General features: G+C 50.8%; 3 protein-coding genes across 8 annotated transcripts; 2 read left to right on the top strand and 1 right to left on the bottom strand.

Annotated features, from left to right (window-relative positions):
• Window positions 1–18,178: 18,178 nt before the first annotated feature.
• LOC116866354 (high mobility group protein 20A-like) lies at window positions 18,179–46,906 on the bottom strand. Of its 3 annotated transcripts, none has more exons than XR_004382378.1 (11): window positions 46,709–46,906; window positions 42,644–42,807; window positions 38,037–38,116; window positions 37,120–37,243; window positions 34,404–34,530; window positions 32,444–32,502; window positions 28,504–28,612; window positions 23,987–24,190; window positions 23,054–23,145; window positions 20,257–20,399; window positions 18,179–18,282 (listed from the first exon to the last, which is right to left on the bottom strand). XR_004382378.1 is itself a non-coding variant. In XM_032855365.1 (11 exons), the coding sequence occupies exons 1-11, from the start codon at window positions 46,734–46,736 to the stop codon at window positions 18,244–18,246; spliced, it is 1,122 nt and encodes a 373-aa protein (XP_032711256.1). In that variant the 5' UTR covers window positions 46,737–46,906; the 3' UTR covers window positions 18,203–18,243. The 3 variants fall into 3 exon arrangements, 1 of the variants encoding a protein (XP_032711256.1); XR_004382379.1 differs by having other exon boundaries at window positions 18,203–18,248; XM_032855365.1 differs by having other exon boundaries at window positions 18,203–18,248; window positions 20,257–20,386.
• A 70,598-nt stretch (window positions 46,907–117,504) lies between these two features.
• JAKMIP1 (janus kinase and microtubule interacting protein 1) lies at window positions 117,505–185,098 on the top strand. Of its 4 annotated transcripts, none has more exons than XM_032855324.1 (21): window positions 117,505–117,633; window positions 122,742–123,236; window positions 135,918–136,127; window positions 137,177–137,296; window positions 140,404–140,550; window positions 141,427–141,567; window positions 143,302–143,361; window positions 151,974–152,102; window positions 153,279–153,407; window positions 153,732–153,815; window positions 156,809–156,871; window positions 158,541–158,639; window positions 161,305–161,406; window positions 162,091–162,144; window positions 162,758–162,823; window positions 168,644–168,712; window positions 170,491–170,568; window positions 173,604–173,807; window positions 180,112–180,177; window positions 183,316–183,360; window positions 184,550–185,098. In XM_032855324.1, the coding sequence occupies exons 1-21, from the start codon at window positions 117,505–117,507 to the stop codon at window positions 184,577–184,579; spliced, it is 2,520 nt and encodes an 839-aa protein (XP_032711215.1). In that variant the 3' UTR covers window positions 184,580–185,098. The 4 variants fall into 4 exon arrangements, with proteins under 4 accessions (XP_032711215.1, XP_032711224.1, XP_032711233.1 ...); XM_032855333.1 differs by having other exon boundaries at window positions 183,285–183,360; XM_032855342.1 differs by lacking the exon at window positions 122,742–123,236.
• A 1,269-nt stretch (window positions 185,099–186,367) lies between these two features.
• CUNH4orf50 (chromosome unknown C4orf50 homolog) lies at window positions 186,368–230,147 on the top strand. The gene is made up of 12 exons (XM_032855312.1): window positions 186,368–186,809; window positions 190,268–190,663; window positions 193,937–194,075; window positions 197,361–197,954; window positions 205,324–205,453; window positions 206,533–206,648; window positions 207,399–209,624; window positions 215,587–215,760; window positions 220,271–220,327; window positions 222,513–222,695; window positions 228,484–228,603; window positions 230,060–230,147. Exons 2-11 carry the CDS (start codon window positions 190,377–190,379, stop codon window positions 228,598–228,600), a joined length of 4,023 nt encoding a protein of 1,340 aa, XP_032711203.1. The 5' UTR covers window positions 186,368–186,809; window positions 190,268–190,376; the 3' UTR covers window positions 228,601–228,603; window positions 230,060–230,147.
• The last annotated feature ends 48,571 nt before the right edge of the window (window positions 230,148–278,718 follow it).

The following is a 278,718-nucleotide window of genomic DNA, read 5'->3' as shown; positions in this document are numbered from 1 at the left end:
ATTGGGTTCCTTAGGCCCTTTGAAAACTCATGAGATGCGTTCTTTTATTTCCAGCCTCCCTTCTTTACCACCTGTCCTCCCCTTGAGCTGGTAAGATGGGGGCCGACCTGAATAGCTCATGCAGCCCACCCTTGGGGCGAGCAGCCCTCTTCACACCTGGGAGGGTGGGAGCAGACAGGCCTTCTCCAGTGACATGGGAGCGCCTTGCCATCGCTGTCTTCATCGTCTACAAGAACATAAATGACTCATCATTCACCCTCTTGCTGGTTGATCACCGCCCCAGAGACCACCATCGCCCTGTCCTCACAGACCTGACAAACAATAACAGAGAGACCAAGACATTCCCCTTTGAGGGGACACAATACGCAGAGGAAAAGGACAGGTTGAGCAGCCCAGGCCGAGCCTGCACACACTTAACACACTCTGTGGAGCAAAAGGCCTTGAACGTTGTCGGTGGATTCAGAAGAAACATCGAAGCGAGGAAAATGAGCCAATGGGAAGATAACATAGAGGAAACGCCTTGGAGGGTGGAGGAAAAGCGCGTGAAAATCCTGGAGAAAACGAGAGGTTTCGGGCAGTTCCAGGAGGGAGAACACTCACCTCCTGGGAGGACCGAGAAGGAGCTGGTGGGCAGACAGGAGTGAAAGAAAGGAGAAAGTTTCCAGAGGAAAATGTCTCAGGCTGCAGCTCTCTGCTGTGAAGGCTCCAAGTCCTGGAAGGGGAGACCATGTCTTGCAAAGTTCCAGAAAGAGCCAGTCCCAGACGAAGGCAGGAGAATCAGCATAGTGCCTGCACTTTGGGAACCTCGAAACAACCCAGGGACTCTGATGATCTGATCAAGGAGCCCTCCCCCTGCTGTGATGGAATTCCTCTGCTGGGGAAAAGGAAAGAAAATATCCCAGTCGATAAGACACACAGGAAGATCCCTTTTATCCACAGGAGGGCCCCTCTCACCAAGACAGCTCAACTACAGTAGAGATCTCAAGATAGAGCACAGAGAACAGATAATGCTGGTGGACAGTGACCCTTGCAAAATACTCGATTTAATCTGAATATCCCTGGGATTTTGTATGATAACTGCTAAGTAAGGATTCTTGAAATTTGTGCCTCGCACTGTAAGAGAAACCCGTATTCATCTGGGAGTAAACATAGAATCAATGTCAGCCACCCCGGAGCAAGGGGCCACAGAGAGATTGGAGGGACATCCTGGCATCTGGTGGCAGGGAGAGGAAGGGAGCAAAGGGCTTGCTCTGGTGCGAGCAGGAGGGGTGGGGAAGGAAGAAGCTCGTGGGGGAGTGCTGTTCCTGCTTACTTTTCATACATTCACGGGGGAGTATCGGTGTAATTATGACTATCAGGAGCTGGAAGAGGCGGGGGGTGGGGAGCAGGTGAGGGTGTCGAGAGTGAGCAGGGAAGGAAAATTAAGCAAGGAAGAAAGAAGGAAATGACAGCAATAACAAAGTTCAGTCCAAGTAAACACAAAGGGAGGTGAAATAAATAAAACCACGAATATCGGCTTTCATACAAAATGGGGATGGGCTGAATTTCCCATCAAAAGCCTCTAAGGCTGGGGTGAAGATAAAAATCCAGTAAAATGCAATTTGCAAGAAATGCTGCTCCCCCAAATGATGAGAAATAGAGGCCCCAAGTGCACACCATTTGAAAATTGAGATTAAAAAATGACAAGAATGGCAAATTCGTCTTGCATAAGGAAGAATTCAAGGCAGAAAGTATTCACAGGAACAAAGACAGATATTGCATAATGGTGCAAGGTACAATCCACAAAGATTCAATAATCATAAATCTGAATGTACCAGAAATACAGTGGCTGTGATGTGCTGTATTTTATGTGATGGTATCCAGCTGTGGTCAAAAACCAGTCTAGATGTTTCTCTGAAGATACCTTTTAGATGAGAGTAACATTTGAATCAGTAAACTGTGTAAAACAGGTGACTCTCTGCAATGTGGGTGGGCCACATCTAATCAATTGAAGTACTTGCGAAAGTAAGGCTGAGGTCCCCCAGTAAAGGAGAATTTTGCCAGCAGATGGCCTTTAGGTTTGAGCTGCAACATCAGCTCTTCCCTGGGTCTCCAGTCTGCTGTCCTGCCCGGCAAGGTGGATTGGCCAGGCCCCACAATCCCATGAACCAATTGCTTAAAATATTTTTTTTCTGTCTTTAGTGTGTGTGTGTGTGCGTGCGTTGTGTAGGTCAGGAGGCCTGTCTTCATACCCACAGAGAGACAAGCCCTGAGCTTTGCTGTTGAGTTCTGGATGAATGATGAATGAATGAATGAATGAATGAACAGACAAATGAGTTGCCCTATGCAAAGAACTCACAACTGCCCTCAACACAGTGTTCAGACTCTTGAATGCGACATCTAAATATGCCTCCTACACTTCAGCCCTCTGATTTTTTCTACCCGCGGTCAGAGTCTGCGTTCACAACCCTGTCCCACTTCCTTCCCTACTGCTGCTTAATCCTTCTCAATTTACGCAAGAGATCTTTATCAACGTCCTACCCATTCCAAGCCTTGGGCTGTACACCAAGCCTACTAAGAAAAGTGAAGAAGGAGATTTGGTGAGTTATTTCTGGAGGAGAGCAGGGTTAAGGGCTTTTGCAGACCATCAATGCACTAGACCGAAAACGACCCCCAGAGATCTAAGCCTACTTCCCGGGACCTGTGCATGCTGGCTAATTTGAGAAAAGGTGGTTGCAGATGTGATTGGATTACATATCCCTGTGGTCACACGAGATGGGGCAATTCTCCTGGATTCCGAGGCGGGCATCTAGATGCAATCACAGGTGTCCTTCAGGACAGAAGTGGGGGCTGGGGGGATCCATGACACACACAGACAAGGCAACATGAAGATGGACCAGGAGACATATGGAGATGACAGCCTTGAAGATTGGAAGGATGGGACCCTAAGCCAAGGAGAGCCTGCTGCCACAAGAAACTCGAAGAGGCAAGAAACAGATTCTCCTTAATTTTTTTTGGCTCAGTGATCCTGAATTCAGACTTCTGGCCCCCAGAATAAGCAAACAGTACTGACAGTTGGGAGATGCGCTCAAAACAGTTGACTGAATGTTCCAGAGGCTCTGTGGACCTCAGGACATCTGTAGCACTCAGTGACCTAAGCTCTGGGTGTGTGGGTTAGTCAGATAAGAACGACACATGGGAACATGCCAGCCCCCCCGGCCCAGACTGCTGGCACAGTGTGACCTTAAGGGCTGCCCGCATCAGCAACCCCCCACCACTCCCCAGAGTGAGGCCCAAGAATCGGCATTTCAACAGTGGCCCCGGGGGGAAGTTCTAATCTACGGTGAGATTCAGGACCCAAGATTGTAGAGCTGAGTGATTTGCAATGGATCTGTCCCTGGGCATCCTTCACCTGGACAAGTATTCGGAATGCAGAACCCTTCACGCCTCCTGAGTCAGAATCCACATCTTAAAGGGACACCCCCTATGATTTGTGTAAGTATTGAAGTTGGAGGGACCCTGCTCTAGACAGGAGGCTTCCAGCCCAGGTTGTACAACATCGGAGCCACCTGTGGGGCCTGTCCTGCCCGGGCCAGCAACACCAAAAGTCTGGATTCTGTGAGCAGTCCTGGAGAGATGGGGAGCAGAGGAGCCACACTCAGGATTTAGCAAGGTCTAGAGTGCATGCCGGTCATGCTCCCACTATAAGAAGGACCCCTTCCCAGCTTCCTTGCTGGAGGCTGTCCCACCTGCCGTTGGCCACATCTAGGACAGGAAGGTCCTCGGTGTCACTTCTCAGTGGATCTTCCTGATACCCTGGCCAACCAGGTGGCCTCCCTCCAATTCTGAGGAACTGGGGGCTCCCTACATTCACACCATGGTCATGGGCAGAGCCTTTGGGCTCCCAAGCCACTGCCCTCTGCTCTCTCTGGCCCTCCACCCACGCACTCCCATGTCCCGCCAGCAGCTCCCCTCCCTCCTTTCCTCCACTCCCTGATGGAGGGCTTGGGGCTGGTCACAAGGCTCTGTGTCACGAGGACTGGGGGCTCCATTAGGGGCGCTCTCAGCCCTGCTCACCCACGCCCGCCTCCAGCTCCACCTGTGTATCCACATGTTGCCTTGTGGCCAGGCAGCTGAGGCCCCCCACGAGTCTGAGTCGTGCTTGACTCATCTCCGAAGGCAGAGACTTAATGCCACTTAGTGGCCTTGTGATGAGTCACCAAGTACATTGTGAAGTTTCATATGGGAAAAAAAAAAAACATTGAGAACAGGAACGTATCTTTGAGGCAGAAGAAAGACAAATGCCTGGCAGGGAGAGACACGCTTTCCCATGACCTCCCCCACATCCCAGCACCCCGCTGACACGAGCCATGAATCATTGGTCATTAGTCCTTGTCCAGAGAGAGAGAACCGATTTGACAAGTATAGATCTGCATATACATGGGGGATTGGCTCACACGCTTGTAGAGGCTGAGAATTCCCACGACGGGCCCTTTGAAAGCCGGAGACCTGGGAGAGCCAGGGTGCAGATGCAGTCCCGCCCAAGTCCCAGGGAGCACTGGTGTTTGAGGGCAGGGAGGAGGGATGTCCCAGCTCAAGCCCAGAGCCCTTCCTGCACCTGTGTGTTCTCCTCGGCCCCTGACCAGATTGGATGGTGCCCCCCACATCCTCACACACTCAGAAATGTGCTTTAACAGCTCTCTGGACACCCTTCAGCCCCGCTGAGTCAACACAGGAGCCTTTGGGGGCTTGGTCAGCAGGCCACGGAGCTGTGTGTCACCAGGGCTGGACCCAGGGGCTGTAGTGGTAACATTTGCTGAGCACGAATGTGAGCTTGACGCCACGCTGTCTCCCATCTGATGGCTAGGCCATCTCACACGCATCCCCCCAGGGATGGGGGCATGTAGAGGTGTTCACTGAACACCCGCAGCGAGCAGCCTCCCAGGCCTCCCTGGGCCCCATACCTGGTGAGAAAAGAAACACCCCATCCCTGCCCTGGAGGGGCTAATGGGCTGGCTGGGTTCAGAAGCCAGAGCACCCCCACCTGTTAGCAGGCAAGGGTAACCAGGGAGAACATGTGCTGGCAGATTCCTGACATTGGGAGAAATGACAGCCAACTGAGGTGGTCAGGGAAGGCTTCCTAGAGGAGGTGCAGACCTAAAGAAAATTTTTGTCCTTTGTTTGCTTGTTTTATTTATTGATTTATTTCATGTAAATTCAATTAACGTGCGGTCTGTTAGTTTCAGAAGGAGAAGTCAGTGATTTATCAGTTGCCTGTAACACACAATGCTCATCATATCCTGTGCCCCCTTAATGCCCATACCCTGGTTTACCCCATCCCTCTACTTCCCTCCCCTCCAGCATCCCTCGTTTTGTTTCTTATAGAGTCTCTTCTGTTTTGTTCCCCTCTCTGATTTCATCTTGTTTTATTTTTGCCTCCCTTCTCCTCTGATCTTTTTTTTTTGTTGTTGTTTTTAATAGACTTTATTTCTTAGAACAGTTTTAGGTTCACAGCAAAACAGAGTGGAGAATGCAGAGAGTTCCCTTATGCTCCCTGCCCTATAGGCAGGCACATTCTTCCTCACTATCGGCGACACCCCACACCACAGTAGCATGTTTGTCACAATCAGTAAGCCTACATCAATACATCACAGTCACCCAAAGTCCTGAGTGTTCATCACAGTCACTGTCAGGGCTGTACCTTCTCTGGGGTTTGACAGATGTACAATGACACGTATCTACCATTATAGCATCCCACGGAGTGGGTTCATGCCCTAAAGCTCCTTGGTGATCTGCCTAGTCATCTTCCTCCCAGCCCCAGCAATGACCCATCCTTTCCTGCCTCCATAGTTTTGCCTTTTCCAGCATGTCATGTTGCTGGAATCATGCTCCTTTCCCTGAGTAACGCGCATCCGAGTCTTGTTTCTGTCTTTTCATGGCTCGATAGCTCATCCCAACACAGAGCTGAATAACGTCCCATGGGGTGGAGGGATCACAGTTTATCCATCACTTAAGCCAGAGCACAAAGGAGGTGCTGATTTTACATCACAGAACTGAGCATGAGGGGGTCATTAGGTAAGTCTGGCTCAGGTGACTCTTGGACCTCTTGGAGGTCCCCTCCCGTCCCCCGGCTCCCCGCGGGTTGTTTGAACGGTCCACGAGGGCTCAGCAGGACTGGTGGATGCTAGTTCCTTCCACAGCACCCAGAAACCATCGCCATGCTTAATGGTTACTACACCTGGTGGTTTATTACATGGACACAATGACCCTGGGAGGCAGGTGTTACCCCAGTTTACAGACAGGGACACAGCGGCTCTGACAGGTCAAGGAACACACATGAGGTCATGCTATGACCCCTTTTGGGTCGTATTGTCCCCAATCCCCGCTGGCATGCCATCTCTCTCGCCCCCGCAGATCCCATGTCTGAAACCCAACAAACGCCCCCGTGGGGCAGGGTCCATGTGGGTTTAAAACATGTACACCTGTGTCACTAAGGACCTCATGAAACAAACACCCCTGGAGTGTGGGCTCCTGCGTCCTTCGTTCTCTGTGGCTTCCTGTGGCCTTCCTGCCCCTCCCTCCCTTCCCTTCTGAAGCGAAGTGTGCTCGCAGTCCCGAGTCCCAGCTGTCATCGTGACAAAACCCAGAGCTGGTAGGAGAGGGGATGGCTTGCTCACTTCACCAGGAAACAGTAGAAGAAAACACAGGCATTTCAGTGCTCAAGAAATGTCAAGGAGAGGTGAACATTGCCCACTTCAAACCCTCCCCAAGACTTTGCAGGAGGCGATCAGAGTAACATACGTGCTGCGGGGAGACTGACAGGGAAGACCTGGGGGGAAAAGCGCTTCTGATGTTTGTGGGAACAATTTGGACACGTAAGGCGAAGAGATCCTGTTTTTGACAATCGTTGGAAGTATAAATTACCCAGAAAGCTCACTGTGATCACAGATAATTGTTTTTCTTAAAATTTTGATACAATGGAAGCTGTCAGGCTCTGATGGCAACCTGCTTTATGGAGCAGGAGCCCGGGTACGAGATGATCCTGGTGCTCACTTTGGGACTTTTAACTGTGTGGGGCGTGAGGTGTTGCATCAATTCACTGAATTAAACATTTTTTCTGGAGGAAACCCAATATCAGCAGCTAACCTCAATGCTGCTGGCCTTTGTCCTGCCCTAGGCGGGGACCATGAGCTTCCGTTGTCCTCAGAGTATATCTGCCCTCTGTCCCTGAGCAAAGGAGAGGAGGGTCTAGCCTGATGTCAGCACGGAGATGGACCCGGGGAGATGCGGGGGCCCAGAACATACCATGTCAAGGGCAGCAGGCAGTGTGCTTTTCCAAATAAGCCTCAGACGCGTGTATGAAGGCCCCGTGGAGTCCCAGGGTGCCTGCAGGCCGCTGGGGAAAGGGTAACTTTGGAGCTGGGACCTAAAGAAGAAAGGGAGGTCTGCTCTAGGAAGGGGAGAACAGGGTCCTCCTCAAAGAAGGCAGGATGGGATGGTGCAGAGTCCTGGGGGGTTGCAGACCAGGGGGTGCTTGCAGCTTTTTGGGCTGCTGAGAGCAGAGGTGGGGGGGCGGCTGGCCATGAGGCTGGAGAGGACCAGATGCGGGGCGGTGGTGGAAACTGTCTGATAGGGAGAGGACTAGCACCCTGTCCCCCACACTTGCTTGTCCCAAAGTTGTCCCCTGGGGTGGGTGAAGGCATATTTCATGCGGCTCGGTCATCTGTTACCGCATCATAACCCACGCCTAGACTTAGCAGCTTGAAAAACTGCTTTACTTGCTCATCATTCTGGGGTCAGGAATGTGGGCAGGAGTCCACTGAACGTTTTTTTTTTTCCCCCCCTCTGTGTAGCATCAGCTGGGGACTGTTGCTCAGTGGCGCTGGCAGTGAGCAGGGCTGCAAGGTCCAAGAAGGCTTCACTCACATGAAGCGGATGCTGGGTGTCCTCCAGATGGCCTCTGGCTCTCCATGGGGCTGCTTGGGCTTCCTGCCGACATGGCGCGGTCTGGGGCTGCACGACACCTGACATGGCAGCTGGCTTCTACGCAGTGGGGGAGGGAGTTTCCAAGGTGTGCAAAGCAGAAGGAGCACATCTCTTATGGCCCCGCCTCAAAGTTAGCATCTATTTTTTATAAGGTGGGCACGGGCTTTCATTCAGCGTAGTCACAGAGAAACCAGCCCAGACTTGGTGTGATGCGTGATGCAGGACGTGCAGCCATTTGTAGCGTCCCACAGCCAGGGAGCGCCAGGACGTCAAGTGAGCAGCACGGTGTCACCGCCGAGGCATGCAAAGTCAGAGCTGAACTTCCATCCAGGGTGCCCCACCAGGCTCCCTCTCTGTCACACAGTCCTCCACGGCACGGGATCAGCATGGGAAACTATGTCATCTAAAGAGTCAAATTGCTGGAATCGGGGCTCTGATTTTCTCCTCCACTGAGAACTTCTTCAAGAGTCTTTTTTAGCTGAAGGAAAAGCACAAGCAGGAAGACTTTGTGTGGTGGCAAAAGAAATAGGAGACAATGGTACTAAGCAACAAATGGAAGGTAAAATGAACAGCATCAAGTTAAGTAGGGCTTTCCAACCTTTGTCACATCACAGCACAGTCAGAAAAAAGTACTTGTGCAGACTGTGGTGAATGGTTGAGGCTACTCGCGTGTGTGCTCACTGGTCCCTGGAACAGTGTATCTCCGTGCTGAGGAAACCACTATCCCAACATACAGGAACCAGTCTATAATCACCAGCACCAGCAACACCACAATCACCATCACCATCATCACCATACCCAGCATCACTGTCCTCATCATTATCATCACCATCACCACTGCCATCACCATCATCACCACCATCATCATCACCACCACCATCACCACTATCATCACCATCATCACCATCACCATCACCACCACCATTACCGCCATCACCATCATCACCGCCATCGTATTCTGCCTGACTGTCACCTACAGAGGACGTGTGTCTGCCTCAGCTCTATTCAGAGGGGCAGGAAAGGCAGCCATTGCTGCTGAGGGCCTGCTCAATACCAGGAGCCGTGCAAGCGGAGCTCAAGGCTCAGAGAGATGAATGGACCACATCCAACATCTAATGCATGGCTGCTGCAGGATTTGAATTTAGGACATTTGGCTATGCCCTAATTTGAGAAATTTGAGAAAGGATGATGTCAGGTCTTGTCACTCCTCGGACAAAACCCTCCAGGGTCTCTGCCTTCCTCAGCGTAGAAGCCGAAGTCCTTCCAATTGCCCCCGAGACCCCCGGCGCCATGTTACTCTTGGGTCCCATCCTCTGCTCCTTTCCTTTTGCTCCCTGGCCTCATGCTGGTCCCAGAACACACTGAGCCCACTCTTGACTTGGGGTCTTTGCACCTTCTGTTCCCTCTGCCTGGATGCTTCCATACTTCCTGGTCTCGGAACAGGTGCCACCTTCTCACTGAGAGGCCTTCCCCGACCACCTTGTGGAACATTGCAGCCCTGCCACTCCATCCCCCTTGCTTCCCTCCCTGCTCACTGCCATAGTTTATGTTTGATTTCTTGTTTGCCTGTCTCCCCTTGAACCTGAGCTTGGCCAGGATGTGGTCTTGTCTGTTTGCTCCCTGCTGTCTCCCTGGGGCCTAGAGCAATGCCTAGCACTGGTAAAGGATCTATACTAGGGGTGAATGAAGGCAGGTGGGCAGGCTGACTTGGGCTTATGCACCAACCCAGCCTGTGGGCCCAATCGGCAGGGGGGCTGCATGGGGATTAGTAAGGTGTTTGTGTCCCATCTCTGAAGTACATTGACGTCAAGCTGAGGAGCAGGGATCATCTGCTCCATCACTCAGGCAATAGGCAGACACTAGGGGCTTTTGAGCAGGGGGATGGCACGGTCAAAGCTGTGACCAGGCTCTACAATGACACAGCCCACCATATGGCCACCCCCCAGGCTAGAGGATCTCCAGTTAATGTCTCTGGAGCCAAGTGGAGAATCGGATGGCACCTAGCTGTGAGCAGAGACCTCAGCTCTCTTTTTGACAGAAACCCTGACAACACTAGGATCGTGGGCAGCCCCTGCAGGCCCCGTCCTGCTTTGCTGGCCAAGGTTCTGAGCTCCTCTCTGGGCAGCAGGTCCCTGTGAGGACATCCGCCCCCCATGTGATATTTCCCCCTCAGAGATCCAGGCGATGGGAATCCATCCAGCTCCCACGGAAAGAAGCCTTGGGCAAGTGCGTTGCTGCCTTCAGCCCCCAGACCCTTAGGCTCTAGTTGCAGCTTCCCCATTGACTCTGGCTGGGCTCTAGGAACCTGGGAGATAGTCACATCCTTCCCTAGACCTTGGTTTCCGCATCTGTGCGATGGCTGATTTGGTACAGTTCTGTTCCTCTGCCATCTTATGCCTCTCCACACATGCTCAGAACCCACTCCACGTGGCATGGAGATGATGGTTCCATGACCTCCAGAATGCCAGGTTCCTTAAAGGTCCAGACCTGCCAGACACCCTGAATTCCAAGACACAGCCCCTGGTCTCCTAGGACCCTGAAGACCAGGAAGAGGACATCTTACCTGTGGAGACAAGACTAGAGCTTATTTCTATTTGTTTAGCAAAGTTGGGGGCCCAGGACAGAAAGCTGCAATGGGAAGTGAGGGGGGTCCTGGAAATCTCATGGTCCAACTGCCCACACTTCACGGATGGAGGCACGCAGGCCGAGAGAGGAGAGGCAGCTTCCCCAGGCACTGGTTCCTGGCTCCCCCAGTCCAGCAGGCTGGCCTCTGCCTGGGGTTTCCACTGGGAAAACCAGCAATCTGTGCCCTTTGCAGATGTATATTTCTGATTAAACATGCCTTTGAGGAGGTAGGCAGAAATTCGGTTTTGGGGAGATGGTAACTCCCAGCCCCATTCTATTTTTTTAAAATTTTTTTTTAAATTTCTTTTCAGCGTAACAGTATTCATTGTTTTTGCACCACACCCAGTGCTCCATGCAATCCGTGCCCTCTCCAATACCCACCACCTTGTTCCCCCAACCTCCCACCCCCCGCCCCTTCAAAACCCTCAGGTTGTTTTTCAGAGTCCATAGTCTCTCATGGTTCACCTCCCCTTCCAATTTCCCTCAACTCCCTTCTCCTCTCCATCTCCCCATGTCCTCCGTGTTATTTGTTATGCTCCACAAATAAGTGAAACCATATGATAATTGACTCTGCTTGACTTATTTCACTCAGCATAATCTCTTCCAGTCCTGTCCATGTTGTTACAAAAGTTGGGTATTCATCCTTTCTGATGGAGGCATAATACTCCATAGTGTTTATGGACCACATCTTCCTTATCCATTTGTCCGTTGAAGGGCATCTTGGTTCTTTCCACAGTTTGGCGACTGTGGCCATTGCTGCTATAAACATTGGGGTACAGATGGCCCTTCTTTTCACTACATCTGTATCTTTGGCATAAATACCCAGTAGTGCAATTGCAGGGTCATAGGGAATCTCTATCTTTAATTTCTTGAGGAATCGCCACACTGTTCTCCAAAGATGCAGAAAAAGCATTTGACAAAATCCAGCACCTGTTCCTGATTAAAATGCTTCAAAGTATAGGGATAGAGGGAACATTCCTGAACTTCATAAAATCTATCTATGAAAGACCCACAGCAAATATCATCCTCAATGGGAAAAAGCTCACAGCCTTCCCGCTGAGATCAGGAACACGACAAGGATGCCCACTCTCACCACTCTTGTTCAACATAGTATTAGAAGTCCTAGCAACAGCAATCAGACAACAAAGAGAAGTAAAAGGTATCCAAATTGGCAATGAAGAAGTCAAACTCTCTCTCTTCGCAGATGACATGATTCTTTATATGGAAAACCCAAAAGACTCCACCCCCAAACCACTAGAACTCATACAGCAATTCAGTAACGTGGCAGGATACAAAGTCAATGTACAGAAATCAGTGGCTTTCTTATACACTAACAATGAAAATACAGAAAGGGAAATTACAGAATCGATTCCATTTACTATAGCACCAAGAACCATAAGATACCTGGGAATAAACCTAACCAAAGAGGTAAAGGATCCGTACCTGAGGAACTACAGAACACTCATGAAAGAAATTGAAGAAGACACAAAAAGATGGAAGACCATTCCATGCTCTTGGATCGGAAGAATAAACATTGTTAAAATGTCTATACTGCCTAGAGCAATCTATACTTTTAATGCCATTCCGATCAAAATTCCACCGGTATTTTTCAAAGAGCTGGAGCAAATAATCCAAAAATTTATATGGAATCAGAAGAGACCCCGAATAGCTAAGGAAATGTTGAAAAACAAAAATAAAACTGGGGGCATCACGTTACCTGATTTCAAGCTTTACTACAAAGCTGTGATCACCAAGACAGCATGGTACTGGCATAAAAACAGACACATAGACCAGTGGAACAGAGTAGAGAGCCCAGATATGGACCCTCAACTCTATGGTCAAATAATCTTCGACAAAACAGGAAAAAATATACAGTGGAAAAAAGACAGTCTCTTCAATAAATGGTGCTGGGAAAACTGAACAGCTATATGTAGAAGAATGAAACTCGACCATTCTTTTACACCGTACACAAAGATAAACTTGAAATGGATAAAAGACCTCCCAGCCCCATTCTCGACAGCATTCCTCCCTTGGAAAAGCTGCTCATTAATTCTTGGCTCTGGTGACCTCTAGTGGACATACTTTTAATAGCAACACCGAGGATGCAAAGGGACCAGGAACCTGGACAAGTTCTCCCCCAATCACTTTATCTAGGGTGGTGGGTCTTAGACTCTCACATGCCTACACTTCACCTTGAATACCATGAAAATGCAGAGTCTGTCCCCGTAGGTCTGGGGTGAGTTCGAGATTCTGCATCTGTCGGGTTCCCAGTTGGTGTCGACGCTGCTGTTTCTTCTCACTTGTGTTACCCTCATTTGGTTATGTAATTGGTGGGGCTCAGTGGAAAATAAAAATGTGGGGCCCCTTTTGACTTAACTTAAAAGCAGGGAAAGGTGCAGTTGAAGGTATTAAATACAAAGATTTTCCCTTTAAAATATTTTATTACTTATACACTATGGCAGCAACAACAGGGACACGCAGGTAGCAACATAAGCTTGCAAATTGTGAAACCAATATTTTTGGAGTCATAAATTACAAAATACAACAAATAGTAATACCTTATTAATGGGAGAGCTTGATGATAAGATTTTCCAGATTTGCTTTACTGCAAATTCATACATTTCATCGAAATGTATACTTAGAGCAACTTGTTTTCAACCAGCGTAATGGGAAGTGACATCTGTTGCTCTTGGCAATTCAAGATGGTGAATCATTTCCAATAATTTTTCTTTTTGAGGGAGTTTCTGCTGATTGCAACCATTATTGGGGCTGCTGAGTTTTTTTTTCAGGCTGCGATAACATTGGGATAAATTTCAGATCAATTATTGATTTCAAACACAAATTTTAGAGCTGACGATTGCTGCAGAACATTTTTCTAAAAAGATGCAACTCTTTTCAGTGAGTCAGTTTCATGTAAATCTGAACTGAGTTTTACACGCAAATTTATACATGGTATTTCAATGTCTAATGTCTGACATTCCCTGTAACTGGGGGAGGTTTTAACAAGAAACCACCTTGGCTCCATGATTTGTATATGGTTCATTCTCTTGCTTATGCTTTCTATCACTCCATCTTGAATTACAAGGGAAAACTTTAAAAAATTGTCTTCCTCTTTAAAGAAAAAAGGTTTATTTGAAAGAGAGAGAGGGGAGAGGGAGGAGAGAGAGAGAATCTCAAGCAGACTCCCTACTGAGTGTGAAGCCCAACATGGGACTTGATCTCATGACCCTGAGATCATGACTTGAGCCAAAATCAAAAGTCAGATGCCCAACTGACTGAGCCACAGGCACCCCTAAATTGTCATCCTCTTTAATAATTGGTTCGTCAAACTTTATGTGGAAATAGTGTTCTTTTCTACCAAATATGACAATCTTTATTTCTAATTCTAAGCCTTTGGATATTTGCTCGGCAATGTTGTAATAGTTTTTTTAAATCCAGAGATTCTAAACTCATTGAAGAATTCTACTAAGTGGTTCGCTTTATTGCAATGTCCACGGGCACACCTGTATTCTGCAATAACGTACTGACAAGGTTTACTGCCTATGCCTGGCAGATCTGGTCTCGGTGCTCAGGCCTGAGAGTTAACATTTCTGCAGGTGCTGCAAGGACAGCTTCCAGGCAGGGAAGGGCCAGCTCATCTCCCACTGTGGTCCAGGCACCAGCGCCACAGGGAACACTTCCCTCTCCCGGGGTCGCCCACTCTGCCACTGTCACCACCAGTGCCTGTCGCCCGATGGCCAAGCCAACTGCTTAGGGCATGTGCCGCCCACCATGTGGGCATAATCGCTTGGCATCTTCCCTCTACTCACAGACGTCCTCCGTTGTTCCAGCAGACGTCACTTATAAGACACAAGTTCAAAGAGAAACTAAGATTTTCAAGAAGATAACAGCTGAGCATGGACCCAGGTGGACCTCTGTGTGATTCCAGAGGCTGCACACCCGTGACGCTGGCCCTGGTTATCATCATGGCCAATAGTGACGGAGCTCACCCCACACCAAGCCCTGGTCTGTGGACCCATTCAATACTCTTCCACAGCAAGATTAGGAGCAGCCTCCTCCGAGCCTTCAGAGGCATTTGTGTCTCACCCCAGAGCATCCCCGCGGGGAGGCAGAGCCAGATGCTCAGCCCTGGTTTCTTGCTTCCAGCACAAACAGAGGACAGAGTTCAAGCCTGGAACTCCCACCTACCCAGCCATACGAGCTGATAACCAAGCCTCAGGGTGCCGGGGTGAGACGGACTGAGAAAGATTGTAAACTGTGGACAGTGACCGATTAGGAAGTCCTGAAGTCAGTTTGGTGGCCTGTGACCAGCACTTTGAAACCGTGAAACTGAAAAGAAGACAGAGGGTCAGAGTGCACCTCTGAAGTAGGGCAACTATTGTTTTGCATTGGGGTGAGTTGTAGATCTATTTGTGTGTGCTAGATCACATGTAAATTGCATGTCTTTCTGTGCCTCCTCAGACACAAGTCTTGCCCAGATTCTTAGTTTCAGCTCTGCTGGCCAAGGCTCAGGGGGAGCACACTGGGCACACTGTCCAAATGTGGCCCCCATTCCTGAAATCAAAGCCCCATCACTTCCAAGCAGTCCCGTGGAGACCTCGGCCCAGAACCAGACCTGCAGGGGGACTGCATTTCAGGGGTGGGAGGGCGAAGTGGTGCAGGTGCATGGTGAATGGAATTGCTTCAGCCAAGAGGTTCGGATGTAGGGATAAGCCTGAGACCAGCAAGGGACTGGGCACCTGCGTAGAACCTGTCAGGTGGTTGGTAAAGGTATCCTTGTCCCCATGTGTCCCAGATGGGTTATCGGAGTTATTGTCAGTAACAATAGGACCAACCATATCTGGGGTCCTTTTAGCAATGGGCAGGCACTGTGCTGGGCACTTTCTAAAACCCAGTTCCTTTTACTCTTATAATAACTCTGCCCTGTCTTACAGGCCAGAACACTGAGGCTCAGGGAGCAAGTGCCCTGCGCCGAGCCACATGGTTGCTACGTAGAGGACATTTGTGTGTGGGTATGTTTTTGGCATTCAAATGTCAGGTTTTAAGCCGAGCTACTCTAGCTCCCTTGTAGGACGTGAAGATGTGCTCCAGGCCCCACAGGCTTTCAGAGGTAGAGCTGAAGCCAGAACCAAGCCTGCCCAGCATCCACAGGTAAATCCTTCCACCTGCCACCTGAGGAGTCCCGCCCTCACCTCCTGGACCCCTGGGTCTTCCCCTTCTCTCTTGGGACCTGCCAGTCCCTGCTTCTCTTGGCTGTTCTGTGAGAAAGGAGGAGTCTCAGACCCTGGCAGCTGGGGAGAGCTCAGGGACCACCACCAATCTGCTGTGTGTCCCGGGAGGAGTGTGTCCGTCTTCCCAGGGATGGAATGAATGGAGGACTGAGCTGCAGGAGCTGCCTGGTCGGCGAGTCACTCGCGCGAGGTTTGCCAGATCAAATCCAGGACGTCTGGCTACATCTGAATTTTAGATAAATAATCAATTTTCAGTAGCAGCATGTCCCAAATATTGTGGGATATACTTACACAAAAAGTTATTTGTTGTTTATCTGCATTCAAATTTAGCTAGTGTCCCGTGTTTTTATATGCTAAATCTGGCAATCCTCTTCAGGGTCTCGTTTGGATAATTTCAGCGTTCTTACTCAGTGAGTTTTGCTGAGTGTGTATCTGGGGCCAGCCTCTGTCTGGGGGAGCTCTTGATCTGAGGGAAAGAAGTAGAAAAGCCAATGACCATGGGCTGCTTGCAAGTGGGGGTTCAGGGTGAACAGGGGTGAGGTAACCACAGGGAGGGAGAGGCTGAGCTGGTTTGGAAAGAGAAAGATGTCCCTATGCCAAGGGTTTGACAACACTGCAGACCCCAAGGTCAGAGCCAAGGGCTGGATTCCCACAGGACATGGTCACGAGGAAAACTACACCTGGCCTGCCCACTGATGGCATCTCAGACGAGTTATGGGGCTTCTCTCTTTCCATGCGTAAATAGGTCTATAAGACCTTCCTTGCACTCATATTGGACGTTGTGTACAGAAGAAAGGAAATGATGTGTACAGAGCATGCTGCAAACAAAACCAGTGAAGGCTTATCACCTCGACGTTGAGTCCAGCAATAAACACGCCAGAGACACACCATCTGTGACCACCCATGTCTGCTGAGTGGAGAATGACACCAGGCTCCTTTGCAAGGACTCCAGCCACACTGCATACAGCCCTTCTCACATTGGCCTTTCCAATTCTGATCTGCTCCCTTCTCCCTAACCCACCCCAGCTTTGCTCTGGGAATTACACTTCCCAGCCTCCCTTGCGGCCCTCTTGCTCAAAGGCTGCCATCTTGGTCCCTGAGATGGAAGTGGGAGTTGCTTTCTGGAAACTCTTTCTAGAAAGTAGGGCTCTCTGGAAGCTCTTTAAAAGTGAGGCCTACCAGCTGTCACCTGCTTCTTGTCCTTCTTCCTTGCCGCCATTCTGCCTGGAGTGCAGAAGCAATGCTGGAGCCTTGGGGTCCTCCCTTGGGGGCAATGGAAGTACACACAAGAGCCACATGCCAGTGGCTGCTTCCCTCTTGGTAGCTGTCCTCCCAGACCCTGCTGCTCACAGCTGGACTTTTTTGTTATGCAGCGAGGCCACTGTGGTCAGGTCTCTGCTCTAGGTGGTCAGACCCAGTCCCTGCTGTCTACACCCTGTGTATGGGGAGCTCACCATGACCCCTCACCCCCATCTTCTGGCTGCAAATCCATTAGTAGGCTAGAAAGCATTACGAGAGTCCCATAACAGACACTGTTGATGCCCCAACCACAAGCCCTGTTCTTGCCACCCCAGGGGGCACCCTGGCCAGCCTTGGCAACCTGTGGCATATGTTTCCCAGCCCAAGGCACTCTGATCTCCCGTACCCCCTTTGCCACCTGCACAGCAGGCTGGGAAGGACAGGGGATTAACCCTCTGGAAGCCACCCTCCAGCAGAGAGTAAAGGGAGTGGTGGCTAAGTACCCCAGTTCCCTGGCCAGCAGGTGGGATGCTCTCGGGTCCTGTAGGGTTCCCCAGGGCTTAGCCTGCAGCTGCCCTCGATGGCTTCTTGGTCAGATAGATCGCCCTTTTATGGCTCTCTCCCCTTCCCTACTCCCCAGCTTGGACTCCTCTCCCCAGTAATCCATTTGCCTGCAAATCCTGATCTCAGGGTCTGTCCCCTGGGGAACCCAAACTCAGACAAGCCGATCAGCTGACTTGATCTTCACCCCATCCTTTGAGGATGATGGGGGGGCAACTATTGTCTTTATAACAGAGGAAACCAAAGTGTGCTCCTGGGTGGGGGGGAACACATGTGCTCTGAGAGCAGGAGTGCGCCTGTAGTCCCTGTGGAGCTCACACGTGGAAAGACAAGTGCTCGACCAAAATCTTCCCAAGTCAAAGCCGCTCAGCTCTTAGCCCCCCAGGAGGAACACTTACAGCACAGACACTGCCGAGCCCTGGGCACAAAAGAAAGATTGAGTCTGTTGCACAAACCTACACACATAACTTATTTTCTCCTGTCAGTAGAGCCATTCTGACTGTCCTGTACATAAGTCACAGGATCTTTGGTCTTTTCTCCGAGGAGAGAGGTGCCTCTGTGGAAGCTGGCCTCTGAGCTGCGGGAGAGGTCCAGGCTGCTGGTGCAGGGGTGAAGCACTGCTTCAAGCTGCAGAGTTGGAAGGCGCGTTCAGAGCAGTTTACTGCCACAACAAAGGGATAGAGCCCAAGGGCTGTTGCAGATACACAAAGCACACCTTCTCTCCAATCACCTGACCTCACCTCAAACACTCCTGGAGGCCAACTATGCTCTGGGCCTGGAGCAGAGAACACACATGGGGTCTTGAAGGAGGAGACCCCTGCTCCCCAGCTCACCCCTGGAGGAAGGTGTGGGACTCAAGCTCATGCCGAGATGGCTGGGTTTATTTCCCGTGTGCCACACCTCTGAGCCTGCCAGCTCAGAGAGCTCATAAAACATCTCTGCTAATTTCAGGATTCCTGGCACCGGGCCCAGGGCTTGGCAGGTGGTATGGACTCAGATGTCTTTAGGAATGAATTGAGTGTGTGGTCTGGAGGGGGAGAGGCTGGGAGCCGAGCGAGAGTGGCCTGAGCAGAGAAGGTGCTAGGGCAGGTGGTTTAGGAACACTGGGCTTCATGACCGGTAAAGAATGTGTCTCCTATCTGCCACCCACGCCCGATGCAGACCCATGTCTGTGTGATCCTTTTCTTCAGTAGGAGCCCTTGAGCCTGGTCACCTGTCCTTAATCTCACCTATCCTATGTGAGTATAAGAATTCACGTGGAAGTCATCCCAGGGCAGGTGATCTCAATCAGGGTAAAGGGCTGGGAGGGGAAGGGAGGGGAGGGTCTCCAAGTTTCTGAAGCAGCAAGACCTATTCCCCATCTGTCAGTGCCAGAGCCCTTGGGCTGAGGCTTTGCTACTGAAGAGAGCAGGAGTGCTCCCCCTGTTCCCAGATGTGGTGTCTTCTAGACTCCATGCATCACGGTGATGGCGGGGGATCATCGTACAGTCACGTACAGACAGGAGAGTCTCGAAGACACATACAGATCAGCACCCTGATGGTGATGTGCACATGGCTGTCCCATTAGTGGAAGATGGACAAGCTGTGGCTAGGTGACTCTGTCTCTTGTCTACACAGTGTGGGCGGCTGCCCCATAATGCCAAACTGGGTCTGAAAATTCTGAAAACTGCCAGATTGGTTGGTAAACAGCCACTGTCCAAGGGTCTCCTAACTGCTAAGACCCCACCACCAATCAAGCAGGAGCCCAGGGACCCTGCAACATGGTCATCGCCAGCCGGTGTCCCCAAGAGTTCCTATCGTTAATTTTTAATATTACCCCATTCATGGATATATAGTGAGATACTTGGAATGAAGGAGAGGCACAAAGATGCCGACAGTCACAGCCTCTGGGGCCCGGAAAGGATTTGATGGGGATCTGGAAAGAGTGAAGGGGAGTGTTCATGTGTTAGATTTCCTACAAATAGTTGTACTTAAGTATTTCACAGTGGAATGGTATTCATGAATTTTTTCTTTAGAGAGAAAAGTACTCCATAAGTTTTGCTTGAGGATACAACCCTCTCCTTGCTACGTCCTGCTCTCACCCTGCATTCCCAAACCTCCCCCTCTCTGTAAACACAAGGCCTCCTGCCCAGTGTGCCTGTAACCCCTTTTCTGCCTAAGGGGTTTGTGATTGGCTTCTTGAACCCAGATGGAAATGCCTCCTCTCTACCAGGCCCTTCTAGAAGCCCTCATCCCATAGATAAGCAATCACCTCCCTCCTGAGCCCATGCCCTCTGTCCATGGAGGGCAGGCCCCTCCGGGACACCGCTCGCCAGCAGCCTAGTAAACCACGGTCTGTCTTCCTGACTAGTGCTCAAGGCTGGGGCTTTTGTCTCTTCCTCCCCGAGGTGCCCAGCCCAGGGCCTGGATTTGGGATCATCAGCACCTTTCCACCCCCTCACCCGGCACCCAGCGCAGAGACCAGGTGCGCTCCCCATGTTGGAAAGCACGCTGCGTGAAGAAATGAGGGAATGCAGGTGTGAACATGTGAGTGGCCAGGAATCCCCCATGGCCTTGGTTTTGCTGGCCAGTGAGGACCTAGAGGACTGTGTGGGGCATGGGGAGTGGGGAGGGGCTGCCTGAGGCGGGGGCTCACCCATGTCCATCGCTTGCAGGCCAAAGTGGGACAGCATCAGCACCGTGTTCAGGTTCTCAAACTCCTTCTCCAGGATGACCCCGTAGGTCTTCAGGCCCGCCAGCTCCACCTCCAGCCTCTGCTGCTGGCTCTGAAAGGGGCACCTAGGGGTTCAGCCCTCGGCAGGAGCAAGACACGTCAGGGCGTGAATGCATGAGCGTGTGGACACGTGAGCACAAGAAGCAACAAGCAGACAACAAAGTGAATAAAGAAGTACATAAACATGCTTGTAAGTGAATGGGAAAGCATGTCAGAGAAAGAGGAAGTAGATACATATATAAGTAAATTAAAAGTCCATAAATAAGCAAGTAAATAAATAAGGAAATAAAGTACAAAACAAGTACATGAATAAATAGGTAAGTAAATAAGTAAACTCCTAAGTCGACAGTTAAACAGGGAAGGTCTTGCAGCCGCTCTCTGCAAAGGCATACACTCAATTCTCAAATGTCCTGGATCTCCCCACCCTAGCCAGCCACAAACACAGCCTCCACCCATTAAAATCCTTCTACCGCCCTCCCTCCAGGCCCATTCTGCCTCACAGTAGCTCATTCTACCTGCTGGGGAAGCACAGTTCCTAGGGTCAATGCTCATCAACCTGGCCCCATAGCCAGAGAGGGGGGCCCAGAAGCACAGTGGGGCTGGACTTCTGAGTTGGCTGTTTCCAGGCTCCCTTAGACACATGGCCCCACAGCAGAAATCAGGCCTGGGCCAGGAAAGATGAGGGGCAGCCTCAGGGTGGGGCGTGCGTAGGAAGTGGGCTCCCACCCATGGAGAAAGGGCATCTGTATGCCAGGGCCTCGCCAGCATGGGGCACAGTGGTTTTTCCCTGAAGATGTGGATTGGGATCTAGGTGACCCACCTGGCTCACAAGGTCATGGACACAAGGGGGCGGGCCTCCTCTCTCACCCTGTCACACCTCTTCCCTGCTGCCTTGGCTGCTGGGTCACATTGTGGTGGCTTTGGATAGCTAGGTGTTTTCTTTCCTGTTGCTACTATTATTTTTTTTTATAATACATGTTATTTATTTATTTGAGAGAGAGAGAGAGCGTGAGCGAGCACAAGCAGGGGGAAGGTGTAGAGGGAGAGGGAGAAGCAGACTCCCTGCTGAGTAGGGAGCCAGATGCAGGACTCGATCCCAGGACCCTGGGATCGTGACCTGAGTGGAAGGCAGATGCTTAAACGACTGAGCCACCCAGGCGCCCTGTTACTATTATTATTTTTTTAACATTCACTGTTCTTCGGGATTCTTTAACGAGCTGCCGGAAAGACGATGAGCAACACTCGAAGGAAACAAGAATTGCAGTGGAACTCTGGGGAGCATGGAAGTCGGGGCTGATGACCCAGCTGGAGGGAGCATGAGGAACAGCCCCCGGAGGGCAATCACTGGGCACCAGGCACCTGTCCGGGAATTCCTCGTGCAGTCAGGCATTTCATGGCCCCTGACTACCGCGGGGGCAGACCCACTGTGACAGCATCCGCCCCCCCCACCCCCTGCCTGGCGGACGCATGAAAGACCAAGCACACAGCTCCTGAGGTCCAGAGCCCAGCTCAATCCCTGAGTGCCTGCACATGGCTTTTGCAGGTGTCCCCCCACCAGGGGAGCCACTGAGGGTGAGCAGAGCTAGACGGAATGTTCAGCACGGCGTCATGTATAGAATACTTGGGTGTGACCCATGAGCTCATTGACTGGGAAATGGGGACTCAGTTATGGTTCATCCGTCTGATGAGACATCATATGGCCACGAGAGGCAATTCGTCAAAGAACATAGAAGGAGACAATGGTAAGCAAATGCTTACCATGGAAAAAAATGGAAGACATGGGAGTCAGAACTATGGTTTTGCATTTTGGTCTTTTCCGTCAGTCTGTCTCTCTCTCTCTCTACCTCCTTCCCCGCCTCCCTCCATACTTACTTACTTACAGAGAGACACACTTACTTACACACAGGGATCCACGATAACATATAGATGACATAGATTCCTTTCTCTACATGAATCAACAGATTCAGATGTGCATAGAAAGCAGCCCAGACACCGCCACACTGAGATGCTAACGAGGCTTCTCTAACGATTGGGTTTAAATTGTCTTCACACACTCTTCCAGATTTCAGAATTTTCTTCCATGAATATGTTAATTTTATAATCAGAATAAAATAACACATTTAAAAACTGTGACTTTCTGCACAGTTTCACCTCGTTTTCTTCTCATTGCTTTCATTAAAATAGATGCCACCCGGCGATGCCTACATTTATGCATACTTGCCCAAGGAAAAGCACCTGCCAGCCGCCCCTGAGACACTCTTCTCGGGGCATGTGGCCCGGACCACGGATCCCATAACAGGACACTCACAGGGACACTCATCATGTCCTCAGCTGTAGTTGGGAGGGGCTGGGGACAGACGGGGGGCCGCCTCGAGGGAAATGGGGATGCCGGCCCCAGTGGGAAGAAATGGGCCAAATGCCACTTGGCAACACAGTGAACACAGATCGCCATGTGGAATAAGCATGCAGCAGTGGAAGGCTTGTGGCACGGTCTCTGGGCACCAACACCAGACAGAACACCACATTTTATAAGGATACCTAACACCGAGACACGCGGCTGGACGGGGCAGAGGGGGTAGACTCCGGGGTTTGTGACACAGGGTTTTAAGCAGACTATGGGGTCTCCATCCCCTGCCTTGTTGACACCTCAGGGCCCTGGGCTGAGCAGGGGGCCACGGGGCCAGAATGTGGGTGCTCCCTTCCCCCAGGGGGACCTCACCTGGAACTCGACCAGCTGTCTCTGCAGGGCGTCCTGCTCTACTCGGGCTCTTTCCAGAGTCCTCCTCAGCTCTCTGAGCTCAAATTCCTTGACTGGGAGGAAAGGTACAAGAAGGCCATCTTTTTCTGTTCTTTTCCATCAAACACCTCCCCTTCTCTTTGAACTGAACTCCCCCTCCCCCTGTAGGCAACAGCTGAGGCCCCACTAAGGGCAGCTCATCCCCCAAATCCTTTCTAACAGTGTTCTCTCTTTCTCTGATAACAGGAAGGACATCTCTGTCCATTGGGGGAAAATGCGCAGACCCAGAAAGGAATAAAGAGAAACATAATTCCCTCCTCTTGCCCGCTAGAGATAAACACCACTAATAATCACATGGATTTACATATGTGTAATTTCACATAGTTGAGACTGTGGGGAAGTTGTGAAGAACACAGGTCGGGGAATCCTGTGGCCTGGGTTTACATTCAGCTCAGCCATCGACCAGCTGTGCAACCATAGGCAAGTTACTTAACCTCTCTGTGCTGTGCTTTCCTCATTTTAACTTTTTTTTTTTTGGAATCTCTATACCCAACGTGGGGCTCGAACTCATGACTGTGAGATCAAGAGGCACATGCTCTTCCAACTGAGCCAGCCAGGTGCCTCCTGCTTTCCTTTTTTTCAAAAGAAAGGGATACTATTACGAATCACACAGTACTTGTACGAGAATTAAAAGAGGTAATTTGTCTACAGTTCTTAGACCTGTGCTTGGCTCCATGGATGTTCTTGGCGATTTCCCATCTGATTATGATTTTTGCTTATTGTTTACTCTCCTAGATGGTATTTTGTTTTTTGTTCCACTTAATATCATAATTTCTTCTTGAAGGTTATTCTGACTAGGATCGTAAAACCCAAGATCACAAAGTTACCAGGATAGTGCTGAACTAGACTGCTTACTTTTCAGAAGTTTAAAGATAAACTCTTGCAAGAAACACAAGTCAAATGAGGCAAAAGGCTTCCCTGGAATCAGGCCTCCCAGCAGAAGTGGATCAGGGCACATGGCTTCCTCCTCCAAGTCCCTTTTGTGCAAATTCTGACCTTCGTTTTGCTCTGGCGGTTCCAGATGCTTTAAGTATTCTGTGGAATCTTTTTCGAATTTCCCTAAAAAGCAAAGAAATCCCAGGGTGAAGGTCAGCCCCACGAGCAAAAATGAGCAGCATCTCTGGGTCTGGCCCTGTGTCCAGACGCGAGCCAGCCAGACCCTGCTCCGTCCCCACCCCCGTCCCTGTCCCCAGGGAAACAGAGAAGCAGAATGCTCTAACGCAGGTGCCACACGATTTGTCCATTTGAAGTGCTGAATTCAGTGATTTGTAGTATATTCAGAGCTGTGCAATCATCATAATGGTCAAGTTTAGAGCCTGTTCATCACCCCAGAAGGAAACCTGGTGCCTTTAGCCGCCCATCACCCCCACCCACACATGCTCCTGCCTCCCCCAGCCCCAGACAACTGCTAATCTGCTTCCTGTCTCTGTAGATTTCCCTATTCTGGACCTTTCATAGTTTTGTTCGGTTAACCGTGTTTCCAAGGTTCACCCACACTGTGCCATGCACCAGTCTGTCATTCCTTTGCAGGGCTGAGCACTGCTCCATGGCACAGGCCTACGTTTTGTGTATCCATTCATCTGGTGATGGACGTTTGGGTCTCTCCCACTTTGGGGCTCTCATGAATAACGCTGTTATACATGTTCCCGAGGTCTTGTGAACATATGTTTTCAGTTGGCTGGGGGTCCACACCCAGGGGTGGCTCTCCTGGGTCATTTGGTGACTTGAGAGTTAACCTGCTGAGGAACCACGAGGTTGTTCCCCCCCAGCAGTGAATTGGGGCTACGATTCCCCCATATCCTCACCCATCTTGCCTTTCTGAGGGTCTCGGGAAGGATGAACAGGTGTGAGACTGATGCGTGGACTGGGGACAAGGCAGCCAGAGGAGGGGTGGGGTGGGCACACAGACGTCACAGGGCAGGGGCGGTGGGAGGCAGGGCGCTGATAACACACTCGGCCAAGCACCCCGTAGTGCCACGGGCACCCAGTGTGTGTTGGCATGGGTGGGAGGCTGCCCCAAGACCCTCCAGCCCTTACATCAGCCCCATGAGGTCCTCGGTAACTGTTCCCATTCTGCATTTGTGGAAACAAAGGCCATAGGTGGAGGTTTGCTCAGGGCATGGAAAGGAGTAAGGGACAGAGCAAGGATTCACACTCAGGTTCTTTGTGGCTACGGTGCTGCCCCCCAAAGATGCGATTGGGGCGGAGAAGCCTGATGGATGCTCCACGCAAAGAAGACATCAAATGTCAAAAGCTGTGCCCAACTACGGGGACAGAAGGTGCCTCAGTGCTTGCCTGGGGCGGGGGGCGGCTGCTAACGGGCATGGAGCTTCTTTTTGGGGCGATGAAGACTTGCTAACCGTAATTGTAGTCATGGCTGACTGTATCTGAATATTCTAAGAACCACTTTGAGTGGGTGAAGGTGAAGGTATGTGAACTCTGTCTCCACAAGGCCGTCTAAAGACAGAGCTCTGAGGCTCTGCCCCTGGGAGCAGAAGCAGAGACCGGGGACAGGACAGCTCAGGTTCTTTCGGGGCGGGGACATGAGGCCAGGTGATCTCAGGGCTCACCACACCTCGGGGAGCTCCAGCTTAACAAAGCTGGGTGAAGCCTGGCCCCCCTCTTCCCGTAGGACCCAAGCCTCAGAGACTCGGAGACGGCGCTGCCCAAAGCCCTGCACCCCAGCAAAATCACAGTCATACAAGCAAAAACGGAAAAGCTCTCCAGAGCCCGGCCATTAAGGTAAAATTTGTGGGCGCTTTGGATGGAGTGAGGTTTGCCCACGTCTGGTTCCTTTTAAATAACTGCAGAGGCCGTCGGAGAGTCACACCGATCACAGCCACACGCAGCCCCAGCACAGGATTTTACAGATTGTGAAATGAGCCTTAACCCTCTCCAGTGGGTAATTCACACAGCCTAACTCCAGGCGTCCGCTCGCTCGGGTTATGCTCAAAAGCAGGAAGTGAGACGCGTTTTTATCCTCGTTGCCATTACTCACCTTCAACAAGACATGAGTGAAAACGGCTTATTTCCTTTCACAGCCCAGCCTTCACGTGGGCCTGCGAGCCATCTGTGCACACCCTTGTCCAGTGTTCACTATCTGCTCGGGGCCAGAGACGAGTCCTGATCCACCCCCCTTCCCACCCAGAGCGCAGACCAATGCGTGTGCGCGTGTATGTCGTGGGGTGGTGGGAACAATAATGGGATGGTCTACACACAGCCTCGGCTCTGGGTGGAGCCTCAGGAGGCCCAGGGAAGCCCCCTCCCAAGTCTGTGACTGGGAAGACACCGTGGAGGGGGGCATCATCTCAGCCTCGCCAGGCCCGTGCGAGTCACTGATGTTGGTCCTCAGAAGAGCGCTAAGCGGTGGGCAATTTCATCCTTCCTTTACAGAGGAGGCAGCGGAAGCACAGAGAGATTCAGTAACTGGTCCACAGCCACACAGCAAGCACGGTGCCAAGTAGGGGCTTAGGTCCGATCTAGTTCTAACCCCATGAAGGAATGGTGAAAAAAAAAAAAAGAAACAAAGGTCACCCCTTCCTACAACACTGAACAGAGCTGTTCTCGTTCTTGGGGGATCTTTACCAGCCCCAGGGCACACCTGCGATGCTAAGTGGTATAATCCACACAGGGCCCCTCTGTGCTGTGGGACTCATTTCACTTGAAAGCAAGACACCTTAATGGAGCACTGTTGTATGAACCTGCACATTTCGGTTTCCTTGGGACGGAGCTCTGTGTCATTCTGTCTGTGTCCCCAGCACGTGGCTCAGAGCCTGGGAAGGAGGAAGCCTCAAGGGTTGTATGTTGGACATTTTGACTCATGCATTCATGCATCCACTAAACAAAAATGCACACAGAGCCCACTGTGAGTGCCAGGCGAGGTTCTAGACCTGGGAGGTACCGTGTGGATGAAAGGGAAACATCCCCAAACACAAGGGGCTTATATCCAGGAGGGAGACAGCAAACAACATTGAGGGCAAGAGGCTGCTAGAAGATGGAAGGATGGAGAGAGAGAAGGCAGGGGAGGATAGGAGGGGTGGGAGGTACACAGCCCTGCACACAGCCAGCAGGGGTAGTCTTCTAGGAGGTGACCCTGAGCAAGATCCGGGTCAAGGAGCGAAGGGTGGGAGAGAGCCTGCAGGGACTTGGCCACAGAGGCTGCAGGCAGGGAGAATGTGAAATCCAGGCCCTGAGGTTGGTGAAAAGGCCAATCACACAGCAAGGGAAACCATCAATACAGCAAAGACAACCTAGGGAATGGGAGAAGATATTTGCCAACGACCTCTCCGGTAAGGGGTTAATTTCCCAAATAGGTAAACACCTTTTGCAGCTCAACACCAGAAAAACCAAAGAAGACCTACAGATAGCTAACAGACACAGGAGCAGACACGGAGCACCAGGGAAATGCAAATCCAGACTATAAGAAGCACCCACCTCCCACCTGTCAGAATGGCTAAAACCAACCACACAAGAAACAACAGGTGTTGGTGAGGGTGCGGAGGAAAAGGGGCCCTCATGCACGGAGGGTAGGAATGCAAACTGGTGCAGCCACGCTGGGAAACAGTATGGAGGGTCCTCAAAAAATTAAAAATAGAATGATCATATGACCCAGTAATTCCACTGCTGGGTATTTATCCCAAGGGAAATGAAAACACTCCTTCAAAAGGATGTACGCACTCGTCTGTTTGTCACAGAATTATTTCCAAGAGCCGAGACATGGAAGCAGTCGGGAATCCGCCCGTGGGAAAAGGCATAAAGAACGTGCGGTGTTCACATACTTGCGGCATTTATGACAACATGGATGGACCTGGAGGCTATTATGCTAAGCAAAATAAGTCAGCCAGAGAAAGACAAATCCCATACGACTTCACTCATATGTGGAATCTAAAAAAAAAAAGAACCCAAATGAACAAACAAGCAAAAAGCAGAACGAGACCTATAAATACAGAGGGCACACTGATGGTTGTCAAGGGGACGGGGCTGCAGGAAACAGGCGAAGGGGATGGGGAGGTACCGGCTTCCAGGTATGGGATGAGAAAGACCTTTGGAATAACAGGCACAGCCCACAGAGCAGAGTCAATGACGCTGTAACAGTGTTGCATGGTGACAGGTGGTAGTCACGCCTCCGCCTGGGTGGGGTGGTGGGGGCAGAGCACAACTTTGACACCTGTTGAATCACTATGTTGCACGCCTGAAATTACTGTCACATCGTGTGTCAACTACACCCCCAAAAATGAATAAAACAAATGAAGAGGCGACTCCGTAGGCTGTTCTCTGGAAGACCCACACCCTCCCAAATGCACACTCGATATAGCGTTGGAGTAGATCCGGTCTTAAAATGCAAGCGAAAAGCAGGCCGGTGGGCGGCTTACCTGCGAGCTTCTGCAGGTGCTGTTTTCCCAGCAGGTGTTCCTTCTTGTTATGCAGGGAGCTGAAGAACTGCCTGCAGGTCCTACAGTACAGGTCATTGCCTTCATGCCCCTGTGGATAGAGATGTCTCAGAGGTGGGCGGAAGCACAGCATTCCCGCCGCCTCTGAACATAAACTTGGCCCAGAGGGGCTTACGCACTTCTCGCTGGCTGTCCGGCTTGTCCCGCTCACTCCTTCCTCCCTGGGAAACCGTCTGCCGGTTTGAGGCCTCTCCAGCCCACCTGAGAATTTCAAACCATCCCAAGACCTCTGTCACTGAGTTCTAGGAAGTGCAAGGAACAAGGAGCAAGCAACAGGGCCAGGAGGGAAAAGCAGGGAGTTCTGATGACCGGTGGTGTTGTTTGAGAAAGCGAGGACCAGCTCTGAGTTCTGCTTACTTGCAAAGAGTTTACTTTGAAATCCTAAACCAAAATGAGCTCTATGATTGAATAACAAAGATGTGTCCTTTTATCAAAATATCTATGCATGAATTGCACTATTGGGTATTTACCCCAAAGATCCAAATATAGTGAAAAGAAGGGCCATCTGTACCCCAATGTTTATAGCAGCAATGGCCACGTCGCCAAGCTGTGGAAAGAACCAAGATGCCCTTCAACAGACGAATGGATAAGGAAGATGTGGTCCATATACACTATGGAGCATTATGCCTCCATCAGAAAGGATGAAGACCCAACTTTTGTAGCAACACGTACGGGACTGGAGGAGATTATGCTGAGTGAAATAAGTCAAGCAGAGAGAGTCAATTATCATATGGTTTCACTTATTTGTGGAGCATAACAAATAGCATGGAGGACAAGGGGAGATGGAGAGGAGAAGGGAGTTGAGGGAAATTGGAAGGGGAGGTGAACCATGAGAGACTATGGACTCTGAAAAACAACCTGAGGGTTTTGAAGGGGCGGGGGGTGGGAGGTTGGGGGAACAAGGTGGTGGGTATTGGAGAGGGCACGGGTTGCATGGAGCACTGGGTGTGGTGCAAAAACAATGAATACTGTTACGCTGAATAGAAATAAAAAATTTAAAAAAATATCTATGCATGAACCCATAGGTGCTTGCATGTATCCATGGGTATTTCTGGAAGATGCACTAAAAAGGATCTGGGTACAGTGGATACCTTGGGGCACAGAGGCGGTCTGGGACCTGTGAGCAGGACCCAACTCTTCCCGGAAGCCCAAGTTTTCGTATGAGATGCTTTCTGACAAAGACTTCGTATGTTCTCCCAACCCCGGGCCAGCCTGGAGCTACGAGGCTCAGGACATCCTGCTGCTCACCGATTCCTAGGACTTCTGCCCCTTATCAGAGATTAGCTCATTCAGCCCGGACATGTGTCCCCAGTCTGGAAGAAGTTGTGTGATTTCTTGCACACCGTCTGCGAGACTTCACCCTACCTCTTGATGAAGTAGGACCCTGCTAGGAGAGGGCAGTGAGGGAGGTGGGCCCTGGGAGCTGCAGAGAGGGAGGGACGGGGAAGGGCTGCTGGAAAGCCCCAAGCCAGGAGGGAACTTGACAGATGGGAGAGGGGTCTGCGGTGCAGCAAGTCTGAGATAGGGTTCCCCCACCCCCAAGCCTGGGGCTGGTGCTGAGACATCAGTCAGTGTCCAAACTCAGCTCACATACATCCCAGTACAACGATCTGCACTCTTACCTTTGCTTACAGAAATATATCCTTTTCGTACCCTTAATCATGACAATGCAGGATGACCCTGGGAACGATTAGGGAAGGGACCACACCCTCATTCAGATGATCCCCACCACCAATCCCCTTCCAACCAGAAGCCAAGCTTCGGAAGGCCTGTCAAGCCAAAACAAACTGCTTGGTGCTCAAGAAAAAAATGTTGAAGAAAAAAATAGCTAGGATCCACTATCCTGTAAACCTCTGGTGCAGTGTACTAGTCACATGGCCCTCAATAGAAGTGTGAGGTCTTCATCTACTAGAATCAATTCACGTTTTCGACTTTCAATTCAACCAGAGGTCACTGGGTACATGTTGTGGACCAGGCACAGAGCCGCTGGCTCGGATCCGTTCACAGTCGTGCTCTGAGCTGCATGTTGTGAGGACAGCAGGGGCTTGTCTGAGGTCACAGGGTGGGTGAGGAAGAAAGGGTGCGGCTCTGGACTAGCACCTGGCAGCCCTCCAGGACAGTTGGGCATGTGGAAGGCAGAGGAGAATGGAAGGGGAGATAGACACCATGGTCATGGCCCGCCTGACAGGTAGTCAGTGGGGCCCGGTGCAGGCTCCGGGTAGGGGGGCCTGGGTTAGTGGGGGAGCAGCTGGTTGCACAGGGCAGAGGAGGGGCGAGAGGCTTCCACCTCTGCAGCCTGGCCTGGGCCCCAAGGGGCCAACCTTTCAGGCAGATGACAGATTTAGGAAGACTTTGGCACTCTAAGCCCTCAGATCGTTTTATCGTCATGATAAAAGGTGTACTTAAAACAATTTTTTTAAAAAGATTTTATGTATTTATTTATTTGTCAGAGAGAGAGAGAGAGAGAGAAAGCACAAGCAGGGAGAGGCAGAGAGAGAAGCAGGCTCCCTGCTGAGCAAGGAGCCCCACATGGGACTCGATCCCAGAATCCTGGGATCATGACCCGAGCTGAAGGCAGCGGCTTAACCAACTGAGCCACCCAGGCGTCCCTTAAAACAACTTTTAAAGTTATGATGAATGCATGCTTAAAGTAATAAAAGAAAAAAAAAAGGTGTAAAGTAAAAGTACCCCCAACTCATTTTCACTCCCCCTGGGTGAGAGTTTCCTGTGTCACCTTCCAGAAAATTTCATTGTCAACATATCTAGCTGCCCCTTAAAATTCATTTTCGGTTATTCCTCATTTGTTAGTGAAATAGGTACTTCTTTGTCAGTTAAAGCTCAAAGGGGAACATCTACCAATTGCATTGCAGCTTATATGGTCTGGTGACTCTAGGCACAGCCGCCCCATCCTCGTCCTCATGTGCTCATTGTCTGCTCCAGGCAGCCTCAACGGCCCTCTCTGCCCTAGACACGCGATATGGCCTCCCTACCCTGGATCTCTGCCCATCCTGTCTCCTCTGCCTAGAGCAACCTCAGCTTCATTTCCATCTGTTCCTCTCCTACCCAGCATGCCTTCTGGAATTTTCCATGTATTCTTATGACTCCTCATTAGGGGGACTCAGCATCATCTGCCCAGTGAGTAACACAGCCAGACAGCCTCAGGGGCTCCAGCACTGGCCTGTATCCACCACAGCCAATTCCTGGAATGATATATCTTGTGCTTGCCAGCCTCCCCAGGCCAGGAGACAAGGGACCGGCACACTTTGCTGCCTCCGCAGAGCTGGGCTCAGAGCCTACGTGCCCCAGGAACACAGAAGTAAAAGCCTTTGCGAGAGATGGACACAGGAGCCACACTCCAGCAACACAGAAAATCCAGCACCCAGATAGATCAGTCTCCTGCAGCTGCTGTCATCTGTCACCATGCCTGGTGATGAGGGCTAGAACTCATCCCGCCACAGTCCTGGAGACCAGCCTCGGGGCAGGGAATAAAGGTGTTGGCAGGACCAAGCTTCCTCCGGAGGCTCTAGGGGAGAACCTGTTCCTGGCCCCTTCTGGCCTCTTCCAGCATCTTCCAGTGGCTGATGGCATCCCTAGGCCCATGGCACATCTCTTGTACCTCATCTGCTGTGGTCATGTGAAGTTTTCTTCTGTCTCCCTCTTATAAGGCCCCCTGTGGCTATCTGATGCCCTTATTTCATCACATCCCCAAAGAGCCACCACTTTGCCTGTAAGGTAATATTCGTGGGTCCCAGGGATTGGGACCTAGATCTCTGGAGGATGAACATTTTTCAGTCTCCCATGCCCAGTGAGATGAAGTTTCAAAACCATTACCCACCCTCCAACCCTGAAAACAAATACTTACATTAAGTGGTGAGAATGGAAGGTCCTCCCTCTCCAATCTGTTTCCTGGTGTGCCTGGTCCTGATGGAAGACAGGTGGCATCAGTTAGAAAGCATCTGGGGGGTGGGGCGCGGTGATCACCTTGAGGGTTGGGAGTGCTTCTCCGAGGCTAAGAAGTGATTCCAGGCTCCTTCTGGAGAACCAGTGTTTGGCTTTAGCCGCTCAGTTCCCACTGAGTTCTGAGTGCCCCTAAAACCCATGATGCTGACCTGTACGAACGATGAGCCAGAAACCAGGAGAAAATGAAGAGTTCCTTCTTCTGATTAGCATGGCAGATTCTAGGTGGTGTTGAAAAAATTCTTTGTTGTAATTAATAGATTTTTATAGGGTAAGCTTTAAACGATTGCCATGTTTTGCATCAGGCAGTAATACAACTTGTTTTTTTAAAAACAAAGCTCTGTTGGAAGTAAGTAGGACGAGGTGTTCTCTGCTAAGTCTGACAAGCGGCATCTTTAGGGAGGAAAACACCAGCAGGAAATGACAGCTGCCCTCAGTGGACCCTTGGCCAAATGTCCCAGGGTCCAGTTTTCTTAGCTGGGATATTCACGATGAGGACCAGAGGTCCCACTGAACTCAGCGGGTTGTCTGCTAATAGTTACGGGCTAGATCAGTGGTTTGCAGATTGATGGTTTTTTATCTGCAGGGGCTTGATTAAAAACAAATGTGAGGTAGAAACTCAGTATATACAATGCACCAGAGTGGAGAGGCCTATGGACTAACTTGATTTTTTGCTTGTTTTTGTAAATAAAGTTTTATTGGCACACCCCACATCCCATTTATGGCTGCTTTCTTGCTTCAACCACAGAGTTGAGCGGGGGTGACAGAGACTACATGGCCCACAAAATGTAAAATATTTACAGTCTAACCATTATAGGGGTTTGCTAATCCCCGCTCTGGATGAAGCTGGGGTGGGGAGGCCTTGCTGCTGAGCAAAAAGTGGGGGATACCCAGTGTGAATGCTCGCTGAACTCTTGCCATGTGCTGGGTACCAAGCACCATGCTCCCTATGATTTAGTCCTCTGCTCTGCACCAAGTCCTGCCCAGAGGGACCCATTATGGCCCAGTTTTCATATGAGGACACTGAGGCACAGAGAGCTAAGTCACAGAACCATGACGAGGCAGAGCTGGGATTTGAACCAGGCACTTGTTCTGGAAAGCCCGCACCCTAACCACTGAGGAGAGAGCTCAGGTGGGAGCAAGAAGTAGCAGTGCCGGGGACAGATGGGCTCTGCGGGGCGGTCGGGGGGGGAGGAGCCCTGGGGATGCTGCCCAGCCCCCAGCACGGAGAGCACAGGGAACAACACTCCCCAGGGACGGTCAATGAAAAGCCCACTTCCCTGGATCTGAGCTCCCAGACCCCTGCTGGTGAGGACTCTGCCTAGTGGGCACACACCGCCAGGAGGAGACTGGTGCCACCCGGGGCTTGTGATGACTGCCAGTGAGCGGGAAGAGACAAAGAATAGGAAGTGCCCTTCGTGGTGAAGGCGTGGTGAGTAGACTTTCAATAAATGGAGCTCCCCTCTCTTCCTTCAGCTGGTACTCCCAGAGCTGGATCCCAAGGCAAGGATTTTGGCATGAGTGGTTTTATTTTTTATTTATTTATTTTTTTTTTGTGGGTGGTGATGCCAGGAAGCATTGGTGGGGCAGGGTGGCGGTGAATGGAGGACGGGAAGAAAGACAGAGCAGAGTGTCTTTCTGGCCAGGGACCATCACAGTCCCTCTATAGGACAAAGGGTTCATACCCAAAAGAAACAAGGGTACAGCTTTTAAATAGGAGGTGACTGGTGTGAACACTGGTGAGGCTAAGGCTAACTCCCAGGCTTTCCAAACACACCTCCTGCTGTCAAGCGCCCCCCTCAGAGTCAGGGAGCGCTAGCTCCAGGCACACCCTCCCCCCCCTGGCCTGGCCAGGCCCCACTCACCCAACAGTGCCTGCGCCTCTTGTGCCGCTTGTCTCCTCAGGAAGGCTCTGCACACCTGGGAGCTCTGGTAGGCCTGCAGCTCACGTATGTAGCGTTGCTTGTCTTCATCTGCCTCATAAACATACCTCTGAAGAAGGAGCACGGTGGTGATTCTCAGACTCTCCTCATCTGGGAGCATGGCAGGGGGTGGAGGGGGGGTCCTCCTCCAATTTGCTTTGAGTTCTCTAAAAAGGTCCCAGGAAGCTACTACCCAGCTTCTGCTTGCACATCCCTGGGGTGAGGCCCTCACTACCTACCAGTCAGTTCATTCCTCGTCTGAGGAATGTTTGTTTGGACCTACAGAAGGTTTTCTTCCAATCAACTGGAATCTGCCCCTCCCCCCATTCTGAGGCTTTCGCCATTCTGCCATGTGTGATCTGGTGACTGCAGAGGAGGGTGGCACTATCAGGTCCCTCTTGATGGGCATGCCACTTCCATTCAATCATCACTCATCCAAAAAAAAAAAAAAAAAAATCAGTGCTTTACCCTGTGCAGCGCGCTGGGCTGGGTACTGGTGATAAAGAGACAAATCAGAGCCAGCCCCAAGCTACCCCCTTTGGCTACTGTTTTCCCTCCATCAGAAACACCCATCTCACCTTTCCTCCTCTGGCCAAATCGTACTTATCCTACAAGATCCATCATAGAACATTTATTTACCTTCTCGAGAATCTTTTTCTGACGCCCCCAGGCTGGGCTGGGCGCTACCACACCAGGAACCTCCTGGAACTCACCAGTCTCTGGTACAGACCTGTGTCCTGGGCAACCCTCACCCTAGATTGGATGCCACCACCTCAGGGGTCCTGACCCCCTTGACTGTGAGCCCCTGAAGGCAGGGACTTTGACTGATCTCCAGCCACACCAGGCTGGTGCAACCCAGGGACACAGGGGGACAGTGTGAGCAATGTGAGGGGCAAAATTTCCCCTAAGAACACTTGTCTGGTAATGAATACTCACAGTGGTTATTTACTTTAGGCACTTGGTAATTTAAATAAATAATCATGTTATTAACTTAAAATTATTTTGAAGCATTGATATGCTAGCTGGTCCTTCTAAAGTGTGGAGCAGACAGTCCTCCAGATGTCCTCTTTCCTCAGGCTTCTAGACCCTCTTTCCACCTGTCAGGTGGCACACAGCCCCAGCCCTGTTCTTGCAGGGACCTGAGTCCCACCAAGGGGACAGCTGACATTGGTGTAAGGCAGAGTTTTTAAAACTAGGCTTTGGACGAGTTCCAAGCTTGGCAGCTGGTGCAGGTAGAGGGTGAAGGATTTCTGAAATCATGAAAATAGTTCAGAGACCCCCTAAAACCTTGGATCAGAGACTCTGACTCTGGCTGTCCCACCAGACATGCGCTAGGCTTTGCTATTACTCTGCTAATTTGCATAACAAATCAGCCACTCAAACTGAAATGTTAGGGGTTTAAGTCACTGTAACAGGTGGGGACCTACCCTAACCATCTTCACCCAAGTGTAACGGCAATAGTTTTGTTTTGATTGGTTTGATGTGTTAGAATGTGTGTCGTGGGGACAATTCCTCTCCACTCCTGATGTTTCCCTTGGCTCAACCCTCTTGACCTCTCCTGCACCCCTGGAAGGAGTAGCTTCTCTGAGTCATAAGCCAGAGCCAGAATCCCGCCTTCTCTCCCCTCCTCTGAGACCCATTCTCTAGCTCTTGGCCACAGCCAGGGGTCTGCCCTGTCCAGGATGGCTGGGGTTGTCCAGTGTCTGGCCCCTGGATCTATTTTCCAAGTGGTTGTAAAGCTGGGTTGCAAGACGAGGGTTGATATGGACACCCCCACCCCAAATAAGGACTTCTCTGTAATAGTTAACTTGAACTACAGGTTTTCTGTGGCCAAGACAAGTTGAGACTGAAGAGGTTTAAAGAAGTTCATCTCAGGATCATTGCATTTGACCCAGAGAAATGACACTCTGAAGGCAAGAGGCTGTTCTGGGAGAAGAATAGGCTTTGGGGTCAGACCTCCTTAGAGGGGTTTGGGAGGGCTTCTCAGAGGAGGTGACGTTGGGGCAGGCATGGCTTGACCAGTGTGGCTGACAAGTATAGAAAAGGGTTGGCAGAAATTGACAGCGGACACATACGTCCTGCTAAAAGGGCTTTGGCTGTACCCCACAGGTTGGTGTTTCCTCCTCTGTGACCCCAGAACATACTTCCATGGGAGGCTACAGGTGCTCACTGGAAAAGGGGTTCCATGTAGAATTAGTTTGAGAAATGTCTCACCCTAGAGCTAAGCCTCGGAGACTTTCATGGCCCTGAAGTGCTTTCCTCTGTCTCTCCCTCCACGCCTCCCTCCACGAGAGCATGGGCCTCTGCTGAACTACTTTCTAAGTGAACAGAATCATATCAAGCGCTCCCAAAACATTCTGCAGAGGGAAAAACCTATCTCACGTGACTTAGCGCAGAACTTCCCAAACTTATTGGACAACTAACCCATGTTTCATGGCTTAGTCATTCTGCTTAACCCAGTTTGCTAAATGGTGGGAGCCAAAACCCGGGAGAACCAGCAATTGCTTTTAAGGAGTGGGCTGGGAGGCACCACATGCCTGGTTTCCAGAAGGTTCCCTATGGCTCCAGTGTAAAGAGATGGGCTGGGAGAACAGCCCCAGATAGAGGCTGTTGGCAGAGGGGGCTGCTTCCTCCTTGTTCTACGCAGAAAAGGACTTACTTGCTTTTTCTCTTGAGACAGCTGAGCCCACTGAGCCGCCAACATCTTTGTGATTTCTGTAAAAGGCAGGTCTGGATGCTTGGCCCTTAGCTGACTCCTCTGCTCTTTTAGGAAGATCACGTACCTGTGCCGGGAGTGGAAGAGAGGCTCTGAGCGACCGGCTGCAGGGGGTGGGGAGGGGCAGGGGGCCTAGGGGAGCGATTTCCAATTCCTGGTTGTCATAAAAATAAATAATGGCTTTGCCCATGTTTTCAATATAATGAGTGAATGGAGGTCAATTCAAGAAGGAGAAATACTCGAATGGCTGGTTTATCCAGAGACTCATGCAAGACAGAGGAGCCAGAGAAGGCTCCCCAAGGAAGGGGCACGAGGCATGCCAAGAGGCTCAAGTCTGAGCCTCAGTTTCTCCCTCTGTGGAATGGACAGACATAATGCCACCTGTCCACAGGGTTACAGGAGATGGAAAAGAAGGCCTTCACTCCGAGAAACATGGGGATAAAGGGAAAAGAGCAGAAACTTCCAGAACAGCAGGGTGACCTGCAAATCCATGGGGACTGACTGTCATGGGACCTGTTCTCTGCAGCACAAGATGCCAGGATGACAAGAGACAAGGTTTCCGGGAACTGGGAAGGGCATCTTGAGCCCAGAGCACCCATATCTGTAAGGCTGGAAGGGAAACCAGACCTGCTGGCCCCAAACACACCATCTTCTGGTCTGTGACCCACACGCAGCTCTTCTGTCCTCTCCTTTTGAGCATCAGAATGTTATTACAGCTTAAAGAACTAACAATCCACATCCCCTCCCTGTGGTGTGAGGCCCCCGGTGGAAAACAGATCAAGGCTAAGATGGTCATGGCCAGGCCCTTCACACATGGCCACTGTCTTAGCACCCTGTCAGGTAGGCTGCCCCATCCTTACCCTGTCACAGGAGCACGGGGAATGGAAATATCCCTTGCGGGTTTCCTTTTCTTGCCTTTAGGCCAGCCCCCTTTCCTTTTCTGAAACAGAAATAGCAGAGAGGAAAATCTTGAGACCATTTAGCAGATTCCCATCCCAACTTACAACAATAATGGCAGGACACTAAAATCTCCTCTCAGTCCCTGTGTCCTCTCACCTCCTAGCAACTCCGCAGAGTAGAGATGAGCCCCTGAACACAAGGGGACCAAGGCATAGAGATGTGAATCCCTGCCCCAGTTCCCAGCAGGTGCAGGAGTCTGGATGATATCTCTTCTCATCCAAGCTGTGGAATGTTCATCAGATGAGATCAAGAAAGCAACCCAAGGTTTAGGTAACTAGTTTCCCGGTGGGAGTGGGGGTGGGGGGTCAAACCTCAGCACTGGGGAGGGGGATGGGCAGGGGCCAAAGGTTAACAGCAGAGCTTGACTGAAGCCCAGCCCAGTTCACATCTCAGCTCTGCCACTTACCTGCTGTCTGACCTTGGGCAAGTAAGGAACATCCCTGTGCCTCAGTTTTCCCCACTTGTAAAATGGAGATTAGGATAGCCTTTACCTGTGGGCTGTGGTAAAGACTAAATGTGCTAATATATGCATAGTTCTTAAAACAGGACCAGGCACCCAGGAAGTGCTCACTCGGTGCAGGCTGCTAAGATTGAAGCCAGTCTTGGGAGAGAGACCCAAGTTGCAGACTTACTTTTCCATTCATTGTGTGTGAAGGATCCATGGGCAGTGACTGAGCCCTTGCTGTCGTCAGGGCTCTGTGCCTGCTCAGAGTCTAGATGGCTGAAGAGGACCCAGGTCTTGCCCTCAAGCAGCTCACAGCCCAGCCACGGAGGCTGACTTGTATATAAATAATTGCAACCATTCAATACAAGAGATAGGGGTTACAGAGCGACAGACGGGGTGTCCTTGCTCTCAGGGCTTGGATTCCAAGTTTCCCAAACCAAACACACACATGTGCCCAGAATCGTAGAGAGAACTGAGAATGTGTCCTTGTAAACCTCTGTTTCAACTGTTCCAGCATTTCTGTTCAACACTTCCCCCCGACATGCCCATCTCAGCCTGGGCAGCGGTTAGCATCAGGGGCCTTAAGGAGCAGGAGGGCCGAGCTCGGGCCAGGAAGAGGCATAGAGCCAGGGTAGCAAATATGTGTAATGAGATGGTGCTGCAGAGCACCTAGCAAGCTGCCAGGCATACAGTAGGTGCACAATAATGACACTCTCTCTGGCTCCCTTCTGATAGCAGGGTCTACGCTGATCCCTAGAGTCTGAAAGTGAAAGACAATTTGTTCAGAACCCTGGACAGCTCCCAGGGCCTGAGGTCACCTCTGATTTCCCATAATGAACACTTCTGGAAACCACCCGCATTACAGTGGACTTCACCAAGGACTTCCCAACACGTGTGTTCCTGAATGTGAATCTCACATTCCCCAGTGAAAGCAAAGATTATCGTCATCCTATGCCGCAGGAAGACACTCAGGAAGATGGTATGATGGGCCGCTGAGGGGCTGTGCCAAGCCGAGAGCTGGGAGCATGCCATGGCTTCTGTTAAAGCAGTATCTCCTGAGGGAGACCCCAAAGCTGCCTGGGGTCAAGTGGGATGTGGGGCAGGTCACCTCTGCCCTGCCTCACAGCCAGAGCTACCCCTTCTCCTTCCCTGCTCAGCTCCTCTGCTGTAGCACAGAGGGGAAGTTTGTTTCTGATTAGAGGAAATATCCCCATGTGTTTTATTGTACTTCTCTATCTCCTTGTTCTATAAATCAAAAATCAAAATAAGGGTGCTTGTTTATCATTTCATGGCCATCCTTGGCCCTTTGTTTCAGCTTCTTTATTACAAGATAATCTTTCCAGAGTGTTTTCTTAGTTTGCCCACAAACTATAGTCATGGAGACAGAGGCACTTGGGATATGTCTCTCTGCAGCCTTTTGTTCCTCCTCCATTTCTCACACAGAATTTGCCCTTAATTGATTTGGCCCTAAATAGAGCCACGTACGCAGTGAGCTAGTCATTAGCACAGGCTGCTACTGCATGGAGAACTTTCCCACGCACTTGAGGACATCCATTAAAAAGAAGAAGGCAGCACAGAACACGGTGAGCAAGACAAGAGTGAAAAAAAACAGGGTGGTGGAAAGTGGAGCAGAAAGCCCACTTTCAGCAGAGCAGAGACCGAAGGGGGAAATCCCTTCTGAGAGGATTCTTGACCAGCAGACCTTTCATATTCAAATTTCAACAGATGGTGAATTTTGGATATTTGGTTTAATAGATAGAATTTTCTTTTACAAAGAAAAGCTCCTCTGGGAGTCAGCAGGGTGGAGTGGGAGTACAAGGGGCCAGAGTGACAGACCTGGCTCCCGCCCCCTCTCCCCCTACCACAGCTCTGACCCACCTTCAATCTGAGAGCTGTCCTTACCCCTGCAGCTCCTACCTATGATGCAAAAGGCAGCACAGGGGAGCTGAACTAGTGTTTGTAAAGGGCTAGAACAGGACCAAGCACCTAGCAGGGACTCTGCACGTGTGTCTTCTCTTTGCCTGGGAAGGAAGACCTCAAGGACATGCTCATGAACAGGATTCTACAAGGAGACTGAGCATCAAAGAGAAAAATAGTTTATGCAACTTTTCATGTCCTTCCTTTGGGAACCAGACCAAAGCTCAGAAATGCTTAAGAAAAGACTCTCGACTTCTGTGCATTTTACAGTCAACTCCCCAGCAAATTTTGTGGACTGGCTATTTGCAAGAGGACAGAAGGTGTTTAGCTAAAGGGCTGGCAGCCCTACCCCCACCCCAGCCTACCGCTGCATCTGAACAATGAGTGTGATTATTGCAAGATGGTACCTGCATTGCATGGTTCTAGACACTATGAGAAAGGTTAAACTGTTAAAACCTGGGTCCCTGACTTTAGACAACATGGTCCTTTTAAATCAGAATTCTAGTTCATTTGTTTCTGAAATAAACCAACACAGCAAAAGCAGTGCTTGCTTTCTTTCTTTCTTTCTTTCTTTCTTTCTTTCTTTCTTTTTTTAAATGGAAGGCTATTAGACACCAGTGACACCCCCTAGCCTAATTGCTCATCTCAGCTTTAACCAGCTTTGTAGACTAGAAGCCTCAGAGATAATTGATGATTCTGTGTTGGAATGGAGGGTGGTGGTCCAGGAGTAAAACAGTTCAGATATGAGTCCCATGTCTCCACGGACTGGCTGTGAAACCTCGAGGACTTTACCTAACCTCTCTGGGCCCTGGTGTCCTCCTCAGTGCATGGAGATGCCAGTTCTCCCCTTGCTGGCTGTAAGGGTTGTATAGGCTAGGACAGGTGCCAGGGCCCAGGAAGCCCATGGAGTGTCTGGTACTGTGATTGAAGTCAGCCCTCCTGTGTTCTAATCCTGTTCTACTGCCTTCTGTGCCTGTTGCCTCCGGAAAGTCCGTAGACCTTTCTGAGTGCACCTCCACCCAGAAAGTGGGGCTGGCTTGTGATGGTCACATGAGGAAGATATACACAAGAAAGTGCCACCATGATTGGAATTTAGCTTTGGCTTAAGGGGAGACAAACCTGAGTTAGGCTCCTCACACATCTCTCTGTGGCTCTGGCAGACATGGCCACTCATCTCCCTAGTATCCATTCTACCCTTTTTAATTAGGAATTGAGCCCTGATTTTTAGCTGGGTACATGGTCACCTGGAATCAATGTTTCTCAGCCTTCCTTGCAGCCAGGTGGGGCCATGTAACTAAGTTCTGGCCAATAAGGGCAAAGTAAAGTATGGTATGCAAATTCTGGCACACCTTCATAAGAGGAAGGCATCTTTTTTGCCTCTTTCTCCCCCTTGCTGGCTGGAGGCAGACATGAGGGCTGGTGTTCAAGCAGCCACCTTGGACTATGAAGCAGCATGCTAAGGAGAGTAGAACAGTGAGATGGACAGAGTCTGGGCTTTTGCTGGTGGAGATGCCTCCACAGTGCCCCAAACCACCTTCCTCTATATGTCATTTACATGAGAAAGAAACAACTTTTGATGTTGCCTAAATCACTATGACTTGGGGGAGTTTTCTGTTATGTGAAGCTGAGACTCATACTAATGCATACAGAGGGCTGTTTTATTTTTGTGTTTCTAAGCAGACCTGGTCATCTCTTACTTGAACTATTACAATAATAAGGGGAAAAGAAAAAGAAATCATTGTGGATCTTTTATGGAGCCGACCCTTTGGTAGGCGACCACTACTTAGACTTCAGCCTGGATCGGGCTATCTCCACGTGGGAACTGCTCACCCCAGAATGCTCACCAGTGACGTTGAGTTTCCTGCAGTGGTTAGGCTCAGGAGCCAGACATTCAGAGCTTAAATCCTGCCAAGCCATTTACTTTGTGACTCTGGGCAAGTTCCTTGACTTCTCTGTGCCTTAATTCCATCCTCACTGAAAAGAAGAGGTAAAAATACCAACCTCCAAGCGTTGAGAGCATTCAGAGACAAGCCACAGGAGTTTCCAGCCCAGAGCTCAGAACACGGGAGATGTTAAGCATGAAGGTCGTAACAATGCTGGCCCAGCACATGAACCCTCCGTGCCTGGCCTGGGTATAGCACTTGCCTTTGGCTCCCCTGTGTCCTGTTCCTTTGGGTTACCCTGGTTGGCCAGAACAACGCACTGCATGGGCAGAGACGAGGGATCCCGGCAGTGGGTGCAGATCACAGAGCATCCTGGGGGCAGGCCACCTGTCTCATCTGGAGGTGGGAGAAGGGGTTTTGCAGGAGCTGAAACAGGAAGAAATGGCCCCATAAGATCGGAGGTATCAAAATCACCGCCACCCCCTGGGTCCATCTGGCACAGGCACTCTGTAATGCGACACGTGCATTTTCAGATGCTCACAAGTGACAGCCAACTCTGGAAACCAAAGTTGGCAGTCACTTTTCTGGGGCACAAACAGCAGCTACACACACAGAAACAAGGCAGTCTCCAGTGAGGGGTCATAGCCTGGTAAGCCATTTAAGCATTTAAATGGTTAAATGGGGGTGCCTGGGTGGCTCAGTTGGTTAAGCTTCTGCCTTCAGCTCAGGTCATCATCCCAGGGTCCTGGGATCAAGCCCAGCATCTCCCTGCTCAGCAGTTAGCCTGCTTCTCCCTCTACCCCTCCTCCTGCTTGTGACCTCTCTCTCTCTCTCATGCTTTCTCTTCTCACTCACATTTTTAAAAAATCTTAAAAAAAAAGAAAAATGGTTAAATGTAAAAAAATCATTTATAAATCGTTTATAAAACCAAATATCCCAAATCCACCATCTGTTGCAATTTAACATTTTAACCATTTAACCATTGTTAAAAGCGTGGATTCTGGAGCCAGGCCCTCTGTGTTCAGACCCCAGCTCCCAGGGATGAGCTTCACATCATTAGCAACACGCTTCACCCATAAGGACCGCAGTTCCTGCTGCACATGTTGAGGCAGAATTCATGCCTGCCTCATGGAGGTGTGGAGAGGTCTATCCCACAACAGGTACTGATCAACAGGATGCCTACTGCGTGCTGGGCATGCAGATATGAGCGCACACAACAGGCAGAAATCCGGTTCTCCTGGAGCTGATGTTCTGGGGGGTGAGGATTAGACTAAAACTTGTAAAATACGCACAGGGCCCTTAGTAGTCTTTCATTTGGGGGGCATTTTAAACCGATGCATTAGCAGAAATCTATCCCTCAGGAACGTAGACTGTGGCCAAGTTATCGTCTGATCCCATTTTACAGACTGGAGGGAGGTAGGGACGGGATGCTGCGTAGCTCGGGTCTAGTAGGTGCACAAGTGCGTGACTGTGCTTTCTCCAGCCTCTGCACACATGCAGGCCCATGTGGAGATGGGGAAATCGAGGTACTGGGAAGCAGAGTGATCATCCAGAAAAACCCAGGTAGGGATGGCTTGGAACCTGGGTCTCCTGGCTGCCAGCCCAGTAGTCTGTTCTCCCCCACCTGTCCCGGCTGTGGCTCCCCGTGCTGAGGGGAATGTTACAGCTCTCAAGGTATGTCCTCAAGTGTGACCCCTTTAGTATCTTGTCTTATTTAACAAGCTATGATGCAGGAAATGCCCCCTGCCAAACTGTTCCAGGTACCAACTCATCCAAGAGAGGAAAGGCAGGAAGGAATCACTGACTTCCCTCTCAGCTTCCAAGGAAGAGGAAATGCGGCAAATGGTGATGACCAAACCCAGAGTTCTAGAACTTTCCTGGCCTGTCCCCATTTCTGTAGCCACATGGTCAAGGCATTGTAATCCATTCACTGTTCTTTTTTGTTTTGTTTTTGTTTTAGATGGTATTTTTTAAGTCATAACTCATGGGTATGGTGTAGAATTCAAAGGGGGTACCCATGGGGTAATAGTAAAAGCTAGAGCTAGCTCGCCCCTCTCCCATCCTGAAGCACTCAGGTCCCTCCTTGTTAGGGGGCACTGTTAGGGGGCACATCACAAGTCCTTCTGGAGCTAGTCTGTGAATTTACACACACTTCATCCTCCTGCACAATGGCAAACTAGTTGCACTGAACTTAATTTGCTTCTATGCAAACTATGCTTTGGATCTCCTTCTGCTGGCCATTTAGAGCCGCCATATTTTTTGGGAAGGCTACATCATATTTGCAGCGTGGACAGGCCATGGTGCATTTAGCAGCCCCTGGTAGAAAATCCAGGTTGTCCCTGGTCTTTGCACACATGGCATCACCTTCATGTGGTGGGTTCTCTAGGAACGGGATTGCTGGGTCAAAGGGCATGTGTCGTCCAGGTAGACCAGATAGACTGTGGCTGGCACAATCCCTTCCATGGAGCTGGACCCATCTTATACCTGCCAACAGTGTAAGACTCACCTTCCTCCCATAGATACCTTCCTCTGAGCCCAGAGATGACAGTCCCATCACCTCTCTCTCTGCTCACATCCCTCTATGACTCTCCCTTGACTTCAGCATGAATCCAAGTGCCCTGGTCTGGCATTTGAGGCTCCAGGAGGCTGGACCTTCATGCTCCTCCAGCCCCACATTCCTCCAACTGATATAAAGGACACTGAAAGGTAGAGTCAACATGGATGGACAATAGACCCTGCGCGTGTATTATGCTGTTTAATCTTGAGCATGGCTCATCACCATGGTGACATCCATGGGTGGACAAGGAAGTTCAGGGAAGTCGGTGACCTTTCTGAATGTTCACAGCAGGGTAAGGATAGATGGGACTCCCCATTTGGGACTGCCTACCCTTTCCACCTCCCTAGTCACCTTGCCAACAAGCAGAAATCCTCTCCCATTCAGTACAGCCTACTTCAGACACCATCACCCCGCTGGGCCCAGTCCCAAAACTCCCCTGCCTCAGCCTCTTTCCAAAGATCCAGCACAGGGGGCAACAGAAGAGCCCATTTGGGAGTCAACCCTACCATGATTTATTCATCTGGGGGACAGACCTAAGTACCAGGGACAGACAGAGTGCCAGGCCCCAGGCAGAGGCTGCAGAAACAGCAGTGGACAACATCACAGAGTACACAGAGCTCTTGGTTAATGAGTCTTAGTTCCCTAGACAAAAGCCATGGTGATTGCTCTCTTTTTGATGAGTAAAAGGAAGCCAAGAATGCTCGATGCTGTTCTAACAATCTCCAATCCAGAGATAGGGTGTGCCTACTGGCTCCGCCTGGCTGCACAGTACAGTGGTCACATCCATAAATCGGTTAGAATGCCCAGCTCTGCCACCTACCGGCCATGGCATTGCTTAGTGCCTCAGTTTCCCTGTCTGTAAGATGGGAAGGGGCCACCGAAGACTGAGGTGGTTGTTACAGGGCCTGGCACCCAGGAAGCAGTCAATAGCCAAGAACTGCTCTTATTCTAAGTAAAATTCTGCTTTGGGACGTGAGAATACCTTCTGGGTTCAACTTTAGGCTCCAACGCCACTTGCCCTCCAGTGCCAGAAACACATTAGCCAGGAGCAAATTAAACCATTTTCACTTAATTGTCCTATGGGGTTAGGAAACGGGATTTTCTGCAAAAGGGAAGGCTCTGGACAAAGACCTGAACCTTTCCAGCATCATTTCTAACATCTGCGCGCTCGGCGAGACTCTCTGGCACCCACAGAACTGGGTTCCATTCCTAGTTATGCCCTAATGACCCGAGGGGCCGAGATCAGGTTACTGAAAGCCTTGGGATTCTCACTGTGGAGATGTGACAGTGCCGGCCCCCAGGTCTCTGAGGGCATTACGTGGGACAGGTGAACACAGGTTCGCTGAGCCAGAGCTGGAGCACCGCAGGGGGAGGGCCCCACGACGCAACTGCTCTCAACACCAAAGTCATCCACTGATTGCGCGCGCCCGTGTGCCCCAAGCAGCGCCCGGGACCTTGTGCGACCGCCCTGATAGCAAGCCAGCTCTGGAGCCCGGACCGCACCCACTTTGGCACCGGAGGCCGCGGACAGCGCCGCAGCTAGGCGGCGGGAAGTCCGGACGGACACCTGTGCCCAGAGACGCGCGGGGAGGGGACCCGGGGGGGCGCAGGCGGGGTCACGTTCTAGGGCCTGGGCCCGCCCGGCATGGGCACCCGAGAGCCGTGGGCCTGGCTGCACCGGAGCGCGCACACCCTGTCCCGGGGACGACCTCCGCACTCCCGGACAGCGGGGCGCGCGCGACGCAGAGGGGCGCAAGTTCAGCCACTGACCCGCAGCCTGGCCGCCGTCCCGCTGCATGTCGCCCGCCCGCCCGGGCCGCCGCCCCGCGCCCGCAGCTCCGGTCCAGTGCCCCCGGTGCGCCCGCCCGGCGCCCCTCCGCTCCGCCCCGCCGCTTCGGGTCCCCGGAGCGTGGGCTCTGTCCTCTGGGAACCGCGTAGAGCCGCCGGGGGCTTGGGCGGGCGCGCGGGGCCAGAGTCCCAGCCGCGCAGTGTGGCCGGAGCTCCGGGCTTTCCGGGCAGCCGGGGACTGGGCGGGGCCAGAAGGGGCGGGGGGAGGGGCGGAGGGCCGGGAGAGCCTTTCCCCCGGCCCCCGCTTTGGCAGAGCCAGTCACTCCCCCGCACCGCAGTTATATAAATGCGCCCAGTTGACCGGGAAGAGCCAATCAGCGACGGCTCATCTTCCAATTATGTCTTTTAATATTTCCAGATCACACCAGAATACATAACGCATTATCACTATGGCGAAATTAGAAAACTCAGAGCAGCCCCTTTCCCGAATCCAGTGCTTCAGAGCCAACCACCTGTTAACCCATTGGTGCCTCCCCATGCATTAAACTTTTTTAAATTCAAAATATAATTTCAAAGATAATTCTAAGCATATAAAAATAGCGCCAAGTTCCACCTGTCCTTCCAATGGCAACACTTCCATGATCGCGTTTACCCTTCCGGTCTGTGGCAGGTGACAGGAAGGCCATTAGGGGCTTCACACACTGTCTGGGTAATTTTGAGGTTGCCTTTGGGATGGCACAGCCTCTAGAGTCAGTCGGTCTGGGTTCATCAGCCTACCCCTCAGACCCTCTGCTGGGCGGCTTACTTCATCTCTCTGGGCCTCAATCTCTTCGTAGGTTTAGCGGGGACAATAACCGTGCTTATTATTAGGCACAGTTGTGGGATCAAAGTCAGTGCTCCTACAGTACAACGGAGACACGCGGCAAATAGGTCAGTTGTTTTTTCTGAGGTCTTCTGTATCTGTCAAGGGTAATGAGCAATTGTGTAACCACACAATTTGTTTTTTTTTCCTACTCCGCAAAGCTCCTAATCCATTTCCATGTTTTCTTTTTAACCAACCCAGGGCTTCGACCAGTAACTCTGGGAAAGCTCTCTGTCCCTCAGTTTCTTCCTCTATAGAATTGAGGTACTATTAATAGCCTCACAGGGATGTTTGAGGATTCTATGAAATGCTGCATGAATATAGGTTTGCTATTAATCGATACTGCTGATAACTGGCTAGCCATCTGAGAAGGGAATGGACTCCGATCTAGTACCAAATACAAAAGTAAACTCTAGATGGATTAAAGACCTAAATTAATAAAGCGAACAATAAAAATCACACGAGGAGACTTTGGGATCCCAATAGCATGCCTAGATAGGAAGCTCTCTACAGCAATACCTTGTCAGATGGAAATATTGAGATGGGGGATTACTTCCAATACACTGAACTCACAGGAAAATCGGGGGAAATACCCAAGGATCACAAGCCTCCCCGCAAAAAGAGGAGTAATCAGCCCAAACCAGAGGATGAACCCAGAAGTCTGGCCTCCACTGGGTACAACCACCTATGACATTGGCTTCAAGTTTGAGGAACTCTGGCCGGTGCCGTGGACCACAGAACAAATCTCCCCATATCGCCAGCTTCTGGCAGAAAAACAGAAGATGATATAAATAAACAGTCTCTCCCGTGAATGTGTAGCCAGAAGACTGCTCCCATCTATGTCTGCACTGGCCTCCAAGGAAAAACACACCCGGCAAAGGAAATTAAAATAGCTACAGGTTCGTAGCGCCCCCTGGAGCCCAGAAGAAGCAAATGCAATCTGATGAATCACTACATTCTACCTCTGAAACTGATTAATACAGTACATGTTAATTAATTTGAATTTAAATAAAAAACTTGAAAAAAGAAGCAAATTAAATGCTCTCTGGAGGACAGCAGCTTCAATTCAGGCCTATCACTTTGTACCATCTATGAGCCCATAATGAAAAATGAAAAGTCCAGTGAGGGTTACTCCACACAGGTGAGAATGTGTAAACCTAAAAAGACAGAGTACAACAGGTTGTGGTGATGACACAACTTCTGTGGAGGGACTGGAGCTCCACACACTGCTGGTGGGGGTGTAGAATTGTGGGACCATTTTTGAAAGCAGTGTGTCCGTTCTTAAAAAGTTCAACATACATTTCCACATGATTGGAACCTTACATTCCTAGGTATGTGTCCCAAAGAAATGAGGGCATACGTCCACGCAAAGGCTTCTCTAGCTCTCTCTCTCTCTTTTTAAAGATTTTATTCATTTATTTGACAGAGAGACACACAGCGAGAGGAAACACAAGCAGGGGGAGCGGGAGAGGGAGAAGCAGGCCTCCTGCTGAGCAGGGAGCTGATTCCAGGCTTGATCCCAGGACCCTAGGATCATGACCTAAGCCCAAGGCAGATGCTTAATGACTGAGCCATCCAGGTGTCCCTCACACAAAGGTTTCTATACAAGTGTTTACAACAGCTTTAGTGCCTGGTGACACAAGTCCGGAAGGTTGCCAGGGATGAGGGCTGGGTGTGGGGAAGTGGAAGGAGTCAAAGGGTTCTGGGAAATTTTCAGGGGGATGGATGTGTTCATTATCTTGATGGTGCTGATAGTTCCACAGGTGTATGTGTGTGTCAAAACTGCTCTGCATTATGTGTCTACACAGTTTATTCTAGACTGATTTTTACCTCAATAAAGTCGTTACAAAAACACAATTGGCAGTTTTAGGCAAGAGTGATTATACTGCACTTTTGAATTTGTAAGAAATATAGAAGTAAAATGGCACAAAGGACAGGCTCTGTGAGGGGTCTATGTTATTCGAGTGAGACCATGATAAAGATGGACATTATAGGGGTGCCTGGGTGGTTCCAGCAGTGAAGCGTCTGCCTTCGGCTCAGGTCATGAACCCAGGGTCCTGGGACCGAGCCCTGCATCCAGCTCCTTGCTCAGTGGGGAGCATGCTTCTCCCTCTGCCTGCCACTCCCGCTGCTTGTGCTCCCTCTCCCTCTGACAAATAAAACCCTCAATAAGAAAAGATGCACATTATAAATTCTAGAACAACCAGTAAAAAAATCAAATAGTGGTATAGCTGCTAAGTTAATAGAAGTTATAAAATGGGATGCTAAAAAGACTTAATTCTAAATAAGAAAGGGAAAAAAGAAACACAAATAAAGAACTGGTAAGGAAAATGAAAAGCAAGTACTAAGGTGCCAGACTTCAGCCCAACCCTGTGAACAGTTACCGTCACAGTGAAGGGACGTGCCATCCCGTGAAAGAGATGGAGGCTACCAGCCTGCATACAGAGAGGGACCCTGTGAGGAGCTGGCTACAAGAAACTCTCTTTAAATATGAGAGAAGAGAGGCCGACAGGAGAAATGTGGGAAAGCAGACCATAAGGGGTCTCCCAGAGCTATATGACTATTTTGTCTGATAGACAAAATAATAATAATTAATCATTAATGATTTACAACAATTAACCGTTAATTAATAATTATTTATTAATATTGATCTTTAATTTATTTAATCCATGCATTATTATTTTAATTTATTAAAATTATCAATTATTATAATATATTATATAATACATTATCATACATATACTTATTAAAGTTAGTATTATAAATTATTTTAATTTATTTATTAACAAGTAATTAACAATTAATAATTATAATTATTGATAGAAATAACAGAACTTACTACAAGGAATATCGCCAGAGATGTATCACAGAGGCAAAGGGCCAATTCGTGAAGAAGCCATGATAATCTTAAACGTGTATATCTGTATTAATAAAGCTTCAGAGGATACGAATCAAAACTGACAGAAACAAAAGGAGAAACAGACAAATTTTAATCATAGCTGTAGATTTTTTTGACATCACTCACTCTCTCAGTAATTGGTAGACAAAGAAGATAAAAATCAGTAGGTATATAAGGAGAACTGGAATGCTCCATCAGAGACCTTGATCTTGTTGACATTATGGAATCCTCTCCCCAGTAATAGCAGAAATTGCATATTTTCTCGTCTGGATGGAAAATTCACCAAGATAGGCCATGTGCCAGACAATAAAGTACATCTTAAATTGAAAACAACCCAAACCATACAGAAACCACGTTCTTTGATGATGGAAATGTTCAATTATAATTTAGTAACAATAAGATGTTCAGAAAATCCCCCGAATATTAGGAAATTAAGCTACACATTTCTGATTAATGCATCAGTCAAAGAAGAAATCAAGGGATTGATTGGAAACCAAGTTTTAAAACTGAATGATACGTGTTGTGTCTATTAAACAGGTGATGTTTACTTTACAGGGTTAAAAAGACCAGAAGCTAGAACTATAATACTGAACAGATACCTTGTAATCTGGGAGAGCAGTGATGGTGGTCAAACCATTTATCCCTCGAGGCAAAGGCTGAGATATTAATTAAAGCTGAGATATTAATTAAAGCTTTATAAAATAAATATGGCAAGAGAGCCTGTGGTGCAGCTGAATACCCAACTCTTGATCTTGGCAAAGGTCATGATCTCAGGGCCTTGAGATTGAGTCCCATATCGGGTTCCATACTCAGGGGAAAGTCTGCTTGGAATTCTCTCTCCCTCTCCCTCTGTCCCTCCTGCACTTGTGCTCTCTCTTAAATCAATGAATCAATCATTAAAAAAATAAATATGGTAAATTTCTAGGTTAAGCACTGAAAATAAGGAAACAAACTATGTAACTTTCAAACGGGAAAATGCAATAAGAGCACAAGTTCAAACAATCCTAAAGAAGAACAAAAATAGAGAAAAAAGAAAATCAAAGAAGAGGAAGACAAGTAAAAATACAAAATCAGATGGGTAGAAATAGCTCCAAAGATACCGGTAGTCACAGGCTGCGTAGACAAGCAAGCCCGGGGGGCTGGGTCAGAGTGTCCTATGCGCAACAGTACAAAACCCAGCCATACGCTCTTTGCCTGGGGTTGAAAGTCAAGGGATGGACAAGAGCACAGTAAGTAACAGATGTATTGAACAAAATGACATTTAGATTAAATCATCATGTGGGTGGGGGGTTACCTGGGGGGCACAGTCAGCTGAATCTCTGACTCAGTTTTGGCTCAGGCTCAGGTAGTGATCTCAGGTTCATGAGACCCAGCCCCGTGTTGGGCTCCAGCCTCAGTGCGGAGTCCCTCCCGCTCTTTCTGGCTAAAATGAATAAATAAATCTTTAAAAAAAATAGTTAGCATAAAGAAGATTGCTACCAGGTAATAAATCCACCAGGGAGAGCCCACAATTCTAGAATGCATGTGTTTCCTATGAAGTGAACACAGGGCACCAGAAGGAGGGGCTGAAAAATCCACGTCTCGGTGGGGCATCTCCACACGCCTCCTTCCAACGTTTTGTTTGTTGTAAGAAAATATGCGTAACATAAAGTTTCCTGTCTTAACCGTGTAAAACATACAGTTCAGTGACGCTGTATACAACAGTCACCACCACGCGTCCCCAGAGCTTTCTGTCCTCATGAGAGGCTAACTCTCCATCTTCCCTTCTCCCCAGCCCTTGGCACCCTCCCACCATCCTACCTTCTGTCTCTGTGAATCCAGCCGCTCTAGGAACTCCCTCAGGGAAGTGGAACCATACGTGTCCTCTCAGAAGTGGCTTATCCCACTCAGCATGAGGTGACACGTGTCTGCATGTCCTTCCTTGTTAAGAGTGAGTAATATGCCTGTGTGTGTGTGTGTGTGTGTGTGTGTGTATCATATACAATTTATCCAGTCCTCTATTGATGGACACGTGGACTGCTCGGACCCCGTGGCTGCCATAGCTGATGCTGCCGTGGACATGGGTATACGGCTCTCTGTTCCTTCAGGTGTGGACTCAGGTGTAATCGCTGCCTCCTTACGGTGATCCTCAGTTTCATTTTTGGGGGAATCCCCACACCATTTTCCACAGTGGCCTCACCATTTTAGATTCGTGCCAACAGCACACAAGGGTTCCAATTTCTCCACACCCTCGCTGACACTTGTTACTTTTTTGGATAGCAGTCATCCTAATGAATCTGAGGTGTCAACATACCTCTTAATAATTTATAGGCCAAATTGTAAAAAAAAAAAAAAAGGCTGGTAAGAATAAAGACTTGAAAACACAACTAATTAGCTTTGTCTATTTATTTAAATATTTTAAAAAGAGTATATTTGTTTATTTGAGAAAGAGAGCACACACGCACACGCACAACAGGGGGAGAGGCAGAGGGAGAGGGAGAAGCAGAAGCAGACTCCCCGCTCAGCAGGGAGTCCAACATGGGGCTCAATCCCAGGACCCTGGGATCATGAGCTGAGCCAAGGGCAGACACTCAACCCACTGAGCCACCCAGGAGCCCTCTAATTCACTTTATTTAATGAACGCATATAGAATCTTCCACCCGTCATATAAAGAACAGTTATAGTTTTGCTAAAGATACCATTTACGGTAATAAAATAAAATGAGAACTACATCTGCTGACAGATAGGCAAGACCTTTATACAGAAAATCTGAACTCTTACTGAAAGGTGTTTAATAGGACTTTTGTGAATAGAGGGATTCATCAGTGGGAGGACTGGATAGACGATGTCATATCTCTCCAAATTGTGTGATAGATTTAATGCAGTTCTGATCAAAATCCCAATAAGGTTCTTTGCAAAGTTCACCTAACTCCAAAATGTACATGAAAGAACAAAGGGTTGGCAATAGCTCCAATGCTCCCAGAGAAGACGAACGAGCTAGGAGGGCTTTCTTGAGCAAATATCAAGACTCACTATATGCTGACATAGTCATGACAGCGTGACATTAACACAGAGACAGACAGATAGACAAAGGAGCAGAACAAGCAGACCGTGAACGCCTGGACACCTGATATATGTCACAGCCCGTACTCCCTGTCTGCTCCCTAGGAGAACGGAAGCGGTTTCAAATAAGCAAAGCTCAGACAACTGGCTATTCCCAGGAAGGCACAAAATGAAACAGGACATCTTGCTCTCACTGTGCATCAAGCTCAACTCTGGAAAGTAAAACTTGAAAACACTTAGCAGGGAATGTGAGAAAATATTTTTGAGGACTCTAGATAAGGTAGAATTTCTTAAAACACAAAAAAGCCCAAATCACAAAGGAACATATTAGGGACATCTGGGTGGCTTGGTGGGCTAAAGCATCTGCCCTCAGCTCAGGTCATGATCCCAGGGTCCTGGGATCGAGTCCCACATAGGGCTCCTCATTCGGCAGGGAGCTTGCTTCTCCTCTGCCTGCTGCTTCCCTTCCCTTGCGCGCACGCTCTCTCTCTCTCTCTCTCTGATAAATAAAATCTTTAAAAGAAATAAAGGAACATATTAAAAATGCAGATGATGTTAAAATTAATATTTCTATTCACCCCAAGGAAACTATAATAGAAAATGGCAAGCCCTTATCCAGAAGGTACGTGCAAAAACATATGCCCAACAAAACATTAGTATCCTGAAAATATAAAGAAGCCCTAAAAAGCAACAAGAGAAAGACAACCCCCCGCCACCAGCCAAGTAGGCAGAGCACATGAAAAGGCGTGTTCATGGAGAGAAAATATGAAAAGCCAAAAATAGACAAAGAGCCTCTGTCAGAGAAATTCACAATTCAATTGCTCTGAGACACCAATTCGCTCTCCCAGGGCTGGCAATAACCTAAAATCCAGCTAAGACTGTAGGTTGGCAAAGATGCAGAGGATCTGGGTTTCTTGCAGATCGTTGGTTGGATACTAAATTGGCAGAAACATTTTGGGCAACTATCTGGTAGTGCCTTGTAAAATCGGGGACATTCTCTCCCCATGCTCTACCACTTCCCGTCCTATGGTGTAAACTCTAGAACACTGGTTCTCAACCAGGGGTGATTTTGCCTTCTTGGGGGACATTTGGCTCTCTCTGGGGGCATCTTGTTGTCATGTCTAGGAGGAGGGTGCTAGTGGGATCTAGCCATGGAGGCCAGGGATTATCGTTCTGCTGTTGAGAAACCCTGATGGAGAATGGAGAAGCCTTTCCTCTACGTGCATCCGAAATACAGATGCAAATGTCTGTGGTCTCAAGGTTTAAATTTTTTTTCTAATTGCTAGAATGTCTATTCCCAGTTCAGCCAGCCACATGTATTAAAATGGATGAATTTTTTAAAAACTCAGTGTGAAGTAAAAAGGAAAATGTGGGAGAATATATATATATATATATATATATATATATATATATATATATAAAATCTGATACCATGCATAGGGAATTAGAAAAAAGATAAACACACACAGCGAAATCTTGAAGTAATGAATCTGATGGCAAGTTCCTTTGTGACAAATACAGATGGAATCCTGTCCTCTGTCCAGGCCCTTTCCTCAAAAAGGGCCCCTAACATTTTTTTTTACTGTAGGTATAATTTCACTGTTTTTGTGTGTGCCTTATTTATTTATTTATTTATTTATTTTTTGGAAGTAGTATGGAAATGCAACTGACACTTTTGGAAACCCCTTTCCTGAGCTTTGGAAAATACATATGTTATATATATTACTTGGCATTCTTAAAATACCTTCTCCCCAAAATATTTTTTAATAATTGGAAATTTGTCTATTTAAACGTATTTTCTAAGGTCACATTTGCTAGCCAGATCACGTTTTAATTTTTTGTAGGGGGAATAAACAGGCATAGCAGCCGCCTGAGTTTTCCTGCACTTGTAGGAAAATCTAGGCTACATGCACTGTCCAGATGCCATGGAGACCATCTAACCAAGAACATAACTCAGAAGCTATATTAAAAGGAAAAGAAAGTGACAGCTCTATCTACATATCTGACTACACCACAAGGTCATGAGCAAATTCAAGAGGTGAATGCGAGATTTGGAAAAAGTACTTGAACCCCGAGAACCAACAGAAGAGTGTCTGCTCTGCTGAGAACACTTAAAAATGGACAAAAGAAAGCAGACTCATAAATACAGAGAACGATCCTAAGGAGAAACATGGTTGTATGCATTCAGTTTCCAGAGGAGAGGGAGTGGGGCGGTGGGAGAGACAGGTGAAGAGGAGAAAGAGGTGCAAGCTTCCAGTTATGAAATCAATGAGCTGCAAGGATGCAAAGTACAGGACAGAGAACATAGAAATCTCGTGATACTGTTGCATGGAGACCACTCATTGTGGCAGACACCGACTAATGTACATAATTGCACAGTCTCTATGTTATACACCTGATACTATACACCCAACACTAATAGGACATTGTATGTCAATTATGCTTCAATAAATTAAAAAAAAACTGGACACCCCCTCCCCCACAACAAATGGACAAAAGAAAAATCCTCAACTACAAATGGACCAAGGGTCCAAAATTGTCCAAGACAATTTTGAAAAGAGCCCCTCTAAAGTCACTTGCATATTCTAGTTCTCCCCACTTTCCCAGCAGGCAGGGAGACACATACTAAAATCACAAGGACACATCACTTTGCACCCATCAGGGCAGCAATGCCCCCGGGGCCAGGGCTTTGTCTCATTGATGGGAAACTCCTGCATTGGGGCAGAAGGGTGACGTGTCACAGAGTGCTGGGAAGGTAATCTGTCGGCATCGATTCAGATAAAAGTTTATGTCTTCAAACCAGCAATGCCCCTCCTGGGAATTCATCTGTGGAAATAAAAATACTGATACTGGCCAGGATATTTACTGCTACTGGTTGTCAGCGGGCAAGGGTGAAGGGGATGCCCACATCGTCGGGTGTCATCAGCCTTTCAAGGAACGAGGCCAGTTGCCTCTGGATGCTGGCGGGGATTCCAGCAGGTGTTGGTTGGTGTGAAGAGTAAGAAGCACATAAATGTGCTTATGATGGATTCACTTCAAAATGAAATGAAAGCCCCTGAAGCCCTGTATGGGTTTGTGTTATAGTATGTACTCACATATGTCTAGAGAGAAAAATGTGAAAAAAGTGAGTTTGTTATCACAGGCTACCTGATGGGGGATGTGATATGGGAATGGGGAGGGGGAAGCATCCACAGTAAAAATACCATGTTGCGATTACGCCCATTCATGTAAATGAGCAGAGCCCCAGAGCTTTGGTCACCCCAGTGCTCGTGGGGGTCACCGTGGTGTGGCAAGATTCAAGGTCACCTTCTTTATATCTGCCTATACTGTCTGAATTTTTTTTTTTTTTACAATAAGCATGTATTATTCATAGAACCAGAAATAGCCCACAGAAAGCTGTTTTCATTGCAGGGTGGAGTGGAGAAGAAAGAGTGTCCTGGCATGGTGACCCTGCGTCCCAGGAGACCGGACTCCCCTGCAAGGACAGTGATGGGAACCTGGGTACTCTGCCTGCCTCCCACCCCTCGTGGCTGCTCCCCTTTGTTTCTGGGGGAAATCTACAGGCTCTCAGTGCCCCTGCCCCTGCCCCAGGGATCAGTCCTGTCCCATGCAGGAGCCTGGGGCAGCTAGCTCCTTTCATGGCCATCCCTGTCTTTGGGAACCTTTTGTACTGAGACAACTGGACACTCACATGCAATTGAAAGTAATAACTAGGAGCCAGTATACCTTTCACCGGGTTTCCCCCAAAGGTAACACCTTGCAAACATATCATACAATGTCACAGACCAGGCAACTAACATGGGTAAGGTCCCCCCCACCTTATTCGGATTTCCACGGCTTTCCCTGAACTCCTGCACGTGCATGCACTTAGTTCCATGCAATCTTAACACATTTGCAGACTCCTTGCTATGTGCGCTGCCCCAGGCAGGACACAGACCCATTGCACACGAGGACCCTTCCTGCTACCCCTTTACAGCCACGGCCACCGCCCTCCCCCTCCCCAACTCCTGGTAGCACGAATCAGTCCTCTCTTTCTAGAATGCTGCCATTTTGATCAAGTTCTATAAATGGAATCATGCAGCTGCTTAATGCAGCCTAATTCCCATCATCATCCTTTAGGATCTGAAAGTGGACTGATGGCAGTGCGGGCTTGGGGTGGAAGACCTGGCTGGAGTTTCCAGATTTTTTTGTGTGAGTCTCTGTTGTCTCCTCCAGAGCACGAGAATAACAGCAGTTGCAGTGATGGAGGGAGGTAAGCTTTCTGCTACGAATCCCCTAATTCCCACAGTGTTCCCCCACTGAGCACATGAATGGCCCAGCTGCCTTAGGTGGGCCACGACTGTGATCCTGGTTCTGTTCTTCCCATCACTCAGATGGTGACGGTGGGAACAAATGGTGGAACCGGGACTCCCATCCCAGAGAGTCTGGCAGGTGTGGGGAGTGGCACTATTTCTACTGGACAGGGAGGAGACCATGGCTCAGAGCACTGAGGGGACTTGTCCCAGGCACACAGCTAATTTGTGGCTGAGCCCACAACAGAGCCTGGTGCTTGCTCCCCACCCCTCGCCCAGCACTGGTTCTTCTGTACCCCTCAGTCTCAGGGGGATGCCTGGAGCTTTCCCATGCATCTCTCCAGCAGCAGGATGGTTTTCTGCTACTTGGGAGATGCGGGGAGTCTCCCGACTCAGCCACTTCCCAGCTGGGGACTGTAGTTGAGTCGTTGAACCTGTACATTTCTCAGTGTCTAAGGATAAGGAGGAATTAAAATGAATTAATTCATATGGAGCTCAGACAGTGCCTTGCACAGAGTAGGTGCTCAGTAAATGTGAGTCGTTACTAACAAGGTGATGGTTTCTTCATCCTTAGACCCAGGCTGCCAGTGCTCTGCATTCTGGCTCTACTGATTGTGAGCTCTTGGACAAGTTACCTAACCTCTCTGTACTAGGGCAGTTGTGTAGATTAAACAGGTTAATGCTCCCAGAATGTATCTGTCAGAGGATGCTTGAACAGCTTGCTCTTATTACTACCCTTCCCCCAGCATGGCCTACCATCCAGAAGACCAGTCTTACAAGTTGGATCAGTTCCAACCACCTAGACGGGAGTGGTGGGGGTGCTACTTGGAGGGTCCTGATCTGTCCTTCTGGAGGTCATAGCTCAAACCGCCCTGGTTCTGACCTTCAACCTCCCTCCTTCATCTCTACCAAACTCAATAGTCTCTCACCTCTACCTTCCTACCCAGCCTCCATGCAAATCCTGGAGTCTGCCAACCAGCTCTGGTGACCTGCTTCAAATTCCTTAATGACCCAAAGTCCCAGTGGGGCTTTCACAGTCCTTGCCAGTCTCTTAGCCTTGTGTGCTCCCTATGGGGCAGCAGGCCTGAAATCCATGTCTCTGTCTCCAATACCTCCATGGTCTCTCCGCACCTGCTCTTCCCTCTGCCTGGAAGGCCTGCATCCTCCCCCGTTGTCTAACCTTAGGGCAAGTGTCTTCTCCAGAAATCCTCTCCTGAGTCCCTGAAGTGGTCCTCGGAGTTCCTCCCCCTACACTCCTATTGCCTGGACTACCCCATCATAATGATCCACTGTGGTCTCTCCCACTGACCCATGAGCCACTGGGCAGAGACAAGCTGTTTCCGGCCACTTCCCTGGGGCCTGGGGAAAGCACCAGTGCCCAGTGGATGCCTGCTTATGTCTGGGGAAGGACCAGTGGGGCTAGTGAGGTCTGCCTGCCCTTCTACACGGGACCATGCCTCCTTTAATCCTGTCCCTCATGCCTTTCCTCAAGAGCTCTTGATGGCTCCCTTCCCACTAGAAGGTTAAGCCCATACTCAGGGCATTCGTGCTACTGCTTGCTCTCCCTGGAATGTTCTCTCTTCCTCTTCATCCAGCCAGCGAATACTCAGGGCTGACTTCTTCAGTGAAGGCCAGGCCCTCGGATCAAGCCAGGTTCCATAGGATGTGATCTCCTCGTACATTTTCCCCCTCCTTAAGAATAATCACAATTGTAGTTAAATAATGGTATCATTTACAATAACATCCTGGAACCTGTAAATGTGGTCTTATTTGGCCAAAGCATCTTTGTACATGTGGTTAAGTTAAGGATCTTGAAGTGAGATAATCCTGGATTAGCTCAGTGGATCCCACACCTGCGGACCAGAGTCTTTATAAAAGAAGAGGCCTAGGGGTGCCTGCGTGGCTCAGTGGGTTAAGACACTGCCTTTGGCTCAGGTCATGATAGGGTCCTGGGATCGAATTCCGCACCGGGCTCTCTGCTCAGCGGGGAACCTGCTTCCCCCCTCCCCCGCCTGCCTCTCTGCCTACTTGTGATCTCTGTCAAATAAATAAAGAAAATCTTAAAAAAAAAAAAAAAAGAAGAAGAGACCTACAGGTGCCTGGGTGGCTCAGTCAGTTAGGTGTCTGGCTCTTGATTTCCGCTCAGGTCGAGATCCCAGGGTCATGAGATCGAGCTCCACATTGGGCTCCATGCTGGGTGTGGACCCTGCTTAGGATTCTCTTTCTTCCTCTCTCTTTGTCCTTCCCTCCCCACTCACGTGGTTGCACTCCCTCAAAGATAAATAAAGAAAAAATTAAAGTAAATAAATAAACCAGAGAGAAGGCGCAGACAGAAGAGAGGGCCTGGGTCAAGACAGAGGCAGAGATCTGAGTGACGTGGCCACATGCCAGGAGCACCTGGAGGCCCAAGAAGCTGAGAGAGGCAGGAAAAACTTTCCCCTTAGAGCTTCTAGAGGGAACAAGCCCCTGCCAATCACTGGACTTGCGACTTCTGCCCTACAGTATCAAGAGAGCGCAACTTTCAGGGCACCTGGGTGGCTCAGTTGGTTAAGCTGCTGCCTTCTGCTCAGGTCATAATCCTAGAGTCCTGGAATCAAGCCCCCGCATCAGGCTCCCAGCTCCGCAGGGTGTCTGCTTCCCCTCTGACCTTCTCCCCTCTCATGCTCTCTCTCAAATAAATAAAAAAAATCTTTAGGGGCGCCTGGGTGGCTCAGTGGGTTAAAGCCTCTGCCTTGGGCTCAGGTCATAATCCTAGGGTCCAATGTGGGATCAAGCCCCACATTGGGCTCTCTGCTCAGTGGGAAGCCTGTTTCCTCCTCTCTCTGTCTGCCTGCCTCTCTGCCTACTTGTGATCTCTGTCTGTCAAATAAATAAATAAAATATTTTTAAAAAAAATCTTAAAAGAAAAAACGAGAGAGTGTAACTTTCTGTTGTTTTAAGCCTCCTGGTCTGTGGTAGTGTTTGATGGCAGCCTTCAGAAAGTAACACAGATCCATATATACTAACTAATTTAATCCCCACTCAAACCCATGAGATTGTTACTATTCTAAGTTCCATTTTACAGATAAGGAAACTGAGAAAAGCAAAGGCTCAGTAACTTGCCTAAGGTCACCAGCTAGTAAGTGGCCAAGCTAGGATCCCCCCACCCCCTACTCTAGCCCCAGACAGCCTGGCCCAATCAGAGGGGGCTTAGCGGGCAGTAACTACTGCTCTGGAAAGCGACAGGAACTCCTTCCCCAAGACCCTCAAACGTGGATGGCCTGTCGAGGGGATGGCAACTTTAGCCTGGGCTCACAGACCATGGGTCCCATGATACCAGGAGGGCTGCTTTGGAGACAATCGGACTCTTGGTTCCCCCATTGCCGCTTGCTATGTGTTCTGGGCCCCAGGGCCTCCTGATCCCTAGTGAGGAGAAAGTGATGGTATTTGCCTCTTGGGTGGTCCAGAGGCAGAAGAAGTAGACCAGGACGTTTCAAATACGCACACCCGACAGTGGTCCCACAGACCCCCTTCCCCAGTGAGATAGTCTCAGGATCAACTCCAAAGTCTTTCCCACAGCCTAGAGATCTTACACATCCTGGCCTCTGTTCCCGCTGCCCACCCCATCCTCACCATTCTTCTCCTCACCTCTCTGTAGCCCAGAGATAACCCCTCTTCTTCAGATTCTCAAATATGCCACGTTTTCCTCCAGTCAAGATGCTTATGTTAATGCTTTTCCCTTCCTTTGCTGGAATATAAAATCCAGGCGAGCGCCGAGCCTTCTTGCCGTTCACTGCAGTATCCCTAGATCTTAAGGGGACCCTGGTACATAGTAGGTGCCCAATCGATATTTGTGGAACGGAACTGAAAGAACGGATCTTTGCCTCGCTAAATTCTACCCTTCCTTCAAGCCTCTGCTAGATATCATATCATTCATTCCACTATTTTTTGGTGACGGGATTTTATTTTATTATTATTATTATTATTATTATTATTATTTTGCCTAGTGGTAAGACTCCTGGCTCCGCCACTTGCTGGCTGTGTCACTTTCAACATTTCCTTTAACCTGTGACCCTGAAATTGCAGTCGGCACAAAGGGGAGAATACAGGTCTCTCGGCAGTTGGGCAGTTGTGTCTTCCCTGACCACCAATGAATGGCCTAGGATGGCCACAGTCCCAGGTGAGGACAGGGATGAGCCTCCTGGGGACTTTAGCCCCTAATGGAGCCGGCAAACTCCTCCTGGTCCAAGGCAGCTCCGACCCAGCGGGCGCCACGACCCCTCGTGATACCGGGCGCTCAGCCGCGGGACCCCAGCCCTTCCCCGGCGCTGGCCGCGCGGCCAAGTGCGCACGCTCAGGCCTCCCCACACCTCCTCTGGCTGCAGACTAACCGCTCTCGGCCTCGGCCCCGGGCGGGGGCGGGGCGAGAGCCGCGCCTTCCCCCTGACTGGCAGGAGGACGGGCCAATCGGAGGGGAAACCCGGGGGAGGGGCGGGGCCTCGCCGTGAGCCTGGCGCCGGGCGGTAGCGGGAGCTGCAGCCGGGAGCGTGCGGCACGCGCTGCCGGCTGCCCCGAGCGCGGTCACCGGCGCCGCCGCACCTCGACCCCCGCCCCGCAGAGCCGCGCGCGCGCATCTGTCCGTATTCCTCGGTTGCTTATTACGATTTTTCTTTCTTTCTTCGTTTCTTTTTTTTTTTGCACGCAATCTTTTTCTATTCCGTTTTGTCCTTTTTAAGGCGGGGGCGGCGGCAGCGTAAGCTCGGGGCGGGGAGGGGGCGGCCGGAGGATGCGGCGCGGGGCTGCGCTCGCTACGTCCGCCGCTGCTGCCCGGCTCGGGCCTGAGCGCCGAGCAGGTGGGTACAGGTGGGCCCGCGGGGGGTGGCGGGAGGCGCGCCCTGGCCGAAAGGCTCCCGCGGACCCAGCGACCGATGGGCGGACCCCGCGGCAGGGGACGCGGTGACCGGTGCCGCCCCGCCCCATCGCCCACCTCCCCCTCTTCCAGCCTTCGCGCCCCTCCAGATCCCCTGCCGCTCTCGCGTCTCACCTCCGTGGTCCCCCACCCTTCGGTTCCCATCCCCCATTCCTCTCCAAATCCCCCTGCAGCGTCTCCCAGCAAGAGGACTCTGCGTCGCCTCCCTCATAGGCCCACTCCCCGTACTGCGTCCAGCCCCCCTCTCTCCCTTACGCCACCCCTATTTCCACTCTTCTCCCCATTCCGCCCCCGAGCCAAGAAGGGGGAGGGGGAACCCACCGGCTGCCTCCAGGGAGTGGCGCGGGGGGCGTGGCCGGCCGGTTCTCTCGGAGTCCTACCCACTGAGTAAGTCAGGGTACCCCCAGGTCCCGGCAGAGGTGGCGCAGAGGCTGGAGCTCGGGCCGCTCCGGGGCGGCAGGGGGCCGGGAGGGCGAGGCCGCCCTGCCTGCACCCCCGCCCCACGCACAGCACCCGCCGCGGCGGCCGCTGCCACGCACACCCCCGCGCTGCTCCGCCCACGTGGGCTCCCGGAGGAGGCTGAAGCGCTGGGAAGAAAGGCTGGTACCCACCCTGCTACCCCGCCGGCGCGCCCTGGGCGCACGCAGCCTCTGGAGATGGCGCACAAGAATTGGCTCCGGGGGGCCGGGCACCTTGCCTGGACGCCCTGCGTTAGTGTCCATGCCCTCGTCCCCAGCTTCCTGCCCACTCGCTCCATCACTCCACCTTCCCTGCTGCGAGCTCTTGACGATCCGGCCTCGTCATCCCTGATGGAGGACGCTTGCCAGGCTGGAGTCTTTTGCATAGCCCTAGAAGCACCCGCCCCCACCCCCCAACACACCACCACCCCTCCCCACACACCGTAGTCTGCCTTTCTCCTGATGGCTTGGCCGGCCTGGGCTCTCTGCCAGCCTCTGCCCGGCTCTTTAGACTGTAGAGATACTGTATCTAACTGCTGGTCCTCCCCCACCCCCACCCTTTCCACACACACTCACAGGCACACGTCCTTGGCCTTTGCTTGTGCTATTCCCTCTTTGGGAACGCCCTTCCTTCAACTGGCCAGCTCCTTCTCCATGAAGGCCAGGGAGAACCCCTTGCCCTGCCTGAGCTTCCTTGTATGGCAGAGTGGGACTCACTGTTGTCCTTTCTGATGGTCTTGGCCTCCCAGGCCAGATTAGGAGATTTTGAAGCCCAGGGGAAGCCTCAGCCCTTCACACAGGGCTTGGGTCACAGTACGTATCCCACCTGAGAGGGGCCCTTCCAGGTAACTGAGTGATCAGCAGTGGGTCTTTGGAGATGCTGGCTTCTCCTCCAGACCTTGGGCAGGTGGGTGGCACTTCCATAAGCCCAGATGGATAAGGAGGTTTGGGGATGGCATGGGGTGGTCAGGACCCCTCTCCGATGCTTGCCCAACATGAGAGGGCATGACTGCATGTGGTCTGTAATGCCAAGCATCTCTCCAGAGCATGGGGGTAACTCCCACCTTGAGACTTGTCCCAGGGAGAAGTCCCTCGAAGGGTCAGGGTGCGGGCCCAACAAATGCGATCATTGCCATTGTCTTTCGCAAATCATCCTTAGCTGCTTCTGTGACCTCACACGTTCTTCGCATTCTGGCTTCCCTGGCCCACCTCTCTCCCTTGCTTCACGTCTCAGCCTCATGTGCTTCCTCTGTGTTTGCCAGGCCTGTCTTCTCACTTAGGCTTCTCCCCACATACTGTGGTTTTGTTTGGTTTCAGTTTTAGTTTTTGGTTTTCCTGGGAGATGTGCCCTCTTTCGTCTGCCTGGAGAACTCCTATTCATATGTCAAGGCCCAGGTCTCCTGTGATGTCTTGGTGGTGTTTCCTGACTTTGCCGGATAGATTGTGGGTTCTCTCGTCTGTGCTCTTTTAGAACATTTATCCATGTATAGTTTCATGGGTGTGTGGTTTTTCCCTAAGCAAACCTTGGCCACTGGAGAGTGGGGTCAGAATGAGGTCTGAGGGGGAGCCCCGTTTGGACGGGTGGGGGGTTCCACCTTCCTGGGGAGGCAGTCACGCCCACATCAATCATGCCAGCACTATAAGAGGGATGTGCATAGGGAGGGACAGAGCTTGACGGTCTCTGCTTGGCCTGGCCAGAGGTTTCATGGTGAGGAGCCAGGATGGAGGCCTTTTGGTGTAGAGGGCTGTTTGGGGCTGGGAGAGGAGCGGCAGAAGGAACAATTGCTGAGCAAGGCATGAGAATGAGACCCTGCCTCTCTGCAGGCTCTGGGGCCAGACTGCCTGGTGCCCACTGGGGCCCTGCCCCTCCCGGCTGGGGCTAAGGCAGTGCCTCCCTCCTGGGCTTTGTAATCCAAATGGGGTGCCTCCTGCAGAAAGATTGCTGATGACTGCACCGTGTTCTGGGTCTCCTTGCTTGGTCTCCTTGGGGTGTTTAGGCCAATTTGCCAGTCTTCTGAAGTCGATTCACCTTTGTCCTGTCCCTTAAGGCTGTGTGATCTTGGGCCATAGGATTAACCTTTCTGAGCTTCCATTTCCTGAAGAATGGGGACAGTGGTCTCTCTGGCATGGCTGGTGTGGGTATCCGAGTGTCATCTCTGGGCACAGGCACCACTGAATAAGCGGTCATGATGATGGGGGTGTGTGTGGTTCAAAAGTCCGTCCTTTGGTTTTGTCCCAGAGCAACCACCCAGAGCAGAGGCTCTCAGTGTCCCTCCCTAGCTAACAACCTCAAGCCAATAAGCTACACATTCCATAAATGGGAGTGAGAGATGGAGGGAGCGGGTGTGTGCTGGCTCCTAGGAATTGTGCATGCTTGTGGGAGAAGGTGCGGAGGGCTGCGGGCAGGAGTCCTGAGCTCAGCGTGCACTAGCGAAGGCCACCCACCCGCCTCGAGCATCTCCTTTGATGCTTCTGTCATCTGGGCTTCTTTCCTGCTCAGTGGTGACAGTGATTTCCACCCAGTTCCTAGGAAGACTCTTACCCCCTTAAAGGAACAAACCATCAGCACCAGCTAGGTGAGCTGAGCCGTGAAGGAACAGGGCTGGAACTGGGCTGGGTTGGAGGGGCTGCACTGAGGACCAGCTCCGACCTCCTTGGGCAAGTTCAATGCCCGGGTCCTTTTCCTGGGATGCTCACATGAGGAATAGAGCTATCATTGCTTAAACTCCCACTCCTTCTGGGAATTCTCTCTCACTGAAGCTGCACAGCACCCCTCTAGGGAAAGGCTTATGTGGGCACCTGACAAGCAGGGACTGAGCTTGGAGGTGGAGGTGGAGGGAGGCAGAGGCAGAACTCGCCAGGGTGGGGCAGTGGAGGGGAGGGGGTAGCGCCTATGCTCCAGAACTTAGGTGTTGCTCTGTGGAACACGCTGATCCCTGTAATGGAAAGTCGACCTTCCTACAGGGCCCATGTGAGGAATCAATCAGAGGAGGCTTCTCAGTGCTTTTGATCGAAATCGGTTACCTTGAAGCCAGTAGAAGCCATTAGTGCTGCTGCAATCCGAGGCTCAGGAAAGGTACTCCAGGGCCGGTCAGCAGTGAGACCTTGCTTGTCATTGTCCTTCTAGCCCGGAACACTGTCAGAAAATGTTTTCTTTGCTCTGGCCTTTGCAAGGCCAGGTAGACAGCCCAGGAAGCTTGGGCCAGCGGGGAGGGGCAGGAACAAGGCGGGGGGGGGGGGGGCGGCGCTGGGAGCCTCAAGCTGTGAGGAGCCCCTCCTGTAGGAGGTGGGAGGGGAAGAGCTTGCAGAGAGGAGACCCAGAGGGCATGGAGGCTCTGCTCTCCTCTTCAGTATTACTGTTTATTTTTGCAACTGCAACAGGAAGTATTTTACCTCTCATGCATCTCTAGAAATGAATCAAGTTAAATGCTATTTTTCTTAATTGTAGCAGTTAATGTTTGTTAAGCACCTACCAAGGGCCAGGGTATGTGCCAGAGGTCGGCAAGTGGCAACCCTATTAGCCTGCTGCCTGCTTCTGTAAATAAAGTTTTATTGGCACCCAGCCACGCCCATTGTCGCACCTGTTGCTGTGGCTGCTTTCCTGCTGTGTTGGCAAAGTTTCACCGCTGTGGCCATCACCTGTAAAGCCAGAAACACTACCTGGCCCTTTGTAGCCGGGAGTTTTCCCCCCACCCAGTCTGTGCTGTCCCCATTTGGGTTCATTCAGTTCCGGACACAAGCCCAGAGGGAGGTGCCTTGCGTTTGTCACTTTACAGATGGGTACAGACAGCCTCTGAAGCCCACTGCGGGGGTCACAGAGCTCGTAAGTGGGGAGCAGGGACTGCACCCAAGCAGTCCACATTATTATTTTTTGGGGGGAATTTATATATTTTTAATTAGCTGCTTTTTTTTTTAAAGATTTTTTTTATTTATTTGACAGAGATCACAAGTAGGCGGAGAGTCAGGCAGAGAGAGAGAGAGGGGGAAGCAGGCTCCCTGCTGAGCAGAGAGCCTGATGCAGGGCTTGATCCCAAGACCCCGAGATCATGACCTCAGCTGAAGGCAGAGGCTTAGCCCACTGAGCCACCCAGGTGGCCCTTTAATTGGCTTCTAATTGAATTTTGCCATGTTTAGAGAATATGTTCTGTATGATATCTATTTTTAAAAATTTACTGACAGTTTCTTTTTTAAAGAAAAGATTTATTTATTTTAGAGAGACCAAGAGAGAGCACTTGTGTGAGCGGGGTGGGGGAGGGGCAGAGAGCAAGAGAGGGAAAGGGAGAGAGGCTCTCAAGCTGACCCCCACTGAGTGTGGAGCTGATGCAGGGCTCTATCCTAGGACCCCGAGATCATGCTCTGAGCCCAAATCAAGAGTCGGCTGCTTAACCAACAGGTGCCCCGGTTGACAGTTTCTTAATGACCTGGTACCTGATCATTTCTTAAAACATCTTTGTGTTACATGTATATATAATATTTAATAATGGTTATCACGGTAACCATATTTAAGTGTACTGCTCAGTGGCAGTTAAGTATGTTCACATTGCTGAGTAACTGTCCCCATCTAAGTCCGGAATGTTCCCATCGTCCCAGACTGGCAGTCCCCGCTCTTAACCTGTGACCCCATGCTGCCTTGTAGGAATTTTGTCGGGGAAAAAGCAAATGTCATGGCATCATAATTTAGCGCAGGAGGCTTTTGATGGCAGTTTTGTGTTCGAATGCTGGCTCTGCCACTTGCCAGCTGATGGTGGACAAGCCCACCTCCTTTGTGAAATGGGGACAGCCCCAGTCCCTCTCCCCGCAGATCTGGTGGAAGGGGACGAAATAAAGAGCAGAGGTGAAGGCCCAGCCTCACGTGGCGGATGGTGGGTACGATGCTGTTCCCTTGAGCAGCCACACCTTAACGGGGTATCAGGTCTGTCCTCTCTGTGAGGCCCATGGTGTGCCCTTTATCCTTTCCAAGGTACTGGAAGCATCCCCAGGACCCATTATGTGTCCCGCAGCCCCCACCTCGACCTCAGAGGACCCAGATGCTGGGTGGATGCGGCCTCCTGCTGTTCTTCCTACCCCAGGGCCCAGACTTGGCTGCAGGGCCGCACCAGGGAATGAAAGGAGGTTCTGTATGCGACCATCCCGAGACTGCCAAGGGCTGCCCATGTGGCAGTAATGCCCTTGTGTGTGCCAGGTCAAGGGACATGGCGGCTTGGCCTTCTGGCCCCAGTGCCACCAGCTTGGCTGCGTTTTGATTTGGGAGCCCTGGCCTGGCCCCTGGTCCCTTCCTCAGGGCTGGAGGTGTGGGACACACCACTGAACGGTGCCCTGCTTCCTTTGCAGGATGGGCAGCCTGTGAGGACCCCGAGCTATGGGGAGTGGAGGCGAGGAGTGATCTGGTGAGGTAGCTGTCCACTTCCCCTAACCTTGGAGCCTTTGTCCCCTCTCATCTCCTGTTCTGTGTGGTTGCTTCTGGAGGCCCATCACTCCTATCTGATTGTGGAGACACAGGGATGTGTGCAACGGCAGCCAGCCTGACTCTTCTGTTGAAATAGTTCTCCGCCTCTCCCTCCCACCCCTGCTTTTTAAAAAATTAAGGTGAAATTGGCACAACCTAAGATGAACCATGTCAAAGCGTACCATTCGGTGGCATTTAGCGCCTTTGCAAAGTTGAACGGCCAAGGCCAAACATTTAATTCCAAACATTTTTCCCAACAAATATCTAATTACAAATCACACTCTTTGCCTGCAGTGAAAGCCCTGTCCCCATTAAGCAGCTCCTCCGCATTTCCCCCTCCCTCAGCCTCTGGCAGCCAGTGGTCTGCTTTGCATCTCTAAGGATTTGCCCATTCTGGACATTTCGTATCAATGGAATCCTATTACACGTGGCCTCTTGCAACCGGCTACTTTCACTCAGCATCCGGTCCTCGAGGGTCACCCAGTTGTAGTGGGTGTCAGTGCTGTGGCACCTTATAGGTGAGTACTATTTCGTGGCGTGGCTAGACCATGTTTTATTATCCATTCATCTCTTGATGGGTGTTTGGGTGGTTTCCACTTTTTGGCTGGAGTGCATAGTGTTTGAAGCAAGGCTTGAAGTGTTACAAATGTTCTTTTTGGGGCTCCTGCTGCCCAGGTTCCCTTCTGGCACGACCAGTCTCTCCTCTCACTGCCCAGGCATCATTCAGCCACTCAGCAGATGCTCCTGGGTGTGGACCCCATGCCGGGCACTGAGCTGGGAGCTTCCAGCCTTGACTTGTCCTTGACATCTGGAGAATGGTTTGTTGTCTTCTCATTTTCCAAGCCTGGGATGTGGGAGTGCCCTGCGATAGGAGGAACGGCGGGGGGGCCCACCCCATTGCTCCAGAGAAGCTGCTGGCATGGGAGCCCGGCTGCTTTTCTACTGTTTCCTGGAACATGCTGGATGCTTCCCACTCTGAGGTTTGTATTTGCTGCTTGCTGTCTGCCATGCTCTTCCCTGCCCTCACCAGAACTATGGTCTTCTCATCCTTCACATCCCGGCTTCAATTTCCTCGCCTCGCAGAGGTCTTTCCTGTCCATCCCAGGTAGTTGCCCACCTCCCCTCTGCTGTTATTCTCCCCTACTGCAGTCTTTTTTCTTCTGAAATCATCACCATCCGAAGGGAGTTTTCCTTGTCTGTTATCATTCTCCCACCCCTGTAAGCTAGGGCAAAAGCACCAGGAGGGCAGGAAACTTGCCTGGTATATTTGTGCTCATCTTTCAACACAGGCTATTGGTACACAGAACGTGCTCAATAAATAATTGCTGGTGTTGCTTGAGTCAGATGCAACTTAACTTCCTGAGTGCACCTTGTTAGCTCCAGACCTAGAGCACATCTCCTAAGCTTTTTGAGCCTCTCTTCCTTTTCCAGTCCACGTGGAGACCATCCAGGGTCCCTAGCTCATGGGGTTGGTGCAAGTTCAGAAGTAACCTGGGCAGACTGCCCAGAGCCGTGTTAGTATTCTGTAGGTGTTTGTAACCAGCGCTGCTGCTGGTGGTAGTTGGAGATGTGGTCCTAGTGATTATGAATGAGTCTCCATGTGCTGAGTGATATATACGCTTGCTTGCCCGGTGGTAGGCAGGAGGCTCCTGGAGCTGAGCTCCTGTTGACTGGCCACCAAGCTCCCGTCCATTCGCCGCTGAGTCTCTGTCCACTCACCGCCGCTCAGCACCATTGAGCCCTGAAACATGGCTCCTCTGAATTGATCTGGGCTGGTGAGTGAAAAATATACACTGGATTTCTAAGACTTTGTATCAACAAGAGAGAGAAAAAGATCTCAGGAAAAACTGTGACAGTGATTACACATTAAAATTTGGATCTTTTGGGCCAAATGAATTCATTTCACTTTTTTTTTTTAATGTGGCAACTAGAAAATTAAAAAATCAAAAATTGCAGGTGGGGTTCCCATTGTATTTCTTTTGGGCAGTGCTGCCCTAGACTCTCATCTCCTTGAGGGCAGGGGCTGGGCTGCAGGGGCTGTGGCCGTGCCTTCTGTTAAGTACATGGCCCTGGGCAAGTTAATTCAATTTTGTTGTGCATCAGTTTCCTCCTCTGAAACAAGAAGCCCGTCTGATGACAGGCAATGACACTACATATTTGAGGGCTTCCTGTGTGTCCCTGGAAGGAATGAGGACTCTATGAAGAGCAGGTAGGGCAAGGTCCCTGCCCACATCAGCTTTCATTCTGGGGAAGGAGAGACCCACACCATCTAAAGAAAACACAAACCCAGTCAGTCCCTAAGGCTGTGATTGCTCCCTGAAGAATCTAAGGAAGGAGCTGCCGTGGACATCACACCTGCCAAGGATTTTGCTGCTGTTCTCTGAAGAATTTGCAAACTCACGTGCATTTCCCATGGCCACTGAATGCTGGAGACCCATCCCAGCAGCTTCCCCAAGGCCAGCTCTGATTGGTTGAGAGCAACTGATCAGCCAGCTCTGAATGGACAAGAGCAGATGATGGCCAGCTCTGATTGGTCGAGGTCAAGACGACGAGCTCCGATTAGCTGAGGGGCGTTGCCTCAGGGTGTGGCACAACCATCCTCTTTTTGCACACAGTTCTTAGGCCCTGCACCCTATCTCCGCTACTTCCTACCAGGCCTGGGAGGGAACCTACGTTTCATCCCCGATCCAGCCAGGAACCACTAAGGGGACAAGTCACTTCACCCCTGGGAGCTCTGGAGTTCTTCTGTCGGGGTGACCCCCGCCACCCAGGCCCATCATAAGGTGCTTGTGCTTCACATAGATGCCGGGGGAGGGCTTTGTTTCAGTTTTGCAGTTTTGCAATCTCACATTGCCCTCCTTGTTTTCCACACGTGCACACCTGCCTGCGGGTGCCCGGCATGGTCCTGCTTGCTGGGGTGGGAGGTTGTGAGTGCGGTGTGCTCGCAAAGAAGCAAAAGGAGCCCGAGGATAGGTTATGGGGGCGGGAGCATCTTTCTTTCCTGCCCTCATTGGGCCCACACCACCTCAGTATTGCAGAATGAGGGAATTACCTGAGGTTGTGTAGGTAGAAATGGCAGTGGTGGGCTTGCTGCGGCCACTCGGACAGTTGCTGATTACACATGAGAAGTGTGCAGACCTTATCAGGGCTTTCAAAGCCCCGATGGTCTGCTCCCAACTCCATTGCCGTTATTTATCTCAGTGGACCATACCTAGCTGCTGAGCACTGCTCTTTCTTCCGGATCCTCCTTTTCCAGCTCCCTCTGCCTGAAAGGGCTCCCCACCTCTCAACTGTAACATCCTGCTTGCTCCATAGCCCAGCTGGGATGTCAGTTCCTCCATTCTTCCTGGGCCTTCAGGAGAGAACTCTTTGATTACTCTGCAAGTTTGGATTGAGTGGATGAAGTCACTGGGGCTGGATTAAGACAGCAATGGCCTGGAAGCAGAAGAATGGACCAAAGGGGCTGCTTCTGCTCATCCCAACTTTGCTAGTATGGTGTGGCCTGCTCCTGCCTCCCTCTCTTCCCACACCTTCCGTGGGGCATGTGTCCAGCTGCACCATCTGCCCACTGCTCCTGACGGAGCCAGGCTTCTGCACATGCTGTTCCCTCGGACGGATTTGCTGATTCACTTTTCCTGTCCTCATCCACGCAGTGAACCTCTTCCACTTAGCATCCACCATTAGCCTTATTTCCTCGAGAAAACCTTCTCTGTTGTCCTCCCCCATCCCCCAGCCTTCCCCAGGCCAGGTCAGGCATGTCGCCAGGGCTTCTGCTGCCCTAAGCATCCCTCTGCCACTGCCCTGGATGCACTATTGCAGCTGTGAGTGACTTTTCTGACTTTTCCACTAGAAAGAAGTCTCCAAAAGGTTCTGGGAGGCTTGAGATGCCCTCTGATTCCCAGGAGGCTTCCCAGAGCCTGGCGCAGGGTGGGCTGCACAGTAGGTGGTCAGTAGATTTCGGGCCTTTAGTCCCACAGATCCCGATAACCCTGATAATGGCAGTGCTGGGCGGGGCCCCAGCTGGGAGGTGGCTGGGTTGTCTCCGCTGCTTGTGTTGGGTCTGTTCTGTCCTTAACTAGCCTCACTCTACTTTCTGCAGCAGCCACCCCTTGCGACTACCCTGCGAGCCTTAGATACCCCAGTACACAGACAGAAACACCCCAGTGGCCATGTTAGCCCAGAGAGGACATGGTGGAACTTCTTAGCTTCTTCATAAAGTCTCCTTCCCCCAAATCGCCATCTCACCTTCAGTCCAGGACAACAGATAGACTAGCAGGCTGTTCTTCAGAGTCGAAACATCTCCTGTTTACTGAAGGTTGTAGTTCTTGTTAAATTGTCCTGCTTTTTCCCTTTCTCCCAAAGCAGCACTTTGGAAGACATGACTTCTCTTGGGAAGCTGGTGGAACAGCTTCCAAGGCCGGGGCAGCGAGGCAAATAAGCTCATTGAGCCAGGCAGTAATTGAGTTCCTGAAGCAAGTCTGGGGTCCTTTCAGGCTGAGGTCTAGAGGTTCTTTTTGCCACCCAGATACCTTATTGTGAACAAGGGCTTGGATGCCTACAGATTGTGCCTAATCTGTTTAAACCTTCAGGCAAGTGGGTTCTTTATTGACATTTATCTCTCCCTGGAGTCACCCAGGATGAGTCCCTTTGATGACAGCCTGGGCACTGTAGATCCCTTGAGTCTTCTACAGGGGTGACTAAACCCAAATGCAAGCCACTTTGGACCAGAGACACAAGCAAGTCCTATTGCTGGGTAGGATATTGGAAATTGGGGGTGCTAGAAGATGTGGTGGGGTGCCAGGAGCCCCCAACCTCAGATGTTGACAAATTATGAATTTGGGATTTCACAGTTCACAAGCACCTGAGTTGTAGCTTCCCTTCATGTTTGTTGATGAACCTGAGAGCTTAGTAGAGAAACTAAGATGTCAAGTGACCGGGAGGTTGGGGACATAAGTCACTCAGGCAGGAATGTAAGCTGATCAGTTTGGGATGGGGTCTTGACTATCCATTGGGACAGGTACACAAGGGACATCTGTTCAGCAGAGACTCGTTAGCATCTGTGCCAGGTCTGCAAGAGCAATACTATGGCATTTGAAAACACCCATGCCATGGACTTTGTTGTGATTCCAACCACCCCTTCCCACTTCAGTTTGAAGCGCTGATCTGTCACCGCACTTAGAGTTGCTCCATATCATGAAGTTGATTCCCAGATCATTGCGAGTGGCTCCATTCCTCCTGGTGGGCAGGTCAAATTGTAGCTTCAAATCTCCAACTCAGAAAGCTGGTAGTAGACATTTCTTTAGATGGTGTCCCACGACTATCGGACAAATCATTGATGTGCTCCCGTTTGCTGGAACCAGAGAGAAAAAATCATGGTTGATTTGAAAACCAGCCAGGGGCACCTGGTTGGCTTAGTCAGTTAAGTGCTCAGCTCTTGTTTTTGGCTCAGATCATGATCTCAGGGTCATGAGTTTGAGCTCTGCATTGGGCTCCATGCTGGACATGGAGCCTACTTAAGATTCACTCTCTCCCTCTGTCCCTCCCCCTCGTGCTTGCAAGCACTCTCTCTCTCTTAAAGAAGGAAGGAAGGAAGGAAGGAAAAGGAAAGGAAGGAAAGGAAAGAGAAAAGAAAAGAAGCCATTAAAGAAACTAAAAATAGAGGGGTAATTTTGCTAAGTGGATTAAAAATAATTAGTCTTTTGAAGTTCTTGCTCTACTTTTCATGCCAAACCCAGTGTCTGTTTCACTTAATCCAAAAGAGTGTGGTAAAGGAGGAGCAGAGGAACCAAAAAGACATGAGGCATGTAGAAAACAATCAGTAAAATGGCAGACATGAACTCAACTATACAAATAGTAATGTTAAATGTGAATGTGTTAAACAATCCAGTCAAAAGGCAAAGATTATCAGAACATATTAAAAATGGTATAACTATATGCTGTCTACAAGAGACACAAGTGAGTCCTATTGCTGGATAGGATATTGGAAACTTGGGATGCTCCTGCCAGAAGATGGGGGTGGGGTGCCAGGTGTCCCCAACCTCAGGTGTCGACAAGTTATGAATTTGGGATTTCTTTGGATTCAAAGTAAAATAGTTTGAAAGTAAAAGGATGGAAAAAGATACATCATGCAAAGAGCAAAGTCACAAGAAGACTGGAGTGGCTATACTGGTATTATATAAGATAGACTTAAAAAATAGAGATAAAGAGAGATATTTTATAATGATAAATGAGTCAATCTTTCAGGAAGATATAAACAATCATGAACACATATGCACCTAACAACAGAGCATCAAAATCCATGAAACAAAAACTGACCAAAATGAAGGGAGAGATAGATAATTTAATAATACATAGTTGGATACTTATGTACTCCACTTTCAATAACAGATAGAACAACTAGGTAGAAGATCAACAAGGAAATAGAAAACTTGGGCAACCCTGTAAACCAACTAGACTTACCAACAACATCAGAGTATGTATTCTCCAGTGTATGTGGATTGTTCTCTAGGGCAGACCATATGCTCAGCCATGAGACAACCTCAATACATTAAAAAGGACAGAAATAATCCAAAGTATGCCTTCTGACCACAAGGCAATGACATTAGTAGGCAATACCAGCAAACACTGCCTGGCCTGTAGCTGATGTTCAACTCCCTTCTGTCAGCCCAATATCCAAGACCTCCACTTGTCCTTCCCATTTCACCCTCCATCACTCCCACTCTCACCTTTACTTCCTGGCCAAACTGAGCTACTGACTTCCCCTCCGGCTGTTTCCAGCTTCCTTGCATTTGCTCATGCTGCCCCACTTCCTGGAATGCCTGTTCCTCTGCCCTCCTGACCCCCATCCCATCTCCTAAGTTTGCATCCTGCCCTTCCTACCTTCCATGAACATCTGCCTCAGCGAGCCACAATGAGGAGAGCAACCGATCTGAGCAATGGTTCTTCAAGTGGGGTCCTGGACCAGAAGCATCAGCATTCCCTGGGGGCATTTTAGAAATGCACCTTCTTAGGATCCAGCCTAAGCTATTGGATCAGAAACACTGGGTTGGGCCCTGGTAGCCCGGCTTTTAACAAGTTCTCTGGAAAGTCCTGATACTCCCTCCAGTCTGAGAACCAGGGCAGGCAGGGCTCGTCCCCACTTATTCTGTACTTACACAGTCTGTTTATTGGATCATCACTGAGATGGTTGACAACTGGCTGGTTCCCTCCAGTTGGCAGAAATCACCCCTGCCATCCCACTGAATCTGTAGCTGAATGTGGAGACCCTTGCTTCCTAAGGGCGGTTCCTAGAAGGCAGCTCTCTGTCCAGTGTGCACGCATTTCAAGCTGGTGGTCAAGGTGAAGGAGCTTGGCTTCTAGTGGTTTCCTGTGGAAGAAAGATGGACTGGCCTTGCTTTTCTGTGCTCTCTCCCTCTTTGTGATGGATGTGGGCTCTAATCTCATTTCTAGGAAAGAGGGAAAGTGGCAGAGTGTGAACACCAGCCTGAACCAGGAGTCCCAGGCTCAGATTCATGTCCTGCCCACCTGCTGCTGTAATGCCTTGCAGTGGTCCTTCTTCCCCAGGGTGGGAGTGCCTGCTCGGTGCTGGGCACTTTCTCTGCTCTCTTGAAGTGCACTAAGCAAGGATGATGATCATAGGTAATCACCAAACAATGCAATAGCCTTACCTCTCTCTGGATTTGTTTGTCCATTGTAAAATGAAAAAAATTCTTTTTTAATTTAACAGCTCTACCATAATATACCCGAATACACAAAACAGGGAAATGATGGTTTATTATTGCATGTCTTTTTCTGACCTTAAACTTATAACACTTACTGTAAGGTCAGTACATGAGAATGGTGAGGTCACTTTGATGAATATAACTTCTGAAATGAAAAATTGAGGGTGGTAGTTGTCGTCTTAACAACAGTGGCATCCTCTGTCTTGCCAGGATTTTGTTGTGGTTGTGGAAATAGTCTGTGTTTTGAGAATCCTTACATATCACACTTGGAATTGGTAAGGGTTTGATTGGTCCCTTGGCTTGCGATCTCAGGATGCTCTGTCCTGGGGGGTGATGGGAGAGGTTGGGTATTCACCTGGCAGCTCAGGTCCATGCAGTGGGGTCTGCAAAGGGTTAACATTTGGTGTGTAGCTCATTTGAACTTGTATGCTGTCTTTGGAGTTTAAAGTGACTACACCTGAAAAGGTAGAATCAAACATTTGTTGCTGTAGACCCCTGGCCTGCAAGCATCTTCAGGGAGCACCAAGGCTCCATGGAATGGGGTATGCAGCCCAGGCCCTCAGTGTCACCTCCCAGCCCCCTGATGTGCTGATGGTTCTGCTTTGTTTTAGACACTGGCCACCATCCTCTCATAGGCACCTGTGCCTATGTTGTTGTCGCCCACCCCTCAGTACCATGTGTGGTTCATTGCAGGATCTCAAATTCCCAAGTGTCCCATGTTGCACAGTCCTGGGACTTGGGAAGGCAGAGCCTCCAGGACCATCACTGACAGAGCTGAGCTTCATGGGAGGAAGCCCATGAGAGCCAGCCCTTGCCTCACCTTGAGTCTCTGGACAGATCCCATGCCCTCCCAGGAGGGCTGCAGGTCCCGACTGCCCATTCCTTCTGCATAATGGCTCTTGAATTATTGAGTGTTTGGGGAAAACAGCAGTCATACCAAGAAAGTGTGATCTTTTCCTGAAATTACTCCTGGCTTTGTCTCTCCTCTGTGTAACGGGTTCCCCGGGCCCGGGATGAAGCATACAATCCTTGTTATCACATCTGTGGCCTCTCCTGATGCTCTTGCTTTTACCGACTGTCCTCACCCAGGCTGCCATCCCCAAAACACCATAGACAGGGAGTGGGGGCACTGGAAGTGTATTTCTCATTGTTCTGGAGGCTGGGAAGTCCAAGGTCAGGCTGCCAGTCAATTTTGATGTGAGCTTTCTTCCTGCCTTCTTACTGTGTGTTCATGAGGGTGCAGAAGAGGGAGAAAACAAGCTCCCTTGTGTCTTATGAGGGCACTGACCCCACCTTGAGGCCCCTACCTTCATGACCTCATCTCACTCTAATCACTCCCCCAAAGACCTAATCTCTAAATACCATCACACCAGGGATTTGGGTTTCAACATAGGAATTTGGGTGGGGGCACAAACATTCTGTCGGTGACACTGACCCCTCCCTGATGAACCCTGTGCCTTCTTGAACTTCCCATACCTCCTTTCTTCCTCCTGACTCTGGGCTTCTGTGCCCTCTTCCTAGCAGTGCCTTTCTGCTACCTCCTCTCCAGATGGCTTCAGGCTCATTTCCTTGGGTGCTTCCCTGTTCCCTCCCTGCCCCCCGCCTCTGCCGGGCCCTGCACATCTTTCTGTCACAGTCCTGACCACATTGTGGGGCTGTCCTCTTTCATTGTCTTTCTTGCTCACCGGCTGCAGCTCAGGACCCACGAGGGAGTCATATTTGAGGCTTCTGTGCCCAGCCTGGGGCCAACAAATGTCTACACCTGATAAGGTCATTGTTGACCATCTTCCTTCCTGGCTCATTTGGTACTATCCCGGCAGGGAGTATCCTGGCAGTAAGGACATCTCAGGCCAAGCAACCCAGCTCTGTAATTATGTCCCTCTTGGAGGACCTGGTCTCTCCCTACCTGACTCAGCCCCACCCTACCCCCGTCATTTCTAGAGTCACTTTCTTGAGAGGAGCGAGGACATAGGCTCTGTGTGCCCCACCAGCTTTGTGCACACAGCAGGTGCTTGGTTGGTGTCTGTCGAAGAGTGCCCCAGGCATTGCACACCACGTTGAGTGGCTGGTGTAGAAAGGATGTGGAAACCGCAAACGAAGTTTGCTTGAGAGTCACTGGCTGCCCCTGCCTGTTCCTGGCAGTGTGATTACTTGTCAGCCTGGTGACTCATTTCAGCAGAGGCAGGACAGAAACAACCTGACACCTGGGGCCTTTTATGGGACTCCTTCAGGGGACTTTGTACATCATTAAAGAGGACCAGAGAGTTTGCCAAGAGCCAGCAAGTAGCAGTTGAAAGAGCAAAGGTAGGGACTTGAGCAAATCCATTACTCACTTTAAGCTGACATTTTGTCTCCATAAGATGAGAATCACACGTGTCTCTCCAGGACCTTGTGAGCACTGGGATTATGTGTGTAAAGCACGTGATGCCTGGTGGCTGCCCAGGGGCTGGCACCCTTCTCCCCCCAGGTGTGCACAACAGTGGGGACTTAGCTCGGTGCTCAAGAAATGTACTTATTTGACCTCTCTTTGGACAAGGCAGTGTCCGGGCCATGCTTGGGGCTCTACATTCAGGTCCTCCTGTAACACCTGTTGCTGGGAGTTACATAGCACAGCAGGTAAGGACATGGACACTAGAGCCAGACTGCCTGCTCATCCTCGCCTCCCTGTTTGCTAGCCGGGTCCCCTTGGCCAAGTTACTTAGCTCTTCCTGCTGGGACCCTAAAACGATGACTCTAGTAATACCCATGTCTTAGGAATGTGGAGTAATAGATAATTATTACTAGTTTGGAACAGTTTGTAGTGCCGAGGAACAGTGGTATGTGTGGGGACTGTGGTTATTATTACTTGGTGCATGTTGTTTGAGTTATATTGCTTTGTGTCTGATGGGAGAGGACGTGGGTGCTGCCAGGATGCTTTACTTCTCTTGCAGCTCAGTTATCAGTTCCCGTGGCTTGTCCCCACCTCAGATTTTCCCTCCCTTTCAGCATCTGTAAGATTTTACAGCGAAGGACTAACAAAAACTCCACCAGCACAGAATGTTCTGGAAGAAGTTTCCTCATGTTCTTGTGAATGTTGATAACAGCTCTCAACCCTCTATTTGATGGGGATTTTGCAAGTGCGTTTTGAATGTGAGTAGACATTTTATCAGAAATTGTGTTTGTGGGAGTGTTTGGTGGGAAATTGAAGCAGGTGGGTTTTTTTGTTGATATTGGAAGCTCTTCATGAACTGGGATATTTTGAAACCATAGCTTGATGGAAGTGTTGAGGCTAATACAGCGGTACTGAATTTGCTCTCAATATATGCTTTGTTCTGGGAGGGCGACGGCACCCTGAGTCTGGCTCTCCCTAAAAACATGCATGGGTGCCTTCCAGGAGTGTGCCTGGCACGCTAAGTCCCCAGGATAGAAAACAAATGGACACAGTTCCTTGGGCAGCTGGGAAGTGGCCTTAGAGTCAGACAACCTGGGTTCGAGTCCTGACTCTGCCCCTGACATGCTGTGAACATCACACAAGTGACTTCACTTCTTCCAAAGGTGTTCCTTATCGGTCAAGTGGGGATGACACGGTGTTTTACAGGTTTTGAGGGTGGAGCGCGATTGCCCAGCATAGAGCCGGCTCTTAGAAATGGCAGCTCTTGCTTTGACTGCTGCTTTTGGGTCTGGGGGCAGGAGCCTGACTTGGGGCTGCCCTTGGGCCCCTTCATTGCCTTTGTTCTCTGCCTGGCAGAAGGGGCAGGGTCACTGTCCGCAGAGGAGATGCCGTGTCTGAGGGCCAGAGAGGCCTGGTTTCCTGTGGGTTTGTGGCTTTGCAACATTGTTCCGTCGATGGCACCTGGAAGGGTCTCTGGGATGCCAAGGAGCAGGCGGTGGAGGATGGGGGCACCACGCTGGGCTGGGCTTCCTGTCCTGGTGCAGGCAGTCGGCCTCTGAGCTGTTGCCTCTTCCGAGTGCCCCCACCCCCGCCTCCTCCCGCCCCACTCGGGTGCTTTATTTTCCTCTCAAGCACCATGCAGGAGCTGGGAGGAAACCAGGCCCTCGGAGGTGGCGGGGGTGGTGGAGCCGTGTAGCGGTCAGAGTAGGGGAGCCGTGGGGCCTCAGGACGAGAACTTGCCCTCACCCACACACAGCAGGGCCTTTCCGACAGGTTCAGGGAGGGCAGCCTGTCCTCCCAGAAGCAGTAGCTCCATGTGGAGCCCACCCCCTGCTGCAAGATTTCATTGCATGAAAAAAGCAAAACATGTTTGAGAAGCACCCTCTGGTCTTTTTTCTTCCCGGACATTTGTGCGCAAATTTCATATTTTTCTGGGGTCACACTGTACCAACTTGGTAACCCGGCCTGCTTTTCAACACCACGGTGCGTTCTGAAGGTGAGGATCTACTGGGATCCTCGGTGGTAGTGCCTGCATCCCTGGAAGGAGGTGGGGTCAGAAAACGGAAGGGGAGGGATCAGCGTGACTGCCGGGGAAGTGGGCGTGCCCGGAAGTGCATGTAGGCTGTGTGGGTGTGGCTTCGGCATCCAGGGCCTAGCCATTTGCGTGGCATGGGGAGGCGTGGCAGGGGTGGGAGGAGAGGGCCGGCCTCCAGTGCAAGAAGCTTGGAGGCAAGATCGGAGTCAGGTGCTTCCCAGGACGCCAAAGGGGTGGTGGCCTTGATGTTGGAGGGATGCAGCCATTATGGTGTCCTGGGTCGGTCCCCGGGTCAGTCCGGGAAAGGGGTTGCCTTAATTCACTCAATCTGTGCCACAGCCTCAGAAGGCAGGACAGCCTCGGCTCAGGTGACATGACTTGGTATAGGTCCTACAGGCAGTAAGGGAGGGAGGCAGGACTCCACACTGGATCTGACTGACAGGCTTTCTGGGGAGTCCCGGGCCTTCAGGGCAGGAATCTTGGCGATCATGGAGGGCTTCCTGGAGCAGGCGATGCTGTGGCGTATAAACCTTCACTAAGCTGAGTACAACACCAGGGTAGGAAGAGTCAGGGTTCCAGTGCTGCTGTCCTGCGTGTATTTGGATTAGACACCTTCCCTTGGCTTCCGTCCCATCTGTACAATGGGGAAGTGGCCCCAGATGGCCTCTTAACACGTCCCTTCCAAGTCTGGAGCTCACTACTTCTCTACATCATTGTTTGCTAAATATTTTTCCCTTTAGGGAGCCTGGTGTCTGACTACTGACACCCTCTCCCTTTCCAAGATCCCTTTGTGGCTTCAGGGTGCTAGTGGGTGTCCAGGCGGGGGTCTCCATTCATGACAGCAAAGACTGTGCCTTGCCCACCATTTTGAAAGGCTCTAACTCCTTTGGGCCCCGGGGCTGTGGATGCCGCTAAGAGATTGGGCCTGTAGGGGATATCACAAAGCAAACCCTGGGACCTGACAGATCTGTGCTCAAATTCTTGGTCTTGCATGTTCAGTGGAAGCTTAGGCCCATCAGTCCCTCTCCGAGAACCTCTGTTTCCCCATTTGTAAATGCGGAGGTATTCTCTTGCAGCCCTTAATTTCCTCAGCCCCACTGCCCCGTTGAGTGGGTCAGGGTGACGAGGCACAGTGCTTCTCTTTGTTCCTGCAGTAAAACAGCCCAGCAGCTAGGAGTGATAAGGAACTTGGTGAATGTTTGGAGAGATTAAAAAATAGATCAAAATGTACAGTGCAGCTTAACTCAAGCTTTAGGAATTCTTCCCTACCCCCTGTACTTGGGCTCTAAGTCCTGTGTGGTTTTACCTCCTAAAATGTTATCTGTGGCTTGCCTCTGGCCTCTTCTCCCCTCACCAGATGAGGATACAGCTTCAGCGCTATCTCTAACCCCAGGGGGTGCCCTCCAGAAAGCCCTCCGTGTGGACCCTGAGCAACTGGTCTGAAACGCACAGGTGTCCCCAGGCAGAAACCTCTCCATGGCTCCCTGGTGTGCTTAAGGTCAAGTTCAAGCCCTTTAGATTTATATTCATTCCTTCCTTCCACTAGACCTCCAGTCACCTGAGGGCAGAACTGCCTTGTTCATCTCTGTATCTTTAGTGCTTGGGAAAGTATCTGGCGCTTAATAGGTTCTCAAGATATGGTAAGGATGCTGCTTATTATTTGTGGAGCAGGGTACCTCACCACTGTTAGGAATGTCGGTTGTGACCCCGTGGATGTCAGTATTACTATCTCTTACATGGATGAAGAAGACAGGGATCTTGGCAGGATTCAAAATGAGCATTAAGTAAATACATGCTTATCCTTTTAACCTCTCTAAAGGGAGTTGTGGAGCATCTCTTGCTTTAATTGGAGACAAGACGTCTGAGCCCTGAACCCAAAGTCTTTTCCAGGTTCAGAGACAGCCAAGGGTTGGCTGGCACAGGGCAGGGGTGGGCATGTGCGGTGTAGGGTGGTGTGCATCGGCCTGGACAGAGCCGTGTGGGAAATCCCGCCCGATGGCAACCCCATCGGCTGAGTCCTCAGCTGAAATCGGACCACCAGCTTTATCTTTATCATCTGTACGTGACGTATCTGCAATATGAAATGCTTGTGGGACTCTTCATCACTGATATCTGCTGATTTCTAGTCATTAATAGTTTCCCACTGTGAGCATAAAACTGTACGAAAGTGATGAACGTCTTGCAAAAAGAACAAGAAAACGGCACTTAACTTGTATTCCCGCCGCCCTTCCAACCACTGTCAGTGTTCTTTCCAGCCTTGTCCAGAGGCAGCACGAATAAAATGTTTTGCTTTTTATGTAGAAGGAAGGGAGCTCACTCATTTGTGCCCTGCTTCTGCCACTCCTGAGCTGAGTGGCCTTGGGCAAGTTCTTCAACCTCTCTGAACCTCCGTGGCCTCAGCGGTCCCCTAGAGAATTCATCTGCCTGCCACGGTTGCTGCTCTCTGATGGTTGGTTGGATGGGCGAGGAGAGTTGGAGTGGATCGGTGGTAAGGGGAAGTGGGGAACAGATGAGGAAGGGCCCCATTCAGGCCCAGGATCAAGGGACCCTGAATGAGAACTCTGCGTGGCTCAAGGTGACCATGAGTGAGGGGGTGGGTGGGGGAACCTCATGGGGTGGGAAAGGGTGAAGGGGTGGCCAGTGGGGAGCACATTGTGGAGGGAGGCAGAAGAAACCGGTTCTCAGCAGGGAGATGGGTGACCTGGTCCAGTTGGGAGTGCCAAGGGGTCAGAATAGAGACAAGGGTTTGGGCCAGAAGGGGCTAGGGCTTTACGTTCCCATTCCCAGGAGCCCTTTCTCAAGTGAGCCTGTGGGTAGGCTCGGGCACCCACTGTAACTACTACAGGGGTCCTCAGGGAGGGGAAACTGAGGCCCACAGCAGCTGTGTGGCTTCTCCAGAGTGACTCCATAAGTTGAGGGATGTGAGCCTAGGTGCCCCTGCTTTTCTGCATCATGGCCTGACTGGTCCACACTGCCAGCTCCCAAGGATAGAGGGAACTCCTCAGGCAGGCTTGAGGTTGTGTGGCTTGTGTTTTCTTAGACCAGGAGCCAAGGACCAGGGCTGGCATGAGCGGAAGATTTGTAATCCTCTCTGGGCCCAGAGTCCCTCCCAGCTGCTCTGCCCTCATGTCAAAGATGCTTCTTTACCTGATGATGCTTATTTCCTGATTTATCATTATATTTTACTTTTCTACCTGATTAATTCGGAGAAGTTTGCTGGTGGTCCAGGGTTTCTCTGGCAAGAGACATGGCTGCGTCCTGTAAATAGTTTCTTCTAACAAGTGCTCTGAGGCTTGGGTCAAGAAAAATCGTCATCTTGCTACAGAGACGTTATTGTGACAACTGACATTTGAATATGAAATGTATCCATGGTAAAACTTCCTGGGTTTGCTAATGGTGTTGTGATTTCACAACATCCTTGGTCTAAAGAGATAAAAGCCACAGCATTTAGGGTGAGATGCTGTGACGTCTGCAGTTTACTTTCAAATTGTTGACAAAAATAGAAACGTGTTCTTCTTTATCGGTAGATAAAGCAGATATGGAAAAATGTGAAAAATCAGTTGAGTCTAGATGACGGTGTAAAGCATTCATTTTACTATTCTAGGACTTTTTCTATAGTTTTGCAACTGTGCAAAAATAAAACTTTTGAAAAAAGTGCTCCTGGCCGGGAGGTGACTTGAGGATCTTGGGGCCCACCTGTTGGCCCCGTGCTCCCCGCCCCATCCTTGTCTCTGTCCATTTGATGCAGGGAGAACTGCTTGCCCCAAAGTTCAATTCTAAGTGGCCCCTTGGGGTCCAGTTTTGAAATCATGGCAGAGGCTTTTGACAAAATGTATTCCCCTCTCTATAGGGAAATTGTTAGATTTTTAGAATCTTTGCTTTGGGATTAATTTTTCAAATTTTCATTCTTACCTTCTTTTAAGTTTTTCTCAAAATTGTATTGCCTTCTAAAATGGCTGAGTCAGTATTTGTTGTTGTAATTACTCAAACAGAGAAGAGAATATGGAAAATAGGAGACCCTCATTTTCTCCATCCCCTATGGGGGTAGCCAGTGCTATGTGGAACCCTCTAGAGCACGTACAAACATGCACGGTCATCCAGTAAGGTTTGACGTCTTATCATTTTTATCCTTTGTTAACCTGGTTAGCCAACTTCCGACTTCTCCTTGAAGATGCAGCTTGGGGGTCATCTCCTCCAGGAAGTCCCTCAGGCTCTCTATGCTGACCTCATCCTTTGTAATCATCCAAATCCGAGCCGCCTTCCCTGCCAGGTCTTGGGTAACACAAGGCCAGCTGTTACTGTTTCATGGTCTGTACTTGAGCTGGGAGCGCAGGAGATGCACAGTCAGTGTTAGTGGAGGGAACAAATGGGCACACGAGGTATCCTGAGTGAGGAAGCCTTGTGCGCAGAGCCTTGCAGGTAGGAGGAACTTTCTCATTCCGAATGCTCCTCCTGGACCCGGGGGAGGAGAGTGCTAGGGCCCTGGGTGTCTGGTGACAGAATGTCACTTTAGGGAATGTGGACACTCTCTCCCTGGGGCTCCCATGCCCTGTTTGATTCTTTCCTGACACTAATACCCTATGTGGGTTGGGCTGATGGGGTGGCCATGAGCTCCCCAAGGGCTGGGCCAGAGCTGGGTTCTTTCTTCTCCCCATGGCTCAGTACAGCCTGATTTGCTGGGGGTCTTGGTGGTGATAGGAAGAGGCCCAGGCCAGGGCTGGAGCAGCTCAGGATTCAGATGTGAGCCTGGCCTGGTTCTTTTTATCTTCTGTGATCCTGACTCCTTCTTCACTGGAGGCAATGTTTTCTGCAGCTGGGATCTATTAATGTTATCTGCAGCTCATCTGACAGATGCCAACGACGGGGTCATGGCCAGCTTGAGGAAGTGGGAAGTTGAGAGGGCATGGAGAACTGCGTGGCGAGATTCTCAGCCAGCATGTTCAGGCAGTGTCGAGAAAAGGTCCCTCGCTCTGAGTAGCTGTCCCGGGCTCACCACCCATTTCAGGCTGGAGGGGTCCACTGGTCGGATGGTAGGATTGTAGACTTTAGAGCACGGGACCGTGGTTTCAAAGGCTTACATCCCAGGGTGTGAGCAGGGCTGGGAATTACCACATGGTGCCCTGTGGCCTGCCTTCTGGGAGAATGGTCAGTATCATTGGGGAAACTGTGGAGAAGTGAGAGAAGTTCTGCTTTTGTGTTAGATGTTATTAATGTAAATATCAATAATGCTTAGCTATTACATGTCTGTATAGCTTTGCAAAAATATGCACTTCACCAGTTTCAAATCCAGCACTTTCCCTGTGGAGTGGAGGCATAAATGGAGTGGGAAGGTGGCTTTTTTGGCTCCCCTGATTCTGTGCCAGGCCCTGGGGAGGGTGGTGGAGTTTGGAGATGGGAGGAGCATAGTCAAGCCTTCAGGGCACACCTGGCCTAGGTGATTTTTGAGGTTGAATCACAGGTATCCAGGACACGTGAAGATTCCTCTTCCATCTTCCCACACTGGTCACTATTTTGTACTTATGCCATTGGCATTAGGGTCTGAACAAATGCTGAAGCAAATTGAAGCAAGTTATGTGACAGCCAGCTCCCTGACCTTCTCTCTCCATTTCTCATCTGCCTTTGCACCTAAACAGGCATTCTTTGCTGCTGGAACTGTATTGTGAATATCTAGTGATGGCGCAGGTGGTGATGGTATGATGATATGATGGTATTGGTGAAGGTAGTAGTAGTGGTGGTGATGGTGATAGTGATAATGATGATGGTGATGGTGTTGGTGATGGTGGTGATGATGGTGGCAATGGTAGTGCTGACGATGATGATGGTGGTGATGGTGGTGTTGATTGTGATGGTGATGGTCATGTTGGTGATGGAGGTAGTGGTGATGGTGGTGATTAGGATGGTGATGATGCTGGTGGCAATGGTGCCAACAGTGATGGTGGTGATCGTGGCAATGATGGTGATAGTGGTGGTGATGATGGTGAAGGTGATGGTGGTGGTGGTGATGGTGGCGATGACTTTGGACACAGGGATGGTGGTGAGAGTGGCAACAGCACTGAACCTGGAAATTCCAGGCATGTAGTAGGCATCCTTTTCTCTTACCACTTTAGCTTTCCACATCTTTTGTTCCCTCACAACAACCTATGGTTTTGAACCACCATGGCCCATTTTGCAGGTGAGACACCTGAGTCACAGGGCCACCCAGTGCCTGCTAGAGGAGGACTCAAAGCCTGATGGACTAGCTTTTGAACACTCAACCAGGGTTACCCAAGGGTGATCCTGGCACTGAGCATTCTGTCACCTGGGCACCTGTTGGAAATCCATGTTCAGGGCCCCCAGCCTCTTTGACCCACATTGCCGGGGAGGGGCCAGTTCAGGAAAATTCGAGGTACCTGTAGAGTTGTTGTCAGGCACATTAAGGTTGAGAACTGCTGCTCTAAGCTGCCACCACTCCTGTCCTCAGTGGCCAGGTCACCGTGGACCCAAGCTCAGGGGACTCTGGTCTTGTTACTCAGTGGCCTGCCAGCAACATGGCATCACAATGGAGCCCACAGGGCCCTGACCCAGAGCCTTCTGCTTTGGCTGTATGCTGGAATTGACTTAGAAACCACCAAGACCTGGACTGCATATTGGAATCCTGAGTCGGCGGGACTGAGGAGAGCCTCTGCATTGGGAATTCTCAGTTTCCAGATGATTCTCTCATGCAGCCCAGGTTGAGACCTGCTGCTCCAGAGCTGTTCTCTGTACCATGGGTGTCTAGGTGCCCCTTTGAGAGTTCTGGTTTGGTGGCCTGCGGGGAGCCAGGCACTGGCACGAAGAATAAATTCTCTTGATGTTTCTTGAACCGAGAGCTGGCCCTTCACAGCTCCCTCAGCCGCCAGATGTAGGCCCTGGGGAACGGCCTCTTGTCTGTCCCTTGGGCGCCTGTGTCCCGTGCATCTCCAAGTCTTCCCAGTGATTCTTCTTGACCGTTCCCTGACCACCTGGGCACCTTGCTTCCCCCTGGTACACCAGCTCCCCTACCTGGAATGTTCCATTCCTTTTCATCGGGTCAGCCCTTTCTCCTTCAGAAGTCCCCTTGGCATCCCTTCTTGCTCAAAGTCTTTGGGGAGGGGCCTTTGGCTGCCTCAGTTGGTTGAGCAGCAGACTGTTGATTTCGGCTCAGTGTCCTGGGGCCCAGCCCCATACCTCTGTGCTCAGCAGGGAGAGCCTGCTTAAGGATTCTTTCTCTTTCTGCTCCTCCCCCTGACATGCACTCTCTTTCTCTAAAACAAATAAGTAAATCTTAAAAAAAAAGTCTGGGGACCTCCGTGTCTGGGACAGTTTGACCTTCTCATGGGCCAGTTTCCTTCCTTTCAGAGCCCCTGTCTGGGGTCCACCATCTGCCCTGTCGTAGGTATGTTTGACTAATGTCTGCTCCAGCCACTTGAGGGTGGCATGTGCTGGTATAGACACTAGCTTCCCAGTACCTGTGGGGCCGTACACAGGGGAAGTGGGGGGGGTGTCAGTGAGTGTCCTCCCACTGAATGACTGGAGAAATCCAGAGAAATAGACAGAGTTCCTCCAAGGAACCGCCTTCTTTACTCCTATGGGCCTTAACCCTGTGCTCTGATTGAAGCCCCTCCCCCACCCATGTCCTGATCCCCATCCTGGCTGGCTCTCATGAGTGCTGACTCTCAGGTAGCTCAGGGCCACTTTCTCCGGACCTTCCCTGAAGCCTGGGCTCCCACAGGACTGTGGGATTCCCTGTCAGAACTCTGATGTCCTCTCTCTCTCTAGTGATCTTCCCCACTCACACATGGGGCGTTGAGAGCAGATGCTCCCTGGGCATGTAGGATGTGAACGAGTCGGACCCAGTAGGTGCTAATCATGACCTGGGGACCTACTATGTGCCATGAGCCATGCTAGGCACTGAGCACAACAGACCACCCCCTGCCTTCCTAGAGCTCATCTGCAGGGGCGGGAGTGGGGAGCAGCACCACACGGACAGACGTGGAAGGTGTGCTGAGATCTAGAGCTATGTGAGGGGAGGCCTGGAGAGCCCTGAAGGGAGTGAGGGAGGAAATCATGTGGGCATTTGGGGGAGGATGGTTCAGGGATAAAAGTAGCAAGTGCAAAGGACCTGTGGTGGGAGCATGCTTAGTGGGTTGAGGGGCAGCAGGAGGCCAGCGTGACTGGGAGCAGTGCCCAAGGAAGCCAGGATGTGAGGTCTCGGGGTGTTGGGGGTTATCCATGATGGCGGACCTCAGCAGTGTTTGATGGCAATGATGCTGTCTTACCAGAGTCCACGCTCTTCCTTCCCAGGACCTTGCATCACCAACCCAGCCAGTCTGGGGCTGTATCCTCTAGCCTGGCTGGCATGCCAACACCCTCACAAGCCTCTCTGCTTCCACTTGTACCCCTCAAAGCTACTCCACTAAGGAGCCAGAGGGAACTTTTTAATGGAAACTTTGTGTTCTGTTGCTGAAAGCCCTTGACTTTGTGCATTCAGAAATAACGGAGCTGTGTCCAGTCATTGGAAAGAGTACAATGCCCTCATGACTCCTAGCCTTGGGGAGGCTGCCTCTGCCTCCAGTAGGGGCTTCCCTTGTCTGTGATGACTTCCATTTCCATAGAGCCCTCCCACCCTCCATGCAGTAGCATTGCATCATGGGAAGAGAATGGGACTGGGTTGGACAAGCCTGGGGAGGTTATGTTCCTTGACCCCTTAGTACCTTGGGTTCCCTGTTTGTAAGGTGAGAGCAGTATCAGGGTCCCCTCAGAGGGTTGGACTGACTAAGACAATGGGGCTGTGATGCTCCAGCATGATACCTACACATGGGTTCAGGGACCCTGAGCAACTAGGGTCATCACGTCATGGACGGACTATGACAATAATCATCAGGGAAGAGAGTGTCTGGGCAGGAAGGCTGGACTCAGTGGGGTCCAAGTCAACTTAATGGTAAATAAGTTAGATTACAGAAGGTGGGCTCAATATGGCAACATGGAGGTCAAGGGAGGTGAGTAGAGGCCAGAGTAGGTAAGTGGAGGTCAGAGTGGATAAGTGGAGGCCAGGGGAGGTGAGTGGAGGCCAACACAGCTGCAGGAGCTGAAGCCGTACAGCAGGGAGGCAAGGAGGCCATGCAGACAACAGATGGAGACAGCCTCGAATGACTGTGAAGAAGCAGAGAGAAGCAGAGGTTTGGGGGGATTGGACACAGAGATTGGGGTGGGAGGGCTCCGTTTTGTTTTAATGGGACTGACAAGCTGATAGTGAGGTGCTCCTGGAGAGAGGACAGAGTGGGGAAGTTTGGGGAAAGGTGGGAAGGAGGGGGGTCCACAGCCAGGGAGAAGAAGAGGTGTTGATTTGGGAATTTGGGCTCGGTTCAGTTTTTTAAAAAAAATTTTATTTAGGATGCCTGGGTGGCTCAGTCGGTTCAGCTGCTGCCTTTGGCTCAGGTCATGATCCCAGGGTCCTGGGATCGAGTCCTGCATCGGGCTCCTTGCTCAGTGGGGAGCCTGCTTCTCTCTCGGCCGCTGCCTGCCACTTTGCCTGCTTGTGCTTTCTCCAACAAATAAATAAATAAATAAAACCTTAAAAAAAGATTTTATTTATTTGACAGAGAGAGAGAGAGAGAGGGAGAGAGAGCACAAGCAGGGGGAGCAGCCGGCAGAGGGAGAGGGAGAAACAGGCTCCTTGCTGAGCAGGGAGCCCCATGTGGGGCTTGATTCCAGGACCCTGGGATCATGACCCTGGATTTGGGCACACCATGCTTTATTTAACCAGCTCTGTGCTTACCTGACTGAGCCACCCAGGCACCCCTACATTCAGTTTTCTTCTGTCTCCTTAATAAAGAAATACCATTTTTCTCTCCTGAACATTCTGTGCAATTTTTATTGGCTTCTTTTAATTTGATTATAAATGGACTCACCTTCCAGTTTTATGCATGAATTGCTTACTGCTGGTATGTAGGAAAGAAAGCATTTGTATTTTTGTTTGTTTGTTTGTTTGTTTTTTAGCATCTAACTACTATCCATTGCTTTAGGAGACCCTGAAGATCCCATCAGTGTGTTTCAAAACAAATGTGTGACTTATACCTCTCCTCATCTTCTTTTCTTCCCCTGTTTTCTTGGTCCCAAACCCACCCTCTCCCGTCTCTCCTGCCCTTGATAGGAGCAGGCCACCTTCTCTTTCCAAGAATTCCAAGCCTCTTCCCCCTGCCTCCACATGGAAATAGCTTTCTTGGTTCACCCTGTTCGTGAGGGCTGTGATGTCAACAGGTGTCTGTATCCATGTGGGTTTTTCCCTGAGAAAGAGGATCTCACTGCCTGTCACTGGCTTTTCCCATGCAGCAGGTGTCGCCAGGATCTTCCCACGGCCTCCACAGTTTGGGCACCCCATGCTTGATTTAACCAGTTTTGTGCTCTTCCTTTCATTCCGGACCACGCCCTCGTCTGATCATTTCCTTAGGGTAGATTCTAAAAGTGAAGCTAAGGAGCAAAAGCGATCCATATTTAAGTTTTTCACAGAAATTGTCAAACAGCACTCCAGAAAAAGTTGTGCCAATTTGTACCCACTGAGAGTGAATGAGAATAGCAGATTCCCAGAATCTTGCCAACAATGAATATGGAACATCTCTGCTAATGGGATAAGTGAGAATTCTCCTTCTGGTCCTCATTCCGTTGGTTACCGACGAGGCGGAGCGTCTTCTCCTGGGAGCCCTGGCCCCGTGCTTTCTCTTCCTTGGGGAATTACATTCTCATTATTCATACCAATTTTTCTATTGGCGTGTTGCTTAAAACAACTTTGATTTGTAAAGCTGCTTAGTCCATTAAGGATATTAGCCTGTGGTCTGTGAGATGGGACAAATGCTTTCTCCCTGCCTGTGGTCTGATGTTCTTGCCATGATGTTTTCCCTCCACAGAACTTCAACATCTGAGCCTTCTGTAGCTGCTTAGACTTTCTGCCCCCTTTGCCATTTGTGTTTTGGAGATTGTTTTGTGGTTTCTTTGTGTTTATTTCAGTGAGCAATCTACCTGTAAGTTGTTTTGCTGCAGGAATCTAAGTGGATATCCAGTTCTCGTGGCTCCCAGACGGCTAGTCCTTCACCCAGTGGTTGTGGACCAGCTGGTGTCTGTCTCCGTTGATGTGTGTTAAAGTTCTGTCCACCCTTGGATCTGGTTTTGGATTTTCTCTTCTGTCTCACTGATCTGTTGAGCAGCTTTGTTGTTCTTTTCCCTATGGAGAAAGGCACACACTTCGAGCCTTAAGTTTTCAAACCGGCTTTCATTTCAAGCTGAAAAGATGGACTTCTGGTCAGAGTATGACCACTACTGTCTGGGAGCAAGGGGCCTGGAAGACCTTGTGGGGGTGATCGCTCCTCCACCCCAGGCTTTCTAGAATGTTCTCACTCCTACTTTCCATTTGGTCCCGGGGACAGGTGGGCAGGCAGATACCGCCCCCCCCAATGCTGTCCCTACACTGGAAGGTTCTTGGCCTTCAGGTGCTTTGTGCTTGAACTTGTGAGCACTGGTGGGAAGCTGGAATGTGCAGGGGGCCGCTGGGATGCCCAGAGCACACACTGTGCTTGGGACACTGTCTGTCTGAAGTCCTGCCAGCATCCCTGTGAGGTAGCCCGTTCTTACTGTCCTTGCTTTCCAGGCAGGGGAAAGAGACAGAGAGGGCAGGAGTGGCCCGGCCAAGGTTCATGGAGCCAGCCTACAGCTGGGGCCCCACCTCGTTGCACTGTTCTCTGTGGCTAGCCTGGGGAGTGTGCCCGGAGAACTCTTCTGGAGTTGTACAAGCTTGGTTCGCTTTGTTGCCTGGGGGGAATAAAACGATCTGTGGAACCAGGCTGAGCCAGCCCAGCACTGTTGAAGATTTCACTGGGAATAGCTCCCCACCCCACCAGACAAGGCTCTGACCTGCTCCTGTGCAGAGAGCTGGGTCTCCTGCACAGCGAATGTGAAGACATACCCAGTGAGATCTGGCATACACACAAGGAGGCTGAGGCTCAGAGAGCTTGGGTGGTGTGTCCAAGGTAGCACGGTGGGGGTGGGGGGACAGAGACCATGGATTCTGGCTTGAAATCCTGTCTCTTCACTGCTGTGACGGCCTGTGCCACTGGCTCATGGAAAGGTTAGGACAGGGGTGGGTTTTAGTCCAAAAGGTAAGTGTTGTGATGGAAAGCCTGTGCTGAAGTTCTAGCTGAAAGTGTGAAGATTTCTGTGTCTACACATTGTTGCTTCCTAAATGTCACTAGTTACCTTGTACAGAACTTGCTGCTTTTGGGGGAATTTTCAAATGAATCTCACGCAGTTCTCAGAACACCCTGGGTAATGGCCTAGATTCTCATCCCCAGATCCCCCTTTGCTGGTGAGAATGACTTGTGCCGGGCACTCGACTCTCTTACTAGCCATGGGATTGGTTACAGGAAATGGGGGCCTGCCGAGGGTCAGCAGGAAGGTAGGTCCATGTTCTCTGAGGGCCAGGAAGTCCCAGCGGGACCAGCTGACAGCTGTTGGGGACAGACCATGTGCCTGATTGAACCTCCAAGGCCAGCAAAATAACCTATATCCTGTGTTACCAAGGAAGATGTTGTTGTAAGACCCTCCAGGCGATGCTGCCAGGAGCATCCAGGTGAAGACAGGTGCACCTGCCATTGGCATTCGATCTTGAATTTACCTCTCAGGAGCTGAGAACTGGAGGGCCAGAAAGAACTACTGGGGGTGGAAGCCAAAAGTTTAGGACAGATGGCATTGGACTAATTTTTGCAAATCGTAAGAAAAGGAGCGCACAGCAATCTGTTAGCTGTGTCGGCATCTGATTTTAATTTTTTAAATCAGAATCATGGACTCCATTAGTTACTGTCTTTTATTAAATCTAAGACACCATCCATTGAGAGATGCGTGGTTATTTTTGTACTGCTAAAGAAAGGGACAAAGAGCAACACTGACAGAGTTAGGCTGTAAGACATTCTTAATTTCAGAAATGTTAAAAGGGGCATAAGTGTGCACTGCTTCCTTGTGAACTTGCTAGCAGATAATGTCCTAGGGCTGGCTTTGTGTGGGCACAGGGGGATGAAGAGACGCTCACCATCACAGCTCCCCCAAAGCACACTCAGAAATGCAGACACGCTAAACAGACTCATTTCAGAAGTTTGCTGATTGATGGGTTCATTCAGTCACAGATGATTTCTTGAGCACCTACTATGTGCCAGGCACTGTTCTAGGCACTGAGGACCCCGCAGTGAACAAAACTCATGGAGCTCCCTCCCCTCCGTGGCAATAAATGTGCCTCCCCAGCAGCCATTCTCATACTCTTCCATGCAGAAATAGTCATGTGCAAGAAATTTATGTTCTGACTGCCAGGCCCTCCTTCCAGGCTTTGCCATTCATTGGCTCTAGGGTGAGACTCAGGAATTCTCATTTTCACAAGCACACAAGGAAGTCCCAGGGCAGGAGGACTTCAAACGAGAATGTAACAAATAGAGCTTCGGTGTTAATGACTTTGTTGTATCCCGTTGTATGAATGTTCTAGAATATACTTAGTTGTTGGGTATTTATCAAATAGGTAGCTGGTTTTATATCTTCCTATTGTAAACAACATACCCATGAATATCCCAGCAGCTAAATAGTTGCCTCCCTCCTCCTTGGTTTCTTTAGGGTAAATTGGACAGGCATCCTTGGGTTGAGTTTTTAAGGGCAAGGTTAGCATTCACTGTGGTTCTCCCAACCACTGTATCTGACCCCAGAGCCTGACTGCCTGGGTTCACATCCCACTTACTAGGTGGGCATTTTTGAGCAAGTTCCCTGCCTTGTCACACCATTTTCTCATCCCTGAAATGGGACAATAGCACCTACTTTTTAGGGCTATTGTAAGGAGTAAATGACCAGCACTGTTGGGCAGAGTTGTGCCCCTAGCACAGCTAGGGAGTGGCCGTGGGGATGGTGAGTGCTGCTGTTGCACTGCAGGGGGAGGGTAGGTGGAGAATTGCATTGGGAGGGGAGGGGGAGAACTGTTTGATGTGCACGACACCTGCGTTCACAACCTGGGTGCAGCAGCGCTCTGGGGACAGAAGCTCTGGATATGCGTAGCCAAGCATATATCACTTGACACTGGAAAACAGACCTTGTGTCATGAATTTGATCTCCACCTGATTCCCACACTGCCACTGGAAGCATCCTCCCACCGCTCAGGTCTGGACGTATTTCTCTGTTCACATCATCTCACTGACATCCCGCTGCTCGGGCACGAAATATAACCTCCTTTACACACTCGACTAGGAAGGAGAGCTCTTTAGAACTTGGTTTCAGCCTTTTCTAATACCTTACCCCCCCATCCCCACCCCTATGTGCTCTCCTCATGGGAGGTGATGGTGGAATTTGGCCATCATCCCTTGGGTTTTGAGGGATGAATAGGAGTTTTCCAGGTGGAAAGGAAAGGCTGTCCTGGCTGATGAGCTGGCATATGCACAGGTGTGGCGGTGTGTTTGGGGTGATGTCAGAAGGTCGTGGCTGGGCATGGGGGATCGGGGTGGGGTATACTGCAAGGAGGATGGCTGTGGGCTGCAGAGGTGGGCCCAGCATTGCAAGGCTCTTGAAAGTCTCCCTAAATTTCTTTGTGTCTCCATCTTCAGTTGTGCCTCTTTCTAGGCTGAAATGCACCTTCACTCATTCCCTATCTTTTTAAAGGACCATAGCCATCTGACAAATTCCTTGCTTAATTGCTAAGGGCACAGAAGGCTTCCCCTTCAATTATTTAGCTTGTCTTGAAACTGGGACTTGGAAGGCGACCAGTCTTTCTTTACACGCTTTGTGGTAAATCCCTTCTGGGAAAGCAGATGCGACATCTCAGAAGGCTTCTCTTGCAAGAAGTTTGATGTGAAAGCGACCAAGTTATTAAAATAACTTAGCGGGCTAAGCTGCGGCTCCCCAGAATATAGTCTCTGTGAATTCATCCCTCTGCTTCTCTTCTGCATCCGCCTGGTGTCCTGTTCGCTCTGCCTCCCCCTCTGCATTCAGAGCCCTGTCCAAGCTCGGTTATTTGTCAGCCCAACACAACGGAAGCTGGCTGCCTCCCGCCAGGGGCAATGGGTCCTGGGCAGTGAGAGATGGAAGACTGAGCCTTGAATCATCACTGTTTCTCAGCAGACAGTAAGCCCCTGCTGTATGCAGGCATCAGGCTAGACTCTGGTCAGGCAAGGAACCCAGACTCCCTGAGCTGGAAGGGGCCCCAGGGAGGGGTCATTTCTCCATGGGCTGTGTGGATATGTGGGTACAGGAGAAGGTCTTAGGTGGCACGTGGACAGACGCATTTTATTGTATTGTATTCATCTTGGTGTGCATTGGAGGAAATATAACTAAAAATATAATCTGAAAAATATATAAATATGTAAAAATATAACCTGAAACCTGGTTTTTTGGGGGATGCTATTGCTTAGAATAAAGCTGAATATGTATATACATTTTTTAAAAGTCGGTAATTGTAAAGAAAAAGCCTGGCAGCTCGGTTGTCAAGGGAGGTGGCCGTGGGGGCCGTGCACGGGTGTGGCTCGCGACAGAAGGCAGATTGCCCTTAGACACATTTCCTTTTATTGTATTTATCTCAGTTTCATGTTATTACATTTATTATAATAAATAATAATATATTAATAAATCATAATATATTATATGTCAAATAATATATTATATATAATTATATTTATCTCAGTTTCATTTTATTATATTTATTATAATAAATCATAATATATTGATAAATCATAATATATTATGTATTATATAAAATGCTACTACTAATAATAATAATATTTATCTCAGTATGTATTAGAGGAAATATAACTAAGGGATTGCTAAGGAATGCCCGCTTCTGTGAGGACGTTCTGAAGGAGGGGCTCTTCTAAGTTTCAAGATCAGAGAACCAGAGCTTACGTTTAGGAGTGAGTCATCCACGCACTCCCCAGGCATCAGCTTCAAATGTCCCATTTTCTCTTTTAGAGACTGCCAGGATTGTGAGGACCAGGTCTTGCCTTGGTTCCTCAGCAGGTGGGCGGTGGTGCCCTCCCCTCCTCTGCCCCCCCCCCCGCCCGCCCACCGAACCTGGATCCGGGATGCAGTTCACGAGTTCCGCCACCGGGAGGCGCTGTGGCCAGGATTCAAACACCTTCCGCTTTTGGGCTCCCACTTAGGGACGTCTGTTGGCTAGGCTGTTGTATTCCTGGGTGATTCGTGGCCCTTTCCTCCCTCCCTCTTCCCCTCCCTCTCTCCGTCAGTGGTTACAGGGCTTCAGGCCCTGTGGTGTGAACCACAGTGGTTACCAAGTTAAAGTAATCCTACTGACCCGTGCTAATGCTTGGTGAGCGGGTATCCTGGGCCCAGCGAATGTGGGCAAACTGTTCTTACTTCTGTCATCTCTCGCTGACTTCTCAGGATAACACTGGGAGTCAGGCATCTTGTTTAGGATCCCATGTTAAGGACGGACGTCCCCTCGATCGAGGTCCCTAAGGGCTGACCCCCTTCGGGACAGAACAGAGACTTTGGTCTGGAGACCCCGTGAGGGTCTTGCTGGGGAGAAGGGGCCTAAGGCCCAGGCGTAGACGTGTCCTGCCTGTTCTCCGTCCTGGTCTAGAAAGCAGATTTTAGAGGCCCGTACTTGCAAAGGTGATTTTCAAGATTTTTGCTTCCTACCAGCAGCATGGAGGCAGTTTTCTGGGGCCCAGATGGAGGCTGTTGGGTTTGGGGGAGGAAGCCAGACAGACGCTGATGCAGGCGCTGCTGGCTCCTCGGGCTTTTCATCAAGATTGGGAGGCCGCCGGGGCGGGAATGCTATGTCAACGCTGGGAGCAGAAGCATGTGTCTATTCCTGGAGGCAGAAGAGGAGGGCAGGGCTGTGTCCCTGCTGCGTCAGGGCCCTCTGTAGGGCCCTGGGGACGCAGATGTGGATGAGCTGTAGACACTGACCTTGAAGTTCACAGCACAATAGGCGGGGTTCGGGTGGATGGAACTCTGAGGGCTGGGTGCCACCCCCCGGGTCCATGATCTTGGGTGGGTCACTTAGTTTTGTCGGGGGGTGTTCTCTCATCTCCTTCTCTGAAATTGAGACGGGATGGGGAGAATGACAGCATCTATTTCAAAGCCTTATGAAGGCCCCCGAGCTAAAACGTACAGACCTCAGAGCCCAGGGCCTGCATCAGCAGCTGCCCATTCCTCAGTCTCTCTGACTTGCTAGAATTTCTTTGCTAGACGGAAGCAGGGGTGCAGGGGCAAGACCTGTCTCCTTCCCTTTCCTCCCATAGCTGGGCATACAGCAGGTGCACACAAACGTTGAGCATGTTTGTGGAGAGAATGAACGTGACATTGGCCTTGGAGGATTTGGGGTTTAGGCCAGGTAGAGACTTGGGAAGAGGGGCGGTGCTGCGGGTAGGCAGGGAGAGGGAAGGAGCAGAGGTGCAGAAGAGGGCAGGCTGGAGGCCCTGGCAGGGAGTGAGGGGAATGGAATTCTGTGGGGAGGGCCAGGTGCAGACGGAGAAACTCACCTGGGGCTCTGCTGGGGATACTAGCTGCCGGCCAGACGTGGTTGCTAAGGTCCTGGGGCTAGCTTCTGAGCCCAGGTAAGAAGGGTTTGGCTTCGTCTTCTCTAGCCTGGTGGTGGATGAGGGCCTACTCTGTGCTGGTGGGGAGACGAGAAGTGTGGGCTGTGGCCTCATTCTCCCAGAGCTTACAGCCTGATTGGGAGAAAAACGACCCCACAGGTAGAATAATAGGACTTGGACCTGGTGAGCAGATATAAATATTGGATTTAAATTAGGTAACTTTTTTTTTTTTTTTTTTTTTTTTTTGCCTGGTCTTTGGAAGACAGATGAAACAGATCTCCCTTCTGTCTTGGGCACATGTGGGACACGCTGTGATTTAGAGTCGGGTCTGGTGTCGGGTTCTGGACTCCCAACTTCTTACCATGGTGGCCTTGGGCTGTGACACCTGATCTCACGGAAACACTGTCTCCCCGTCCGTAACATGTGAGAGTTGCTCTTCATCGGTAAGACTCGAGGGCCAAGTGTGATCATCCACCCAGAGCTGATCTGGGACACGGTGCCTCCTCCCTGCCTGGGGATGGAGGCTCTGGGAGCTCTGCAGGTAAAGTCCCAGCATCCTGGGTTTTTTATTCGGAGTCTGTGATACGGCCGCGTGGGTCGGCGTAGGAGAGCAGCTATGTACGCACAGAGAATAAATGAGAAATGCATGTCGGCATGTGCTACAGCTCCTGGGGGTCAAGCTGTGAGCTCAGTCTCTCAGCTCCAGTGTCCCAGCATCCAGCTGGCCCCCAGGAAATGCTGGTGAATGGAACAAGGCGGAAGAGGGGAAGAAATGGGCTCTGCCATTGTGAAAAGGTAGACTTGCCCTTTGTGGAGTCTGAGCCCATAGTAAGCATTTGGAGTCCGAGTGGTGTCTGGCTTATTGCAAAGAACCGTGGGATAGGGGGATGTTCACATGCATTTCCTGGAGTGCTGAAGCTGAGGCTTGAAATCCTCATTTGCTTAGGAAGAAACAAATGCAAAACGGCAGCACTCCTCTGTTCAGGGAAAATCTGCTGGTGCGAGCCGGTACTTGGGACAGGTGGTCAGTGTCTGCATGGAGTCTGTCACCAGGAAAGGCAGTTTCCTGCTCTTGGTCTAAAATAGATAATAAATGCACCACAGCCATCAAATCGTTGCACGCTCGCTGGTCTTCAACTTGGGACCCCCTTGGGTTTACTTAGTAGCATACTAACCCAACTAACCCAACCCAGCCCAACCCATTAACCCAACCCACAGCTTTTCCAGAAAGCTGACCTGCAAGGAAAGCAGCTACTCAGTACGAGGCTCTGGGGTCAGCCCGGGAGCATGTCCTTGCTCCGAAGGAGTGACTGTTCACAGGTGAGCTCTGGGCGGGTGGGAACTTCTGCCTGCTCAGCGTTCCCAGGGCGGAGAACAGCATCCTTGGAAAAAAAAGCAGAGGCAAGACGCATCCTTGAATGCATGAATGATTGGGTGAAATGAATGAGTGATGGGATGGAACAAGTTGCAAGGTGATGCCAACATGGGGTGGCCAGGTCAGAGGGGAGCATGGGAGTCGTGGGTGCCCTGACGCAGATTACAGAAGTTTCCGGGGGAGGCTTGTGAGCAGAGGAGGAGAGTATCCATGGGGCACCCTGGCCCTCTGGGAGAGGGATGCATAGGGACAGAGCCCACACCCGGGAGTAGGGGGAGTGAGCGTTCCGGGGGTTGAGTAGGTGGTGGCGTGGGGGGGCTTTGGAGGAAGCCAGTGCAGGTAGATAGAGCGCTGTTGGCCTGGCTGGTGGGCTTGGACTGGACCCCAAGCTGGGGGGACCACCTGAAGCTATCTAGGTGGAGGACTGACATGATGGGGTACCCTAGGAGACCCCCATGGATGACGGGAACAGCAGAGCCTGGGACTCAGAGCAGGCAGTCCTTCCATGTGCCAGCTTTCCTCGGCTCTTCATTCACCAGGTGCTGCCCGAACATATTCTCTGTGGACAGCCAGTTACCTACTGCGGTGTGCTTTTTAAAACAGACATCTTCTTGGGAGCCCCCTTGAATGACTGAGGGCCCCTTAAGTGACTGAGGATTAACAGTTGGCCCTTTCAGACCAACACCCAGACCTTTGTTCCCGTTCTGCTTCATTACATACTGGCTCTGTGACCTGGGGCTGTGTCCCCAGCTGGTCATCAGGGAGGTGGGAGGTAGAGGAGGGAGGTAGGTAGGAGACAATGCCTACAGCGTGCCCAGCGTGATGTAATTTCCTGCCTGTCAGACATAGCGGCATCTGACCTGGGCATGACAGTGCCCCGGGTTGTCTTCATTGACTGAACTTGCTAATTAAAGTTGGCTCCAGGGAGAAGGGTACCTAGCAATTGAAGCTCGTTTCCTTTATGCTCATTGGGCTTTCATGAGCACAGGGGGCATCTGAGTTAATGGAGTGAGCTGTGTGACCTTGCTCAAGTCACTTAACCTCTCTGAGCCTCAGATTTTAGTTTCTTGGCCTTTGAAATGGGGACCGTAATAATTCCCCTCTCACTGGGTGTTGAGACAGTTAAGAGAAGTCCAAAGCTAAAACTTGAACCAGGGCTTTCTAATTCCTAGTTTTGTAACTTCAATCTAATTTTCCTGAAGTTGTGTTTTTGAGATAATGCCTTATGTGTCCTTTTAAGCCTTCTATGTAGGGTGATGCTTAAACATAGCTGAACATAATAAAAAAAATAAACATAAACTCTACTGCCAAAAAATATAAACAAATGAGGAACAGCAGTTAGTGCACATCTTTTTTTGCTAAGTCTTCAAAGTGAAGGTGTGTCATAGTTGAGGATGGGTTCAGCTTGGCTGGCTTCCCTAAGTGAAGTGCAGAGTTGTATCTGGAAGGAAGCACAGCCTGGGACAGCCTGTGTCTTTGAGGCAGAGTAAAGTGGGAGAAGATGCTGAAGAACATTCTGCTTCTGCTGACTTTTTAGAGCAGATGTTCTTGACCTTGGTACCCAGGCTGCCTGCGGGAATCCCCTTGGCTGCTTTGGAAATATACCAATGTCTATGTCACACCCCAGATCAGTGTCGTCTGGACAATATCTGGGCATTTTCTCAGTTGTGTTTTTGATCGTTGATTGCACACTATAGAAATACAATTAATTTTTGTATCCTAATCCTGTATCCTGCCACCTTGCGGAATTCATCTATTAGCTCTACTAGTTGTGTGTTTTCCTTTTTCTCTTTTTTATAGATTCCCTAAGATTTTTCTACACACAAAATCCTGTCATTTGCAAATAGAGCTAGTTTGACTTCTTCCTTTCTCATCTGGATGCCTTTTATCTTTTTTTTCTTGCCTAATTTCTCTGGATAAACTTGTAGTTCAATATTGAATAGAAGTGGTGAGAATAGATATCCTCACCAGGTCTTGTTCGTAGAGGGAAAGCTTTTCAGGCTTTCACCACTGAGTAAGTTATTGGCTGTGGGCATTCTGTAGATGCCCTTTATTGGGTGAGGAAGTTTCCTTCTGTTCCTAGTTTGTTGAGTGTTTTTATCTTGATCAGATGATAGACTTCATCCCCTGACTTTTCACATCTATTGAGATGATCCTGACGCTTTGTCCTTCATCCTATGATTATGGTATTTTACATGGATTAGGTTTGGGTTAAACCAGCTTTGCCTCCTGGGATCAATCCCACCTAGCCGTGGTGTATGGTTCTTTTTATATGTTGCTGGATTTGGTTCTCCAGTATTTTGTGTTTTGGCTTGTTAGATACATCACCCTAATCTCTGTCTTCATTTTCACATGGTATCTGTTTCCAGATTTTTCCTTTTTACAAGGACACCAGTTATTTTGGATTAGGGTCACCCTAATGACCTCACTTTAACCTGACTGTGTTGATAAAGACCTTATCTCCAAAGAAGGCCACATTGTGAGATTATGGGATTAAGACTTCAATATATGAATTTTTAACCCATAACATATATCGGGAACATTTTTCAGTACCTGCCTTCTGATACTGATTTTCAAATATATTTTTAGCTGGGGTGGAAACCCTTTTAACAAACGAAATCTTGTCTTGAAGCCCATGTGGAACCCCCCCTACCCAAAGCAAGTTAACGTTGGGGGGCAGTGTGCCCAGGCTTCAGACAAGTCCAGAGGTCAGTAGAGCTGGCCATTGCTGTTGTTTGTGTTTACACTGTGTGTGTCTGTACATGCAGGTGTGTGTTAATCCATATTAATTGTTAATATTGGCATTATTGAAATGGTTAATGGTTAACAATCAGTTGTCCCTGATATTCCCAGAGGGATGGGGAAGTAAGTGATTTTTAATCTCATCTTTATCTGTCTTCTCCAAATTTTTCAATGAACACAATAATTAATCATTATACTCATTAATATTAATTAAATTATTAATTAACAACTTAATGCAACTCATGCTGTATTCACAACAGCTCAACCTCCTGAGGTAGGTATTATCATTTTCCTCATTTTTCCAGGTAAGGAAATAAGCTCAGAGAGAATAACTAACCTGCACAGAGACACACAGCCAACAAGGGGGTAGGGTCTTCATTCTAACTCAGTCTGGCACTCTAGAACACTCTATTCTACTGCCGTTCTGAGGTTCTAGAAGGTGAAGTGCTGTTCTGTCAGTTGAGCGTGAGTGTGGATAGGGTCTATTTGTAGTGAGCTAGAACAAAGTATTAGGTCTTCTGCTTTGTTATTTAAAGTTGTTTTGTGTGTCCCTCTTTAACTAAAAAAAATTTATTTATTTATTTATTTATTTATTTATTTATCAATTTGAGAGAGAGAGAGAGAGTGCACAGAGGAAGGGTAGAGGGAGAGGGAGAAGCAGACTCCCCACTGAGCAGGGAGCCAATGTGGGGCTCAATCCCAGGACCCCAAGATCATGACCTGAGCCGAAGGCAGACGCTTAACTGACTGAGCCACCCAGGTGCCCCTCTCTTTTTAATTTAATTTAATTTTTTTTATTTTTTTAAAGATTTTATTTATTTATTTGACAGAGAGAGAGAGAGAGAGATCACAAGCAGGCAGAGAGGCAAGCAGAGAGAGAAGGGGAAGCAGGCTCCCCGCTGAGCAGAGAGCCCGATGTGGGGCTCGATCCCAGGACTCTGAGACCATGACCTGAGCCGAAGGCAGAGGCTTAACCCACTGAGCCACCCAGGTGCCCCTCTCTCTTTTTAATTTTAACTCAGGTTCCTGGGACAACCCAGTCTCCATCTTCATTCGTCTGTTGGGCTACTTTAAATAGAGGGATGTAATACAGAGAAGCAGGGATGGTTAGAAGGTGGAGGAGCAGGGTCTTGGCTGGGACTCAGGTTTAGCCCCAGAGTCACACCCCAGAGTAACACCCCAGAGTTGCCCTCCGGGGACCTGGGGGGTCAGAAGCCATTGCGTCCAGGCTGACTCCAGCCACAGCTGTAAGCAGGGATGATGGCCAGACACCATACACACCAGGGCACTCCCCATCTGCCAGGCTCACACCAACAAATCGGCACCTTGCTGCACCACTTGGGTCCCTATTTATGCTACGGTTGAATCTTGTGTGAATGAGTGAATGAATGAATGAAAGCATGAATTGAATGAATGATGGATCTACAGGCACATGCAGAACACTAGCTCCAAGGGAGTCTGGATATGTGGTTTCTGGCTTTCTAGCCTCTGCAGTTCAGAATGGCACATTTGGTCCCCCTTTGGGGTCATTTTGTCAGGGGAATGAGAGAGTATGGACAGGTTGAGAAGTGCCACAGCTCACATCTTTGAGCTCCTCCCATTTCCCTGGTTCCGGGGTTCCTTCCACACTGGCCGCATGTACTGTCTCCAGGGTGTGTGGCGACTTCAGGAGCTGGGTCACGTAGAATGCAAGCAGGAAGTGCAGCCTGAATCTGATCCAGCCCCGGTGGGATAGCCTGCTTTCTCCCAGCCTCTTCCGTGCAGCCCACCTGGGTAAGCCCCGACCTGGGTGAGCCCCGGCTAGGAGGCACCGGGAGCACAGGGCCTGGCAAGGACGTGTCCAGGGTCATGGAGGAGGCAGGGTGGCACGTGGCTGTCTTCCGGGGCAGGAAGTAGGAAGTGCCCAAAGCAAAGCAGCGGGCGGCCCCTTAGCCTGAAAACGGGGGTAGGGGGTGGGAGAAGAAGCAGTGGGGGCACCCATTGGGAATCTGAATCATGGAGCGGAGGAGGGCTGTCCCGGGCAGCCTACAGAGTTGGACAGGCCAGGTGGACTCTTGGCTCCTTATGTCACCTCCTTGAGCCTCAGTTTTCTTCACATGTAAAATGGGGGTAGTTGATTGAATTCCGTGAGCTTGTTGTTGAGATTCAGCATGAAACTCTGTTGATTTTTTTATTTTTAGTTTTTTAAAGATTTTATTTATTTACGTGACAGAGAGAGGCAGCAAGAGAGGGAACACAAGCAGGAGGAGTGGGAGAGGGAGAGGCAGACTCCCCGCTGAGCAGGGAGCCTGATGCAGGGCCTGATCCTAGGACCCCAGGATCATGACCTGAGCCGAATGCAGATGCTTAGCCAACTGAGCCACCCAGGCACCCCCAAACTCTGTTTAAATGACTGGTGGAAGATGAGCTTCTGCCTCTCCCATCACTTGTTTAATCCCCACCTGCCCTCTGCCAGAGCCTTCCGGGTGCGGTCAGAGGGTTACGGTCAGCTGGCTGGAGTGGAGGGGCAGGAGGACCTGACTTGCTGGCCTCTTCCTGAGTCGGCTGTTCCTTGGAAATCTAAATTCATTATCTTGGCGTGGCTCTTGACTAGTACTAATCACCCTCAAAAGTAAGAGAAGCAGGGAGGAAAAGGATAACTAGGGGGTCACTGAGCCGGGGTGATGGCAGGACTGCATCTGGATGTGTGAGTGCGGGCAGGGGCTTGGGCTCTGTGTGCCTCTGTTGTTTCTCGTACAAGGCATGGGAAATGAGCCCTCCCTCTCAGGAGCTTGATAGCGTTAAAGGGATGACCCTTGTCAACACTTAGCATTTCTAATGGGTCCCTGTGCTGCATCCCTCATTCCTGTTTCTGGAAGAAGGTGTTACCTTTGGGATGCTGAAATAGAATTTCCAAAAGTGGTTACATATTCTTCTCGTTATTTGGGTTAAACAAACCAAAATACGGGTTTATAGATGCCTGCCGGGAGTCTGAGCTCTTCTGTACATGCTGAAGGAGCTGTTCTTTTGCTGTGAGGTTCCCATTTCTACTGTTTCTCAGTTTCCATGACCCCAGATTCCGCCACAGTGTTGGGTGATGATTTGAAAATGTGTGTAAGAACTTCCTTGAGAGTTTTAAGTGCTCCTGGGCCATGGCTCGGGAGCAGCCAGTGGACAGACTTTCAAGGGTTTAGGTTCAAGTGCAGGCTGGCCATAGCTCTCAACACCTCTGTGGGGCCACAAGGACCTCCCCAGGTGGGCTGCGGTGATGTTGCAATGGTATGTGGGGGCTAGGTTAGGTCACCCTGCCAAGTGCTATGTACATGAAGACATTTTGATTCAGGAAGGGCCAGACTGGGCCTGCTGAGAAGTGTCCATCCCTGGAGTGGGCCGGGTCAGCTCTGGTGACATCCCATAGCTTAAGAATGGGGGAGGAGGAGTGATTCTCAGGGAGACTAAGCGGCCCTGCCCCAGCCCCCTCCAGCCTCCAAACAGTTGGAATGTCTGCTTCTGTCCTTGCCCGGGGCCTACCAGCCCAGCTGGGCCAGATCATCTGTCGCCTCCTTCCTAGAAGGCAAACTCCCTGGCCTCTGGGCATCCACAGTGGGCTATCCTTCTTCTTCTGTTTTGGACTGTGACCACTCGTGGGCACCTCACCCCTGCCCTGCTGGACTTGAAGAGCTGATGGAGAAGATGGGGCAGAATCTAGATCTGGTCAACTCTCTAGCCCTGTGCAGTGTCCAATAGTGTCTATGTGCGTGGAAGAGGGCATTGAGGTGTTTCTTGTGTGTGCACGTGGTCATCCATCTCACAGGCATGTGCCCACTGCCTTTACTTGGGTGCCTACCCAGCCCAGCTCTCCAAAGGTAGAAGGACAAGTTTGGCACTCACTAAGCCAGAGTGCCTGGTCTGGTATGGTGGGCACATGTGCCAACACAGCATGATCAGGGCTGTGAGGAAGGGAAGCTCAGCATGCTGTGGTGTGCAGAGGACACCCCGTCTGGCCTGAGGGTGGGAAGTGGTATCAGTGCCAGTCATCCGAGGAGGTAATCCCCACACTGAATATTGAAGAAGATGGATAGGTGGGAAAGTGGGAAGGGCATTCCAGGAAGAGAGTATCAGCTAGGTTTGATGGGGCAGTGCTACATGACAAAAGAGCCCCGAAAGTTCTGGGTCACACGTGCATTCCTGTCTGGTCACACCATCATCTCAACATGTGGCTTCTAAGGTCCCTGCAGCCAGGGAGAGAGGGAAGATGAGTCACTGGGGCTCTTCCATGCCTCAGCCCTGTAGTGACACAAGTCACTGCTGCTTGCACACCACTGGCCAGGGCCGGTCATGGGACCCCCACCCACCGCAAGGGAATCTGGAAAGTAGAGGGAAGCAGGTGGGGGGTTTGCCGAGCACGCAGGGAACCCACTTCCAGAATGGGTTCTCTGGCCCTGGAAAATGGAGCGTTGATGGAAATTACATTCCCAGGACCTGCAGCTCTGCCGGAACTCCATAAAACACTGACTACCTCCCCTCCGCACAACTACTGGGCTTGAATGTCATGGCTGGAAAATGGCCTGTGGAAGGAACAGAGCTCAGGGGGTAAAGGGAGTCCAATTATAACATGTTGGGAAAGATTACGTTCTTTGGTGACTTTTATGTTTTTAAGGAGTTGGGTTAACCTTGGGCCCATCTCCTTCTCGCTGTCCTTCCATCGCTCTGAGGGTATAAATAATACGGAGTACGTATGGGAGGCTCTTTCATATGGAGGTGAACCCTTTATGTCGATGAGTCTTTGAAGCGTTCAGAGAAGTTGTGCACAGAATTACGTTCCCATTACATTGGGACAGGCTGGCAGTGGTGGGGAAGTGGGGCCGAGGTCTGCTCACGAAACATCCAGGGGCACAGGCAGAGAATTCGTTCTCAGCTCACGTCCCTGTTCTTATTGGCAAGGACTGTGTCTCTGCTGGTGATTTTAATTTAGATTCATCCTTATGGTTTTTTGTGTTCTTTCAGGCCCCATTACTTCCTAATGTGCTTCCTGAGTATCGTTTGTATAATGCAGTTTTTATCTTACTGAATTTATCACAAAGATCTTTCTTCAACTCAAAAGGGGTGGGGTGTGCTGTCTTGGTTGTAGGTGGGAGACCGTCAGCCCCGAGAGACCCATGAGGGCTGGGAGTTCATTTGAGCTTCATTCCCTTTAGCTGACCATGAACATGCAGAGGTCGGCTGGCTCCGTGGCAGCCGCATGGGTCTTGAAGTTCAGTGCCGTCTTGTAGACGACGCATAGCTTGTGTCTTGTTTTTCCACCTGCTCTGATGGCCCCTGTCTTCTCATTGGTGCAGCTAGACCACTGATCAGTGATTATTGATACAGCTGGAGTCATATCTACCATATCTGTTACTTTTCTATTCTTCTACTTTTGTTTTCCACCCTTTCCCTGCCTTCTGCGGTTTTAACTGGCCATCTCTGCATCCCCATTTTCTCTGCTTCCCCAGCATATCGGTTGTCCAAGCCCACCTCGCTCTTTTGAGCTGTGCTTTATTCTGCTTTTTAGATACTGCATTTTTTTTCCCCAAATGGAAGGTTTGTGGCAACCCTTCCTCAAGCTAATCTGTCGGCACCATTTTCCCAACAGCATTTGCCCACTTCATGTCTCTGTGTCACACTTATGTAATCCTCACAATATTCCAAACTTTTTCTTTATTACTACATTTGTTCATGATCAGTGATTATGACTTGTGGAAAGTCTTTTTAAATTAAGGTATGTGCATTTTTTTAGACATCATGCTATTGCACATACAACACATTACAGTATAGTGTGAACATAACTTTCATATAGGAAAACCAAAGGGAGTCATTTGACTTCCTTTATTGAGAAGTTGACTTCATTGCTGTGGTCTGGAACCAGACCTGCAATATCTCTAAGGTGTGCCTCTATTTCTTTTTTAGCTTTTTAAGATGGTAGCACTGGGTGTTATACGGAACTGATAAATTATTGAACACAACATCTGAAACTAATGTTGTACTCTGTGTTGGCTAATTGAATTTAAATGAAAAAAAAAGTGGCCTTAGAATTTGCAGCAGACGTGCAGCATACCATGTGACTTCATGTGTAGTGTAAGCACCTTCAGCAAAGTCTTCCTGTTTCCTCCCTCCCATTCCTCGTCACACTGCTGTCATTCATGTCACTCATCCAAAAGCTGTCATCGCTTAACATGCCATTGCTCTCATTATTTTGAACCCTGTTATCTGTTAGATCAATTGAGTATAAGAAAAATGAAAGTTTTTATTTTTCCTTCTTTTATTCCTTTTCTAGCTCTCTTCATTTTCCTGTGTGGATCTGTATTTCTTTTTTTAATAATTTTTTTAATTTTAATTTTTTTTTTTGTTTTTAGATCTGTATTTCTGACCTGCATCACTTTCTTCTCTTGGAACTTCTTATAACTTTTTCTTTTTGCCAGGAAAACCTATGTGACAAATTTCTTCAAATTTTGTTTGTTGGAGAAAGTCTTTACTTCTTCCCTTTTGAAAGGTAATTTCGCAAGGTGTAGAATTTTAGGTTGGTGGGATTTTCTCTTAACATTTGATTTCACTCCATTCTCTTTTTGCTTGCATGGTTTCTGAGGAGAGGTCTGATATAATTCTTACCTTTGTTCCTCTATAGGTAGGGTGTTTCCCACCCCCTGTCATCATTCAAGATTTTTTAATTTGATTTTTCTAAGTTTGAATATGATATGCCTAAGTGTCAATTTTTTGGTATTTATCCTATTTGGTGTTCTGTGAGCTTCATGGATCTTTGGTTTGGTGTCTGCCATTACTGGTGCAAATATTTCTCTGTTCCTTTCTCTCTTCTATTTCTGGTATTCCCATTACACATTTGTTACCACTTTTGTAATCATCCTACAGTTCTGAGATACTCTGTTCTGTTTCAGTCATAGTTTTCCTTGCTCTTTGGTTTGGAATGGTTTTATGGCCCTATCTTCAGACTCACTGATTCTTTCCCCAGCTGGGTCCAGTCAACTAATGAATTCCTCAGAGATGTTCTTTGTTTCTATTATAGGTTTTTTTATTATTATTATTATTTTTTTTTTTTAGCATTTCTTTTCAGTCCTTTCTTATAACATCGATGTCAGCTTACTTTAGCTATCTATTCTTGCATATTGTCTGTTTTTTCCATTAGAGCCCTTAGCATGATAATCATAGTTCTTTTAAAGTCCTGGTCTCATCATTCCAACATCACTGCCATATCTTCGCCTGGTTCTGATGTTTGCTCTGTCTCTTCAAACTGGGTTTTGTATGCCTTGTAATTCTGTTGTTGTTGAAATCTGGACAGGAGGTATTTGGTGAAAGGAACCTGAACTGATTCCCATGGAGGTTTCTGCTCTGGTAGGGTTGTTATTCTCACTCTCCATCTGTCTGCCTCTCCAAATTTTGCCGTGTGATCTCAGTTCTCAGATGGATATAAGAAAAGTTACTGATTTTCAGTTTCTTCAGCTTTTTCCTTGTTGTGTGGATGGGAGTGATGATTTCCAAGCTCTTTACATGCCAGACCAGAAACTGGAAGTTGGATTCAGTTCTTTCTACATTCTCCCTCCCTACTTTCCTCTTTCCCTCCACCCTCTCCTCCCCTGTTCTTCCAATTCTTCCTTGCTCTGTTCCTTCCTCCTGCGTATGTCCCCACCCCCTTTGCACAGGGCAAGACTTTGCTAAAGCAGCCGCAGCTTAGGTGACTGCACAGTGTTGCCCTGATTGGAGGTTACTCTGTTTTTCTTGGGGGCGGGTGGTTTGGCATCCTGAGTTCAGACCCAAGTTCTATATATTGTTGGCTGTGAGGTCTGGTGTTTTGAGAGGCCTCCCTTCCCTGAACTTGGCTGCAGTTTACTCCTTTGGGACAAATCAAGATGGACATGCTAGGGCCAGGTGACCAAGGTCATCCAAAGATTCCTGCTGAAGGCAGTGTCCTCACAGCATCCAGCTGTTGCTGTCAGCTGCAGCCCTCCACCTGGCCCTGAGCTTCAGACATGACCATGCTTATTCTGTGACTGGGGTGGGGATGACAAGTGACAGTGGCTGGTGAGGCTGCCAGTAAAAGGAAATGGTGTCTGACTCGAGACGGAGGCATGGCATCCCATGGAAGAGTCTCGTTGTACCATTCTGTGGCTCTATTTAGGATGCAGAGGTAGGTTCCTCCTGACCTGTGTATGGAGATATTGAAAGGAACAGAGAGGCAGAGGTCTGCAAGGAGGGGCCTTTGGGCAGGAGAGGCCATGAGCATTGTTGGAGCAGGGCAGGGAGTGTTTTGCTTGGTATCATGGCACCGTGCCACATGTGGTGCCTGTGGGTAGGACACAGGCAATAAACTCGTGTCAGATGCATTCAGCCAGCCAAGCTCCTCTGCTCACAGTTCTGCTTACCCCAGAGCAAGACCCAAGGTCCTTGATGCTCAATGTCCTGTCTTTATGCTGCAACCATGTTTAAACACTGAGGGAGCCCTGCTGGCAGGGAGGGGGGCAGCTAGCAAGTGATCTGAGCCCACCATTGGGTGCCTCTGTCTCTGCCCACACGCATGCCCGTCCCTATGTGGTTATACTTGACTTCTTGGAATGGGGGTGGTTTTTACCAAGGACTCAGGAGATCTGTGTCGCTTGAAAGATCTCTTATATCCTTCTGCCTGAACTTTGTAACTGAACCATGGGGATGGGTGTGGATGTCCAAGGAGGGGTCCTGAGATTTTGGGCACTTGCTCTGGTCTGGCACTTTGCTTTGTATTGGAGAATCAGTCAACCAGGTGGTTTATAAGCGGAGGAGCTGAGACTCCACAGGGCCAGGGTGAGCAAATAAGTAGGCGAGGCAGTGGGGGGTTGGTGGTGGGTCTTACCAGCCAGGCATCCCTCTGCAAGGGCCTATTGGTGCTCTCTGCCTTAGTCACTAGGGCCTGGGAACCTTGGTTGTTATTATTGCCATTATCACTGGTAATGTTTAGTTAATTTTCTATGCGGGAGTGGGATGTGGGGACTTCCACTTCCAAAGGCACCGGGGGCGGCAGCAGTGGCTGGGAGGTGAGGGGCAGGGAGACTGTTAGACATTTTTGAGGTCCACGGGGCTGCAGGTGGTGGGCTGAAGGGACCCGTGAGGACTCTAGAGGGACCTGGCAGATAGCACTGCGGGGCTTGGGTGGCGCCTGTGGGGGTGAGCGGTGGCAGGTGGCCATTCTTCTGTCCCCATTTGAAGATGCACGGGCACCACCAGCCAATCTCCCGTTGTGGGATGGACTCCCAGGCCACGCTCGGGACATGGTGTCAGTGAAGGCTCCCCTTCACTCCCTCCTCCCACATGTCCTGAGCTCACCTCTCCACTTCCCAGATGAAGAAACCAAGGTCCAGAGAACTCAGGTGACTTACCCCAGATCAGAGGGACCTTCTTAGGATTTAAATCCACATCTACCAGGCTCTTTCTGACCATGTGACCCTCTGGTTACTTACTGTAACGGCCTCAACGTCTCCATCCACTAGATGGGGCTAATGATAGGATTTGCATCATAGTCACGAGAGGCTTGCTTGAGATTGTCCTCTGTGGGGCTGCTTGTAGTGCCTGGTATAAGTCTGTGCTCCAGAAACATTCATCCTTCTTATCCCACGTTACCTGGAGAAGAGAAGTTTCCAGGAGTATGACTGCATCTCCAAATCGCTGAAGGGCCTTTCTGTGGGGAAGGGAGCGCGGACTCCTGGTAGCTTCCGAGTGCTGGAAGGGGCCCCAGGCAGAGGTTACAAGGGGTCCTTTTGTTTCTTTTAGGCTTGAAACGGGAGGTCATTTCCAGGACCTCGGGGCTGCCCTGGGGGAGCAGGTGTCCTCATGGTTGGGGTGGGGGAGCTTCCTGTCAAGGCGAAGACTGTGGAGAAGGGACCAAGGAGGGGATTCCACGGAGCCTGGGAGGGCAGGAGGTGACAGATGGGGCCTTGGAGTCTCGGCATCTCAGGGGCTGTGAGTCCTGCATCCCGCAGCTGATTGGGTCTTCATGTGTGTGTGATTTGTTCATCTCATAGCCAAGAACCTGTTTCTGGAACACTCCGTGGCCTTCTAAGTATTGTCATATCCTCTGTCCCGTTTGGTCCTCACCGATGTGCCAGTGAGGGCACCGCACTGACATGGCCCTGGCCACTGAGGCTGGCCACTGATTCCCCTGCCGGCCAGAGCCTGGTCTCTGACCTGCCACTCTCAGGGCACAGCCTGTGCCCCTTTGTGTCCTCCACATACCCCCTTTCCTTCCTTCCAGAACAACCAGCTTCACAGCAAACCCAGCTGTGTGGCATTCTGGCGTGTACGTGTCTCAGAGGCGTAATTTCTTCATCTCTAAATCGGGAGAACAGCTTCAGCCCTGCCTCCCCCTGGAACACTCTCCGGCTCAGCTGGGACGAGGTTGGCTGAAGTGGGCAGCTAGTGGACGGGACGGAGGGGCTCGCCTGCCCATGCTGGGGCCAGAGCCCTCTGAGCCAGGCACCCCCCAAGGGAGAATGGGGATGGTGGTCCCATGCGGTCCCCTGGCTCCCGGCCTGCCGCCATGTGCCTCCCTGTATCAACGTGGCAGTCCCGAGGCAGCTGGGCCTACCGTCACCGGACACTCCATGCAGGCTCACAGAAGAGATGGGCTCCTGCCGATCTGGGGTTTTCCCATCCTGGTCAGAGCTGCTGGGCTGGCGGATGTAAGTGTGTGTGGGTGTGGTGTGTGTAGTGTGTGTGTGTGTCTTAGCTCAGGCCACTGTCACGGGTTTCTGCAGACTGCCCGCCTGAAGCCACAGACGTTTATCTCCCACTGACTGTGGAGGCTGGGAGTCAGGGTGTGGGTGCAGGCCTGGGGAGAGCTGCTTCCCGGCGTGTGCAAGGCACCTTCTTGCTGCCCCAACCTCGCAAAGCGCAGATCATTTCTCGGCATCTTCTTCTCTGAGGGCCCTCATCCCATTCCTGAGGACACCACGTGACCCAATCTACCATCCCCGCCCACTGCAGGTCCCCCTCCACATGCCATCACATTGGACTTTACGGTCCCAACACAGGAACTGGGGGGACGTGGACATTCAGAGCGTGGTGTGCATATGTGGGCTATATGGGTGCGTCGTGCCTGTGGAGCCTAAAGGGCACCACCCTGCCCGCCACACCGGGGCTCTCGGGGGCTTGTTGGGCTCAGAAGGAACAACTTGACCTGGAGGAGGAAGTGGAACAAAGTGGGCCCCGCGGCGGTTGGGTGGGCAGATGTGAGTCTTCGACAGTGACTAGAGGCCTGACTTGGTGGAAGCGTGTGGCCCTTTTTGTGGGGAGGGGCTGGGGTCTTGGGCTGTGCTGGCCCCTGGCATGGGAGGGTCCTAAGCAAGGGGTGGGCTGGCCCCTCCCTCAGAGGAGGTGCCTGGCCCTGGGCTCATTATGGGAGGCTTCCTGGAGGAGGCAAGATAGGAGGTGGCCATGAAAGGGGGCGGGAGCACTATGGCCTGCAGGGTGGCCTGCCCGGGAGCTTGCTGAGCACGGAGCATTGGGGCAGGGGACAGGCAGCAGGGCCGGGATGGGATGTCTGTGTGAGTCAGATCCTGGAGGACCTGCGTCCCTTCACCAGGAGGCTTTCCCCAAAGGCAGCCTGAGACTTCCGTGGCTTCAGAGCAGGAGAGTCCCTCCTGTGTGGCTGTAGAGGCCAATCTCCATTTTCTCATTGGTCAGGGGCAGAATGCGTGCCGAGTCACTGCTCAGGTGATAGGGTAAATGTGCCTTTTCAGGGGCTACTGTGGCCGAGGCAAGAACTGGGCTGTCCGTCCCCAGGCATGGCCCCTCTTCTGGTTATCTGGCCTGTCCTGCTGCCGTCTGTCTTTGCCTTTTGGCCCTTCTGCTCTTGGGGCCTCAAAAGCCAGGCTGGGAGACTGGGGGACCTTGGGGTCCAGCTGCCCAGCGGGGCTGAGAGCAACTGGAGTCTGGGACTGGCCAACCACTGTTCTCATGGTCCCCCAAACGCTCCTGGCATGCTGTCTCCCCATGGGCTGGGTCTCCTTTCCCCCTTTCCCCTGGGCTTGCTGTCCCAGGGCCTCACTGAGGAGTGGACACATTTCACAGCCTGCACCCAGCGTGCTATGCCACCTCGGCGGGCACGTGATTTCTCTGAGGCCCATCCTCTGCTACCCCTTCCTCCCTGGCATCTTTAGGGACCCTGGGAGGGACTGCTGGGCAAGGAAACGGGCCTTCAGGTTGTACTAAGGCCGCTGAGAAGCTGGGACAGTGTGACACCAGATGGGCCACACCTTGATGTGGCCTCTTACAAGGGCACCTAGGCTTAGCACCTGCTATCCTGACCTTCACGGAGGTTACTGGGAGGCTGGCCTTGCTCCTCCTAAGAAATGCAGTTTTGCTGTGTTTGGCAAGCGGCTTCACTGGGCTGAGTGCCTTGCTGAGCACGGATATGATCCCAGCCATTCCCACACATCCCTGTGAGGTCAGCACCATCGGTCCCATTAGACAGATGGGAAAACTGAGTCATAGAGAAGTTCTGTGACTTTCCCTGGACCATCCAGTCAACAAAGCGTGAGCCACGAGGACACATTTATGGTGAAGGACAGCCCTTTGCTGGGAGACAAGGCTGCCCTACAGAACGGTCAGCTGTGTCCCGGGGGGTGTGGCCTGTGTCCTCTCTTCTCAGCTGACCTCTCCCTTGCAGGCAGCCCCAAGAGACCCAGGCGGAGCTGGACTATGTCCAGCTGTGCCCGGAGTGTCAGTCAGCCTCCAGACCAGGCTGTCGTGGCACTGGGGACAGGGCCCACGGCTTTTCCCTCAGCTTCTTCCTTGTCTCCCTCCCAGCTAGTCCCAGATGGTTTTCTGAAACTTGCTTGTGTTCCTTTGAGAAAATGGCATCATTTTTTTCCCCACTGTAAATCAGGAATGGAAATAGAAAATCTGATTTCTCAGGAAGAGTATAAAGAAGGAAGGTAAATAGCACCTCTCCCTCGGGCAGTCACTGCTAACGTCTGAGAGGCCTGGCTGTCTGGTGTTTCCCGCTGTGTCCCCGGGACCTGATGCCCAACAGGGGCTCAAGAAATATTTGGGACCAAGCGGAAACAGTGAATAAGTATTTCTGAAAACTGAGATCACAGACTGTCTCGGTTCTTTGACTCTGTGACATTCGCCTTCCTCCGTGTGGCCATGTGTCACAACTTGGGGTGTCATTTACTTAACTGTCCCTTTGGTGAGCTATGGGTCGCTGGGAAGAACACCTGAGCTTATGGAGAGGCCGTATCGCTGGTGAGTCCTTACCTGCGTTCTTGGGGGCATGTTGTTGGGCCACAGGATGGGGTCAAGGGGAGGGAAGTCTACCCTGTTCTGAGAGCTGGACCCGCGCGTGCTCCCTGCTCCCTCTTCAGGGCCAGATGGCTTCGGAGAGCTGCGGAGCTGGTAAAAGCAGTCAGGTGAGAGCGGCGAGGGATGGATTATGGATTACGCTTATAAGCCATATCAGAGCGAATGGAGTTCATACGTATCTGCGGTCACAGTGTACCTTTCTGGAATCGGTGGGCTGCCGATTGCCCCTACATGCTCCTAAGTGGCATGTGGAGAGGTGCCCTCCTGTCCGAGAGGGGTCTCTTGGGATTCCATCTCTGCCTTCCCAATCGGCTGGTTTGCACAGACATTCCAGGCTCCCCGGAAACGCTGGACCTCAGCTCCCAGACACGGAGCGGCTGCCGCTTGCTGGAAGTGCAGGCATCCGTGAGACCCCGCCCCAGCTCCCTGTCTGTCTGCCTGCCTCCCGACTCCCACTGCACAAAGCAGCTCCGCTTGAGGCCACTGACCCCGTGTTCCTGAGTCCGGTGGCCAGTTTCCTATCTTCATCCTCATCTTGACCACCTTCTAGAACCCCTCCTTCCCTGAACCTCCCTGGTCCTCCTTGTTCTCCTTCTATGCTGTTCCTGTCTGGTCTTCCATACTGATTTCATGTCTTCTGTTCCAGGGCCAAATCCTGGCATTCCTCCATGCTGGAATGTTCTCTTCTCAATGCATTCTCGCCCAAGGCGATCTAATCCCACTGAATCGCTCTGTAGCCTTAGGTAACTTACTGAACCTCTCTGTGCCAGGATTTTTGCTCCTCTCTAAGATGGGCCTAATATCTGTTTCTATCTCTCCTGGTGCTGCGAGGACTATACACGCCCCAGCTCCGATCACAGGCCTTGACACATAATAGATGCTTCATTCCTTCATTCATTCAACAAATGCTACTGGAGGGCGTCCTGCATGCTGAGCTCTGAGTCTAGGCACAGAGGTTGCAGCAAGAATAAAACCGACCCAGACCCTGCTCGCTTGGAGCTCCTGTCCTGGTGTAACGTGCTTTGTCATATGGAAAAGAGCAAGAAGGCAGAGCGAGGGGCCCGGGGACCAGGATGTGCTGGCAGGACAGCATGGGGTCCAGCTAGCTCAAGGCTCGGGGCTGGGAGTCTGGGTTCAGACTCACCACGTCCAGTCTGCCTGTGGAGCTTGACCGGCTTCATGCTGTTGCCCCATCATGGCTGTGTGACTCTTGCTAGCCCTCAGCCTGTGTGTGCCCCAGTTCCTCCCCTGTGACACTGGGCATGGTCACTGACCTCTCTGGGCTGTTGTGCGGATTAACGGAAGGTGAGCTGGGGGTCTCACCTGGGACGCAGTGGTACTGGCCGTCACTCTTAAGGGCTTGGGCTTTGCCACCATGTGGGCTGGGAGGACAGTCCTACCAAACTGAAGGTCTAGGCCTTGGTTCCCCTGGGAGGAATGTGAGGGCTGGTGGGGCCCTTATAGCTCATCCCAACGCCCCCATCAGCTGGGCAGCAGCTCGGGCCTAGCCAGGCAGGGAGGCTGCAGGCAATGCTGGCTGCCCTTGGACTTCAGTGCTCAGACCAGGACACCACCGCCCTCCCTCTTTGTCTCTGCTAACCTGGCCTTCCCCCTCCCCAGGGTCCCAAGTGATGGTGGTTTACACGGAGGACGAGCTGAGCCCCGCACGACTGCTTAGCACGCTGGAGTTTGCAGCAGCGCCTGCCGGCTGGTGGGTGTAAGCCTTGGGCTTCCAGCGTCTCACCCCGACAGGAAGCATGTCTAAGAAGAGCAGGAACAAGGGCGAGAGGCCCGATGTGGAGGCTGACGCCGTGCAAACGGCCAACGAGGAGCTGCGGGCCAAGCTGACAAGCATTCAGATTGAGTTCCAGCAGGAAAAGAGCAAGGTGGGAGGCGTGTGGGCCCCCTGGCTCCACGGGGGAGGGGCTGCAAGTTCCCTGGCTGGGGGTGGGCACTTGACCTCTGAGCCTCAGCTTGCCCCTTGGGAGAATGGGTACAACGTCCATGGTGGTACCACGTGGGTTCCAGTCCTGGCCGCCTCCCGTCTCGCTGTGACCGTGGGCCAGATACATCACTGTCGGTGCTGTAACTCCTCGCCCCTGCAAGATGGGGTCATAATGGGGCCCCCTGATGGACCTGTTGGTGAAGGAGGGGGAGTTAGGAGGGGGAGGGTGCTAGAGAGCTTCTGGCAGAGTCTGGGTCTGGGATGGGGCCGTTGAGCTCTCGTGGGGTGAGAATGAGCTTTGGGGCTGGTTGGTACAGAGCCAGGTTGGTGGCCAGCAGGCTGTAGGCATTCAGTTCAAGTGTATCGATGACGGGCAGCCTGGCACAGTGGAGGAATAATAACCAGCCAGGGCAAAGTCCTAGAGATCCGAGGTCACAGATTAAATACACTTGTCACTTGGGTGGTTTGAAGTCCAAGCTGGCCGGTGTTCTGTGGTGTCCATGGGCAAAGAGAAGGGGGGGCGTGGAACTTGCTCCCAGGCAGCCTGATTGGGAGGGTCTGGCCTGTTCTGGGTAGGGTGGGGGAGGTTATACCCAGCCATGAAGGTGGCATGCCCTCCAGCCGGGTCCGCAGCACTGGGAGCCCTCGAGGGACTGCTGGGGGATGGTTGTAGGTGTCCCATCTAGTTGACGTGCTCGGGACTGGGCAACAGCAGGGGTCCAGACGTGGTCCAGCTCCCAGGTGGGGACGGGGGATGGGGCCTTGGGCCTCAGTCAGTCCCCTGCTCAGAACAGCACCATGGAGAGCGGAGGCAGAGCCCAGGACCTGGGGGGATGAAGGCTGGGCTCCCGGAGCTTGGGGACAGATGTGTCCCCTCCCATATCAGGACACTCAGGACTCCAAGCCAGCTTAGCTGCCCAAGGCACCAGCTTGTCCACACTTTGTGCATATCAGGAGGGATTCATCTGCTGGGATCCCTTGGGACTGGCCCTTTGCCGAAGTAGCAACAGCAGCTGTGGCCCTTGGGAAACCACACAGCCAAGGTCATTCTGCCAAGGGTCCTCCCACCCCCACCATCTAACTCACCTTGAGGTCTCGGGGCAAGCCATGTGACCACCCCATGCCTCAGTTTTCCCCTTTGTTACATGGAGTCCTCTGATGTGCCTGCCTCCCTGAGTCATTTGAAGAATGGGACAGTCACACATGCATGCCGCCTGTCACACACAGCCGTGTGGCACTTGGCTGACATTTATTATGTGTCTGCTATGCAGGTCACTCTAGGTGCCTTTGACGGTGCTCTCCAGTTGATAGGTGAGCAGACTGAGGGTCAGAGAGGAGAGGTGACTTGCCCAGCTCAGCTAGCTCACTGGGGCCACCATCACAAACCACCACCGACTTTGGCTTAAACAACAAGGAAGTTATTCTGGAGGTTGGAAGTGGTGGATGAAGGTGTGAGCAGGCTGGTTTCTCCTGGGGTACCTCCCTCTTGGGCATGGAGGAGGGAGGTACTCCCTATGTCCTCTCCCTATGTCCTCACATGGCTGTCTCCATGTGTCTGTGTCCCAACCTCTTCTTTTAAGGACACCAGTTGTATTGGACCAGGGCCCACACAGATGACTTCATTTGACTTAATTATATCTTTTCAGATTTTATCTCCAAATACAGTCAGATTCTGAGGTTCTGCAGGTTGGGACCTCCATTGGGAATTTGGGGGACACACCTCCACCCATGACAGCAGGTCTCAGCACAGGTGTATGTGGTGGCACTGGGTTGGGAGCCAGGCCTGTGGGGAAGGTGCCCCCGGGTCACCGGGCTTCCTCCCTGTTGGACATGCCCCAGCTGCCTGATTTCTCAACCCAGCCACACCCATGGCTCCTTGGGATGGCTTTCCCCGGGGTTGCTGCTGGGGGAGCTTCTGTTCCAGAATTCAGCAATGTGCTTATGGGCTGGTAGGAAAAGCATAAATAGAAACTTTACAGTTGCATTTAAATGATATTTTCTTCTTCTTCTTCTTTTTTTAGATTTTTATTTATTTATTTGACAGAGAGAGACACAGCAAGAGAGGGAACACAAGCAGGGGGAGTGGGAGAGGGAGAAGCAGGCTTCCCACTGAGCCGGGAGCCTGATGTGGGGCTGGATCCCAGGACGCCAGATCATGACCTGAGCCGAAGGCAGATGCTTAATGACTGAGCGACGCAGGCATCCCTAAATGATATTTTCATATGATCCCATAAAATTATTGTTGATGCCACAGTTCAAGTGTGGTCGTTTTCCCAGAGGATCCCTGTTGAACACCATAGGACAAGGGAAAACGCTAACTTATCTATTGATTCATTCATTCAGCAAGCCCCTATGCCGTCGCTCCCTGTTGCATAGGAAGTGTTCGGACACGGCGTACGGGCAAGAGAGCCCCGGAAGACTTCACAGAGGACTTTGGCAGCCGGATCCTAAGGCTTTTGCTGGCTAGTGAGCCAGGGAACAGTGCTTTCATGTTCCCAAGTGTCCAGCAACACCCATGAGTCCCGGACATGCAGAGGCCCAGGTCTGGGGTGGGCAGGGGCAGAGTTGGGGACTTACTGGTTGGGAGGTGTCTGCCACGGTCTGATGGCAGGACTAGAGTGATGGCAGGGAGTGGGAGAAGCAGCCAGGTCTGGAAATGGGGAGCCAGCACTGACAGACACGAGGAGGAGCGGGGTGACAGGGGAAAGGGGGAGGCTGACTTCCCTGTTCCCGCTGGATGGCAGGTGGTGCTGGCTCCCAGGCTTCCCCCCAAGGCAGCTGCCTTCCCCATCACCCCAGGGTTCGGTCCCTCCCAGTCAATTTGCTCTTGCCTCATCTGGGGCCAGGTGCGGAGGAGCAGTGGGCACGGGCCCCTCTTTCCTGCTGTGCCTCTGAACTTGGGGGATAGCTCGGAAGCATCTGGCAGGTAAAGTGCCAGCCACTTTTTAGACTTGCTAAGCTCAATGGTGTAAGGAGCAGATGCTCTGCACACAATGGGCTAACCTGGGCTTGTTCAAGAGACTTGTTACCCCTGGGCTTGGGCCTTGGCTCCTCAGGGCAGAACCGGTGGGACCCAGAGGGGTTTTCTTGCTTGACCCAGCCTTCTGTCGGCATCCATGCCCTACACACCGGGGTGGCCTGGCCTGTCTCAGCAGGCCTGCCCTCTCCCAGGCTGCCCTGCACACACCTCAGCTCTCTTCCACATTCCTTCCTCCTTATCTACCTGTGAGCAAACTTCCCTTTATCCACTCACCCACTTTTGGCTTTCCTCATGTGCCCATGATGTCCTGCTTCAGAGTATATAGTCAGGGTTGTTCAGAGAGGCATGGAACCAGGAGAAAGGTGTGTGTGTGTGTGTGTGTGTGTGTGTGTGTGTGTATGGGTGGGGAGGTGAGGGAGACAGATTTTTTTTAAGAAGTTGGCTCACATGATTATGGAGGCTGACAAGTCTGAGCTTTGCAGAGCAGGCAGCTGGAGAGTTCAGGAAGAGATGATGCTGCACTCATGAGTCTGAAGCAGTCTGAATTCCTTTCTCCTCCCGGGAGCTTGGCCTTTTCTCTTGAGGCCATCAACTGATTGGGTGTGGCCCACCCACATGATGAAGGGTCAGCTCTTTTACTCAAGGACTAAATGTGAATCACGTCTTTAAAAAAAAAAAAATACCTTCACAGCAACATCTGCATTGGTGTTTGGTCAAATGACCTGATCCCATGGCCCTGCCAAGTTGATATGTGACACTGTCTTGAGACTTAGTATCCCACAGCAGTGCAGCAAGTCCCTTCCTTCTGACTTAGGTCCTTGTTGGCAATAGGCAAGGAAATCAGGACAGTGGGCTTCCCAAAAAGGACAATGTTGAAAGCATTTAGTCCCTTGCTGGGACAGTCATGTTAAGTATTTAAAGTTCTGGCTCCTTGTGATTCAACCCATTAGGAAAGACTCCCAGTTCCAGCCCTGGGAGAGGTAGACCCAGACCTGACGGGTCCCCCATTTCATTTCTGTGGTCGAGAGTATTCAGTACAAGGAGATGCTGATCTCGTGTTTTTATCTGGCCTAGTTTTGCAGCTTTCTCTGCTGTTGAAAGTAAAGGTTGATCAATACCCAGACACATGGTCAAACTCCTCACCCGAAATTAACTTCCCCATGTTGGTATGCCGTAACCAGTGGTCTGGGGAGACTGGCTGCCTCCCACGGAAGCAGCTTATCCTCTGAGATACGACTCGTTTCTGTTTTTCAGAGACTGGCGTGATTTAGAAAGCTAATGGATTGGCCGGGGTTCCTGCCGAGTGTGTGTTTTATGTGATCCTTAAAAGGTCGAATAAAGCACTTTGGGGTGTTTTAAGAAAATATTCCCTTGGCACATTTTACAAGTACTGTCTAAAATTTTGCTGATTAGATAAATTCACTTAGGCAGGGTTGGCAGCCTGGCATCTGGGGAGCCAGGCTCTGGGGCCAGGTGCCTGGGGGTGAGCTTGGTTCTGTACCCTGGTGTGTCCTCTCTGAGCTGTTGCTGCCCTCCAGCAAAACAGTTACCTCTTCCCGAGGCTCCTAGGAGTTAAAGTGGGGGAACCATGGAGCCCCCAGCCTATGGAGGGGGCAGCTCAGTGAGGGTCGTTGCTCTCTGCTTGTGACTCTCTGCCTCTGTCTTCTCCAGTCTTCCTAAGTCAGTCCGTTGCATAGGCCCTGGAAATTTATTTCTGGAGTAAAATTTGTTCCTCTTTAGTGAGAGATGATTTCTGCCTGTGTTTTGTGATGGATAAAATGTCCTCCCTTGTGAATTTCCAAACTGGAAGAGATGTCAAAGGCCTGAATGTCCTCTCCAGCATCTTCAGACGTTTTTCCACCTCTAGGAAATTCTCAAGAAAATACCAGGAAATAGAGTAGGAAGGAAAATAGGTGGGGCCTATGAGGATTAGGGCCATGGGGGTGGCAGGAGGGGGAATTGGGGTGTGGGGACCGGGGAGGGTCACAGGGGCCCTTGTGCACAAGGTGGCACGGGGAGGTGGTGGCTGGGTCTGATGCTGACCCCCTCTCCCGTGGCTCGGGCCGCAGGTGGGCAAACTGCGCGAGCGGCTGCAGGAGGCCAAGCTGGAGCGCGAGCAGGAGCAGCGGCGGCACACGGCCTACATCTCGGAGCTCAGGGCCAAGCTGCATGAGGAGAAGACCAAGGAGCTGCAGGCGCTGCGCGAGGTGCTCATCCGGCAGCACGAGCAGGAGGCGGCGCGCACGGCCAAGATCAAGGAGGGCGAGCTGCAGCGGCTGCAGGCCACACTGAATGTGCTTCGGGATGGCGCGGCCGACAAGGTCAAGACCGCGTTGCTGGCGGAGGCGCGAGAGGAGGCGCGCAGGACCTTTGACGGCGAGCGCCTGCGGCTGCAGCAGGAAATCCTGGAGCTCAAGGCCGCGCGCAAGCAGGCAGAGGAGGCGCTCAGCAACTGTATGCAGGCGGACAAGACCAAGGCGGCGGACCTGCGCGCTGCCTATCAGGCGCACCAGGACGAGGTTCACCGCATTAAACGGGAATGCGAGCGTGATATCCGCAGGCTGGTACGTGCTGCCCGCACCCCTCCACAGCGGGCGTGCATGCACCCTTTCCTGCCCCCCCCCCCACGTGCATCCTTTCCTTCATGCATTCTTTCCTCCCCCACTTGCATGCATCCTTCCCTTCCCATAGAGTGCAGTAAATGCGGAGTTTCCAGGACATGCTGTGCAACAGACATGGTTCTAGGCACTGGGATTCCAGCAAAGCCCCTGTCCGTCCTAGTGGTGGTAGAGAGGTTTTGGGCAGTTAGAACTCTCCTTGGTAGGTGTGGGATCCTTGGTTCTTCATGAAACAGCCCAGAAGCACAAGTTTCTCACCTGCAAAATGAGGTTAATAGATAAGGGGCAGGGTTATTGGAGGAAAGGGCTGTGGAAGCTTATTGAAGTGCTGGGCATTTATTTATTCATTTAATTAATAAGCCAGAGCACATTTATACCTCTAGGTAAAATGAATATATAGGGATAAGGCCAGCCATTCTGTTGCAACAACTGGGGAAAACCATAAATTGCAAACAATTGTATTTTTAAAGACTGGAGGACGGTGGAAGTTCTGAGGTCTAGAAGAGCTAAAATTCCAAAGGGATTAGAGAGAGCCTGCCCAGGTGAGCTGACAGTTCCCAGCCACTTTCTTGCCTGGGGGGCATTTGCTCATCCTGGGTGTGGGCCAGGGATTGGGCTTCCCCCAGTAAGGAGACTCCACCAGGGCTGAGAGAGGTGAGTAGGGTTTTTTGGCCATCTCTCAGAGTCAGCATGAAAGATAGGAAACCAGAGGATCCTACACATGGGTGAGTTTGCACCCTAAAATATTCACTGAGTTCTGGGGTGATGCGGGAGGCTAGCGAGGCCAAGCAGAATGGCAGACTGAAATCTCCCAGAGCCATACCATACTTAGGAAACAAGCTGGCCAGATGGACGGGTTGCAACAGACCACGAGGACAGACCCTCAGAATGACTGTTGGACTTTGCACCTGTGCACTGCAGAAGGTTGAAAAGGCAAGTGAGCAAAACTTCTCAGACTAGAGTCAACCACAGCAACAATTGTGATATTTGCAAGAGGCACATCTTGATTAAGAGAACATGGTCAGACTGAAAGTTGTGAGGATGGAGATAGGTACAACATCTAAACGCTAAGCCAAAGAAAGCTGGTCTGACTGTATTCATGCCCAAGGTCTTCAGGCAAGGAGTAAAACTAAAGAAAAGTAGGGATAATTCTTAAGAATAAAGGGGTCAATTCTTAATGGCACTTAATAACCAAATTTCAAAACATGCAAAAGAAAAACATCAAAACTGAAAGGAGAAACAAATCCACACGTATAGTTGGAGAATGGCACTCTGTCTCAGCAAGTGATAGAACACATAGGTAATAGATGAACAAAGATATGTAAGATTTAAACAGTACAGTGAGCTGAGCAGAGCTACACTGACAGAATAGAGTGTTTCAGCAGCATCAGATACAATTCTTTTCAAGGGGACATACACACTGTCTTTCAAAATGGTGCTCTTTTGAGTAAAACAGATTTTAGACAAAAAGGAAGAAACAGTGAATTTCAAACATTTAAGTTTCTATCTTGAGAAGAAAGAAAAGGAGCAGCAAATTAATTTCTGAGAAAGCAGAATGAAGGGCCTTCAGGAGCAGGAATCACTGAAGTAAATCAGTGAAGAAAATCAACACATCAGAAGTTAATTGAAGGGTGCCTGGGTGGCTCAGTGGGTTAAACTGCTGCCTTTGGCTCAGGTCATGATCTCAGGGTCCTGGGATGGAGTCCCGAATCGGGCTCTCTGCTCAGCAGGGAGCCTGCTTCCTTTCCTCTCTCTCTGCCTGCCTCTCTGCCTACTTGTGATCTCTCTCTGTCAAATAAATAAATAAAATCTTAAAAAAAAAAAGTTAATTGAAGTAGGTGAACAGATAAGCCCTGAGAAACGCTGATGAAGGGACAAAGGGACAAGTCCCCAGGATACAGACTGTAAGAGGGGCACTACCACAGCCCCTACAGAAATTAAAGAGACAATACGAGTACTTTATGAACAGCATATCCAAGTAGAAATTTGGATAAAGTGGGTAGATTCCTTGAACAAGTACAACTTAACCAAACTGACACTATAAGAAATAGAAAATGTGAGTAGTCCTATGGCTATTTAAGAAATTCAATCTGTAATTAATAGTTTTCCCACAATGAAAAACCGAAGCCCAGAGGCTTCACAGGTAAATTCTTCTAAGTATTTAAGGAAGAAATAAAACTAATTACACACAGACTCTTACAGAAAAGAGAATTAGGAACATATTTTAATTCATTTTATGAAGCTGGCATAACTCTGATCCCCAAACCAATGATACTACAAGAAAAGAAAAAAATGTAAATTATCCTTTATAAACATAGACACAAGAGTTCTAAATAAAATATTAACAAATAAAATCCAGCAATATATAGAAGGTCTAATAAGCCATGGCCAAGTTGGGTTTATTCTAGGAATACAAAGATTGGTTTAATATTAAAAGATCAATGAGTATAATTCAACTAGTAATAGAATAAAGGTACAGAAAAAGCATTTCATAAAATTCAACTTCACAGTATAAGCTCTCAGCAAATTATGAATAGAATAGAATTTCCTGAATCCGGTAAAGGGTTCTATAAATAAAATTTACTACCAACATGTATAGTGGTAAAATATTGCACATTTCTCACTGAATTCAAGGACAGAACAAGATGTCCACTGCCACCACTTCTGTTCAACCTTGCACCAGCTAGGACCTCAAATACAAAAGCCATTAAAAAGAAATAAAAGTTCCAAAGATTAAAAAAAAAAAAGAGAAGGGATTTATTTGCGGATGCTATGATCACGACGTAGAAAATCCAAGAGATTCTACAAATCGTCGGAATAAGTAAGTGAATTTATCAAAGTCTCTAAATAGAAAGTAAATATGCAAAAAATAAGTTGTGTTTCTATAAACTAGCAATGAATAATGAGAAAATAGAACTTTAAAAAAGACCATTTATAGTAGAGCGCCAAGACTTAGAAGCACAGTCTAATGAAAGTTGTGTAAGGTTTCTACCCTGAAAACTAGAAAACACTACTGAGAAAAAATAAAGGAGACCTTTATTAATTAATAAAAGGAGAAGTCATTTTCATGGTATCAATATCGGTGCCTCCACAATTGATCCATAGATTCAGGGCAATACCTATCGTAACTCCAGCAGACCATTTTTTTTTTTTTTTGGTAGCATTTGGCGAGTGGATTCTAAATTTGATTTAAAAATTTAAAGGACCTGGATTCACAATCTTGAAGACAAACAAAATCAAGAAAACTCATACTACCTTATAATCAAGATTATTATCAAGACAGGCTGAATGATACGTGGATAAATTATGGGAAACAGAAGAGTCCCAAAACAGACGTATGCACAGGTGGCTGCCTGCTTTAGGAAATAGATGACACCTCAGTCCAGTAAGGAAGGGATGGCCTTTCAATAAACTGTGTTAGAGTAGTTGGACATCTATAAGAAAAACAACCTAAAACAGGAAAAGCGATCCTTACATCGTGCTATCCATAAAGGTTAATTCAAGGCGGACCATAGCCTGAGATGTTAGAAAGCAAACCAGAGAGGCTGTTAGGATAACGCTGAGCAATATTTTCATGCTCTTGGGTTAGGTAAATATTTCTCAGACAAGACACAAACACACTAAATGCACTATTCAGAGAACATTGTACACCGAACATTTAAGAAACACATTCTATTCATCCAAAGACATCAGTGGAAGAGAGATAAGGCACAGCACAGATTGGGAGAAGGTATTTTCCAGACATGTATCACAGACAACTTTTATCTGAATTGTAAAAACAACTTTGAAGCAATAAAAAAAATAATTAAAATGGGCTAAGTTTTTTTAAGGGTGCATTAAAAAGAGAAGATGTGCTTAAATGAAAAGGTGCCCAAGCTCATGGATCATCAGGGAAACACAAGTCATAACTAGATGTTATTCATACCCACTAGAATGGCTGTAATTAAAAACAAACAAACAAACAAAATAAAACCAGACAATAACAGAGACTAGGGAGGATGTGGAACACCGGGAATACTCAGACGCTTCTGTTGGAATCATCAAATGCTATGACCACTTTGGAAAATGACTTGGCAGTTCCTTAAAACAACAATTTATGCTGCCCGGGACTTCCACTCCCATGGGGAGACCCCAGGGCAATGAAGACACACGTGTACATAAGGACATGAAAGTGAGCACAATGGCAGTAAGAAGGAGGGGACTATTAGGGTGTAAACAGCACCCCACTCTTTCAGGATGGCCCTAGTGCAAGTAGAGTTGTTATTCCTTCCATTGAATGTTTATTTGTCTGAGTTCCAGCATTAGCTTCAGCACCAGAGTGGGAGAGAAAAATAAGATGTCGGCCTAGATAGCAGATAGCCAACAGACCACCAGGCGACGGAGTATGAACAGATTATTACAGTGTGGGGAGATTAGTTTGGTGCTAGTACCATGCCAGTGCAAAAGGCAGCAAGGAAGAACAAGGGGCGACTCTGGTGCGTGAGTCATTTCACAGAGGAAGTGAGCTGGGTTTTGAAGCATGAATAGGAGTTTGTCAGGTGATGGGAGACCGTTCTGTGCAGAGGGGAAAACCCTGGGTGAAAGAAGGAGTACGGTGTGATCAATTTTCCTATAACTTTAAAATAGCCATGGTAATGTTTGATACTTGGATTCCCTGTAAAATAGTAAATGAAAATACAGTGGAAACTGCCATTGTCAAGGACGGGAGAATTGATGTTCTTGCCTTCAACAAAAGTTTTAAAATTATGCAATGTTTCTGGGGCTCCTGGATGGCTCAGTCAGTTTGGTGTCCAACTCTTGATTTCAGGTCTGGTTGTGATCTCAGGTTTGTGAGATCAAGCCCCATGTTGGGCTCCGTACTGGGTATGGAGTCTGCTTGAGATTCTCCACCTCTCCTGCTTTTCTCACTCTAAAAAAAAAAAAAAATTATGAAATATTTCTGGCAAAAAGGATAGATGAGATAATGAACCCTTAAGCACCCATCACACAGTTCATGAACAGAAACGTCACGGCAAGACTGAGACCCCTTGCCTGCTCCCAGGCCCCTATCCCCGAATTGGGAGTGCATGATTCCATTTCCCAGACATGTAGCTCTATAGTGTACACTGCCTCTGGATGACCTTGGTCAAGGTCACATTGCAGGAGGGGGATTTCATGCCCTGGGGGACGTCCTCCAGCAGACCTCATCGTAGTGAGCACACAGGGCTTGGCTGGCAGAATAATGATGGAAGACATTTGCTTGCAGCCTATCTTTTCTCCCAATGTACACTCAGGGTGGACACTTCGCCAAATGTCCTCTGTGCACCCCCTGAAGCATCCCATGGAGCCCAGAGGGAGTCGGGCCTGGACTGTGGCTGTGGGGGTGGGGAGGATGGATGGCTGAGCAGTGGCTGCAGTTGTTAGGATACAGGGACTTGGCCTGGTCTCCCTGTCAGGTTTCTGTACCCAGACTTGTTTGCTGAGAGTGGTTTTTACCTGCTGTCTCATTTTGTGGAACAGGAAACTGGTCTAGGGAAAGTGACATCACAAGCAGAGAGTCCCTGGGTCCTGGCTGGGTCACTTACTCACTGACAGTACCAAGTTGCTCTGTGTGCCTGGTCCTGGCCAGGCCCTGATCCCACTGTGCCTGTGACAAACTCTAGGGGGCAGGTGGCTAGAAAGGCAAGGGGCAGGGACCTTGGATGACAGGCACTTAGAACATTTTCTAGGGTCATGAGCCTTTTTTTTTGGTCATTGGAGGACATGGTCATTCATTCCCCACACTCAATACCCAAAAGATTGTGAGATTCTGAAGACTCCAAAGAGTAGAGCTGTCTGCTTCCTGGGGAGATAGTGAGTATCCCAGTATGGGGAGTATACAAGTAGAGGCTGGGGGAGGGGCTCTGAGGGAGACCCTGTAAGAGACTTAGGGATTGGAGGCAAAATGACCCAGGGTCCCTGTCCAGCGGACTGGCTCTAGATCAGTCACCCAGTTGGTGGAAGAGTGTCAGGTTGCATGTTACCAATCCGGCTCTGAGAATGGCAAGTGGAGATACACTGATTTAAAAAATTTTTTATTGTTTTAAAGATTATTTACTTATTTGACAGAGAGACAGAATGAGAGAGGGAACATAAGCAAGGGGAGTGGGAGAGGGAGAAGCAGGCTTCCCACTGAACAGGGAGCTTGATACGGGGCTCAATCCCAGGACCCTGGGATCATGCATGACCTGAGCCGAAGGCAGACACTTAACGATGGAGCCACCCAGTCACCCCAATAATCTAATTTATAGAGGATCTAAGCACATACTGATACTGAATTCTCAGAAGTAATCTCCAGCTCCTTTTCTCTTTGTGTCTGTGCGCACACGCGCGCGTGCGTGCCTGTGTGTGTGTGTGTGTGTGTGTTTATGGGGGGGGGGCATTGTCACATCAAGGGAAAGGGAGCCTTTGGAGAAGGTCTGCTCTGGGTGGAATCTGGTCTTGTTCACTGGGTGAACCCCATCGAGTTGCTTACCATCTTTGAGCCTCATCTACAATATGGGAGTAATCCCATACCTGCCCCAGGGTGATGAGAATAAAGTGAGCTCCAGCTTATCATTCCTGTAACAGGAGACCCATGAACTGTGCTCCTCTCTTGCAGGAGCAGTTTATATTTAAAGTAAATAAAATGGGGGAAGGAACAAATATTTGCTTAAGGGACTGCTGGAGCTTAATTTAAAATGCACCGAAGGATTTTTCCATTTTAGCACTAAACAGGCATATCCTCAATTCAGGTGTTCTTGGTGTGTGTGTGGTTTTCCCTTAAAGTGGCCACTTGAAGAATCAATGGACAAGAACAAATGTCCGTTTCCCCTGTTATCTCACAGTTTGGAATATGTCACTCCTCAGGCAGGCCTATTGCTCATGGCAACGTGTTCAGAAGCTGGCCTGAGTTTCATTTCTTTGTCAGCTGGGTCGGATTAGAAACGAGGGAGGGCCTTTGGGCCCCTGCTTACATATTTAACATACCTCTTAAGAAAGACAAATAAGAAAAGGCAGTTATGGTCCACATGGGGCAGCAACACCAGTTTCTGGACTCATCTCCTAGACCTGTTAGGCTTTGGCCTCATTGCCAACAGACAGTAACGGACGACCACCCCAGTCCACTAGGGCTTAAAATTTGGAAGTTTAGTTCTCTCATGTACGAGGTCTGAAGGGGGCTCCCACAGGGCTCCACAGGGTCGTGAGGGATACAGGTACCTCCCAGCTTTGCCCTCAGAATGGGCTTTGGGAAGTGGCTCAGGTTCTCATGGCTCCTCATCCCTGCTGAGTGCCAGCCCTCACATCATCATCCCAGGTTGCCAATAGGAGGGCGGGTAAAGAAGGGCGTAGTCTTCTGTAAAGTTCCGTACATGCCATCTTCCTGCTCTTTGGCCAGCACCTATTCACTCAGCTTCACCTAGCTGCAATGGGGACTGGGAAATGTCCTTTTACTGAAGTGCACAGCAGCCCCTAATAAATTCCAGTTAGGCCCTCTGTTAGTCTTCCAGGGCTGCTGAAACAAATGATGGCAGCTTCAGTAGCTTAAAACCAGAATGTATTCTCTCATGGTGGTGGATCCTGGAAGTCTGAAATCAAGGGGTCAGCAGGACTGTGCTCCCCCTGCAGCTTCCTGAGAAGGGTCCTTTCTTGCTCCTTCCAACTTCTGGTAGTGGCTGGGAAACCTCGGCATTCTTTGGCTGTGGCCATGCCATTCCAGTCTCTGCTGCCATGTAGTCTTCTCCTCCTTTTGTGTCCGTGTCTGGTCCCCTTCTTGCAGGGACATCAAGAGTGGACCCAGGGGCCACCTTAATCTCGTGTGACCTCATCATCCCTTACATCATCACCACATCTTCATTTATTCTTTGTTCCCTGAACTTTGGGACAGAGCGAGGCTAACACAGTTACTCGCACATTGATGGGCACATTGGGAGCTGGCCAAATGAAGCTTTTGCGGGGACAAATGTCCTGGTGGATGTGGGACCGATGAGACCACACGGGCCCTGCAGAGGCAGACCTGTGTTTGCATCGCGACTCTGCTGCTGCTGAAAGCCTGGGCATGTGCAGCGCTCTGGGCCCCAGCTGGCGTAAGATGGGGGGAATGCCGTCTACTGTGAGGGTCCTCTGAAGACCACGAGAGAGCGTGTCTCGTCGGTAACGCACGTAGTATTGAGCTCATACGGGCATATGAGAAGGAAGGAACAGTCGTCGCCCAGGTGGTGTGCTTTCCTGAACTCTGTGTCACTTGCAACTCTTTTACTTGCAAGTGACAGCAATTCCACCTGGAACCAGCTTCAACCGTCATCGGTCAGCCTTTGCCACTGAAGGACTGGGATGAACTCCGGTCACATCTCCCGAGGCACTCATGCCCCCCAGGATCCAGGTTTGTGAGGCTCTGCTCAGCCTCCTGCTGCAACATTCTCTGCCTCTGGGCTCTCACATTGTGCTGTGCCAGACCCCGGTCCTTACACAGCCCAGAGAAAGTGGCCTTTCTGGCCCCTAATAAGGAAGAACAGGAGGGCCTAGCTGTGTTGTCTCCAGGCTGTTTGGCTCTGATTGGGTCATGAATCGGTCCCCAAGCTAGTTACTCTCCGGGGACGGGACATGTGGGTGGTGTGAGCCAATCAGGGCCTGCCCTGGAAACTGGAATGGCTTTGGCCCCACCCCTCTCCTAAAGCCCTGTGCTGAGACCAGGAGCTGGGAGAAGGAATGGCTTCACACTTGGGGGGCTGCAGGTCAGGGAATCCCAACAGCAGCAATTGGTGGCCTCGTCAGGGTCCTGGAGGCTTAGGGTGGCTAAGAACTCAGCCTGGGGGCTGGACGTGAAGTTGAAAAATGAAGAGCCTGTTACTGGCTGAGTGAGCTTGGCAAGTCTCCTACCCTCGGGGCCCTCAGGACTCTGGCTGGGGAAATAGAACAGCCCAGCGGATGTTGACTACAGAAGCCCTTCTGCATTGCCCATTTGTTCCTGGACATCATCTCTGATGGTGGGGGCTGTTTTCTAAGAACCTTTCCCGAGGTGATGGGTATAAGCCCCCTGCTCATGTCCTGAAGTAAGTGGGGGAGAATTGGCACTTTTCTAGGTGCAGAGTTTGGGATTCCAGAGGTGTCCTGCTTGACATGCTGTTGCTTTGTGTGGGAGCAGCTAGTGTAATGCATGGTGGGAGCTCCATTTCTGGGCTTCAAGGCAAAGCAAGAAGTGTGTGGCTCATGGGCACCTGGATGGCTCAGGCCCCTAAGCAGCTGTCTTCGGTTCAGGTCGTGATCCCAGGTCCTGGAATCGAGCCGCACGTCCAGCTCTCTGCTCAGTGGGGAGCCTGCTTCTCCCTCTCCCTCTGCCTGTTGCTTCCCCTGCTTGTGTATTCCCTTTCTCTCTCAAGTAAAGAAATAAAAAAAATTTTTTTTTTAAAAAGTGCGTGGCCTGGATGCTGCAGGGGGCCCTACCTGTGAACTTGCAACCCCCCACCATTGGTTCCCACACTTCATTTTTTTCTGTTAGCACCAATCACTTTCTGATCTATGCAGTGTTGATTTGCTTATTATGTTTATTGGCTCCTCCCCCTCTAGAATCGAAGCTCTTAGGGCAGGGACTCTGCTCTGTTTTGGTCACAGAATTTCCCAGTACCAATTCACGGCACCCGGCTCAGTATTTGTCGCATTCATGAAAGCAGGGGGGTGTTTGACATGAATGAACTCCTTCCACATACTTCTTACTGCTTCTGGACTGGCATCAGTGGTGGCAAATGGTCTTCTGCATCCTTAAGGATTTTTCTGTCTAGCCGCGAGGTGCTTCTCCCTGCAGAGGGGAGCTCCTGGTGGGTTGCCACCAGGGGGAGCCATGGGTACGTTCTGCTGCTGTTCCAGAAGCTGCACCTGGCAGGCCCTGGGCTGGAGCCAGGAGATTGTCACGTGGGGCTGGGCATGGAGGACACTTTGTTCTCTCAAAGAAAGGTGACTCAGAGAGTTTTCCAGAACTGTAGAACTTTGCTTGAAAACCTCCCAGTATTTTGAGAGTACCATTTGTCCCTTCTATAATCTCAATCATGTTTGATCAGTGTTTAATGGTCTGCTGTCTAAATAAGATAGACTTATGTTCACCGGGAGCTAACATAGATCAGTGGGGGCAGACAACACGGATCACAGCTTATAATATCCCAGGCTCTGCACGAAAATCTAAATTTCCACAAGTGGACAAGGTAGGTTCTAGAAAGGTCTCCGTGTCCCCACTTGACAGAGGCTGAAGCTGGGTCCCATCTGTGTGTCAGGAGGTCACACACTGTGTGTGTGTGTGTGTGTGTGTGTGTGTGTGTGTGTGTGTGTGTAGGCGTTTGAGCTCGCCTTGCCTGCTCCCCGGGGGGTGGGGGCTCTTAACCAGCATTGTCTGCCCTGGCGGTCTGCATCTGAGTTCAAGGGCATTTGTGTTCTTCTCCTGTGGTTTTCTTAACACATGGCCACAAACTTCATGGCTTAAACCTATAGAAGCAAATTCCTACAAAGTCTGGAGGCCAGAAGTCAGAAAGCAAGGTGTGGGCAGGGCTGTGCTGCTCTGGGAGCTCCAGGGGAGACTCCTTCCTGCCTCTCCCAGCTCCTGGGGCTCCTGGCACTCCAACCATCTCTCCTCTGTCCTCACCTGGCCTCCTCCCTGTAGCTTCTTTTCTCGAGTCTGGCCTCTCTTCTTCATACAAGGATGCTCATCGGTGAATTCAGGACCTACCCAGTTCATCCAGGATGATTTCCTCATTTTACTATCTTTAACCTAATTATGTCTGCAAAGACCCTCTTCCCAAATGAGGTCCCAGTCACGGGAGTCTGAAGTAAGGTTGTGGGCATGTCTTTTTAGTGACCACCATTCAAACATCTACAGTATTCATTTATTTCCTCAATATCCTAATACCTAAGGGAGACAAAGTCTAGGAAGGACAGGTGCTACCATTTGTGGAGTCCTTCTATGTGCCATCGGCTAACTCTCATCAGAGCTAGCTTCTACTGGATGCCTGTTCAGTGCCAGGCGCTTTCCCTGTGCTAGCATGTTTAATTTTCAAAACATCCCTAGTAGTTCTGTGCTGTTCTCATCCCCATTTCACAGATGAGAACACTGAGGTGCAGGAGGAAATCAGGGAACATGACTCAGTAATGGGGCCGGGAAGTGGTGGGGTCAGGGCCGCCCAGTGGCCCAGTTCCCCACCAGCCTGCTTGTCTCTTCTCCCCTTTTGGGTGGATGTTCCTACATCCCCTTCTTTATGTGCAGGAGCTGAGGTGCAGAGAGGTTATGTTTTTTGGCTGAGGTCACATAGCCTGCCAGTGGGAGCTTAGTGCCTGGGCCGTAACTTCTTGCCCCGGACACCAGGCTTTTTCCAGTGTGCCAAGTTGTTGATCTGAACTGGCTGTAACTTGTAAGTTGTGTGATCAGAATACTAGGGTGTTACATTGCTTCCAGCTGCTGGGGCTGCAGGTGGTCCATGACATTTCCGGGCTCCTGGGCCCATCCCTGCAGCTTCTGCCCTCTATCTCTACCCGGCCTTCTCCCTGGGTGTCCATGTGCCTCTTCTTCTCCTCTAAAGACAGTCATAATGGCCCACCCTGCTCCAGAGTAACCTTCTCCTAACTGATTATATTTGCAACAACCCTTTTCCAAATGATGTCACATTCTCAGGTTCTAGGAAGGACATGGTGGCAGGTGGGGTGGTGGTGTGGAGGAATGACATCCCAGTACAGCACTCTTACTGGGGCAGTTGCCCAGCTGTTGGTTTTGTGTAGGGAATCCGTGCAAGTGTATGGCTCGGGGCCTAAACTTTCTCTTCTGTAAGCTTCTTTCTGCTTGGTGTCCTCTGGGGAATGTGGGATAAGAGCAGGCTGGGTGAACTAGGGCTCACTTGGATGTTGGCATGTGAGAGGCTGAGATCCTATAGAGACCCCAGGAGACACATCAATTTGGGTCTATGAATCTGGCGCCCCACAAGAAGTCAGGGCCTGGGGAATACGCCGGGGTGTCAGCAGCAGATGGGGGAGTTAAGGTCATAAGTGAGGACAGAACTGCCTGGGAAAGAGGTACAGACTGGGGAGAGGGCCAGTCCTTGGAAATCCCAGACACTGATGGCGGCCAGACAAGGTAAGTCTGTGAAGATAGAAACCAAGCTCTCATGGCAGAGGGCTAGAGGGGTGGGAGAAGTTCATGGGCCCAATGCTGGTGAGGAGGATGGAGGACAGAAATTTGTCCTGTGGCTTTGGGGGCCAGGGAAGCGTTGAAGAGCTTAGCAGGAGCTATTTTGGTGGAGGGGTAGGCCTGAGAACCAGACAGGAGAGGTTTGGGGAGGGAGGGGCCTGGGGGGGCAGAATCAGGATTTTATTTTCTTTCATGAAGGCGAGAGAGATATAAACATAAATATCTTTCACTGGTAAGCGTCTAGTTGGCCATATAGGTCACCGAACCCATAACTTCCTTGCTTCTCTGTGCTTAGGGGAGCAGGCCTGGGCCATGGGCTGTGGTCTCTCTGTGTCCTGAGTTTTCTGTGTTCGGCTGACCCAGGTTGATGGTCCCGCTTAACTGTTTCCCGGGCCTCAGGCCAAAGAGGGAGAGATTTCCCTGGTCACGGGCCCATAGATTGATGGCTTGTTCTTTCTCTTTGGCAGATGGACGAGATCAGAGGGAAGGACCGTGTAATTCTGGCCTTGGAGAAGGAACTTGGGGTTCAGACGGGTCAGACTCAGAAGCTGCTTCTTCAAAAGGAGGCTTTGGATGAGCAGTTGGTTCAGGTCAAAGAGGCGGAACGGTACCACAGTAGCCCGAAGAGAGAGCTCCCGCCTGGGATAGGGGACATGGCAGAGCTCATGGGCGTCCAGGTGAGGAGGACAGCAGCAGGTGCGAGCCGTGGGGCCCCATAGCTGACCACCACCTGTCCTTTCTGTGGGTTATTCTTCTTGTCACCTTGCCTGCTTGCCTCCCTTCGCCCTCCCTCCCTTACATCTGTCCATCTGTCCTGCCCTCCCTCCTTCCCTAAATGGGCTGACATTCATCATGTGCCAGGCCCAGGCCTGGGGATATAGAGGTGAGCATCCGGCCGCTCATGCCTCCAGCCGTCTTGAGCTCAGTGGACAGGAAGAAAATGAGGACATCAGTGCCACGTGTGCCATAGGAGTACAGGAGGGGGCCCAGTGTTGAAGTCGGAGTCCTGCAAGATGGGTAGGGGCTTAGCCAGCAGAAAGTGCTTTGAGGGCAATAGCTTGGTGCTTAACATGCACAGAGGAGGCTGAAGCAGTGTGCATGCACTCATTCACTCATTCATTCATTCATTCACTCACTCATTCATTCCCACACTCATTCCCTCAGTCATTCCCGCACACATTCCCTCAGTCATTCACACATTCACTCACTCAATCACTCACTTATTCACTTACTCACTCATCCATCCACCCACTCATTCACTCATTCATTCATTCACTCATTCTTTCATTCACTCATTCATTCAATCACCACATGGTTGAATGTCTGTCATGCATGCTCTGTGCAGATCCCATGTGAGGTTCCGGCATCTCAGTGGTCAGCAAGATTGGCCCAGTGGGTCTTGAGGAATGTCCTAGCTCATCCATGATGGGTCTTTGTAAGAGAGGCACCGTGGACAGGGGCTCAGACATGAAGGTGCCCAGAGACCACATTTGGCCGTTTGGGAACCATTGGAGGACCTTGCAGTCTTGTCATCGGAGGTGAAGTCTTCCTGTGAGTCCCTGGTGGAGCCTGGGGTGCCCATCTGTGTGGCTCGACTTCAGGGAGCCCCACCTGACATTGGGCCTCCCGACAAGGAACTCTCTGTCACATCCCATGGGTTTTCTGGGAGCGCTTAGAGTCCTGTAAGCTTCCTCAAAGTACATTTGTATCCTGATAATTTTTTTAGGATCAACATATGGACGAGCGAGACGTGCGGCGATTCCAGCTAAAAATTGCTGAGCTGAACTCGGTGATACGGAAGCTGGAGGACAGAAATACCCTCCTGGCAGACGAAAGGAACGAACTGGTAATCAGCCTTACTAGATGCAGATGCTGCCTGGAGATGCAGATTGCTGCCTTGTAGGGCGCAAGGAAACTGCCCTGTGGCCACAAAACCCGCCTTGAACACACAGTGTAGACACCTCCCGGTTTTCTTTACTTTCTTTCAGTTTTCTTTACTTTCTCATTAATCTCGGATTAAAAAATCGAACACATGCCCAGTAAAGAAAGCTGCAACTTGCCCTTTGTTTCTACAGGAATTTCTAAAAGATTTATTTATTTATTTGACAGAGACAGAGTAAGAGAGGGAACACAAGTGGGGTGGTGGGAAAGGGAGAAGCAGACCCCCCTGAGCAGGGAGCTTGGTGCAGGGCTTGATCCCGGGACCCTGGGATCATGACCTGAGCCGAAGACAGATGCCCAACGACTGAGCCACCCAGGCAACCCTGTTTCTACAGGAATTTATCCCAAGCAAATAGTCAGTGGGAGATGTGAGGGGTGTGGAGAGAGTGTTCACTGCACTGTTTATGTGAGACCGACCCAAAATGAAACAAACACCCAGTTGTTCAATACTCAAGTACTGGGCCACGTAATTATGTACCATTTTTGTGGTGCACTGAGTGCCGTCCTTAGGAATGGCGATAGAGATCCTATTTATTGGCCATGGAAATGGGCTCGCAGTAAATTAAACGACAAGCAGGTTATAGAACAAAGATACATTGTCATCATGCTGGATGTTGGATGTTATTTTAGGTGGTGTGATTATAGACCATTTTTAGTTTTTGCATCTCTGTTTACTTTCTTTTGCATTAAAGTTCATGGATTTCTAATTTTAAAAATAATGAACGGGGACTTCCGGTTAAAAAAATCTAGTAAGAAGAGCGATTTCTTGAATATGTGTTAAGTTTGCTGGATAAACAGCTAATGAATTCTTATGTAATGGGAGTTGGTACATAAACCTCTGGATGCCTCATCATATTCCTCTTGATTCTAAATTTTATTATGAAAGTAAGTCATCCTATTTGAAAAACACGGGAGATGAACAGTGTTAAGAAATGTCACCTTTTTGCAATTTCTAAAAAATCAAATATAAAAATTTTTTTTTAATTTTTTAAATATTTTATTTATTTATTTTTCAGAGAGAGAGAGCACAAGCAGGGGGAGCAGCAGGCAGAGGGAGAAGCAGGCTCTCTCCTGAGCAAGGAGCCTGAATGGGGCTTGATCCTAGGACCCCGAGATCATGGTCTGAGCCGAAGGCAGACAGACACTTAACCAACTGAGCCACCCAGACACCTCAACCAGGATCAAGATTAATTCATTTCCTTCAAGTATTTTTAAAGGCATATTTTTAAAAGATTTTATTTATTTGATGGACGGAGATCACAAGTAGGCAGAGAGGCAGGCAGAGAGAAAGAGGGAAGCAGGCTCCCTGCTGAGCAGAGAGCCCAATGTGGAGCTCGATCCCAGGACCCTGAGATCATGACCTGAGCCGAAGGCAGAGACGTAACCCACTGAGCCACTCAGGCACCCCTAAAGGCATATTTTTACAATGGGTTTAATCAGACCGTACGTCTAGTATTAGATGTGTGCTTTCCAGTTAAACATTCATGAACTTTGCACACTGCAGAACAGTTTACTAAGAAGATTAGAAACAGATGGAGCTTCCTTGAAACATTCGGAGCACCCTGAAGCTTGTAAAGCAGAAACTGGCCAGCTAGCCAGTCCCTTGATCTTAAAATCACGAGATAAGGACTCTTAGCTCTCTGAGGTGGTTCTTACGTGGTTTTCATGCTCACGTAAACATATCGACATCCACCACAGGACTTTCTGCTGTTGTTTTGCGGTTACAAATGGGATATTTCCCCTCAGTATTATTGTTCTGCAACTTGCTTTATGGATTACAGCCCTGTCCATTGGGATCGCGAGGTTGTTCAGGTTCCTTTGCATGGGGTAGATTTCCAGAAGTAGAACCTGTGGGTCAAAGTCCGTTTTATATTTGAGTGGATGCCCCCCAACTGTTTAATCTTTCTTATAGCCTGGTCCCCCAAATCCGGGATCTGGGTTAGGGTTATTAAGTGCCTGTGCTTGACTCTTGGTACCAGCCAGTACACCACATGGTCAGGAGTACAGCACCCCAGCTCCTTGAGGTCAGGTTTTCTGTCTGTGAGATGAAGATGCGGCCCCTTCCTCGGGTTGCGGGGAGGGTTGAATAAGCCTGGCAAGGCTTACCACAGTGTGTTCTAAAAGGCAGACCTGACCATAGAGTGCTCCTGCTTTGAAGCCCTTGAGGGCCAGGGGTAGAAACTAAATGACAGAGCTCTCCAGCTCCCTAAACCATGCCTCACCATGCCCGCCCTTCCTTCGCGCATCACCCCACTTTCTCTGTTCCCACTGCATTGAGCAAGCTGTGTTCTTGTCTGCTTGGAGCATCTTTGTGTGCAGTTTCCCCGCCCGGAGCATCTGTCTGCCCTTGTCTCACAGTGTTCGTACCTCCTTTACTGTCTTTGCCCTCCTCTTCCATTCACTGGAAGGCCACCCTATTTTGTCATCCCTTTGACCCAGCCCCAGCCCCAAGAGGGGCTCCCCCCATGCCCCTTGGACAAAAAAGACTGGAAGGACACCCTGCTGGTTGTCGGGATTCAGGGAGCACCTCCAGGACTGATCCCACCCTACGAATCTTTGTATCTCCAGCACGGAGTCTGGCAATGAGGGGGGCCCAGGCCTTCCATCTCATCTGAAGAAGGCCAGAGCTCTCTGCTGGGTCTGTACTTAGGAAGCAATGCTGGCCAGGAGCAGCTAGGTCACTGGATTGCCCTCTGTGCGTGTGATCCTGACCTCTGGGGACTAGTGGACAGGGGTACCCAGGGCAGATCTGTGGACCTCCCCGTGTTGGGCTGTAGCCTCCTTCTCCTGCCTCACCCAGAGCCCTCCGAGCCTCAGGTTGGATACTGTGTTTGGAAGCCAGGTGTCTGTGGGGTCTCTAGGGTTTTGTGCCATCCAGGAAATGTGGTCCTAAGGGTGGCAGCTCCGGTCCCAAGGAAGGCCCAGCCTGGATCTCTACTAGCCTCCGTGGTGTGACCTCAGCACTTTGATGGGTCTTAAAGCCAGTGGCCTTCTGCATCTTTCTGTCCATAGCTGAAACGCTCCCGGGAGACCGAGGTCCAGCTGAAGCCCCTTGTGGAGAAGAACAAGCGAATGAACAAGAAGAATGAGGATTTGCTGCAGAGCATCCAGAGGATGGAGGAAAAAATCAAGAACCTCACAAGGGAGAACGTGGAAATGGTGAGCCATTGGCAACCTGGGACCGCCAGCCCCAAGTTCTGGTCTCCATCTGGGAGTCTCTAGCCCCTGACCCTCACAGTCCATGTTCTCCCCGCAGCCCCTGCCTCCCCCCATAAGCTCAGTCCACGCCAATCCCCACTGCTCCAGATTCTCTGGGACCTGCTGTGCTGTGGGCTCTGTGCCCAGAGGGAAGATGCCAGGCAGCGCCTGTGCTCTGCTGTCTGCTGCCACTGGGGCCTTGGAGGCACCCCCTTATTGCCCCTGCAACTGAGCGCCTTCATCCAGAAAGTGGGGTGGCAATACCAGCATTGGGGGTTTTCTGGAGGATTCAGTGGTGGCAAAGAAAGGCCTTCCAGCCCACCTGGCTCTTGAGCACACTTACTGGGGGAAAGCCATGGCCATTTCTGCTCCAAGCACTTTCTTTGCAATAAGGGATTTGCATTCATTCCAAGGAGAGGGGTTCGTTTTTGTGATCAGGACTGTGTCTTGCCTTTGAGGGTCTGTGGAAGAGCCTGAGGCTCATTGTCCAAGTTAACATCAGTCACCCCTATTACAGCAACAAGACTGAGGCTCCGTGGGGTGCGAGGTCCAGGTGCCAGGGTGTGTGATGACAGGTGGCGTGCTGGCCTCACCAATGTCCTTGTCCAGCTTCCAGGGCTCCCTTTGGGCAACCACCTCCCACCTCCTTGCCTGGCCAGCCCTTTCTCTCAGCCGTGCCCAGGTTGGCTTCTGCTCTGTATCCATGGCTTCCTCCAGCCTGGGGACCAGCTGGCCGTCATCCCCCTTTGAGTCCCATATCCCTGAGCTCACACCACGTATCCCCCAGTTGGCAAAGCTGTCCACGGAGCACCCTCTGCTCTCTCCCTCTGGCTGCAGAAAGAAAAGCTGTCCGCCCAGGCGTCTCTGAAGCGACACACATCCTTGAACGACCTCAGCCTGACCAGGGACGAGCAGGAGATTGAGTTCCTGCGGCTGCAGGTGTTGGAGCAGCAACACGTCATCGATGACCTCTCACTGGTACGTCCGCGCTCCGCCGGGGGCCCTCGGTGTGGCTCCAAGTGACACTGTGCCAGGATTGGCGAGGAGGCTCAGGGAGGGGTGACTAACGTGGGAGGGGCCTCAATGAGCCCACCCCCCGCCCCCGCCCCTCCCTGCTTCATTCCCCCAGGAAGCAGCCTAGAACTTTGTGCAAGCTGGGCACAGTTTCCATGGCTACTCTTTTTCCCAACCTTCTCCCTGATTTGCTGTCATTAAGAGGCAGCATCAGTTTGGAGAATGAACCTTCCAGCCTCTACAGAGTGGGCACAATTTGTCCCTGAGAAGTCTTGTTTTTTTTTGTTTTTGTTTTTGTTTTTTTTAGCTCTGTTGTCACAGACCATGAACTTGAAAGCCTGCACCTTTTAATCAGGCTAGAATTTGAAGGGCTTGTTAGGACTCTGTGTGTGTGTAAGATTCAAGGGAGATGAGTATGTCTTAGTAGGTGGAGTGTTACCCCCAGCTGTCTGTGAAAGGAGCTTAGGCACCATAAGGGAGAATTTGTAGTAATTTGTAGAATTCTGTAGAGGTTGGAAGATTCATTCTTCAATTTGTAGTAAGCTTCGGTTGGATCTTAGGAGTAAAGTGTGTTCTTATTGCCCAAGAGGGAATGTGGGGGTTCCATTCATGGGTCTTCAAAGTATAGACAAACCAATGATCAAAATTCTAGAAAAAGCTTTGACCGTAATTGTCAATTTCACATTGCTGGTTTATCTTCCTCTCTTTTAACACCTTCCCTCCTTCCTTACACCCACTAATCCATTCTCCCTCCCATCCCTCCATCCTTCTCAACCATCCATACTCCCATCTTTTCCTCCTCCTGCCATCTTCCATCCATCCATCTGTCCATCCATCCACCTACCTTCCTATCCTCCCCTCCTTTCTTCCATCTCTTCTTCCTTCCTTCCATCCATCTAGCCTGTCACCTTTCTTCATTACACAAAGACTTGATACAGCATAAGATAAAAACATACTTTCAATAAAATGAGGATAGATTTGAAAGAGGAATAATAAACCAATGAGACTAGAAGGAATACAGACTGTCACATCCATTGAGACGGGGATGTACAAATAGGTAGACCATAGGGGTTGGAACCAAGCAACAGATTTGTCTCTGGGATTCCTGGCAGCCCAGGGGAAAAGTGGGGCTTGGTTCGGAGGGAGAGATGTCCTGGTTTTGCCTGGGATAGAAGGCTGCCGCACCTTCTAATACTATGAGAACGCCATGCCTACTGATGGCAGCTGCCAGGCAGCCACAGGCTCCCCTCTGCATGGTAGGTTCTAGCCTCACAGAGCAAAGGAAGAACCTCAGGTCAGAGGAATGAAGTGCATCACCTGGTCTAGAGGAGCCCCCTGAGGATTTGGTCCCAGCTCAGTCTGAGCTTGCAACCACATGCTACTTCATTCTGGGCTGCAGACCTCACTAGTCCATACTGCCCAGTGCTTTACAGCTTCCAGCCCCCAAAGCACACAGGCTGGGGCTTTCAGGATTGGCAAACTTGGGGATTTTTCTCAAGAGAGTCCCAGTCTTGTTAGGGACCCAAGTAAGCGGGGTGGTCCTATAGCTTGTGTTCAGGGAAGTGGTCATCATGCGGGGGCGTAGAACTTGGACTGACCCACGCCTGAGGTGGACAGGCAGGTGCAGGGTGAGGGCCAGTGGGTTGGCTGGTGTGACATGAGCTGGCTGCAAATGCCAATATGTGTGTCTCCTTCTAGGAGAGGGAACGACTCTTGCGCTCCAAAAGACATCGTGGGAAAAGTCTGAAGCCCCCCAAGGTAAGCCCGCAGTGGCACAGGTGTCCTGTTTTGCAGCCCTGCCTGGGACAGGATTGGGAAAATGCGAGCAATCCATAGGGGATTGCTTTGTCTCTGCGTGTCTGAGGGGGAGAAAGGCATTATGGTGTCTCTCAAAGTGACATTGGTTATGGCCATGGGCCAGCACTTGTAATTTATTCATGGAAAACTTACCAAAGGATTCTCTATGTGGGCCTCTGGGGCGGCTCTCTCCAAATTAAAAGCATAAATACTTAGACCTTTTGAAGGATTTAAAGGGCACTCAGGCTTGGTTTGTAATGTTTTATATCCTGTTCTGACAAAGTCAGGAAATGTGGGATTTTGCTGGAATAACGCAGAACTGTGTTCTCTTTGGAAAATGTGGTCTTATAGAGACAGCGCCCAAACATCCTGGCAGAGAGGACACAGCTGGCCTGGGAACATTCAGACACCACAGGGAACAGGCTGGAATGAAAAGAGCAAATCGGGGCAGGTGTAAAAAAACAACAACAAAAAAACCTCGGTTTGCATGTAAACCTTTGAACATTTTTTCACTGCCACCAAAACGTGGATCTGTTCTCCTTTCTATTGAACTGGACGCCCCTCCCGGTTTATCTTCTGATCGAGATGTGGTCCTGGAAAAACTTGTGTAAAGGAAACAGCAGTGCCGATGTGCTACCCCACAACCCTCCATGCGAAGCTTTCCTGTCAGGGTGGCAGTAGGGGGCGCTGGGGCCTGTGACGAACTGAGCCCCTAGAGCCAGGTGGTGTCACATATTCCAGGGGTTTGAGAGAAGTGGGGACCCTTCCGTGTTAGTTTTCTGGGGCAGCTGTACAAAATACCCCAACCCGGGCGATGGAGAACAATACAACCGTGTCATCTTCTAGTTTTGGGATCTGAAGGTCCAAAGTCAAGGTGTGGGCAGGGTGGTGCTGCCTCTGAAACCTGCAGGGGAATCCTTCCTCGGCTCTTTTAGCTTCCCTCTTCAGCGTTCCTGGTCTTGCAGCTGTCTGACCCCAGCCTCTGCTCTTGTGGTCAGAACCCGTCATCCCTGTGCATCCCATGGTTGCCTTCTTATAAGGACACCAGTTGTCTGGGATCAGGGGCCCACCCTGCACCCTGCCCGCCTCATATTAATGGAGTACCAAGGGTAGGGCTTCAACAGGTCTTTCTTGGAGGGGGGACCCAATTCACCCCAAAGCACCTCATGTTATATAAAATCGAAGGATTTTAAATGTTGGCATAATTGTTTATAGAACACTCCGTGGCCCCAGTAAAATCTATCTGCAGGCTGAGCTTGAACTTGGTCATTTGACTGAGGGGTGACGTACGCTCCAGCTCATTTCATTGTCACAGCAACCCCCTGAGCTTGGCGCTGTATTTCCCATTTGATGGTTACAGGAAGCACATGGGTATATAGCATAGAAATAGCTCAAAGTGAATTGGCAAGGCACGGGTTCAAGCTCAAGTCTGGGCTCCAAAAGCCAAGCTTGCACCACCAAGTCAAGGAGGACGAAGGGCATTTTAAGGCAAAACCCCACAACACACCCATCCCCCAAGCCCTCGTGTCCCCTCTTTTTCTTAATAACATAGTTGTAACTGCAGAATCCACTTTGCTTTCTGGGATTTTTGTTGTTGTTGTTTTGTTTTGTTTTGTTTTGTTTTGCTTTTTTGTCCTTAATATTGTACCACAATGCATGCACCCGTGTTAGGACCCCGTCATCATAAATACAGATTTTTATGACTACATAATTCGTCGAGTAGATGGGCCGTAAATTTGTTTGCTGTTCTGGGTTGGGCCCGTCATTAGCTTTCAGCCCCTTGTGGCTCTAAGGGCTGTTACAGCGAGTGAGTGTGTTAATGCCTGTGTAGACAGCTTTGTGGGCCAGGTCTGTCATCCCTACGTGCTGCCCGTTCCATGAAGTGACTGGACGTTCTGCTTCTGCAGATACCACCGCAGTGGCCTCCCTTGGTCCAGGAGGCTGTGTCCAGGGGCTGGATGGTCCCCCAGGGGTAGATTTCCAGAAGGTGGGCTACGGATCACAGGGTGTGAAGGCTTTGGGGGAGCACGTGGGACCACCCCCCCGCTGTGCTCTCTGGAAGAGACGCAGCATTTTGCCCAGCTGCTGGTAACATGTGTGAATGCCATGGTCACTGTGGGCAAGTTGCAAAAACCAGTCTAAAGGCCTCCATCTTGAGGAGGAACGGGATGTTCTGTGGCATTTTACCTCTCATGAAGCTCCTAAGTAGGGTTTTTGGGAGCCCCACTATTGAGTCCCGACTCGGTTTTTCAAGCCTATATCAGAATTCGTGGAGTAAGTAAGGATTCCGTTTCTCCTTTTCCCAATTTCTGAATGTGTTTGTGGGAAGAGAACTCTACAAAGGCCTAGAATGGACTTGGGGTTTGCTAGGCTTGCATGGACACAGTTGAGGGGGGCCAGAGCTGTGGTCCCACCTGCTGTGCCCCCCCTCACTGTCTCGGCCCAGAGTAGGTGTCCCCGGATAGCTGTTAATTGAATAAGCACATTGCTTTGACTGGCCAAGTGCATTTGCACAGCCCTGGGTCATCTCTAAGGATGGGGATGTTAGGTCACTTACTGAAATAGATCACTGCCCCTAGAAGGCGGAGTTTGGGAGCCTCCATGGGAATTTTCCTGAGCTAGTTCACAGTCATTTCTACTTATTATTTCTATGATCCACAAGCCATTTTTCTTTTTCTCCAGATTCAGGGGAGAGCAGTTTCCCCAACACGTTCCTACTTTCGCCTGGCATCGTCCGGGACCAGATCAGGACCTGAGCTCCCCAGCGCTCTCTCTCTCAGGCCTGGACAGCTTCTCTGTCTTCCCTCCCACAGGCTGCTGGGATTCAGGAGTTACTATTTCCCCTCAAACACCTCCATCAACTCTGTCTGTTTGTAAAGCAGGCTTTACCACACTTGGCCCGAGCCTTTGCTTGGCCCAAATTTTTGTGCCAGAATTTTCTGAAAGAACCTGGACTCCGCATTTACCTCCACACCCACACTCCAGTGATGATGGTAGAGCTGTGATGCCCTGATGTGATGTCCCCAGGGGGACCTTCACACTCAGAGGGTCGCTGACCCCGTCTCACCATGCTCCTGAGGACAGGACGGGTGCGGGCGTCTCTGCCCCAGGACACTGCTAGTTCAGCCACCTACAGGAAGTAGCAGGAGAACTCTGATCGAGGGGTTCCCCAGGCCCCATGTGGGGAGGCCAGGCTCTCTGCAGAAGGGCTGGGAGCATAGATGAACCTGACAGAAATCCTGCCTGGGAGGGGACGGTGAGGTTGCTGTCTGAAATCTTGCTGCCCAGCATCATGGAGTCATGTCTTGGTAGAGAGCCAAGCACGCAAGCACGGCTAAGGTCAGCATGGTTGACTTACGCGCCCTGGTTAGAGCAGGGATGGGATCTGGGGAGAGGTGGAGACGCTGTAGCCTGGCAACCACATGGAAGACCGGTCTGGCTCCTGGCCGTGTGGCATTGACCTTGGGGAGCTGTGATCATCCCACCCAGGAGACCAATCAGAGCACCTGGGTCAGGGATCCATAAATTATTTTTCCTTCTCCCTTCCCCTTACATCAGTAGCTTTCCTTTGGCGGGTGCATTGACTTCAGGTAACCAGGCCCTGCTCTTCATGTCCCTGGTTCTCACTTGTGTCACCTTAAAAGAGAGACCGTCTCAGGTCACAGTGAGGTGAGCTCTCCATGCCCTTTGGATGGTAGCCATCCTTCACAGGAGACTGGAAGATAGCTGAGAAACATCAGAGCGCCACAGGCAGAACCACCCTTCTCTGAGCCCAAGTGTCAGTACGGTGGGCTCTTTGTCCCTGAATGGCCCCTGGGGCTGGTGTCACCAGGAAGCAGCTGACGCCTGAGCTGAGACCTTCTGGTGGATCTCAGCTGGAGGGTCACTCACCGTCCCCCTGCATACATTCTCATCAGACACTTGGGGCCTATCCAGACTTGACATTGTGTCCCTCCAGGTAAAGCTTGCTGCTCCGTAGTGGGAGCTGCGTTGGAACAGAAGCCGGGACGCACCACCTTCCGTGGCTGGGGCTCCTGGGCACTTGTCGTCATGGGCCACACTTTCCATTTCTAAGTAGCAGAGGAATCCTGTTTTCCCTGTAGGGTTGTTAACACTCGGCTTTGTTCCTGGGCTGCCGTTTCCCACAGCTCTGTCCCCAGCCAGACTCAGCAAACTCAACAGCTTGCAGATAGCATGGTTTCTAGGCTTCTCTCCCCTTCCCCCATTAGCCAAGGTTCTTTCTATTGTGTGTGTCAAAAACCTCAAAGTCATTTAAGAAAGGAAAGGAGTTTATGTAGCTAAGAAGCCTAGAGGTAGCTGGTTTCAGGCACAGCTGGATCCAGATGCTTACCCAATATTGCCTGGAGCCTGTCTCTCTCCCCCTTTCTACTCTGCTTTCCCCTGGGCTGGCCTCTTTCTCAGGTGGGATTCCCCATGTGGTGCCTGAATCAGCTTCAGCAGCTGTAAGCTGTAAGCCGTTATACCTGCCTAGCAACTTCAGAGGTGGGAGGACATCTCTCTTCGGTGGCTCCAGCAAGAGTCCCAGGGCTGTGCTCCTTGGCTCAGTCTGGTTACGGGCTCATCCCTGAACCAGTCCCGATTCTGCCTGGGTGGGATGTGTTGGGGGCAGCTCATTTGGAAACATGAATGAAAGGCTTAGCGGACGCTAAGATGTGGTTACATAGCTCATATCATGGATATTTTGGAAGGAGCAGTGTCCAGCATCATTACAATTGAAATATACATATGAACCTGATTGTCTACACCTTTCTTTTTGTGATTGTCCTTTGCCTTTTCATCTGGCTTGACTATCTTTCCAAGTACAGCAGTTTTCCTTTTTAATAGGATTATCTATCCCTTTTCTCCAACGCATGGGATTTTACTTTGGCTCTTTTGCCGAGAGAAGTTTCTCCAAGAACTGTAGGCTCCCGCGGGCGCCCCAGGTGCAGGTCCCGGGTTGGGCAATCTGTACAGATAGCTGAAGGACAGCGTGCTGAGAAGCCCCTGAGTTCAGCTAGTCCGGGGTGCATGTGGGGTGCTCGGGGGACGAGCAGAGACCTTGCCCAAGTGCACGCGGTGGCAGGATGTGCCCCCTGGGTTTTGACTCTGGTCCGGAAGAAAACTCTGTCTGAGTCACCGTTGCTAGTGCTCTTCCCAGGGACCTAATGATCACCCAGGGGGCTGAGGCCTGTGGAAGGGCAGCACCAGGAGGGCAGCCACCAGGGAATGTCCCAGTGGGGAAGCTGTCCTGGGTGATGATGACAGTGCCAGCCCGGGCCCTGGAAACCGGCTGCTCTCAGGCCCCAGATCTTGAGCTGGCAGCATGGCCCTCGGAGGCTGATCCCAGAGCTCCAGGGGCGGGGAGAATGTTCTGGGGGAGAAGCGGTGCTTCCCCCTAGCACTGGAGAGACGCCCGGTAGCAGGTGCCAGAGAGGCTGCTCTGAGCCCACCGGGCGCACACGCACTAGCGGGCTCTGCTTCCACGCCCGGTGATGGAGTACATCCTCTTTGTGCTGTACTTCTCCTTCTTTCTCTGTCTCTGTACCCTGGTGTGCTTGTACTTCTCCGGCTGCCAGGAGATGACCTACAAGCACGAAGGTAAGCAGCTAGCTCTAGGCGACTGTTGGAGGTTCTGGGAAAGGACATGTCAGGGAGCCCCTACCCAAGCTAGCAGCTGTTGGAAGGGACATGGGGAGGTGGAAGTGAGGGGGCTTGGGAGCTGTGGTCCATGCAGGGTGGTTTATTTTGGAAGCACCTGTCTTCCCCTCGGTGCCTTTCCATCTGCTGAGAAGGAGCACCTCTGTACGTTCACAGGGTAAATGGAGCAGACACGTTTGTTTTTCAATTTTGCCCCAGCTGCCTTTCAAAAATTTGGGCTGGTTTATAAAAAGGAGTGGGCAAGGCAGGACTCTGGGGGGTAAAGAAGACGGAAATCTGGAGGCGCAAGCCCCCAGATGTGTGTGGCCAGGAGCCGAGGCTTTTCCTGGGAAATAAATGCCCAGGGAATCTGAGAAAAGTGGACAACTCAGGAAACCTGACAGGTGCCCCACGGCTTGACTCTTTCCGAAAGAGCCGAGAGTTCGAGTGTTTTCTAGGTGATTCTGTCCTTCCTATTTCACGTGGATTTTGAAAATGTGGCGTCAGGCAGAGGTTGCAATAGGGTCGAAGAAGACAGCCCCAGATTTTCACTTTAAGCATGAAAATGTCTTTTTCTCTCTTGCTTTTATTCACAAAGGCGTACACCTCTGTGGTGTATCTTGGCTTCCCTGATGATACTATCCCTTAGAAAACACTAACCCTTCGAGGAAACAAATTAACCCAGCCCACATGTTGTACAAGGTTGGGGGGTTTCTTAAGCTGCTCACTGCCACTGGAGGAGTTGTGTGAGCCCGGGGGTCTGTGGATTCAGGTCCCGTTGGGCGAGGGGCAGAACGGGAGTGTCCTTTTGTGCTAGATGCCCCGTCAGAGCTGTGTCCCGCCTTCTGCCCTGCAGCACACTTCCCTGGAGCCTTGGTCTCTGGGGCCACACTGGACTTCAGGGAGCTCCACTTGTGTCTGGGGATGGGCTGTCGGCAAAGGCAGCTCTCCTTTAATGCACGTCTGCAGCATCTGTCGTGAGTGCCTGTGTTACGGCTCGGGGAGGGAAGACCCAGTGAAACATCCCTGAAGTTTCTAGAAGCGGACTGTCCTAAACACCGAGTCATTAGCCACCTGGATGGTCCAGGAAGCTCACAGGGGGTGTCTTATCCTGACGGTTTGGAGACAGCGTGGCAAGAGGGTTCCTGGAGCCCCATCCGTGTGCGTCATGGCTGGCCGCCGGCCGATAGCGCAGCAAATGCAGTCCTGTCCCCAGACACCTCGCAATTAGCAGTGTTTACAAGAAATGAGGTTGGGTGAATGGCTGCCCAGAAAAGTGAGGAGTCTGGAGCTCTGGGAGGTGAGCTCCGTGTGTGCAGAAGAGCTCTGAGCGTCGCGGACCTGTCACTCCCGAAGCTGCTGTCGTCACCATCAGGACACCATGGCTGCTCACTGCTCTCTGGAAAACATCTGGAGAGTTTTCCATACCTGAATCCAAGGGAGGTTTCTCCTCTGAGGAGGAGATTGGGGTATATGTGACTGTCCCCAGCCTCTACTTGGAGACAAGAAATCATTTGATACTAATGGAACCTAATAGGTCGCCATGGTTCTACCTGGTAAACTTACCCGGGGTGCGGGACCAGATGTTTGCCCAGCTGGTGCTGACTGTGTGAACAAGGGGAAGGGCTGTCATGTGCAAGCCGAAAACTCTTTGTGAGCTGCCTTGGTTCAGCTTCGAGTTCATGAACAAAGCCTCGTTCATAATTACGCATTTGAGAACCAGTGTTTACTGAATATGCCCGGCTCTGGGCCCCCGTGGGGAATACATAACCCCAGACCTCCACCCCTCATGAGCAAACCGCTGTCCTCATGGGTGTCTCCAGCAAAACCTCTCCAGAAACTCTAGCTGTGCAAGAGGACAGAGCAGTCCCTCTGTCTCCCTCTCCCTTCCTGATGTCTGGATTATTTCTTAATTACATTTTTAATCATGGTCGCAGACACATTTCTCTTACATGTGGGCGCCTAAGAGCGCAGACATATACCAGCTTCAACAAGCAGAGTGGGGAGGTGCCCTCAAGGTGCAGGGTGAGCCCTGATCTTTCTGTGGGTTGAGGAGTGGGGAGGGGGTTGGGAGGAGCCAGGTTCTGGATGAACCAGGGGGAGCCTGGGGCTTGACTCTGGATTTAGTTACAGTTCTGTCCTCATGGTCACGAAAAGCATTCGTCGATTGTAAACACAAATAAAAATCTTTCTCAGGGGCTATTTTGGAAGGGAAGAAAGCCAATGCTCCTAAAACACGGGGAGTTGGTCTGGTGATTGTCCGTTAGTGTCTGCCGCCCCCAAGGGACTGAAGCCCCTTGTGGTGGAGAGCATATGTGGTCTTAATCATGTTGTGTTGCCCTGGGCCCCATCCAATGCCTGACCCCTAGAAGGTGCTCAGTCGGGCGTTTGTTGAATGAATGCAGGAATGTATGCGTGAAGGCTGAATGGAACCCCATATATCATGGTACCTGGGGCGGGAGAAGTGCTGGGTAGGCAAACCAGGAAGCCAGGGCATGGAGTGTTCAGACTGGCCCTGACTGACTGATTGGTGCATGAGGGTCCCTTCTTAGTAGGACACACATGCTGCCCACCGAGGGTCAGCACACCGGGTACTGAGCATGCATGACCTTGCTCTTGGGTGACGTGGGGGGTTCTGCGTCTGTCTGATGGAGAAGGATGCTGGTGCTCAGAGGTGCTAAGTGACTGCAGAAGGAGCCAGGGTCAGGCCAGCGTGCTCTGCTGCGGTCCCCTCCCCCTTCCACCACCTTCCGTCACCTCCTCTCCCATCCAGTCCATCAGGAACCCCACTGGCTGGCTCTTGGGATGCCTTTGGGGTCCAGACGTGTGTGTGGTCACTGCTGTGCCTGGGGTCGATGGGCTGGGGTGCGGGGGAGGGGCACTCAGCTGTTCTGGGTCCATCACTGATGTCCTTGCCCCTTGTCTTACATTTACAGAAGCATGTTGTGGAGACGTTTTTTGGATTTGATGAGGAGTCCGTGGACTCAGAAACATTGTCAGAAACATCCTGCAACACAGACAGGACAGACAGGGCCCCGGCCACACCAGAGGAAGACTTGGACGATGTAAGCAACCCCACCTCTGAGGTGCTGGGGGGCTGCCTCTGGCCCCTGACAGCCGCCCCTGCTGCTCCCCGCAAAGATCTAAGTCTGGAGGGCCTGTGTCATCAGAGCCCATAGCCCCGAAGGCAGGGGACCCCCCATTGCATGGAGCTCTGTTGATGACACGGGGGGTGCTGGCAGCGTGTGATGGTCCCTTCCTTTCCCCAGTGCTGATCTCACAGAGGAAATCTGTGGGGCCTTGCTGTTGTCTTTGCAATTAAACCTGTCGCGTGGTGGACTGTCTCTGGTCCTCAGAGCACATGCACACACACACAGACACGTGCAGGCACACATGAACACACACACATGCACGCACACACACAGGCACACCACCTAGTGGAAACAGCATGAACTGCTTTTTCATTAAGAAGATGAGGCCACACAGGAGAGAAGGTGAGGGCAGAGGGCAGTAGAAACCACTGGAAGCCCTCTCCCTGCGAGTCACCACCCTGACGTTTCCCTATCTCCACTCACACCTGGGTTCATGACTGCGGCACCAAGTGAGCTGGGCTCACAAAGGTGGGAAGGGAGGCGTGGTCCTTGCCCACCCACACACCCCCCCGCTGAATTCTCTTAGGAAACCCGACTAAAATGTGGTCGTACCAGACACATGTGACCACCAGGACGTAACAGGCAGCTTTGGGCATCAAACACCGTGTTCTACATCCCCATCTCCCGTGAGCACGTGGGACGTCTCACACCCATGCACACAGGGATTTAATGTGATGGGACCCCATAATGGGTGCTTCCCAATTTTCTGGACTACCAGTGATGCGCCTATGCCCGGTCAGTATTGTGCCTTCCTAGGGGGGATGTCTCCTTCCGAGAAATTGCCAGAGTGAGAAGCACTGCTGGGAGGTGCTTGGCTCTGGGGCATTCTTGCCCTTTCTCCCTTGTGTGTGACTCAAGGATCCCCAGGCTTCCGTGAGTTCCCAGGAAGGGTGCTGACGATCGGGATTGTGTCTCCTCCCACAGCCTGTCACTCCAGGCCCCCAGTGACATCCTGGCAGTGACTGGTTCCTTAAGTCATTGCCAGCAGTGGCTGTGAGGGCTGGATGTGTGCTTCTGTTCCCAGGGGACCCTGGCAGTGGGACCCACAGTAAATCACTTGCTTCCTTCTTTCTTCTCCATGACGCTAAGACGACGACCAGGGAGGAGGCTGATCTAAGGTTCTGCCAGCTGACCAGGGAGTACCAGGCCCTGCAGCGGGCCTACGCCCTACTTCAGGAGCAGGTCGGGGGGACTCTGGATGCAGAGAGAGAGGCCCGGGTAAGTGTCGCAGGCCCGCAGGCCACAAGGGGCTGGGCGGACCGCCAGGGTCTCTAAACCTTGCCTGTGATGCTCGGAGGGGATAAGAAGAAGGGCTGGGGGGCACCTCACCAAACCTTGGCAGACCCCCAGGGGCTATCTTGCCATCTTCAAAGGTCTCAAGACCTTCCCATTCTTTTACAAATTGTTATGTGCAGCTGGGTGGGCCAGCTTTGAACCCGTGCCTGGATGTGCTTCCAAGGCCTGGATTACAGCACCGTCCTTGCTGCTCCTCTGTCACCCATCCATGGTGACCTGCTCACTTTTGGATCCTTCTCATTCCAGACTCGGGAACAGCTCCAAGCTGACTTGCTGAGGTGTCAGGCCAAAATTGAAGACTTGGAGAAGTTACTGGTTGAGAAGGGACAGGTGAGCAGGAATAATCGTGGGGTTCTTCGCATGTCTGTCCCCTCATGTCTGTCGTTGTGGCCTTGGTGACAAGCTCTCCCCCCCACACCATGGGTCTGAGTTGTTTGCTCCAGAGACATTAGAGAAAAAAAACCCACCCAGGCCAAACCCAAGCAAGAATAGCCTAGCTGAGGTGCCTAATTGCAGAGTTTTAAAAAACAAAAACCTGGGGTGCCTGGGTGGCTCAGTGGGTTAAAGTCTCTGCCTTTGGCTCGGGTCATGATCTCAAAGTCCTGGAATCGAGCCCCGCATCAGGCTCTCCGCTCAGCAGGGAGCCTGCTTCCTCCTCTCTTTCTGCCTGCCTCTCTGCCTATTTGTGATCTCCGTCTGTCAAATAAATAAATAAAATCTTAAAAAAAAAAACCAAAACAAAACAAAACAAAAAAACAAACCAAAACCTGTTATGAGGTTCTAACTTGGCTTTGTCATCATTGGCCAAGTGTGCAAAAGTAGGAGACAATTCAGAAGGCAGAGTGTGGCCAGAATCCTCTTTGACTTGACTCTGAAGGAAAACTGCCGTCATTCATCAGGGTTTAGTCGTGAAAATGACCCAGGCCCTCAGCCCGCGCCTCGGGGTTCCACGCTGCTTGTGACTCTGTTCACGGAATATCCCGTCCCTTGAGTTTCTCAGCGTCGAGTCTCCTCCATGCACACGTTCTCTGAGCATGACAAGGCCAGGCTGACAGCAGGACACAGTAGGGAGGCAAAGCCCACAGACCTGGACCCTGGGTTGGAGGAGACTGTGGAGGGGGCTCTGGGTGGAGTGCCAGCCTCTCAGAGGGCAACACCCAAAGGCAGCCCTCACTGGGGTTGGTGCAGGTCAGCCATTGGCTTGGTGGTGAGAGATAGCTGGGAATTCTCAGCGGCTCAGCGCAGTGAGGTTTACTTACTGCTCAGTACACCCTCTGTCCCTTCTGGAGGCAGGGGGCCGCCCGCCCCATGGGTTTACTCGGGGACCCCGCGGCGCTGCCACCTTGGACCCACCCTACCCACTGCGTGCCCCCCTCTGCAGAGGGCAGGAGAAGGTGGTATACAGGTTTCAGAACAGGGGGCTGAGAATGAATGCTGCCTCGTGTCCAGTTAGGACGAGGGCCCAGGTGGTGACCAGGGTGCAGATTAAGGCAGACTCAGGAAGCAGAACTCGGGACACACACACTGATGCTCATGGCAGCACTGTTCCAGGCCTGGATGGGGCTTGGCGAGTGGCCAACCCCGGGGTCCTGCTTCCGTAACCATGGTCCAGAATGTTCCACGGAGGTGAGGGAGGGGTGAAGTGCACACACCCAGGGGATGGCTTGCCTGAGTGTTACGTGACCCATGCAAGCCATTCTGTCTCTTTTCCTCATCTTCAAACTGAGTAGTGATAGTGCTTCACATGCTGGGGAAGCAGAAGTGGGGAGAGGGAAGCAGCAGGAAGAGTCCAGGTGGGACAGAAGGCTGCTCTCAAGCTCCTTTTCTCCCTGACACTGACCTCGGCCCCTCCTGCTGGCTGAGCTCACGTGTCACTTGACCATCGATTTCGACTAAGTTCCATCCCCACCCAAGGTGCTTGACCCTATGTTTGTGGGCTGGTTCTTCTAAGTGGAAGGACCAGTTTGGGACAGAATAAATGGCCGTTTGTTGAGGGAGCAGCCACCAGAGCCCTCGCCCTCTACCAAGTTTGTGCTTGGTGTACAGGGATAAGGTGTCAGTTGGCTATCGCCGTGTAACAAACCACCTCAAAACTTAGTTGTTTAAAACAACAAAACTTTTATTTGCCCACAGCCCTCTGGGTGAGCCTTTTGTGCTAGGCCCAGCCATGTGGCTCTTCCGCTGCTCTCCCCTGGGGTCATTTTGGAGGCTGTGTTTGTTGAGGCATCAGCTGGGGTGACATGGCCTGAAATGGCCTCTCTCCTGTCTGGGCACAGGCACCTGCCTTTGGCCAGATCTCTCCTCCTAGTCTCTCATTCTCCTTTGCTGAGTGGTCTGGGGACAGGGAGAAAGGGCAGACCTCAGTGCACAAGTATGCTCCAAGCCTCTGCTCGAGTCCCATTTGCAAATATCCCAGGAGCCAACCCACACCACAGCGCACCCAGCTTCAGGGTTGGAGAAGTATCCATCACGTCCTGTTGGGAGAAGCTGCAGAGTTGTTGCCAAGGGTCATGGGCATGCAGATGGGGGGATGGCTGCAGGCAGTCTTCTCTAGACCAAAAGATGAGTGGAACACAGCTCTATGCTCATGGAGACTGACAGCCTCGTGGGGCCTATACATGTCAACCCAGAGACAATACTGTGTGATAAATTAGAAATTGGTAAAGGAAGCCCAGGAGGCCACCAGAGCTGAGAGAAGGGAAGAAGGAAGTTCTTCTATCTATTCCTTTATCCATGTATCCATCCTCCCCTATTTATTGAGCACCAGCTATAGGCCAGGCCCTGTGCTAGGCGCTGGGGGTGGGGGTGCCATGGTGGAAACAGAGGCCTGGTGCCCTGTGCTCATGGGACCTCCATGGGTGGGACCTAGCCAGGCAAAGAAATGTGGTTAAGGCATCATAGGCAGTGGGACTGGAACGCACAGAAACAATGTCCCTGTGACAAAGCCAGGTCTGTGGGTGTGGGGCTGACCCTCGGGGTGGAACCTGGATGTCAGCCCATGAGCTTGGTGAGCAAGCGTGAGCAGGTCTGCAAGGCCAGTTGGGTACCTCTGCAGCTGCTTTCCAGTCAAGGACACTCACAGTGCAAACTCCACAGACTTTCAGGGAGCATGAGATATGGGGAAGGGACGTCCCACAAAGCTGCCAGCTCTCTCTTTCAGGTGTAATGGTTTAGAGGGACCATGGAATCTTTCCAGCAGCCGTCCCTGTCTCTGACCTTTCCATGGAGAGTTTTCTATTGCCTTTTGGTCACCAACACCACTTTTGCTCTTTAACTGTCTGTCTGCTTCAAGGAGTGTGAACATACTTAGTGCTTTTTCTTAGGATTCCAAGTGGGTGGAAGAGAAGCAGCTGCTCATCAGGACAAACCAAGACTTGCTGGAAAAGGTATGTGGGCACGAATCCGCACACCACCCCCTCAGATGGTCACCGAGCCAGACAGTCAGGGCCCTCAGGGGCCCACGGAGACACCCTCGCAGCAGGGCGTCCTCTTGACGGGCTCGAGGAGGAGGGACCTGTGCCTTACCTTGAGTCAGAGCCCAATTCCTGGGGCTTCCCAGCCCTCGGTCCTAGCGCTGTCCTCTGGAATGAGGCCCGCAGAGCTGGTTTAGACCACCCTGCAGCCACAATGAGGGTCAACCGTCCTCCTTCTATCCTACCTCTGCTAATACTTTGGGGTTCCAGAGCCCTTCCCCTCCCACCACGGGAGGCCAAAGGTGTCAATCGAACAGGCCTCAGGCCATCGTAGTCCAGTTAGTGGACTGGAGGCCATGGTGGCAAAACTAAGTTTAGGCAAAACTAAGCTTGTTGTCTTCCTTCTGTGGTTATGGAAATTTCTAGATCTCTCTCGAGACAGCCTGGGAGGTAGATTTAATGCTTTGAGACAAGACCTTAGTTTTATTTTTTTCTTATTTGTGCACAATTTGGAGTGTTTTGTTTTAGTAAATTTACTGAGTTGTGCAGCCATCACCACAATGTAGTTTTAGAACAACTTTAGTCTTCCATAAAGGTCCCTTGTGCCATTTGTAGTCCCTTCCTGTATCCCAGCCCTCAGCCCCCTGAAACCACCAGTTGTACTTTCTGTCTAGACTTTCCATACCAGCGGAACCAGACAGACTTTGGTTTGGCTTAGCCTTTGAACATTCTAGAATGCCTGCCTGAGGGGAACCCAGCCTTGCCCTCTTGGGAGGGGGCTTAGTCCAGCCCCCACTGTGTCACTTACCAGCTGAGTGACTGCTCACTGTCTTCTGTTTCTCTGTCACATTTGGAGGAATGGGACAGGAACTGTCACTCTGCTGGTCAAGCCTGTGTATTGGGAGAGAGTCTATGTCCTTGGTCCTGCTCACTAAATTCAAGGAGCCACAGAGAAAACACTGTTTCCAAATGTCCCCTGGGGTGCAGCACCCCATCCGTGGAGAACCCCTTCCAGTTCTCTAGGCAGGAGGAGGGAGAGGCAAAGGTGGCTGGGGCTCACAGAAGCCCTGGAGAGGGAGGCGTGCCTTCTGTCAGTCAATCCTGGTTGTGGCCAATGTGGATGGGCAGCCTCATGCTCCTCGGACAGAAAATGAGGCACGGAGCCATTAGGATGCTTTCCATCCTGATGGGTGTCAGACCAGGCAACCCATCTTCCCCAAAAGACTTGTGCCTTCAGGAGAGCTGCTTCCTGAGTCCTCTGGCCAGGTGACAGTGTATGCCTTCCTGCTGTGGTTTGTCCCACTCTGTCTGGGTGGGAGTGGGGGTGGGGGAGATTGCCTTGACTGCATCAGGGGTGGGTGGGTGGGGGACACAGTGAAAAGAATACACACAGACTTTGGGATCAGAAGCACCCATGATGCCCTCCTGCCTCCCTCACATTTGACCTGAGAAAGGGACTTAGTGGCTCCATGCCTCAGTTTCCCCATCATTCATTTATTCAGCAAGCCTATAAGGGACCCCTCCTCCAGGCCAAGCCCAGAACCGCAGGGACGGAGGAGGCACCCCACCCCCCCCATCACCACGGCTCCCGTGGAGACGGCGGGTCCTCCCACCCGCTAACCCGCAGGTGCGTCTGCTCTAGATTTACAGGCTGGAAATGGAAGAGAGTCAGCTGAAGAACGACATGCAAGACGCGAAGGACCAGAATGAGCTACTAGAGTTCCGAGTGCTGGAGCTCGAAGTAAGAGACTCTATCTGTTGTGCGCTCTCAAATGGAACAGACCTTCTCTTTGAGCCCAAACTGAAATTCATGTAAAAGCTCCCAGATGTCCTCCAGCATGTGTAAAGGGACGTGGTAGAGTTGTTTCCTTTTCTTTTCCTTTTTCTTTCTTTCTTTCTTTTTTTTTTTTTTTAAATCTGTATGTTCAGAATAATTTCACTGCCTTAATATGTTCTGGAGAGAATGCTCACCGAAGTCTTTGGACATGTACCAGAGCTAATCTATTTATTGCCTACGGCTTGTTTTGCACTTAATAAAATAATTTGTTTTTGCAATATTTTGCCTTTTTTATTTGTGTTTCATTCCCATAACTACTTCTTGCCTGCATGCATAGTCACCTGGTATGCGTTCTGCAAACCCGGATAGAAGCACCTGTTGCAATTAATAACACACCTTTTTAAGATGACCTTGCATGCAGGGAACCTCTCCTTTTGAAAGAGCAGGGTCCGACCTGGCCCACGACTGACTCTGTAGTGTGTTTACTGCTAGTTTGGCCCATTTTCTATGTGCCGAGGTAAACACAGGTAAGTAAGTAAGCAAGGGGAAGGGAGGCATTTGCAGAGGAGTTTGAGAAAAACCGTGGGGTTTTCCCAGTCCCCGTCCAGCAAATGCAGCCCTGGGTGTCACACAGGGTTGCTCTGGACCGAAATCTTAACTGTCTGTAACTCAACCTGCAACTCAGAGCTACTGTTAGCACAGAGGGAGTCTGAATGCTGTTCACGGGGAGCGGTCACATTCCAAAACTTCGGAAACGTCCCCAATACACAGCTGGGTCCAGTGTGAGAGTAGTGATGGGTTATACTACTTCCCACGGAAACCTGGCCTTGGGTGCCTAGCACTGTATTGCAATCCCGTTACTTCATACTCCTTTTTCTGTTTGTTGCCATTTAAAAGCCATCCACATTTTAAACATCACCTAAGTTTGTGATTCATTTGTCTGAGCACCTGTTTGTCTGAGCACCTGAGTGGCTCTGCTCTCCCTCCACTGAAGCCTTTGCATGCACGGTTCCCCGCCGGGAAAAGCCAGCACCCTTGCGACACTGGTGTCCCTCCTGTTTTGTTTCCTCCTCCTGGCTTCTGTTAAAGTTGTTTGCACCAGAATTTACCATCTTGTCCTTTGTCGTGTTGGCATGGACTGTGTGGCCCCAATGCCTCCAAACCAAGCGTTGCTGTGCAACCCAACTTTTGCTTAAAAGGGAGCGGGGTCTTCCACTCACACAGCAGGAGCAGGAAGCCATGCGAGGTCACTGTTCACAGTTTGGCCAGCGAGGAAACCTTTCCCAGGGCTTTGACCATGTCCTTTTCAGAGGATTTCCATGAGCATTTCTCAGTGTACTAGAATTTTCTTTAAGTGTCTCCACCATCCTTCAGAGCCATTAGAAACCAATTTTCTGACTTTCGTTCGTATAAAATAGGAGCTTTCTGTCCCCTTTTATATGGGGACTCCATTTAAGTATTGTAGATAAGAAAACATCCACACAATGGAACCACTGTGAATTTTGGTCTTCTTGGCTAATAAGAGAAATAAACTTTCCCCCCTGAATTGCTTCAAACCAGGTTAGCCAGGTTGGCTGGGCTTTGGGGAAGTCAGTTGAATGAATGGACCCCTTCCCTTCCCCTCTCCATTCACCTTATCCAAGAGCATCTGCAGAGGTCTCACTCTCCAAGCTAGTGCTCATTTGGTTACATTTCTTAGTTGAATGATTAAAGGGACCCATGGACACTGTCACTAGAGGCTACAGGAATGGTCCAAGCATGTTTACTTATCTTACTGTGATTTTGAGAAAATAAAAGCAGTTTGATTTGAAGGGATAATTTAGAAAGGTCTTCTCTGCTTGCCTTCCCATAAAGCCAGCCTGTCCATTGCTCAAGTTTTAAAGGCAGAGCTACATAATATATCCCTGTAATTAATCGGGCTTCTCCTGTCCTTTTTAAAAACATGTCAATTTACGTCTGATTAATAAGCACCTCTCCTGGGAAAATGCTTGCTTTTCCTTCTTTAGTTACAGAGATTTGATTATCAATCTAAGGCAGGGATAGAAGGCTCACTGGTGTGTTTCAAAAAAATTGTGAACGAAGTCAGGAGATTATATTGGAAAAAAAAAAAAAAAAGTGAATCGGAGGTTTGTGTCCTGGTCTCTCCACTCAGTAGCGCAGGACCCGACTTGCCCCCTACCCTGCCCCAGCCTCCCGGTCTGTGAAATGAAAGCCTTAATGCCTGCCTCCTGGGGTTGTGAGGATTCAATGGGAGAGCGACGTGCCCCAAGGCACAGGCTATGTTGTCTGTTGAAATTTCCCACACTCGTTCTTACTAAGTACTGAATGATGATCTGTGGCTTCCCGGGTTTCCAGCTCACGGCAAGTGAACACATGACACCTTGTTAACCGTTTCTTCCTAGCTGAGTAGGTAAGAAGTAGACTCGTTTGCGCAGCCGATCCAGTGCGCGGCGGAGGCGGGACCACTGCGCGCACCTTCGTGGACCCAGAGACGGTCGTCTGAATGGGCACCTTTTAGTAACGCCTTTGCCAACTGGAATGCCTTGGTTTTTTGCGGCGTAACGTGGGAAAATGGCAAGTGGTAAACAATCCAATAAAGTTCTGTTTTTAAACCGAATCTTTTCTCCAGGAAAGAGAGCGGAGGTCGCCAGCATTTAACCTCCAAATCAGCACCTTCCCCGAGAACAACAGCAGCGCCCTCCAGCTGTTCTGTCACCAGGAAGGAGTTAAGGTAGCGTGCTTGGGGGGGGTGCCTCCACTAAACCGAGATGGCCAGGGGCCCGCTGGAAGGCCAGGCCCGGCCGTACGCGGGGACTGTGCCTTTGTGCTGGCTATGAATCGAGTTGAACCAGAGGGCCCGGTCCCCCCCACCATATGTTGAAAGTCGGAGTTTGTTTCTCAGAGGGTCACCAAATGTCACTGCATTTGCACCCATGTCAAAAGAGCAGAGCCGTGGGACACAGCTTTGAGGGCGTACCCCGGCTTGGCCGCCCCCCAGCTCCGGGTTGCGAGCTCTCCGAGCCGCACCCTCCCGGGAGTGAGGTCTGCATGGCAGCAGCCGCCCCGGGATGGGACGTGACGCGATGTGACGTGACGTGACGTGACGTGTCGTGCGTGTGGCGTCAGAGCGGCGCTGAGCCCCGCGGGCTGCCGCAGTGAGTGAGCGGGCGGGAGGCCAGGTTGCAGGCTGGGGTCCTGCTGACCCTCGCCACTCCTCCAGCCTTTCTGGAAAGCTCCGCGGACGAGTGGCAGGCCCTGCCTTCTCTCCCTGGACCCCGAAGGAGCCGCCGGGAGCGCTGGGCCCCGCGGCGCGCGCCCAGAGAGGGACCCGGACGAGGCCGAGGCCGCTGCGCTAGAGACCGGGGTGCACGGGCTGGGCGGCTCCCGCAAAATGAACGTTGGAAATCTTTTCCAGGATGTGAATGTTTCTGAACTTATGAAGAAGCTAGATATCCTTGGCGATAATGGGGTAACTATGCCGGTCGGCTTCTGCTCGCGCGCTCTTGTCTCCACCTGGGTGTGCTGTGTGTGCCTTTCCTTTCCTTTCGGTTCGGTTTCTTCCTAACTGGAGAGATCTGACGCGTGCAGTGTGAGGCTTCTGTCTGGCCGTGCCCCCGCGAGGGTGGGCGGGCCGCGCTGCCACGGGGGGACCACGCTGCCACGGGGGGATCGCGCTGCGAGGAGCGGATCACGCTGTCACAGGGGGGTCGCGGTGTCACTGGGGGAAGGGGGGGTGGGGGCTTCCGGACTTAGCTTCTGGATTGAGCTCATTCCTTGCTCCTGCGAGGAATGAGGGCGCCCACAGACGATCACCCAGAGGGAGAGCGGGATCCCTCGAGATTTCCAAAAGCAGAGCGCGGTGTTTTTGCCCCCTTAAAAGATTGGCCCAAACAGGCCCTAACTCCAAAAGCCTTGGCCCCAGAGATGACACGATGCGGCTGCGTTTGAACGCCGGCCCCTTTAGAGAGTGGGGGCCAAGCCCCAGGGTCCCCTCTTCGAGGGGCATCCAAGCCGGTCAGCGCTGTCTGCACGGGGATGTGGGGTCCAGTGTAAAATGCCCTTCCCCCGTTTTTGTGTTTTAGAATTTGAGAAACGAAGAACAGGTTGCTATAATCCAAGCTGGAACTGTGCTTGCCCTGTGTGAAAAGGTAGAGCCCCGCGGCGCTTCTGTCCGTGCACGTGTCCGAGCTCCCCCGCGCCACACAAGAACCTGCGTGCTGCTGTCTCGTGTGGCCCTGGGGCATGCGCTCCCGCGTCCGCGTCTGCATGTGCACGCGCATGCTCTTCCTTTCCGGCCTGAAGTCACCCCGCTTCCCCTGGAGAGCTTAGTACAGAAGCAAAGGAAAATCCTGTCGAGGAAGCATCTGCAACACCGGGGTGGCTTTCCTATCGGCTTTTTGCCATCCCGGTTTTTTAAGCTTAGTCAAACTCGTACTTGACTTCCAGTTTTTAACCCTGCTTCTTAGGCTTCCAGCCCGCCTTCTTCAACCCTACAGTTAAACCGGGAGCGAATTATGCCTCAGCAGCTGGATTTTGCCTTTCCATTATCTCCGCCTCCCATTTATCGTTACGCAGCGGTGAATATTTTCACCCGTAGATTCCTACGAATCTTTTAAAGCACTTCCATGGGAGAGACTCTAGGGGTGGAATCACGGGGCTAACTGGTAGGGGTTGGTTTCAGAAATTTAATATTGTCATAATGGTTTCTAGAAAAGGGGTCCCAATTCCCCCTCCACCTGCGTGTGACCACATTGCTTGTTCCACGTTCAACGGGCATGTCCCCGCTACAGAACCCTGCCAGTTCCAGGGGCTAAAATCTCATGATGTTAATGTTTCTGTTTGCATTGATGAGTGGTGGTGATTCTGGGTTGTTACTGTGTATTATCTATTTCCTTCTTTGTGAAGTGTAACAACATTTCTGTTGTTTCCACTGGGTTTGTTATTCGTTCATTCATTCTTTCATCAGTTATTCACTACCTGTTTGTCATAAGTACTGTGTTTCTTACTGACTTCTCCCTGTGCTTTGCATATTAAGATAACAACTTTTTGCTGTATTTGTTAAAAATACGTTCCTGTTTTGTTTACCTTTTACATGTGTTTAGGATATTTAAGGTACACGTTTCTTTTATGCAGTCCCATCCAGAGAGCTTTAACTTAAAAATACCATTTTAATGACAAGGAGGTCTTAGTGATCTTAATCAAGATTCTTCCCAGAATTTTTGGAGGGGCATTGAAAATAGAAACAGTTTTCTGCCCTGGGCTCTTGTCCTTCCTCCCTAGCCATGTGAAGGGCATGAAGTATTGGTAACAGAATTAGGCAAAGCCTTGCCTGAGGTCACACAGGAGGCAAGTCACTTCCCAAGTCCCTTCACCTGGCTGAGCCTATGTCCCCAGGTGGGCAGGAGGTGATGCTGACTCATGCCTGGCTGGCTGCTGGGCCCCTTAGCTGCAGGTGACCATACAGGGTTAGGTACACCGTATTCACTCAGTAAACATCCCTCCCACCAGTGTATCCTAACGTCCTATGCAGAGCTCTGTGCAGTGTTACATCAAGTGTTTAGTAAACATTCAAGACTCAGTTTCATGGCAAGTGCTTCCTGGAGGATTGGTGAGGTCAGGCTACGAAGTTCCTTCCTCATCCCCTGGGAGACTGGGAGACCCCTCCTGGGTGGACCCCCCCCCCCACCACCTGGGGTTTCTGCAGATCGGCCTCTGGGTCACTCTGAGCCATGGAACCAGGAACCTGCAAACCTGGTAGGGTTGGTATTGGGACTCTAGGACATGGCATTTTTAAACAGAAACATCGCTACTGAGCACTTAGGCAGAGGGGTTTGGCCAGTGATGGTTGACTGTGAACCAAAAGCAGGAACCCTCCATGACTTGGGTGGCTGGTTAGGGAGGGGCCTGGGCAGCAGGCCTGGGGTGCTCCCTCTCTCCAACCCCCAGAGTCTCTTGGAAGGCCACAACTTGTAGGGAGTTCACAGCCTTGCTGAGAATAGCCCCTTTCAAGCTGCTCCCTTCTCCCTGACATACTCCTCCCCACAGCCTGGCAAATCGTGGGGGTCCAGATCTGCAGCCTTGGGCCCCCCACCTCAGATCTGTAGGGTGCCTTTTCCTCTCAGCAACCGTGAGAGATTAGCGATGCTCCCCCTCCAGACCCCTTCCTGGCTTGTAGCAGCCCTCTGCTTTGACCCTGTGCCCCCACACCTTTCACTAGCCAACGGGGTACAGGTGAGAGGCCCACCTCCCCATCTGGGATGGTCCTTGGGGACTGGACTCAGACCAGTATTTTCACCTGTTCTCAGATTGGGTCTTAGAGATCCTAGCCCTGCCACAGATCTGTGGCTAAAGATCCTATACATTTGGGAGTTGCTATCTGTTCCCCCAGAGGGGGTGTTGGTGTTGGGAGTGGCCCCAAGAGGAAAGGTGGGTCTTCGGGACCTGCTGAGAGCCCTGACAGACCCCCTGGGGAGACAGACTGCCCAGTTTGCCTGGGACTGAGGGGTTCCTGGGACATGGGGTTGTCAGTGCTGGAACGGAGCAAGCACGCATGAGTTGGTCACCCTGGAGTTCACGAGCTGGCACCCAAATGCATGTCTTAGAAATTGCCACGCAGTGTTAGCATCTGACCAAGCTGAGGGCAACTTCAGTTTTCTCTTTGGAGGCACAATGCTGCTTTTGTAGAAGCATAGAAGTGAGGTGCAAGTCTGTTGAGGGCTGTCATGTGGTGTTCCTGCATGACCTTGTCAGGGTATCTTGCTCTAGGGGGTTGTCACGATCCTTTCCTCGACTGGGGAAGCCCTGCCCCTTCTTGAAGGTCAGCAGAGTCCAAGGTCAGGTGCCATGTCTTGTCCCCACCCCATGCCCTCTGCAAGTAGCATGTGCCCAGCAGAGAAGCTTGAATGTAGGATGTTTGAAGGTTTATAGGTGATCAGAGTCATACCTCTTCTTTTTCTTTTTTTTTAAAATTTTATTTATTTATTTTTAGAGAGGGAGAGAGAGAGGGGATGGGAAGGACAGAGGGGGAGGGAGAGAGAGAATCCCAAGCAGGCTCCACCCCCAGCATAGAGCCCCACGTGGGACTCCATCCCACAACCTCAAGATTAGGACCTGAGCCGAAATCAGGAGTCTGACGCCTAACCGACTGAGCCACTCAGGAGCCCCGAGTCACACCTCTTCTTTATGAAGCTCCTTTAAGTTCAAAACCAATTGAGAAACAGTCAAAACCAATCAGACAGATGAAAGTTTGTTTTTTTTTTTTTAATTTCATTTTCTCACTGGTAACAGTACTTTAGTGGATTCAGCTTAGGCCTGTGGCCGCAGTCAAGCTTTCCAATAGTTGGCCTGGGGTCAAGGTCTTGGGACCCTCTTGAAGGGAGAGTTGGGTCTTAGAGGAGAGAGGGCTCCTGACCTCCCCCCAGCTCGGGCTCAGGGGGCCTGTACCTGTAGGTGGAGACCTGGCTTCCTACAGAATGTCCTCCTGCCCAAACCCCTGTAGACTGATTCACTTCTCCCCTGCAGGTTTGGGGGAGGGCAGGTGTCCCTGTACCCCTTCTTTCTGGGGGGTGGTACAGATCCACGTGTATTTAGGTATTCGCTCTCCCAAGTGTGGCCTAGTGGCTATCTGATGGATTCTGTTCAGTGGGAGATTCATGACCTCTCATACCCAGGATGCTCGTGGCCAGTGTTTTCTGCCCTCATTTTCCTCCTTCAATTGCTGAGAAGTACTTTTCAAGTTTTTTCTTTCTATGTGTAATATACATGTCAAATTTTTTTAACAGTAAGAAGAGACTGGACACCATATTCTATAAAACCTATTCTAAGAGCAGCTTGTTGTAATGATTCAAAACTGGATTTTGATTGTTTTTTTCCATTGAAATTTGATTCATTTTGGGACTGCCTGCATTAGGATATTAAAAATGAAATGTTTTTCATTTCCAACCAAAAATATGTTTATCTATTTTTGAGACATCACACATCCTTTCAATAACGTCTAATGAAATGCTCTAATTTTGGCTTCTGCCACTGGCTCTGGGGGTCCACTCTGGGGGTCCACTCTGGGGGCTAAGCTCACTCTGATGTTGGGGGAAGCCTGTGTGATTACAGCTTCATCTAGTCTTGTTCCCTCCATGGAGCCAGCACTCCCCCTCCCAGACCTCCATGCTCTCACGTCTGTACTCATTCAACCATGTTTGTTGGACACATACTTCACCCTGGGCCCGTGATGGGTAAGGAGGTATATAGGAACCCGTCCGATATGGTCCCTGCCTTCGGGCTTCTGTGGGAGGGAAACAGACAACAGCAATCTGTCAGGTGAGTGCCGTGAGAGCCATTCTAGGATGATGTAGGAATCCTGGAGGGCACCTGACCCCATGGACTTAGGAAGCGGGGCAGGCTTCCTGGAGGAGGCCACAGCTAATTTGGCCAGAAGGCTGAGTTGGTGTTAGCTCAGTGAAGGCCTGAGGCAGAGGCCAGGGGTGGAAAAGGTGGTGATGTTCCAAGCAGGGAGAGCAGACTGGGCTTGGGGGCCAGCCTTTGTCAGGAGTGATGGGATGTCCCTGAAGGCTTTAAGCAGAAGTGGGTTTTTGAGAGGATGTATGGGCTTGAAAGGAGAAAGGGCTTTGGGTCCAGACAGGAACCTAGAGGGGTGGTGGCTGTGGTGTGCGGCAGGTGGGTGGGTGTTGGAAACAGGAAGAGGTGGAACTAATGTATGGACAGGGGAGGGGAAGGAGAAATAAAGGCGGCTCCCCACTTCCTGGTTTGGGGGAAATGGGGTGCGTCCCGAGCAGAAGGACCAGGGAGGCTAGGGAGGCCTCAGAGGGAGATGTGGTGGGGCGGCCTTGGCTGCAGGGGCATACTGTGAGAGCAGAGGGAGCACAGAGACTAGAAGAATACCCCTAGTGGGGGTGGGGGGGTGGAAGCCAAGGGCAGGGCTCCAAGAGGAGGCGGAGCCTCAGTGGGAGAGGAGAAGGAAAGCCAGGAGCCAGCTGAGCCTCGCGTGGCTGTGGCCGCTGAGCAAGGCTAGGAAGCCAGGAAAGGGCCGTGGTCCCTAGGCTGGAGGCAAGGAGGCTCTCTACTGTGTTGAATGCACACATTCATACACAGTGTCAAATATGGACAGCCCCTGCCCTCAGACACCCCCACTGAATCCCCCACAGTTCTCCCACCAGCCCATCTCTTAGTTGGATTCCTATAAAGACACACATGCATACCTCCATCCTGAGAAACATTGCCCACCTCCGGTTCACCACCATCCCAGACCCAAGAGACAGACTGTCCCTGTGACCTGCCCTTAGCAGGTGCTCGCCAGCTCACTTCAGCACCCTCTTGCTCTGGAACTCAGCACCTAACCACTCAGGGGTGCTGCTGCAGGGGTGAGGTTTTGCAGGCTGGGTTAGAGATCCCCATTGTCCTCCTGTATGACCTTGGACAGGAGACTTAACTAGGCATCCGTGTCTCCACCTATAAAACGTGTGAGGCTGTGTCTGCCAAATGATGGGCATGAAAGTCTGGAGGAGGTCCCCAGCATGAAGCCACCCTTGCAGCACTCAGCAGGAGACCCCAGTAGCACTCAGCCACCCAGCTGCAGAGCCCCCAGACGCACACAGGGGCCCACTGTGCACCAAGTCAGGCCCCCGCAGCTCAAACGCCAAGTCCTTCCTGGACATGCAGGCTTGATCAGAAACACTTACCTGCACCCATGCACAAGCGTGCGCACGCGCGCACACACACACACACACACACACACACACAGATATCCATGACCTAGTCGATCCCTGAGCCAACATCTGTCAAAGCTGAACATCTGTACAGACAATGAAATTCTGTTTTGAGGGCCGCCCTGGGACGGGCTGCGGAGGCCAGGAGCCTCGTTGAGGAGGAGGCCCCCTGCACACTCATTTTTGGTGGAAGACCCCCGACTGACACGGGTTCTCATTTGCTGACCCTCTGTCCCTGCTGTTTTCCAGTGGCTGAAGCAAATAGAGGGAACTGAGGCAGCCCTGACCCAGAAGATGCTGGACCTGGAGAGGGAAAAGGTAAAAGACTCAGTACCATGGGAGGCAGGAGGGTGGAAAGGGTGCCCACAGCTTCCTTTCCAGGAAGGCCTCCATGTATTCTTTTTTTTTTTTTTTTTTAAGATTTTATTTATTTGAGGGCGCCTGGGTGGCTCAGTGGGTTAAGCCGCTGCCTTCGGCTCAGGTCATGATCTCAGGGTCCTGGGATCGAGACCCGCATCGGGCTCTCTGCTCAGCAGGGAGCCTACTTCCTCCTCTCTCTCTGCCTGCCTCTCTGCCTGCTTGTGATCTCTCTCTGTCAAATAAATAAATAAAATCTTTAAAAAAAATTTTATTTATTTGAGAGAGAGAGGGCACACAAGCATGGGGGCGGGGTGGCGCACAGGCGCCCCTCACATGTATTTTGGTGGGCACTGATTTGCGTGCATTTCTAAATTTTGCCTTTGCCCTAATGGCTGTGTCAGATAATTGTCATCCATTCGCTTACTCTTTCACTCACTCAGTAGTTCACTTAATACCCATTTTCAGAGCCTCTGTTATCCCAGGTACCATGCCGGGATTAGCAGTCCAGTGAGGAATTTGCAGTTTAGTGAGGAACATGCGGGGTCCCTGCCTTGAGGAGCTAGCTCGCAAGCCTTCGAGGATGAGCCAAGAGCCATGGGGCAGCCTGGGGACATTAGAAGCCACACGTGGGCGATGCTGAAGTCCTTGGCCCAGTGGCTCTGAAGACACGCAGCGGGGCCTCCTATCCTTGCTGGCCTCCCTAACGGCCCTGAGAGTTTGGGAAAGATGCACTGGTCTTCATTTCCTCATGGCTAAGTGAGGGATTCCAAGGTCCACCTCGCTGGGCTGTAGGGAAGAGAGACGTGAGACACACAGCCAGTGTTGCACAGTGCTTGGTGGGGTCCCTGGTGAGAGGTTGTGGTGGTAGTTATTCACCAGGGGACAATGGCATATAAGGGTCCGTTGTGTCCAGCCTTGGGGATGTTCGAGAGGGCTGCCCAGATGAAATGGGTCTTGAACCTTCAAAGACCAATTCAAGTTTTGCAAGTAGGAATGAGAGGTGGAACCCAAAGGTAGAAGGAATTGCTTATAGCCTAGGAGCACGTGTGCTATGAGAGGGCCCTGGCTTGGAGTCTAGTCTGTCCTCGGCCACCAGGACACATCTAGGCCAAGGCACTGGGCTTCTCTGGTCCTGTTTCTTCATCTGTGAAGTCAAGGGCCTGCAGGAGAGGAGCTCTAACCTTGAAACCTTCCAGGTTCAGTAGTAGAGATTTGCAGAATCAGTAGTAGAGATTTGCATTCTGGAGAGACCATGCTTGCAGGGACCAAAAGAGGGACCTGGGCATGGGGAGGAGGCAGAGAGCAGTGAGACTAGTCACAAGGTGGGAGATGCTGTCATTGGGGGGGGGGGGGCGGGGAATGAAGAGCCACATCTGAGAACTGTTGGGATGGTCTTCATGGGCTACCAGGACATGAGAAGAACTGAAAAGGATTCCTGCATGGGCACTGGGTTGGAGGAGAATGGCTTTGGTGCTTTCAGACCGCCACAGGGAGGGGAAGCCAGGAGGAGGCAGGACGGGCTGGATCATGGCTCCTGGGCCTGTGAGGCTCCTGCAGAATCGTGCAGAGGGGCGAGCAGGGCAGACCATCACCTCCCTTCTCCTCTGAGCCCTGGTGGGTCCCCAGCTTGGGGGGAGGGTCGCTCTCTAGCAGTGGTGAGTAGAGGGCCTCTGAAAAGCCTCACCAGGGTGGGTTCTTGTGCTTATCTCAATCGTGGGGGGCCTCCTGTTTTTTAGGACCTGTTCAGCAGGCAGAAGGGCTACCTGGAGGAGGAGCTGGACTACAGGAAGGAAGCCCTCGACCAGGCGTACCTGGTAGGACCGGAAGTGGGTTGGTCGCTTTGGCTTGTTAGACTCGCCCTCAGAAGCTGTGTTTTCCTTTGGGGCTGACACCATGTTTAGGGGCCCCACCAGGGCCACGTGGGCGCTGTCAAAATGCCCTGTGTTCTGACGGGAATGACTGTACAACAGCATTGTCCCTTTTCTCCAAAATAGTCACTTAGCTGGGTGGTTTCTTTAGGCGTGCTTTCAATTCTAGGAATCATTTGAAATGAGCGTGAAGCAACTGTCTTTCTTACGTGTTTGTTCTACTTGAATACTTACTTATATGTAAAACCCCAAAGCCAGTTTTCCTGTGAACAGGAACAAGGGGCAGTCACCGAGAAACACAGAGGTAAAGCCAGGAGAGCAGCGGGCGGGGATCAGCAAAACAAAATTACTTGTCGCCCTGTTGCATTTGGGTCACGGAATTTGTCCCAGGCTTCCTGGTGGTTAGCTTAGAATGCGATCCCATCCAGGTTCACGTGTCCTGGGGTTTTGAGGCCTCTTCTGGCAGCAAGTGAGATGGGGAGATTATATGGACCCGCCAGGGAACCTCACGGCACAGAGAATGGAGAGTTCAGTGTCCCTTCTTGCAAGAAGCAGCAGTGTGGTACCCAAAGTCTTGAGCGAGTATTTGCCCCGGTCTTTTGTAGTTAAGATCATCTTATGAAAGAAATAGTGTGTACTTAAGAAATGCATAGTCCACAACTGGAAAATGACTTTCAGGCCCTCATTTCCATGAGCATGGCCAGGAGGACGGAGTGACAGTAGCCAGGGTAGGAGGGGCTGGCCCACCTCCCTGAGACCCTTGGCACTTAGTGTCTGGGCTCTGAGGCCTGAATGGAGAGGATGGGGGGCTGGAGAGGTCGTAGGTCCCATATGGGATTGAGCCTCACTGGGATGGGACAGTTTTCCCTCCTAGCACTTATTTCTGGGCATACAATGTTATCACGGTGCGGAGGGCAATTTAAAATAGAAATATCTCCTCCTTCTCTGGGAGAGACGCTCACACTTAACCATTCCCTTGCTGGTTTTGTCTTGACTCTGCCTCCCCTCTCCCTGGTGCTTTCAAGAATGCGTTTCCCACATCATAGGACACTGGCTCCCTAGCGTTTCCCAGAAAGCTCTGATTTCAGGAGATTTATGGGCACTGAAACCAACGGAACAAGTCTAGAAAACTCTTAGGGCTTCTTGGGTCCTTAATGTGTTGAAGGTTGAAGGGTGGGCCTGGGCTCGGAGAGGAACATAAGCAAGCACTTTGGCAAGTTGAGAGAGTCGCAGGCTGACTTTTCAAGGGACCTCTGGCAGGACTGGTGATTTTCATCACATTTTGGAAAAGCTCAGTGTCCACCCTTTGCTGTCTAGGTACTGTCTGCAGGAAGGCCCCAGAGTCCCTCTGAGTCCTGGTCCCGCAGAGGATGCCCCTGGGTGAGCCGAGCCTGCCACCCTGTAGAAATTATGTTCTTTCCCAAAGACCATTCCAAAGCCTTAGGGGGTTCAGGTTCACAATGGGGTTGCGTTCTGATGCCGCACTGGATGGACTTGAATGTGAGGCAAGTAACAAGCTCCAGGAGGGAGCCTCGTGCCTGGGAAGGAGGGAGGGCAGCAGGCGCCACATATGGGCCTGTGTTCCTTTGTCATTGCGCTGGGTGAGACGTGGCAGCTCCACAGTGGAGCTGCTGGAATTAGGTGGTGGGGTCCCAGCTGGAGGCTGGTGACTTGTGGTCCCCTAGGAGCTGAGCTGCTGCGCGGGGAGGGGGTGAGCCAGCAGACACAGGCACAGGCAAGCTCTGGTTCCACGTGGAGCCCACGTGAGGGCCCTGGGCCATGCCTGTGGACAGACTTTGCCTTCGGGTTTCCCATGGGGGACACCTGGTGGTTAAGATTGGCTCTGGCCTGATGGGTCCAGCATTCCCCCCCCCCCCGCCCCCCCCCACTCCCCCGGGGAGTGAGCACAATCACACCAACACTGGACACTGACGGGAGCAGCTGGGAGAGCGGGGTCCAGATGCCTGCAGAGGCTTGTCCTTGGAAAACATCACCTCCACACCCCTGCTTCCAGCCACGTCTTCCCTCTTCTTGGCAGTTTCCATCCAAACTAAAGATTGGTCTAGTCGGTGTTGGGAAGACAAGGAGCAGTTCCTTAGATCCCTTGGCTGGAAGCCCTGTGTTGGGGTAGTTGCAGGTGTGGGACAGCCTGGGGAGGGTGGAGACCAAGAATTTGCAGTGACGGTGACCAGAGCAGTGGTCAGCCTGGCCCAGGGTGGGGTTTGCTTTCGAGGACAATGTGGGTGGGGATTTGGGGAAGCAGAAAAGGAGATAATCCTCTCTTTTGTCCCTAGATATATATCCCCATGAGGTAACTATATTTAAGTGTCTTGGGGGTCAAGTGGAAAAGAAATAACTTCCTCTAATGATTAAAACTCTTGCCTTTCACAAGGAGCCTCCAATTGGCCACTAATCTCATCCGCTTTGCTAACCCAGGGCGTCTCTTGTTTGTAGCAAGGCAGGCCCGGTTAGAGCATTGTCACTCTTTGCTTTAGGTTAAAATCGCATTCCAAACTAGCTGGCTGAAAACCACATGTGTGCAATTTGAGACATTTCCCCCCCCCCCCCGACACCCAGGAGAAAAGGGGAGGTTTGGGGGGGGGGAGTACATGGGGCGCCAAGAACAAAATGGAAACTGGTTGAACCAAGCCTCTCTTTGAATCACACATTTTAAGGAGCGGTTGCGGTTATTTCTTCTTACAGCCCTTGTCCTCTCCTGGAAGGAGGAGGGCTATTCTTGATTGAATAGACTAAGACAGGTTCTCAAAAAGGTGTGCACGGGGCTGAAAGGGGCTCCCTCGCTCTCCCCCCCCCCCCCCCCCGCCTGCCTGGCTGGCTGGCTGCTCTGTGAAGCCCCCCACCCCAGCACGTTCCCCTCCCCGCCTGAGACCGCCCACGCTGCCTCCCTCGGCTGCAATGCCCCGGCCCCTGCGGTCCCTCGTCTGTGATCTTCCACTGTCTGTGTGATTTGGGCCACTCAGAAAATCCAGGAGCTGGAGGCCACGCTGTACAACGCGCTGCAGCAGGAGCCGGGGCGGAGGGCCAGCGAGGCGCTGAGCGAGGGCCAGCGGGAGGACCTGCAGGCCGCCGTGGAGAAGGTGCGCAGGCAGATCCTGAGACAGAGCCGCGAGTCCGACAGCCAGGTCCTGCGGGAGCGCATGGAGCTGCTGCAGCAGGCCCAGCAGGTGAGGGGCAGGTGGCTGGCACCAGGTGCCTCTTGCCCTCTTCCCAGCCTCTGGCCCCTCGGACGGGAACCTGGTGTTTCAGGCATGGCTGATGGCCCGCTGGCCGCCAAGCGAGTCTCCTCTGGAAGCAAGGCAGGAATTTTCGGCCGTGCATTGTCAGCGAAGGGAAGCAGTGTTTGGATACACATTGCAAGGGGAGGGCACCCCCTGCTGGATTCTCATGCAAACCCCAGCGAGTCATCCCCTGGGGCTCTCCCTCCCAGCAGGCAGGTGGACTCTATTTGAAGGTCAGGTTCTTTTTAAAACCAGGAGGCGTGGCTGAACGGTGTGCACTTTTTTTTTTTTTTTTTTTTTTGGCTGTATTTTGTGATGATGCCTAATTTGAGGACTGGACTCCGAAACCCTAAATGTCTTCCAAGGCTTGGAGTCCTGTGTGACGGTCACGTGCTACCAAGCCCAGGGGGAGCCTGGCTGCAAGGATTGCAGGGAGGTAACAGGGACAAAGAGGCCCCAGCATCTACTCCAACATTTGCTGGGGGCTCACTGGTGGGGACCTTTGATGGTGGTCCCCCTGCGGGGTGGGGATGATGACATCCATTCTCCTGATGAGGGCGCTGGGGCTCAGGATGGGTAAATCACGTGCCTGAAGGTCACACAGTGTGTAGGGAGTCCCGCCAGGAAGGAAGGACACGAGTGAGCAGGGGAGGCAACATCACAGAGGGCAGAGCGAGCTTGCCACCATCAGGAAGGGGCAGGGGAGGTTCACATCCGAAGACAGCACAGGTCCCCGTGGGTCTGAGGAGGATGCGTGGGGCGCCCAGCCAGAAGTGGAAAGATGTGGCAAAGGGGAAGGGGGGGAATGCTCAGCCTGGGAGGTCTCTTCATCCAAGACTTGGTTTGGTTGAGAGGACACACAGGAGGCCCCTTGTGACCCCGACCTGGCTGTCGCCTCCGTCCCCATGCTGCTCACTGCACTGGTGTCATCGGGTCGTCTGCTCCCTAGCACCCCAGCTCTGAAGCCATGTGCATGCAGTTGGAGTGCACAGGCATGCGCGCGCGCGCACACACACACTCACACCCTGTGTGTAGGGAGAGAGAGGTTTCATTAGTAGGGAGATTCCTGATCAGGTGGGCACAGAGAGGGACAAAGGGCAAGGAGAGGTTGGAGATGGAGGGAGGAGAAGGGAAAGGCATCAGTCCTTTGATTGGGAAGGTCTGATGTGCGCAAGCTATGAGTGAGGCCTGGGTTGCAGACCTGCAGGTGAGGCAGAGGCCCAGACTTCCGAGCAGAGGGGGAGGGCGTGGGGGAGGGGGCGGGGAAGAAGGCCACCATGGTGAAGCTGCGGCTTTGTCCTGGCACACTGGGCCGCCTCCTGTCCTGAGGGAGGAAGAAAGGCAGGCACCCAGAAAAGAGGGGCAGAAGGGTCAAGGGAGGACTTGGAATCCCCGTGGCCCAGGTGGGTGGCGACGTTGCTGGCGCAGGGCTGGCCGCTGAGGATGGAGACCAAAAATTTGCAGTGACAGTGGTCAGAGCAACTATAGGCCCTGCTGGGCGGGGCACTGGAGCTCAGAGTGTGGAGGGAAAGGGAGGCATCGAGGGAGGGGGAGGAGGGACCACCAGCTGCAGCAGCAGCTTCCCTGGGAGCTGTTAGAAATGCTGACTCTCAGGCCGCACCTCGGAATTGGATTCTGCAGATAAAAGTTACACAGTGTGGGGGGATTGTAAATCAAGGTCCATGGCTGTGAGTTCCAGAAGGGAGTAAGGGCCTGTCTCCGTCCACTCTGGGCACCGTGACAAATGTCACAGACAGACTCCTGTGGGTCACAGCTCTGGAGGCCGGAGGGCCAGGAGCAAGGGGCTGGCTGATCTGGTGGCCAGTGAGGCCTCTGGGCTCTTCCTGGCTTGCAGATGTCCTCCTACTCCCTGTGCCCTCAAATGACCAGAGGGGGACAAACAGCGCAGAAAGAGGGGGCTGGGTCGGAGGGAGAGATATTTTTTTCTTATAAGGCCACCAACCCTACCAGATCAGGGACCCACCCTATGACCTTACTTAACCTTAATATCTCCTGGAGGCCACACGTCCAGATCCATTCACACTGGAGGTTACAGCTACAACCTAGGAATTTGGGGCTGGGGTGCCATTCAGTCCACAGCAGGGTCTCATTCCTTTTTTGTTTGGAAGAGCGTGAGCTCTCATTTCTTGTTGCGCTTCTCCCCTCACCCTGTCACCCTGACTTAGGCCAGGTGAACTCCCCACCGCCACCCCCCGGTGGCATTGGACCATAGAATTCAGAGGGCAGGGCTCATCTCATTGACTGAATCAATGGCAAGGCTTACCTCTGGGCCTCAGCTTCTTCGTCTGTGCTTCCGGGAAGTTTGGAGAGCTCTTCCTCCAGACTTGGACTTGAGGGGGAGATGCTTGGCCAGACTCTCCCGGCGTGGCAGGCACAGGGGTATCTGAGACACCATGGCGCTCGCTGCTCCTTGCTCCCTGTCCCTGCCAAGTGCCATATGTGTGACAGTAGCCGGCATGGGGGCCCCAGCCGGCATCTTGGTGCCTTCGTAAAAGACGCTCAGACTTGAGAGCACCCCTGTTCCTTGTAACAGAATTTCCTGGATTTGGTCATCTTGGTGTGATGCCCAAGCAGAGGGGACGGTTTCCTTCCAACAAGCCCTGAGACCCCAGGGTGTCAGCAAAAGTGAGGTTTTGTGGCTTCCTGCTTGCCTTCAGTGGCTGTGTACCAGTAGAGTACTTATGTGCCAGGCACAGGACTGGCCTCTGGGGCTGGGGCTGGGGCTGGGGCAGGGAGCCAAGTCCCTGCTTTCGTGGAGAACATGCTCTTATAATCCAGTGAGGAAACTCACAGCACAAATAAACACCAAGGATATCAGAAAGGATATGAGGAAGATGGAAAATGATGTGGAGATGAGCCCCTGTGCTCTGCGCAGAGAGCAGCAAGTCCAAAGGTCCTGGGGTAGGAACGGTTTACTGAGCTTGACAAAAGGTGTGCAATGTCTATAAGCTGTAACTTTCAAAATCAGCAGCTGCTGAATATAGGATTTTTAAAAACCAGATGCCATAGGAGCTGGGTAAGAGCCAGCCACGCAGGTAGCAGTGGCCTTCCCCCCCCGACCAACCGTGGCCAGTGGAACTCACGGCCTATGTACGGAAAGCTATGGGGTGGCATTGGGAGCACAGGCTTTCAGGTCAGACAAGTCTGGATTCAAAAACGCCCTGACTTATAGTGTAACCCGAGTCTCAGTTTCCAGACCTGTAGAATGGGGACAGTCATAGCAGAGTCAGTGGAGAATTGAATTAAAGTACTGGGAAGAGCATCTGCCAAAAACTAAGCCCTGGACATGTGTTAGTTCCTATCTGCTGCACTTGACCTTTCCCACCCGGCACGACCTTCACTCTGTACTCTGTCATGTTGTCACAATAATCCCTGCCAGTCATTCATTTGACATCTGGTGACTGGGCAGGTGTAGGGTGCCAACCCGTGTTTAAGGGAGAACAAGACAAAGTCTCAGCCTTGTGCAGGTACACCAGGTGATGATAAACAGGGAGATGGGACGGGGGTGGCCGGAGTCCCGTGGTGAGCTCTGCTGGGCAGGGGATCCTGCCCCCAACCCCTGAAGAACGGGAAGGAGCCATTCCCTACTTGAACCCTGCCCCCCCCGCAGTCGTCCTTTCATCTTTGGACTAGAATCCAAGGCCACGTGTGGTCCTGTTCTCATTACAGTGTCCCCTCCCCACCCTGACCCAGCCTGGCACCTGCTGGACCCCTTGCCAGGGACAAAAGGACAGGTCCCTTCTGTCCTCCCCTTCCATTCAGACATAGCCTGGGGAACCCCCCAACCCCAGCCCTGTGGAATTAGCTGCCCCCTCCCCACTGGAGGGTAAGCTCTGTGAGGGCAGGGACCTCTTCCTCAAAGCCTGGAAGTTGTTCCTGGGGGATTTTTGCAAGTTCTTGGAAAGCTGTAAAGCTTCACCCTCCCTTCACTTGACCCTGTAATATACAAGGCCCTTCCCCCAGCTTCAGGAGCCCCCATTTCACCTCGGGTTATGGGGTCACAGAAGAGGGGTTCAGATATTAGAAATTAAGTGATTCCGCAACACCTAAGCTTGGGGTGAAAGACCAGGCTAGGGCCAAGTTGCGTTTTTGTGTTTTTGGTTTTTTTTTTAAGATTTTATTTGTCAGAGAGAGAATCAGAGAGAGTGAGCACAAGCAGAGAGAAGCAGGCAGAGATAGTAGCAGGCTCCCCGCTTAGCAAAGGAGCCCGATGCAGAACTCGATCCCAGGACCCTGGGATCATGACTTGAGCCGAAAGCAGTTGCTTAACTGACTGAGCCACCCAGGCATCCTCCCAGCTGAGTTCTGTGCTCATTGTTGCGTGCTCTCTACCTCCTCACCTTGCAAGGGGATCCTTGGGGACAGTCATGGCCACACCAAAGTATACACCCCTTCCTTCGGGTAGAAGAGAATCAGAAACATACAGGTTTCCTAATCTTTTATGGGGTGTGTACTCTATGCCAACTCTGCTCTGAGCCCTTTGCACAGATTCAGCTGGTAGACCCTCAGACATGGGTGACACAATGACCTTTAATTATTGATCAGGAAACCAAGGCCCAGAGAGGTCGAATCCCTTGCCCGAGACCTCATATCTGAGGATAAATAATTTTCTGGTGTCTTCGATGCCAGTTTGTTCCCTGTTTCTGGCAGTGTGACCTTTCCAAAATCAAACTCTCATCATTTCCCTGCTTAAAACCCTTCACAGGCTTCCCATGATACCCCAAATCTGTGAGCTCCTCATTGGGATGTTCCAGACCCTCTGAGCTCTGCCCCCATCCCCCTGCTCCCATGTCCCTGTGTATCCTGTTCCCTCTGCTTGGAATTCCCTGCCCTCTCCCGAGTCTGGCACACTGTGGGTGCTGGGCTGGGCTCTTCCTCTGCTGGCTTTCCCAGCCCAATGCTCAGTGCCCCACCCTTCTCCTCTCTGGGCTCCAGAGTCCCCTGCCTGGAGCACCCACGTAGAATAGCACCCCACCCCAGTCCCTGCTTCCGCTGGATTTTCTCTGTGACATTTGCATTCATCCAGTGGGCCATCTGGGTACATGAATAATGAATGCTTCTGTCTGCAAACTCCTTAGGGCCCCAGGCACATTGACCTGTATTTGTTAAATGGGTGAATGTGTCCACAGAGGTAGTTCTGAAAGTGGGTCCGCAGACAAGCAGCATCTGCATCACTCAGGAACTCACTGGAATGCAGGTGCTCAGGCTCAACCCCCTGAAACCAAGTCAGAAACTCTGCTGGGGGCCTCCAGTGATTTGCAAGCCCCCCAGGTGACCCTGACCTGGATTCGAGAACCATAGCCCTATAGAATGCATGGATGGTTTCTCCAGGCCTGGCTAAGAGTCCCTGGAGGCCAAGTGTTTATAAGGCCTGGCCTGGGTCACCGGCCCTGCAGCCCAAGGACCCTGCAGGAGGGAACTCTCCATCTACATTCAGGTGTGACAGGGAGGCCGCCAGCTGGGCAGTGGTCAGGGGTGGCCGGTTCCAGCACTTGAAGGGTGACTCTCTGGAAAAGTTTGTGCTTGTGGGACATCCTGGGTGGAATGCCACGTGGAACTGGAAGGAATGGGCATGTAAATTCTGGAGCTAGGGTGTGTGCCTCCAAGGGGCATTCAGTGGGTGCAGCAGCAGACACGGTGACCAGTCATTCTGGGTTCCTGGGGCTGAGGGGTTGCTGGGGACCCCAGACGTTCAGTGGCAAAACCAGGACTGTCCTGAGCAGATCAGGATGGTTGGCCATCCTCACACTTGTGCCGAGCGGGCTTCTAAGGGGCTGGGGCGCATGTGGGAGAGATGGCCACGGCTGGTCCTCCCTGGCCCTGCCCCAGCTTGTCAGCCTTGCATAAGCACATTGTCTGATGCTACCTCAAATCCATGATCTCTATTAGCCTGCCCCAGGTACCTCTGTGTCCCTGTCAAGATGGGAGGCTTCTGTTTTAAAGAGATCCTGTGCTAAGAGTCCACACCATGTGATTCCGTTTCCGTGTGCTTCAAGAACTGGCGAAATCGACCTTCCGTGGTGGAGGGCGAGGGTCAAGGAGCCTCCTGCTGGGGGCCCTCCATCTGGACTCAGGCTGTGGGGATGCGGGCCTGCACGCCAGGCATGCTGCCCACCTGTATTTGCCCACTTCTCTGATGGTGTGCCACATGCACCACGGTGAAGAGTAAGGAGAAAGTTTTGAACCCAGAAATTTTACCTTTTCTGATGCACGAGGTCGTGTGTTTCAGAGAATCCGAGAACTGGAGGCTAAGCTGGAGACCCAGAAGAGACATCTGAAGGAGTTGGAGGAAAAGGTAGGTGGGGCGCCCACCCCTCCCCTCCCCCGCTTCTTGCTGGGACAGGTCACCCTGGGGCTTTGTCCTTCCGCTCTGCCAGCTTTCTAATGCAAGAATGGATTCACCTCTTGCTCCCTTCTCTGCCCTGGTCCCCCCAAGATGGTCACATCCACCAAATAAGTAGCTCCTTCAAATGCTTTTCTAGGGAAGAAAAGTGCAGTTTGGGACAAACTTTGTGTTTGGGCAGAGCCGGGGTGAGATGCCTCCCCCCCCCCCCCCACAAAAGACCTTTCAGGGATGGTGTGATCCTCTCTAGAGTGGCAAGCCAGGCTTGGTTACATCTCACGGACCCCTTCATCTTAGAGGACTTCTGTGTGCCAGCGGTGTGTTCTCGGGAGTTTCTCCCCTCCCGGCGGGAAGCAAGGCTGACCTATCCCCATGTTGACACCAGGCCCCATGTGTCTCTCTGCGTTCATCATTTTGTGGGAGGGGTCACTGGACCCTGAACCCGCAGCTGGGAAGAGGTAGCTGGTCTCCTGGGTGCCACAGCCACTGCTCAGCCCTTCTGGCATGTTCTGTTGGTCCAGGCAGACAGACGAGGGCCACTCAGAACCACATGTGTGGCATCTCTGTCCTGCCCTTCCCACCTCCTGTGCATCCACCCAGTGACCATCTGTCCTTGAGCTCAGGGACCAGCTTGTATGCGTTGCTGTTTCCAAGACAGTTCTCCCCATGGAATAGGGCACCGCACTTGTTTGCCTGATGAGTCATAGATGAGTCGTAGACCAGTAAAGCACGTTCTGTGTTACAGAGGTAAGCACAAGTGTGTGAGCCCCATGAAGGCTCTAGCCCCCCCGCCCCGGGGGTCATCAAGGACAATGTGCCCGAGGAAGGGACCCTGGTCTGAACCTGGAAGTCCGATATGCAGTCACCCCGGGGAGGAAGAGGGAGGGAGGGCATTGGCAGGTTTCCATTGCCTGAGGCAGGTCTTAGGAGAGAGGAAGCCCACCTACCCCCCAAAGTGGGGTCAAGGTCATGGAAGTCCCCCGAGGGCCAATTTCAGGGCAGATATGTACAAATGGGAAAACAGCCCCTCCCCATCCTGGAGACAGTCAGACACCGTGGGCCCAAACAGACGGGACAGCTCTTCAGATGATGCTAAGCCAGTTCAGAAGCTTCTCCCCTTTCTTTCCTGAGAGGATGCAAGAGTCACCTTCCTGTACCTCCTCTTCACAGAGACCCTCAGTGCCTCCAGCCTGCACGGCCGGTGCTGTCCTGTAGGGGGCAGCAGAGGGTCATGGCTGGCTAGCTCAGCACAGGGATTCAGGCGGGTTTTGTGCTAGAGTCCTGGGTACCCCTGTGGGATTCTGGTTTAAGCAGATGCCTAGTGTCTCTGTCGGCCAGATGCCCACCCCGCAATCTTCTGGGGCTGTTTTGAGGTCCCAAGGGAATGTCAAGTCTAATTCCATCCAAGAATCTCTGGGGATAACCTGGCTTCGCAGGCAGGTATGTTTGAGCTCTGCCCCAGGCCAGCCCTGGAACCCTGGGGGATCTCTCCCTTTGCCCTGGCCTGGGGGCTCAAATCTCTCCCCATCTTGTGGGTGGTTGTGAGGACTGCATGAGCATGGGGGTGTGTCTCAGCACCCAAGCTGGGCTTTAGGACTCCAGTGAGCAACATGGGTCACAGAGCAGGAAAGGACAGCAAAGAGACTTTAAGCATGCCACTGTTGTCTGGTCACACACATAAAATGAGGCAGGTGGGTCCTGGGCGATGTGCAAAGCCCCCTTATGTCCTCTGGTCTTGTCAAAGCAAGCGTTTGCATGTTGGTCTGTGCCCTTTCGTCACAAAGGAGTTGCCGAGGGGAGCAAACAGCATGCAGACTCCTGGTTGGGCCGGTAGGATGAGAAGCACCCACACACATTTCCCTGGGGCTGCTAGTGGAAAATGGCTGAAGCCCCATTGTCCGTGGCTCATGTCGGCGGCCAGGAACCTTTCCCTGCCACACCTCTCTGGGAAGTCCTTCCCCTTCCCGGGACCTCAGTTTCCCCATGTAGAAAATGACAGCTGGGTGACTCCACACAGGCCCTGTCCAGCTCCAACCTCCAGTGATTCCAAAACTTGTGTAAAAGTTGGTGGCTGTCTGTTTGGATTTTAATTTTTTTTGATAAATAATTTAAGGGAGTTATATCATGGTGGGAGGGAGAACCACTTTCAAAACCCTGGATGGCGCTCCGACAGGTTCCACCCAATGAGCAACAATCCTTTTGGAGCAAAGCGAGTCATGGATTCATTTCCAGAAAGAGAGATCTACTTTCAAACTGAATCTGTATAATTTTTCCTTCCTTTAAGGCCACTTTTTTCCCCTACTAATTTTTTCTTTTTAAAGCAGATGAATTGAATGCCACCAAAGATTTTTTTTTTAAAGATTTTATTTATTTATTTATTTGACAGAGAGAGAGAGAGATCACAAGTAGGCAGAGAAGCAGGCAGAGAGAGAGGGGGAAGCAGGCTCCCTGCTGAGCAAAGAGCCCGATGCGGGGCTCGATCCCAGGATCCCAAGATCATGACCCAAACCAAAGGCAGAGAGACTCAACCCTCTGAGCCACTCAGGTGCCCTGGCACCAAAGATTTTAAATAATGGTCTCTTTGGAGAGCGGGCCCTGGCAGGGATGGTGCTGGGGCAGGGGGTGTGCTTCTGCTCATGGGCAGATGGGTCTGGGGGTCCTGTGGCCTAGAGGGAGCCCACTGGGTCCTTGGGCGCAGGCCAGGCCCGGCCTTTTGGTGGGAGCCACCAGCTATGACCATGGGAGCATCCTTCCTCCACTTGTAACGTGTCCTGCCACCGTCTGCAGGAAAGCCACGTCTCAACACTGAAAGTATCTGGGTCTGTCTGAGTCAGCTGGGTGTCTGGGGAGAGCAGTTGGGAGTGCGGGAGGACTCTGGAGGTTGGGTTTCCTGATGATGTCACTGTCCAGGCCTGCTCACTTCCCTGGCCTCCTTCTGAACCCGACCCCAGGGTGGTAGTTCTTGTGAAATGTGTCACTGAATCCCATACTACGTATCTTACATCTTTTTCTTTTCTTTTCTTCCCCCCCCCTCATTTTCTTTTGGTCTTATTTTATAGTTTTTGTTCCTTTTTTTGTTTTTCTCACTAGCATTCATTCTGTGGCCTTGATGACTTCAGTGAGCAAAGAACTCGGGTTGGTATCCCTTCAGTTTCACAGATAAACATGATGATTTTACGGAAAGGAGAATTTCTCCCATTTCTGACCATGACATTCCCTGAGTGACAAGGCTCTGGGGAAGGTGGTCTGTGTCAGATTCCTCAGGGACCCAGTACCCTGGGGCGAGATGAGGGAGGGGGGCCACCAGGGGTCGCTGGAGAGTCCCACCCCTCCAGGGAGGTTGGGAAAGCTCGTTGTGATGAAGGGACAGTGGGGACCTGGTTGCTGCCCTGTTGTAGTTCATCTTCCAAAAGGGCTGGGGGTTGTGGTTTTTCCAAAGTTTCTTTCTATTCTGGCTTAGTTTCTGTTGTTCTCTATTGCCTGTGGACCAGACCATTGCAGGTTTCTGGGGTCAGGGGTCTTCAGGAGCAGTGGACTGATGGGCAAGTCCATGACCTGAATATAAAATACCCAGGAAGCCTGTGTGGCAAGCCCCCCAGCTCCCTGCCCCCCAGCCCTGTGCCTGGTTCTGTTGCTCAGGGACCTGGGACAGAAGCCATCAGAGCAGTTGGTCCTTCTCTGCCCTGCCTGGCCCCAGAACCCAGCTCTCACCCAAGTTCCTGCTTGGGCACACATGTCCTCCCCCATTCTCTTTGCTCTGAGTGCCCTCCTTGGGGATAGGGCTAAGGGGTGGGGTGGTGGGGTTCTTCCAGGTCCGCTGGATCTACAGTTCTGCCTCTGAATCTAGCCCCGGCTGGGAGCCCTCTGAGCTCTCAGGAGGCCCAAAGTGCCTACTAGCTGCCTGATCCCCAGGCTGAGGTCTGCTGCTGGTTCCTTCCCTGACTGATATTCTCATGGGAGCCCTGAGCCTGGCCTCTGAGCCCAGGGATTTGCCTTGTATTTTCTGGGTCCCATGGCCTAGGTCAGTGCTTGGCACGTGGTGGACATTCAGGCAGTGTTTGTGTAGTGAGTGAAGGGAGGGTCCCGGGTCTAATCAGATGGGGAGTGAGGGTAACCGTGAGGGGGGTGGGTCAGGTACTGGAGGACAGGCCATCTGAGTCCTGTTTCCTCTTACCCTACATTGTCAGGGAAAGTCTCTCAGTGGGCTCAGCTGGAGAGATTGGGCCAGCAGAGGGGGCCGGTGGGGCAGGTAAGCCAGGGGCTTCCCCAACCTTTTTTAACCCTCAATTCTTACAACACTGCAAATTATTTTTTAATCTTACAGGATAGAAAAATTGCTTATGGAATATGTTGAGTCCCCACGGCAACCCCAGCCCCACTCAAAGCAAACTTCAACAGCAAAACAAGCTACTTCAAGCCAGAGATTGAACACAGAATCCACGAGTACTCGATGAGGAGGCCTTTTGGATCCATGGCTGGGTCCCGGCTGGGCCGAGCTGCAGGAGCCCTGAAGACGATGGGGATTTTTGTCAAGCTCGGGGCCTCATCTGAGTCCCCACTCTGGCACGTTCCAAGCCTGAGGGGCAGAGACCTGAATACCAGGAAACTAAGTGCAATTACTAGAAACTGAGTCACTGGAGGGCCACTGCACTGTCAGGGGCTGGGCCGGAGTCCTTGTCCCTGCTCTGCATGTCCCCCGCCCCCCGGCCACGGGGGCATGTCCAGCTGGACATAGACCTATGTACATATGTCTCCATGAACTGTGCTCTGTGTACCCTGGAATCTGTCAGCCAGAGTGACTTGCAAAAGTCCGTGTGATTCGAACCCAAGTTCAAACCCTGGTCAGCAAATCCCTTCAGATCCATTAGATGATGACCAGGGAGGGAGGGAGAGAGAGAGAGAGAGAGAGAACAAGCAGGACTCTGAGGAGGGACTAGAGAGTCACCCACTGTGGAGGGCAGATCCTAGGACCTCAGATTTCCAAGAAAGAAGCCACAGGCTCCATCACTTTTGTGGGTGTGACACGGTGACAGTCCCAGAGCATGACTGTCCCTGGGGCCACATGGAATGAGGAATGAGAAGGTGGACACAGACCACACCGTTCTCAGGCGGCCTTTCATCTAGGTTGTAGTTTGCAGGGCACTGTCGAGGGATAATGCTAGAAGGTGGAGTGTAGCATGGAGCATCCGTGGGGAACAAGCCTCCCTCTGACACCAGGGCCGCGATCTCACCATCGTGGAGGAGGGAGCCCTCCCTGACCTCAGGAGCCTGGCCTCAGAATGGAACCTCCTAAGAGACGGAGTGGGGCAGCAGGGAGGACAGGCAGGAGCTGGCGAGAGTCGGCCCTAGAGGGAGCCCCTGGGAAGGGAATTGGCTTGGGGGTGTTGCTGCTGCTGTTATTTTAGGGCCGGTGGGGTAGGTGGGTGAGCGTCTCCCAGAGAAACCCCTGCTCGTGCTACTGTTCTCTCCTAAACTTCTGGAAGGAGACATGTGAAATTAGGAGGGGTGAAGGGAAACAGAAGGTGCAAAGGAGAGGACAAGCGCCCTAGGAGAACCAGCAGGGATGGGCTGATCCCAAGGACCGGCTGCGAGAGCAACCCCAGGATTTCTAGGAACAAGAACCTTTGGAGAAAACCGAGTGACTGAGATTGAGGCCGCTGAGGAGCCCTGCTGAGATGGGAGCCCAGCAGAGGGGCTGGAAGTTCTCAGAAGGGCAAACCAAGGATGGAAAAGAAGGTTGCAGTGGGCACAGAAGATGTGCCCCCGCCAGATGGGGCAGAATGTCCAAACCATATCAAAGAGTTGGGGGGGGAGGGGCTCTAAGCAAATGCACACCAGGACGGCTGAGAAGTGACCATTCTCTGTTGAAATCTAAACCCAAAGCACCTGCCACACCAGCCCCCGTGACTTACCAGTATTTGGTATCCAAATGTGAATGAACCGATGTCTTTGCTTGAAGACAGACAACTGTGCATCCTGGGTAACGAAGGGAGTGTGGAACCAGGCAGTGAGTGCGAAGGAACACCCGTCTGCTTCCACTGGGCTCCAGGCAGCACCAAGAGCCCCTGCTTTGTTAACTTAGTAGATAGAAGTCCAGGAGCTGCACACGGGTCTCGGAAGATTTTCTGTGGCACCGAGTGTCTGTCTCCTTCCTGTTGCAAGAGTGTCCAGGAGTGTGGTCCTCATGCCCTCCTGTCCCCATCCTTCTGTCTGCTCAGCTCTCCTACTCAGACAACAGGACAGGAATGCTGTTGGCTTTGAAGTCAGACCCGTCTGGGTCCACTCCCAGCCTGGCCCTTTTCCCACGGCAGATACAGGCAAAGTACTTGCTGCTCTGAGTCATAACTTCTTCTCAGAAGATGGGGATGGGGGTGATGGTTCCCATGCAGTGCCTTGCCTCTTGTCTCCGTGAGGCATAACTGGGCAGACCCATAGGACTCCTGGATCCTGGCAGGACATGTGACAGGCAGTATCCATGGCTCCCTCAATGGGACTTGTCCACAAAGGAGACCATCCAGTCCCTGGGGGACCAGGACCCATTCTCTGAGACAGCGCAGGTGCAAGGGAGTGAGACACACAAGCAGGTATGCGGGCGGCCCTGGCTTCGAAACCCCAAGTCCTCAGTAGGAGTCAGTGTTTTCTTGTGACTGTCCTGGGCACTGCTTCCAAAGTTCCTGCCAGGGACAGGCCAGTTCCAAGAGGCATTGTAGTCATGGGACCTCAGAGCTCTGGTGGCCCAGCAGACCTGTACCTGGACTTCATCACAGCCCTCCATTCCTGGGGCGGGAGGGTGATGTACACCCCTCATGGCTGTCTTGTAGCACAAAGTCCTCCATGGGTGTGGTTCCCGGGACAGAAGAACTACAAGGTCAGGCAAACCCTGGGTCAGTGTCTTGTACAGGAAGGAAAAGGGTCGGGTCCATCCTTTCCCACCACCCTCCTCACAGATCTGCTGGGGAGGCTGTAGGGAGAGCCCTGTCAAGTTCCTGGTACGTGGTGCAGCCCATCCCCCTCATTCCTGCCTCCTCTGTGACCAGTGGCAACCTGTGCATAGCTGGGCAGGGAAGTCCAGGGCTCACCCCTGTGCCCCTCCCCCCATACCATTCCGGTGGTGCTGTGGGCCAGGAGACCAGCCAGGCTGACAGGCCGTCCTCATTTGGGATGTGGGACTTCTAGTTTGAAAGTGGGGTAAGTCCCTGTCAAGCCGGGACGAGTGGGTCCACATATGGCACAAGGACATGGCTGCTGACCCTCCTTCATCTTGGCACCCAATGCTCACGGATATAATTGCCCTCTCTGGCATGTCGTGAGTGGGACTTCTGTGAAATGCAAAAGGTGGGGCGTGTGTGCTACACTGATGCTTCTGGGGTTAGCTCATCCAAAAGGCATGGGATTTCCTGACTGCTCCCAGCACAGTTTGTGGCCCTATGGGGGGGGAGCCCATAGGTGCATGGGGCACCTTGTTAGGGTTCCCTGGTAACCTTGGAGAGATGAACACTGTGCTTTAGCGTGAGCTCAACACGTATCTGAGCAAATTCATTAGCTTTCCTCCCACTGACCACTCCTTCCCCCTTTCTTCCCTGTCCTTTCAGCCTATAGGCTGAAAGTCTCCCAGTCTGGGTCTCTTGCTTTTCCAGCACTTTCCATAGCCAGTTTGTGACCCGTGGAATCTTGCCCGATGGTCCCAGTACAATGACATGTTTGTTTTTGCCTGTTTTCTCACATTCAACCAGAACCTGCTAGAGGTCTACCAGCTAGAGAGTGCTCCTCCCTGAGGTTGTCTAAGAGCTCTTGCGGGGCTTCTGCAGACCCCATACTATGCTTCCCCAGACTATGCCCAGCAGTTAAGTAATTTTCCCGGGATCCCATCTGAGACTGGAGATGAGATTCAGCCCCAGACAGCGTGGTCCAGATGCCTAACTATATCCCCTCTCAGCTGACAACCCAACCCATCACCTTGTGCCAGTCTGTGTCTCTCACAAGCCCTGTGGGTCACCCTAGAACACTGGTCACAGATGGAGAAGTACACTTAAAAACAAAATCTCCTGGGGCGCCTGGGTGGCTCAGTGGTTAAAGCCTCTGCCTTCGGCTCAGGTCATGATCCCAGGGTCCTGGGATCGAGCCTCGCATCGGGCTCTCTGCTCAGCGGGGAGCCTGCCCCCTCCTCCTCTCTCTCTCTGCCTGCCTCTCTGCCTACTTGTGATCTGTCAAATAAATAAAAATCTTAAAAAAAAAAAATCTCCCAACCCAGAAAACCTCTCCATGGAGGTAGACAAGAAAGAAAGCACGTTTATTCTTAAAGGAACAGCAAATAGAGTGTGATGCACATTCCAAGTGCTTTGCTCAGAGATTTGCAAAGACAGAAAGAAATCTCACCCTTTTACTAGCCAAGCCGCTACAATCCATCCTGCACGTGTCCTCAGGATAATAGCGATCAGTTCTCCAATAAGAGGACTTGACAGTGCCATCTGTTACCCACTGGTCACCCTAAATCCACCTTGCCATCGGGGTGGCCCTCTGTGTTTGTTGAGTTGGTTTGTTTTTGCTTTTGTTTTCAGAGGCAGAGTTCAGTGACTCATCAGTTGCATATCACACCCAGTGCTCACCACATCACGTGCCACCCTTGATGCCCGACACCCGGTTACCCCATCCCCCAGCAACCCTCAGCTTGTTCCCTAGAGTTAACAGCGTCTCTTAAGGTTTAATCTTCTTCTCAATTTTCATCTTTTTTTTTTTTTATACAAAGGAGAATGAAATTTTCTCGCCTTTATGCCAGGGTGGCTGTGGGGTGTGGAGGCAGGCACCCCTGGAGTCCCGCCCCTCGCCTCCCACAGGACCTGGGAGATGAGGTTCTAATTTCCTTGAATGTTTACATTCCAAAGAGATGGTCCCCAGGCCCTTCAGAGAGACATCCCTGGGTCAGAAAGCTGGAAAAAGTCTCTTGTCACCTCCTGCATGTCCCAGAGACCTCCATCCTCAAAGCAACATCTGAGCAGGCCCTCCCAGCCTTTAAACACTCCCATACACCAACCCCCCAGTCCCTCCAGAGAGGGGGCAAAGTCTTTACCCTTGAGCTCAAGGCCCACATGGACATGGCCCCAAGCCACCTTCTGTCCTTCCTCATTTCCCTCTGAGCACCCACAGGGCTGGCCACTCCCTTCATCTGTCCTGATGCTGCCATGGGGCTGGGACACCCAGGCTGCCTCTGCCTGGTAGAATCCTGTGCCCACCTCTTCCAGTTGAGGTCCACCATCCCAAGTGCCTCCAGCCCCCAGCTCCCTCCCGCAGGACATGTTTGTTCTTGCCGGGCTCGTGACGTGTTCATTTCTCACCTCCCAAGTTTTGGATTCAGAGCCGGGTTTGAATCCTGACTCTAGCATTTCTCCTAGATGAGGCCTGGACAAGGCCCTCCACTTTCTGGAGCCTCTGTCTCACCATCTACAGAATGGGTATGATAATGCCCACCTCCTAGGGTTAGTGGCACAGTCGGACCAGCTAGGGTGACGTGACCAAGATCTCAGGTGACACGTGAAGTGCAGCACTAACTCTAGGTCCCTCATCAACGTTTCCTGTCCTCAGAGAGGAGGCATAGAGCTTGAGGGTCGGACTTGAGCTGCACCACTGAGAGTTTATATTTCTGATGGTCCTGCCTGGAAATTTCAGTTTACCTCTCTGTGCGCATGGTTAAACATTTATTTTTTTTTAAGATTTTATTTATTTATTTGACAGATCACAAATGGGCAGAGGGAGAGGGGGAAGAGGGCTCCCCGCTGAGCAGAGAGCCTGATGTGGAGCCAGATCCCAGGAGCCTGGGGATCATGACCTGAGCTGAAGGCAGAGGCTTTAACCCACTGAGCCACCCAGGCGCCCCATGGTTAAACACTTAATTCCAAGTGACTTTTCTGTGATGTTTTCTTGCTTTGGGTGCGTTCTGGCCTGCCAGCTTGTAAACGGAGAGGACGTCATTCATATTGTATGATGCGTGTGAGTGAAACCCAAGGCCCACTCGTGAATAATTCACCTGTTCTTGCCCTCCTCAAAGGGTGTTCTGCGCAATCTGAAGGCCCCACAGGCACCTGGAAATCTCCAGAAAGTCAGTGCTGCAAATCTACTCACTGTTACGAAGCCGTGACCCGTGACCTTTGTCTGGGATGGAGCCCACAGCTACAGGACGGACGGAGAAGAGTTTCAGCTATGTGGTCAGGGCACCCAGCAGCGATGGGTTTGACGTAATGAATGTGGATGTGAAGATCGACACGTGCTGGGTATTTCAGGACGCGGAGGACAGCGGTGAAGAGTGGGGCTGTCCTGCGGACGAAGCTGCTGGAAGCCCTGATGTGGACCCAGGCACACTCAGGAAGCAGCTGGAATCCTCTGAGCAGAAGCTGTTGGCTGCTGTGGACCAGTACGTGATGTCTGAGTCCGAGCTAAGGAGCAGGTAAATAAGACGTTTGGATCTTCTTGGTGTATTGAACGATCAACAACTGGGCATCTTAATGGGGTTAGATGGTATGTTGACTTGTGTCTGCAGCTGAGGATGTGATGCCTGGGGCAGCCTCCCCTCTGGTTCCTCCTCCATTCTGTCCTCTGCTCTGCACGTCAGGGGCTGAGCCTGCACCATGTCCCAGGCTTCCGCACTCTGGCTTCCATGGAAGCCCAGCCAATGGGAGGGAGGAGTGGAGGAGGAAGGGAGAGGCCAGGGTACTTTGCCCTCTCCTGCTCAGGGTGACAATCCGCAGTGTCCCAGCCATGCTTTGGGTGTCCTCTCCGGTCCTCCCCTGCCTGGTGGCTGGCTTCTAGACCCAGTATCATCTCCTAAGCCCAGAATCTGCAGGGGCAAAGGGGCACCTGGCAGGGGCTCATCTCTGGGTCGCCAGTCCTCTCTGTCTGGCCTTTTAGCAATTCCGTCATCTTTATGACAGACTCTCTGCGCTTGTTTCTCACTATTGACTTTCCTGGCCTCGGTTTCTGTTCTCCTGGTGGAAGTGACAGGGTCCAGAGGTTGGGATGCGAGCCCAGGTCCTCCTCTTAGCCTGTGCTGTTTCCTGACCGTTATCCGGTACAGAGCCCAGCAGAGTGAGGTGGGGTCCTGTGTGCATGTCGGGGGAAATCCCACATGGAGATGCAGGATGGTCACACCTGGGATCCACCCTGACAGGCTTACCATGATCCCAGCAGCCAAGCATCTTGGATTTATCTGGGACTTCACCATTTTCTTGTATTTTCCTTCATTTTAATAAAGGCAAGCTGTTAAATGTGTATTTACATGTGCTTTTTATCTTTTTTCCTCTTCGTAAGACTTTTTACAGGTAGGAATTCACATAGCAAGAAAGTAGTTTTGTTACTTGATGAGGTTGTCCAGCCATCCCTCCATTCTTTCATTCATTCATTGATCACTCACTCATTCTGCCACCTGCACCGGCCCACCCCCGAATTGCATGCTGAGTATGTTAGTTTGCTGAAGCTGCTCTAACGGAGAACCACAGACTGGGAGACTTCACGGAACCGTACTATCTCACACTCCTGGAGGCTAGAAGTCACAAGTTCATGGTGCAGGCAGGTTCCTTCTGAGGCCTCTCTCCTTGGTGTGTAGATGGTCGCCTTCTCCCTGTGTCCTCACGTGTCTATCTTTCTGTGCGTGTCCATGTTCTAATCCCCTCTTCTTGTAAGGACCCTAGTCAGATTGAATCAGGGTCCACCTGGATGACGTCATGGCAACTCTGCTACCTTTGTAAAGTCTCTGTCTCCAAATACAGTCATGTTCTGAGGGGCTGGAGGGCAAGATTTCAGCATATGAATTTGAGGGGACACACGTCAGCCCTGGGGTTGAGACCCAGGGAAGGTAGGGCCCTCCCAGCCTCAGAAAGAGCTGCGGTGTAACCCCACATGGTTGTGGATTCAAATCTTTCTCCAGAAAGTTGGCAGTGAAAACCAGAAAGTCATCAGGCCCAGGGAAAATGGTGGGAAACCCCTACCAAAGGAGACCCCTCCATGCAAGGAGAGTGGTGGAAGGGGAGGAGATGGAGGGGAGGGGGCTTCTGGGACTGGGGCCCGGGGTGAGGCCACTTGGGACGGGTCATCCTGGACCTACCTGTGGGGAAATGTGGGCTGTGTCCTCTGTTCTCAGAAGGTGGGCCACCCCATCCTGCATGAGCGGAGCTGGGGCAGGGAGGACAGAGTGCATTATCCAGGGTCCCTAAGAGCGGAAGCCAGGATCTGAATGCACAGTGCGTTAATTTGACCATGGGTGTTACCTTGCCAGAGTACAGTAAAGGTTGGTAGTGTATACTGGGCTTCATTCTGATGAAAGAGTTAAAATCCTAAACTATTTATTATGGGGTTCCTGGGTGGCTCAGTCAGTTAAGCACCTGACTCTCAGTGTCAGCTCGGGTTGTGATCTCGGGGTCGTGAGATCGAGCCCCACATGGAGCTCTATGCTAAGCACAGGGTCTGCTTGAATTTCTCTCTCCCTGCGCTCCTCCTCCACCGAAATAAGGAAAGAAAATTCTTTAAGTATTTATGATAAAAAGAACAAAGAGAGTAGTTAGAAATTTGAGAAAGAAAACCCAGTCCCGTCTTAACTACCTTGTCAATCATGCGTATTCCTCTCCAACATAAATGCCGTAAATGCCGCAAGACTATCAGTAGTTCTGCCCTCCTTGAGTGTTCACGGTTCCAGGCACAGTTTACATGTTTGTTCACATGTTTTAGAGACAAGGGGTGGGGGGATGAGTGAGCTTGGTGGTGGGTATTAAGGAGGGCGCGTATTGCATGGAGCACTGGGTGTGGTGCATAAACAATGAATCTTGGAACACGGCATCAAAAACTAGTGATGTATTTTATGGTGTTTACATATTTACGTATTTAATCCTTAAAGCAATACCCCAGATCGGGTGATAGTATTATCCTCAACTTGCAGGTGGGGAAAAGAAGGCGTAGGGCAGTTCAGTGATGTCTCCATGGTCACCCACATGTCCAGTCACATGGCAGGGGACTGGGACTTGAACCCAGGCGGCCCGCCCAGGGTGTAACGGCAGCCACACCATTTCTTCTCCTGCCTTGGGGAGGTCTCCCTGCTTCCTTGTTCTATGCAGCACTGAGTAGAAATATTTAACTGGTCCTTAATCTGAAAAATGGTACTCCATCGTCCATTTCCTATTCTGAGCATATCGGTGCCCAAGGGCTTCGAAAATACAATACTGAAACTTGGTGGCTTAAAGCAACACATGGGCAGTAGAGCGTAGGGTTAAAAGTATGAGTTTGGGAGTCAGTCTGGCCTCTAGGATGCTGTGTGACCTCGGGCGAGTTGCCTGGCCTCTCGGATCCTGAGTTTTCTGGCATGTGAAGGAGCGGTAGGGGAACTCACCTGCAGGCTGGTAATGTGAGGGTTGATTGAAACAACACAAACAAAGCTCTCGCCATGGGTCCCTGGCTCTGTTCTTTGTTGGTATCGCCTGAACTTGGGATTGCTGGCTTAGGAAGAAGAGTCTTAAGATTCCTGAGGCAGGGTGCATTATTATTCCGTAGATACTTCTGACGTAGTCTAGATCATCTTACATGTGTATGAATGTTTCACGAAATGTGATTTTGTCAGAATTTCAAATTGGCCAATGACCAGAAAAAAAAAAGATGGTTGGCCTCAGTGTTGGTGAGAATATTGGGCCATGTTTACTGCCTCCTGATTAAGCATCTTCCTGCCTCAATGCTGCAGGATCCAGGAGCTGGAGCTCTCCGAAAGACACCTTCTCCGGATGGTGGAGCAGCTGGGTGCCCGTGTGACACAGGAAAGGAGCGCCACTGTGCGAGCCCAGGAGACGCTGCAAGCCCTGCGGCGGGAGCTGGCCAGCCAGGTACCGCGTCCCCTCTTCTTTCCAGAACTTGTTTCTTGACCCAGCAGGGTGGCCCCATGTGCTCAGAGGAGGCAGCGGCTGCCGTTGGGGTGGGGGTGGGTAGTGGGTGGGTGGGGTGGGTAGTGGGTGGGTGGGGTGGGATGCTGTGAGAGCCTAGCCAGGGGGTTTAGAGGGGACCTCATTCCAACAATGCAGGCGGGGGCAAGTTCCCAGGGCCTCTCTGGGCCTCAGCTGCCCCACCTGTACAATGAGATCCACATCCCGCCTTGTCTGCCTCCCCAGGGTCCTGGCTGGGATCCGCCAGGGGGAGTGGGTTGGTGAGAGCATTGGTTGACCTGCAGGGGCCGTGTGCTCACAGAAGTTTATTTCCATGTCCCAGGGAAGCCAGCTCTGGCCTAGGGGCAAGCTGATGACTAATGTAGGGTCCCTGCTCTCGGGAGCTGGCATGCAGGTGGGGACATGGATAGGAGACAAGGACCTCCCAAATTGGATGCCAGGTGTCAGGGGAAAGGTGCAGGCACATGGTGTGTGCATGGAGTCGAGGGTAGAGGGGAGCTACAGAGAACCGAGCCAACTGAGTTGGCCCTTGTGGGAAGTGCGTGTGAGATGTGTGTGACAGCCTGTGCAAGGGCACAGGAGTGTGGGAGAACATACTGGAGCCAGAGCAGAGGGTGTGGGCACAGAGAGGGCACTGGCAAGACTGGAGGGTTCCAGAAGGGCCAAGTTGCAAGAACCATGGTGTGGACCAAATATTAATTGCAATGAGGAACAGGCTTTAGGGAACTTTGACAGGAGAGGCTCAGGATAGGGTTTTGGGGCAATTATTCTAATTGCATGGGAGAGAGAGAGAGATGGAGGCACGGGGACAAGTTAGTGTTTTGGACAAGCAGTGACTGGTGCCAAACCATGACTCTGCCACTCCCTGGCTGTGTGACCTGTGGCGAGTGATTTAACCTCTCTGGGTCTCAGTTTCCTCCTCTGTGAAATGGGAATGATATAGTCCCAACTGTCTGGGGCTGTTGTGTGGGCTGAGTGAGTTAGTACATGTAAAACACAATAGTTGCAGTGAATAACACCAGCTGCTTTCATAAATATTAGCCTTTATTGCAAGATTCCAGGGGTGATGAAGGCTGGAGGTAGGGGACACTTAGGGAACACCGCAGAGGCAGAAAAGACAGGCTCCCAGGACGGCTGTGTGCGGCTCTCAAAGCCTCCCTGCCGCCACCCCCAACCCCAGAGAGCCCAGCAGTGACCATCTAGCTGCAGGTGGAAGCCCGCTTGTGGGTCATCAGACCAGTTCCCTGTTGGAACCAGCATTTTAAAAACGAGATCAACTAGGAAATAAGAAAGGGCATTAGCGTACAAGGAATGCTGTTCTGTGAAATTTCTGTTTCTGTGGCATACGTGTGCATGTCACGGGACATGGGCTGAAAGTGTGTTTCCCAGAGTGGGGGCAGTCCAAACAGCCAGAGAAGTCCTGATTTGGATGTGAATGGAATCAGACATGGAGGGTGGAGAGATGAGGAACTCACTGAAACTGAAATTCGTCTTCCAGATGCCAGGGAGACATGCGGATGGCATTTCCCCCTCTGCATTGAACTCTGGGTACAGAAAATTACAGTTACTTGTCCTCTGCTCCCCCAGCATGCCCTCACTGGTGTCATGAGAGGAGCCATCCAGTGCAATGTCGTGGCGTCGTAAGAGACCCCACCGTGAAGAATGTCATCTCCCCGTGGAAAATACCTCAATAAAGATGTGTTGGGCCATGCCCTAAATCCATGTAGGATTTCCAGGGGGTCTCAGTCACAGCTCCAGAGGCACAGGGTGCTCCCAGTGTGACGGGGAGACAGAGGAGGAGGGTGCGAACAGGGACAGTGCTGGTGGGGGACTCGGGGGCACCCCGGGACCCGCAGGTCTGTGCGACATTGTGGTCTCTTCTGCATCCATGTCCTTATTACCGTGTCCTGTGATGAATACTTTCCTGGGAAGACCTGTCAGGCAACCCCAGTTCCAGATGAGGGGCACAAGGTCTGAGGGGTGGGGTGCCTGCTCAGCATCCCTTCGAGACCGCTTGGCCCAGTTACAGGTCCTCCATGGTATCTGCATTTCAGAGAAAGTTTTGCAGGAGCGCACGGATGAGGTTTTTCTGCCTTGTGTACCTGATATTTGCCAAATGGCAGTTTTGCCCTCTTGTTGTCATGGTCCCAGGAAATCATTTGCATATGCAAAGTGACCTTGTTTCTGTAGTGACCTGTCATCCTTCTGAAAGCCAATAAAGGCAGACCAGTCGGGTGATGGAGCTGATTCTGGGATAACTGGGAGCAGTTTTCCCCCCAGGGAATCGGGACTCCAGCTTCATCTGCCCCATGGCCCCCAAGAACAGCTGTCAGAGCCTTCCGGGCCATCCCTGGGCTTACCTCTTCCACCGCACTCTGTGCTGTGTCTTCTGCAAGCTCTCCTGGGCCACAGCAGTGGCCAGCGGTCAGCAGGCACTCGGGGCTGAGACAGAGCTTAAAAAGGACACGGCACCACCTGCATAGAAATGGGCAAGGACTCCCATTTTCACCGTGGCCGGGTCACTCCAGTCCAGCTCACAGCTCCAGAGCCGGGAGAGGGCTGGGTCCAAGAACAGGGAGATATATTGTCCAGACTTTGAGGAAAAAGCCTTGAGTCAGATACACAGAAGTTCAAATTCCAGCCGTGGTGACTTGTAGCACAGTGGGATTGTGCTAGCTGCTTCTGAGCACTCCAAGGGGACAGTAATAGTGCCCGGTGCTTGGGGCTATGCACAATAAGGAACAGCTGTGTGCTGTATCTCACCAGCCAGAAACCAGGGCTGACCTTTGCAGGGCCAGGCATTAACCCTTTAGGGTTAGGGAAATGGAGAGATCTGGGAGGTCCTGGGTGGACGTGGGGAAACTCAGGGAGGTCTAGGCGGCAGCTCTTTACAAAGTGGTGTGGCCGTGTTCAGTACTGAAACCATGGGGGCAGCCTTCTCCGTGTGCCCCAGCTGATGCCCAGGCAACCCAGCACACAATTTCCTTGCAAGAGCCCAGGGAACTCCGGATGTGTGGGGCTCCTAGGAGGGTGAGGTAAGGGAGGTACTCCTCCCCTGTAAAATCTCAGTAATGAAATAAATATTTGGTGCAATATTTTAATGCGAAATTAATGCACGAAAAAAAACCCCATGCACAAAAATACGGAAGTTTAAAATAAAAACAGTGTGGGCGACGGTGTGTCCCCAGGGCTGGCTTCCTGACGCCCTCATCCACCGCCAACTTGTAGGTTCTGGAAAAGGAGTGTGCAGCTCGGCGGCAGCGGTGGCGGCTGCGGCGGCTGCGGGAGCGTCTGCGGCGCAAGGACGAGGCGCTGGGGCGGCAGGCGGCGGCTCTGGAGCGCTGCCGGCGGACCCAGCGGCTCCAGCTGGGCCTGGTGCGCGAGCAGGAGCGCGGCCTGCGGGAGCAGGTGCAGCGGCTGGAGCGGGACGTGCGGCGCCTGTGTCGCGCGGCTGGCCTCATGCTGGCCGAGCTGGATGTCCCGACCCCAGGCAGCTCCGGCAGACTCGGCCCAGCCGGCCCCGGGGGTGACCCCGGTGAAGCCGCGGAGCTGCGCGCTCTGCAGGCGCGGGCGGAGCGCGGGGAGCGCGAGCGGGAAGAGGCGGCGCGCCGGCTTCGGGAGCAGCGCGCCACCGAGCGCCGGCTCCGCGTGCAGCTGGAGGATCTGCGCTGTTACATCTATGAGCTCAAGCTGTCGGAGATCGGCCTGCAGGGCCAGGTGGAGGACCTCGCGCAGCAAAACCAGAGCCTGCGAGAGGCCCTGGGGACCCAGGCCCCAGGGGAGAGCGCACGCAGCAACGCCGCTGCTGGCCACTGCAGCCCGGTAAGTGGCCGCAACCCAGGGCATGCGTGATTTGTTGATTTTTCTCTAACTTTATTCTACAGCCACGTGTTAAGTCACCAGCTCCTTCATTTCCAGTCTTCCTCTCCATCCACTCATCCAACCCCAGCAACCTTATCCATCCATCCTGGTTCCATCAGTCACCTACCCACCTAAGGGCAGAGCTAGTGAGTCATACAACTCATCTACCCATCCTCCAACGCACTCACCCCACCAGCCATCTGTCCACCTTCTCATCCACCCAACCACCTGTCCACCCACCGACCACCCACTTGTGTCCATCCGCTTGTCTTCCCACCCTCCACCATCTCATTCACCCTACCACCTGCCCATCCATCTCTCCATGCAACCGCTCTGCAGGGAGCCAGCCAGCTACCCTTTACCTTTCATCATGTTCTCCCTTCTGTCTCTCCATCCATCCAGCAGTTAATGAGTCCCTGCTGTGTGCCCGGCCCCGAGCTGGATGAGCCCCTTTGGGTGTGCACTATTATGTAACTGCCTGGAAAGCTTTCCTGATCCTTCCCTTCCTTACAGAGGTGATGACCCTCTTCTGTCTCCCACACAGCTCCAAAGGTGGGGATGGTTCCCTGCCCGCAGTGCTATACGTGAATCTTCATTTCTCCTGTGTTAGACTGTGAGCTCCTTGAGGGCAGGGTCTGGGTGGGATGGGTCGTAGTAGCCCTGGTCCTACACCAGTACACAGAAGGTCCCCAGGGCTAGCAACAGAAAAACGCACAGGGTTGGGTGCTCTTCTGGTTCTCTTATTTACTAGCTGTGTGACTTTGGGCAAGTTTCTTAAGATCCGCAAAGAAGGGCGGACCGGACATTTATTTATTCATTTGACTGACAGAAGAGTAAAAACTTATGTTTAAGATATTCCTGCCCTGTGCTCAGCACCGTCCTGGGAGTTCTCGAAGGCATTATTTCTTTAATTGGGCCCTATTGGTATCCCCACCCCACATATAAGGAAATGGAAACCCAGAGAGGTAGTGCATCGATCTGTTGTCACACAGCTAGTAGAGAGCAGAACTAGAACTTGATCCAGATTTGATGGGGGTCCAAAGTGCTCTGTTTCTCCTGCACCAGCCTGCCTCCCTGAGAGGAGAGAGTTAACTCAGCCCCGTCCCAAGAGATCACTCCCAAGAGATCAAGATTGTGCTTATCTCTACCAGGTTGATTTACGTTTAAGGAAAAAAAAATCAGTGAACAACCTTACCGAAAGAAGACTACTCGTTAAACAAACTAACAACAACAACAACAACAAAAATCAAACTTTTTTTGGATAAGATAAATCTATTTCAAATTAACTAGAATTTTAGATGTTCTATGGTGTCTCTCTGCATAGATCATTTTAATAATGAGTTTCCCTGTGGCCATTTAAAAAAATTACTACTTTATGCTCTTGTTGTCTCTCTCCTGTGTGATCTATTCACTCTTCCTCCATTCCACCCATCAGATAAAAGGAGACCAGTGTCCACTTCATATTGGTACCTTATTGTAATTCCGGAAAATAAATGGTGTATAGATGGAAATTGTCATTTATTGGGGCTGCCGTGATGGAGGACCGTGAACCGAGTAGTTTGAACAGCAGTGCTAGAACCTGAAGTCCAAAGTCAAGGTGTCTGGAGGCTTGGTTCTCTCTGAGGCTGTGAGGGAGGGTCTGTTCCAGCCCCTCTCCTGGGCTGGTGGATGCCGTCCTCTCTCTGTGTCTTCCCAGTGTCTTCCCTGTCTGCACGCCTATCTCTGTGCCCAGTGTCCCCTTTTCATAAGGACACTGGTCACACAAATGGGCCTCATCGTAACTAACTGAATCCATAAAGACCCCATTTCCAAATCAGGTCACATTCTGAGATTCTAGAGATTAAGACTTTAACTTGGGAATTCTGGGGGACACTATTCAACCCGTGACAAGTGTCCCTGTGGATGAACAGTTATGAAGACCTGTGAGGTGGTAAAACTGTGGGTTCCAGTTCCTTGATGGTAGGGACATGTGCTCCCTCGCCAGCTTTGCGTGGGGGGATGTCGATGGTCCCCGACACTCATGAGAGCATCTTTGTACCAGATGCTGTTTTCTGGGCTCTGTATCTGCCACTCATTTAGTCCATCCACAATCTTTGGAGGGAGGCAGTGTGTTATCCTCATTTCACAGAGGAGGACGTGAAGGTACAGAGAGGCTTGTGACCTGCCCAGGATCACAGAGATATGAAGTGATGAGGCGGGAGTTGTCCCCCCAGGCTCCCAGGGTTTGTGAACGCCACACTCTGCCCCTCCAGTTCATCCTGGCCCATGGCTTAGTAATTTAGGTTCTCACAGGTGCCCGCTTGCTGCCTCTGCTTGGCTTAGGCTTTGGCTGGGTCCAGGGACTGCAGAGTGCCCAAGACAGTCCCCTGTCTACACAGGATGACAAAACCATCTGAGTGCAGAGCGTGGGGCTGAGGAAGGGGTCTGACCGTCCATGGGTTGCTGCTGGGGGTTCTGGCATTTAGAATGGGGGCTGGACCCAGGGTGATGGGGTATGACAGTCTGCCAGGCTCTGTCTTACTCTCAGAGGTCAGTGACAGCCTGGACTTGGGGCATTTTGGAGTCAGAAGGGCCATCTTGAGAGCAAGAAGTCCTCCCGAGAGGGCCACCGGAAGATGCAAAGTTCCAGCCAGTTAGCAGCTCGAAGGGAAGTGTAACTGAGATTTAAAATTTAAATGCGAGAGGGGCACCTGTGTGGCTCAGTCACTGGGTGTCTGCCTTCAGCTCAGGTCATGGTCCCAGGATCCTGAGATCGAGCCCTGCATCCGGCTCTCTGCTCAGAGGGGAGCCTACTTCTCCTTCTCCCTCTGTGGTTCCCCTGCTTGTGCTCGCTCTATCTTTCTCTCACTGTCAAATAAATAAATAAATTCTAAAAACAAAAATTTAAATGGTAGAGCCTATTGATAACAAAACTGCTGGTGCCCTTAAGGGTCTTGGTGTAGAATTGAACACTTAAGAAACTGTAGGCAGAGTTCTGAGAACATTGCACAGGTGTGTGATTTCCTAAAGCCCAAAGTACATTTCCGAAGGGACACAGAGAGGTCAAGAGCTATAGGCAGGGGTTCAGTGCCTTTCTCTGGATAGCTGTGGTGACCCCTAGTGATCTCCTTTTGTAATCCTCCTGGCCACTGTCACTCTGGGATCAAGTTCAACCCCCTCCCTGTGGCATTCAAGGCCCCTGGTGCTCTAGGCTGGCCTCCTCCTTCAGGCTCATGGCCTGCTCCTTCCCACCACCCTGCCTTGGCCACACTGAGCTTCCTCAAGACCCTAATGAATCCAGGCTCTTCGGTCTTGCAGCCTTCCCTGTGTCTAGAAGCTTCAACCTGCTCCTCTCGGCTGCTCAGTAAACTCTGCTGCTCTCTCTCCATTCAGTGGGAATGCTGCTTCCTCTAAGACTTTCCCAGTCTTCCCAGTTCGTTCCTTCCTTGTGTCCTTGTAGTGGCATGACCCACCGCTGGAAGTCCTCATTCTCACTGTGTGAGGCCTGGCAAGTGTTTTCCTCCTTGTTTAAGATAGCCTTGAACCCCAGGTTTTGGTCACAGCTGGGAGGGTCTTGGTGAACTAGTGGCTCAGGGTGTAAGTGACCTGGGAAGATATTCGCTCCACTGCCTGTGGCAAATGGAAACTTCCAGCAAAGGGACTGCTTCACAGTGGCAGTGCTAGAGGGAGGCATAGAAACTGGGAAACCTGGAGCAGTGTCTAGCCCCAGGGAAGTGTGTATCAGATAGAAAACCATTACAGATCATCAGGGAGCCCCCCCCCCGCCCGGCAGCCCACTGGTTACGTTTGAAGTGCTCTGGGCAAGGAGGTATGCATTATGCTGCTGTTAGTCTTCACGGGAAGAGGTTTTACTCGCTTTATGTTTACAAACACTTCTCCACACAGGATCTCATCAGCTCTGGGAGGTAGCCAGATAGTATCTGCGACCTGACCCCACAGTCCAGAGGAGACACATGAGTTGCCTGGGATCTCACACTTGCCAGTTTCCAGAACACATCACTTGGGACCCAGGTCCCTGAAGGAACAGACCATAGCAAGGACAAACCCTGACCTGGGGAGGTGTTTGGGGAGGGGTTTTCTGCTCAGGGCGTGGGTGAAAGGAAATTTAAAAGGACTGTGGTTTGCAAGACAAGAAAGGCCTGCCTGCAAATGTGTCTGCTTTTTAGTGAGTGCACCCTGAGTACCTGCATGTCCCAGGCACTGTGCCGGCACCAGAGCTGGAAAGCTGACCCTGCTCTTTGAAAGCTTATAGGGGAGACAGACACAGGTGCAGACACTGGAGACTTGGTCTGTAGCAGGGGACAGCCCGGGGGTTGCGGAGGCTTGTGCAGGAAGATGGAAAGTCACACACTTAGAAATGTCAGTGTCACGCTGTCCCAGAGCAGACATCCTGCTCCTGGTGACAGTAGCATTGGGAATGCTGACGCTCCTCCTCGAGCCTCTCTGTCCTGGCAGTGCAGGCAGAGTGACCCCTGGTGGCGGTTATGAGAATGGTTTCCTTGTTCTGCGCATCCCAGGCGGCCCCGTCCTTGCACAGTTTGCATCTGCGGGGAAGTGTCTATTGCACATTTGGTTCTCGAGGGCTTTCAAACACAGGTCGGTAATGTAAAAAAAAAAAAAAAAAAAGAAGCTGTAGCAAAGCCACGATGATACAAGTAATGTAAAGGGAAATACAGATGGTTAGTGGTCTTAGGCAAAGATATCAGGTTCCTTAGTTACAAAATTAATACAAATACTCGAAAGCTCGAGATTGCATTCTATTCTGAATAATTATCAGATATTGAAAGCACCTCGGCGCTGTTTATAGTTGGTGAACGTTGGAAACAACCTAAATGTCCAATAAGAAGGAACTGCCTTGGTAAGTGAGGGTGTTCCTTCTGTCAGAGGGTGTTCGGTGGCTACAAAGCAGCACATTATAGAAGATCTTGTGGGACATGATCCTCCGCGGTCATCAAATGAGAAATGCACAGAGCAAAAATGGACTTTCTGTAGAAACAGACTTTTGGAAGAATTTAAATGTCTCTACATAGAAGAAAGCCCAGAAGGATATATTCTAACACATGGATCGTGTTTGTGTCTGGATCACTCCATATTCTTCATGTCCTTCTTTTTTGGTTATCTTTCAAAATAGTTGCACACGAAAGCTAAATTCCTGTGAAATTGGGGGGTCACTGCTCCTGTGAGTAAAGGAGGACAGGAAGGGTGGACTAGACTGAGTAGAGAGGGGCAGGGGGCGGGGGAGAGAAAGCCCGGATCCAGTTCAAGACCTGAGCTCGGGTTCTCTTCTCCCGCCTGTGTGCCATGTGTTCTCAGACAAGTCATTCTCCCTCTCTGAGCCATCATTTTGTCACTTGGGACATGAAGGAGGGGTGGGTAGCATCGTATTCTAGGATGCCCCTTCCTCCCCGTCAAGTCACCTCCCGAGGCAGGGTTCTATGAGTTTTATCCACGGTGGCGTCCCCAGCTCCAGCCCAGGGCCTGTCCCTTATAGCTGAGCTCGGGAGGTATTTGTGGAACCGAGCTGAAGTCAGCTGGGGTATGGGAAGGAAATCCGAACAGAACTGAACGGTGCAGCGGTGCTGGCATTTGAAGCTGCCCTCCCAGCTGTCCTTGGCCCACTCCTTTCTCCTCCTTACTGTCTTTCTCCTGCCGGGTTCCCACGTGGAGTTTCTGTCTCTCCCATTCTCTAGCCGGTTCCCTCCTTTTCTTCTCACTCCTTTCACTTCCTTTCTCTTCTGCCTTCTCCCTCCCCCACGTCCCCTTCACCTCTTCTCAGTGGTGCCCGTGAGCTGCCGGCAGAAGGGCTTCATTCTGATCACATGGGAAGCAGGTGGATCGACCGGCGAGAGTGGTGTCCGGCACTGTGGGTCAGTGGGCCTGGCGCCCCCAGCAGAATGCTGGTGCCCAGGCCCCTCTGGCTTCAGCTGCTTTGGGCTGAGGTCCTGCTTTGTGACTGTTAAAAGCTTCCGGGTGATTCTAAGGTGCGACCAGAGTTGAGATTCCTGGTCTGTGGATGACAGATGTGACACAGATGACGGGAAGGTCCCAAATTCATAGCATTAGGGGAGATCCTTGAGGGAAGGGGTGGGGTTCTTTTGGGGGAGGACCAGGGAAGGCCTTGTTGAGGATTTGACCTTCAAGGTGAGCTCAGAGGGAAGCAGGATAGCTGGGCAGAGGGGCGGAAAGAGAGGCAGGCAGCAGGCACTAGGAGCGCATGGCTATGATGCAGGGGGCACAAGTTCCCTTTAAGGAGCAGAATGAAGATGGGGCAGTGGGAAGCATTGAAGGTTGGAAACATGAGAACCCCCTGATCCTGTTTCCACTGCAGTGGGTTTGCTCTGATGCTGAGTATGGTGTGGAAAGGAGGGGCAGAGAGCAGGGCGCAGGCAACCCACCTCCTTCCGAGGAAGATGTGCCAGCCTGGCAGGAGGAACAGCATATGCGGAGGTGCAGAGGCAGGCTAGAACCAGGGTGGGGGGGACAGGGAGGCCACCATGAGCAGAAGCCCAAGCGAGGAGCATCCCTTAGAAGGCCTGCAGTGCCCACTGCAGCACTGAACTCATCCCACACTAGGGGGAGCTAGGGGAGGCCATGTAGATGGGAGAGTGCATGCTGTGGGGGGGCCTCCCTGGCACTGTGAGCAGGACTGGGGGGGCAGGAGAGGTCTAGCTGGAGTCGATGCAGGGCTCTGCCGAGAGCAGGTGAGGATCTGGGGGACAGGTGAGAAGGGGACGGGTGTTACATATTCATTTCTCTTTATCCCTTACCTAGAATAGCACCTAACACACAGTTAGAGCCTAATAAGTGCTTGCTGAATAAGAAGAGCAGGTCTTCTGCGGGTTCTGCCGATCCATCTAACTACCAAACATTTATTAAGCACTGGTGTCAGGGTAAGGCAAGGGTGCAGACCAGGTGAAGCCACGTTGAAGGCCTGAAGGACTCATGGTCTAGTGTGGGGGGGTGGCAATGGAGGAAGCGAACAGCACCCACTAGAATCTGGCTAGAAGTAGCAGGGGGCTGTGGGAAGCTAGAGGAGACTTGTCCCCAGCCCCTCGTGGATGGTGGGTCAAAGACGAACCGTCTTTAACGCTCTACAGGGAGAGACCTGACTCAGTGAAGTTCCTCTCTGCACACCTGGCTCACCTTTTGGGAGAGGCCAAGGGGAGGGGGTGCCACTTGGAGATAGCGGGTGCGGCACTGGGGACTTGTTGACGGTGGAGGGACAGGTCCACCTGGAGAACATCCTGGAGTCCCTAGGGCTGGGATGGGCCCGGGGGGAAGCCTTCTGCTGTGAGGACACTCATGGCTCTCCTCCTGTGTTTTCCTCAAGGACACTCTGAGCTGGATTCGGGATGAACCCCCATCCCTGCCCAGGGAGGACACACAGGATGCCGGTAGAAGACAAGGGCCGCAAGCCACCGTCTGCTCTGCCGGTGGCCCTGGACTGGGTGGTTCCGCAGGTGTGTGTGGGGGGCGCCTGCACAGACATCTGCTGACGGGCTGACCTTCATCTAGGACCTGCCAATGTGTGAGTGGTGGGGGTGACTGCCCCACTCTACAGACAGGGAGCTGAGGCCCAGAGAGGTAGTGTTGCCTGCTTGATGTCACACAGCTGGAGAAGGGGGGATTAGAGTTGGCCATGTCCATGACAAGGTCCCTGACTTGGGCTCAACTAGACATTCAGGCTCACTCCTTCAGCCTCAGGAGGGTGCTGGCCAGTGTGGGACAGCTGGTGTCTCAGGAGGAGGGTCTTTGCAGAAGGCTATGGGATGGCTATCTTGTCCCTGCCCCACCCCTTGCCAACTCAGGTGTGAGACAGGTGCGAGGTCTGGGAGCTGCTGGGGCTGAGGAGCCCCTTGTCCCTAACTTGTCCTTAATGGGAACCAATGCCTCTGATCACAGTCTCGGGCATGGCTTCTGGATTCCCTGTTGCAAAAGCCAGGTACTGAGGGAGCCCCAAAACCATGATGTCCCACTGGGGGAGTCTGTGGTTTGCTTACAGTCTTCCAAGGCCAAACGAGGCTAGAGATGAGGGGGTATTTATAGCCCCCAGTGCTGCTGACCCATACAGCTGCCATTCCCCCTCTAGCCTATTTCTGGGGAGCAGAACTGGCAAGTCAAATGGTCAAACTTGTCCTGGGAGGAGAAGGAAGTGGGGCCTGTCTGGCGGCGAAGCCAGGGACCAGCTCCTTCGTCTGCATGCCAGACGTGTGGCCAGGGCTGGAGGCAGAGGATTACGACCCTGTGGGACCATGAGGGTGCCCGGGTTGAGGGAGGTGTCGTGGGATCTGTCACCTGTGTGAACGTCCTGGTCAGCAAAGGCGGCTTCCACACCCAGTCCATGACACATCACCAGACGGTCGTTTCCCATCTCCGATGCTGGTGCTGGTGATCATCAGGCCACCTCTGGGGCTCAGGAGCCTGGAGTCAGTGGCAAGTGGCAGGTCATGTCTAGAGCAGGAGGTTCAGTCACTAGTGACAGTTGTGAAAAAACTCCTAAGAGGGTCTCCTTAACTCCCGGGGTCCTCTTGCCTTCTAGGCCAGCCCTCTGAAGGCCTCTGCTCCTGGAATTGCCTCGGGGTTGGCCCAGGCCCCTCTGTTTTGGAGACCACGGATGAGACCCTGGAAGACATCACAGGATCTGACTGTGGACTGGTGAGGCCAGAGGCTTCCTGCGTGCCTGGGGTACCAACTGCGTGTGGGAGGTGGGAGAAGGGGCTAAAGAAGGGTTTGGAAGAACGTTCTGGAAATAACTGAGAGGGAGGTTTGAAGACACGGAATGGATACATACGTTGAAGAAGTGTATATAAAAATATAGTTTAAAATATCTGTGAAATGCATCTTGTGGGCCTGGCACTGGTCTAGGCCCAGGGACCCTGCCCTTGGAGCAGGTGGTCTACACAGCCATCCACGAAAGCCTTCCATGACAATGGAAAAGCATTACGCCTGTGTGGTCCAGTAGGAGAGCCATGAACCCCCAGCTTCCCAGCTCTTAAACCATGGCTGGTGGCCTGTGGCTACCATGTTGGACATATAGCGATTAAGGGGGTAGACAGTGTGTGCGTCGATAAACAGCAAGCTGTGAGAGGGTGGGGGCACAGTAAAGGGGAACGCACACAGTGTGGTAAAATGGCCAGGCAGCTGCTAGAGAAAGTAACATGTTAGCAGAGATGTGAATGGATAGAGAGTGAGCCACGAAGGGATCCAGGAAACGATATTCTGGGCAGAGGGAAGAGCAGGTGCAAAGGCCCTGGGGCACGGGTATTGGGCTCGGCGAGTAAGGGAGGCTGATATGGCTGGGTGAAGGGGCACCAAGAACATCAGGAGATGAGGTCAGAGAAGTGGGGGGGGCGCTAAATGGAGGAAGAGGCTGCTTCATACCTTCTCTTCTCTTCCCATCCCTAGCCAGCGCCAGCTGAGCCCAGCTTGGATGAACAGACTCTCCTTCTCATCTGTGGCTGCCCCCCCGGGCAGTGCAGGGATGGCTCACTCCTCCCTGTGGAGCTGGCCTGGATTTCAGAGCGAAGACTAGCAGCCGCCCAGGCCCAGGGGTCCTTTCTCCTGGTGCAGACGCCTCCACTCCCTCCCTGGGGGCCAGCCAGGGACCCCTCTTCCTTGCTGCCGCCACTGCTGCTCCAGGAGGCTTCTCCACAAGACTCCCAAATGCAACAGGTGCTGGATGCCTGGTCATTGCCTGCTCCCAGGGCCATTGGACAGCCCTGTTGGAATCATCACCAGGCAAAGAGCCCCGAAGCCTCCCTTTTCCAGGAGTCCCCACGGACTTCAAGTCACCGGTTTCCCAGGAGAGGGCCCAGAGATCTGAAAGACACTTGGAAGGAGGGAGGAGGACCAGAGTGGAGAACAGAGGAGGAGGGGGCGAGGAGGGCTTGGGACAGGAGGGGGAGGGAAGGAGGGCCTTTATCAGATGTGGAGGAAGAGCACCCCACAGCCAGGGTCCGGGGTGCCCAGAAGCCATCTCCAGCAGGTGCTCAGGTCCTTGCAGGGCAGGGTGAGGAGGAAACTCTTGTGTGGTCTGGAAAGGCTCCATGTCTGCGAGAGGAAAGCCCTGAATACGAAGGGCAAGAAGAGAAGGAGGAGGAGGCAGCACCTCTAGAAGGGTCCAGTCTGGGCTACAAGGACATCCCAGAGGAACCTGGCCCCATGGAATGTGCAGACCAGGGTACCCTCTTCTCAGTGGCAGAGGAAGGACTGTCCCCCAGATTGGGAGACCCAATCTTTCCACCCAAGGGGACTGAACGCACCAGTAACTCATGGGCTCCAAGCGAAGGACCTGGCAGTTCTGAGCTCAGACTAGACAAATTTGAAAAGGAGATGGAGGCTTGTTTCCAGCAACTCTCCATCCTGGAGCTTGGAGGAGACGGGCGGTGGCCACAAGCCTCCATGCTGGTGGGAGAAAGCACGAACTCTGCTTGGAGACGGCCCAGCTGCCAGGGGAAGCCTTCCTCCCAGCGGGCTTTGGGAAACCAGGGCTTGGATGTTTGTTTGGCCAGGGAAGTCAAACCCGGGGAGGCTAGTGAAGAGGTTAGACGAGAAGAGACTGAGGCCTTGGGAACCAGCGCGGTTCTTCCTGAGATGGTGCCTGCTTTGGATGACGTGAGGCTGGGCCCAGAATGGCCCTCTGAGCGAGGTTGGAATTGGCCTCCAAGAGCCCTTGAAAGGCAGAAGAGAAGGTTCCAGCAGCTCATTGCTGGACTGAAAAAAGAGAGAAGCCAGGTTTTACATGACAATGCTGAGCTTTGGGGCGACCGAGAGAGATTCCGTAGAAAAGTGAGTGTTCTGGAAAAAGAGAGGGACAGAAATGGGACAAAGATCGCCATACTTGAACGGGAAAACCGCATGCTGTTAGGGGACATCTCGCACTTAAAGGGGGAACTGGACCAATGTTGGCAGGTCATTTCTGACCTTGAGGACTGCAATGGGAAAAGTTACGGCAAAATTTCTGAGCTTGAAGAGGAGAATGAGAAGCTGAAAAGGCACGCGGCCCAGCTGCAGAAAGCCGTGTGGGAGAGCCTCAGAAAATCCAAAGGTGTGATGGAGCGTGTCACCCTGGGAAACCAGGAGCTCAAGGCACTGATCTCCGAGCTCGGGGTTGGTTACAAAGAGCTGATGAAGAGCATAGTGCTGGGAATAGAAGACACGGTCCGGGCCTTCAGCGGGGAGAATGCTCACCTTCTACGCAGAATCCGTGTCCTGGAGACGGAAGTCGCCTTGGGGGAGAGCACAGCAGTGCGGCGCGTAGTGAGAGCAGATGAGGGTCCGTGGGGGGAAAGTAAGATGTGGGGGGACAAGGGGACCGCTGTGGAAAAGGGGGTGCAAGTGACTCAGCTCTCAGGGCAACTGACCGCAGGAGCCCATGGTCCACCTATGGAGGAGAAATCGGGTGCAGCTGGCAGGTGTATGGGGCCTTCCTTAGGCATGGAGAATTCCAGATACAATGCCAATTCTGCCGCTCCGTCCTTGGTCTGGGGAAGTGCCGAGGTGTCCAGTGTCCCACAAGGACACATCCATGGAGCAGGAGTAAAAGAAGCACATTCGGAAGAGGAGAAGGAAAGACCATGGTGCTGTGCGGACCCAGCGCAAGCTCTGACGGCCCTGGACAATGGCCCCCAGGTAGACTGATTACTCACAACTGCTTCCTTACCACCTTGCTAGCTGTCTAGGGGGCTGACCACCCCTTGTCCTCATGTGAGGTTCCCCAGGCAGCCCTTGGAGGAGGTACCCACCTCATCACCCCCACTTAGCAGATGGGAGAATGAGGGCACAGGGAAGTGAAGTAATGGGCAATCATGCGGCAGGAGGAGTAGGGCTGGGACTGCCATGTGGGTGGTCCCCTGCTGCACACTGTCTGAGACGTTAGCCGGCCCCTCTGCTTAGGCTCTTCCCATGGCATCAGGTGGGACACTGGAGGGGGTGGTGTTGACACTTCAAGATCAGAGCTCATGTTTTCAGATCCAAGAGTTTATCAAGCAGTCCAAGTCCTAATTCTGCACAGTGGGTCCCTCTCTCTCTCCCTTTTTAAAAGATGTAACTGACATGCAACATTGTAGAAGCTTAAGTTGCACAGTGTGTTGATTTGATACATTCATGTATTTCAGTATGATTACTGCCCTCGGTTGGCCGACGACCCCATCATGCTCCACGTTGGGTCTTGAAAGGGATGATGGAAAGAGCAGGGACTTTAGGACTTGATCGGAGGTTAAACCCAGCTCTGCACTTACCACATCTATGATTTGGCCAAGACACGGGCTTTCTTAGTCATTGTCCACACATGTGGAGGATGCCCGCTGTTCAGGAATCCCAAGAGGAGATACTCATGATAGCCTCACCGTGGTCTTGCCTGTCTATAAGACGTTCAGTATTGACCCCTTTGTAGCCACTCATTCATTCTCTCCCTCCCTCTCTCTCTCCCGCTCTTTTTCCACTTTCTTCCCATTCCCCTCCCCTACCATTGGCAATTTTATCAATCAGAAGGAATCAGGGGATTCCTTTGGGTTTTGTCAATTTTCTTCATCGTATGTATTTTATTTCCCTGAATTCTGTTTATACCTTCATTCTTCCCTTTCTTTCACTTCCCTTTGATTTAGTTGGATGTTCCTTTTTCCCCCCCTTGCTTCTTGTGTTGAAAGCTCAGATCATTGATTTTCAGCTCTTCTTCTTTTGTGATCTATGCACTTCTGTCTCTGCGTGTCTCTCTGAGCACTGTTTCAGCTACGTCCCACACATTTTGATATGTTGTGCTTTTATGTCCGTTCACTTCAAAGTACTTTGCAGTTTCCATTTGTGACGTCTCTCTTTACCCACGGGTGATTTAGAATAGAGTTCCTGAATTTCCAAGCACCTGCTGAATTTTTTAGTTATATTTTTGTTCCCAACTTTGTAGTTTTATTTCACTGTTGTCAGAAAACATAACTATATTATTTTTTTTTAATTTGAGATTTGTTCTATCGACCAGATTAAATTCTATTCTGGCAAATAACCCAGGAGTCTTTGTAAAGTACTGAATGATCTGCCATTGTTGTGTATTGTTGATGGGGCCACGCTGGTTAATTCTGCTGATCAGATCTTCTGCATCTTTACTGACGGGCTGTCTATTTGCTTTGTTTTTTACCCAGATATGTTTGCAATCTCTGAGTGTGCATTTGTGTATTTCTTCATCTGGTATGTTAGTTTTGATTTGTATATCTGGAAATTATTTATGAGATACATGCAGACTTACAATTATGTTCTCCTGCTGACTTGACTCTTTGATCATGATGAAATGTCCCTCATTACCTCCCACGCTCCTTGCCCAAATTGCACTCGGTCTCATATGGAAGTAGTCACACCAGTTTCTTTCCCTTAGTGTTTTCATGGAATCCAACTTCTTTTAGACCACCCACCCTTTTGCATTCAACCTGTGGGCATCTTTCTATTTAAAGTGTGTTTTTTTTTTTTTGGAAACAGCATGTGGTTGGTTTGTTTTTGCTTGGCTCAGTTTTGCAACCTCTGCTTTTTGGTTAGGGTGTTTGGTCCACATACATTTCATACCTGTGATGCGAGCATTGGGTGTTTGCTCCCCTCTTACCATGTGTTTTCTTTGTTTTGCTCTGTTCTATTTCTCCTTTCTTCCCTTTGTCTTTGGTATTAATATAAGTACTTTCTCTTATTCCTTTTTCTTCTCCCTTAGCTCATTCCACTATATAATTTAGTATCATTCCTTCAGTGTTTACCCTAGAGATTTCAGAATATATCTATTAATTATTTAAATGTACCCTAAATTAGTGCTTTTACCATGTAATACAGAAATCCCAAATAAATTAATAATTAGTAATAAATACTGCAAAATTTTTAGTAGTTTATCTCCATTTACTCTTTCTTCTTTTCCTCATTTTTGTCATATGTATTATGCCCATTGATGATATTGCATAAGGCATTGTTATTATTATTATTCCAGACAAGTGATCATCTTCTACATTTACATCAACTTCCACTTTTAAGAGATTTTTTTTCCCCCTTGCTGGATTCAGAATTTTAGGTAGGCAGAGATTTCCCCCGCTTAGGGGACTTTGAGGATCTCATTGCATTGCCTCTGGCTCCCATGGTTTCTATTCAAAAATGGGTTGTTTTGTCATGGTTTTTGTGTTTGGTTTTGTTTTACTGAATTAAGTGTGTTATTTTATCTCTGACTGCTTTTAAGATTTCCTTCTTATTTTTGGGTTTTGACAATTTGACTGTGATGGGCCTGGTGTGATTTTATTTGTATTTATCCTGTTTGGATTTTTCTGAGCTCCTCCAAGTTGTAGAGTCAAGTCTTTTATCATATTTGGAGAATTTGGTGTTATTACATATTATACATATTATATGAGAAGTTGACGTTTGTTTCCTAAAAAAGACATGCAAGAGAATTCATCACTGGCAGAAAGTGCCTGGCTCTCTCCTTTCTTTTCCTTTGCTCCACAGACCCATCTATCAGAGCACCTCCGAACTCCAACCTCTGAGTCCCCCACTGAACAGGACCACCCCTCTCAGCTAGGGCTCCCACTCCTGACCCATAGTTTGGAAAATGCTGCAGTGAGAAAGCCAGGGAGAATATGGAGCTCGCCTTGTTGTGCATCCTGTCCTCAAGGATTGTAGCCTGCATTGGCTGCCACTCAGTGCTTCCAAAGAACTGTTCTGTGCCTTTCCCCAGATTTTGTAGTTGTCCAATCAGCTGGTCAGACCTGGTAGAAACTGGACCCTGAGGAGAGGAATATAAAGTTGAGCATTTCAAGGTGGGAAAGGGGTGGCAGATGAAGAGCTTTTCATGTTGAGGGAGAAAGAAGTGACCAGGACCCAAGGTAGGAATGAACCTGGCTAATAGAAAGAGAAAGTAGGCAGTGCAGCAGGATCACATGGGCAACAGTGGTGTGAGATGGGGCAGAGCTCAGATAGCCTGCAGACCCCAGTTAGGACACTTTCTAAATGCAATGGGAAGCCACTAGGGGCTTTTAAGTGGGAGAAAAATGTGGTTCAATTCATTTGTAAAAAGATCACTGTCTGCTGGGAGGAAAAGGGCCAGGGGGATGCAGGGAAACAGTCAAGACAACTTTGCAGTCAAGAAATGATGCCAAGAGATGATGCCAGAGTTGCGGAATTTGGAACTAAAAGAAGGGAGGATTCCAGACAAAAACCAGAATTGAAGGAAATGAGGTTTGTTGATGTACAGGAGGCAGGGACAAGAAAGTGTCCCCATTTCATCATCCCAAGTCACAGACTTGATCATGTTGCTATTTTGTTTAAAATCCTTCTGTCTCTTCCTCTTGTACTTGGTGTGAAATCCCAACTCCTTCTGGTGAATTCTAATCCAGGCCTGGGGAGCCTTAGCTATTTGCGTCCCACCCTCCACCCTCCAACATCCTTGCTTGGCCCCTCCTGCTCCCCAGTCTTCTCCTGGGAACTGCCACTCATCCTTGGGGTCCCCTTTAGCAGGGGGGCAGTGCCTCCCAGGGCCGCAGTTGGGCTCCGTGTGGAGGAGTGATGGCACTTTCACAGCGTGTCATTGGTCCTGGTGGGAACACCTCTACCATGGGAATCAACAGGTACTACGGCTTCACATGCCCCTTGACCAGCCCAGAGAGCAATGGTCATATTTCCATCCCCCAGTGCTGGATGGCAGTGGGTGTCTCTGGCTTAGTGCCTCCCAGCTTCCCCTCACCGTGCAGTGACGATTGGCCTATTTCTGTATTTGTCTCCCCCATCAGAGCTCCCCGAGGGCACCATAACCCTCAGGACAGCGTGTGGCTGGAGCCCATGCCGATCATGCGCGATTGGGAGCAAGTGGGTCATGAGCCGTTCACGACTGCTGAGTGGTGTCATCCCATGTGGCAGGCAGGGCTGGCCCCTACCCCACATGTCCATTCTCTTTAGAACATACTGGGAAAGCCAGTAGAACGTAATCTAAGGGTCCCTGGGACGAACCCCTCGTCTCAGTCATCGGGGAGGGGACGCAACAAAGGCACCAAACTTCCCAGAAAGGCCAAGTTGTTTTGCAAGTCTTAGAGCTGGATTTCATGAAACCATCGGGAGCACCCATCTGTTCCTGACAGGGCCCAGCCTGTGCATCTTAGGCCCACGCTCTGTGAATTTCTATTAATTAGAAGAAAACCACATTCTGCTCTCAGATTTCTTTCCTAACGAGGGGGAGGCCTCATCAACTGCGAGGCACATTGATTCTGCCCTTGCACTGGCCTCTCTTTCCTCTCCCAGCAGAGTGGCTCAGGCCCCTCCTCCCTGCTCACCCCCAGGCTGAGAGCACAAGGAAGAGATGAACTTGGCGGGTCATCAGATTCCCAGGGTGACTGCTTTCGATGAAGGGTGCACTGCCATGCCCAAGGAAGGGAGTGTGAGAAGCCTCTGAGCTCTGGGCTCCTGCACAAATGAGCCTGGTGTTTAGTAGAGCCTCACCTTCACCAGCCACCGTAGCATGTGAACTGGTTCCTTAATGATGCCCAGGCCCTGGGTCCAGAAAATCCCCCTCTGACGATCTCAGGGAAGGACTCAGAGGTCCGTCCAGTTGTTACGTGTAAGGGTGTTTATGATCGCCCCAATTACAGCAGCCAAATTTAGAATGCCCTGAGCGTTCAGCATGCCACAGAACGTATGCTCACTGTCATGTTTTCAACATTATTGCATAATACGGAAAAATGCTCCTGACATGGCATTGAGGAAGAAAAGCAGAATGCCAAAGATGTAGATGGTCTGTTCCTTGTTATATAGAGAAAATCTCTGTGTGTGTCTGTATGTGTATATATGTGCTTGCCTGTGTGTCTGTGTGTATGGACATTATTAAAAAATAAGACTTTAGAACCCAGAACCACTGGGGATAGAGGCATTGCTACTCTTCAACGCCCCTGCCGAATACTACCCACCTCTTCTTCACATCTTTCTGCCTTCCTGGAAATTCACCATGACATCGTATGAAACCCGCTCGTGTCTGACCCCCAAAAGAGTGAGAGACCATTTTGTACCGATTTAAGAAAAAGCGTTTGGGGGAAAATGTACTACCCTCTGCTTTATATAAGTGGAGGATGCTTTAATGTAATAAGCATCTCGTAATTGGATTTGAACCTTAAATTCCATTCATTATACCTTTTTTTAGCAGAGTGGTGACCGAAATCGATGGAGACAGATTCTGGAACGCCCTGCCATTTTGCATATTTTTGAAAAGATGTGCAAAAGATATATATATATCGGAATATATATATATCTGAAAATCACATTCTAGAATGTTATTCTGTGATTCCCCAGACCCTCCCCAACACCCGCTCCCCCCCCGCAAAAAAAAACCCAGGATGGGCCACATGCTCACATGTGCTCATGCATACAGGCATAGCAAAAAGACTGGGAAAAAATATGTGAATAATAACAGTGATTATTCTGGCTAATAGGGCTTGGGGTGACTTCTGTCTCTTTATTTTCTAAAATTTTTGACTTGAGAAAAAAATGTAAGCCAGAAAAAAAAAAATTAAGAAGGAAAACAAGTCCTTTTATTTGCTAAGGCAAAATTACTTGGAAGCTAAGCTAAGCATTTCCATCGGATGGGTGATTTCCACAGCTGCGGGACCCAGAGGCAGACCCCCTGACAGAGGACCTGAGGGTTCACGTGGGGCAGCTCCAGCACCGGGTGCTGACCCTACAGTGCCAACTCAGAGACCAGACGTCTGCCCACCACCAGCTGCAGGAGGCACTTGGGGAAGCCGCCCGCCTCCGGGACCAGCTCCAGGGCGAGGTAGGCTGGAGCCCTGCTTCCTTTCCCGCCTGTAAATGAAATGGGCCCACACTCTAGGAAGTTGTGTTTTGTTTTGTTTTGTCTTTTAAGATTTTAAAAATTTATTTGAGAGAGTGAGTGAGCATGAGCGGTGGGAGGGAGAGGGAGAAGTGGACTCCTCGCTGAGGAGGGGGCGGGATGTGGGGCTCAATCTCAGGTCCCTAAGATCATGACCTCAGCTGACCTGGGCATCCCTCTGGGAAGTTTTGAGGACTTGAATCAGGCCAGATCTCTCCATTCCCAGCAGTTTGGTAGTATTTGTGAGATTTCCAAAGTAAAGACCAGTATGGGGAAGGAAGTGAGACCTGTAATCCCTCCACAAGCTAACATCTGCTCCATCTGAAACTAATATACATGGGTTTTTCTAGAAAGTCTAACTGTTTTTCACATCTTACATAATAAAAGTCCTTCCTCTGTAGTAGTGAAGTGAGAGCGATTTTATAAGGGCAGAGAGATCCTTGACGATGTGAAAGGTTCATTATCTTATCTGTGATGATGGAGATACGAACTTTCATGGTTGATAAAATTACTCAGAACTAAACACACACACACACACACACACACACACACATCACACACACACATAGGACAAGCAGAACTGAGAAATCTGAGTAGGATTGGTAGATTGTTCCAATATAATTGGCACTATAAGGTGGTAATATATTATAATTTTATAAAATGTTCCCCTTGGGGGAAACAGGGCAAAGGATACAAGGGATTTCTTTGTCTTATTTCTTATGACTGCATGTAGATCTATAATTATCTCATTTTTTTTAAATGCAAAACAACAAAAAAAGTCCTTCCTCACTTTGACCCCAACCCCTTCTGAGCACCAGCATTTTTTTTCAACCCTAGGTATTCACATTCAGTGAATGTGTGAATGTGTAGACATACATGAAATTATACCACAAAAAATAATCCACGTCTTGATTTTTTCATTTAAAATTTTTTTAAAAAAAGATTAAAAAGATTTTATTTGTTTGTTTATTTGACAGAAAGAGAGCGAAAGAGATAACAAGAGAGCATGAGTGGGGAAGAGAGGGAGAAGCAGGCTCTCTGCTGAGCAGGGAGCATGACATGGAGCCCCATCTCAGGACTCTGAGATCATGACCTGAGCCAAAAGCAGATGCCTGAGTGAGCCACCCAGGCACCCTGTTGGTTTCCTCATTTAATAGAAAATCTTGGTGCTATTTCCATATTAACACATACAAAGGACCTCATTAAAAAAAAAAATCCATTATTATTTTTTCGTAAGGCCAAACCATAACTTAATCAATTCTTTGTTTATGGAAATCCACATTGTTTCTGTTTTTTTGCTTTATAAACAAAGCTTAGTGGATGTTTCTCTATCTCTTGACTTGGGATATGTTTCTGCTACATATTCAAAGGGTAAAATTCTAGAAAAGTAATTACTGGGTCAAAGGAGAGGTATGCAGTTAACTTTGATACAGAAGGGCAAGTAACCCTCCAAAGTCAGTGCTCATTTATGCTTCTGCCAGGAATAAATGAGTGTATGTGTTCACCCACACTTGTTACCCAGAATGTTATCACTTCCGTGTTTTTGACAAGCTGATGGATGAAAAACACACCATCAACATTGTGACGTCATCTCTGGCTCCTTTCCCGTGCGTTCTTTGTATAATCAGATACACTATATTTAGAGTTTCATGTCTGTTGCCTCCTAAACCTTGGGCCCAGTATTTTTTTTTTTTTTTTGCCTGTGCAGTAATCTATTGGGTGGAAGTGACTTTCATTCACCTGTTGTTGGATCTGTGGTTATTACCATTAATATATATATTCCTGTTTATATGCAAGAGCTCAGAGAACTGGGATTACTGGCCCAGAGTGGGGTCGCGATGGTTCTTAATCCATATTACAGAAAGCCTTCCCAGTGCTGATGCCACTTCCAAAGCCCAGGCAGTAAACAGGGAATGTTCCTCGCTGCTCTCTCCTTGTGTAGCGAGGAAGCTAGTAGGACTTTTTTCTCCTGTCTGTCACTGATCTGTGAAGCATATACTTCCATTTGCATATGCAGGAACTTTTTACCACATCTAGTATCTTTTGTAGTCTGTTTTTCATAGTTTTCAATGTTTTTTTTCTTTCTGCTCTTCAGTTTGGGTGTTTTTTTCTAACCCATCTTCCAGTGAATACTCTTCAGGAAGTCAGATTTACTCATAAACTCATTATTTTTGTTCTTAATTTTAGTTATTGTGTTTTACAGTCCTAGAATTTCCATTTGGTTCTATTTTTTAAAAGATTGTATTTATTTATTTGAGAGAGAGAGTGAGAGAGAGAAAGCGCAAGTTGGGGGGGGGCGGGTAGCAGCAGAGGGAAAGGGAGAAGCCGACCCCCCCTGAGCAGGGAACATGATGTGGGGCTTGATCCCAGGACCCCAAGTTCATGACCCGAGCCAAAGGCAGACGCTTAACCAACTGATCCACCCAGTAGCCCCTCCATTTGGGTCTTTCTAATTTTTATTTTATTTTAGCTGTTTTCCTGTTTTGTTTTGTTTTGTTTTGTTTTTGAAAGAGAGAGAGAGCACAAGCAGGAGGAGGGGTGAGGCAGAGGGAGAAGGAAAGGGAGAATCAGACTCTTTGTTGAGCACAGAGCCTGACACGGGGCTCAGTCCCTGAGATCTCCTGAGATCAGGACCTGAGCCAAAATCAAGAGTCAGACACTTAACTCACGGGGCCACCCAGGCACTCCCCCTAGACCCTGGCCATCGGGTTCTTTTTTGCTAGCTTTCCATTCTCTGATGAAATTCTTGTCATAGGACAATGGGGCACTTCAACCTTGAGGTTGGTCTCCGATAGCTCTGTTCTCCAGTCCCATCAGCATGGACAGATGCCCCAGACTCTCCACGAGTGCAGGGACCTTCACGCCCTTCTGTGTGGTATTGGCCATCTCAGCAGGCATGAGGTGCTAGCTCCGTGTGCTTTGCTTTGCCTTTCTCCAGTGGCCGATGGTGTTGAGCTTCTTTTCACAGGCTTCCTGGTCATGCATCTATCTTCCACTGGACAAACGACCATTCAGTTCTTTCGTCCATTTTGCAACTGGGTGGTTTATTTCTTTGTTGTTGAGATGAGGAGTCTGTATATGTTCTAGATACGAGTCCCATATTAGATATGTGGCTGGCAAATATTTCCTCCCATATGTTGTCTTTTCACTTTCTTCTCATTCACTTTTTCATTGCAAACACCCCAGCACACAGGGCGCAGCAACATTCACGCTGTTGCCTAAAACGATGCAGGCAGGAGGTTGACTCCAAGCCTGCAAATGTTACTGAGTGCCTTTTGAATAGAAAACTGTCTGTTTGGAGCTGGCATTTTACACTTTGAATACATTCCAAAAGGTACGCCAAAAGAGCCGTATAGGAATGTTCATGAAGCCTTGTTTGGAAAGCAAAGAAACAGTATACACTTTCATAAAACATGGGTTCAATAGGTTACCTTTCAGCCTCATGCTGAAATAATATGCAAGATTTTAAGTGGATGTGATCAGTTTGTATGTGTTGACATAGAAATAACACCTGGACTGTAAATTCAGTGACAAAACTGAGACGTAAAACATTTGAATAGTGTCATTTCATATGTATGTATACATACATCGGCATTCTGGTCGTGAATAGGCAGGGTTGAGACCTGCGTGAGAGATCAGAAGAGGTTGGCAAGAGGAAGAAGGATTTTTATTTGTGTCGCTTTCTTGTTCTGACTGCAAAGGGAACAAGAGGGGGAAGGAGAAGGACTTCGAGACCAGCTGTCTTATTCTCTCTTAGGATTTGGTGGGTCAGCAATTCAGACGGGACTTGGCTGGGCAGTTGTGCTCCACCGAGCATCAGTGGGGATGACTCGCTGGCATTCAGCGGGGCGCGGGGTCCGGCTGGAAGGTCCAGAGCTGCTTCACTGACATGCGCACGCCAGACAGTAATAACGGTTCACATTCCATGAGCATTAAGTGGGTGTTCTAAGCACTTTACAGGAAAGGATTTACAGCATCCTTGCTATAATCCTCACTCATTGGGTAGGTGCTAATATTACCCCACTTTACAGATGAGAAGACCGAGGCAGATAGAGAAGTGATTTGTACAAGGTCACAGTTCTAGCGAGGGGCTGAGCCAGGATTGGGACCCAGGGTGTTGGGCTCAGATACCAGGAGGTTTAAAAACACGGCACCAGAAAACTCTGGCATTTCTGCAGGGGATATCTGGGAACGCTTCCTGCCTAAATGAAGAAGCAACAGAGGTGGTCCCACAGCCACCGTCTGGCAGAGCTTAGAGCATCCTTCCTCCTCTGGTCTTGCAGAGCCGGGGATGGGAAAGGTCCCTGTACCTCACTGACAAGCCCATGTGGGAAAAGAGGGGACTAGAGCCAACCTCTCTGAGCCCAGCTCGCCTGGGGAGATGCTGGTGGTGTAAACGGTGGGGGGTGGGGGTGGGGGCACAGCCTTCTCACACATGTTGGTTCCCTTTCAGCTTGATGAGCTTCAGAAAAAGCAACACGAGGCCAGTTTCGCTGTGGCTCCTTTAAAGGTACTATGTCTGTGAGATCAGTATGAAATGTCTCTTCTAAACAAACAGAGCTCATATTTTCCCCATTCTAGATCTTCAGTCCATCTTTATTATTTTTAAAAAAGCACATACACTCACTGGAAAGAAGAGAAATATCACCCCCAAATTCCCATTCAATTCTAGAGTTTTCGTGTATTTTCTTCCGGTATACTTTACATGTGTCTGAGATCCCACCACATCTGTGGTGTCTGTGTCCTGCTTTTGCTGCCGGAGAATAATCCAGGAGGGCTGTCCTTGTCTGCCCCAAGCCCTGAATCAGCTGTTCGTGCTGGAGAACGAAACACCAGATCTGCAATTCATAAAGCTGCCGGAGCCCTTGCTCCATGGTCAGGTCCGTCTGCCCGTCCTCCCCTCTCCCGCCCTCTTTTGCATTCTTGTATATAAATATCGTGATGCACACATTTTATTAGAAGGGTTTTCCCCACAGAGCCAGACATGTCTTTAGGACAGATTCCCAGAAGTAGCCCTCATGGCCCAAATGTTCTTTGCCATTCGGACATGTCATTTGCTGGAAACCTTCGATATGGCACCCGAATTTGGGAAGTGGACCTGGAGGGCCTACCCTTTTCTGTCCAGTCTCTGGGTGGGGTACAGAGGGGGTCCTGGCCCCCACTGACTCACCAGCCCCACCCATGTTGGGTCCTTGGTTTCCTTAGATGTTAACTCAGAAATGTGAGCCACGCCATCCTTCAAGCCCTTCTCCCTCCCGGCGCTCCCACATCTGTCAGAGGCTTGGGTCTATGGTTGTGATGTGGCGTGACGGTCATTCCCACTCAAAGCTTGTTCTGACACCCTGTGGATGTCAGCAGTGGAAACGCCAACCTTAACGCCCTATGAAAATGTGAGCGCTCCGCCCTCTTTTTTTTTTTTTAATCATTTCCTTATACCTTTTACTTAAACAAAGACCATAATCCCTTGTAAACTACAAAGGCTGCCATATGCCAGGGACTCCACATAGTTTATTTTAAGGTCTATGAGCAACATGACAGGAAAGGGGCACATGAGCCCCACTTTACAGATGGGGAAAACTGAGGCTCACAAGGGAAGTGACCTGCCCATAGTCACACAGAGCTACTTGGTAGCAGAGCCATGATTTGCATGCAGTTCTGTCTGATGCCAAAGGCTCCCCTCAGCCACATGGTCCTTCCTGGAGGTCATGAAGAGCCCAGTAAAGTCACTGTCACCACGAACAAAGCCTTGTAGGGGGAGCTGCAGTTACTATGTTCAGCTGATGCAGGCCAAATGCACAAGGCCCTGATGTTTTGGGATGGTGTGATCCAGGGGACCTGGGGAGCCCCACCCAAGGGTGCTGAGGCCCCCAGCCTCCAAGTCAGGCCCCCTCCTGCCCTGCCTTCTTGCCAGTATGGGGTGCCCAAGGACCGCTGCCTGGGGGATGTGCCCAAGCCTCAGGGCAGGAAGTCCTGGCAGGAAAGCATCATTACCTCCTCTTCTGATGGAGCAGAGCACACACCAGAAGGGACAGAGACTCACCTGGGGCCAGCCTTGAATGACGAGAGTCTGTCACCCCCTCCAGACATGCACAGATGTGGGAGGTCATTTCATGGTGGGAGGGTCACTCACTCATACCATCCATGTAATAAATCCTTCCCAAGGGCCATGCTGTCCCCAGTGATGGCCCAGCGATGGCCCAGGGATCCAGGGCAGTGTCACCCCTGACCTCGAGGAGCTCCCAAGCTATGTAGGAGACAGACCCACAAGTATAATATCAACTGTTGGGATAGAAGGAGCAGGGAGCCAGGCAGAGAGGGACACCAGCCGCTTCTATCCTGGTGCCCTAAATGATGCCCATCGTACAGATGAGCAAGTCAAGGTCTGGAGAGAAGCTTGGTCACAGCTGGTCAGTCAGTGGCAGAGTCCACACTCTTGACCCCCTGATCCTGAACTCCATATCCAGAGAGCAGTGGGGAGCCCCAGGGGGTGCAGCAGTGTGGTGACTTTTTTCAAAGCAGGTTCTGGCTTGTGGGCACAGGAGGAATTGCAGGGAGGGGGTTGAGCCCAGGCTGTGCTGGGGAATGCAGAGCAGGAATGTGATGCCCCAAGCCCAGCCCAGCCCAGCGGCTCAGTCCCGGATGGTGTCCTGCATTGGTGGACCTACCTGCCTATGTCTCCACTCCCACCCTCCCAGGCCAAGCTGGCTTCCCTGTTCCAGAAGTGCCGGGAGAGGAACCGCCTGATCACGCACCTGCTTCAGGAGCTGCGCAGACACGGGCTGGAGGACCAGCTGCTTTCTGAGATGGCACAGAGCATGGTGGACGACGTGGCGCTGGCCGAGTATGCAGCCACCTTCCCGGCTTCGGGGCTCCCAGAGGTAGTTCCACAGACACCGCTGTCCCTCTTCTGGTGGGAGCTGTGGGGCCATGAGCTTCCTGCCCACCTGCCTGAGCTGAACTGTTCCTCCTTCCCTCTGCCCACTGACCCCACCCAGAATGCACCCAAGACTCCTGCTCCATGGTGGCACCCGTGCTCCCAGCGGGTGCAGGAGGCTGATCTAGGTGTCCTTACCCTTAAAGGCCTCACAGCCCCGGCCGGGGACAGACACACAAACAGCGTCATTTCAGGGTCCTGCGTGCACTGGGCTGTTTCTTCCACCAGGTGGTGCTTTCACGTGTGCCCGAGGGCCTTAGCACTCACCACTTTCCCTGGCAGGATTCTGGTCTGTCCCGCAGCCTTCAAGACACAGCTCAAGCATGACCTTGTCCAGGGAGCCTTCCCTGGGTCCCGCTGAACACAGAGGTCGCCACATCCTCTGCCCTTCGTGGCATGTCAGAGGGAGCTTCCCCTGCTGTTGTAGGAGCTTTGCTAGCTCTTCGTCAGCAACTTCATAACAATCTCTGGCTCCCTAGTGCCTGGCCCAGAGAAGCTGCTCAGGGAATACTTGTTGCATGAATGAAATCAGGAGCTAACTGAATGAGGATCTCCTCTCCTAACCGCCATCCGAAGAGGAAATTGAGGTTCAGAGAGGTTGGAAGGCTCACTCAAGGTCATGCTGCCCCCAGGCAGTGTGGATGGTCATTGATGCCAGTTCTCACCCAGGTCTGGCCCTGAACAGCCGCACCTGGGGTCTCTGTGCCTGGTACAGTGGGTGCTCAGCTGAGGCTGTCCCCCATGCCCCCTCACATACAGGCAGGCACACAACCTCATTCCTGGGGACCAGCCAGCAACACAGCCAACAAACACAGCTCCTGCTGTAGACATAGCTGGCCCTGATTTCCACGCTCCCACTAGGCAACTTAACACCAGCTCTGTTCCTCCACTCCTTGGCCCTTCCCAGCCCAGCTCTGCAAGTCCCACCTTCTCTGTCCCTTCCGTTCCCCCTGCAGCCGTCAGAGGCCCCCTCGTCCCAGCCAGCCACCGTACAGCCCAGGAAGTGAAGTCCTGGAGACTCAGGGCCACATGGTGACTTGGTTCAGAGCCAGAATTTGAGTCCAGAGTCCCAGACTCCCAGTCCAGTGCTCATCCCTTTGCACAAATGCTCAAGTCTCTTCAGAGCCAGCATAGGGCTGAGGAAAGAAGTCAGCGGCTTGTTGAGATGCTTGGCACAGTCTCTGTGTTGACCAAAGCAGGAGGAAAAGCAGAGTTCCAGGGTGTGGGATGTAGTAGGTGTCACATGCGAGGGCCAGCTGCCTATGTGCTGAGGGGACCTCATAGCGGTGGGAGCCCCACCCTCCAAGGGCTGCTTTGAAACTTAGAACTGAAATGTTCTCTGGGATCGGATAGGCTGACTTACAATGACCAAATTCATAGAGACTGATGTATAAACCTGACCACTAATTTATCAGTTTCCTGTGAGAACTAGAACCATATGCAGGCTGATGTACTGGATGGATGGATGAAAAAAAATGTCAGCATGTATTTCTTTCCTGAAATGGTGGAGTTGTCTGGAATTTCATTCATTCATTCCTCTGTTCATTTGTTAGTCATTAAATGTTTACAATCAGAATCTCCTTCTGGAGACTGGGATGAGAACAAGGAGAATTAATGGTCCATCAGCCTGTGTCATTCATTTCCTGTAAGGATGTGCTCCCAGGACCTGGACATGCCTCCCACTGGGCCAGGGTGTCTCCCCGAGACCTGTTGAAAGCCATGGCTAGTTAGAAGCTTCTACTGTTCTGAGGTGGCTTTGAATCTGCCCTGATTCATTTTGCATTACTTTACAATTCCGCTCTCCAAGAACACCCCCCCATTTTCATGATTGGGTGGGGTAGTGGGGCGCCTCACTGTTTCGTGTGCAAACCACAAAATCCACAGATACCTAGCACCCACTGCCATGCCCCAGGCCTGGTGCCAAGTGCTGGGCAGAAACGGTGAAGCGGGCAGACCATTACGTGCTCTGAGCCTCAGTTTTGCCTTCTGTAAAATGGGAACAGTACAGCCTATGTGCCGGAGTTGACTTGAAGACAGATAATCTGTTAAACACCCCATGCAGGGGATCCCACTGGGTAGGAACCTGGTCCTTGCGTGGGCAGCTGTCAAGAGGGCACGCCCTGGAGTCAGGGAGCTCCACCACTGCCTAGCTGTATGGCCTTGGTGGGGGGACGCTTACGTGTACCCCTTACGGTGCGTGGGCACTTCCCCCCCGTGCTTTATGGAGCTCACTCAGGAGATCCTCCTGCAGGGAAGGATTGTTCCTTCCCCAGTTAGGAAACCTGAGGCTCAAAGGTTCTAAGTCTGGCTCAAAGACACACATCTCTGGGTAGTTTTCTAGCTTGGGCTTCTCCGTGTGAAGCAGCTTGGCTGAGCTGAGCTGGCATTTGACCCCAGCAGGGGGCTTCTGGGCCCAGCCACTGCAGTGACGAGCCTGTGGGAAGGGCAGGGTAGTGGGTGCACATGCGTTATTGGGGGTCTGGGCTGCAGCTCGGGGTTGGGCTCATCCCATGTCCTCAGGGAATTGGTCCCTCGTGTTGCTGGATGGCCAACCCCCAGGGTGCAGCCTCTAGGCAGTGATGTGTCTAACAACCCAAGGGTTGTGCTCCAGGCTGGCTGGGGTGCTCAGCGCTGAGGGGAGCAGGAGTGGGAGACTGGAGTGGGTGGGAGGTCACCTGCACTTCATTTCTGAGTGAGCGGGGAGCCAGCGTTGGTGTCGGAGCAAGGTCCCTGTGCTTCTGGACGGCAGATGCTACAGGCACGTGGGCTGTGCACGTGGCAGCTCATTTAGTTCAACAGCCGGTGACTTGGGCCGTGAGAACTGAGGGCCAGGCAGCTGAGCAGAGCCTTGTGTGGGGGGTGCACCGAGGCCCTTGAGGGGATGGTAGCCGTTCCTCCTGCTGGACAGCTGGGCAGGAGGTGGGCTTTGCGGACACCAACTCTCATTTCAGAGAACACAGGTGGAATTCCTGATGCTGGTTGTGGACCCTGCCTTACAGCCTGGGAGCCCTGCCCAGCTGGCTGGGGAGTCATGGGTGGGCTCAGGGGGATTTACCAGAGCAGAGGGAGCACTGAGGCTGGGCAGCGGGGCTGTCTGATGTGCCAGGGGTGGTCCTGTGGAAACATCCCCGTGAGGGGCTGGGCCCTGGAGACTCAGGTTGTCTGGCCCCTGCCTGGGGAAGGAGACCCACCATGACCCCAGACGTCCAAGGGAGGATGGGCTGCCATTCCTTTATTCACTGGGCATGGTGATGAGAGCCGAGACTCAGTCCTCCCTGGCACTAGCATGTTCTATGGATTAGCTCACTTCATCCTCTCAAAGCCTGCTTTATCAGTGGGGAACCAAGGCCCAGGGCAGTCAAAGAGCTGGGCAGGGTCACACATGGGGCCACTAGGCTGGGGTTCATTGCTATGTCTGTCTACTCTCCTGCTCTTGGAGGAGGGGCTCACACCTGCAGCAGGTCCCTCAGGTCGAGTTGATTTCTTCACCCTGGTGGGGCGGGTGATGGATGGGAAGCCTTGGCCCTCTGAGCACCTGTGCCTTTTCCTCAGGGCTGTGTGTAAGTCTCAGTCAACTCGGGCAGCTATAACGGAATCCGATAGGTGGGGGCTCTCACAGTTTTGGAGCCTGGAATTCAGAGCTGAAAGTGCAGGTGTGGACAGGGGCTAGTCAGGGGGGTGGGGGGCATCATCTGGACTGCAGCCTCAGGAAGATGGAGGTCACCGGCGCAAGGGAGCTGCTCGTTTCCCTTCCTCTTGTCCTGCTCGTTCCTCTTCCCTCCACCTTCTGGAAAAAGCTTGCTTTCCTCTGGGTATTGTCAACAAGCTCTATATATGGGCCTTCAGAAATGGATGTCACCTTAAAAAGAAGCAGTGAGACTTGGAATCCTAAACTCCCCTAATTCATTAAATCAACGACCCCAGGCCTGGGCCTCCAAGGATCCAGGCAATTATTTTCTCTTTAGCTTTTGCTTTTTATGAAGTTTAGAACATTCCCCCAAAAGTTTTCATGGAGAGAGAGGCAGGGGGAGCGGAGCACGTAGGGTGAATCTTTGTACCCTGAGTGGGGCGGGTGAGTGGAAGATTCAGTAGCCATCCATTCTCACTGTATTCTGACAAAACCCCACACAGGACATAGTAGTGTGTCCATTCTACAGATGGACACAGCAAGGCTCTGGAGTTCCACTAACTTGGCCAAGACCATGGGCTTGGTAAGAGGCAGAACCAGGATTCAGCCTGAGAGTGCCTGGCTCTCAGCCTCCCCGGGCTGGTGGGAAACACGAGGAGTGGGGAGCGGGGAGGGTCTCTAGAACCCTGATCACATGCTGAATACAGTGCCACCTGGAAGCCAGTGGGACGGGTCTGAGGCTGCTCTGGATATGAAAGTCAAGGAAACCTCATTCTCATTCTCATGTTGAAGGAGTTTACATCAAACGAGACACACTCTAAAACTGGGAGCAAGGGGAAGCATACATTTGGAGCGCTGGCAGTGAGCAGAGGAGAGACACTTGATGGGGAAGAGGCTTCCTGGAGGAGGAGACACACACCTCAGGCTTGGAAGGATATAGAGGGTTTGGGATAGTTGGAAGGACAGAGTGAAGGTGCTTGAGGCCCAGAGACCTGCATGCAGGAGGGCACAGAGGTGTGAACAGTGAAGGTGCTGGAAGACACAGTGTTTCCAGGGGTGTAAGTGCCAAGTGCTAAGAGGAGACAGCGAGCGTGCACAGTACAGAAGACTCCAGTAAGTGTGGTGTGGGTTATGGTCCAGCCATAGTCTGTGCCCTTGGGCATTAGTCACTGGACTCATCAATCCCCCTTAGAGGGTACAAATGGCCCAGTTGTCACAGCACAGCACATGGAGGGGCCAGTGGCTGAACTCTGCCAGGTGGAGTCAGGGAAGCCTTCATACAGCAGGGGACATTAGAATGAGATCATGACACTCACATAGAAGGTCACCAAAGAAAGAGAGGGAGAGAGAGAGCAAGCGCTGGGGTCCTCAGGCAGGGGCCCAGACTATGTGACTGCTTGGTGGACACGGTATTGGGGGAAAGAAGGTATCCCAATGACACAGCATGCAGGGCCCCTGGTTCACCACAAACAGCCAGAAGGAGGCATGCTCTGGGCTGCTGGTCTGAAATCTGACCCACCTTAAAGGCCAGCACTGATCTTGTTGAACCAGTCAGGGGTTGCCTGGCCAACCAGGCAAGCTGCTATTGCCACCTCACCTCTTATCAGCCCCGTGTGGTCATGGGATCCAGGAAGGTCACCACTCAGTCGATGGGGTGGTGGTGCAGGGGACTCAGGTTCAAGCCTGACCTGAATTTCTGGGCGCCTGAGCCTGGGATCCCAAGGGGTAGCTCAGCAATCAGTTTGTGCAAGGTGTTGGCGGGACCTCTTGGAGAAAGAGTATTTTTCTTAGAAACTCTGCCATCCAGCTGCTCTCCATTTTTCCATTTTCAACAGCAGTTTCTAAAACACATTAATCACAGGGTCTGTTTGGAGAATTAATTCGGGTATAGGAAATGCAATCGTTTTCCTGCACCTGTATTCCCTTAGAGCGAATCCTCCTCCTTTGTGGGTCACAGGGAGAGGAGGGACGGGTGGATCTGGCCAGACAATGTGTTTTCTGCAGGGAGGGGTGAGTGGCCTGCTTCATTCCGGTCATGGCCACCTGCGTGAGGCTTTTTCTCCTGAGCCGTTCAGAATAACTGCTGAGATGTCTTTTCTTCCAGACCAACCACCAACCAGATGTTGAGCCCGAGAAGGCAGCTCCTGTAAGAGGTCAGTGCGATATTCAGTTAGGAATATCTGTGTGCTCTGACACGGTCCAAGTCAGCAGGGCGATCTGACAGGTAGGCCAGTGTCCAGTATGGACCCTGAAGAATGGGAGCCCGCTTTCTCCCCCCTCTCCTTCCCCACTTGGCCCTGCGTTCTCACTTCATGATATAAGCGGAACACAGGAAGAAAAATACCACCTCTGCAGAAGTGGCCCAGTTCCTCAGCCCTGTAGTTTCACTTCTGGAAATTCATCCTAAGTGAATAATTCTCTGTGTGGAAAAGCTCAGTGGACAGGTGTATTCATGCCAGCGTGTTTCTAATAATGAAAAACTGGTGGTGGTCGGGGGAGGGGTTCTCCAGCATTGTTAATTAGCCCGTAGACTCTGCAAAATATTGATCACTAAAATCATGCCGCTAAGCACGGTGTGATACCATAGAAATGATGATATTCTCCATATTTTTAAAAGGTAGGGAGTGGAATGTTTGGGATGGTTACATGGATAAAGCTGGATAAGCACATCTTATGGGCTTATAAGTGGATGATTGGCAACTTATATTAGCAGATAAATTCTAATGGTGGTTACTTAGAAAGATGGTAACAGGATGATTGCTTGTGTTCTGTTATTTTTATTATGAAAAAGGAAATTAAGATGCTACCTGGGAAAGGCAGAATTTCCCTGGTTAAGTGCAGCGTGCTCTCAGTGTGGGAGAAGGGAGGCCGTCAAAGGATTTGTTTAAGTTTATGTTCATATCGGGGGCTCAATAGAAACTAGGAGAAAGTCTGGATGGTGTTGACTTTAGGCAGCTGCTCACCTAGCAATTCCCTTACTGTACTTACAGCTGTGTAATCTTGGATGAGTTAATTAAGCTCTCTGAGCCCCAGAGTCTATCTTCTAAAGAAGGATTTTAGGGCCTTTCTCAGGACTGTCTAGGGCCTGACCCAAGAAGAGAGATCTTTTCTCTGTCTTTGTCTGGTCAGGCTGGGCCTGTCCTCCTGTACCTTCCCCTCCTATCCTTGCAGTCTGAGTGGACATCTCTTTTTCACAGCTGGAAGGACATAAATTCCATTTGGTCCTGTATCTGCCACTATTTTACACCAGTGTCCTTCCTTTTCTGGGCTCAGCTTCCTCACCTTTAAAAGAAGGAGATTTGATAAATTGATTTGGTTACCTGTGCATTCAACATTTCTGGAAGGCTGCCATGTACCAGACCCCCACTAGGTGTTGCAGGGTTCACAAAGATGGGTCGGCTTGCAGAGGTGGTGGTCCCTGTGTTGGATGAGCTGGCAGCTGGGAGGGAAAGCAGAGACAGGCATTCAATTTTCTAGGATACCCATAACCATGGTGGGACCATCAGAGGGGTATGGATGAAGCATGTGAGGGTTCGAGGAAACGCGAGAGGGCCTCTGCCATGGGATTTGGGGACCTCGGAATGACAGAGACTAGGAAAGGTTATTCCAAGTCTCAGGGACTTGTTGACTTTTAGAATAGATTTCTGGATTGAGGCTTAACTGAGAATACTCTCTTCTAGCTCAGAAATACCACCTGAATCCCAAAATGGACAGTGTCCTCATCCAAAGACCTCTGCATTCAGAGTCCTGGCCTGTTCCCAAGGCTGAGTGGCCAGCACAGACGGCTCGACTGCATTCTATGAAGGTGAGAGCACATCAGTCATCCAATTTCTTAGATCAGCTTTTTTATTATAAATATAACACACATATGGAAAAGGACTCAACTTGTAAGTATACAGATCAATGAACTATCATGGAGTAATACCCAAAAAACCATCATGTGGTTGAAAGCTGGAAAATACCCAGCCCAACAGAGAGAGACCCCTTGGTCTCCCTTCCCAGTCTCTGTCTATTGTTTCTTTTTTAATTTGTGGGTTTGGTCAAGTCCCGTGTTCTATGCCTGGTTATTTTTCATCGAGTGCTGGACATCATGTTTGAAAAGTTAAAGACATCATTTGAGGTTCTGCTCGATACTGTCTTCCTCCAGAAAAGATTTCCTTTTGCTTGTGACAGGTGTGATGCCAGGACAGAGACCATTCCTCATGTCACAACTGGTTCAGAGATGGGTTTCAGAATTTGCGAGGTCTGCTTTCCTTCCTGTTCACTCTTCTCCTTGGGCATAGCCTTTTGGGGGTCCCGACCAGAAGCCTGTAGTGTTTATCAGCATCTTTCATCCTTGGCCCTTGTCAGTCCCATGAGGCTCTCAAAAGCTCCACTTACCCTTCTGCCTCTCAGCTACCAGCTCTGCCCTCACCTGGAGGGAAATACAGCCTTCACAGCCATGCCCCCTACTCCTGGCTTGTCTCCTTGTTTTCCATTTTAGTCCCCCAGATCCTGACCATCTTGGTAGCTCTTGAATGGTTTAAATAGATGCTGAGTTATATTCCATCCTGCTTTTCCAGAACTTACTGGAAGTTCAGTCCAAAATGTCTTAACCAGTTCTAGCCAGAGGAGCCCTCTCTTTTCCCAGAGAAAATGTATTTTAGTTGTGAGGTGTGGGGTCTGACAGGCCTGAGTTCAAATCCCAGCTGTTGTTTGGTGTGATGGTGGGCGGATTACTTAACGAGTCTCTGTCGCCACCTCCTCGTCTGTAACATGAGGGTAATACGCCTACTGCTAGTATGAGCACAAAATCAGGGAAGCAGGGCAGAATATGTGTCTGAACTAGAGAGATGCTCAAGAGGAAAGAAAAAAAACACCAGCCATGACTCAGGAGGCAACCAATCTTATTCTTAGCATTTTATCTCAGCCTATTATTGGTTTCCTTCTCCCGGCCCTTCCTATGGCTTTTCTCCTGCCTCCATGATATTATTAATTTTTTTCTCTAAAACCTGGAGAGAAGGACACCTGGGTGGCTCAATCAGTGAAGCATATGCCTTTGACTCAGGTCTTGATCTCAGGGTCCTGGGATGGAGCCCCGCTCTCTGCTCAGTGGGGAGTCTGCTTCTCGCTCTCCCTCTGCCCCTTCCCCAAACTTGTGCTTTCTCTCTCTCAAGTAAGTAAAACCTTTTTTTTAAAAAAAGATTTTATTTATTTATTTGTCAGAGAGAGATAGAGAGAGGCAGACAGAGGGAGAAACAGGCTCCCAACTGAGCAAGGAGCTCAATGCCGGACTCAGTCCCAAGACCCTGGGATCATGACCTGAGCCGAAAGCAGATGCTTAACTGACTGTGCCACCCAGGCGCCCCAATAAATAAAACCTTTAAAAAAAATAAAAATAAAACCTGGAGACAGTATTTCTCTCGGAATTGTTGAGACAGTTCAGCGAAACCGTGCACACTGTTCTGCTCGCTGTTCTGCTGGGTGTCCGAAGAGCATTCAATAAATGCTAGCTACTGTTACTGACCTTCTTCTTAAACCTTTCTTTCTTCTTTCTTTCTTCTGACTGGTGACTTTCATCTTAAATTCCGCATCTACAGATTTATTATCTGGGATGAAAACTTTCTTCCAGCTCTGCTCTTTTTCTCGGAAAATTACTCTGACTTTTGATCTTTGGCCTGGCTTGTCCCAAGCAGGTGGGAGGCATTCTAGACAAAGGGAACAGTGCCCACCAAGATAGAGAGGTTGGGGGAACTGTGAGCCATTAAATGTGGCTGCAGCACAAAGTAAGGCATAGAGAGGAGTCTAGGAGAACTCAGTGATGATGTGGATGAGAACAACGATGGGAAAGAAAACCCCCACTCTTGCCTCTTCAGTGCTTGCTTACTATGTACAATGAATGCACTGGCTTTGCCAGTCCTCATGAGGGGCTTACAAAATAGGAATCCTCATTAGCCCCCTTTACCTATGAGAAAAGGTCAGGAGCAGAGGGGGTAAACAGCCCACCCCAGGACACACAGTTAGCAAGTGGCAGATCTGAGGTCCCATCCAGGCAGCTGGTTCTGGAGCTGGTGGGACCAGATGGAGTGGGGTCTTCCCTGGGGAGATGGGAGCAGTCCCTCCTGCCCCCAGTGCAGCCCAGTCTGGAGTTCACTGTGAGGAGAAACCCCTCCAAGGTGTGCTCTAGGTGGTGCTGGCTGGAGACCGACAGCGGTCCTCTTAAGGAAGTAGTCAGAGCAGAAATGGGGTGAATGAATGGGCAAAAAGCATGCCTCAACACTCGCATGGTTCCAGGAGTCTCCATTGTTCTTTGACTTTCTTCAAAGTCATCACCACACACTTGGGATGCCACTGGATGAAAACCCTTCCTTGGTTGGACAGAATTTCAAGCCCACAGGACATTGTTATGCCTTTGCTTTGAGTTGACAGAATGTTGATGGCGACATTTCTGTTCCCATGCTTTACCCAGCGCCTGACCATGGCGGGCCTTCATGAATAATTGGAGAAAGGGGCTGGGTGGCTCTTTCTCTGGAGGGTCACACAGGCCCCTCACCCTCACCCCCAGCACTACATTGTCACCTCCCACACCCCCAGTTCAGGCGTGGTTCTGCTCAGTTGTAAAGGACGTCAAGGAACAGAGCCCTCTGCCTTGCAGAAAAGCAGATTGCAAGCCGTGGATATGGGCTGGCCCCGGGTAAGAGCTTCCTGTGGGGGAAAATGCATTTGTTAGATAATTACACTGGGGGATCAGTGACCTGTCAGCAAAATGAGGTCAGTTTTGAAGGACACTAACTAAATTTATCACATGTCAAAATTCTATTACTTTATGGTTGAGCTCAAATCCAAGAAAAAAAAAGCAGCGAGGAACCTAAAATTACACAAAACTATTCCGAGAAGGCTGGTAAACTTTTGGCATTTGAAGAAATATTTGTCCCTATGTCACATCACCGTGATCCTGTCACTTGGCCACTGAAGACCCTGCAACCATCCTGTGTTTAGCAGCAGACTGTAGTGGTGAACAGTGTGGGCTCGGGAGACACCCTGTGTCTTGGGCTCCAATACTGATTTTTGTCTCCTATTGACTGTGTGGCCCTAAGCAAGTCACTTAACCTTTCTGGGCCTCTGTTTCTTCATCTGTGTAATGGGATAATAATATTAGTTACCTCTCTGGGTTCAAGACTGAATGAATCAATATATATACGTTGCTCAGCATGATACCTGGCTCATCGCGGGAGCTCGGTAAATGTTCACCATTGTAGGTTGAGCCGTATGAAATATTATATGCCCCTTTCCTACAAAATCTGCATTTTCATAAGGTTTAAACTATTCTTATTATGATGACAAGTCCAGATTCCTTAAGTCTCTGTTTGCATTCCATGTGTGCATTACTCCACATGGAATGACCCTCAGTTTTTAACACTTCAGAATCCCGCCCCTTCCCTCAAATTCTGGCTCAGATACCGCCTCCTCCAGGAAGGCTTCCTACTTCTCAGTGTGCAGTGGGTGCTTCTCTCCTGGGGGAAGCTCCCCTGGCATCCGTGTCCGTCTTCCAGGTCTGTCTCTGCAGAGGACTTGCCTGGAAGTCTGTCTGCTTGCCCCGCTGGGTGGGGAGCACCCTGGGGGAATGGCTGGTCCAGGCAAAGCCCACAGGGCAGTGCTCAGTGACCCTCACCCCCTCTCCTTTCTTGCTTTGCCTTTCTCTCAGCCAGCTTCCATGGGTGATGCTGAGAGGGCGCTGAGCGTGCACCATGGCCCACTGGTCACTGCTCCCCGCCTTGGGGTCACTGGAGAAGTTTGCTCCATTCTGCCTGTCTGACCAGTGAGGCACAGACCCACGAGTCTATCTGCTGGAGGACTGAGCAAGGATGGAAGTAGGACTTGTACTGCTGAGCACGGGGGTCCTTCCTTCCTGTCATTTGCAAGGATGGCATGTGATAAAGATGATGGGCATGAAGGGCTGAGAAGCTTCTGGGGGAGCTCCAGGAAGTGTGAGGTTTTGAGGTCGGGTGGCTTGGGTTTGGGCATTGAGCCAGTCATGCCAAAGCTACGTAGATGAGGTCAACATCTCGTTGATGCCAATTTCCTTCTGATGGGATGGTCACCCTCTCTCGATCCTGCGAACCAGAAACTGTAGAACAGACACCTGCTCTATGGGGACAGCCATAAGCGATTGTCTTGGCAGACGCCTGCTGGATGACGTAGTGGGAGCCGCCCCCCAGCCCTGGGCTCCTCCCCCGTGGCACCATGAAGATGTGGTTTGCCTCATTGAACTGTCATGGAAGGAAGTGAGAGATGCAGGAGGAGCCCTAGTGGGAGGCGCAGAAAGTGACCTATAATGTTCCTTATCGTTGCCCTCTTTTCCCTGGATGAATGTGGGATCGAGGGCTTTTATGAACACATAGAAACAGACACATTTCATTCTGCTCTTGCCTCCAGCTGCCCCTGCCCTCAGGGCGGACGCCTGCCTCTGGAGTGTGCCTGGCTGCAGACCCTGCCGAGCCAGCGCTCCCCTCACAGTGCCTGCAGGAAGAAGGTGGACTGTCCGGTCCCGTCCCCCAAGCCGATGGCCTCCTGCCACCCTCTGAGCTCCTGAGTCCTGCGAGGATCCTGGCTTTCCACAAAGAGCTTCGGCAGAGCATTTGCAGCAATTCCCAGGTCCATAAATCACCTCTGGAGTTATAAATTTAATAGAACCACTCACGCTCTGGGGCCATTTCATAGACTCCATAAATATTTGAAGCCGAACCTTCAGACACTGCTTTAAGAAATTGGTAGCAATCAAAACCCTCATTCAGTGGCAAGTGGTTTTGCCTTTGGCTCGGGGGGGGTCTGTTGGTTGTCAGAGCTTGGAGAAATACTGGACTGTGCTCGCACATTCTGAGGGCTCCGGCTTGGGCTAATGTCAAGGCAACAAAGAGAATATTTACTGTACCCAAACCTATTGAATGATGGGTCCGATGGTTCTCCACTGGGCATGATTTTCCCCAAAGAGGGAAAAATTTGGCAACGTCCAGAAACATTTTTTGTTGTCCTAATGGAGAGGTGCTCCTGGTTTCTAGTGGACAGAGGCCAGGGATGGTGTCACAAGTCCCATGATACACAAGACAGCATCCTACAACAGAGATTGTCCCACCCAGTGTCAATAGTGCCGGGGTTAGGAAGCCCCAGACTGGTCCCATAGCTCCTAACATTGCCAGCCACAGAGAACCGCCCTCATGCCCCACCCCTGTTGTTTTAAAAGATTTTTGTCTACTAACAGAAAGTCTTGACTTAAGTAATTATATATTTGACATTTTAGGACATTAAAACCGACCAGAACTTTCTAATAAGCCCAATCATTCAACAGACACTTGTTGATGTCTAAAAGGTCAGTGTTACCTTCCCAGTGCTGTTCCCTTCCAGAAGCTGTGGTCACTGAGGGACGAGGAAGGAGACCTAGGACGCCCGGGGTAGCAGTCAAAGCATGAAGATTTTATTTTAATGTAGTTTAACTTTTACATTGAAAAGTACAGAGTTCCCCCATACCCTTCAGCTGGCTTTCTGTAATGTCATTATCTTTTATACCTAACCACACCACAGGGACAGAAACAAATGATTTATTTGGAGGGAAACTGGGGGAGCCATTGATATGTATGAAAACCAGGGCGATCAAGCCATTGTCAGCATGCTGAGCTGCTACCCTCTTGATTAGCCCAATGGGCTGGAAATAGGTGATCACAGCCATACCCCTGCCCTTGGACTGATTTGCCAGCAGACCTACCCAACCATTTGTTCAGTGAGCTTTCAGTGGGAACGGCCCTGCAAGGGTCCCTGGGGAGGCGCTGGGAAGCAGAAACAAAGAAGATGCGGTCCATCTCTGTCCTCCAGGACCTCCGGGCAGCCCTGCGGCCCCAATACCAGCGCTCGAGGAAACCCAATGTGGGAAAACACAGTTGTCATCCCGCTGGGTCAACCACCACCACCGCCCCCGGGGATCTCCAGTGGTCACTAACTGTGTGAGACCTCCTCCGATGGTGCCTTTCCCACCTTTATCTGGGGACAACGCCATCAGCTTTGAGCATCAGGAATGTGATGAGGAGAGGATCCAATTGGTGAAGCTGGGGCCCAGCCGGCTGTACCGCCCTGCTAAGCTGCCCCCTCCAGGGGTGAACCGTCTCCAGGGTCAGGTGCACTGTGTCCTGTCACTGGAATGCTCCCTGCCCGCCCCTCCACTTCGGCTCATATTCAGGGCCTCAGCAGAGAGGCGGCTGGGGGAGCCCAGGACTGGAAGCCAGGGCGATCTTTGCAGCCTAACATGGTGATTCCATTATAAATCATTTTCCGAAGCCAGAAACCACTTACTCACCCAGTGAAGAGTTCCTGCCTGGGGCTGGCACTTCGGGTCCCCTCAAGCTGGGTCAGGGCTTCGTGCTGTGATCCCCTGGGGGCACTTTTGCAATGGCATATGGGTGATTCAGGCATTTTCTTGGCCTCAGCCACAGACCCCAGCCCTGGAACAGGGACACCTGCGCAGTCTGGTCTGACGCCCCTGGGCATGGAGACTTGACCTGCTCGGGAGGCTGAGCGGGATCGGGCAGGAACTGGGTGTGCCTGGAGCTGGTGTCAGCCACTCTCAACCCCCCACACCAGAACACCACCGTGAGGGACCTGACGCCTTTGGAGAGCAGCCAGAAGGGCCAGCACCGGCTGCTGCGGAAGAAAACAATTTGTCAGACGGGCTGTCAGTGAACGACAACGGTGGCCTTCTATGGGATTATCTGACCAGGCTCTGCAGCTCGGAAGCCCCGACCCAGGCGAGGTAATGCACATCCCCTCCTCCCCTCCACTACTGTGAAAGGGCCCCACCTGGGCTTTTAAGTAAATCAGATGAGAAGGTTGGCCTGGCCTGTAGCCAAGCAGCAGAAAATGTTAAGTGCAGTGTGTCTGCCTGCTGCCTGATTCATTGCCCTTCTCTCTTGGGAGGCATTTTACTCGAGTCGCAGAGGTTCTGCTCAACAGATAACTTCCCTGGGCAGCTGCTGGGGCAGGTGAAGGGCTGGGAGCTGGGTCACAGGGGTCACATTCCAGGTTTCCATCCTCCAGGCCCTCAGCGGACAGACATGCAGATTGCCCTAGACTGCATGGCACAGGCCGGGTGAAGGGTGCAGTAGGGGGAACACAGTGTCGTGGGGCACAGAGCTGTGGCTGACCAGCAAAGGGTCAGTGAGGAGTTCCTAGAGGAGGTAGCAATTGCAGTGGGTCCTGGGGGATGAACAGGGGTCCACCAAGGAGGAGGGATTGCAGACCCAGGCAGCCACATGTGCCAAGGCCTGGGGTGGGCTCAGGGGTAGGAAATGGAGTGGACATACTTGCCTTTCTCTAATCCTGGGATGGAAGGTGCCAGAAAGAAGGTGCTGCCTTTTTGCAATCCTACCATGACTGTCTCGTTTACTTAGGCATGTTAGTATGAGTAAGACATTGTCGTCCTTCAAAATTTGGAAGGGGCGGAAGTGTGCACAGTGCAGATTTCTTCCTTGTCCCCAGTTCCCATCTACGGAGGCAAACATCTCCCCGTTTTTTAGGAACCCTTCCAGAGATGCTGACAGACTGTCAGCAGGAGCCCTCAGGCAGAGACGTAGGTGCCATTTCATATGTCTTGGTGATCATTCTGAATCACAACTTATATCTCTCATTCATTGTTTTAAATGGTTGTGTTGTTTCCCATCGTGCGGTTCCTACCAGTCCTCTTGGTAGACACTTGCCTTGTTTCTGATCATTTGCTATTAAAACTGGTATGGTCGTGAAAATGCGCATACATGGCACCTCTTTGCACGTGTGTGAGTCTCTCTGAAGGTAAATTCCCGGAGGAGGAATTGATGCCTCGAAGCAGAGAAGCTGTGGTCGTTTTGAGAGCCCTGGTCAGCCCCGCTCCCCACTCGACCCAGAGGTCCCACTTGGAATGCTGGGAGGGGTGGGTGGTGGGGAGGGTCCTGGTTGCCCACAGCCCTGCGCTCACTCTGTGTTCTTTCTACCTCTGAGCCCCTTTGGTGTGCCCGTTGTGGTTGGAGATGGTGAACTAGACAGAAGGGGACACTGCCCTCACTGGGGAACTCCGGAGTGGGGAGATGGGGGTTCATAAGCAGGTGTTTGCTTCCAACCCCAGTGAGGGATGGTCCAGATTTCCGTCTCACAGCCTGGGCGGGATGTGATGGGTGGTGTGAGTGCCCTTGGTGAGGGGGATGGATCGGGCCGCCAGAGACAGATGGCGACAGGGCTCTGGGGAGTCGGAGGCCGAGGAGGAGCAGAGAAGAAGGTGGCATTTGGGCTGAGCCTCGAAGGGGGATATAGTCCCAAGGGCAGAGGTGGCGGCTCAGGTGGGCCCAGCAAGAAGGGACCTAAGGCTTCGGAGCTATGCTCTGTGCTGGGCACCGCACTTGGTGGCTCACACCCCCAGCTCCCAGGGCAAAAGACCCCAGTTGGGGCCTAAGATTCCAGAGGCGGCTTCTGCTGAAGACACTGCATTCACTGCCCAGCTCCACTGCTCCCAGCCCCTGAAGGCTTGGTTTCCTCCTGTAAAAAGGAAGTAATATCACCTAACATCAGATCACCTGGCTGGAATCTCACCAGGGGTCTGGGGTCTGTGATGAGCGCCCAGCCCATGTTGCTCCCAGCCCCTACGTGTCCCTCTTTCCCTTCTCCTAATGCTGGTAGCCAGGAAGCCCAGGAGCCCAGTGCAGGCCCTACCCCAGCTCACCTCTCTGGGCCAAAGTTTTCTGACCTGTTCAATGGGGATGCCTGCCTCCCAGGGAGGGTCTGAGGGGCGAGTGGTTCATTTACCGGGACCGCTGGAAACAGGCCCTGGAACACTGTGGGGGCTGCGGAAATGCGGCCACTGTTTTATTTCTGTTTGCGTGATCTTTGAAAACAGAGTCCCTTTGGGCGGGGTGATGGGGAGGCAGCAGGAGAAAGGGCCGCCTGCAGACGTGGCTCAGTTGGTGTCCGGGAGGGGAAGCTGATGGAGGAGGGCAGGTAGCAAGAGAGCCTGGAATAGAGTCACACTGCTCGTTCCTCCCTGAACCCAGGCCTGGGGGAGGCAGCCCAACCTCAGAAGCTGGCCTGTAGCCCCTCAGGGATCCAACCCAGGACCCCTCTAGCTTGCCCCCACCCTGCTGCAGCCCCAGAGTCTCCGAGACACCCAGGGGTCCTGCCTCCCAGCCTTTACCCTCTGGTCCACTGTGTCTGCCAGCTGTCCTTGGGAACAGCTACATGGCAGATTGGGGACGGCTCCGGCAGTCTGCTCTTTGCTCTCTGTATGACCTTGGGCAAGTTTAGCCCCTCTGGGCCTCAGCGTTCTTATCTGTAAAATGGGAACACATAAAGGAGACAACTTAGTGAGGCATAAAGCGCTGAGCCCCTCGATGGGTAAACTGATAATTTCTGCTGTTAAATTCTTCACCTGCGAAAGTCAGGGGAGAGCATCAACCTTCCCGTTGCCAGGAGTCGGACAGAACATAGAGCGGCCTCTGCGACTCCAGGCTGACGCTGTGTCTCTGAACTTCTTCACTGTCCAGCCTGAGAGGGAGGAGGGGTTTTACGCCCACTTTGTGGCTGAGAAAACTGAGGCTCCCAGAGGCCCAAATGGTTAGAGCCAGGATGTGAGTCCCAGTCTGTAGGGCTCTGACCCTGAAATCAGTTTTCCTTGCACCTGGCACGCAGGTGTTCCTGTCTGTACCCTGTGATCCACAACCCCCTGCCCCCGTGCATGCATGTATGTTCCCGTCCGCTTCCAGGAAGGAGCTCGAGAGACCTAAAATTAAAGACAGAGATACAATAAAAAGAATCTGTATTGCAGAAGAGTGAAGACTTAGAGCCAAATAATAGTTGAAGAGGGAGTCAGAGAGAATAACCACACTGGCACCGAGGCCACAGGCGCCTGTGACAGGTGTATGGAAAAGCCAGTCCTGAGCTTCCCGGTAGTCAAGGCAAAAGGGGAAAAGCATGGGTTCCTTGGTGCTGACTTTCCAATGAAAGGAAACAGGTCTGAAGAACATTTCTTCCAGCTCTGAGCTCTGAGGGAAATCATCTTGAGGGTCTGTATACTGTGAACAGGACAAATGGTGACTCGTGTCCCGGGTAACCAACTCCACCAATTCCACATCCTTGGGAGAGGGAAGGCATGTCGGTTTGAAGCTGCAGTTCGCCTCTCCGTTTGCCAGGGACCCACACTGGGCTTCATGGGCTTCTCATGGCTCCTTGGGCTGAGCAGTATTACTTGCCCTTTAAGGATGAGACCCGTGGAGAAGCCTTGGCTCTGTCCCAAGTTTATCTGCTTGTGGGGTACAGCCTCCCCAATACCGTGCTCAGCTCAGGGGCCTCCATGGTGGATTTCCTGCCAGGAGCGGACCCCACTTCCCCTCCTCCTCCTAGTCTCTTCCTCCCCCTCCTCCCTCTCCCCTACACACACATACACACACAAACAGCTACTCTCCCTCAGCTATAAATCTCAGCTAAGTACTCCCCTGGGCTCCGGAGCCTTTGGGGGCCCAGCTCCAGGACTGGCAGCTCTGTCTATGGGGCTGGGACGCAGGTGCGAGGCTGGGTGGGTGGGGTGGGGAAAGTGGTGTGTGGAGGAGGGAGCTGGACTCACGCTGACTCCAGCTGCTTCCCTTATCCCCAACCCCAGGAATGGGGTGTCCTGTGGTTTGCGTCACACTGGACCAGACCCAAAAATCAATCTCCTCTACCACACACACAAGGGGAAGCTGACAGACAGAAGCCGATGGGTTACATCCCAACGGCCTTAAGTAACTAACTCCCTGTTGTTAACCATGATTCACTATTGGGTAGAGGCCATTACTGTGAGTCTGTTGTCTTGGTGCTCTCCTGGATTCGAGGTAGGCAGAGCTGGGTCAGAGAATACCTACTGGGGTGGGGGGCAGGGTGGAGTTCACTGTCAGGTAGCAGGAAACAGCCAGCCAGCCACCATCCCCACTCTACCAGGGATGCTGTGTCTGGTTGTCCAGGTTGTATACTGAACAAAGCATCTGGCCCAGGGGCAAAAGGGGATAACATCAAGCCCTCCTCTCCTTGCCAAAAGTCTATGCCTGCCTGGAGGGGCAGGTTCCCTTTACAAGTTCACACGGAGGCCTGCAGGCTGCGACCCCCTGAGAGGGTTGTCTTTTTGTGATTCTCACAAAGGGTCAGTGGGGCCTCTGTGCCGTGTGTTCCTGACCCAGGCCTGAGGCACCAAGTCAGCAAGCAGAGGCCAATGGGTGCTGAAGGACACACGATGCCTACCGAGGGCAGCCCTCCAGCTTGTGAAGCACTACGGGGCTGTGTTCTGCCCCCATGCACCTTTGGGTCTGGCTTAGGAGCTGGGAGGCCTGAGACCAGATGGTGGTGTCTGCCCACAGGCATAATTAGGATTTTGTGGCCCACCGAAGCCCCCATTCCTTCCCATCCTTGGTCCTGTGCCAGGAAATTACTGCTACTCCACTCCAGCCCCAAGCTGAGGGGAGAGGAGGAGCACTGGACCAGGACCCTACTCTTAAGGATGCTGCTTAATACCTGTGTGGCCCTAGGTGAGTCGCTTGACCTCTCTGTGTTAATTGGCTGTAGCTTCGATATGACTGCGTGATAAACCACTCCAAAGCCAGCCACCCCAACCATCTATCCTCATGCACTCGGGGCTGTTGGCTGACTAGGTAGGTTTCTACCAACCAGGCTGGGTCTGGGCCTGGGGCCGGTTTCAGGCCAGCCCCACCTGTCCCCATGTTCTCCTTGGAATTCTTGGGATTCCTTCCTGGCCCCCGGGTCTGGTCTTCTGTGGACGCAGGAGGGTGAAGAGAGTATAGCGCCTCTGAATGTTGCTCGGCTCATAATAGTCAAAATCAGTCTTGGGAACAGACTGGACATGGAGAGCGCCAGGAAAAATTCTCGAGTCACAAGCTGATGCTCAGGAGGAGGAACTGGTCAGGTCAACCCGACCTCCCACACCCTCCCAGCGGGACTTGTCCAGTGCAGGACAGCAGTCAGGGTGGGAAGTGACCGCATATGCAGAGGGCCCATCGCAGAGGACAGCGGTAGCTTTGTGTCCCCCTGCCACTCTCCTTTGCTGTTCTTTGAAGATCTTTACATTGACATAAAATACTTTGAGGAAATCCAAAACTCACCAGAGAAAATCCATGTACCCCAAGTGGACCGAGGGGTGGAGGGTCATCCTTATGGACAAGAGCACTCTGCTCCAGGGTCCTGCTCCTTTTTTGTCCCCTCTGACAGTGTCCCTCCTCCCCATTCCACCTCCTGACAACACTTGGCTTTCCTTCTAGCTTTTCCAGATGGATCTGATCTGAGACATCTAGAAGGGAGTAACTGATTCCACTCCACAGAGGGGCCAGGCGGTTTTGTCTTGAGGGCTTGATCTTCCAGGAGGCTCGGAATATTTTCCCCACGGTCTCCTCCAGGATGGGAGGTGAGGTGGGAAGGGCTGCCCATCCTGATGTTCCGGGTCTGGGGCCTCCTGGCAGCAGGGGTGGGGTCACCTGGTTGAGCAGCCTGGAAGACGGGACCCCAGGCCCTGCTGCATCCTGGGCAGGTGTCAGCCCGGCCTGTGTCCCCCTCTGCCTCTGGCTGTTGGAGGGTAATCCGGTGGCCCTGGCCATCGGCGGCTTTGCCAGGGTTCTGAGATGGGAGTTCGCTGACTTCCTGTGGCTTTCTGCAGGAATTCAGGAGAGCAAAGAAAGCTGAAAAGCTAAACTTCTATTCCCTTTCTCTCCCCTCCTTCACTCACTCACTCCTGCATGTGTTCACATTTGTGTGCACGTGTGCATGGATCCCCAGATATGCAGAATACTTCCGAGAACTAACTTAACCCTGGTTGTCCTGCAGACATATACCTAGCACCTAGAACTGTGGCTGGTACACACTAGGCGCTCCGTGTTTGTTGAATGAACGCATGACCCAGTTGCTCAATTTTCTCTGGATGGCGCTCCCAAGCATGTATTTCAGTCCATCTGGTGATCCGTAGGGCAAATTCTGTTGGAGGAGAAGGTATTAGTTTTGTGTTCATTTTTGCTTCAGAGGTGGGAGAGATAGGAAGGAAAGGACTCAGAGAAGAGCAGGAGGAGGAGCTGGAGTCTCACCAGTGTCCCCTCCCCAAGCCCACACCTCCCACACCCAGACACTCTGCCCTTAGCTGCAGAAGGAGTAAAGGGCCCAAGGTTACAAGGGCCTGGAGTAGGAGGAGCAGTGCGAGGGTGTTACAGGGAAGGTGGGTGGAGGGGGCAGAGGTGGGGAGAATAGTGGGGCAGGGGAACCTCCGACCTGTTCTTCGTCTTGGAACTTTTCCTTTAGAAGGGCTGATATTTGTTACACACAGTCTGTCTTGGTGATTTTTTTTCCCTAGTGGTATGTCATTGTTATTTTATTTTATTTTTTTTTAGCACAGATACCTTATCTGTGTCGTTCTCATAAGGACCCTACACTTGCCCGTCTAGACACAGAGACATCTTTTCTTAGCTTCATGTTGGTATTTCTGGGTGTCATGATGATTATTCTGCAAGTGTTGGTTTGCGGAGCCATGGGCAGTGACTTGGAATGGGGCGGACTGGATGCTTGTTCTAGATCCGTGCTCACGTGGGGTGGGGTCCCAGGAGATGGGACCTCTCGGAGCCTCAGTTTCCCGTTCCTGTTTGCCTTCCCTGCTTCCTTCACCCTCCCCTCTCATCAGAGCGGTCATTCCCTCAGGGCAGGGGGCTCTACTGTACTGTGACTAGGACAGTCCTCTGCCGTAACTCTCTCACACTACGTGGTGAACAGCTCCAGGGACATTTGTATTTTGTGAAGAAGGTCCTCATCTGCAGAGAGAAATTCATTGGCATCATTTTGGGAACTGTTTTTTTATGAGAAAATGCAAACACTTACAAAAGTAGACAGAATCTTAAAAGGAGCCCCCATGTAGCTGTCACTCAGCTTCAGCCCTGGTTCATTCAGGAACAATCTCATTTTGTCTATACGTCGCCCACTCTCCCCATACGTGTTCTTTTGAAGTAAAACCAGACAGTTTATCACTGAAGTCGTAAATATTTTAAAAAGCTATCATACCTCAAAAAACCAATCCTTTGACTTCATCAAACATCCAGTCTTCAAGTTTCTAGTTGTCTTATGAATTAATAGCTACTCTTTTTTGGTAGTTTGTTTTGTAGGATCTAAATAAGGTCTTTACACTCTGGTTGACCAGTATGTCTCTCTTTGTGGTAATTTAGCATCTTAGCCAATAAACATTCATGCTGTTGTCCAACCATCCCCTGTCCACTCCATCTCCAGAACTTTCTCATCATCCCAAACTGAAGCTCTGTCCCTCTGGTAAACACTCACTCCCTATGCCCCCTCCATCCAGCCCCTGGCATCTACCATCTGCTTTCTGTCCATGAATCTGACTACTCCAGGGACCTCATCTGAATGGAATCATACAGCGTTTTTGCTTCTGTGACTGTGTCTGCAAGCTTCATCCCTGTGGTAGCATTTGGCCGAGCACCCTTCCTGTTTGAAGCTGAATCACAATCTGCTATATGGGTGTATTTTGTTTGTCCATCCATCCATCAGTGGGCACTTGAGGCATGTTTTGTTGACTCTACTCATCTTTCTTGTCTTGGAATATTCTGTTAGTGGAAGCAGATGGCTTGCCCTGCAGTGTCCCATGCAGGCTCTTACTGGTTGTATCCCCATGGTGCTGTTGTCCACGTTGCTCTGTCTTCTGTGTGTCCATGAATCACCATTGGACCTAGAGCTTTGGTACGACCCAGGCTCAGCTGGGGTTTCTCCTGGACTCTGCAGGGTAGTGCCATGCCCTTCCCTCAGGAGACGTGAGTCTGGCCGACTCTTCTTTGGTGATGTTGGCATCTGCTACTGCCCAGAACCCAGATTCACAGATTCATTACTGGGTACAAATTGACAGGTTACATCACTCTTTAGGTGTGAGCTGGGGCCCTTCTACAATGAAGAAATTCCCTCACCTGCTCTCTAGCTACTCTGTTTATTGGCTTTTTATCTGCCTCCAAGGTTGCATGCTGGAGGAGCACCCACTCATTCGCTCATTCACTCTCTCATTCATTCATTCACTCACTTACCCATTCACTCACTCATTCATTCATCCACTCACTCACTTAGTCATTCACTCATTCATCCACTCACTCATTCATTCATTCACTTATTCATTCATTCACTCACTCACCCACTTACTCACTCATACATTCATCCACTCAGTCACTCACTCAGTCACTCATTCATTCACTCATTCACTCACTTATCCACTCACTCATTCATTCATCCACTCACACACTCATTCACTCATTCATTCACTCATTCACTCACTTATCCACTCACTCATTCATTCATCCACTCACACACTCATTCACTCATTCATTCACTCACTCATTCATCCACTCACTCACTCATTCACTCATTCATTTACTCATTCTTTAACTCACTTTCTCCCTCATTCACTCACTCACTTACTCGCACATTCATTACCTCATTCCCTCTTTCACTTACTCAGTCACACATTCATTAACTCACTTATTCTCATTCACTCACCTACTCACTCACTCATTCATCTACTCACTCATTTACACACCCATTCACTCACTCACTCACTCACTCACCTACTCACTCACTCATTCATTCACTTACTTCCCGACTTCTCCTGATTGCCTGTTCTGAATGCTGACAGAGGTGAGAAAGGTGAACCACTGGGAGGTCACACACCTGGAGGAGAGACGGGTGACCAGGATAATAGAAGTGTTAAGGTCCCATGGGTGCACAGAGGTGAGGGAGCCTGGAAGAAGTGATTTAATGGCAACCTGGCTCTCTTGTGCAGAGACTAGCAGATGGCGAAGGTCAGCTTCTGGGGTGTGGGTCCTTGCTGGCCTGGCTGACAGCTGACACTTTCAGACTCTCCAAGTTTGGATTTTTAAAGTTGGGATGCCCATAGAGCAGTCCTGACACTATTTGGCTCCCAGAGGGACAGGTCCAGCTGACATTCCCCAGGGTGTTTCCCAGCCCCTGGAACCAGAAGACTATTAAGTTAGAGTCTGAACACTGCTGCATGCAAGGGCTTCAGTGGGAGTGACCATAACCTCAGAGGACACAGGAAGAACCTGCTTTGTAGCAGGAGCCAGTAGTTGTCACGTGAGAGGGCTCCAGGGCTGGGGTGCCAGGGGGCCTGGCCTCCATAGACCCATCTGCCCTGCTTCTCTGCAGTCACATGGCTCCCCAAGTCTTTTCCTCCAGAGAACTGCTTGTTCTATCCATGTATCTTCCCTGGTTGCACTCACCCATTCCTGGGAGTGGAAGGTGTTGGGCATTGAGTTCCTCCCCTCATCTCTGCACACCTAAAGGGGGCTTGACCCCAAAACTGTTTGTCTGTTTTGGGTCGACAGGAAAAGAAGGCCAAGTCTTGGAGGTTACATGGTTCAGCTTCTTCATTTCACCCCCGGTTCTGGCAGGAAAGAGGTGATATCCCCAAGTGGGTGATTGAAGGGGTGTATTTGCTGCTGGGGTGCTAGGTGAGGGGACAGAGGAGGGCAAGAGCAGGAGGCCACCCAAGGGCTGCACCACCCAAGGGCTGCAGAGCAAGGAGAGGTTGCTGCTATTCCAAGAGTTGGTGAGAACTGGGTAGAGGAGCCCGCCCTGCCTTTGCCCAACCTTTTGATGGAAAGGAGAATAAATTCCGGAACCTTCTTTCTTCCCTCTCTCCAGACTCCTGCTTGTATCTCCCATTGGAGCAGGGAGAGGCTGGTAAGGATAAGGATTCAGGAGGCCTGGGCAAAGCTGGGCTGGGCCTCCTTGGGCAGGCTACTCCGGAACACTCTGGGACTGGCTTTGCTTATCAAGCCACTCTGTGAGTCACTGAGTGTTCAGAGGCTCGCCACTTGTAGCCATGAAGCACATGTGTGAATGCGCTGTGGGGTTTTTCCTTCCCCAGAGCTCTGTCTGGAGGCTCCTCAAATGCTGGGGAAGAGGACGTGGAGAAAGTGATGTGCGTCTTCAGGGTTTGGCCTTAGCTGGGACCTGGGGACCAGCAGCCGGCTCAGCCCCTGGGAAATCCGTGTGACCAGCTGAATCACAAACGGCATTAGAAGGAAGATTAGGATGTCATGCCGTGGCCAGGCTGTCCCATCAGGACATGGCTCTCTGCTTTGGCTCCCTTACACAGTGGGGGCTGGGGACTTCAATGACCTAGGAAGATCCGTCTGCTTCACCACAAGGGCTTCAAAATTCTCAGCCCCGAGCACCTCCTCGAACAGACTCAGGTGATGGAGTCACCCATCTTTTATCAAGATTTATTTTCTAAATCTGAGAACAAGTGATGGGGCCAGATGTGCCTGAGTGTGAATTCCAGCCACACCATTTACCAGCCGTGGGGCCTTGAGCAGGTGTCTCAGGTTCCCTCCTGGGAAAGTAGGTTTTCATAAGAAGTAAGTGAACTAGGGAAGACCCTGCTCCCCCATGCACTCGGGTCCCCAGCCTCTGCTTCCCACTATGCCGAAGAGCCTTGGCTCGGCCACCTTGCTCTGCTGCATATCACCAGTCTGTTTCCCTGCCAGGCCGTGTGCTCTTCAAGGGAGCAAACCCGCCCAGCTCATCCCTTCATCCTCCACCCCTGCATGCCCTAGGAGGGTGGAGGCCCCCACCATGGGCTGTGGGGACAACTGGGGCAGCCCTGGACAGTCTGAGGGCCCAGAAACATAGAGGCTGCCCACTGTGATTGTCCAGGGGCAGACGAGGGACCTAGAAGCCAGAGGCATGTGGTGACTCCAGCACAGGCTTTGTGATTTCCTTTCTGAGGCTGTGTCCCATCAGCAAGGGACACAGGAGCCAGAGGTTCCTGCAGGAGGGATAGTAGGGGAGCTCTGGGGTTGTTTGAGGGGTCTCCTGAAGAGACAGCTTCCAGGGCTGCCGGGGTTGGGGGACAGGGGGCTTTGACCCCCACCATCTGACCGCACCATCCTAGAACCCATCCTCACATCCAGCCAGCTAGAGGGAGCTGACCTTCTCTTAAAAGGAAGTTGCTATTTGAGAAATAAAATGAACTTCAGGTGAGTATATGATTTAAGGAAGTAATTCCTAATAGAATGTACTTTCCTGACTTGAAAATAATTAAGGCTGGGTTCTCAATTTCCTGCCCATTTTTCCAACCCCTGCGTTGTCTCAACCCACCAGGGCTACTGTAACAGAAGCCCATGGATCGGGGGCTTATGAACAGCAGGCGTGCACTTCTCCCCATTCTGGAAGTCTGAGCTCAGGGTGCCAACACGGTTGGGCTCTGTGCGGGTGGTTGCTGACATCTGGCTCTGTCTGCCCACAGTGGAAGGGGTGAGGGGGCTCTGTGCCGCCCTTTTCTAGGGTATGAATCCCATCCTGGGGCTCCCCCGTCATGACCCAAGCACCTCATGGAGGTCCTGCCTCCGAATACCACCACATTGGGCATTAGGGAGACCAAACATTCAGAAAAATAGTAGGCATCTTAGCGGTCGCATGCCTGAGATCCTCGAAAGTATTTCCTGCCTCTAGTTTCTGGATGGGGCTTTACAGTTTGTGAAGTGCCCCTATGCGTGCTCCTCGTTGAGTTTCCCAGCAATATTCACTGACTGTGCAGAGCCAGAAACCGAAGACCACGCAGCACAGGTGAGAGGCGTGGTCTGCTTTACTCTGACTCCCCACTAGAGATCTGGAAAGGACGCCACGGGCCTCCATGTTCTTCCAGACCCACCTGCTGGTGCTTGGACAGCAACCCAAAGGGGCACCCCCAGTAAAATTCAAAAAATTTAACTGTGGGAACCCAGAAATGAGAACCTCGGGGGAAACATCTTCAGAGCAAATGTAAAGAAACAAAATTATTGAGCTGCTGTTAGGCTGTGTTCAGAACGTTTTTAGGGAGGATGTGTCCACTTTAAGAAGAAGCCTACCATGGGGGACTCGTAGGTAGGGCGAGCACAGAATAGCTTCTCTGCTGTGGGGAAAGATGCTAAGCATTATTGAGCATCTGTTCTGGGTCAGACTAGAAGCCTGCCAGACATGGCCTGAAAAACCCGGATAATATCATAGCCTTTAAAATAAATCTGGAGCTTACCTCTGGCCAGCAGAGCAGATATTACGAAACATATTTTGTCTTGTTTTATCTCCTCTTATTTTATTATTTTTGAGGGGACAAGAGGGAGAGGGAGAGAGAGAGCAGGCTCCATGCTCAATGCATATCCCAACGTGGGGCTCGATCTCACGACCCTGAGATGGTGACCTAAGCCAAAATCAAGAGTCGGAAGCCTAACCAACAGAACCATCCCAGTGCCCTAAGAAATATATTTTAAATAACCATCTTTCCTGCTTGTAAAAATTGATATATATTTATTTGAGTACATTTGGAAAATACAAAAAAATAAATAATGCACATGGAATCCCAACTTTAAGAAATGTTTGCTTTCAACATTTTGACGTTTATCCTTCAGTCGGACTTTCTACCACTTGCGATCATACTGGGTACGGTGCTATTGAGCAGCGGTCCCATTCAACCATCTGTCCCTGTTGTATGATTTCGTAGAGGCAGGAGGGCCTGCTGGTTAAAGTAATGGGTCCCGGCGCAAGTCTCAGCCATTTGCCAGCTGTGGACAAGTTCACTTAAGTCCCCTGGGCCTTCATTTCTTCAAATAAAGCAGAGATGAGCAGAGTACCTATCTCACCTGCTCCTGGGAGCAGTGAACTGAATGTGCTTAGAACAGGCCTGGCATATAGCAAGTTCTAAGCATTTGATGGTGTTCTTATTCTTGATAAAATTAGTTAGGACACCTCAGCTACTTACTTTATTCATTTATGCAATGACGTCTCCTCACACCTGCTGTTTGCCCAGTACTCTTCTAGAGATGAAGGATGCCTGTGCCTAGGATGAAGCCCATGAGACCTGTGTTCCTAAGGGTCCACACAGGTGTCCAGCACACGCCCCTACTCTGAGCATGTTCTCTGTGCTGCTGCATCCATGTGGCATCTTCCAGGGCCTTCTCACACATGAGGCTGCATTTTGTTCTTTAGTTTTTCCTTCCAGGTCTTTACTTAAATTCCAGTTAGTGTAATATTAGTCTTGGGTGTAGAATTTAGTGATTCAGCACGTCTGTACATGGGCTGGTGCTCCTGATGACAGGTGTGCTCCTTCATCCCCAACACCTGTTTCCCCTATCGCCCCCCGCCCCCCCTCCCCCCGCTGCCCTGCCTCTGGTAACATCAGTGTGTTCTCTAGAGTTCAGAATCTGTTCCTTGGTTTGCCTCTCTCTGTCTTTTTTCCCCCTTTGCTTGTTTTTTTTTTTCCTTAAATTCCACATATGAGTGAGATCCTGTGGTATTTGTCCTTCTCTGAGTAACTGATTTCACTTAGCTTTATGCTCTCTAGTTCTCTCCACATTGCTGCAAATGGCAAGATTCCATTCTTGTTGATGGCTGAATAATAGTCCATTGTATATATGTACCACATCTTCTTTATCCATTCCCCAGCTGATGGACTCGGGCTGCTTCCATAATTTGGTTATTGTTGATAATGCTGCTATAAACATCGTGGTACATGTACCCCTTTGGGTAAATACCTAGTAGTACAATTGCTGAGTCATAGGGTACTTCTATTTTTAACTTTTTGAGGAACCTCCACACTGTTTTCCAGAGTGGCCACACCAGCTTGGATTCCCACCAGCAGGGCAAGAGGGTTCCCCTTTCTCCATATTCTCACCAACACCAGCTGTTCTTGTGTGGTACATGTGAGCCGTTCGACATTTTAGCCATTCTGAGGTGACCTTTCATTGTGGACTTGACTTGTATTTCCCTCTTGCCAAGTGATGCTCAGCATATTTTCATATGTCTGTTGACCATCTGGATGTCTTCTTTCGAAAAATGTCTGTTCAATGTCTTCTGCCCATTTTTTAACTGGATTATTTGTTTTTAGGGTGCTGAATTTTATAAGCTCTTTATAGATTTTTGGATACTAACCCTTTATCAGATATGTCATCTGCAAAAATCTTCTCCCATTCCATAGGCTCCCTTCCGTTTTGTAGGTCGTGTTGCCGCACTTAATTCTGTAACATTGCCAAGAAATCGGCATTGTCTTCCTTTCACAGCTGTTGACATTTAGACTTGGAGCAGGGAAGTCACTTGGCATGTGATGTAGTGGTGGGTGCTGTCTGATACCCAGGCCCCTGGTCTGCTCGCGGACCACCCTGCTGTCCATCTGAGCAAACCAGATTCATGCTGTAGAATCTGTTGATTTGTCCAGCATTGATTATTACTGCTCCTGGGTGCAGTGTGTGCACCAAGGGAGGCCTTTTCATTCCTTTTGTCACCCACCCCTTGCCCCTGTGATTTCAAGCCAGCTGCCACCTCTGTTTGTACTTTTCTTAGCCAGCTGAGAGTGGGATTCCCCGAGAGCCAGCCCTTTCCCCGGGGCCTGGCAGATGCCAAGCACTCTGTGCACAATTCAGCTGAAAACACTCTTTAAACATAAACATTGACAAGAGAAAAGTTATTGGGACTGAAGACCTAAGAAGGGCCAAGAAAGGAAATGGGACCTTTAGTTTGGAGAAGACTTGGGACATCCATACCCAAGGAGCTGTGAGGTAAGGGGGGGTTGTCCAGTGGTCAATTGGGGAAGGCTTAGGTCTGGGGTCAGGTCATCGTGGGTTCTATCCCTGAGTGACCTTGAGCAAGCGTCCTTATTTTCCTCGGCCCCATCTCTAAGATGCACCCAACACACCCTTCCCCACAGGCTGCCCCAAGGAGAACCATGTGAGTGAACGTGCTCAGAGTGTGTGTGCTGGGCATGCGTTTAGGCCCTTAAGAGCAGAGGTCTTGTCTGCTTTGCTCTAGAAACGAATATTTTTAATTTAAAAATGTGTGAGGACATGTTATTGCATAAATGAATACTCATTTTGTATGAGTCCTGGGGGAAGTTATGGGGAAGTGGGATGAGGGGACGGGGTAGAGGATGCTTGGAGGATGGCTGGATGAGAGAGAAACATGAGAGCAGAGGTGAGGCGCTGGACTGGGGCCAGTGCACCCTCGGCCCAGCCCCTGCTCTGCCCCCTGCTGGCCATGGAGCTTCACGCAAAGAGCCTCATGGGGTCCATGATCTCCTTATCAGCAATAATAGTCCTTAACGCATAGAGTTGTTGTAAGAATTATATAGAGCCTGGCACAAAGGAAGCACCTGCTTGATATAAATCATCATCACCATCAGGAAAGCCTATTAATTGGCAGAAAGAAAGTGTATTAGTTACCTATTGTTGGGTAATAAACCACCCCAAAGCTTACTGGCTTAAAACCACCATTTTATGTATTCACTCATCTGGGCTAGCAGGTTGGATTGGCTCTACAGGGTAGTTTTTTCTTTTTTTGCCAATCTCACCCGGGTCATTCACGTGGCCATGCTCATCAGACAGCTCGACTGGGGCTGGATCATCAGATGACCTCATGTCTAGCAGTTAGTGCCAGCCGTTAGGTGGCTGGACTGTTCGGAGGATGCTCAGTTCCACTCCATGCGGCAGTCATTCTGCATCTTCTGGCATAAAGGCAGTGTTCCAAGAGAGCAGCACCTTGAAGGCCCCTGTAGCCCTGGTTCAAAATGCCCACAATATCACTTCTGCCCCCTTTCAACTGACCCAAGTCTGTTACAAGGGCAGTCCAAGGAGTAGGGAGCTAGATTCTCTTGACAGGAAGAGTAGGGGAGTCATTTTGCAAATGCATGTGCACACAGAGTGGGAGGGATTCTTGTGACCCACTTTGTAAACCGTCCTCTAGAGAGGGAGCTAACATTTTTGAGGCCCTGCTGAGTTGCCGGGCACATTGACTTTCATAGCCATTATTTACACAGCAAAATTATCTCTCTGGTGATGCAAGGACTTCAGTATACTAAGAATATCCAAGTCAAGTCTGCAGAACTGTTAAAATGACAGAGATGGTGGGATTTAGGCTATAGACTAGGGACTGGGAAAGGGCACTAAGATTCTTTCCATAAGCAAGAATTGCAGGGTTTGAAGAAAGTGCAAGATAACAAACTGAACTACGAATGAGAGGTAGGATTTCTATTGAACAGTAGGATGGCAAAGTCATCTTGATTTTGCTGGTAGAAACATGAATATCAATGAAAGTGTCTCGTTCTCCTCAGGCATTAAGGAAGAGACAGGATCATGATTTTTGAAGGGCTGTAACTGATGAGAGAGAATAGAATTATCTAGTCAGTCTTGTAGGAGATTTTGGTGAGGTCACTGTAATGTCCTGACCAAATAAAGCAAGGTGGGTGTGGACACATCACTCCTTCATCCAGGTGCTTGTTGCTCTTGCCTCGGGATTTCTGAAGCCAGCTGAAGTGACTTTTTGGCTAGAAAGTGAGAAGTAATTCTGGGTAGAATGGTTGGTTGGCAGGGGACAACCACTCCTGCCAAGAACAATGAGAAAGTCTGTGTTGTATAAAATATAAAAATTACCCATTTAAATCCACAGGGAGCAGCTAAGTGGTGAGAGCTGGAGGAGCCCAATTCTGGGAAGGGGAGAATCTTGGTGAGCCAACTGTAGCTTTTTCTCTGGGGTCTTTTGTTACCTGGGGGCAGGCTGTGAGTCCAGGCCCGGTCCAGTAGATGACACTGCTGAGGACAGGGAGAAGCCCTCCCCTGGGGCCAAAGAGGGAAAATTAGAGAATGGGGTGTTGGGGGGTAGTCTTCAAACATCTGGTTGATTTCTTCCTCCAGATATTTGCCAGACTCTAAAGCTTACCAGATGAGGTGTAAATAAACCAATGAGAAAACCTCTGAACAGCAAAGCAAGGTTTTCCTAGTCTAGATGCTGAGAAGCGGATGATCAGTATTTAGGCTCTACCATGGACAGAGCCCAGTGAGCTAGCTGGACCCTCACCTGGCTACTGTAGGTGTTTGAGCTCAGGGCCCCTTACAGCCACAGGTTTCTTCCAGAAGGGGAATGGCTGTGTGCTTTAGGAAGACCATTCTGGATCAGTGTGGAGAAGGGATGGGAAGGGTCAGGAGAAGAGTGTGAGAGGATGCTGCCTTGTTGTGGACAATGACTGAGGAACTGCATCATGATTGATTTGCTCCATTTCTTTCACAAATCAAAGGAGCAGATAAACATGAGCAGACAGAGGAAGGCACACTTGATGAATGGGCCATCTGTCTCAGCAGCAAACTTGGGAAGATGAGGGTGAAGCCAAGATAGAAAAGAGGCATCATTCGTCTTAAGTGATAAGAAAGAAAAGAAAACTGACATTATATTATGAAAGGGGTTTGACAGGTTTTTACAATGCGAGAGAAGAATTTGTCTTGATCCATGTGATATTAAGCAGAATTGAAACTATGGAGGGATCAAAATTACATTGAAAAAACAATAAAGCCATTCTGAGACATGCAGATGAGTCAGTTCAACTGCTTCATTTGAGGAAACCAAGGCCCAGGCAGGAAAATGACATCATTTTGTTCAAGGGATCCAGTAAACTGATTACAACCCCCCCCATCTTTTTCACTTGTGTGGACTTGCTCTGTTTCCAAGATGATGATCAATTTTTGTAAATGCCCCACGTACGTTTGAAAATAATACATGTTTAATTATTATTGGTTTTAGACCAATAGGTTTGTCATTATATCAAGCTTGTTAATTATGATCTTCAAATTTTATTTATCCAGACTGGTGTTTTTGTATGCTCAATCTGTTGAGTTCTGAAGAAGATGAGTTTAATCATCTAACTATGGTGGGAGATTTAAGCAATTTCTATTTCTAATTTTCTTAATTTTGTTTTGTGTATTTTGAGGTTATATTATTCAATGCACACAAATCTAGTATTTTCCTATTATGCTATGAATTTTTGGTTTACAAAGCTTCTGCTTTTGAGTCTATTTTGTTTTATGTTAATATAGTGATACTGAGTTTGTTTTGGTTAGTGTTTGCTTGGTACGACTTCTCTTATTCTTTTAAGGTCAACATTTCTCTGCCCTTATATTTTAGGTATGCCTCTGTAGCAGGATAAGGCTGTATTTTTGGAAACCCCCTAGGAAGATCCCTGTCTTTTTAATAGAAAGTTTAGTCCATTTATAATTGTTATGATAACTGATATCTATGTTTATTTCCATCATCTTATTTTGTGTCTGTTGTCTACCCTGGCTTTGTTATGCTTCTTGTTTTTTCTCTTTTCCACCTCTCTATAAAATGGACTAAGTTTTCTTATTGCACCTTTCACCTGAGGCAGGTTTCCATTCTTTTGGTGGCAACTCTTTAAAGTTCCAGTGTGCATTCTTGGCCTAATATCTCTACCTCCCTTCTGTACTCAAGATCTTAAATGGCTTTAATTCTAATAATTCCTTCTGTGTCTTTCATATTGCCCAGAAGTATGTTTCTACTCTGTATTTTTATACTTCTCAAATTCGTCATTATCTTATGTTTTACCAATTTCTTTGCTTACCATTCCTTCTTATATTTGGTGGGGGGTTAATTTAGTTCTCCAGGGAATACATTCTTTACTAGAATTTTATCAGCAAGGCATTTTATCACTAAGCTTACACTTTGCCTGAAAATATGTTTATTTTCATTACTGAGTGATCATTTAGGTAGACATAGAATCTTAGATCCCCAGTTATTTCTTCTTAGTAGTATGACAATGTTATTTCATTGTCTTCTGGATTCCATCAAGATGCTTGCTATTGGTGTAATTGTCATGTATTTTTGGTTAATCTGTCTTTCTTTCTGGTTGCTTTTAGGATTTTCTCTTTGTCTTTGGATTCTGGACCTCTGCTACAAGACATGTTTCTTTTTAGTTATCCTACCTGAAACTTGTGACTCCTGACTCTGAGGATTTACATCTTTCAGCAATTCAGCAACATTCTGTCATTATATATTTGAATATTACCTTCCACCCTTCTCCTTTCTTTCCTTCCAGAACTCATAGTAACATTGTTGGAGTGTCCCATGTTTTCTTCAGCGACTCACAATCATTTTCATGTTTTCTAATGATCTCTCCAAGTAACACACTATGTCATCTCTTCAGATCAATCTTCAAGTTCACTATTTTTATTTATTTTTATGCAGTGTGAAGACTCTATGCAGTGTAGCTAGACTCGTAGGGTTCAAATTCAGGCAATGAGAACTTTCTGTGACTCAGTTTTATCACCTTTAAAATGAGAGTTACAGTAATACCTACCCACCTAAACTTATTTTAAGGTTAAGTGAGTCAATATATATCAAATTCTTAGAGTAGAACCTGGCCCTTAGTAAGTCGTGTATATAAATTAAAACTTATTTTAATTATTTTATGAATCTACTTTATGGTCTTTATCCAATAGCTCTGTTATTTGGTATTCCTGAGGATCTTAACCCTGCTGATTATCTGTCTTATGTCTTCATTCATGAAATATTATTCTCTTTTATTTTAAAGATTTTATTTATTTATTTGACAGGCAGAGATTACAAGTAGGCAGAGAGGCAGGCAGAGAGAGAGAGGAGGAAGCAGGCTCCCTGCCGAGCAGAGAGCCCAATGCGGGGCTCGATCCCAGGACCCTGAGATCATGACCTGAGCCGAAGGCAGAGGCATAACCCACTGAGCCACCCAGGTGCCCCTGAAATATTATTCTCTTGAATGTTCTGTAACCTTGGCCACTGGGCTTTATCTGTAGGAATCCTATGTGACTCCACTTTAGCCGCAAGGGTAAATCCAAGGGTATTACAAGCTCAAGGATATCAGGGATATTACAGCCCAGGTGAATTAGGAATATCCCTGGCCTAGGATATCAGAGATATTAGGAGGATCCCTAACCAGCAGTTTAACTGACTTGGGGCACCTTTTTCTGTTCACTCACTGACTGAGGTTTTGGGGCCATTTGTATAATATAAGTTCAACCTCAAATTCCCATGGAGTAAAGGCCCATCAGCACATATTCTCAAGAGAGATTGATTGATTGATTGATTGATTGATTTTTGCCCTACCTAGAGCTCCAGCTAGGAATGACAGACTCTTTGTGATCTCTTGTGCTAAAGTGGAGTTTTCCAACCCAGCCCTCCTCTGTAGAGGGAAAAGCCCTTCCAGCGTGCTGGGTTTCTATAGTGGTCTTAGTTCCAGGTCCCTGACTCTCTCTGTGTATGTGTACAATACCACTTTCCTCATTTGCAGAGACCAGCATGGCCTTCCAGGGACAGCTATGGCATTGTCTCTCACACAGATCTCCTGATTTCACCCCTTCATGTAGAAGACACATTAAGTATGTTATCCAGCCATGTGGAAGTTAACTTGTCTGCTATATTGCAGGAGGCTGAAGCCTTCCTTCGTCTTCACAACCCCACACCTGACATGGAGGCCAGCTCAAGGTTGTTCTCAGGAAATATGTGTTGAGGGATGACTGGACTGCAGGACATACAAGAACTCAGGCCTCTAGTTCAGAGCCTTGATTAGTACTTGGGGCCACATCCCCATCTTGTCAGGAGTCCTGTCCTAAGCACAGGACACTACGCCTGGAAGGAGGACAATAGGAATTTAACTGGGGACTGTGATCTTCCTTCCTGAGGTCAGCTAACAATGTTTCTTATACACTTCTTCTGTGCTTGATGCTGTCTTGAGCCCTGGGCACAGCAGGGACTGAGGCAGACTGGGCCCCAGCCCTTCTGTACCTGGCAGCATCATGAGTGGGGCAGTGCTTCTCAAAGGTCAAAGCATGTAGGATCACCCGGGGATCTTGTCAACGGGCAGATAGGGCAGGAGGTCTGGGTCTGTGATCCTGTGTTTCCAGTGATCCCGCACCGATTCTGAGAACATGTCAGAGTTAGAGCTCAGTCATTGCTCTCAGTGCAGAGAAGAGTTAGAGAAGCACAGGTATTGACCTTGAGCAATGAGGGATAGTCCTGCGGGGTGCCTGTCCCACCTGGGGCCTCCATCAAGTCTCTCATCCCCGAGCCTTCGTTCCATGGTGTGTAAGATGCTTTCCTTCTAGAGTCACTGTGAGTAAACCATGAGGAGGCTTCAGTAACAGCAACATGTGTCTAGAGCTTCCCATGTGCTGACCACACCTCCCAGTATTTGTGGCTACTCAGAGACCTCCTGGCAGCTCTGTGTTGACAACAGCTACCAACCCTGTCCACAGGTGGGACAATAGAGGCACAGAGCTGTTACGTAACTGGCTGGGGATCCCCCTCCATAAAGTGGGAGCTGGGATTTGAACCCAGGCAGTTTATGTCCAGATCCATGCCGGTAAGCCAATGCAGGGCTGCCCCTCAGCTATGGGGAGTCACTTTACATGGTCTCTGGTTCGTAAAAGGGAGTACATGGTATTGGCCATTAACATTCTTTTTTTTTTAAGATTTTATTTATTTATTTCAGAGAGAGAGAGAGAGAGTACACAAGCAGTGGATGCTGAATAGGGAGCATGATGTGGGGCTTGATCCCAGGACCCCGAGATCATGACCTGAGCTGAAGGTAGATGCTTAATGGACTGAGCCACCCAGGCGCCCCGGCCATTAGCATTCTTATAGTAAATGTCATTATTGTTATTAGTGCTATGATGACTACTGCTATTATTTGCAAGGAAATACTGTTCCCAGACCTCAGGAGCCCAGAGACGCATATGGAAGGAGGTGCCACATAGATCTGCCTTACAGGACCCCACAGAGCTGGAGAGGCGGGGTCACAGGGGTGGGGGCAAATGATGAGGAAGCTGAGGCATCACAAACAAGTGCCAGGGGTCAGTGTGGCTGGGAGAAGGACATGGAGGGGCAGCAGGACACTGAGAAGGGGCAGCTGGGGCCAGATAATGGCGGACACTGGAGGCCAGACCAAGGCATACAGACCTCCTCCTGAGGGGAATGAGGAGCTATGAGGCGTTCGTGTGTATGGGTGGTGATTGATTTGCTTGAAAAGCTCAGTCCTGTGTTGTTTTCCTTTAAGAGGAAACTCGTAGAGAAATGCATTGGTGATATTTGAGCAGAAAGATAATGGAGGCAGGGCGATGTGGGAAGGATCCACATGTTTGACGATGGTGACGCTTGAGGTTCCTGGAGGTTCAGACCGGCAGCTGACACTTCAGGGCACAGGCACGGCTCCTGGCACTCGCAACAGTGGAGTCATCTCCCGGCCCTGCTATCCAGGGGCTACTTCACTTTGATCATCCCTTTCTACAGATGGGAAAACTGAGGCACAGAGGGGCAAGAAAATTATATGGAGCAGGGCAGTATAGAGGGTTTGGTCCTGGAAAGCATTCTCAACACTTATGTCAGGTGCCTCCCCAGTTTTAGAGGGAAAAGCAGGGAGGTGGCCTTGGTCCTAGAGTCATCTCTCTCCCCTCCTCTCCTCCCCCTTCTTTCCTCCCCTCACTTCCCCAACTCTCCCCACTGCAGGCCTGTAACCAGGATCCCAGTGTTTGGGCTGTTTTGTGGACTGAGGGGGAATTTCACTCCCCTCTGGCTCACTCCCAGGCCTCCTAGGGCGGCCTGAGTGGTGTCCTCTGTGGGTCCAGGCCCAAGAGGACATCGCAGTTGCCCCAGCCCGTTTCCCACGAGGGCCTGAGCCCTCAGGGAAGAGCCAGTTTGGACAGGACAGACACAGCTCTGCCTGAGACACCGCCCACCCCACTCTACCTCATCCGTTCTTGCACCAGACGCGGAGCGAGTCTGAGCTGGCCGAGGGCTGGCTTGGGGGACGCAAGGATAAGCGAGACAGCGCCAGCCCTCAGGGACTCACATAAGCGAGTCACTGGAGCATAGCCTGATGTGATGGATGCATGTTGGGAGAAGCCCCCTCCTTCCTGCACATGGAGAATGTGGGGTTGGGTGGGAGGGAGCAGGCTGACTGCCACTCATGGAGGCTGGAGAAGCAGAGAACGGCCCCATCACACAAAGTTCCGTGAACGGTGCCCTGGGAATTTGGATCTTCTCCCAGAATCCATAGGGAGCCATCCGGAGACTTTAAGCAGGGCGGTAACAACATGTATTTTTATTCTGGGATGCATATTTAAAAAAAAAAAAGACGTTTTCATGTGCATCGCTGCATCTGTAGGAGAGGAGAGCAGGTAAGACAATCCCCACGTTACAGACGGGAAAACTGAGCTGCAGAAGCACCAAGGGGCTTGCTGGGTTACTCACGTTGGATGCCCAGAACCAAGCTCCTCCTGATGCCTTGTCTTCTAAAAGAAAACTTAGTTACAAAGGCCACACAGAGATCCCATGTAACAATAATGAGAATAATACATCTGCCATTCATGGAGTGCCTGTTGCAGGCCAGGAGCTGTGCTCCATCCCTACGCCCATTGTGTATAACGACCTGTGAACTGGTAAGACTCTCACATGGCAGCCAAGGAAAGTGAGGCTGCAAGGAATTAAGCTACTTACTCTTTGGAGGCAGATCTGGCCGTTCAGGGCCCCTCTTGAATGGCTGGGTCCTCAAAAGGAGCCCCGCCTAGCTATCCAGTGGGGGGGAAGGGGTACTCCATAAACAGACCAGGGAAGGAAGGTGCTAGAATGGAAATGATCTATTCCTCAGCTCTTGGAGGCATACAGCCAAGAACTGGGTCCATCTGTCTGTGAAGATGGGTGGCTGCTGGGCTCGTACCTGGCAGGCTACTGAGTTACACCTGCCGTCATGAACCTGATGGGCAAAAGTCCAAACACCATGCAGAAGTGAGCTCCCATGAAGAAGGGTGTTGGAAAGAGCTTACCACTTGGGCGTCCTGTGGCAACTCTCTCTAAATAGTCACTGCACGAACACACACACTGCTGCCTGGCTTCTAATCTAGCTTTCTGTGTGGCCTTGCACAATTCGACCCACATCCCAGACTCCATCTCCCCTTCTCCAGGTGCCCTATAAATTTTCTAGAATGAATTACCTGAGGGAGGAAATGACATCAGGGGGACAATAACCACCTAGTGTGTTGAATTCTGTTAAAGCCCACAGGAGAGGCGTGGATCCGGCCACGACGGACATGTAGAGGGAGCATGAGTAATCTGAGAAGACTTCCTGGAGGAAGTGGCATGAGGAATCCTCCTGTAGAGAGAGTGGAGCAGGGCTCTCCCAGAAGCAGGGGAGGGCTTCTGTCCTAGAAGGGTGGATGGAGAGCATCAGAGCCAAACCAGAGCACAGTGTTTGCTGGGTGGAGCCCTGGGGGGCTCAGAGGGGCAGGGGTTTAGCTGTACATGGCCTCATTAGAGCTATACAACCTCTGGGAAAATGGCCCTTTGTTTCAAAGCCTTTTTTGTTTTTTCCCTTCTTCTGTGAAATGAGATAACGATAAGTTATTTCATCTTCCCCAAAGGGAGATTGACAGAGAAAAGTCTTTGCCCACGTGAGGATGTAATTCTCTACACAGGAAACTGAGCACTGTTCCTTGTAGCGCGGTGCAGACCCCCGAAGAGAGACCCCAACCCCAGGGTGTTCGGTGGCTGCCTCTGTGTCTCCTTCCTCTGCCCTGGATACAAACCGAGGTCATGGGAACACAGCAGCCACACAGCCAGGATAGTGAGGCCCTGGGGGCTCGTTCCCCAGCATCTTTCTGGCTCAGTCTGGTTTCTGGCATTGTGTTTGCAGCCAGTCTGACAGAGATGGATTCCAGCCACCTTGGGACCTGGGGATGGCACTTTAATTCTGGGCTTGTTGGAAGGGAGCCCCGCACTGTTGGACTCATCACTGGTGTGCCAGGCGGGCCTGAATCGTTTACTCACTTATGCACAAGGCATCGATTCATTCTGTCCAGAGCTATCCTTCCCACCTTTCTTTCCTTGTCCCCTCTCCACCTCTCTTCCTTCCATTCATGCCTCTCAACATTGTTTTGAGCACCTAACAGGCCCCGGGGCCAGGCATCAGGGACAGCAGAGTTGAATCTAAACGTGGTCCCTGCTCCCAGCAGCTCACATGCTCCCAGGGGAGAGGTTGGGGAGTTGGTTGCAGCCACTCAAACCGTGACCACGTTTGCACAGCCTTATGGGAGGGTGACCCAGCTTCTCGAGGAGGCGATCAGACCTCCCCACATGGGATGGGAGTCGGGGGTCTTGCTCTGTGCATCCCGTATAACAAAGCTGCCACCCCTGTCCCCATAGTGTGATTCTGGGAGGAAGGGGGAGGTGCCCAGATATGTTGATTAAGATTATTCAAATTGTCTAGTATTTCAAAGTTTACAAAATCTCAACAATGAAGTGGCCAACAGAGGGAAAAAAATCAGAATTTTTTTTAAGATTTTATTTTTTTATTTGAGAGAGAGAGAGAGAAAGGATGAGAGAAAGAGAGATGAGAGGGAAGAGGTCAAAGGGAGAAGCAGACCCCCCGCCAAGCAGGGAGCCCGATGCAGGACTCAATCCCGGGACTCCAGGATCATGACCTGAGCCGAAGGCAGTTGCTTAACGAACTGAGCCACCCAGGTGCCCCCAAAATCAGAAATTTTGATTAGGGTTTCAACCAATACTTGAAGCCACAGTCAGTCTGAAGCCCAGGGCGGGATTGGGGTATCAAGGGTTGTCTCCATAGAGCTTTTGAAATGGTACCTGGCACATAATTAAATACCCAGTACCGTTGACTGTCACTGCTAGTCGAAATGGAAGGTGCACTGAGACCATCCAATCTAACGTCCTCCCTGAAAGGACGATGGATCTGAGACAGGGAGAGGCAGTGCCTTGAATGGGGTTTGGAAGCATGTCCGTGGTGGAGCTCTGTCCACCACGGTGCCCAGCTCCCCGATTCTCAGTCCTGTACTTGAAACACAGGGCAGCCTCAGCTGGGGACCCAGCGATTATCATAGCCACACCTGGCTGCCGTCATGCCCAAAGTTGTCATCTGAGTCCTATAAGCACAGGAGCCAAATTTAAAGACCATAAACATTCATGAGTCTATAAACCTCTCATGTAAAAGCCATCTGAAACCTCACTTCTCTGGTAGAGCCCAATCAGGTTGCTCTCTGTGGGGTGGCTAGTATTTAAAGCTGCTTCTTGTACAATGGTCTTTAATGAGCTAGCATCTTCAATACTTAATTACCCTTTATTAAATTATAGCTGAATTAGGTAATTGGATCAAGCCCTTGAACTCTTAACTCTCTCCCATTTATATGGCAGTACATACAGACTGAGAATTTCTTAAATGCCTTTGGGTTTGGTTCAAGTGCGACTGTGGGCAGTATGGAGCTCACTGCCACGGTATTTACCCGAGATGTGCTTAATATATGGGAGCGTCATCTCCCTGAGTTTCTCAGTTTCATTTTTCTGCGTATAAGAAGGAAATTGTAAACCACCCCCCCACCTTACCTCTGTCCTTTTGTTTCCAGTACAAGTCACTGCTGTTCAAACACAGTTCACGTCAGAGTCCATCGTCTCGGCTGCTCAAAGGTGTATATTTCATATTGCGCATAAATGTCAAGATTTAATGTTATTCCTAAAGGAGACTGCACTCACTTAAGCCAAACAAAATGTAAATTCTGGCTGACTTGGCTATTGGGGTTGGGATAAGGGAATATTTACATAACTTCTAGCTTTTAAAATGATGCAGACATTGGTTTAAAAACACCAAACAAACCACGCCTGCTGGCAGAGGAACCAGCAGCCTGGTTATTATTACCCTTTGACTGGGTAATAATAGCCCCTTCTGGGGATTCTTCACTTGCTTGATCACTGAGACACAGATATAACTAACTGCACAGTTTATCATGGCATGATTTATAATAGCTAGCTATTAGAAACAACCCACAGGTCCGATGGCAGGAAGTGGTCAAGTAGATAATGATATATTCCCTCAGTGAAATATTAGCTGTTTAGCATTCATGCAACACACGTTTAGTGAATGCTTGCTGTGTCCCCAGGTCAGTGGTGGTGGGGGTGGGTATACAATGAAGCTGCCGATCGAGTAGCTGTTAGCAATGGCTGCTAGGAACACAGTGCCTTGAGGAAATCTTACAATGCTAAGTAAAAACCCCTGTGAAATGTTACAATCTCAATTCTGTTGAAAAACACACACCCACACACGCACACATCTGCAGTTTCTGGGAAACTGATTTATTTTTCATTTTTATCTCTTTCTCCAAATATCTTTAGGATGTACATGAAACTTCTATAATGAGGGGAAAAATGCAAATTTTTGAAAAGTACATTGACATGAATTTGAGGTTGCCACTAATAGGAATTGTGTCTGTGTGTCAGAAGTCACTACCCCTTTGCGTCTGTATGTCCTCCCCAGTAAGAATGGCTCCTCGCCCCAAAGAGATGTTATACCACAGGGAAGTGTGGGGGACACCTGTGCCTCCAGCTCAAGATTGCACCCACCCTTCTTCCTCCAGCAGCTCACAGGGAGGCTTGCCTCCTCCCTCCCCGTCCATCAGCACGCTGGCTGCTGGCTTCAGTTCCCACATGGCACTTGCTGGAGCAAACAAAGGTACTTTGTCATCTGCTCCACGCACTCCCTGATGACCAGCACTCCCGGCTGCTGCTGTCTGAGGTAGCTGCGTGTGTGTGTGTGTGTGTGTGTGTGTGTGTGTGTGTGTGAAGGAGAGAGAGAACCAGCCCACCAAAGGGCTTTGTTTACTGATTTCGCCTTTGACCTTGTACGATGAAGTACTTTGCACTATGTATTCTAGGACCCGGCATATAATAGACACTCCCTGAATATAAAATGAACTAAAACATATTATCCAGGAGAGTTTCGTGAAAGCCTTTTATTTCTATTTTTGACTTAATGAGTTCTGCCTCAATTAAATTATCAGGTGTATTATGAACGTTTAACATTTATAGACGACTATAAACTTTATGTTCCTTAATATTGCAAGTTCCACGTGTTAATTTCAGCTCCTCATTTCAGACCCCTCCAGCGAGCAATGACTGGAACTCTGCGGTGACCAAGGCCGTCTCCTGTCCTGATGGCTCAGGGTCCACCGGGGATGCTTACCTGATCCAAACATTGGCAATATCATTGGTCAGTACCAGGATGCCCGGAGGAGTCGGCTGACCCCAGGCAGGGATCCGCAATGTAGTTGGGAGAGGTTCCTAGAGAAACCACATCTAAGCCTAAAACCTAGAGATTGGGTAGGATATATCAGGTAGAGGGCAGGGGTAGAGGGTGAGAAAGTTACAGGCAGAGGGGACCCAATGGGACAAGGGCCAGAGGCTAGAAAGACTGGGACAGGTTTGCATGTGGTTGGAAGGGGAGTGGCCAGAGGTCAGTGGCAGGCAGAGTCTGGAGGACTCCTGCTCTCAAGGCATGGGGGTCTCCATGGTGGCCCTAGACACATGTGCAGGTCACAGTAACTGAGCCACCTCTGGATGACAGGTCCTTTGGCTCCCAGGCACAGAGGGCTTCACAGGGAGACTCCACAGCCAAGCCTCCTTTACCTTCCCCTCATCCTGCTTTGTGGTTTTTTAAGGGCGTCTGTGGCTATCTTGTAAATGTGCTTCTGCTCCTTGTCTGCCTTCCTCTTTCTGAGTGGAGATCTGAGAAAGCAGGACCTTCATGCACTTCATAGCACCTATAAAATATGTATTGGATGAATGAATGAATGATGTGACCTGAACGGGCTATGGGGACACTGTGGTTCTCCCTAAGGCCAGAAAGCAGATGTCGTTTTTGCTAGAATGGGCAGGGTGGAATTGGGGAGGGGGTGTTTTTTCTACGTATAAACTAGTTTGTTTCAGTCAGTTGATTTAGCTCTTCCTCTAGTTCAGAGATGGGGTCTACGGGTCCGAGGGCACAGGTGCCTGGCTGGCTCATCCATTTTTGTAAAAAATAGAGGTCAAATTCACATACCATAAAATTCACCATTCTACCCATCTTAAAGCTTATAATTCTGTGGCTTTTGGTACTTACATCGCCATGCGCTGGTTCCAGAACCTTTTTTATCATCTTAGAAACAAACCCTTGTACCCATGGGCCGTTCCCTCCTCCCCCAGCTCCTGGAAGCCACTAATCCTCTTTCTGTCTCTATGGATTTGCTTCTCCTGGACATTTCGTACAAATGGAATCATACAGCATGTGGCCTTTTGTGTCTGGCTTCTTTCACTTCATGTGAGGTTTCAAGGGTCGGCCACGCTGAGGCACGTGGCCATGGTTTGTTCCCTTTTATGGTGGCATAATTGTCCTCTGTACGGATAGGCTACCTTTTGTTTATGCATCCATCATTTGATGGACATTTGGGTTGTTTCCGTTATTTGGCTGTCGCGAGAATTTAAGTTATCAGGTGAATAGCGTTCATGATAAACATTTAAACCATTCGGAACCTGACAGAAATACACATATGTGGTGAAGGGAAGGTTCCCCATCTTACAGCGGGCCCCACCAGGGACCTGGGAGCACCTCTGCTTTTTGATCTTCCCATCCACCCCGGGCTTCCTTTTACTCACAGCATCCCCGAGGTCGCTCCCAGCCCCTTGGGCAGCTCCCGGTGGACGTGCTGCCATCCCTGAAAGTCATCCCTGCTCCCACAGGTGAGTCCCGAGCATCCTAGCCCTGTCCTCACCCCAAACCCTTGCATGAGTGTGTCTCCCTTCAGTTTCGCCTACGAGACTATGGGCTCCCCGGGGCCAGGACCACCCGGGCCAGGTGCTCAAAAAGTGCTTTGCTGAAGCTGAACATTTGTGGGATACGCAGGTCAGAGGCAGTTGCCATAGAAACTCGGTTTTTGGATGTCTAGACCCGGGACCCGTCTGTTTGCTACAGCCACCCTTCTCCCAGTATCTCTGTGACAGATTGGCTGCCTGTGGCCTTGTGCAAGCCAGACTCCCTGGTGCAGCCTTCCCCCCAGGGTGGCCATTGGCCAGCCTTGTCCCGGGTCCTTGGGTCAAGGGTGTTCTAGATCTCAGGCCTTGGAGGGAATGGTCACCTGCTCCTACATGTGCCCCTGTGCACCCCATACACCTCTTCCTGGAAGAGATACTCACAAAGAGAATGGGGACTCTGGGTCTTGGAGGTCCATCAACACCCCTTCCCCAATTTACCTCATCTTCTTACAGTCACAAAGGAAGGGGGATCCTTCCTGTCACTTCCATCCCGGCCCCTGCCTCCTCTTAGAATACCCTCTACCAGCTGTTCCCATCTCTCCAGCAGCACACAAGCATCCCCAAGCCTCCAGCTCTCTTGCTCCAGCCAAAGCCCTACTTCCCTCTCCTCTTCCCCTCTGCCTGCTGCTTCCAGGCCTGCTAGAATCCTGCCCTCCCTTTGTCTGGCGTCTCCCCACAGCCCTACTCCTCCCGTCCTACTCCCACCCGAGCCTCCATCTGGGCTCGAACCCCAAGCCTGCTTCTGGGTCCTTAGGCACTGGGTCTCTTCCCATACTTGTTAGCCACAGCTCAGCCACCCCCTCTCCCGCACCCCTACACCACCCTGTCCCCTTTCCTTCCTGCCTGTGGAAATCCCTAGCCTCTTCCCCACCCACTCTTCCTGCCTCCTCTGTGCTGTTCTCTCCCCCCCACCCCAAGCCGCCCCTTTGCTAGCACTTCCCAAACCTACACAACCCCCCACCCTGCACTGCAGTCTCTAGAAAGGCCTGACTGTGGGATTTAGGCTCATGGAAGCTCCTTTGGGGAGGTTTCAGGGAAGACGGGCTTTGCTCTGGCTTGGATGCTGTCCAGAGGCGGGGCGGGGAAGGGACATGCATCTGGGTCCACTTGGCCTCATGGGAGGGAGGACTTGATGGAGTGCTGTGAGTAGTCATGTGCTGGAGCAGCCGCCATGGGTAATGGGTACAGCCGGGGTGGGGGTGTCGGCCAGCCCTACGGTTTGCACTGTGACCTTGTCTTAGTGCATGAAGATGATGAAATGGCCTTGCATTTGATCTCGATTCATCCCTGGCTCAGAGGAGGCTGGTCTGATATCGGCATTCTGGAAAATTGTTTGTGTTTACAGGAGAAACCCTTGGTTCTAATCTAGCCCCTGACAACACCCAGGCCATCTCCAGCTCTTAGAGCTGGTTTTCTCCTCCCTGTTACCCCATAAGGATTTACCTACCTGCCTTTCTTACTTCAGTGGGTTTTTTTGTTTTTTGTTTTTTTTGGCAGAGAAACACACCCACAAGCACAGAACTGCTACATCCTGGGTACTGAGTTTTGTCCCTCTGGTCTGCACATCTGGGGACAGTTTATTATTGTCCCGAGAGGCATTATTGCCCCGAGTGGCACAGTCCATTTCCAAAGACCTTGAATTCTTAGAAAAATCTTTGATCTTCTGAGCTGAAGTAACACTTCTCGGGGTCTGTGAGAATAAGCGTAGTGAAAACAAAACACAGATAGTATCAGGTCTGGAGATACATTTCATTTATGCCTCTTGGGAGGGTATCTCCCTATGTCTGTTCATTTCTACTTCCCAGCATGGCCAAAATCCTGAGTGCTGAGCCCTACATTGTTGGTGCAGAGTAGCCAACTGGGAGCTACCTAACACTTGGGAAGCCTCAGGTACCAGCCCCTATTGTATGTGGCCCACCATGGTGGGTACTAATAGTAACAACCCTATGGAATTGCCAGCAGTATTAAATTAGTATTAGGTGAGTACTAGGTTAATATTATTTTTTATTTTATTTAAATTCAATTAATTAACATATAGTATACTATTAGTTTCAGAGGTAGAGTTCAGTGATTCATCTGTTTTAACACCCAATGTTCATCACATCACATGTCCTCCTTAATGCCCATCCCCCAGTTCCTCATCCCCCCCACCCCAACAACCGTCAGTTTGTTTCCTCTGGTTAAGAGTCTCTAATGGTTTATCTCCTTCTCTGATTACATCTTGTTTTTCTTTCCCCCCTCCCTTCCCCTATGTTCATCTGTTTTGTTTCTTAAATTCCACATATGCGTGAAATCATATGATAATTGTCTTTCTCTGATTGACTTATTTTGCTTAGCATAATACCCTCTAGTTCCACACACATTGTTGCAAATGGCAAAATTTAATTTTTTGATGGCTGAGTAGTATTCCTGTGTGTGTGTGTGTGTGTGTGTGTGTGTGTGTGTGTGTGACATCTTCTTTATCCATTCCATTCATTTGTTGATGGACATCTGGACTCTTTCCATAGTTTGACTATTGTGGACATTGCTGCCATAAACATAGGGGTGCATGTGCTCCTTTGGATCACTGCATTTCTATCTTTGGGGTAAATACCTACTAGTGCAATTGCTGGGTCATAAGGTAGCTCTATTTTTAACTTTTTGAGGAACTTCCATACTGTTTTCCAGAGTGGCTGCACCAACTTTCATTTACTAGGTTAATACTAAATGAGGACTGAATTAGCAAAGCACAAAGAGTGCCAGGCTCAGTGCTTGGCCCAGAGTTTACGCTCAACAGGTGCCCACTACCATTGCCATCGTTGTCTCCGGCTTTGTTGCCATGATAACTAGCCTTGGAGTGAGATAGATTGAGTTTGAATCCCACTTCACTGGCTGGGTATCCTTGGGCAAGATGCTTGACCTCTCTGAATAGCAGTTTGTCGTGTAAAACAGGAATGGTAATAATTACCTGGGAGATAATTTAATCATCTGGGATAATTTAATAAATTGCATGTGAAAATGCACAAAACAACAGCATGGGTAAGACAACCCGCACACGGGGACACGTGAAATAACCCAGTGCACCCCCTTCCTGTAACAGGGAAAACCGTGGATGCCCTCGGTAAAGTTGATCATCTGTCCCTCCTTACGGAGTTGTGTGAGATCCCAGGGAGATAATGTGTGAAAAGTGGTTTGTAAATACTAAAGTGCTATAAACATGTTTATAACGATTATGACTAATTAAAATTTAGGGCAGCCGGGAGAGAAGCATGGTGTGAGGTAAATGCTCCTGTGTTTGGAGGGTCTTTGAGAGACGCGGCATGAGAAACATAACCTATGAAGAGATGGTGGGTTGTGTGCTGCTTAGAGCATGGGGGCCACCGTCCCGCAGATGCCTGGGGTCCTTCCACAGCTTCAGCTCCTGTGAGTCCATCCCTGGAACACGTGTCAAGTGTTTGTTCTGTGCCCGGCACCGCTGAAGACCGACAGTCCTTGGGCAAGGCAGAAAATCAATTTGTAAGAAACTTTCCCCCAAAGACCTCCTCTGTAGGATCACCCATCACACGCAGTATTGTCCCTCTTTGGGGGGGTTCAGCTCCCCCCTGGAGTCCCCAGAGCACAAGCTCCTTGAGGATAAGGACCCTGTCTTTCTCCTGACACCTGGCACAGGGCCTTGTACTTGGAAGTCATGGATAGACGGGTGAGGAGAGGAACTGAGCTCGTGGGAGCTGGTGTCTGTGCAGCTAGGGACCGGGCATACACGCCCCGACCCATACATAAGGCATTCCTCTGTCTTCCATCTGAGCCCGATCAGAGCTGGGCAGCCACCCTGAGCTCTTCCAAGTTTGCTTTTTCTGTGGGTTCTCATCACTTCCCCACCTTGGCTGGAGACCAGCTCGCTGGGGGCAGAACTCTGGGCTGTTGTTGGTTCCGGTTATTTGGCTCCTGTGGGGACTTTCCAAGTGGCATCAGAGAGCTTTTAATCGCCTTTTGCATCTGAAGGGAGGAGCTGAGCCCTCTCTGCCTTCCCCCGACCCCCTCCCATCCTGTGCCTACCCTCACAGACCAGCTCTTCTGTCCGCATTTTCTCACCTCTCAACATGGGCCATCAGACTAGTCATTCTTTAGAAGAGTAGCGCTTTGCACATCACTCCTGTGCAAAAGTACTTCTTATACCTGCCTCCCTGTTATCACAGGGCAAAGTCCCAGCTCCCTAACTCGGCATTCAAACCCTCTCTCCAGTTCCTCTTCCATCTCCAGCCTTACTTACCAACACATCCAACCCAGTGGCTCTTCCCAACACTCATTCTGCTTTTCCCCATCCCCTGATTTTCTCACAGCGTCCCTGTAGCTAAGCCCTCCTGCCCTTGGATGCTGCCTCAAAAGCCACTACTTCCATGGTCTCCAGCGGCTTCCATCCACTGAAAGCAGTTTCTAACTCTGCATTCCCTTGCCTTATGTGCACTGTCTTACACCATGCATCCCATTCTCCCTGTCTGCCCAGAAAGACATGTGTTGTCATGTAATATGCAGACACGCAAGTATGCACACAGCCCACTGTCCTTTGTCCCAGGGCCTTAGGTTCCTGTGAGCTGAGTCATATCTATTCCCCACCCCACCCCCACCATCTAACTGGAATGCAGCCTTTGGCTTCTCTTTGAGCCCTGCAAAGAATGCACTCACCCAAGCATTACTGAACTAAGGATAATTGACTGAGAGTATGTGGAGACTGGGAACAGCCACCAGCCCCAGACCCCACATGGCGAAGCCCTAACAGCCAATGTCATGGTGTTAGAAGGTGGGGCCCTAGGGAGGTGCTTAGTTGTGAGGGTACAGTCCCCACGATGGGATGTGTGCCTTATAAAGGACCCCACAGACCTCCCATGGCCCCAGTCTGCCACGCTAGGGCACAGCCTGATGGTGGGCTCTCACCAGACCCTGACCTTGATCCGGATTGATCTTGGACTTCCAGCCTCCAGAACTGGGAGAAAGACATTTTCAGTGTTTGCTTTTTAAATTGGGGTATAATCGACAGAGAACATTCTATTAGTTTCAGGTGTACAAGATAATATTTGTGTATATGGCACAAATGCAATCTTTGCGTGTCTTGCAAAATGGTCACCACAATAGATGTAATTAACATGCACCACCACACGCTTATACATTATTTTCTTATGATAAGAACTTTTAAGATCTACTCTCCTAGCAACTTTCAAGTATATAATACAGTATTATCAATGATAGTCACTCTGCTGTACATTACATCCCCGTGACTTAGTTCTCTCATAACTGGAAGTTTGGACCTTTTGCTCCCCTTCACCCATTTCTCTCAGCCCAATCCTGCAACCACCTACCTGCTCTCTGTAACTGTGGGCTTCTTCTTCTTCTTTTTTCTAATTCCACATATAAGTGAGGTCATACAGTATTTGTCTTTCTCTGACAGACTTATTTCATTTAGCATAATGCCCTCACGTTCCACTCGTGTTGTTGCAAATGGTATGATTTCATTCTTCTTTTCTGGCTGAATACCACTTCTTCTTTGTCCACTCATCTGGTGATGGACACTTAGGTTATTTCCATGTCTTGGCTGTTGTAAATAATGCTGCATGGGGGTCCAGATACCCTTTCAAGTAAACGTTTTCGTTTTCTTCGAAAATACCCAAGAGTAGAATTGCTGGATCATATGGTCATTCTATTTTTAATTTTTTGAAGAACCTCCATAGTGTTTCCTGGAGTGGCTGCAGTAGTTTGCATTCCCATCAACTGTGCCCAAGGGTTACCTTTTCTCCGCATCCTCGCCAACACTTGTGGTTTCATTTTTGGGGGGGTGGGGGGTTGCAAAAAGGTGATTTTTTGTTTCTTGTCTTTTTGATAATAGTCAGTCTGAGAGGTATGAGGTGATATCTTATTGTAGTTTTGATTTGCATTTCCCTGATAATGAGTGATGCTGAACATCTTTTCGCGTGTCTGCCAGCCATCTGGATATCTTCTTTGGAAAAACATCTATTCAGATCTTCTGCCCATTTTTTAACTGGATCCTTTGGTTTTTTGCCATTGGGTTGTTTGAGTTCTTTATATATTTTGGATATTAGCCCCTTAACAGATATATGATTTGCAAACATTTTCTCCCATTTAGTAGTTTGCTTTTTCATTTTGTTGATAGGGTCCTTCGTTGTGCAGACACTTTTTAGCTTGAGGTTGTCCCACTTGTTTAGTTTTGCCTTTGTTGCCTTCCATTTCTGTTGTTTCTGAGCTACCCAGTCTATGGTGCTTTGTGATGACAGCTGGAATGGACTAACAGTAACAAACAACTGGCATTCAGTAAGAGCTCATCATGTTTCCAGGCGTGTTTGAAGCACTTTGCACACATCAATCCACTTAATCATCACAGCTAACACAGTGAAGTAGATACTACTATCTACCTCTTTATAGATGTTGAAACAGAGAGGTTCATTAACTTGACCAAGATCACCCAGCTAATGAGTGGCAGAGATGGGATTTGAACCCTGGCAGTCTGATTCTAGAGCCCAAGCCCATGATTGCTTTGCAATAAATAATGACAACTCTACCATAGGAAATCCTGAATCCAGAGTAGATTCTGGTAAAGTGTCCTACATCAGGCGCTTTATTGAAGCTCGGTGAGTGGCATTTCCTTCACTCCCCACCTCCACCCTGACAGCAATTTTATCTGCCTTGGTGGTTCAAGAGTCTGCTGGGCTACAGCCTGTGTCACACTTGCTGGCCGTGGCAGACCCTGCAAAGATACTCCGGCTCAGCGTGGTGTTTGCTGATCCTGGTTTTACCATAGGACCCTGCTGGGTGGTGGCATTAGATAGGAGGCTTTCAGAGACAGAGCCGTGGTCTTTGTCATCCGTGCTTCTGTTGCTAGCTGCTCAGAGAAGTCTTCCCAGGGCATCCTCAGCCCAGCTTCCTTGCAGGGGCTGAGAAGGGCTGCTTCAGGCACTGAGGCCCGTGAGTCCCCGGGGAAGGCGTGTGCCCCCTTGCTACCACACCCACCAGCACCTGCCTCAGCCAGCTGCTTCTGAGGAGTGAGTGAAGCCCACCCGATGTGTCCCTCCAGGTTAGCCCACCCAGAATTCCAGAACCTTCTTGAACTACAGTATCCATGGCAACTGGGGCTGGATCTTCCAGCTTGCAAACCTGGGGCTTTCTCTGAGCTGGAAACAGGTCCCCAAGTCAGCGGCAACACATCCAGCTCTGGAAATGAGACAACCAAGAGACCCTGAATGAGAAGGAGCCCCGCACCCTGTCACTCACTGGCAATGGCATCATCTGGGAGAGAGAGAGGAGTATCTGTCCCAACTAGGGGTCATATCAGCAAACTCTCTGAACCTTACCAAGTTTCGTGGGACCTCGAGTGAGCTTTCTGCATCTCCAGTCTCAGATTCTCCCTCTGCCTGGAGAGCAAGAAGCTCTGAACCAGTGGCGCTCAGCCCCGGCCGCACATTAGAACCACATGGAACCTTTAAATGCTGTAGTGCCCGGGCCCCAGGCCCCCAGACTCCACCCGCTTGGCCCTGGGGCATCAAGGATGACTACTTTGGAAAGGTCCCAGGTGGTTTTGACTGAAGTCCAGGCCCAGGTGACCTCTGCCAAGGTGGAGGCCTCCTCGGCCAATGGGGAGCCCTAGCTGCGGCTTGCCAGGAGGTGTACTTGAATGCAGAAGGGACACAGGCTGTCTGCTTTCCTCATGTACTTTTGAGATGTGGAAGCAGTGAGAGTTGATGTACCAACAACCAACTAAGATGTGATTTGCTCTGTCCTTCCTCTTACATCTTCCTCCTGAAATCACACGGTACATTCCAGAGCTCCTCTCCTCTTTGTGACATCAGCCCTCTCTGGGGCCCATCATAGTTCATGCTGATGAGCTGAACCAGGCTCCAACCACTTGCAAAGACCTCACTGTGGGAAGAGATTGGCTGTTTTCATTTTTCCTTCTGAAGGTGGTGGGGGAGCTGATTATGAGAGTGGCTCAGGAGCAAAACTACCCAGGTCTGAACTCCAGCAATGCCACATTCTGAATGGGGGCCCCCTTGAGCAAGCCACTTGGCATGCCACGGTCCCATGTCTTCATCTGTGGGGGAGGGCCCACCTCCTAGGGTGGCTGTGAGGATTAACGAGGTATAGCACCCCTCACAGCACTCCATCTCTACCAGCAATCGTTACATGCGTATGACTTTATTATTCTTATGTCATTTCTTACAAGAGAGATAAACATTGGTGCTTATTGTTGGCGAAATCACAAAATTCTTTCTTTGCTTTGTTTTTGGTTGTGTGTTTCTTTGAAAAAAAAGACAGTTATACATTAAAATCCAAACATGGGGGCGCCTGGGTGGCTCAGTCAGTTAAGCATCTGCCTTCAACTCAGGTCATGATCCTAGCTAGGGTCCTGGGATGGACCTCCATGTTGGGGAGCCTGCTTCTCCCTCTGCCTGCCACTTCTCCTGATTGTGCTCTCTCTCTCTGTCAGATAAAATAAATAAAATCTTTAAAAATAAAATAAAATCCAAACATGAATGAAAATTAGAGAATCAGTTTGAAAGGCTTTTAATCAAGATAGCATCCTTCCAGGATAAGTGCCATTCATTTATTTATCAAATATTTTATTCATCAAGTATTTGTCAAGTACTTCTTATGTACCAGGCCCTGGGCTCCGTGCAGGAGCTCCAGCAGGGAATGACAGGGACACAACCATCCTCTCCACACAAAGCTAACAGGCAACTTAGATGGTACATAAATCCCTACATAAGAAATAAATCAATTCCAGTCATCGTAATTGCTATGAGGAGGAATGTGAGAGTCTCTAACAAGGGGAGTTGGGAAGGGGAAGCTTCCAGAGCAAGTACTGACTAAGTTAATGTCTGAAGGTTGAGCAGGAGGTCTCTGAGTGTTGAGGGGAGCAGCATTCCAGCAGAAGGAAGGGTGTGAGCTGAGCCCCGGGGCAGGAAAGAACCTGGCTACTCAGGGGACGGTGAAGAGTCCTGGGCAGGCCGAGGGCATGGGAGCAAGTGCTGGGAGAAGTGATCAGAGATGTGGACGCGAGCTGGTCATTTGGGCCCTGTGGGCCCGGTGGGAGCGTTTGCATTTGGAGCTGTGGTAGGAAGCTATTGGAGAGTTTTAAAGCAGGGATGTTTGTCCAGTATGGCTGCTGTTTGGAGAGAGATACCAGGCTTACAGGTGGGTGTGATAAAGGGAAGGACTAGCTAGGAAGCCCCAGGGTGTTGTGAGTGTCACCAAGAAGCTCAAAAGGCCAAATGAGAAAGCCATCACCTTCAGGGAGAATTGGGGTAGGAAGTGATGGTTGCGGAAGGAGGGAAGAGAAAGGAACCCACACTGTTGGACATGCTGGTGTGTGTGGGTCATCCGCAGTGTGCCATCTGAATTTTCAGACGAGTCATGAAGAGGGGCTCTAACCCTTTCTGTTACTGATGCCCGCATCCCTGCTGCAGGGAAAGGTGGTCATGCCAGGGAAACTCTCCTCTTTTGCTTCTTGCACTGGAGTTTTGGGGGTCTCCTGTCTCTGGGGGCTTCTTGGAGCTTTGTGATAACAGAAGTGAAAGTATGGTTTCTTCTTCTAATGCTGTCCTTTCATTATATGCTTCTCACTCTGGGCCCCAGAATCATTCTTCTCAGTCATCACTTGCGTCCTTCTGGTCCCTGGGCTCTGTGATGAATGACCAGCCACATGTCATTGTACTCTGAGCAGATTGCGCCACCTTGCCCTGGGCCCCTGCTTGGTCTGCAGTGATTTACAGATGTCATAGGCTGGATGTCTGCAGATGACCTGTGCAAACAGAGACCTGCAATTCTCAGTAATAAAATGCCTTCTGGGCTTGGGTGTGTGCTTCAAGACTCGAGGAGATGTGTTCTAGCTCTCAGTAGAAATCAAAGAACGGAAACCCTCCAGTTCCCCTGCACGACTAGCCTAGTGCTATTGTGTGTGTGTGTGTTTTTTTTTTTTTTAAGAAAGTTCACCTATATGTTTAGGTTATGCTATCCTATATGTTTTATTTTCTTTTAGGTAAATGTTAAAAATGCCTAGCTTCTGCAGTCTCAGGCGGGCTGATCAGGGCTGTGTGAATGAGGCCACATTCTCAGAGGCTCTCAGGGACTGGCTTTCATCCAGTTTTCCCTTTGTGTTGAAACTTCGGGGGCAGTAGGGTGGTCTGTGGGAGTCCTGACCTAAGATCGAGGCAGATCTGGATTTGAATACCAGGCTTGCCCACTTTCCAGCTGAGTGACTTTGAGCAAGTTACTTGGCATCTCAGAGCCCTCTGCAATGTGGCAATGAATACAGTAGATACAGGATTAGAGAATTACATTGAAAAAGAGTGTTGGGGGATATCTCCTGAGGAGACTTGGTGTAGGTGGTCTAGACATCCTGGGTTCACTCTTGTTCAGCCACACCCTTACCTAGGTCAGGCTAATTATTTTTTTTAAGATTTTATTTATTTGTTTTGACAAATAAACAAATAGAAAAAAGGTGCAGAGGAGGAGGGGCAGAGGCAGAGGGAGAGAGAGAGAATGTCAGCCAGACTCCCTGCTGAGCACAGAGCTTGACTGAGGGTTCAGTCCCACGACCCTGAGATCATGATCTGGGCTGAAATTGAGTGGGACACTTAACCGACTAAGCCACCCAGTTGGTCCTATGTTTGGGCTGATCTCACATGGAACAAGGGCTCCTTCCAACTTTGAAGAAGAAAAAGGCAGTTCTGGAACTGAACTCTTCTTGGTCTGTGCAGTAGACAGATTTAGGGCTTGATGCCACACCCCCCACCCCCCGAGGCTGCCTCTGCTCTCAGCAGCAGTGACTGGCTCCCTGAGAGCTCAGACCACCTTGTGCCCACCTCAGACATGGGCTCCCGTCCTCTAAGCAGAAAAGGGTCATCTGTGCATTTCTCTGAAGTCTCAGGCTCTGCTTTCAGGGGCACCCGAACCAAGACAGTTTTTGTGAACCTGCCCACTAGGGACGCCTGGGTGGCTCAGTCAGTCTGCCTTTGGCTCGGGTGGTGATCTCAGGGTCCTGGAATGGGGTCTCACATCGGGATCCTTGCTCAGTGGGAGCCTGCTTCTGCCTCTACTCTTCTGCCTGCTTGTGCTCTCTTTCTCTCTCTCTCTCTGACCAATAAATAAAACCTTAAAAAAAAAGATTATGAACATGCAGAATAATGGCTTTTGCCCTTGCGAGTCCACCGCTCTAAGGGTGACTCGGTTGTGTGTACTTGGGAGGGAGGGCAGGGCTGTGGCATGAAGGAGGCTAACCAAGCATTGGGGTTCCAGCTGGGCACAAACTTCTCGCCACACCTGTTGGGCAGGGGCTGAACTCCCGGGGCTCTGCTCTGCCCCCTTGTTGTTGATTGGCTCACAGCTGGCCAATCGGATTCTAGGATTTTTCACCAGAAACCATGAAAAATTCTTTCCAGTTGGGGTCCCCTAGTAACTTCAGAAGCTGTCAATGTGTCTGTTCCCTGACACAGTGAAGGAAGCCTGTGCAGAGCAAGAGAGAAACAAATATCAGCCAAGGTGAAACAGAAAGGGGGCGAGAGCTTCCCGGCAGTGCGTGGGTCATTGGCCACAAATGTGTGTGGAGCTTATTTACCCCTGGGGATGGCCGCTCATCCTTCCTTTCAGTTACGGGAGATATCTTTGCCATAAAGTCTCATTTTTGCCTAAGCCACTTCAATTTGGTTGCTTTCACAGACAGTCATATTGGAAACCAGATTGCACGCCAAATTGTATGCCAGACATCCTGGTATATCGCTGTAAAATATATGGTTCTGTGTACAGTGTATACTCAGCAGGTGAGTAAATTTGGCCCACAAAGAATGCTTAGGAAGAAAAGGAAAAGGAATGAACATGG

Source organism: Lontra canadensis, unplaced genomic scaffold (genome assembly GCF_010015895.1).
Source record: "Lontra canadensis isolate GAN:19392208 unplaced genomic scaffold, GSC_riverotter_1.0 scaffold1, whole genome shotgun sequence".
NCBI lineage: Eukaryota > Metazoa > Chordata > Mammalia > Carnivora > Mustelidae > Lontra > Lontra canadensis.
This window is presented reverse-complemented; position numbering and strand designations above follow the sequence as displayed.

Bases quoted from the DNA above. Each gene is read 5' to 3' on its own strand.
- JAKMIP1 (XM_032855324.1), top strand. From the start codon at position 117,505: ATGTCTAAGAAGAGCAGGAACAAGGGCGAGAGGCCCGATGTGGAGGCT. The intron at 153,408-153,731 runs GTAAGTGTCGCA...TTCTCATTCCAG, and splicing joins ATGCAGAGAGAGAGGCCCGG to ACTCGGGAACAGCTCCAAGC. The intron at 168,713-170,490 runs GTAAAAGACTCA...CCTGTTTTTTAG, and splicing joins TGGACCTGGAGAGGGAAAAG to GACCTGTTCAGCAGGCAGAA.
- CUNH4orf50 (XM_032855312.1), top strand. From the start codon at position 190,377: ATGGAGCCCACAGCTACAGGACGGACGGAGAAGAGTTTCAGCTATGTG. The intron at 197,955-205,323 runs GTAAGTGGCCGC...GTTTTCCTCAAG, and splicing joins CTGCTGGCCACTGCAGCCCG to GACACTCTGAGCTGGATTCG. The intron at 222,696-228,483 runs GTAGTTCCACAG...CTTTTCTTCCAG, and splicing joins CGGCTTCGGGGCTCCCAGAG to ACCAACCACCAACCAGATGT.
- LOC116866354 (XM_032855365.1), bottom strand. From the start codon at position 46,736: ATGCAGCGGGACGGCGGCCAGGCTGCGG. The intron at 37,244-38,036 runs GTAAGGATGGGG...CTCCCGGCACAG, and splicing joins CCCCGTGCTCCTGTGACAGG to GTACGTGATCTTCCTAAAAG. The intron at 34,531-37,119 runs GTAAGTCCTTTT...CTCCTTCTTCAG, and splicing joins TGTCTCAAGAGAAAAAGCAA to AGGTATGTTTATGAGGCAGA.